The sequence below is a fragment of the Pelodiscus sinensis genome, chromosome 3 (genome assembly GCF_052426305.1).
Source record: "Pelodiscus sinensis isolate ZL-2025 chromosome 3, ASM5242630v1, whole genome shotgun sequence".
In the NCBI taxonomy this organism is placed as follows: domain Eukaryota; kingdom Metazoa; phylum Chordata; order Testudines; family Trionychidae; genus Pelodiscus; species Pelodiscus sinensis.
In genome coordinates this window covers 184,003,296-184,291,653 of record NC_143054.1, presented here as the reverse complement: position 1 = coordinate 184,291,653, position 288,358 = coordinate 184,003,296, and the positions used below count along the sequence as shown (strand labels likewise).

Genomic DNA, 288,358 nt, shown 5'->3' with positions numbered 1-288,358 from the left:
CTTAGGCCTTTCCCCTCGCCGCCCCAGGGTCAGCATGCAGTGACGTTGCTCTCTCTAGACCAGGGATTCTCAGCTTTTAAAGGTCTAGGACCTAAACCTTGGCTGCAAAAAATAATTGTAGTGAAAAGCCAAATCTCTGGGCCTGAGTAGGAGGCAGGCTGCTGCTGCCACCCCAACTGGCTCTAGCTGCTGCAGTGCACAGAAAGTCAGTGATCTAGAGTGGCCAGCTCCAGCCGTGTGAGAAAAGGCTCCATCCTGCATCCCACCCAGGCCCCGCTGCCAGGGAGTGTGGCTGAGTGGGCCAGGGGGCAGGCACAGTAAGAGAAAGACAGAGATCCCTCCCCGCCTCCCACACATGAAGGTAACATGGGGCAGGGAAAGTGAGGTGGCACCAGACTAGGCACAGGGCAGGGCAATCACTGGGAAGAGAAGCCACAAGGGGCAATCATCACGTGTCTCCCACGTAGATTGTGTCCCCTCTGCCCAGTGAATGAAAAACGGAATACAACTTTAACAAAACAAACTAGAGAGCATCTCTGGTGAGCTGCTGCAAACAGCCATGTAGCATTCCCCACCCCAGCCGCCAGGGCACATCTCCAAATGCCTATGTTCATAATACCTTCCTTTATGGGAGAGTGTCTTTAATTTATAAGCTTCTACAAACTTATCTCTACACCCACTCAGCTAGATTCAGCCCTGTTAATTCCTCCCTCCAGGACTGACAGCCACCACAGGTGTAGCAGGGTGTGGGCGATTGAGCTCACAGACTCTCATTACAACCCAGTATTAAGACACCCTATCACCTGCCGACACAAAAGTTTCTGCTTATAACCCTGGTCTCATCATTCATTGCCCCCTTTGGGAAGAAAACCCCAACAAGCAATATTAGTACCAAACTGCACTCAGAAAGCACCAGCAATGTGCTAGCTGGCAGGTACTCCAGCAACCTACCCCTCAAGGGAGAAGACTTCTTCTTGTTCCTTCCCTCACTTCTCTGAGTGCGTCTGTTTAAGGCTAATAGATTGATTTGGGCATAAGCGCTCAGGGTCAAATCCCCACTTCATCATTTGTCTCCTGGTTGTGAGGGCAGCTGGTCTCCACTTTTGCTTCCCATCCTGCCATGTGTCCCTTCCATTAGGGCCAGGTCATGGCTGGCTCTTGGGTGGTGCCCCAGGGTGGACAGGCTATAAAGACCTTTCCTCCTGTTTTTACTCTTTCACAGGGCCCAACCATCTTTGCAGCCCCTAAGTATTCCTGGGTGCAGGAAGAACTCCCTGCTGGCCCCAAAGGGAGCAGGGATGGGGGTGGGGAAATAATTCTGCCTACCTTCCACATTGGAAGCACGTGCTGGCCAGCTGTGGAAGGAAGCACGTGCCACAGCCTCCCACAGAGTGGAGCAGCAAGAGGCCTTGTGTTTCTCTATGGCATGATCTCTTCCTGGGGCAGTGCAGCTCCCCATTGTCTCCAGTAACACTTCCTGACCCTCAGTGAGCACGCCTGTTCCAAACCTCAGCTGCCAAGTGACTCACTTGCGGGATCATCTTTCTTTTCCTGCGTCACACCTGGGATAAAGGTTCTAGGTGTAAGCCTGAAAGGGTAACAGATGCTTTAACAAGTGGTTGGCCATGTGCTGTAGATTGTTACAGGGGCCAACAGGACACTAGGTTGCTTATTGATTTGTACGATCCGGCAGCTCTCGAACTGGAGGGTTGGGGCCCCATAATGGGTCGTGACCTGGGGCAGCCCATTTACAAAAATGTTAGTGGTGCCCTGACTGCTCAGAGTCTGCACCCCTACCCCACACACTCCTCTCCCCCTTCCTCTGCAACCTGTCCCTAAGGCTCTGAGAGTTTAGGTGGGGGAAGGTCAGGGCCATGTCTAGGGGGGTGCAGGGCTAGGGCACCTCCCCCCCAGGCTATGTCTACACTGGTGGGTTCTTGCACAACAATGGCTGTTCTTGCACAAAAACCCGCAGAACATCCACACAGCCCGCCTGCTCTTGCGCAAGAAGATTTACAGTAAAGCGTGGGAAGAGAGAGCTTCTTGCGCAAGAGCTACGCTCTTTTCTAACAAGTGTAAGCCCTCATGCGCAAGAGCTCTTGCACAAGAGGGCAGTGTGGACGCACAGCAGGGTTTTCTTGTGCAAGAAATCCTTTTGCCTAAAATGGCCATCAGAGCTTTCTTGCGCAAGAGAGCGTCCACACTGCCATGGATGCTCTTGCAAAAAAGCACATGGCCATATGGACATGTTCTTGTGCAAGAGCTCTTGCACAAGAACCCACCAGTGTAGACATAGCCCGTGTCCTAGGCACGGAGCCGAGGTTAACCCCCCCACACACTGTGGGCCCTGCTCCACTCCACTCCTTCCCTGCTCCACCTCCCCCAGCTGCAGGGACACACAACCGGAATAAGCGAGAGGCTGGAAGCTTCTCTAAATTATCCCGGGGCAGCAGGTAGAGCTAGAGGACATGTGGGGGTGGCAGGAGAGGCTGGGGGCAGGGAGTGCAGGTGGCAAGTTTGGATGGAGCCCAGCTTCAAGCCAGGCATGTTCCTGGTGCTGATGCTCCATGGGCCGATATAGCTTGCCTCCTCTGGTGCAACCACATTTTAATGGGGTCACCAGGGCTGACTAGGCTGAAGCTAAGGCCCAAGGACTTCAGCCCTGGTCAGCAGGACTCAAGCTACACACCTCTTGCCTGAGACTGAAAACCTTGGTCCTGGGCAGTGGGCTTTGGCTTTGCCCCCATCCCACCTAGGACAGTGAGAACTGGATGGGCTCAGGCTTCTCGGATGGTGCAGCAATTTGTGTTGTCAGAAGAGGGCTGCGGTGCAGTGAAGCTGGAGAACGCCCAGTATAATTCTGTGCTATGGATGTGCTTAGAACCATGTGCTAGTGTTTGTTACACACTTATAACATCTAGTTCTCCCCTTCAGAGACCATAGGGGGTACGTGAACTGGGGCAATCCCTCCCCCGATGTCCCGGCTGTGGCGCCAGGGGCACCCCCCCACTGCAGGCCCTGCCCCTCTTTACTCCACCTCTGCTCCATCCCTTCCGCCAAGCCCCACCCTTGCCCTGTCCCCACTGTGCCCCTTTCCGCCTTCTTTTCCCTCCCTTCAAGCAACACTGAGTCGGGGAGTTACCAAGGGCCTGGTGCAGGACAGCAGCACAGGTCGCCCCCACCCCCGTTCCTTCGCACTTACTGCAGTTGTGGGAGCCAGAGTGACTCAGCCGCCTGCTCCGCTACACCCCACCCTGCCGCCCTCTCCTGACCCACTGCACTCGGCTTCTCCACAGCAGCAGGAAGTGGAAGTGTCTTGGAACCAGAGCACTCTGCTTCCTGCAGCTGCAGAGAAGCTGAGTGCAGCAGGCCTGGAGAGGGCGGTGGGCCAGAGGTGTGCAGGCTGCTGGGCCGCCCCAGCTCCTGCCGCTGCGGCAAAGGATTGGGGTGGAGCAACCCCTGCTGCCACCCCACGCCAGGTTCCCTGGAATTCCCCAAGCTCTAGCCATAGGGCAGCAGAGGTAGCTGCTGCAGAAGCCCCCGAAGCATGGAGTCTGGGGCAGCACCCCAAACCATCTTTTGGACTGCACAGCTCTGCTCCTTTTCAATTAATTCTTTATAAACCCATCTGAAATGAAACCTCTAACATAAAATATTGACCTTTCTCTGTGGAGACATTTTAGTCTCCAGCTGTGACATGGAGAGGCCTCGCTATGGCTACTTGCTGTTATAACTACACCACTAATTCTCCTGCAAGGACCCTGCTCCTTTTGTTTCATTATTCAGGAAAAAGAAAATTGGAGAATAATTTTAAAATATATTTGTGAGGAAAAAAAACGGGCTTGAGAAGAAGTTTGTAGAGGTTCCATACTGTGCGTTCTTTCAGTAAGTTGGGCCCTACCTTTGAAGTTGCTCTCTTAATACCTAGGTTAACTCTTAATAGCACAACAGCTGGTGAAAAGCCCAAACAGTCTCTGAACACTGCCAAATGTTCAGGATGGAAAGCACATTTCAAAGCTTCCTGTATTCATCTCGTAAGTGCACTGTATCTCTGGAGGGTACTTTGTGAGCCAAGCACATGAAAAGCATACTGTCAAAACTACAATAGAAGAAGCAGCCGTGCTGTCAGGGAGAACCTGTCTAGCCAATGCTCAGAGTGAGGAGAAGCTGAGTCACAGCACTCTCCATTAAATAAAACAATGAATCAATTAGTAATTCATTATTAATAAAAAGGTCTCTTGCACTTTCGCCTGAGAAGGAAAGAGGAGACTGAGCCATTTTACTCAAAGGCCTGATCCAAATTTCAGCATTGCTCTATTATTATACTATTTACTCACTGACTTTGACCAAGGCTTCAAGGTTACTTGACTTCTCCTATTATTTGTTGTTGCTTAATTGAATGTCATTTAGGGTCCAGTCCAGAATTTCTTGCTGATGGAATGTTGGAACATACCCCTCAAGGTGAACTGAGAAACTCAAATGAAACCAGAGTTAAGGCCCTTCATATATCATAAGTGTGCTTGGGAGGGGCAACATGTGTTCTAGTTCCAAAGTTGCCTACATTCTATAGAAACTTAGTGCTCTCTCCCTTTTATTGCAGAAAATGACTCTGATCAGAAAAAGAGAGAAGGATACAACTGAGGTTATAGAAAGAACTATTTGCATCAAAGGAATCAAGCCAACGCATTTTACATTTCCTGCCCGAATAATATTTGTATGTCTCTTCTTCGGGTCTATATCAGACACTGTGCCCCATATTTTGACCTGGGCAAATTGAGAGGTATGTGATAAAATGTGCCAAATTACTTGGCTCTAAATGGAAGAGGCATTCAGCATAGAAATAAGTTTCAATTTACCATTTTAAAAATTCTTTTCCTTTCATCTATGAAATGTAATCATCTGAGACGTACTAGTTCACTGGCAGCAACCCAGACTGCATCACTCTGTGACATTATTGATGCCATGAATTCCACTGGACTCCAGTTAGTAATGGTGTTAAGAATGTGGCATTCTGGGGTGTCTTTAGGGAGTCAGACCATTTCACAAAAGTGTGTGTGTGTTGTATACAAAAAAAAGTATGTTAACATGTTTTTGTGCTGAAAGTCTCTACTCTCTGCCACCCAACAGCATAGTTACTGTCATAATATATAGACTAAAACAGATCTTGGGCTATGTCTACACTACAGACCTTTTCCGGGATACCAGAGATATCCCGAAAAAGCTCTGCTGTGTCCAAGGAACGCATCCACTTTTTTGGAACAGTTTTCAAAAAAGCAGACACGGGTTTTTTGGCCTCCTTGTATTCCTCATTGTATGAGGAATAAGGGATGTTCCAAAAGAGGAGGTTTTTCTGAAATTTAGCCCCGTGTAGACAGGCCAAATTTCAGAAAAGCCTCTTCCGAAAAAAAGTGGAAAAAGATACGCAAATTGCAGTTCGCAATTTGCGTATCTTTTTCTGACTTTTCTTTGCAGTGTAGACATAGCCTTAGGCTACGTCTATACTACAGAGCTTTTCCAGGATACCTCGCTCTGCCATATCCAAGTAATGCATCTGTTTTTCTGAAAAAAAATTCAGAAAAGCAGACGCATTTTTTCGGCATCCCTGTAAACTTCGTTCTACGAGGAAGAAGGGATGTTCAGAAAGAGGCTTTTTCCCCGACATTTGGCTCAGTATAGCCGGGCCAAATATCGGAAAAGCCTCTTTTGGAAGAAAAGCAGAAAAAGATATACAAATTGTGGTTCACAATTTGCATATCTATTTCCAACTTTTCTTTGCAGTGTAGGCATAGCTTTACAGAATTTCTCAAAGAAAACAACTACAGCCACAAATGAACTGCTTAAGATCCAGCTCTGGTTCCCTTGTTTACCAGCAACCACACCTGGTATGAACCTCTAAACAGTACACAAAAACACCTACTGGCAGAATACATACTCAAATGTAGTGAGTGGGGGCACCTACCAGATATTTCTAGGCATGACTCATTTTTTGGTATTTGCAGTACAGTTTACCTTTAAAAGATTTTTTACCTCAAGAATGGATGATTATTTTTTAAAACAACTACATATTAACCCAACAATAGCAATTTTAGCTACTTTTGCCCCTACTGGTGTCATGAGATTTTGTCATTGTTTGCATGGCAAATTGGGTCTTTTGAAGCAGCACTCTGAACTTATATTTGGCTCTTCACCTCCTCTTGATTGCACTTTCTTTCCAGTTTCAAATCACATTTCTGTGACCTTCACAGGCGATTTGCCAGGCACTGAACTGAAACAACTTAAAAATATAAACTGATGTCAAATGTTAGATTAATACTATAGTACAGGAAATCAGAATGTTGTATTCTAATTAGTTGGCAGGTGGTCCGTGATCATGATAAATTTCATACTCTAGTTGACACATTTTCAAATGTTAATGTTCTCTGGAGGAATAAACTGTGTTCTAATGATTGAAATAATGGCTTCTAAGGTGAGCATTCAGCTTATTATGGTTTCAAACCTTGGCATTCAATGTACATAGGTGTTAGGTTATGCACTCTACAGAAAGAAATAATTATGGCCGTATAATGAAAAGAAGAGATTTACAGAAAAGGGATTATGAAGAGGATCTGAATCACAAAGAGAACAGACTACTTCATCAGTGTGAAACAATAGTTAATCAAGTACTGGACATAATGTAGCGGGTGAAACACTCTCACATTACCCAGAGCACAGTGGCTTGTGGGATACTACATCAAGTTTCCCTGTGGCTGCACAATTTAACAAAATTAGACTCTTGAAGGATCTGCCCCTCCTTGAAGCTGTTCTCCTTTGAGGGGAGCAGGGAAACAGAGTGAGAGAGAACAAAAAGAAGCTGAGGAAGTGGTATATTAAGTTATACAGCATAACAGCGAATGTTGAATGCCGAAAAGAAATCCATTTGAAATTGACCAGCAACATTATTAAGGATTACCAGTTGCCACAACAGGAAAGAATTTAGAATGCTCATTACCAAAGTTCTGCATGGTCCACTGTGATATCCCTGGAGCTCCTCCCGCACCCCTTAATACTCGCACAAACTGCCTATGCATGTGTGCGCACACACACACACACATATATCACTTGGCACGTTTACACCAAGAAAATAGCTTCACAATAGTACACTAGTATCCCCTATGGGGAAGCTATTTATTATAACAAATGAAATTAGATCAGTTTACACCAATTGAGTGAATCTGCAAGAGCAGACTCAGCTTCCATCAGTGGGTGTAGCCTTATTTGCTTTGCTGTATTTAGAACTATTGCTTACTCCCGCATTTGGACCTCTGACATGGCTAAAAAGTGTCCCCGGTTGAGAGCCACTTTACAGTCAGGATTGGTGAGCATGCATAGGTGCTGGAACTGGGAGTGCAGCATGCTACCTCACCCCTGGCTTTAAGTGGTTCCCATTATACCAGTTGGATTCAATAGCTCTCAGCACCCTGACTCTACAGATTGTTCCATCCCCCCCCCCCCCACGAGCATGTGTTATTAATTAAGTAATTTTACAAAATTAGAAATACAAATTATATTGTTTTCAACCAAAATAACGGTCTACCAATTATTCTGCCAACAGCAGAGACTTGTAGCTCTTGGCAGGCCTTTTCGTATTGGCCATTGTTTTCTTAGTTATTAACAAGGTTACAGTTGGTTCTTTTGATTAAAAAGTTTTTGGCCAGAATCACTGTTATGGGAAAACAAAACCTGAAATTCAATATCCTTCTGAGAATCCCTTTGAAATCAAATCACAGCACTCTTTGAGGAAGGAACATACTTTGCAACTTTGTGGATTTTATTTTCATCACAAGGTTCTTTGCGAGGAGGTGAAATAGGACTTGAGAGCAAAATGTTTCAGTTCATTTGTCACCATCTAATGTATACACTGTATTACTTAGATCTGACTACAATGCAGAAACCTTTAAACAAATACCCGGCAAAGAAATGAACCTTCTGAAATATACAATGCTATAAAATTCAGAGGTATCTATCAAGGAACTTTCAAAGCTGAGGGAATTAATACATAACAGCTTGAGAGGTTCTTTCAACCTTTTTTCAACACAATAAAAGACAACAGAATTTGTGGCCTTCTTGAACTAGTCAGATTAACATAAAATGTAATGTAGTAACACATATTAATTGAATGTCTTTCTATGTATATTTCATCTGTTTATTATCACATGACTCGTAAAATAAGTCAACCATGACTCTTAACTATACCTTCATACTGAACCTAATCTGGTCACACTTTCAACATAGAGACTCATCCTTCATCTTGTCACACAGTCTTAAAGGGAGTGAGATTCTCATAAGGATTATTTGCAAGAGAAAAGTCTGTCATATGGAGTCCCTGTTGTATTCCCAGTGAATGACATATACCCAGATGTGTGGAAGAGGCGGTGTGGTCCCGGGAATAGGGTGGCAGAATCCTTTATGCATATGATAGTAATGAATTATTCGTGTTTCCTTCTGAACTGGTTTTTATTGTGTGCCTCACTTTCCTATAAAACTTGGTCAAATTACAAAGGATTAATATAAACACGCAACATAAGTACATAGGGACAAAATTAGAAAGGGCCAAGGCACAAAATGAGATTGTACTAGCTACAGACATAGAGAGTAAAAAGAAAATAATATACAAATACATTAGAAACAAGATGACGACCAAGGGCAGGGTAGGCCTGTTATTCAATGAAAGTAGAAAGACAATAAAAGAAAATGTAGAAATGGCAGAAATACTAAATGGCAGTTTTGTTTCCATTTTCACAAAAAAGTTGGTGATTGGACGTCTTTACATAGTGGATGTGACTGAAATTGAGGTAGAATCAGAGGCTACAATTGGAAAAGAAAAAAATAAAAATCACTTAGGTAAGTTCAATGTCTTCAGGTCACCAGGACTTGATGAAACACATCATGCAATACTCAAGGAGCTGATTAAGGAGATATCTGAGCCATTAGCAATTATCTGTGAAAAGTCAATGAAGACAGGAGAGATTCCAGGGAACTAGAAAAGAGCTAATATAGTACCCATCTATAAAAAGGAGAACAAAGACAATTGGGGAATTACAGACCAGCCAGCTTATCTGCAGAAAGATAATAGAGCTAATAATTAAGCAATCAATGAATATCTAAAGGATAACATGACAAGTAACAACATGGATTTGTCAATAACAAATCAGGTGAAACCAACCTACTAGCTCTTTCTTTGGCAGAGTAGCAAATCTTGTGGATGGGGGAAAGCAGGAGATATGGTATATCTTGATGATAGTAAGACTTTTCATACTGTCTCACATGACTTTCTCATCAAGAAACTAGAGAAATACAACCTACATGGAGGTAATATAAAGTGGATGTATATCTGGAAAACTGTTTCCAGGGAGTAGTTATTGGTGGTTCGTAGTCATGCTGGAAGGGCATAACAAGTGAGGTTCCACAGGGATCAGTTCTGGATCCAGTTCTGTTCAATAATTTCATCACTGGTTTAGATAATGGCATAGAGAATACACAAATTTTTGTATGATACCAAGCAGGGAGAGGTTGCAAGTGCTTTGGAGGATAAGATTAAAATTCAAAATGATCTGGACAAACTGGAGAAATGGTCTGAAGAAAACAGGATGAAATTCAATAAAGACAATGGCAAAGTACTTCATGTAGGAAGGAACAATTAGTTGCACACATACAAAATGGGAATGACTGCCTAGGAAGGAGTACTGCAGAAAGGGATCTGTTGGTCATAGTGAGACACTGTTGCAAGAAAAAGCAAACATTGTTCTGGGATCAACTTGTTAGCAAGACACCAGAAGTAATTCTTCTCCTCTACTCCCCACTGGCTGCACTGCAACTGGAGCATTGTGTCCAGTTATGAGTGTCACAAGTCTGGAAAGATGTGGACAAACTGGAGAAAGTTCAGAGAAGAGCAACAAAAATGATTAAAGGTTTAGAAAATAAGACCTAGGAGGGAAGACTGAGTTTGTTTAGTCTGGAGAAGAGAAGACTGAGAGGGGACATGATAACAGTTTTCAAGTACATAAAAAGTTGTTACCAGGAGGAAGAAGAAACATTGTCCTCCTTAACCATTGATGATAGGACAAGAAGCAATGGGCTTAAATTGTAGCAGGGGAGGCTTATGTTGGACATTAGGGAAAACTTCCTAACTGTCAGGGTGGTTAAGCACTGGAATAAATTGCCTAGGAAGGTTGTGGAATCTCCATCATTGGAGATATTTAAAAACAGGTTGCAGAGACAACGGGTGAAGGAGGATCCAGAGGGTAACCAGCCACATGACCCCTCCACACCTGAGGAAAGGCTGCAACAACACTCCTTCACCTCAAGCTCCGCCTCTCCTCATCCCTGCTCTGCCCCTCCCTGTCCTTCCTATGCCCATTTCCCATTTCTTCCCCACTCTCTCCCCACCTTCCCCCCACCCCTGTCCCACCTCTTCTCCCAACGGAGGGAGCCTAAGGGATTAGTGGGGCCAGCGCCATCAGCAGAGGTCTATCCCCCTCTGCACTCCCTGGCAATGGAGGGGTAAGCAGAGCGAAGAGGTAAACCACACTTCCAGGCAAGCCAACGGGGGGAGGAAAGGGCGCAAAGGGAGAAACTGTCCCAGTGATTCAAAATGGTATGTGTCTTCTGGCTCCCACTGCCGTGGGATCTTTAAATTGTCACTGGAGTCCTGGACAGTGCACTCTAGGCAGCACTGAACGTCTGAGGGGGACGCCAGCCCCCAACCCCGCCTCTTCCACCCTAAGGTCTACCCCTTCCAGGAGCCTGGTGCCCCTCCGCCCCCACCTTGCTGAGGGATCAAGCAATTCTGTCAGCCACCCCTGCACACTTCTCTGACTTTAACATGCAGCTGTAGCTGGTACAGGAGGAGTCCAACGGGACTTTACACTGAGCAGCATGGTACGAGTGGCCTTTCACACACTCCATTCAGTCAATATCAGGAAATATTTTCTTCCAGCCACATCTTGATTCCACCCTTCAAAATGGACCCTGAACAATGGAGCCTCCTTGTAAATTGCCATCTGCAGAGACAGCAGAGCTAAAATTAAGTTGTGAAGTAGTCTCACTTGACCTTAGAATAGAAAGATCACACATTTCAAGACTTCACACTATTAGCAAGATTTATGGAACGCTGCACTACTGACACTTACAGAACGTACATTAGGCTTGGCAGCAGGCCTACAATCCAGCCACTTACTTTCATCATGTATTATAATGTAAGAACCAAGTCACACCTGCAAATCCTATGACAAATGGCATTTCATTAACTTTGAAGACATATCAGTTTCCCAGGTTATATGGGAGTAAGGCATCACAGTGCTTTCAACAGGCCAACAGAAAAAAGTTGGTATACCATCCAAAACGTTTCAGGGAGTAAATACATCCCAATTTATTAATGATTAGTTCTATGACAATTAGACATACCAGGATAAAAGCCTATCATTAGAGACCCGAGGCTGCACATATTAAGAATATTTCCCATTGCATGCTGTATCATTCTCCCTTCTCTGCCCCCTCCCCTTTTTTTTATTAATGCTTCATGTGTCAGGCAGCGTGGACTAGTGCATTTCACACAATGTGCTTTCATGTCAAACAATCTTCCAGGTATTTTTATTTCATTCCCTTGATGATTTCACGGGATCAACAAATCAAGCTTGTGAGACTTTGCAAACATGAAAATGTCAACAGAAGAACATAAGATTAACTCCTCAGCTGGTTTCTTTTCAAATGGGATTCTTTTCCCAACCTGCCTTCACTTAGTTACAACCAGGGTCTTATTTATATGATGGAAACTAAAGATGTACACAATGCATGAGGACACACTTGATTATTTATTTATTTGTTTGTTCAACCAGACAGTGATGGACCAGAATCCCATCATGCGAGGTGCTGTACAAACACAGAACATGTAGCTTATTCCTGCCCCACACACTTTATCATCTAAATCCATCCCCACAACAGTGGACGCGGGTTCTTTACAGTGTATTTGCTAGTTCTATGTTCACCTCTCTTTTAAATGTTCCAAATGATGGAGCTTCCACCTCTTCTTGTGCAAGGCACCAGGGGGATTACTCACGTGCGTTGAGTCAAGCCCATGCTTACGTGTTTTGCTAGATAAGCCATGAAGGAAGGCATCAGTCCTGCAATCACACCCGCGTTGGCCTGAAAATCTACCTGCATAGATCCAACAACATGGGTAGGACCTACAGAGAATTAACAGAATTCCCCCAGAATGCCAGGGAGTATGAGTCACATTCACACCAGCTCCTTTCTTGCCCCTCGGATGCAACCATACTCATTCCACTCCTGGGTCCTCAGAGCTGCTCAGAGCCTTCCATGACTGCAGGAGTGAGGGAGAAAGTTCTGCAGATGCAGCTGATTCCTGCTTCAGTGCGACTGGCCATGGATCTGCATCTGGAGGAGACTTCATAAGACACAATCTGACTCTTAATGTATCCTCAGTGCTTGCTCTGTCTACCCCAGGCACACACCTAAAAACTGAGCAGAAACTTCAGGATCCACCCCTACAGGTCTCTAATGATGGAGCTAAATAAACCATTGTAGCTAACCCCACACCACAAAAAAAGTATGATAAATGGTTTAGAAAGAGAACAGACCAGAAGATACCTTTGTAGTATGCTCAGACTGCTTCAAGACATCTTCCCTTGCTCCCATTACACATGCATCAGCTCTTTCCTCCGTTGTCCTCCCAGCCAGCCAGGAATTTTATCTAGAGGTCAGTGTGTAACATTCAAAATCCCTGTAACTACCCAACAGCTAGGTTTGCGGGATATGCAGAAGATAATACTGCCGGTCAGCACTACCGTACACTTGTGGACTATTTACAGCCTGGAAAGAACCTGGTTAGTGTCTCATTAACCTCTGCCCCAGTTCTCTATCACAGTGGTTCTCAGCCAGGGGCCTGGGGCCACGAGCAGGTCTGCTCAGCACCCCTGGCATTAAACTTCCTGGGGCCCAGGTCAGAAAGCTGAAGCCCTACCACAAAGGTGTTGAGAAGGCCCCAAAGCCCGCCACCCAGGGCTGAAGTCAAATTCTGACCAACTTAGCTTTCCTAAAAAATGAGGTTTACACGGTTCTTTCGAAAAAGGGTTCTTTTCTCGAACGAACTGTGTCTAGACTACTTTCTTTTTTGAAAGAACCTCTTTCGAAAAAACGATCAGAAGAAGAAATGCACCAAATTTGCATCTTCTTTTAAAAGTGAAAGCAAGTCTAGACATGCCCCAAAAGTGCTTTCTTCATATAGGAACACTGCTCTATTATATTGGCAAAGAACTCTGGAGTGCATGCAACTTTATATCTGCAAAACTGTATGTTTGTTGGTACAAGCTTTTTCAACCAACCCCTTCCCACCCTCTCCCCTTCTGTCCCAACTAAAACAAAACAAGCCATACCAGTTTTGCCCATATAGCTGCATCTCCTTGTAGGGCTATTAGCAGCACAACTATGTCATCAGAACTTGTACCTTTTCTCCCCAAGACCAACATAGCTCTGCCCACAAGTGTCTCTTCAGTAGACCTGGCATAAGAGCTGGTATATGCACACAGCCTGCAATGATTTAACTACAACTGGGTTTTCAAAGGATTTCCTTAAACTGGTGCCAACCCTCTGTGAACCTATTTAAATAAGTCTACCACTGATTTTGATTAATTTGGCTTGCCTTGCTGAATTCAGCTAAACTGATTTAAGCCTGGAATAAACTGACTTAAGACTGTCATCACAGGATTAAAACACAGTTTCAGCCAAACAGGTACAATTTTTGTGGGGAGACAAGGGGTGAAATGTTTTAATTACTTAGGAGGTACTTAGTACTGTCAAGACTTCAGTTCTAGGACCCTTAGACTAAAAGATGTTTAAACTCCAATATCCACTGAAATCAACAGGCGCTAGGCACCTAAATACTTTTAAAATTCTGGGGTGTAAATTCCTAAGTCATTTGGGCACTTTTGAAAATTTTACCCCAGGCAAATGCCCCTTTACCTCACAATGTATGCCAGTATTCTACAAACGCCATTGATTTCATTCTGAACCAATAGCTTCCTTTTTTAGGAATACAAGTTTTTAGATATATTACCATCTTGGAGTGGGGTTGAACTACAATTCCATCATGTACTGTACAGTAAATAATGTAAATGATCAAATGACAGACTTCGTATCTCTTTGAACACAGTTCATTTGATTTATTAAAGTGACACCAGACATTTACTCAAGGAGTAAACAGAATTGACATTATAGGAGGCTCAGAAGGGAAGGCTCCAGGATAAGTTGTGGGGGAAGGGAGCGGGAGGGGTTATGCATTTTCTTCCTCTGTAGTCTTAGCTAAATTCTTTTTTTTTTTTTTTTTCAGTCGTGTCACAAAATAGCTTCAATATGACAAGTATGTTTCTTGCAGTGTCTGGGCAACAACCCAGATACAGAGCTTTGCACAATGGGGCTAAGAACTGATTTGAGACAACACTTGTAGATGTAACTGATAAATATTTGGAGAACTCTACTGAGGCTAGGCAGTGGGGCTGACAGACTTGCCAAGGAGAGGGAAGGTGGAGCAGTTGCATATCCCCGGAAGGGGCGGGGCCTCAGGTACAAGGGCCAGAGCTAAGGCTAGCCTATCCAAGGCAGTTCTCAGTGCAGACCAGAGCACGCCACACGGGCTTCAGCCATGATTTCAAAGGCTCAGGGCTCTGGCAGCCATGACTGCTGCAGTAGCAGTGGTAGAAGCCAGGAGCCCTGGACCTTGAATCCTTGAGGCAGGCCCTGATGTGGTTGCCCTCTTTGTTCCCCCGCCCCACACACACAAACTTGCTGCGTCGCTTGTGGCTCAGACACTTTGCCCCTTTGTTCACGCTGGTCAGAAAAGAGGAGGTTTTTTCCACAGCAATTTTTGACATTTTTTTTTTCATTTTCGTCAAATGTTTGACTTTCTGGCCAAATATTTACTTTTTAGGTTTCTTAAGAAACCACTGGAATTTTCCAGAGAAAGCAGACATGTCTCGTGAAAAACAACATTTCTTCAAACTCCTAATTTTCCATTGAAGCAGTGTTAAGGGAATATTTTCAACCAGCCCTATTCTCAGTGTCTCTGTTTTCTTTCACATAAGAACGGCCATACTGAGTCAGTCCAAAGGTGCATGTATCCCACAGACCTGACTTCCGACAATGGCCAATGCCAGGTGTCACAGAGGGAATGAGCAAACCAAGGATTCATCAAGTGACCCATCCTCAGTCACCCATTCCTAGCTTCCAGCAAACAAAGGCTATGGACCCCATCCCTGCCCATCCCAGCTAATAGCCATTGATGGACTTACCCTCCATGAATTTATCTAGTTCTTTTTTGAATCCTGTTATAGTCTTGGTCTTCACAACATCCTCTGGGAAGGAGCTCCACAGGTTGACTGGGCGTTGTGTGAAAAAATACTTGTTTATATTTATTTTAAATATGCTGCCTATTAATTTAATTAATTTTAAATTCTTTGTCTGTCCTCTCTGTTGAGACTGTAATCTCTTTGGGATGGGGCTTGTACAGCACCTAAGCAAAGGGAACCTCAGTCAGTCTCAGCTGTGACTGCTAGGTGTGATAGTCTATTACAACAATAATAATTGAGATTGCATGTATTTTCCTGGGTATGTTTGTAAAATGTATAGCACACTTTTATGGACAACTAATTATTGTGCAGGAGGAAGACAAAGAGACCGACGTCTGCATGTGGTGTGCTGGGCTGGAATTGATAAGAAACAGTCTCACTGAGACTTCCTGAAAGAGATTGTATATGTAAGATTATTGCCCATTCACTGCTCTGAATTACCTCCCATGACAGAAAGTAGTAGGTCAAATTCAACCAACGGAGTGTCACCATAGATGAACCTGGGCCACTGACTTTTATGGGAAGAATAGCTATGTAAAGTGTTGACTGATCAAAGCGTTCTCTCTCTCATTTTCATCATGGTCCCAGGTTTGTTTGTTTTTTAAACATCATGGTGCTTTTTAGAGCTTTAAACCACAAAAGAATATTAACTACACCCCCAGACCTGTCATCCCTTGCAAAAGAGGAGAGAAAGAATTGAGTAGGAGCTAAAACATAAGACTGGAAGATGGGCAATCTACGTTCTAATCCTACATCAGTCATAGACTTGCCATGTGATCTCAGCATATCAACTATCCTCTCTAAGCCTCAGCCTTACCGTCTATAAAATGGGATTGTAATTCATCTACTTCTCACGTTATGAGATTTACTTCATTAGCTTTTCCATGTAGCTCTTGATGCTGTTAGCTGTATGCATAGTTTGCCATAAGGACACAGCAGCAACTGATAGGAAGTACACATATGCCTATGGAGGGGGAGAAAGTCAGGGAGTTTGCTGGCAGCCTCTTGTTTTCAGTGCCCAGCCTGCTAAGAAATGCTGTCACAGAATGATTGTAGGCAGAGTCTCAATTCATTAATGTTTATACAGATTCCAGTTCTGCAACATTTACACACACACTTCTGCCACTACTACTACAACTCAATGAAACTCCTGACGTGAGTACTTCACAAGTTGAGTAAGAGCAGCAGAATTCAGTCCAGAATATTTTTAGACATTGAGATGGAAGGTGCTATTAAAGTGCAAAGTTCTGGGCTGCATCTAGACTGGCATGATTTTGCGCAAATACTTTTAACGGAAAAGTTTTTCCGTTAAAAATATTTGCACAAGAGAGCGTCTACACTGGCACGGATGCTTTTGCGCAAAAGATGCCTTTTGCACAAAAGCATCCCTGCCAGTGTAGACGCTCTCTTGTGCAAGAAAGCTCTGATAGCCATTTTAGCCATCGGGCTTTCTTGCGCAAGAAATTAACTTGCCTGTCTACACTGGCCCTCTTGCGCAAGTATTCTTAGAAAAGCAAAGCTCAGCCCAGCAGTCCTATTGGCTTCATTAATGATCAGGCACAATAAGGAAACATTAGTGGTTTCGTTTTACCATTTCATTTGTATTCTGCTGCTCCCCAACGAACCTTTTCATTATTTTGATAGAGAGCTCGGGGACAAGATACCTCCCTCATCCCTTTGGGGTGACACAGAAGTCTGTTTCAAAGGTAGAGAAGGTAGAGGTCTGTCCTCCCTACCTAAGGAATTATAACAAGCAAATGCCAAGGTGAGCAAAAGTGGAAGAAAACAAACATTTATTTAAAAGGACTAGGACAAAGTTGCAGATGCAGTAATGTCTGGAAAAAAAAACATTTTCCAGATAAGCATAACACTGACCCACACTTCTATCTATAAACCTCAACAATGACCCACTGTTAAACCTCAGCAATGACACAGTTAGCTGCCTCTATACCCCTTAAAAGCAACGATAAAAGAAACCTAAGCAAAACAAAACCCAAACCACATTAATCGATCCAAACCAACCTCCTGACCCAAGCAGAATTTTTACCTGGATAAGGGAATACAAGCCCTTTACGTCATATTGCTAGCGATTTTACATGGAAGGGGCTCAGACACTAAAAGAGATGGGCAGTGGCAGGATATAACACTAAGGGTGCGTCTAGACTGAAAGGTCTCTGACTATATAGAGAAATTTCAGGAAAACTTTTCGTTATCTTTGGTCCCTTCTGCTGCCTGCCTCAAAGCCACAGAACAAGCAAATCACTCTGGTCTAGCTTCCAGCCTAGACTCCAACCAGCGAGTCAGAGCACAGGACATTCCTTTCCAGTATGGTTTTCACACTGGTCTCCAGACACAGAATCTGTAACCTCACACTCCACCTCTGTGTAAAGACCCCAGCTCTGTCCTGCCTCCCAGAAGGGAGGGTCTGATCTGGAAAGGTGCTGTGTGCCACCTGCAAGGCCCTGAGAATTCTCACTTCCGTTGACTTCAGGGAACATTGCAAACACACAGCACTTCTCAAAATGCACTGAATGTCCAGCAGAATTAGATACATAGAGTCTATCCCCACAAATGCATATAGAACCTGGATCCCTGGGAACCATGGAGAGATATGTGAGTTCGAAAGTCCTCAGAAGCAATCCTTACATTACAGACCTTGTCTAAACTAAGATTTAAAGATGTGTGGTTAGAATATTAAAAAAAAAACGCAATGAGTAGTCCTGTTGCACCTAAGAGACTTATAGATATAGATACAGAATCATGAGATTTTGTGGGCAAAACCCACTTTTTCAGATGGTTAGAATATATTAGTTTCTATCTTGGCCAACACGCCAGTGTTGGCCTCCAGAGGTAAAAGCTTGTGCTGCTACAGCTTGAACTAAAAGTCTCTAGCTAGAGCTGTAACTGACACACACAATCTGTGGATCAGGCACTGAGGGAGACCCACAATGCACACTCCCCAGTAGGTTACACTAAAGCTTGCGCTACACTTCAAAGTTTTTCCAGCATAGCTATGTTGGTTAGGAGTATGAAACACACACACCAATGTGACCAGTGTTCCCTGTAAGCTTGGGCGGCCACCCAGGAGAGATTCAATGGCACCCACATGATTAGCAGAGCATTCAGAGTGCCCACAGCTGGCAGCAGGTGTTTCTACTAGTGGTGCACATTCACACATGCCTCGGTGCACATAAAATCTATTCTGCACATGGATGGAAAAAATTAGAGGAAACACTGAATGTGACTTATCCTTCCTGACAAAATCCAACCATCCCAACAGAAGAGTGCTTTTCTTTGGCAACACTGAAGCCATTCAGGAAAGTAGTGTAGCTATGTCAGAATTCCTTTTGCCAGTAGTCATTGTGCCTCCATTAGTGGGCTCTGCTGACATAGCTTTTCCAGCAAAAGATCTGTAGTGTAGACAAGCCCTAACACTTTTAAAAATCTAGTAAAGACAAAGCTGTGAGTCTTCAACACGTTCTAGACTGGGTGAGTTATACCCTAGTGGGGAATCTCAGTTTTAACTCAAAATGCTTAACACATTTCAAAGTCTTTACTTTGCTTTGTTTCCACTAAACCTTTCGAAGGTGTTAGATAACATGCTCTAATAATAAACCCTAAAACCTAGTGTAGACAAGGACCCAATGGCAAGTAAACTATGTCTGGCATCTACTGTAGTCCCACTTAAAAAGGCAGGTCTGTTATCTTTTTTTTTTTTTTTTTTTCCAGATTGCATGGGTCCCATCAGCATAGGACATGGGGCACATGTCAAACAATCTTGAATTTACTGTATAATTCAGCAACAGGTTCTGTTTATTTTTATGAGATGATTTAAGCTTCCTAGGGATTTAAGTGCTTGTCCTTTTTAAGTGACATTGCTAAATTTCATGCTGTAAAACCTAGAATAGCCGTAAAAATTTCATATCTGTGACAAAACATTAAATGCTAACTCAGTCCGTGTACAGCATAGCTCTACCAAAGTCAAGAGACACTGATATATACCAGCTAAAGATCTGGCCTAAATCTTAAAGGACTTATCTCCATAATCAATAAAGACAGCCAGAAAATTATATTTAGCCACAACCAGCAAACAAACCTTGTGTCATTGTGAAAAATTTGTAAATTTCCTCCACTCATCCATCATCAAGACATAATAAACCTATAATCAAAATGATAGAACTTCAACTTCTGTTGCCGGTCTGTCCTCGAGATATTTAATTTAATAGACTCTTTTCGGTTTGCAATAGCTCCATACAAATCCACTGTGACCATCAGCAGTAACAATGGACACTTTGGGATAAGAAAAGACAAAATAAGGCTCCAGTCCTGCAAGCGGTTCTGTCCAGTCAATGGGATTCCCTGCAGAGCAAGAGGTCTGCCTTCGGGGTCGAGGGGTGTTGTGCAGGTTTCAGGCCTACCTGTTCTTTAAGGGAAGTGAAGTACAAAATAATTAATCCCCCCCACCCTTCTGTTTTCTCCGCAGCATATGCCACTGGCTGAAAGCCAAGCCCCCAAGGACGGGTTGCTGTAGTTTCAGATATGGGATCCAGGTTTCTGCACCTTTGGATAATGTTTGTATGTCTCACTTTGTAACACTCATGGGAAGATAAACTGCTATCCCCCTTTGGCAGTTTCCCTCATGAGAAACATCTGCTTTGCAATGTCTCTTACTTCCAATCATGTATGACAATGGGCCCAATTCAACCCCCATTGAAGCCAATGGGAATTTTTCCATTGGTATGGGATGGGCCAACAACGGTTAGCTTCCACCATCCAAAAATCCCATCGAGCAGAAAACTGAGCTGTCACACACAATGGCCTGTGTTCCAAGAAGAGACTCAGGCCCAGAGAACAAAAGGATTTCTGAGGTCCCATCACTGCAGGCCTGCTCCCATCGAACTGTGCTGAGGCCCTAAATAGGAACAGCCTCTCACTGCACTTTCAGAACCCTTGTGCAATGTCTCCCGGAAGGGGAAAATACTGTTTAGCACCATGTCCAATACTTTGTGTGCTTAGGATGTCATCTCGCACCAGAAGGCAAGTCTAGAATGAATACACAGGGGAATGAATGAATGATGTAAGGTGATGGCAAAACTCACGTTGACTCCAACTGAAGCAGGAGAAACAGGCCTTCTATTCTGCTGTCTCCTGTATTCTAAACTCACTTTTCTCTTCTGTTCTGTTTCGTTCACGTCTCCCATCCCTGTGGTATCTGAGCACCATAGGAGTTAATAGAAAAGAACAAGAGAAGGAAAAAAAAAAGTCAATCAGCTATATTGTATTTAAAATATGAGAATGAAATGAAATGAAAAATAGTGTGTGCATAATAACCACACACTTTCCAAAAAGTGCCAAGTTCCTCACTAGAGAGACTGGAAACCAGTGTTCAGTCACTGCTGGGTTGTTTTGAGGGGGCAGAGTATTTTGCATTTTCACTTTGAGGAGTGGCATTATGAATAGGGTATGTAGCTTGGAACTAAGCCCTATGCTTCATATGAATGACCCATTTTGCTGAAAATCTGAGGGGATGAGATGACCAATTGTCATGTGCAGGGCTTGACAAACAGCAGCGAAATCTACTCACCAGCCCCACACTGCGCATGCGCAAGACCCACATTGCACATGTACACGCCGCCGGTGAATAGGGTGACTGGCTGTAATCTACTCGCCACGGGTGAGTAGATTCAGTGATTTGTCGGGCCCTGGTCATCTGACTGCATTTGTCAATGGACTGTGCCGCTGAAAAAATAAAGTATTTGACTCTTCGTTCCTTCTGCACCTACCGAAGTCACTGGGAGTTTTGGGTGCTCAAGGAATGCAAGCGAGGCCACAAAATAGGGCCTGAATCTACTCCATGCAAGGGTTTGACAATAGCATAATCCCAATCATTTCAGTGGAGTCAGTCCTGATTTACACCAGGGTAGCTGAGAGCAGAATCAGACCCACAATCCTTAATTCCTGGGTAGCCCTTAAAGAAGGGCTTAGTGATTTCAATCAGTGATTTCAGGTTTATGCCAGTGTAAACCTGGAGTAAATCCACTGGGATCAAAGAAGCTATTTTGGATTTACAGTGGTATAAATGAGAGCAGAATTTGAGCCTTAGAATCAGGACTATCTATTTAATGCCCAGCTCACCCATGTCCTATACAAGTAGTAATAAAAATAAATGATAATGAATATATTCAAGCTAGAGGCTCTTACCATGATTGGGTCCTGTTACACTGTTCAGACCCAGAGTAAGGCTATGTCTACACTATGGCGTTTTTATGGTATCCCAGAAAAATTCTGCCGCGTCCAGGAAATACATCTGCTCTTCCACTTTTTTTTTTTTTTTTGCGGAAGAGCAGACACGCTCTTTCGGAAGCTCTGTTTTCTTCCTCCCACAAGGAAGAAGGGCTCTCCCGAAAAAGGAGGCTTTTCTGAAATTTGGCCCAGTGTAGACGGGCCATAAAAGACAGTGTCTGTTCCTAAGATCATGCCAGCTACATACTCAGGCCAGAGGTGGGAAGAGAAACAGAGATATGGAGGGGGTAGTGCCCTGCACCGTATTTGGGGCCAGATGCTCAGCTGTTATAAATCGGTGTGTCTCAACTTTACCAGAGCTATTACAGTTTATGTACATGAGGATTTGGTGCTTGACTGTTTTCCTGAGCTCCCACAAACAGGGCAAGATCCTCAGATGATGTTAGCAGAACTCCATGAAGGCGATGGAACTGTGCCAATTTACACCAGGTGAGGATCTAACATCTCCGAGTCGGTAGTAAGGAAAATCCTGCCTTTCAGCAAGTGTTTATCTCTGTTCAAGCAGAATACCAAGAGAAGGCATACAAATGAATGGATAGGGCCTGAACCTTTTCTCACTTACGCCAATGTAGGTGAAAAGCAAATCTAGTCAGCAGCATTAAACTGGCATAAAAACAGTGTCGGTGAGAGAAATTGAATTACAACTCAATGTATTCCCTTCAAACTATGCACGGATTAGATTGCAACACATATATACATTTTTAAAGCTTCTCTCAGGCATTGGAAAGAAAGTAAGTGGAGCATACGGAAATATAACTGTTTGCTCATAAAAGCTGCTAAAATGGGCTGAAGTTTACGAGCCATAGCCCTGTCTACTACAATAACCATGGCCTTGTTAAAAAGAAATAATTTGCTAAAGTAGCTGGATTGGCAACTAGGACTACCTGGTAGGTTTGAAAGGTATCGGTCAGGCTCTCAGCTGCTCTATGCCTGCAATGGTTTTGTATTTTTATGTATTTTTTCCAAACCACAAGATTTCCTTTTAATGCTTTAAAAATGCACAAGGCCTGGGAGCTGCCTAATGAGTTTTTAGTGCTCCTTTACTGCCACCCAGTGGGAAGGAAATAGAAATAGACTGAGGCTTGCAAACAGAATGTCGACAGAGCCATAAATAAGGGCAGCTGATCCAAGAGGAAACTAAAGACTTTGTCTAATGTTGCTTTCCTTCCCAAAAGATCTACCCAGTTCCACCTCAGGTGAGAGTTCTAGAAGAGGTATTGGCAGCTGTTTCCCTTTCAGCCACTGTACGGTCTACACCCGTTCTGAGCAAGGGGAGACAAGATGGTTAAAATGCCAGAAGCCTGTCTACACTATAGCTCCCAGGCTACATCTACACTACGAGTTTTCTCGGCAAAAAATATGCTAATGGAGGACTCATTTGCATGACTCGCAATCCCATTTGCATATTTTCTGCCAATTCGGTTTTTCGCTAGGGTTTTTGCGCAAAAACAAGCAGTTTGGATGGTTTCTTTTTGTGCAAAAATCCCTTTTACCACAAGATCGGTAAACCTCCTTTTTGGGGGCATAAGGATCTTACAGGAAAAGAGGGTTTTGTGCAAAAAGAAAACGTCCACACTGCTTGTTTTTATGCAAAAACCCTAGCGAAAAAACAAATCAGCAGAACGTATGCAAATGAGATCACGACTTATGCAAATGAGTCCTTCATTAGCATATTTTTTGCCGAGAAAATGCGTAGTGTAGACATAGCCCCAGTGATAAATTTGTACTGATAGGAAATTGTATTGGAAAAAGAAGCAATCTTTTATCATACTGCCCTCATATAAAGCTATGGTATGCCCACATCTTCAATACTGTGTACAAATGTGGTCTCCTCACCTCAAAAAAGATATTTTGGCCTTGGAAAGGGTTCAGAAAAGGGTAACTAAAATGATTAGGAGTTCAGAATGGGTCCCATATGAAGAGAGATTAAAGCGACTGGGACTTTTCAGTTTAGAAAAGAGGAAACTGAGGGAGGATATGATAGAGGTATATAAATCATGAGTGGTGTGGAGAGGGCCGATAAAGAAAAGTTATTTATTAGTTCCCATAATAGAAGGACTAGAGGACACCAAATGAAATTAATGGGTAGCAGGTTTAAAACTAATAAAAGAAAGTTCTTCTTCACACAGCATGTAGTCAACCTGTGGAACTCCTTGCCAGAGGAGGCTGTGAAGGCTAGGACTATAACAGAGTTTAAAGAGAAGCTAGGTAATTTCATGGAGGTTAAGTCCATAAAAGGCTATTAGCCAGGGGATAGAAATGGTGTCCCTGGCTTCTGTTTGTCAGAGGCTGGAGAAGGATGGCAGGAGACAAATCACTTGATCATTGTCTTCGGTCCACCCTCTCTGGGGCACCTGGTGCTGGCCACTGTCGGCAGACAGGCTACTGGGCTAGATGGACCTTTGGTCTGACCCAGTACGGCCGTTCTTATGTAAGCAGCATTGGGGTCCTAAATAACAAAGCTCCCAACATTACTACCTGGTACCTTTTGATTGGTGAAGTGCTTTGTTAGGCACTCGCTCTTAGTATTAATATGTAATTTTGTAGCACACATTGTAGCAAATCCACATACAAAAGTTCCCATTTAGATTCTAGTCACTTTGGCATCATATTGCATTGCACAATGGACAGTGTAAGACATGATCTTGCTTTCTTTTTGTTCTCCCATGAAAGTGAAGAGACTTTTTGCCTTTGTAAGGGTGAGATTGCCTTTGTAAGGCTAGGAGTGAGCCCACTGTGGGATATCTGGAAGGAAAAGATCGTGTCCGGTGTCCACAACCTTGTGGGGTTCAGTGCGGTTCAGTGGTTTGAGCAAGCAGCAGGGAGAGGGCATTGTAGGGCTCTCTTCCCCACTCTCGGGGCACGTCTATACTTACTGGAAGATCAACACTCCAGAGGTTATCTTCTGGTGTTCAATTGAGCGGGTCTAATGTAGACCCATAAATTGAACACTGAGGGCAGCTCCTACTGGCATTCAGTACTCCTCCTTGTGCAAGGAATAAGGGAAGCCACAATGTGGACACCGCCAAGGCTCAGCGTAAGGTAAGCTGACTCCAGCTACACACTTCATATAGCTGGAGTTGTGAACCTTAAGATGACCTTCCTGGTCTAGTGTAGACCAGACCTCTTTGTTTGACCATCTGGGTTCAACTCTCATTATACTGTAGTCAGTGTATGCATAACTGAGGGCAGGATGTGGCTCTTAATCTGCTGACAGTACATTTTCCTGAGATTTGGGGGCATAAGGCAAAGAAGAAAAGCATTTTGCATGCTTAAAATGTTTAATAAGAACAAAATATGTGGGCCTGGCCTGGATCTGGGAAGCCTGCCATGATTTTTTAAAAATTACACTATAGGGAACAGGTATATCTGGAAATATGAATTTCTTCCCAGAAGTGACGCACTTCTCTAGTCTTTGATTTAATCCTATTTAAATGATAATACTGAGTTTGGAATCGTTGTAAATGGCTTGGACATACGCTTTGTTTACAGAATTTAGGGAACGTCTTTTTGCATTACATAGTACCACTCACCTTAATCCTAATCTCAGTTATACCAGTATAAATCTGGAGGAGAGATAATCACACCCTCTGACATAGGTAGAAGCTCTTTTCTGTGTTTTGAACTGTGGCAAAATACTTAAAATACTTTGCATGTCTTGCAAAAAGCCATCCGTGGCAACATATAGGTTTCAGTTGCGATTACCACAAAGGAGACAGTTAGGGTAGATTTGGATTTTAGTAAAACCAGTGTTAACTTGATATAAAAGCTATTCCAAGCTGACACCGGTGAAACTGAGACCTGTAAGAGCTACACCCATGCACCAAAGGGCATAGAGCCAACCAGTAAATTTTAAAAGCATGAAGTACAAACAATTAGTTCCAAATAATATGTCAAAAAAAGTTATTAAGATTGCAAAGTCAAGCATCAGCAGATAGTCAATGCCTGATTGATGGCTCTGTTCTTTGTACACATGCAGTCTCCTACAGGGCCTGATCCTCAGGAAGTCTAAATAGCTGTAGTTCCATTGATTACATTGATTTGTATCAGCTGTAGATCAGGCCCTGTACCAGACTGGATACATACAAAGGGCAGAGCATAAATGTATCTTCAGTTACTAGAAACCACACTATTTTGGGGAACAAATATTGAATAATGGGCTCTTCACTCTAACACACGGGTGGGCAATAAGCCAGACACGGTTTGCCAGGGTTAGCCCCTAGCACAGGGGTGTCCAAACTTTTTTCAAAGAGGGCCAGATTTGATGAAGTGAACATGCGTGAGGGCCGACCATTTTGCCTGACATTCTTTGAACCATTAAAATTAAATGCAAATTAACTATTTTATGCAAAGTTTATTGCAAATGGCATACTTTTCATTTCGTCACATGGATGACAAATCTAAACAGGTGTTAAATCACTCTGCCTGATTATATCTGAAGGCCAGATGAAAAAAAAATCCAGGAAGCTGAAATATATGTCAGGAACATTGTAAAGTACATTACATATTATTGGTAATAAAGGTTGTCTGTCAACTTTTAAGTTCAAAAAATATGAACAGGAACATAACACCAAGTATACATGTTGTGTCCAAATATATTTATAACTGATTTAGACCAACTGACATTAACTGAGATTTTACAATGTATTCATCTCAATACATATGGATTCGTTGGGGGCCATAAAAGATAGATATTGCCAAATTACCTGTGGGGCCGTATTAAACCGGAACACGGGCCGCAATTGGCCCCCGGGCCGGACTTTGGACATGCCTGCCCTAGCAGATTGACCCGCGCTATATTTACCTGCATATCTGCAGGTACAGCTGCTCGCAGTGCCTGTTGGCCACAGTTTACCACTCCTGGCCAATGGGAGCTTCACAAAATGGCACGGGCCAGGCCACTGCTTCTCACAGCTCCCATTGACTAGGAGTGGTGAACTGAAGCCAATGGGAGCAGTGAGTGGCCATACTTGTGGACGCTCAGGTAACGAAAGCGTCTGGTGGTCTGCCAGAAGCTAACCCTGATTAACCGCGTCTGGCCCCTGGGTCACTTATTGCCCACCCCTACTCTAACAGGAAAAGATATAACAGCATCCAAAGCTGGAAGCTGAAGCTAGGCAAATTCAGACTGGAAATAAGGTGTAAAATTTTTGACAGGAAGGGTAACTAACCACTGGAACAATTTACCAGGGGTTTTGATGGAGTCTTCATCACTGACCATTTGTAAGTTAAGATTGTAGGTTTTCCTAAGAGCTCTGCTGTAGGAATTAATTTGGGAGCTGCTCTATGGCCTGTGTTGTATAGGAGGTCAAGCTAGATAATCACAATTGTCCCTTCTGGTCTTGATATCTATGAACCTGTTATTTCCCCTCTCTTCCCCCCATACATACATACACACACACTTTTCTTTGTCGCTTTTCAAAACTCTGCAGGACTTGAAAGAAAGTGCAGTGCAATGTTCAGGGATTATGTGGCAGTCAAATCTAGACAGACAATGGAAGACACCTCTCTGTCCTCAGGACTGCACCCTTACCCTCAGCTTCCCATGCCAAATGATGGGTGTGCTACAGTGCATATAAAAACATGGCCAAAGGTATTTCCTCACATTGACAAAAGAACCTGTATTTTATAAGCCTCATTCTTGAGAACATCTGTAATATTTTTGCTCAAATGTTCCAGAAACAATAATTCAGCCCATGGCAGAGATCAAGCAGGGAAAATTTAAATCCAAATAGCTAGCTTGGCAAAGGTATCAGCAACTGAAAAAAGAATGTTGCAAAGGAACTTTTTAGGCAACCTTAATGTAGGTGTTGCCACTGTTCCACCTATAACTAAAGGAAGTCTAATTTAAACACCACTAAAGTCCAACAAATACTGGCTTCCTACATAGGCAGGTACATTCATACATTTGGGCTTGCTTCTCTACTCTCTTACACCAGTTTTTCCAATGTGGCTACATTGAAACCAAAGGGCTGTGTCTAGACTGCATCCCTTTTTCGTAAAAGGGATGCAAATTAGACATATCACAATTGCAAATGAAGCGGGGATTTAAATCTCCCCCGCTTCATTAGCATAAAAATGGCTGCCGCTTTTTTTCGGTACGGAGCTTTGCCAGAAAAAAGCTCCAGTCTAGATGCGAATCTTTGGGAAAATAAAGCCTTTTCCGAAAGATCCCTTATTCATGAAACCCCTTCTCCATGGAAACATTACAGCTACATCTACACTGGCATGATCTTGCGCCAGAAGTATGCAAATGAGGCTAAGTGTGGAATATCACCGAGCCTCATTTACATATCTAATGAGCAGCCATTTTTGCGGAAGAGGCTTTTGCACCAGAAGGAGCTGTCTACACTGCCCCTTCTTGCGCAAGAAAAACCCTCTTGCGCAATGCCGTCATGCTGATTATTTTCAGGAATAACGGCATTGCGCAAGAGGGGTTTTCTTGCGCAAGAGGGGTTTTCTTGCGCAAGAAGGGGCAGTGTAGACAGCTCCTTCTGGCACAAGAGCCACTTCCGCAAAAATGGTGGCTCATTAGATATGCAAATGAGGCTGGGCGATATTCCACGCTTAGCCTCATTTGCATACTTCTGGCACAAGATCGCACCAATGTAGATCTAGCCTACATGTTTTCTCTCTTGTACGTGCTTGGGGAGTAGGTTTCATCAGCCCAAGGCAAGAAATTAAACAGATTGTCAAGTGAGATAGTATAAACAATGTTCACTGTATCTGATAGTTTTAATAAGGGGGAGGTAAGTGTGTGGTTTTGAACAATGAATTCATTCTTAAGAGGATAGAAACTTGATGAAGAAAAAAGTAGGAAGAAATCAGAAGCTTAAACACATTCAAGAAAAGTTTAATTAATACCACATAGGCCACCACAAAGTTCATTTCACTATGGCCAGATCTGCAATTGGTGTAAGTCAGTCTAGCTACTTTGTCTTCAACAGAGTTGCACCAATTAACATCAAATGGGGAATCTGGCCTTATCATTGCTGTGTATTTGACACTGTCTGTCCTCTTCTGAACCATGTTATTACAGATGTATTGCTGTGAATTTTGTTTCAGGTGCACAGCCTGAATCAGAGCCAAGACTTTTTCATTCTTGCATATTTACACATGACCAGTGTTCCCTGTAAGCTCAGTGCTTGAGTAGCCACCCAGGAGAGATTCAGGTGCTGACTAGCAGGGTGCCCACCGGGCCCACAGCCAGCAGCATATGTTTATACTGATGGTGCACATATGTGTATGCTTTGGTGCACATAAAATTTATTCTGCACATAGGTGGTAAAACATTAGAGGGAACATTGCACATGACTACTTTGAAATCAAGGCTGTTCCACTGGTATGAAACTGGAGAAACAAAAAGGTGAACCAGATCAATTTGCTAAAGTTTAATACCAGCTTCAAACTCTACCACAGAATGTGTCCACACTAGATCGAAGAGATTCCTCTTTCGGTACTGAATTATTATACTGAAATCCCTCCGTCCTTTCACTGGAAGCTGCCAAATTGAAATGATGCATGACAAGGCAATACTACACCGAAAAATAAAAGATAGCCTCTTAAATGTTCCATTTATAAAGCTTTTTATCCACAGCTGAATATTTAGTATCCTCTCTGAAACGTATCACTTGACAAAATTGAGGCCTTGCCATTGTACAGAGCAGTTATTCCTCTGATATTTCCATGACACATTCACACAGCTTAGTAGTAAACATAAGTCTTTGCTCTTTCTTCTTCACTGCAGCTAACAAAAACTGAGCTGCACATGTTCTGGTTTTTATATCACCAGCAATAACTAGTCCATTTTCTACAAAGTGAGTTCTCGGCTCTTGTTCCATGAGAGGGAATGAAAATGCTTGGTGAAGGAGCAGACCCGCAGACTGGAACTCTACTTGTGATATCAGTCAGAGCAAATTAAGCAAAAAGAAGAAAACCTACAATGTGAAATCGCAGAAGCCTAATGCTTTTTTCCCTAATATACTTCTCATTGATGACTATAAAATGATAATATATAAAGCAAACAAGACATTGATTCCCTAAGCTGCTAGAAACAGAATTCTTTTTAAAGCTTAACTTAGCAGGCAAACTTCAGACTAACCAAAGGTATGCAATGCCATAAAGCATCTTTTTTTGCAAATAACCTACTTCAGCAGCATGATAGCTCAGTTATGGAGTGGATATATTATTTCATAGTTTAGATTGCAAGTAATTTCCAGTATCAAGCCCCATTTTAGCACCCCCCATGAAAAATGTACTTGGTCTGAAGATTTACTCTGAAGGAAAAGAGGAATGTTTCTGCAAACTGTGAAATGAATGGTTAAACTCTATGCAAGCCGTTAAAAAATTATGCTGGTTTGAAATTACAATTTTTAAATAATGTTAGTGTCTATCTGTCTCAAAAAATGGGTTTTTACCACCCCGTCAAACTTTTCATAATGTTAAATCTCTAAATATTTGTGCCCTAGCCATGTTGAAGAAAAGATTGCAGTTAAGCAAAGGTATAACTGATTTTCGTTGTGGATAAGTTAGAGCCCAATCCAGCTGCCATGGATAGCAATTGAAAGGTTTAGTTTTTATTTTTGCCATTGGCATCAGTGGGAACAGGAACTATCAACCAGATTCTGCAACCAGATGTACACAGACCCTTGTGGCCACAAAGAACATCACTTCAGTCAATAAAGATCTGAGCATGCTTATCCAATTCCAGCATAAGGGCTGGTGTGAGTCTGCTATTTTAGCATCTAGTGACTTGATGTGACTTACGGTGACCATGAAGATCATGAGCATCTATTTCTGTCTAACCAGCAAAAGCCTTTATTGCTGGAGCTGTAGAACCAGATTCTATTCCTATTTCTGCAAGTGGGTGTAATTGATTAGGGAGAGTTGGTAACCTCTCCATACATAAAATTTATACCAGACTCCCCTTGTAAAACTGATTTTGATTTCCCTTATGATTCCAAGAAAAATAAAAAACATTTGCCTTTTTAAGGCCAAGTCTCATGAACATTTTTGTTTCTGAGCATGCCACATAATTACATCACATTATAATAGAAAACATTTAATGCATAGATTTTTGATTGTCTTATGGAAAAGGCAGTGATCAAGGGCAGGAAGAGTAAGAAGAGTGGCTTGTTTACACTACCGCCTATGTTGATGTAACTTGTGTTACTCAGGGGCATTAAAAACAGCTTCTACCACAAGTAATGTAAGTTACGTCGACAAAGTGCTGTCTGCATCACACTCTGTTTGCATGAGACACTCTCCCACCAACACAGGTTCCATCTCTCGTTGAAGTGGAGTAATTATATCAACATAGCATGTCTTCACCAGGCCTGCTACATCAGCACCTTGCACTGATGCAGAGGCACCAACATAGCACAGCAGTGAAGACAATCCCTACAAAAATTCCCATTAGTGTAAACCAGGCACGTCAAACCGGTGTTTGGAGGGTTGCATGAAGCCTGATCAAAATATTTTGCGGCCCCCAGAACATTTTTATAAAAGAATGAAGTGCAGACCACTAGCCGCTCAGAGCATGTGGCCAAGTACCTGCTCACAGCCGGCTGGGCTGCTCTGCGCTGCAGCAACTGCTCACAGCCAGACAGGCTGCACTGCACTGAACTCTCTAGTAGGTGCTCATAGCCGGCTGGGTGCTCTGCACTGGTTGCTCCAGCAGGCGCTCACAGCTGGCCGCTGTGCTCACGCCACCCCAGCGCCTCAGGCAGCAACATCGACTCTGGGACCCAGGTAATTAGGTTGGGGGGGTGGGGGGAGGAAGGCCTGCCTCTGGGGAGAGGAAGGGGTTATTTTGTTAATATATTGTTTTTTCCAAATGAAATCACAAAATGTATATTAATTTTATATCAATGTCAATTTTTTGCAATTGCATGAATAATTATATCTTTATGCAAAATCTCAAACTTACAAAGTATCTGAAATTTTCACAGAAGCCTGTTCTATTTGATTAACTATGGTCTATAACTTGTTTTGTTGAAATAAAAACAAGTATGTACCATATACAAAATTTAAAAGTACCTTAAATTTATATTTAAATTTAAAATTATGTAAAATTAATTTTAAAAGTATTTAATCTGAGCAAATAATTTTACACATCAGGTTATTGTAATATTATAAAATATACCTAAAACATAATCTATAATAATAATAAATAACTATGACTTTCCAACAAAATACATTTTCTTTGGTGGCCCTAGGGCTGCTAGGTGTCCAGTATATTGGCGCCTTCTGCTAGACACCTAAAATACCTTTTTTTTGTGTGTGTGCTCGATAACAAATTTTTTTGGTCAAACCATCTGGGCACCCTAGGCGGCCCTGAAAGCTATTGGTTTTCGTTTGTGCAGCCCTTAGTCAGCTTCAAGTTTGACATGTCTGGTGTAAACTATAGGTGATTTTCTGATGTTGAAGCTAATGGAGGGCAAACAACATGTTTGTAACAGAAGGAATTCTAGGCTGGCCTCCCAAGCAGTCAGGGCTATTGTTCAAAGGAGAAGGGACATTCCAGGTGCTGATCAGTGTATTCCGCCTTCATTTCTCTTGGTCTTCCGGGTTTCATACAGGTCCATTTTCCAGAAAATGACTTCAAGTATCTTGCTAAAGATTTCACAGAATGTTTGTAGTACGTGCTAGACCTGCATTTTCTCTCATATTAGATCAATATCTGTTTAAGTAGTTAAGCCAGTTATGAAATTGGGTTATTCACTCTTGTATGGTGCTTTGAGATCTACAGATAAAAAAAAGTGTTTATCAAATACATCTCTTCAGGTTGGCTAAGAGACAGAAAGACACTATGGCTTGGCTGAAATACACTCTGGCCTAGTGGGTTAGTAACTGAGAAATCAAGAGACCTAGCTTTCAGACTTGGGTCCAATAGTGGAATAATTAGCAATTTTTACCAAAGTTTTGAGAGCAAGAAGGCTGTCCTGTGTTTACTTAATATAGGGTCAAGACCACTGATACCAATGAAAAGTTTCCCATAGATTTCAGTGAGTTTTGAATCAGACCCTTAGATATGTACTGGATATGTCAGGTACATGGTGACTAAAGCAGGGTTCTACAGAAGTCTAGTAGCATTCACTCCTTTAATTTAATAAATGTGTAGATGACTCGCCAGATTATCTGCACAAATGAAAATAGGAAAGGTTTTATTTTTTAAAACTTAGAAAGTTTCAAACAAACAATTCATTTCAAAACACATTGTAATTGTTAACCTACTGCATGCTAAAGTATCAGATAATCTTCGTAATACAAACTCTTAAACAATGTGGACATTCGTAATGAAGGATCCTAAATCTTACACTGCTCACACAATAAACAAACATTTTTATCAAGTATAAAAATAAATAAGTGTATATTTTATCACAACACAATCTTAACTGACAAAGTAAATAATAATACTGTTCTTTCATCATTAACTTCAGACTATAAAAACACAAAACCCACTGAAAGAGAATATATATCCATGCTAATGACAAGTCCGTATACATACATATATAATTTTACCGTTAATTAATAGTGGTACATACTTTTCCTATTACACTACGTACAAATATTATCAAGAAAGAGCAGTTATAAGTACTGATAGCAGAACATGTTGGTAACATTCATCAGTATTTTTCCCTTAACACTACTCCTAAAAAGTAAATATTTGAATAGCAAAATCAAGACAAAACGAACTTTCTACAAAATAACACAAAGAAAAACACCCATGTACCACAGTTAAGATTGTTGTGCTAAGTAAATGTGTGTTTATTATGCGGGTAGTATAAGATTTATGGTGCCTTAATTAGCAATGTCCTTGTTTTTTGTCAATAACATGATAGACAAATATATAGTTTGCAATCCTAATTGATTTCAGAAATAAAATGTTTCAGGTTTTGAAACATACTTAAAGGTTGATTTGTCATTGATTTCAGCGAATCCCATTCTAATTTAAATATTTAATTTTGCATAAATAAATTAGCAGAACTTATACTTGACAATATTCTTATTAGGAATGAACAAGAAACCTGTGTGCATCAAGAATAAACCATTTCATTTGTAGTCACTATGAATTACAATTCCTTAATCTATGCAGTGGAGATAATAAAAGCATTTAAATACAACTAATGTCACAAAGTCCTAGTATTCGATTTTAAATCTAATAGAAATGTTGTTCTGTATACTACTTACTGAAATTACACTTGTTCTTTGCCTTGGACAGTAACAAAAGGCAGGTTTAGCTGTCTGCTGTCTTTTTAATTTCTACAATCATTCAGACTTCCAGGGTAGACCTACACTGACAGACCAAAGCTAACTCTGTGTTAACTGGTAAAATTAGTTGGTGTAGACCTTGTCAATCACAGCAGATTGTGTGGAAGGTAAGTAATCACAGCACAGTCAATTAACAGAGGAAACATCTCTATTCCTACTTAGCAAGTTAATTAAACTCATCCTATATTTGCAGCATTTGGGAACAGGTTAGTCATAAATTACTGCTATTTGTTATTAGCCCCTCAAAATGTGCAAAAGGTCAATGCACCACATTGTTTCCAGTATTCTCTGTTAATATTTTAAAAAACAGATAATTAACACTGCAGCCCAATAATAAACATACTACAAAGAGATTTTTAAACTGGCAGCAGTTTTCTTGTTTGGATTGCCCAATATGACAATTGAGATAATTACCCTCTGTTGTGCCAGCAGGACACCTGGAGATCAAAGGACCAATCTCCTGAGACAGGACCAAAGTTTGCTCTGCCTTACACTGGTATAAATCTAAAGAAATGCCACAAGTCAATCCAATTACTCCAGAGTTACCTCAGTTGCCAGGTGTCCAATTTTGAACAGGACAGTCCAGTATTTGAGCTTTTTGTCCAAGAAACAAATTGAGAAAATACACAGACATATAAATGTCCAGTATTTTGTAATTAAGATTTTCTAATCAAGTTAGTTTTATTATTATAAGTATCAGTACGTAGTTGCATACTCCCTGGCTGGTAGACACGCTCACGCTGTGTGAGCGTGTATCAACCAGGAATATGCAACTACGCAGTAGAGGGTGGGGGGGCGGGCAGGAGGGGGGGCGGGATGGAATCTCTGGGGCCGGACTTGCCCATGCACTCCGCCAGGACCATGCGCAGGACGGGCAGCACACCGGGATCTGCATGCGCCTGGGCCAGTCCTGCTTCCCGGTTCTGCCCCTCCCAGCCAGCACCGCTCCCCACCAGCCGATTCTCTCCCTGCGCTCCACCCCCAGCCAGCCCTGCTCCTCCTGACTCACTCCCGGCCATCCCTGCTTCCCGCCAGATGGTTTCCCCCTACCACCCTCCACCCTCTCCTGGCCAGCCCGGCTCCCTCCGACCCTCTCCTGGCCAGCCCTCTTTCCCGCCAGCTGGTTCTCCTCCCTGCCCCCCATCTCTGCTGGCCAGCCCTGCTCCCCATGACCACCTCCCGGTCAGCCCTGCTTCCCTCCCAGCCAGTCCCACTCCCCAATCTGAGATCAAGTGTGTCCGGGTTTTTTTTAAGCCATCTGGTAACCCTAGTGACAGGAGAGCAGAATCTGTCCCTCATTATTTCTGCTGTACATGCATGTTCTACCTGAGACAAGAGGTGGCAGAACTTAGCAGCCACCTTGATACAGTACAGCCTCCTAGACATACCAACTCCCAAGCAGGTTGGGGGGCAGAAAGAGGGTTTGTGGGCAATTTCACATGAATGACTATTAGGCCCACAAACTGGCTATATCTTATTCTACACCTTAGGGGCTATTGTTTCAATTTCAGCAAGTCTGCACATTCTTCTAGCCCTACCTCCTGTCTTGGGAAGGGAGAAGGGTGAGTAGTTTTTTTTTTTTTTTTTAAATCTCCAGTACCTTGGTAGTTTTTCCATAATGCACTCCTTTAACTGGGCTGCATGAGGAGGATCACAATACCTGGTTTTGGTGGATGGGCCTGAGAATTCTCAGTTTCTGTTTTATCCATAACAGAACAGATGAATGTGGGCAAATCACTTCACACACAATGCCACAGGTTTATCCTCCAGTAAATTTAGCTTCCTAATTTGAGGTTCAACTGTATAAAGTGCCTGCTATGGGTGCAAAGTCTTTTTGTTGTCTTGAATTTCACAGCCTATTTCACAAGATGGAGCCATCCAGAAATGTGCACTGATATCAGAGCTACTCCTTGTTAAGTTCTACTTTCAGAAAACATGAGGAAAGATGAGTGAATACAGGTACTGAACAGAATAAAAAAATCCAGTCACACAACTGTAGTCTAAAAAACATCTAAATAAAATAATCCCAACCTCTAGGAGGCCATTACATAGCTGCACAAAATGTTGCAGGCTCCTATACCTAATAAGGCCACATTGCTTACAATGGCACATGTGCTTGACTTCCAACTACTTGTCTACAAGGTGATTTCTTGCACTAAGAAGTGATTTGACTACCTGCTACTTTGGCAGAAGTTGACAGTTAATAGCCCTGTGTTAAGCACTGATCTCATCTGTATACCATGTACACAACTGAACTTTGAATTATCCCCTTATAACATGAAGAGTTATAATAAAGGCCTTAAAGATAAATTCAGAAAATCATTTGAAAATTTTCTTATATGCTTCTTACAATAGAATGCTACAGGAAATGAAGTATGCATTCATTTTAAATTATGTTACTAAGCTTTGATACACAGAGAAGTTCATTTTAAGATGCCTGTTCTATTCTTTCCACAGGTAATTTGTGAATTTCTTGATAGTGAGATTATTACAACCATCTATTGCTGGGGAAGGTACACAGTGCTTACATTTTACCTGTGGAGATACTTAACCTTTAGGAATGTTCAATAATGATTGTGATCACAGGCGCTAACTCTGGGTGCTCCAGGGCTGGAGCACGGATGGGAAAAAATTAAGGAATGTGAAACACCCACCTGCACCAAGCTTCCTCTGTCCCTTTCCCCTGCATCTCCTGTGTGCCAGCATCCCTGCACTTACCATCTGCGCCCTCTCACTCCAAACATTTAAATTGTGGCATGTAAGCTCCAGGACAGAGGGGAAAGAGTGGGGATTGGGCAGGCTTAGGCGGGGGAGCAGGGAAGAGGCGGGGTGGGGTGGGGTGAGAAATACTCATCCCAGCAAAATGAGAAGTCTGCACCTATAGACTTCTGCTATAGTCTTGCATAGAATTTTGCTAGACTTGCATATGAAACTATAAACCCTACTGTGATTGCCAAGGCCTACAGGTAGTATTTTATATTGGTCTAAGTTCTATTCAGTATATTCACAAATGATCTGGATGACGACAGAGTACACTTATTGGCTTTGTGGACAACACCAAGCTAAAAGTGGTTGTGATTGCTTTGGAGGACAGGACTAGAATTCGAAATGATCTTAATAAATTGGAAAAATCATCTGAAATAAATAGGATGAAATCCAAAAAGGACAGATGAAAAGTACTCCATTCCGGAAGAAATAATCAATTGCACATATACAAAATACTGCCTACAAAGGAGTACAAGATAGAATAAGGCCTGGGGAGTTAACAGCACATCTCAAACTAAATATGAATCAATGTAATATTGTTGAAAAAAGAAGTGAACACCATTCTGGGATGTTTTAATAGTGTGATAAGCAAGCCAGACAAGTAGTCATTATTCCACTCTACTCAGCACTGGTAAAGCCTCATCTGTAGTAGCCTGTCTAGTGTTGAAACCACACTTCCAGAAAGACATGGACAAACTGGATAAAATCCAGACGAGAGCAACAAAAATGATTAAAGGTCTAGAAAATATGACTTATGAGCAAATATTGGAAAAAAACCCAGGTTTTTTGAGTTTGGAAAAAAGAAACCGAAGAAGGGAGCATGACAATCTTAAAATACACAGAAGATTGTTACAAAGAAGGTGATAAAAACTGTTCTCCTTAACCACCAGGGACAGAATAATATGTAAAGGCATTTCTGCATGGTAAGGAAAACTTGAATTAAGCTACGCAACTTCAGCTACGCCAATTGACATAGCTGAGGTCGAAATAGCTCAATTTGACTTTTGGCACTGTCTACAAAGCAGGAAGTTGACAGAAGAACACTCTTCCTTTAACTTCCCTTACTCCTCGTGAAATTTTTTACACAAATAGATCCCTTACTAGGTATATTAATAAAGAACATGGAGTAATTTGTGTAAGTTACAATGGAGAACCATATTTCCTCCACCCATCAGGAGTTAGGGATAACGAAAGAGTTGAGAGGGAATAAAGCCTGGGGGGAGGGGAACTTCCATCATGAAGACCCTGGCTGATCCCAATCCTCCCCCGTTCAGTCAGGCACATCTGTCCCTGTCCACCAAACCTTCCAACCCCACAGATGGAGCCCTCCCCTCCCTTGTCCTTATTTGGCCTTGCACACCTTCTCTTATTTAGTCCCTGGCTCAACGGTGTTACCCCACTAGCTACTGAGCCCCAGTCTGTCCCTCACACTAACCACTCTGAACCCCAGTCTATAACCCGCCCAGACGCCCTATGTGCCCCACTTTGCCTTTCCTATCCTAGCTCTGCAGAGAGGGTGCTGAGATGAACTTCTATTCCCATGCACCAATTTCACCCCTCCCCCCCCCCCCAACCAAAATACATTCTACCGCAAAAGGGCTGGACTTCTGCCTTTCATCCACCAGAGGCGGCTGTGTTCATATTGCTGACTATTCTAGTGCCACAGCAACCTCTGGTGAGCCAAAGACAGAAGCCCAGCCCTTCTTGAACAAAATTTATTTTCCTGCAGGAAAAAATTCTGTGCCAGCACAAATTCTTCACGTGCACAGTGGTACAGAATTCCTGCAAGAGTTCTGTATACAGAATGACTAGTGGTGATACTGAGCAAACCAAGCATTAAAGATCATCCCCTCTGAAGGCTACGTGCGCTTTGCCATAGGCCTGGTTTCTGAAGTTAGAATTATTGGCCTGTCCAAGAAATCTGATCTCCTGCATGACTATACCACACTTCTGTTGATAAACTGCACAGTCAATTGCTTGGCCACACTTTGGTTTCATAGGAAATACATTCAAGAGTCTCGCCACTCCCCCAAAACCAATATCAGTAAGGATTACTGCTCAATAGGATACCAATTTCCAGGAAGTCATCTTGTAGACCACTGCTACATTCAACTTGCATAAAAGGTGTGCTCCCAACGTTACACATTTTAACTAGGAATATTTATGGGTGATTTTACAAATTCTGAAACTCTTTACCCGTCAGTAAAATCCAATCCACCAGTTTCTCCCAACTCCTTAATTTTTTATTCTGCTCCTTCCTAATCTTTGTCCTGACCACTAACATTTGAGATACTGTCTATGAAGGTTCATTCTGAGCTTGTACACAGCTAGAACTAGGGATGTTAGATACTGGGTAATAGAATAGTCGAGTAATGAATAAGAATTCGTGAGGTTACTCGACTATTCTACAGTCCTCAGGGGCGGGGCTGGCAGCCAGTGCCGGGAAGCCCTCTGCCACCTCATACTGCTGCCTCTGATACAGAGGCAACAGTGCAGGATGGCAGGTGGGAGCCAGTCCACAAGGGGAGCCAGTTTAAAAACCTATCTCCTTGCGCAGACCAGCTCTCTGCCTCCTCATGTTGCTGCCTCTGATACAGAGGCAGCAGTGCAGGGTGGCAGCAGCCCCTATCCATGGGGGGATCCAGGCTCCCCGCAGACAGAGGCTGCTGTGCATCCCATGAAGCAGCTTCTGCCTATGGTGGCCTGGGCTGGCTGTGGACAGAGGTTGTTTTGCAGCAGCCTCTCCTGCCCCACTCTGCGTTGCTACTTCTGAGGTTGGGGAGAGGGAGAGAGGAAGACAGCACCACGGAGCCAGTGCTGGGAAGAACTGGCTTTTAAGATGGCTCTCCCCAACACCGGCTGCTGCTTTCCCTCTCCTTGTTGCTCTGTATCAGAGGCAGCGGGGGGAATGCAAGCAGTCAACTAGGTTAACGGATAAACCCAGGCTTTTCGGTTAATCATCTAGTCAACTACTTGTTGACATTCCTAGCTAGAACATTCAGCTATTTTGTTTTGACAAGTTTCTTATTTTCTAATGCCAGAGCTGATCTTTGCTTTCTAAAGTATTATGGGATACTTATAATCCTGTTCACTTATGCTAAAAAGACATAGGTTAATTCAAGCCATGTAACTGCTAGAAATATACGTGTTATTTTGATATTGTGCACTTAATACATAATAATAATAATAATAATATATATTTGATGATTTTATATACATCTATTGTTAAATGATTTTATATGCTTACAAAAATCACACTATCGTATGTATTATGTATTTCATGTATTTTAATCTGCATTAAGCACACAATATATGGCCTGAATTACTTATGTAACTGCTGAATGGTCTGAATTGGCCATGGCTTGAATTAGCTATGTAACTGCTAGGAATATATGCACAATGTAATGTTATTTTTCTATTCTGTACTTAATGCATATTAGGGATGTTTGGAGAAATTATTAACAGTGTGACTGATAGAATTTTGGCCAAGTCAAGGCTGCCACAGCTCCTGGCTTTGTGAGGCTACTGGCCCTAAAATGCTGCCAAGGTTCTTGGCCCTGCATTGCGGAGAACAGATAACTGGCAACTTATTAACTGGTTACCCTCTTACACCCCTAATGCATATTAATATATGTCATATCAATAATATAACCTGATAGTTTTTTTTTAATGTGTGTGTATATAAAATCACTATCAATGTGTATTGCAAAGCACACAATATCAATATGTTAAGCATGTATATACATCTAGACACACACACACACGAATAAGCCCAGCATATACTGGTCGACACCTCAGGCCAGATTTAGAAGTTACTAAATGTTTATACTAACTTTTCATCCTGCAGCAAATTCTGTACTCACACAGAACCCCATTGAAGTCAATGGGTCTCTGTAGAATGGTTCTCACCCATTGAGGATATTGTAGGACCAGGACCTAAGAGGCCCTCAAAAGGACAAACAGACTTTCAAATGAAGTTGTGTGGGGTGGGGAGAATTTACTATCACAAACAGCCTGGACCACTTATTTACACTATCAATTTGTATAGTTGTAAAAATATTTTAAGATTAAAAATGGTAAAAAGCTAAGGCCAAAGATGAGTCATATGACAGTCTTTAATTATACATATGCTGTGGAAACAGGTATATTGTGAGTACTCTTATTTTGGCCCTGATTCAGCAAACACTTATGCAGCTTTAACATAAATAACTCATGTGAATGGCCCCATGGGCAATCAATTAGACTACTTGTGGCCATAAAGTTATGCCGATGAATGAGCATTTGGAGGAGTAAAACCATTTGTTAGAACTAATAGTAGCACGTATTCCAGAAATATGTACAAGATATTTACATATTTAATAAGGCTTGTTTATTCATTATCACAACATTTACAGAGTCATTTTCTAAAGATACAAAACTATTAGCATTTGTGAATAAACACAGCTAGCCAGTTTATCGTTGACCATTCAGAAATGTATTTTTAAAGGTAAATGTTTTTATTAATGCAGCATTAGCTACAACATTTCATTATAAGTCTAGACTGTATGTAAGCACATGGTGGTATAATTCTTCAGAATAACTATGAGAATAATAAAAGACAGAACTATGTAGCACTTTAAAATTAGTCTTTAAAGTGCTACATAGTTCTGTCTTTTGTTTCAGCTACATCAGACTAACACGGCTGCATCTCTATCACTATGAGAATAATAAATACCTTTCAGTATCATCCACTAGCTTTCAATGATGTTTAAAATAGAAATTCAACATATTAACTCCAAATTAACAATTCAGTAGAATCTAGCTCATTCACATCAGCAGGTAAGATATAATTCAAATTACAGGAGGTGACTCAGACTGTTAGCCCAATTCACCATTGCACTACCCTTGCATTGCTATTTACACTGATTAAAAGTGTAAAATGCTATTCATTCTGATTTGAAATAATTTTACACCCACTCCACCCTACTTTGAGGCCCCAAATCCTGAAATGTACAGCATGAGAGCTGTCACCCTTATGGCCAAAAACAGCCACTTAAGTCAATGGACTGCGTGCAGGAATGCTGCTAATATCTGTACTTTGTAAAGTGCAGGATTGAGGCCTTAATTGTACAAAGTGCATGGCAATAGCAAATTTAACCCAGTATCTCATACTGGGTTTTCCATTTGACAGGAGGTAGAGACACTCACTTCTATTCATCCAATCGCTGATGCCAGTACTTATACCTTTCAAATCAGAGTACTCCTAATCACAGGCATTTACTCCATCCTCCACACAGCTACTGTTTGCAAACCACCTCCACCAAAAACTTGTATTAATTTGTGAGCTTGCAGTGTACTGAAACATGAACAGGTTCTCAACAAGTTAAGTACCACACCCACTCCCTGATAAAAGAGCACAAATTAATCAAGGCATATTTAAAACATGGTATTTGACTAGAATTTCAATACTTTCCAGAAGAGAATACCTTCCATACTCAAAATCCAAGGGAACAGCAAACGGTGAACCCCCCCCCCCATTCCCACAATACCCTATCCTTATTAGCCTGTCCATCTTGCAGTGCCAGCATTAAGCTCTCATCCATATTTAAAGGCCATGAAAACATTAAACGGCCATAAACAGCACTTAATTCAAGTTGAGAGACTGAAAAAAGAGTTGTGTTTATTTAATACAAAGGATATTATGCTCTATAAACTGAGCATTACATACACAGATGTACTTGCAACCAAGTAGCTCCTATGTAAACAATACACACAGACTAGATATCCATTGCTTTGTGACTGTCTGAACATTCAGAGATTAAACTTAGTAATAACTAAGAAAACAGTTCCAGTCAGAATGACCCCAAAATTAGAAGCAAATAATGAATTAGCACATTATAATAAAGAGTTGGAAAAATTATTAATTTGTTCTCTTTTAACAAGACAAACTAATCTCCAAGGACAATTTTTACTTTCAGATATACATGGGTATTGATTTCAATACACGCTGTATAACCAGGGACTACAGTTTAGGTGTTAACTAAATATATAGTCACCAAATTGTTGTTTTGATTCATCATTTGTGATGCAAAAGATATACAAAACACAATTAAAAAAATTGTCTAGTTATGTCCCTACCTAACAAACATAAATAAAACCTAAAGGAATATAAAAAACTAGTTCACTTTTCTCTTTTTTGACTTAGCTGAAGTTTTCACTTTACGTTCATTTTCAGGAGCTGGTTCCCATAATGCATTTCTTACAAATCTTGCTGCAGCTCCTTTATCTAGTTTAGATGCCATTTTCTTGTCTGTTATTTCTTTGACCCTGTTCATATACGTTCTTATTCTCTCCTGAAAGATACCAAATGAAAAGCACAACTGATATTATTCTGTGAAGTACTATTAAAATACAAATCAGTAAGAACAAAGCATATGGAACATCATGCATTCCACAACATGCAGCAGAATAAAATATTTCATCTCTGTTTGAACGCTAGTGGATTCTTTGCAAACTCAAGACTGCTTTTAGCAGATTTTCTGCAACACATGGTAATTATACTGGGAAGTGTATGAGGCTGTAAGTGATATAATTTCAAACATATTTTTGTATACAGGTATATGTATGGTCCTCATTCCTATAGCATTTTGCCTAATGGTATTACAAGTTACAACCTATGGACCTACTCTTCCAACCCTTAAAAAGGTTATACACCCACAGAAGTTGATAGGAATTTTGCCTAAGTAAAGTCTGCAAAATTAAGCCATACGTGCTTTATATAAATATAAAATATATATCTGCTGAAATTCAAAATGTCACCAACCTATTAATCTGACCAATCATACCAAAAAAAGCATGACTTTTTTTTTTTTTAAAAGAAACTCTTGATTATTCTGTGATGTGTATCTTATACAAACAGAGAGAAAGGATGGTCCTGTGGGATTTAAGACACCTAATTCAATTGCCAGCTCTCCCACAGGTATACAGTGAGACCTTAGAAAACTAGTTAATGAACAGCCCTTAGGTAGCACTTTACATATTCCCTAAATTATAGATATTAAATAAATAAAATACATGCATTTTTGTACATAGATAACACATATATCCAGGGCTTGTCAAGTGCATGGCCCCGCTGGGCTAAAATCTACTCGCCAGAGGCGAATAGATTGCCTAGTTTGTCAAGCCCTGCATATATCAACATACGCACATAGCCCACATTTTCTATCTTGCGTACCTAAAGTCAGATAACTAAATTTACCAGTTTTACAAGGATGATCAGAACCCACGTTTCAAACTGATCTTCGAAAACATTAGCCAACCTTTCCAGGTAAAAGATGTAGCTTTAACTAGTTAAGCTGTACCGGGTATGCATTTATAGTGCACTATAATATTTCTCTAGCACGATTGAGATTGCTAATCAGAACAGATGGCATCCTTACATATATCAGCAAGGGAAAAAAGAAGTTGACAGAAACATCTCAACAAAGTGACAGGGGAAATGAACTCTGACAGCTGGAATTAGAGTTTCATTAATATCATTTGAATCCCTGCGTATTGCCTATAAGTACATGCTGAGCAGAGTTCTAGTAAACAAAACAAATGGTGGGAGAGTAACTGTTTCTGATTGCCCTTTTCATGTGAGCGATAAGAATATCACATTAATTCTTGACAAAAGAAATATTTATTGATTCTCATTGTTATTTGTAAAAAGAGACTGGATGAGCATACATAATAATGTACACAAGTAAAAGATATTCATATAGCACCAATCTGTTGTTAACATGGGCATTTCAAATGGCCATAATTATTTCTATTTTTAACGTTAGTATTAGTAATATTATTTCTATTTTTTTTCCAAGCTAAATGATTTGATTTTTTTAAGTCAGCAGAATTTCCAAGATAGCAGACCTTATATACCATACTCATGTATTTAAATGGAATAAAGACAAACCAAAAAGATTTATTATAGGTTGTAAATATGTCACTAATGCAGAATTACTGGACAGTACACATACAATTGGTGCCAAAAAAGCTTTTAGCTTTGTTGCTGAACTGGATTCTTTACTGCTGAGAAAATGAATTAATGGAGGAACAGGAAAAAGGGGGGGCATTTTTCCCGTCTTTGCTAGTAAATCAACCACACTATACTTTTAGTCATACAAGAGAAAGAAAAGGGAGCCTCGGAGATTAACATCATTCCAAGTATTTATAGGAAAAACACTGTACTGGAAACTATAAATTATTATTAGGCATGTAACATTTTTCTGTTCAACAGATACAGTGAAAAGCTGGTCTGCTCAGAGTCCAATTCTCAAACAAAAGGTGGGAGAAGAGGATGACACCATTTATCTTATTTTGCTTTTCCAATGTTACCAGCCTTGACAACTTTGCTTTCCATGGACGATACTGTTTTGAACTAAAGATACCATGACTTTCTTAAATTTGGCAAGGAAAGCAGCTTGTATCAACAGTTATATAATGCCATGTATACACTACACATCAGTGCATGGATACTGAAATTATGTTTCTAAATGCAAATTTTAAACGATGTAATAACTAGAAGATTTACCCAGTAGTGAGGGCCCTTAACTCAATACATTTTATTTTTCTTAATTTAAATAATTGCTCTGGGATGGGGATGAGGGGGTTCAGTAGCAGGCTGCCTAGAGAGAGAGGACAACCCCAGCCCTCTCTCACCGTGGCATCTTGAGGCCACGTGAGAAGCACCTGTCCCTAGCTGCTGCACAGGCACAGCGGGGGGGGGGGGGGAGGTGCATGTCCCCCAGCGAGGGACAGACACACAAATAGACAAACTCTCTGAAATCTATAGTAGGTAGCTGTCCCTTTTTCTACCCCTGCCCTCTGATGGCCCAATGGGGTTATAGCTGTCTCAGTCCCCTTTCTGGTTCCTTGCTGCTCCCCTGTGATCATTCTACAGTATAACGGTCTCTCCTACTATACCTCTCCCTTTCCATTTTCAAGAGAAAATCAAATTCCAGGCACAACCAAACCCTTATCTTGCTTTAAGATATGATATAAGGAAGCCACACATCAAATTTGGTGGTCCTAGCTCTTACCATTTAGGAGGAGTTCTTGAACATATAGACTCGCAAATGGACAGTCAGACAGACAGATGCACATTTCTAAAATATACAGTAAAGATTACTAATGCATTTGATAAGGGATTCTTACCAGCTCTTGTTTCACTGGATGTTCCTTGGGATTGATTCCTTGAGTGGCCAGGTATACTGCAAGAAAAAAAAAAGTGTTCTCTTGAACATGAGGGAAGGAATAATTAAGGTCCCAGTCTTACAACAGGCAATACACAAAGATCCACATATGATCATTTGCAGGATTAGAGCTTACCTGCTCTGTTTATATATCTAATTTAAAAATATTCTATTCAAGTATTCTAGTAATCTAATATGGTTAACTGAAAAGGAAAGAAAAGGCTGCCAAAATAACCCAAATCCTTATTTACATATCTGTTGCTAGCCTATGTAATTACACATTTTAATTTAGAATTTCAGCATCACTTACCCTAATTTAAGGAAAATAGCAAACTTCAGTTCTTAGAACAACAAAGAATATTGGATAGATATCGGACTGCAGAATATGATTTAAAATTTGCAGCCATAAAAAAGTATTAAAATGGCCCCCAAGCCTCTTTCTCTTAACCTCCTCCAGCATACTTACCCCAAAACATTGAATTTAATGTATATGCAGAAACCAAATCCAATTTTGCTTGTTCAAGAGGGTCCAACTAAAAACAAAAACAAAAACCACCATCATTTGCTGTTGTATTGTTTTTAACTTATAGTAGCTTTCAGTAATATACACAGTACAATTCCATAAGAATATATTTGTGCCAAAGAACCAATGGTGCATGGTTTTTCAATCAATTCCATGCTGTTAATGCAGGCAATTGAGCCACCAAGAGAACTTTAATCATAGAAACTGGAGGTGGAAAATATGTTTCAGGGGCTCGCCTACACTAAAAAATTTACTGCTCTAATTTACTGGGTAAGTTAAATTAATATAGTGTATTATACCAGGATGGCTTATTTCCATAAGGGAAGGGAAATAAGCTATACTAGTATAAAGCACCTGTATACCGATATAACTTAGGGTTGTACTAGTTTAATTTCAGTAGAGCTATCACACTCACAATGGAAATAGTTACATCAAACAAGAACAGCATGTAGACCATGCTAAATTGTCTAAATCTCTCTTTGCAGGATTATTCCCCATTGTATATGTACAGTAATTCCTCATTTTACATGGGCCCAATTAACATGTTTTCACGATAGCACGATTTTTTTTAGGGAACGTTTTTTGAATTACACAACCGTCCCCGGAATAACACGATTTCCCCAGCCGTCACATCGCCGGCAGCTGTGTGGGGCTTCCCCCACCTCCCTGCAAAACGGTGGAGGGTTAGCTGCTCGCTACACCGTTCCCCTCCGAACCCCCCTCGCCAGACGCAGTGCGGGTACTGACACACCCACCACAGGGGCATACTCCCAACTCAATCCCTCTCCCCTCTCCTCCCTTCCTTTCCCCAGAGCCAAACACCTCCCCTCCCTGCTGTAACCCAGTCTCCTTTATCCCCCAATCTTGTGTCCCAGTCCTAACAGACACCACCTCTTGAAATGCAACCCGCACCTTTTCCATTATTTTCAATGGGAAAATTGACCTCACGTAACACGTTTTCACTTAACACGATCATTTTCTGAAACATATCTGTAGTGTTAAATAAGGAATTACTGTATTCACTTTTTATCATTTAATGTCACAGATTATAAAAGATGAATGGGATGGTTGTTAAGAGGTACTGAGCACCTGCTACATTCAGTTCTCAGGATAAAGCTCACATTTCATCTCCAGGATTTCTCAAAATAACTCTACCTAGCCCCCACATAAAACAGCAAAGAATTTTAGAATGCAAGAAAAAATTACTAAAATCCATGTGAAGCTGTAATGGAAGGTTAATATGCCACAGAGAACTAATAAACATGAACACTGTACACATTAGATGTGTTCAAGACTTGTTGGAACACTTTAGGCTGTACATTGAGGGGAGAAGAAATGCGTAATGAGATTTATTTTTTGATTGTCAAAGTCAATTTATTGTTATAGTACTATAGGATTTCCAGGAACTCTGATATCATCGTACAGATCACCAATTCTAACGTGGCTACTGTCAAAAGACTGCTGCTGTTAAGAGTAATTTCTTCATTATTTATTTACGTTAGGACTTCTTAGAGGACGAACAAGACTCCTTATGCATGAGCTTTTTTTGCCCTAAAGAAAGAAATTACAAATTCAGTTTTAAGCATTAAAAATATATAGATGCTTGTATGAAGTCCTCTGGCAGTACACCTTGCACCACATGCTGAAAAAAAATGTTTTCTAGGATACCTTAGACCTGCGTTTGATATTGCGGGAAGCAGACTAAGCATTAAGTTCTGCATACCTAGACTTCTTGGAACCAAAAGTCCTAATTCCAGTGTCAACTCCTCCTTCCATTCTTCCTAAATACATAAACTGAGAACAACTGAGTTTACTGGGTGAAGGTCTTTCACATAAAACCACAGAAATATAGTTCCTCTCTCTACTCTTGAGGATATTAAAGATCCTATGAAGGGGATAAGCCTTTACATCCTTGGCCTAAATCACCCTACTGGGTTATTTTTGTATGTGTATCTTGCGTAGCACTTTGGGATGAGCAGTGTTCTATAAACGTAAAAGGTTAATTTAAATACTAATTCTCTGGGGCAGGGACCATCTGTCTGCATAATGCCTAGCACAGGTGGGCCCCAAGCCTGATTGGGTTCCGAAATGCTGCTGTAATTCAAAACAACAAGAAAAGGGAGGTGACTGTTCTTTACCTTTTGAAGAAGCTCACTCCTAGAAACAGACATCATAGTCTTCAGCATCTCATCTACAGCACCAAGAGATTTTTCAAATGCCGACAGATAATCATGGATTTCATTTGGGTATTCTTCTCCACTATTATCCTCCTCTGCCATCTCCATCTACAAAGAAACAATTACCATTTTCAATAAATACTTAGTCATAGCAGAATTGTATTTTGAAACGGGGTGGGGGAGTGAATTCATTAATTATTCAATTAGCAGGTGTGTAGTCAATTGGTTCCATTGCAGAAGTAATGTCAACGGTTATATAGCTAATCATATGGTACTTTCAAGTATCTACCCTTAATAAGTGGTGCAAGTAAAATCCATTTTACTGGTACCGAGGTGGGGGAGCACTAGCTAAAGGGGTGGCCATGTGAGCTACACATATGAACCTCTATGGGACTCTGCCCTGTCCCCCATCCAGGGCCCTCAGGCTTTTCCCCTCCCCCTCCCATGTTACCTGAGTGAAAGGGGTACCGATACAACAGCTGAAGGAGCTGCTCAAAATTCTGCTACTTTCCCCACTGGCCCTGCCAACAGAAAAAGCCCCAGCCTTTCCCCCTGCCCTTCTATACAGCTGCATCTCCTCCAGCAGTCCTGAAAGAGGACAGAGCTGGGGGTTTTGCTACTGTCCTCACTAGAAGGTGCAGGCAGAAGGGGAAGGAGCAGAATGCCAGCTGCCATAACTTTCCCAGCCTCTCCGTTGCCCCAGCCCTGTTTTCCTGTGGGGCTGCGTTCAGACAGAGCCAAAGGAAAGGCAGCTCTGTGAAAGGACTGGAGATGGTACAGTGTCTTTGCAGTTCAATGAACCAGCTAGAAATGTCTTGCTGGTACAGCATGCTGCACTTGACTGGCCTACCTGCAGTGCTGCCCTTAATGTAGTACAGAATAGCATCAGAATAGCATGAAGGGCCATCGTGAATATCAGTTTTAACATCACATCTTTATACCACACCAAATATTGGCTCTGTAGTCTGACACACAATAATGGAAAGAACTATTTGCCTGTTTAAATAACAAAGGAAGGTACCTTTTAATCATTTTGCAAATAGTGAGTGAACAGCTACACCTACAACTCCCTTTCCTGCACAGCTGCTGGGCTGCATCAACTATTTTGCAAAAGTAAAGCGGGAATGTCTCACATAGACATAGGCCTTCACATAGACATAGGCCTTCTGCAGCATTTTAGCTCCTGCCGTCTCACCACAGAACTAGGGGAAGCACAGATACCATGAAATCATCACTAAAGCTAGTCAGAAAATTTGCGCTTAGCTTTTTCTGATTTAAAAAAAAAACAAAAAACAAAAAAACCCCTATTTTAGCTAAACTGAAAAATTTCACTAAACTGTAGAATTTTCAACATTTCCTGAAAATGAGAAACCGAAGGGAAAAAATGCCTTTTGGCAACTTTTTATTTTGGAAAAATTTGAAGTTGTTTCAGAATTTTGTTTTCTATTTTATTGTATCACTCCCCCTCCCCATTTCACTGTAATACATAATATATAAAATATGAGATCAAATTCCAAAATCCCAAACCAAATTTAGTATTTTTCACACATCTTTTTCAAAACAAATTATTTTAAATTATTTTATACATTTGTTCTCTTTCCAGTTTGGAATAAAAAATTTTGGAATGTCAAAATTTCTCACACCAAATAGAAATAACATGTTTTGAGCAGCTATAATCATTACTGAAACTATATCTTCACAAGCTGAATTATTCATGAACAATTGTTCCAATGTATAAGGCCCAGTTAAGTTCATCTGTTCACTTTAATTCAGTCCCCTTGTGCATATGTATTATGATAGTCTTTAATTACATGGTCTTGTATTATTTCTTCTAAAGCACCCCCTGCTCATTCAGTTTACAGAATGGATGGTGCTCATGTAATGAACAGTTACAAAATGTTTTGTTTTCTGCTCAGTATTTTCAATGACGACAAACTTTTCCTTACTTATTGCACATACTGCTCTGATTACAGAATTGTTAACTTTCTTTGTCTTGGCATTTCTTTGGTGCTCATCACTCTAGTATCCAAGCACTTCACAAATATATATTAATGTATTTTCACAAGACTTGTGAGATGAAAGCTATTATTACAGTTGGGGACTCGGGCACATAAAGATTAAGGTCAAAGGTTTCACTAACTTTGGATACCCAATCTGAGATGCCCAAGACTTCATTATTTCAAAGGTCTTATCAGATTCCAAGGGCTCAAGTTAGGTTCACAAAAAATGAGAAAAACAATTTAGGAGCTGTGAAAGCCAAAACTGTAAGCCAGGATTGTACTTAAGGGGGCGCAGGACCCAGGGCAACCTCCTCCTGCTCTAAGGCCTGCCCACCTCTTCCTGCCCCTACTCTGCCTCCACTGACACTTTATCACACCCCTTTCTGCCCCCTCCTACCTCACTGCACTCCTTTCCTGGATACATGACCCAGGAGATTATCTGGGCGAGAAGGGTCTGGTGCAAGGTAGCAACCTGCAGTCACCATGGCAGTAGGAGCTGGGGAAGTGGAGCTCTGCCACCAATCTTCAAAGTGGGCTGCTCTGCTTCACCACAGTGGCAGGAAGTAGAGCACCCTGCCTGGCCTAAACCCGTTTTACTCTCTCCAGTGCAGGGGAACTCGACCCCTGCTGCTGGCCCATACCAGTCCCCTCCCCGCTGCAGGTAATCCCAAAGGCCTTCCTGGATCCCATGGGCTAATGTCAATATGGGGGACTATGCCATCAATAGGACAGTTGGGGCTCTGCTGCAAGGCACCTTAAAGTGTGGGACCTCCAGTAGCTTCCCCAACCATCCTATGGCTGGGACAGCTCTGCTGTGGGAAAATCTGATTTAAATTCATACAGGAACTCTGACATAAGCAGGAATACAATCCAATTCTCCAAGTCAGCAGTCAACTGTCTAACCATGACACCATAAGAACATAAGAATGGCCATACTGGGTCAGACCAAAGGTCCATCCAGCCCAGTACCCTGTCTGCCGACAGTGGCCAATGCCAGCTGTCCTAGAGGGAATTAATTGAACAGGTAATGATCAAGTGATCTCTCTTCTGCCATCTATCTCCATCATCTGACAAACAGAGGTTAGGGACACCATTCCTAACCCATACTGGCTAATAGCCATTAATGGACTTAACCTCCTTGAATTTATCTAGTTCTCTTTTAAACCCTGTTATAGTCCTAGCCTTCACAACCTCCTCAGGCAAGGAGTTCCACAGATTGACTATGCGCTGCGTGAAGAAGAACTTCCTTTTATTTGTTTTAAACCTGCTGCCCATTAGTTTCTTTTGGTGGCCCCCAGTTCTTATATTATGGGAACAAGTAAATAACTTTTCCTTAGTCACTTTCTCCACACCACTCATGATTTTATATACCTCTATCTTATCCCCCCTTAGTCTCCTCTTTTCCAGGCTGAAAAGTCCCAGTCTCTAATCTCTCCTCATATGGGACCTGTTCCAAACCCCTAATCATTTTAGTTGCCCTTCTCTGAACCTTTTCTAATGCCAGTGTATCTTTTTTGAGAGGAGGAGAACACATCTCTACACAGTATACAAGATGTGGGCGTACCATGGATTTATATAAGAGAAATAAGACATTCTCCATCTTATTCTCTATCCCTTTTTTAATGATTCCTAACATCCTGTTTGCTTTTCTGACTGCTGCTGCACACTGCGTGGACGTCTTCAGAAAACTATCCACGACGAATCCAAGATCTCTTCCCTGATTAGCTGTAGCTAAATTAGCCGCGCCTGGGAGGCTTCCCCCGAGGCTTTCAAAGCCGCGGAGGGGCTCCGGCGGGCGGGCAGCCCATGCGCGCCTGGGATGCCCCCCCGCCGGCTTCCCCCGAGGCTTTCAAAGCCGCGGAGGGGCTCCGGCGGGGGGGCAGCCCATGCGCGCCTGGGATGCCCCCCCGCCGGCTTCCCCCGAGGCTTTCAAAGCCGCGGAGGGGCTCCAGCGGGGGGGGGGGGGGGCAGCCCATGCGCGCCTGGGATGCCCCCCCCACCGGCTTCCCCGAGGCTTTCAAAGCCGCGGAGGGGCTGGGGGGGGGGGAAGCCCAGGCGCTCCTGGCGGCTTTGCTCCCGGTGCCTCTGGTCTGCTGGGGACCATCTCCAGCAGACCAGGGACACCGGGAGCAAAGGAGGCGGAGGGGCGCTGGGATATAAGATGAAACCCTATCTTTTAATTAAAAAGATAGGGGGTCGTCTTATACGCCCAGTCGCCCTATACGCCTGAAAATACGGTACCATTTATTCCAACCCTTTGTTTCCTGTCTTTTAGCCATTTCTCAGTCCATGAAAGGATCTTCCCTCTTATCCCATGACAACTTAATTTACGTAAGAGTCTTTGGTGAAAGTCAAAGGCTTTCTGGAAATCTAAGTACACTATATCTACTCGATCCCCCTTGTCCACATGTTTGACCCCTTCAAAGAACTCCAATAGATTAGTAAGACATGATTTCCCTTTACAGAAGCCATGTTGACTTTTGCCCAGCAATTTATGTTCTTCTATGTGTCGGACAATTTTATTCCTTACTATTGTTTCAACTAATATGCCCAGTACTGACGTTAGACTTACCAGTCTGTAATTGCTGGGATCGCCTCTAGAGCCCTTTTTAAATATTGATGTTACATTAGCTATCTTCCAGTCGTTGGGTACAGAAGCTGATTTAAAGGATAGGTTACAAACCATAGTTAATAGTTCCGCAGTTTCACATTTGAGTTCTTTCGGAACTCTTGGGTGAATGCCATGTGGTCCTGGGGACTTGTTACTGTTAAGTTTATCAATTAATTCTAAAACCTCCTCTAATGACACTTCAATCTGTGACAAATCCTCAGATTTGTCACCTACAAAGGACGGGTCAGGTTTGGGAATCTCCCTAATATTCTCAGCCATGAAGACTGAAGCAAAGAATTCATTAAATTTCTCCGCAATGACTTTATTGTTTTTAAGTGCTCCTTTTGCATCTCGATCGTCCAGAGGCCCCACTAGCTGTTTAGCAGCCTTCCTGCTTCTGATGTACTTAAAAACATGTTATTTACCTTTTGAGTTTTTGGCTAGCTGTTCTTCAAACTCCTTTTTGGCTTTTCTTATTACACTTAATTTGGCAGTGTTTATGCTCTTTTCTATTAACCCCCTTAAGATCTGACTTTCACTTTTTAAAAGATGCCTTTTTCATCTCTCACTGCTTCTTTTACATGGTTAAGTCACGGTGGCTCTTTTTACTTCTTCCACTATGTTTTTTAATTTGGGATATACATTTAAGTTGGGCCTCTATTATGGTGTCTTTGAAAAGCGTCCATGCAGCTTGCGGGGATTTTACTTTAGTCACTGTACCTTTTCATTTCTGTTTAACTAACCTCCTCATTTTTGCATAGTTCCCCTTTTTGAAATTAAATGCCACAGTGTTGGGCTGCTGAGGTGTTCTTCCCACCACAGGAATGTTAAATATTATTATATTATGGTCACTATTTCCAAGAGGTCCTGTTATAGTTACCTCTTGAACCAGATCCTGTGCTCCATTTAGGACTAAATCAAGAATGGCCTCTCCCCTTGTGGGTTCCTGTACCAGCTGCTCCAAGAAGCAGTCATTTAAGGTATCAAGAAATTTTGTCTCTGCATCTCGTCCTGAGGGGACATGTACCCAATCAATATGGGGATAGTTGAAATCCCCCACTATTATTGAGTTCTTTATTTTGATGGCCTCTCTAATCTCCCTTAGCATTTCATAGTCACTATTACTGTCCTGGTCAGGTGATCGATAAGAGATGCCTACTGTTATATTGTTAGTAGAGCAGGGAATTACTATCCATAGAAATTCTATGGAACATGTTGATTCATTTAAGATTTTTACTTCATTTGATTCTAAATTTTCTTTCACATATAGTGCCACTCCCCCATCCGCACGACCTGTTCTGTCCTTCCAATATATTTTGTACCCCGCAATGATTGTGTCCCATTGATTGTCCTCACTCCACCAGGTCTCTGTGATGCCTATTATATCAGTATCCTCCTTTACTATGAGGCACTCCAGTTCACCCATCTTATTTTTTAAACTTCTAGCATTTGTATACAATCACTTTAAAAACTTCTCACTATTTATTTGTCTGCCCTTTTCTGATGTGTCAGATTCTTTATGTGAATGTTTTACGTCTGATCTGGCCCATACTTTATCCTCTTCCATCCTCTCCTCCTGACTAAAATGTAGAGAATCTCTATCTTTTATCTTCCTTCAGTCTCATGCCTCATTCATTATATGCCTTTCAACTGGATGAAGCAGGGATTCTGCTGACAACTTTCTTCTTCACAAAATCCTGATTCATCCCCAGAGCAACTTTCTATCAAGCCATTGCCTTGCTCTACCTTGAAAGGATGTCAGATTGACATTTTGAAGGATCCTGTCTTGGACCCACAGGGCTCTGTTTTGCAAGAACTGGAAAGTAGACCATGCAACTGTTACATCAGAGACTTGACTGGGCTCTAAATAGATACTATTAATTGCTCTCTGGTAACATACTGTGGAATTCTGAAGTTTGTCCTAGGCTAGGGATTCCTCACTGGCTTCCAAGGCAGCTCTACTACTGTCAGGGAAATAGTCTTTTTGCTGCTCCTGCCTTTGTGTATAGAACTGTACTTGAAACAAGGTGTCCTGAAAATAATAATAGCGTAGTAGAAATAAAGATGATCAAGGGGGAAAAAAAGTAACAATGTGAAACAATTAGTAACAAAAAGTAACAATTATAATCAAGCGATACTATCAGGCAAACAAGAAAAGAGGATTTTTGGAGAGTGAGGGTACAAGGGCTTAGGGAAGGAATAGAAATATCTTGACCACATTTTGAAAATAGTACCGGCACATCAGTTTGAGAAGCTGCATTTTGTAAGTGTAATCTATGAACAACAACACACAAAACCAAAAGAAAAGACAAAGTAACAACAGCCAGCTGTGAAGTCCCTGGAGTTTGTTTTAGAGCAGGTGTGGGAAACCTTTTTTGGGTTGGGGGCAACTCAACCTCAGAAAAATCAGTCGGTGATCGCACACAAGTGAAAAGCAAAAAAACCAAAAAACCTCACTGATTTGGCCCGACTGAAAAGAAATACACTCCCGACATTCCCAACCCACACATGAGAGCCTAAGAAGGCCAAGATAGTAGACTGTGTGAGCTCCAGCCCCATGGAGAGGTGGTGGCGGACTGGAGTGCCAGTGAAAGCTCCCCAATGCTGGAGGGGGGCCCTGAGCCAGGTAAACAGGGGGCTCTGAGCCAGGTGGGCTGCGGGTCATATTCGGCCCCCGGGCCTTAGGCTCCCCACCCGTTTTAGAGGAAAGCTTTCATCTTTCCCTTTTCTTGGCAAGATTGTGAATGTAAGAGAGAGGTTTCTTTTTATTCATTAAGTCCTTCTGGGTTCACGTGGGAGGAAGGTTGAGGTGGTACACATGGATTAATGCACAGTGGCCCATGTAGTGCGGTTCCAGACAGGCATAATAAGGGTTAAAGCAGCCAGGGGGAGGCTGTTGTACACCTAGTCAATTGGAAGGGGGCTTACTGAGCTAGCCAATAGGGAGAAAGCTTATTGGAACAGTCAATCAAAGCCAGGCTGGCCCATATAAAAAGGGCAGCTGAGCATGGCAGAAGCAGTCTCTCCCTGGAGGACAAAGGAGGACTAGCAGTGAGAATAGGCACTGTTGCACCTGGTGTCACAAGATATTTACATACCAGATGCACTAAAGATTCATGTGTCTTCATGCTTCACCCACCATTCTGATGATGTGTCTATGACGATGACAGGCTCTGCTCAATAACAATCCAAAGCAGTGCACACAGACACATTCATTTTCATCATCATGAGTCAGATGTCACCACCAGATTGATTTTCTTTTTGAGTGGTTCAGGTTCTGCAGTTTCTGTATCAGAGTTGCTCTTTTCAGACTTCTGAAAGAATGCTCTACATCTCATCCCTTCTCAAATTTTGAAGGCACTTCAGATTCTTAAACCTTGGGCTGAATGCTGCAGCTATAGTTAGAAATCTCACATTGATACTTTCTTTGTGTTTTGTCAAATCTGCCATGAAAGTGTTCTTAAAACAAACTATAACATGAAATATATGGCAGAATGTGGATAAAACAGAGTCAGACATATACAGTTCTTCCCCCCCTCCCCCACCCAAGGAATTTAGTCATAAATTAATGCATTTTTAAACAAGCATCATCAGCATGGAAGTATGTCTTCTGGACTAAGGGCCAAAGCATAACGGAGCATACGAATGTTTAAAATATCTGGCACATAAATACCTTGCAATACTGGCTACAAAGGTGCCATGCAAACATTGGGCTATACCATCCATTTTAAACCCCTTCCTTTCTTCCATCCTCCTTCCCCATTCCTCTTCAGATATCTCTTAGGAGACTGCAGAGTCAATAAGTGCTTACACTCCTTCATTTAAGTGTGAGAGAATTCTCCCATCTCCTCAGAAGGAAAAGGGGTTTTACTGAAATTATTTTCTCATACAAAAAAACAACAGTGGGTGGAAACAGGGCTTGAAATGACTGAACAAACTCATAAAGACTCAGAAGTTCAGGATGGAAACTAATTAAACCTGGCTAGGATTACATTATTGCAGTTACCTTAGATAAAAATACCTGTATTAAAAGCGGCACCAATGCAGACTTCTCCATATCACCAACTGGTCCAAAAGGACAGGAGACAAGATGACAAAGACCAAAAATACTTTTTCCTAATGCTGGTATTCCCACATACCAAAAACGGTGTGACCTAATTATACTATGAAATCACACATGATTTAGTTGACCTTGTCAAGCAGCACAGAGAGAAAAACTACAAACAATTGAATTTAACTCCATATTGGACTAAAGCTGCACATTAACACCTCCACAGTACCCTCCACTGACAGGATAAGCTTGCTCCCCTGCCTCAACATGGAAAGGGATTTGTTGAACTTGCCTGTTTTCTGTTCACTGCAACAGGAACTCGCAAGTTCCTACTCCTGCTGTTTGGGGACTCTCTCTTTTCACTAGATTGTTATTTCAGTGTAACTAATCTCTATGCAGGATATGTTAGTGCTGGCACAGGTCAGCAGTAAGGCAGCAGTTAACAGATTAAATGCTTTTGATGACATTAAATATACAAGAAAAAACTTACATACTTCACAAAATTGTTTTGTTTAAAGGGGGAAACATGCGGAGGGAGGTGTCTTGGCCAAAATCAACATGCAAGGCTGTACATTCACACCTACAGGACAGATGACGCTGAAGGGGAAATAATAGTACATAGATGACTCCATATACCTAGGGGCAAGCCTGTCCTTAAGTTTCAGTTATTCAACCACAAACACAATTACCTCAAAGATCAAAATACACAACCACTTTTACAACAAGCAGAAACTTATCACAGAATTAAATAGTTCCTGCCCTGGATTTTTGCTGTATAGGTTTGTCTGGATTTGCCAATTTTCAATCCTATTTTCTGTTAGTTAAGCACAGCAATCCCATTTTTCCAAAACATTACAGGGCCAATAAAACATTCAGTTAGATTAGTCTCCAAACTATCCAACTCTTCAATTAACGGGTAAGCAATTCATCTGGCTTGTTCAGAGTGCAGAGGAGGAATAGATTTGAATAAGTCAGCATTTCTGGCAAACAGGTCTTGGATAAATGGGGCCGTAATATTGCTGTAAGAATAACTTGTGGCTGAATGCATGATAATACTTTAAAGGTGGTACAGTAAAACTCCAATGGTCCAGCATCTGATGGTCTGACACCATCAGGAACCCGGAAGTGCTCCGGGCAGCCAGACCATTAGAGCTTCTCTGCCCCCAGCTTCCCCAATTCAGCCACTGCTAAAACTGACCAGTGGCTGAATCAGGGAATCCGGGGGCAGAAAGCTGGAGTGCTGCCAGGTAGGTCCCGTAGCGCTGCCCCTTGGGGCTGCGGGACCAACTCGGCAGCACCCCAGCTGTCCCTGATTCAGCCGCTGCTGAAATTGACCAGCAGCTGACTCCAGAAAGCCAGAGGCAGAGCTGCTCTGCCCCGGGCTTCCTGGAGTCAGCTGCTGATCAGTTTCAGCAGCAGCTGACTTGGGGACACCCGGGGCAGAGAAGCTGGGGTGCTGCCGGGTTGGTCCAGTAGTGCCGAGGAGCGGCGCTGTGGGACCAACCCAGCAGTACCCCGTCCCCAGCTGCTCTGTTGCTGACATCCCTGATTCAGCAGCTGCTGAAACTGACCAGCAGCGGCTGAACCAGGGACTCCTGGGGCAGAGCTGGACTATCGGAAGGGGGGGCTATGAAGGGGTCTGGGGTAGCATCCCCCCACCCCACCCCAGACCCCTCATAGCCCCCCCTTCTGATAGTCCAGCATATCTGATAATCCGGCACCCTCTGGGTCCTAAAGGTGCCGGATTATCAGAAGTTTACTGTATAACAATAATCTCAATAGAATACAAGGTCCCCCCCCCCCCAAAAAAAATCTAACAGTGACTAAAGACAGCCACTTCTGGGATAGAAGAAAGTTTGTATTCTACACATGGTACCCAATACAGTAAAAAGGAGCAGCGATATTTTGGCTAAGTACATGGAGGCAAAATTATTCATGAAACATGTGACAAATGCTTTAATGGCAACACACAATACACAAGACACTGGCTTTTAAATCTCAGCTAAAAAGGTTGTCCTCCAGTAACTAACCCAATATGCTAATTTGAAAAAACCTTCCCATTCTCCAAATAATCACAAAATTGAAGGACAGCTAGTCTGGCAAGAAAACAAGGCTGGAAAAATCAATTCTTTGAAATAAAAAAATCTGATGTTTTATTTAAAGTGGTTTTTAATGTAAATTAAATATTTTTCTTTTAAAAAATTAACCTATTTAAATTAGATTTGAAATTATGTCAATCATATCGCCTAAACTTATTACAATCTATTGAAGTAATTTAAATTAAACAAAAATATTCAAAGATATTTGGTGCCAAAAGTTTTAAAGAATGTCAACCCACTGAACTAGTGGAAGTCACTGGCTAAGTGCATGGAACCAGAGCCTGCTGAAGTGCTAAGTCATCTTTTGAAAGCAGTAGTCTCTCCTGCAGGTTCTTCCTTCAATTCAGTTTATTCAACTAGTTCATTTTAATGACAAGTTAATTCAAAATTGAAAAAACCAGTGAGATTTGAAAAAAGCAGGAACAATTGTTTTCCTTTTCCAATCCATAAATAAAAATGAGGTGAGAGAGGTGTGAGGATACAATTTACTAGTTCTAAAATCTTGAAGCATCTGGTAACCAGAAACAATTATTTTGTTTCCCTAACTACTTTGTTTCATATATCAGTTAGTTTTAAATGCAAGCATGTTTTAATAAACTTATTTTTTTTCCCCTCAGGTATCCAGCACATTTAAGGTTGTTTTTAGGGATGTCAACCTGAAGACAACTACACAATTAACTAATAAGACGGATTTAATCCATTAATCCTGTCAACTACATGCATTACCCACCTCTGCTGCCTCTGTATCAGCACTGGCTCCACCTGCCACAAGCCACAAGCACTGGCTCCACCTGCCCCCCCTCTCCCAGACTGCTACCTCTTTTAGACTGGCTCTCTTCGCAGAGTGGCTCTCACTTGCCACCCCACGCTACTGCTTCTTATAAAGAGGAATAAAGAGCAAGGTGGCTGGGGACTCCCCAGACATAGCTCTTAATCAGGGCTGGGCAAAACACGGCCCGCAGGCTGCATCTGGCCTGCCAAGCCACCGGATCCAGACCACAGAGGCAGTGGGGAGCCCCAGGCAGGCTCCCCTACTTGCCCTGCAGCCCCCCACACAGCTCAGAAATGCAGCTGCGGGGCACTTTCTCTGTTAAGTCTGGAGGGGAAAAGGGAAGATTCAGACCCCCAACACAATCTCATTGTCAAGTTTCTGCACAGACACTGGCCAATGGGAGCTGCCTATTTGAATAACAGGCAACAATGAAGCACAACCCTCCTGCTCACTCAATCAAGCACATGGTGGAGCAGGCAAACATTTTAAGCTCTGCAAGCCTTTAGCTCTGCAGGCAGGCTGGTAAGACTTCTGGTGAGAACCTGCCTCTAGCACCGCAGTCCCTTCCTTCCCCAACTCTCTGCCCCACACTCTTGCCCCTCTACTCCACATTCACCCATACCCCCTCCCAGATCTGGCACCTCATCTCCTGCTGGAGAACACAATCCCCTCCTATCCTAGGTCACATCCCAAAAGCCTGCACCCAGTTCCCTGACCCAGTTCACAACCACCTTCACCCAAACTCCCTCTCAGATGCCATTCTCCTGCTGTACCCCAATCCTTTATCCCAGCCTCCCTTCTGCTCCTTACCTCCAGCCCAGACCCCACATCTCCTCCATTAATACCATGGAAGAGTGTGGCCCTCGACCCCTTTCCAAAATCTTAGGAGTGTCTCCCCCACCCTCCCACTCTAAATATATTTAAGAGGCAGAGCTGCAGCGAGGCCAGGAACTAACCCCACTACAACTCCCCTGCTTATCAACCAGTTAATTAGTTGATTAAACTAAATTTAACATCCCTAGAGGCCCCTCAGGATTCCTCACTCTTTTTGCTAAAACAGACCCACACGGCTGCCTCCCTAAAACACTGGGAACTGGTTTCCAAACCGCTACAGCTGGGGCATTCCAGGGCACAATGCAGCCTGGGGATGGGAGCGTGCGGTGAGGCGGCGGCCCACGCCTGCCAGTCACGCTTATTGCCACAGTCTAATCACTAGTCTTTAAGGTGCCACCGGACCCCCCCCAGGCTAGCGCGGCTACCTGGGAAGCCAGGCCTGAGGCGTTTCCCTACGCGGGACTCGCGGCGCGTTTCCCAGCCGCAGGGGGCTACGAAGCGCTGCTCCGCTGAGGCGAAGCTCTGGCCGCTCCCTCAGCCCAGCGGTGTCTCGCGAACTCCCCGGGCGCCAAACGACTCTGGGACTTGCCGCGCGCGACGGGAGCCAGGGCGCTGGGCTCGGGGATGCGGCCGGAAGAGCTGCCCTGAGCTGGGCGCAGAACGATGACGCGTGAAAAAGGCGCCGGTAGAACTGCGCAACCTGTACGCGGGGAGCGGCGCGACGCCAGCCAGAGTGACTGTGCGAGAAGCCAATAGAAGCTCGGCGCTGGCGTCGTGGCCAATCAGGGAAAAGAAAACGTGGGAAGGCGGGGCTTCTGGAGCTAGAGCCAATCCGAGGAGGAAGGTCTCCTTGCGGGAAGGTGTCAGAGTGACGCGGGACAATCCGGCAAAGCTCCTTACGAGGGCAAAAGGGCGGGGCCTTGCGGGTGGGGGTTGGGCGCCCGAGAGCCGCGGGGGGAGCGCGGTAAGAGCGGGCCTTGGGCAGGTGGCCAATCACACTCGGCGAGGGCGGGGTTCGGTGCCGTTCCGGAGGGAGGGGGGAGCGGGATCCAGTAGCCCCGCAGTCTGGAGGGGCTGAGGCGACGCGCGTGCTGGCCGGATGGAGGGGGGGGGGGGAGCTCAGAAAGCGGCTTCCTTTACCCTTTCCGGGGGGAGGGGCAGCACTTCCGGTTGGCACCCCGCGGCTCACAGAGAGGCTCCTACGTAGCTGCCCTCCTGGCCCCGCCCCTTCCCGGTCGCTCCGCCTCCCCTCGCTCGCTCCCGAGGTGTCCCCAGGGGCTCGGGGTGAGGCTGGGCAGCGCCTGCAAGCTCAGGTCGCGCGCCACGTGGGCTCTGGCCCCGCCTTGGGGAGATTTGAGAGCCCGCAGGCCGGCTAGGCCAGTGTGTCTCAGCCCTGTTTGTACAACTACCCCTTTCCCCAAGACCATACATATCTAGGGTACCCCACTACCTACAGGTTTCAGACACACCTTTTTTTTTCTACCCTTGCAACACATTTGTTTAAACAACTTAATGGTGGGAGGGGAATTTTTTGGTGTAAAAAGTACAAAAATAATAAAGTGCAGTACAACTTAAAACAAAGATTCAGTTTTCTCCACATTTCAGTTGTGTTGACGCCCCCTCCCCCCCCCCCCCAGACTTTTCTAAAGTACCCCTAAGGGTACTCGTACCACTGGTTGAGAAACACTGGGGCTATGTCTACACTGGCATGATCTTGTGCCAGAGATATGCAAATGAGGCTAAGCGTGGAATATCACCGAGCCTCATTTACATACCGAATGAGCCGCCATTTTGCGGAAGAGGCTCTTGCGCTAGAAGGAGCAGTCTACACAGCCCCTTCTTGCGCAAGAAAAACCCTCTTGCGCAATGCTGCGACGCTGATTATTTTCAGGAATAACGGCATTGCGCAAGAGGCTTTTTCTTGCTCAAAAAGGGGCAGTGTAGACCGCTCCGTCTAGCACAAGAGCCTCTTCCACAAAAATGGCAGCTCATTAGGTATGCAAATAAGGCTCGGTGATATTCCACGCTTAGCCTTATTTGCATATCTCTGGCACAAGATCGCGCTTGTGTAGACGTAGCCTGGGTGGTGCACAACCTTTTTTCAACCATGACCCCCATTTACTTGTGTCATGACCCCTTTGATAATTTGAGCAGCGTGGTACTTAGATCTGGCTGGCTGAGGACTGGGCCCAGCCATTGGTGGCCCCCCAGGAAGACATCTACAACCCCCTTGGGGGTTGCAACCCATGGATTGCACACCACTGGGTTAGAACCGTGCACGACACAGAGACCTCGGCCATAGGGATGCACATGCTGGCTGCCAGGATAAGTGGGGGGCAAGAAGGTGCTCTAATCACACTGTGCTGATGGTGGGGTACCCCGGGGCAATTTAAATTTCTCCGGGGTGGCAGATGAGGCTCCGGGGGCAGAGGGAATATGCAGGGGCAGCAGCACCCAGAGACTCCTGCCTCCCCAGGAGTCATTGCCAGTGGAGGGTGCCCCAGGTAAGTGTAGCATCCCCCACATCTCCTTGTGCATACCATTCCCACCAGAGTCTGCATCCTCTCCCCCCACCTCTATGCTCCTGTCTTGTCCCCAAAGGGCCTGTCCTTCTCCAGCTCTCAAATTCCCTCCCCAAACCAGCACCCAGGATTTCCACCCTAGCACAGGCTGCTCTGGCGCCTGCAATTCAGTGAATGTGAGGTCTTGGCAGTGGTGCTTTACTTTGGAATAAGTGACATAATTGTATTTGGCCACAACAGAGGTCCACAATGCCTACTGACATTTTCTACCATTCATTGTACATCCCTCTACCAGAGTCATGACAAACAATATCACCTGTATGTTCTGCATCAACAAGAAAGGCAGAGTATGATCCTACTCTCTATGCTTGGAAGCAGTGAAATTGTGGAATTGGTGTATCCATCTTAGTCACATACCAGACACCAGAACACCATTGCAAATTCAATGAGCAAGAGATTTAACTATAATTACTAGTAGAAGCTAGATATATGAGACCTCCAACACATCTTCAGTCACCAGAGGTTCCCCACCATAAACCTCATTGCCACATTGAACAACCCCTGCTATCCTTGATTTTGCTCAAGAGTGGACCTAGGACACAGATCCCTGAAAGACACATTTCACCTTGCATGGGAAAGGCTCTATGCCTTTCCTCTCTTTCCCCTTCTATTCAGACTGAGCCTGACATAGCCATGATAAATCAGGTATACTTACCCTATTTGCATGACAGTATGAACCTTGATCACTCTGCACAGACTCCCTGGCTCCTTTCACAGCATCTCAATCCACAACTACACTACCTGAAGGCATGGCTCCTCCCTGGTTCTGGGATTCAGAGAGAACCTGTTTAGAAGCAGTCAAAGAAATAGTCTTGAATAGCAGCGACAGAACAAGATGCACTTATGTCCACAAGTGGACTAGATTCCACTCCTAGTGCACCTCCTATCAGGGAGAAGCAATGAGTTCCCCATTACTATTAATTCTGAACTATATTTTACATCTTAAAAGATTGGGGGTATACACCAGGTCCATTTGGGTGCACGTGGCATCCATTACAACCTTTCATCCCGAGATATATGGATGCTCTGTGTTCATCCACCCACTGACAAAAAGATTCCTTAAAGGTATCCAAAATCTTTACCTCATGTACAGAATCTGACCCCAGCCTGGGACCCTGGCTTCATGTGATATCTTACTAGACCATCTTTCAAATCAATGGTAACATATTCCTATGTTCATTTAGTCACAAAAACTGCATTTCTTGTCAGTATCACTTCTGCCCCGAGGATTGGTGAAACAAGAGCAGTCATGGCATACCCCCTTTCTGTGATTTTCCATAAAGACAAGGATTCATTATGCCCCATCTCAATTTTTACCCAAAATACCATCTTCTTTCCATCTAAATCAACCTATCTGCCTTCTCTGCCTCTTTCCAAGCCACAGAGCAACTAGCAGGAGGCAGCATTGCACACTATGGACATCTGATAAGCATTAGCTTTCTCTCTAGGCAGAACTAAACCTTTCAGATGATGACCATACTTATTCCTATGAATGGCTGAAAGAAACAACCCCATTTCTAAGTAAGACCTTTCTAAGTGGATCTTACAATGTATACACTTGTCCTACCACCTACACAATGGACAACCACTTCCTGGAACTTGAGTATCTTCCACCTACTCTCTATCCACCTCAATTGCCTTTCCTAACAAGGTCCTAATTGCTGACATTTGCACAGCAGGCACTTGGGTTTTCATGGATGCTTTTAGCCATCACTCACCATTACTCATGATGCAGTATCAGATACTCTGCTAGGGCTGACCTTACAATCATTCACAGTAAAAGCCACTTCAAAGCCCCAATCTTACAATGAGGACCACTGCTTTATAGCCACCTGCAGTGGAACACCTATAGGAAAACCATTCGAAGAAGAGAAGGTTACTCATAGGCTATGTCTAGACTGGCAAGTTTTTCCGCGAAATCAGCTGCTTTTGTGGAAAAACTTGCCAGCTGTCTACACTGGCCGCTTGAATTTCCGGAAGAACACTGACTTCCTACTGTAAGAAAAAAGTGCTTCTTGCGGAAATACTAAGCTGCTCCGTTCAGGCAAAAGCCCTCTTGCGCAAATCATTTGCGCAAGAGGACCAGTGTAAACAGCGCAGTACTGTTTTGCGCAAAAAAGCCCCAATGGCTAAAATGGCGACCGGGGCTTTTTTTGCGCAAAAGCGCGTCTAGATTGGCATGGATGCTTTTCCGCAAAAAGTGCTTTTGCGGAAAAGCGTCTGTACCAATCTAGATGCTCTTTTCCACAAATGCTTTTAACGGAAAACTTTTCCATTAAAAGCATTTGCGGAAAATCATGCCAGTGTAGATGTAGCCATAATGTTCAGTAACTCAGGTTTTTTGAGATGTGTGTTCCTGTGGGTGCTCCGCAGCCACTACCACCCTTCTGCTTTGGAGCTGAAAAATAAGCTCTGTGGTAGAGAAGAAGCTGCACAGCTTTATATATACAGATGGTGCATACAGCACAAGACTGGGAGGTGTGTATGCACAATCTAACTGTCACTGATGAAGAGCTCCAATCCCAGGTACAGGGGGCATGATCACACCTACAGTGCAACACTCAAAGAATGTCACATGTCAAAGAACCCCAGTTACTGCACAGGATGAGTAACCTCTCTTTTTTAGTTCAAAAGAGTTGAATGAATTTCCGAGCTTTTCATTGAAAATTCTCAGCCTAGCCCTGGTAAGTAAGAGAACATCAGCTGATGCCAAGCATGAAGTTTGTGCATAGGAGAGAAATGGTTTTGCAGGTCATTAGGATTCAAGTTGCACTGTGCTTTACAGACCAAGATAAGTATTTTGAAATGCATGGAAAAGCTGCTAGAGAATCAGCCTCATCTCTGGACCATCACTGTAATATGTGCTACATAGTCCTGTTTTTTGTTTCAACTACCAAGAAAGTGAGACACAGCATTCTGCACCAGCTTCAGTCTGTCTGGGGTTTTTAAGGGAAGCCCTTCTAAAGTGCATTAGAGGCCGTGTGGGATCCTGACCACCCCTATAAAGGTTCACATTTGAATCAACAGCCCTGCAAGTACATTCAACAAAATTTCACGGCCAATATGACCAAAGCTTGTTTAGAAGAACTGGCACAGACACAACACCTTCAACCAATGATACTAGTACAATATTTGTGCTGTGAACAAATCCTTGATGGACAGTGATGAAGGAAAACTGAGGTTGCTAAATTATGCCAGAGTTCCCTCACCCCCAATATAATTTATACCGCTGGAGAATTTGGCCCAATTTCTTGTGAGACATCTTTTTGGGGGTTAGTTTGCACTCTGTCTGCCCAGAGGGGCACAATCATCTCAATCAACAACTGTAAATCCATGGTCCCCATACCTGTTTGTATGATTGTAGTACAACTTATCTTTCACAAAGTGCTCAGAACCTCGGTGGCTCAGTAAATTAGAGTGTGTCTAGACTACAGGTTTTTTTCAAAAAAAGTAGCCTTTTTTCAAAAAAATTTCCAGTGTCTAGACTGTTGCCGCATTCTTTCTAAAGTAAATCGAAAGAACGCGGCAGTTTTTTCAACTGCAGAAAACCTCATTTTACGTTTTCATCCAGACTGCCTGGGTGCTCTCTTTCGGAAAAGTGGCTTGCTTTTTCAAAAGTACTGGTTGTAGTCTAGATGCTCATTTTCAAGAGAGGATTTTCAAAAATAATATTTATTTCTGTCCCCAGTGCAGTAACCAATCCAGTCTGTCCAATGGCCTATGGGCTCAGGCACCCCCTCTCTCAGTCTCTGTTTTGTGTATTTGTTTGCCTCCTTCTGCAGGTTGTGAGGACCATCAACTCGATCCTGCTATGGAGAGTCATCCATCTGGGAGACCTGGACCTGATCATAGCCGGACTTACTGCCCTGGGGTTCCTGAACTGCGCTGGAGCCATAGATAGAACCCACATACTGAGCCACACATCTGTGGAGGCAGGAAAAGGGAATTTGTGTGCAGCCATCTTGGTCTTGTTAACAAGAGAGCAAGAGTCAGGCTAAGTCTGTGGCCTGACAACGCGAGATCTGTAATTAGACTCTGCCTTTGCCTCTCGCCTCCATACGGAGATAAGGATAGAATGCTGACTCTGGTAGAGACCTTGAGATAAGGAGCATCTGGATGGAACTAAAATAACTGTTAGCCATTGGTGTTTGTAATGGGAAGGAGACTAATTGTTATTGTTGTTATATCTAATGGACAGTATATAAACTGCTTCATAATTGCTTGTATTTGAAGATCTGCCTTGGAGGAGGGGTGGCTTCCCCCCCTGTCCGAACCAGTTTTTCCCTTGCTGCAGCTCGTAATAAAACTGCCTCTGGCTACTTGTTGCTTACAAACTCAGAGTGAGGACAATGTTTTCTTCCACACACGGGAGCATTGAGCTACCCAGTATATTAATAGGATGGGCTACTTCTCGATGGTGCTGCAGGTCCTCGTCAACCACTGTGAACAGTTCACAGACATTTTTGTCGGGTGGTTGGGCAGGAAACATGATGCCTGCATGTTTTGGAACTTTAGCCTATACGGAAAGCTGGAAGTGGGCACATTCTTCCCCCACAATGAACTAGCAGTTGGGGATGTGCAGATGCCATTGTGCATTGTGGGGGATGTGGCTTACCCCCTGATGCCATGGCTTATGAAGCCTTATACTGGACACCTGGACCCCATGTGGCTAAATCTCTGTAACATTTCCATATAACCATGTATCATTCTCATATAACTTTGTAAGTCCTTATATAGAGAGAGATATCTTGTCCTTTTAGATATATCTTTATGATAAGCCTCCTTATAGAATCCCTTGTATTAAGAGGAATCTTGTATCCAGTCTTTTCCATAGAAATTTTGTATCAAGCTCTTTTTGTTATAGGTCTTAGGAATAGTTAAGTTGAAGAAAGATGTCTTTTGCTAGGAGTAGAATAGATCTCTCCCCTTTCATTGATTATTGTCCTGTTGAAATAAATGAGGTGTGAATGGAGAATGAAAGGTAAGCACCTCCAGCAGCAGTTGCAAGGGTGGAGAGGGGCTGGGAGCCAGATCCAAGACAATACCTGTGAAGTGAGCTCATTGGAAAGAAGATTGGACATACAGATGCCTTGGGAGTCAAGCAGCAAGTGCCTGCACTTGGAAGGACTCTCTTTGAAGCAGCATTAAAAAAGGCAAGGTGATGACTAGCTAGCAGCATGAGAGGGATAAATATGAGGCATCTTGCAGAGGGACCCCGGGTTTTCGTCTTGTCAACATCAGAGCATCGATCCGGATCGGCAGAAGTCCGGCTCCACTCCTCCCCCATCTAACTCACCTGGCCAGTGCAGTGAGCGGGAGCAACTACTGGTAACAACAAGACAGTGTATGTGTGTGTGTGTATATGTAATGTATCATATGCATATGATAAAGTATTGATTGATCTATGTATGTTCAATAAATGTGGCATGTTGCCTTATCCCCCTGAAAAAGATCCCGGGTGCTTTTTTTTAGCACAACACCCAGCAGGGACCAATTTAATGCCCGCCTGAACTGGGCCAGGATACAGCTGGAGTGCGCCTTCAGCTGCCTCAAGGCGTGGTTCAGGTGCCTGCTGACCCGCCTCAACATGGGGGAGCACAACATCCCCGAGGTGGTCACGGCATATTGTATCCTCCACAACATTGTGGAGAGGAAGGGGGAGGTCTTCCTCCGGGGGGAGGCCAGATGCCAGCTGTGAGGTGTGAGCCTTCGAGCAGCCAAGGATAGCTGCCATCTGCCAGGCCCATCAGGCTGGGGTGCGCATCTGGGAAGCCCTGAGAGAGGGGTTCTCTCAAGGACCCCAGTAACTCTCCCTAGGGCCTCCCCCATAGGAGCCGCTGGCTTGCTGCCCCATCCCTTTCCCAACACAACCCCTCCCTTTATCCCTTCCCTGGCCTCTCATTAAAAACACCTGTTTGGTTTCCCACATAATGCTGTCTGTATTTATCTTACATTAAAAAAAGGTGAGCAGGGGAAAAGGGGTTCATAACCTGGAGGAGGTGAGGGGCTGGTGTGACTTGGGGGGTAACTAGATGTGCCACCTCAGGTGCGGGGAGCTCGTTGGGGTTGGGTGGGTTCGGGGACCACAGAGAGGTGGGCAGGAGGGGGGGATAGAGCGGGGTCGGGCATGACACGGGGGATAGGGTAGGGGGCATAGGCATCATGTAGGGAGGGAGCAGAGGCATTGCACGGGGGCAAGAGGAGCGACAACAGGCGGGTGTGCCATTATGTCTCTCATGATGGCACACATGCTATCATACCACTGCATGAGCTGGTCCCAGTCATGGTTCCACCACTCAGCATCCTCACAGATCTTTTGTGACAGGGTCTGCAGCATGTCACGCAGGATGCTTATATGCTGGCACGAGATCTTCTTGGATCCTGGCGCGCTTTCGGGTCCCCTGGGCTGTGGCAGCTGGCATGGCTCACCCCTCAGTTCCAATCAGTCCAGCTGAGGAGCATACAAAGAGGGAGAGGTGGTCAGTCATCCATGCAGATACTGTCCCTGAGGCTGTGTCCTCCTCTGTGAGCAGCAACCAACAGTTCTCAGGCCAGAGGAAGGGGATGTCCTGGAAGCAAGGCCATGTTTGGCCTGCTCAGCAGGTCCTGCCTCACAGGGGCTCTGAGGTGCCCAGAGGACCATGCTGCCTGCTCCCTCCTCCTCCTCCTCTCACCCCCGGCCTACAGACAAGCAGGCAAGGGAAATGCCCAGACACAATGGTATCCCATGGGTGGTAGAGGAGCCGGGAGCAGCCTGGCCCTCCCTGGATTCTGCAAACACACCTGCGGCTCACAGCACTGCCTGCAGGAGCGGTTGCTGCCTCGCATGTGTAGGTATGCCCACGTGCTGTGTGCAGCACTTCTCAGGGTGTCTGTGGTTGTGCCTGTGCCCTTGTGGTTCGCCTGCTTCCAGCCATAGCAGGTGCTGCCCCCACCAGGGCCAGATGTGTGTGTGGCCTCCCCTGAGCCTGGAGGCAGGAGCCTGGGCGGGCTCAGGGGCTGCCTGCTGAGTCCAGATGGCACACAATAATGCCACACTTGGTTCCACGTGCATGGACTGCAGCACGATGTCCATCCTGAGCGATGCTCGCCCCCCACCCCTGTGCACCCGCCTCCCCCACCCTGTGTGTGACAAACTGAGAGCACTCACCTGAAAATCCCCCCCTGGCATCAGACGAGGCCTGGGAGACGTCCTGGCTGACAGGCACTGGCTCCATGGACCGGGTGACAGTGTCCATCTCCTCCTCCTGCTCTCCCTGGTCCTCCTCCTCCACCACTGTGACCTCCGGCCAGGCAACGATGGGGGTCTCGAGGCCGGAGTCTGTGATAACAGGTGGGGAAGACGTTTCCCCACACCCCAGGATCTGGTGGAGCTCCTGGTAATGGGCAGGTGTGGGGTCCTGCCCCTGAGTGCGAGCTGCACTCTCTGGCCCGGACGTATCCCTGGCAGAACTTCTTTACCTTACTCCAGACCTGTTCCAAGCTCCAGGGTGGGTGTCCGCGCTCTGCCAGGGACTTGGCCATGCACTCAAAGATGTCCGTGTTGCAGCGCTTGATGCAGAGATCCTGCAATGTTTCTCCTCGCCCCACAGCTCGAGGAGGGACAGGATCTCCGCTCCGGACCAGGAGGGTGCCTGCCTCTTGGTCCCCCTGTGAGAGTCCTGGGACCCCTCGGGCTACTCCCTGCGAGGGCCAGAGGAGTCGCGGGGGCTTGTGGTACCACCATGGGTGGCAACGCCTGTGGCAGAGAGAGCCACATGGTCAGGGTGCTGCTGTCAGGCCGACTTCCTACCACAAGGCTTGTCTAGGGTGCCTGCAGCTTTAAGTGCTGTGAGGAGACAGGAACTATAGAGTTGTGATTAGTAAGGACAGAGTGTCCACTAGGGCACCTGTGTTATTTCCTGGAGGCCTCTTCTTTCAAAAGAAAACCCTCCTCCCCGTTCACACACGCCTTTTTCTGAAAGAGCTCTTTCCGAAAAAGCCTTCTTCCTCATAGAAAGAGGATTACTAATGCCGGAAAACCCCTCTGTTCTTTCAATTTACTTTCAGAAGAATGCAACCACAGTGTGGACGTAACTCAGGTTTTATTGGAAAAACTGCAGTTTTTCCGACAAAACTCTGTAGTGTAGACATACCTCCAGTGTATTAAGGACCACACAGTGTCTATGTAGATATTGTATTACCAATAGGCGCTGACTCTGTGGATGCTTTGTGGAACACCCACAAAGGAAAAATTAGCAGGTGCTCAGCAAAGCCAAACAGAAGCACTTACAGCCCTGACCCAGATCAGCTGTGCAAACACAGTGAGATCTGGCCAGTTTGTGTGCCAAAGAAGTTGCCATCTAAATAGATAAGAGGCAGCAGGAGAAGCAGAAATGAAAATGACTTGCCCAAAATCATATGGCAGGTCAGAAATAGTACTCAAGATTCCTGGTTCTCAGCCTACTACCCTAGCCACTAGTGACTAGACCATATCACGCATTTGGAAGGAGAGCAAGGAATGGTTTACCATGAAAAATCCACCTTGGGGAGGTGGATTAACTACAGTGATGGGGAAAACGCCTCCTGTCACTGGAGTGAATATCTATGCTGAGGTACTAGTGCAGCTGTGTTGCTGTAGCATTTAGGTACAGACATATCCCTAAAATTGTGTCTAACATAAAGGAGTGTCCCTCAGCAGCAAAGATTAATGGTATCATAACTGTGGCAATTGACTAGTGAAAGTGAAAAGTGCTACCTATGAGACTTTTCTTAGTCCACAGAGTAGTGCTATGACTGAGTGTCAGCTCTTGACTATATGGAACTGTGTCCCACATGAACTTACACTCACCTCTTACTTAAAATCCTCTGCAAACCTCTGTTTTTTTCTGTACTCAAATTAAATTAGAATGATTCTAAATCTTCAAACATAGCCCCTTGTTCCTTTTACAAACATTACATTTCTAATCAAAATGTAGATGGCAAAAGTAAACAAAGAGAAGGAGACCAAGCATGACATGGCTTTGTTTGAGGGGGAAGAGGAATAGTATAATTCAATAAGACTGGCTCATACCCTCTGATTAAAGCTTTTTTTGAAATGGCAGATAGGGCAGCTGAGATCTACATTGAGATAAAGGTAGTTAGTATAGATCAAAAGGACTCAAACCCATATCATCTAGATTAAATGACAGGATGTGGTGAAGTGCTGGACACAGTGTCCGGAATACAAGAGCTTATTTGCTGAATGCAGATACTTCTAATAGATTACACTCACATATATAGAAAAGAGAAGTGAATGGAAAGCAAGCTGTAATGATTACAGTACTTGTTCTGATACTGTTCCAAGACCACATTTCTTCCAATTAGTGCATCACTGTAATTTACTATAGCTGTCTGTCTTACTAAACTCGTGGTAGTAAATTACATTGGAAACTATGACTTGTTTTTCCAAGCAAATCAGCATTCTAAATGCTCACTACCTCCTGCGGATAAATTGGGTAGTATTGTACGTTTTAGTCTCTGATTCTGCTCTCAAGTTCCTTTTAACATGAAGCCCAGGATTATAGTAGAAGTAAGAATTTGGAATGCAGATGCTGTCTTGTATTCTGATCCTTTAAAAAAATCTTTTTATATTGTTTTAAAATATTTTGGTACTTGATTTTTAATTAGCAATAACCTTTCTTCCCCAATGTGGGTGTTATGATACTACAGAATGTCATAGGCTATGTCTACACTGGCGCGATCTTGTGCTAGAAATATGTAAATGAGGCTAAGCGTGGAATATAGCCGAGCCTCATTTGCATACCTAATGACCCGCCATTTTGCGCAAGAGGCTCTTGCGCTAGAAGGAGCGTCTACACTGCCCCTTCTTGCGCAAGAAAAACCCTCTTGCGCAATGCCGCTACGCTGATTATTTTCAGGAATAACGGCATTGCGCAAGAGGGTTTTTCTTGTGAAAGAAGAGGCAGTGTAGACAGCTCCTTCTGGCGCAAGAGCCTCTTCCGCAAAATGGCTGCTCATTAGGTATGCAAATGAGGCTCGGTGATATTCCACGCTTAGCCTCATTTGCATACTTCTGGCGCAACAACCCACCAGTGTAGACATAGCCATAGGCTACATCTAGATTGCATCCCTTTTTTGTAAATAAAATAAGGGATAAGAGATCTTTCGGAAAAGGCTTTATTTTATGAAAGATCCGTGTCTAGACTGGGGCTTTTTTCCGGCAAAGCTCCGTGCTGAAAAAAAGCGGCAGCCATTTTTATGCTAATGAAGCAGGAAGATTTAAGTCCCTGCTTCATTAGCAATTGCAATACATCTAATTTGCATCCCTTTTACGAAAAAGGGATGCAATCTAGACATAGCCATAGTGTTTAGCTAACATATGTGTAATAGCTGATAGGACGTGTCACATAACTGAACAATGAGATTTCCCAGCCTCATTGACAATTTCTTCCTGTCATTTTATCTGAACATTAAGTGGCATATTTGGGATAAAATCCCATCGTTACTGAACTCAATCACAAAGTCAGTGGACTGAGCCCTGAGCCAGAGCTGGGTTGGGGTAAGAAAAGAGTTGCCAAAAGTCCAGGATTGGTCTAGAGTCTTCAAGAAGTAAAGATTAACCTTTAATTGAAGATTGTGTCATGTGACGAAATCTCAAGGAATACAACCAACCAAAATTGGCAACCCTATGTATGAGTAGTGCATGGTGTCACAGATGCTCCACCTGCCTGAGATATAGAGGCTGAGTGTAGCCCCTGGCCTGTTTCCCTGGCATTTGTCCCTCCCCCAGACTCTTCCCTGCCCACAGGGAAGGGAAGGAGGGTCCACAGTTTCCCACTGCTCCTGTGCAGCTTTTACCCCAACCTAATTCTGGCTGGGGGGGGGGGGGGAGCACAGCCCGGCCTTAGTAAGAGCCACATGAGCAGCTGTGGGGAACTGTAGATCCTCCACCTGCAGAGGGTGTGGAGCCAAGTGCAGCCCCCTTCATGTGTTCCCAGCATCTGTCCTCACCTCAGCACCCACCACCCTGCCCTTGAACTGTTCTCAGCTCCCCAACCCCAGGAAGATGAAGGTTCTGCAGCTTGGGCAGGGCCTTGGGTTCAAGAGGCAGGACGGGGCCACCCTGTGTCCAAAGGAAAAAAGAGCGTTCATGGCTTCACAGCTGCTCAGGCATCTTACACTAACCTGGTATCTGTGAAGCTGCAGACCCTTCACAGGGCAGAGAGAGGGGCCAGGAGCTGCTCTCACCCCCCCACTCTTGGAAGGTTGAGGTACCATAGCATAGTGCTCCACAGCTGCCCGGGCTGGGCTCCAGGGCTGTGTCTAGACTGGCCAGTTTTTCCGGAAAATCAACCGCTTTTCTGGAAAAACTTGCCAGCTGTCTACACTGGCCGCCTGAATTTCCGCAAAAGCACTGATGATCTCATGTAAGATTGTCAGTGTTCTTGCGGAAATACTATGCTGCTCCCGTTCAGGCAAAAGTCCTTTTGTGCAAAACTTTTGCGCAAAAGGGCCAGTGTAGACAGCTCAGATTTGTTTTCCGCAAAAAAGCCCCGATCGCGAAAATGGCGATCAGGGCTTTTTTGCGGAAAAGCACATCTAGATTGGCACGGACGCTTTTCCACAAAAAGTGCTTTTGCGGAAAAGCGTCTGTGCCAATCTAGATGCTCTGTTCCAAAAATGCTTTTAACGGAAAACTTTTCCATTAAAAGCATTTCTGGAAAATCATGCCAGTCTAGACGTAGCCCAGCTGTTGGTATGGCCTGCAGTGGTAGGGTCTGGTAAGGAAAGGAGGAGCAGGGATGGGGCCTTGAGGGGAAAAAGTAAATGGATCAGACCTATCCACTTTCAAAAAATGGGAGAGCTATACCCCTCCCTACCTCCTCATTCCAGCATTTCTTAATGTAGAAGGCATAGTCTTTCTATATGTGTGCCTGTGGTCAGCTAGTACAAAACACATACAATAGATGGACAGCGTTGAGAAATTTTCATGCAGACTCCATAGAATATGAATTAGGTTTATCAGGATAGGAAGAAGCATAGCAGAGGATGCTAGCTGAAGCAGGGAGTAGGCTGACATTGAAAAAACCCACAGTTATAGCCTTTCTGTACCTGTTCTCGCCAAGATGTATGGCACATGTCCATCCACTGTAGGTGCATGTGTGCCTCAAGCACACTGGAAATTTTTCCATCACGTTGGCTCTGGTGCCCCCTGCTGCCACACACTCATAGTGCCAGTATGATCCTGACCAATTTTCCTTCCTTCCTTCTGTCCAACTCTGAAGGAGGCATAGGAGGGTTGGTAATGGAATGAACACATGCAAAACATCTTGAAGAACAACTGTTATGGAAAGGTTAGTAGCTGGTTTTAGTAGCACGTCCATTCCACATTAGGTGCTTCCTGAACAGTAACATAGGATGGTGAGATTGGCACACATGGACATGCTGACTCTGGCTATGTCTACATTACAAAGAAAAGTTGGAAAAATATATGCAAATGGTGAACTGCAATTTGTGTATCTTTTTCCACTTTTCTTTCGAAAGAAACTTTTCCAACATTTGGCCCGTCTACATGGGGCCAAATGTCGGAACCGCCCCCCCTTTCAGAACATCCCTTTTTCCCTGAAGAATGAGGTTTACCGGGATGCCGAAAAAATGCATCTGGTTTTCCAAATTTTTTTTTCGGAAAAGCAGACAAGTTCCTTGGACATAGCAGAACTTTTCCAGGATACCTCCAGTATCCCGGAAAAGCTCCGTAGTCTAGGGCTGTGTCTACACTGGGCCACTTATTCCGGAAAAGCAGCCGCTTTTCCGGAATAACTTGCCAGTTGTCTACACTGGCCACTTGCTTTTCTGGAAAAGCAATGACAATCTACTGTAAAATTGTCAGTGTTTTTTCGGAAAAATTATGCTGCTCCCATTCGGGCAAAAGTCCTTTTCTGGAAAAACTGTTCTGGAAAAGGGCCAGTGTAGACAGCACAGTAGTCTTTTCCGCAAAAAAGCCCCGATCGCGAAAATGATGATCAGGGCTTTTTTGCGGAAAAGCGCGTCTACATTGGCCACGGACGCTTTTCCGGAAAAGCATCCTGTCAATGTAGACGTGCTTTTTCTGGAAATACTTATAACGGAAAACTGCTCCGTTTTAAGAATTTCCGGAAAAGGGTGCCAGTGTAGAAGTAGCCTAGATGTACTCTATAAAACTCAACTGAATAGAGCATTGTCCCTTACCTGTTGAGTAACGGTATAAAGACTAGTGACCAAGTCTCTGCCCTGCAAATATCCTGAGTGATGCACTGAAGCCTGGCTCTTGTGGAGTGACCAGTTACAAGAGCTGGTGGCAGAACACTTGCCTGTTCATAGCTTATGAAAATGGATAGTGTAATTCATGAGAAAAGCCCCTGGGCCTAGACCTGGACACCTTTCATCTTTCAGCAATCGCTATGAGGTGGGATGGATCTGCTGAATGGTTTGGTCCTTGTGACATAAAATGTTAAGGCACATCAGATGTTGGAAGTGTGGAGACTTCGCTCCTCCCTGTTTGCACATAGTTTTGGATAGAAAACTGGCAGAAAGATTGTCTGATCACAGTTCCACAGTAAAACCACCTTCAAGAGGAAAGCAGGGTAAAGCACAGTAAAACCTTATCCTTGAAGATCATGTTTGAGGATTTTGATGTAAGGGCACAGACCTTTGAGAATCTCCTGGCCAAAGTAAGAGCCATCAGAAAGGCCACCTTCCAGAAAATGTATGACAAGTAGCACATCTTCTAGGCTTTAGAGGAAAAAAATAGACAACTGCAAAAAAACAAAAACCAAACCCCAGATTGTTAGTGCACATGTGCGAGCAATGCTTACATCACTTGGAATCTTTGCTGATGAAATCACTAAACTGTGTTGTTTCAGGTGTAACACTCAAGAATGGCCTGTGTTGACAACTGTATGACTCTGCATATGAAAGCCAAAATGGAGAATCATTTCCATTTGAAGAGGTACACAGCCCTGGAAGAGGGTATCCTGCTACCTGAGGTTTGGAGCAGCCGATTTTGGTCTTGGGAGATCAAGAGCAGGAGCAAAGGGAACAGCATTGGAGTTTCTACAGAACATAAGAATGACCACACTGGGTCAGATCAAAGATCCATCTAGCCCAGTATTCTGTCTGTGATTGCCAGGATCACCTGTAGAGCCCTTTCTAAATATTTGCATCACATTAGCTGTCTTCCAATCATTAGGCATGGAAGTTGATTTAAAGGATAGGTTACAAACCACAGTTAATAATTCTGCAATTTCACATTTGAGTTCTTTCAGAACTCTTGGGTGAATGCTATCTGGTCCCATTACTTGTTACTGTTCTCAATTTGTTCCAAAACCTCCTCTAATGACACCTCAATCTGGGACAATTCCTCAGATCTGTCACCTAAAAAGACTGGCTCGGGTTTGGGAATCTCCCCAATATCCTCAGCTGTGAAGACTCATTTTTGTGTAGTTCCCCTTTCTAAAATTAAATGCCACAGTGTTAGGCTGCTGAGGTGTTTTTCCCACCACAGGGATGTTACATTGTATTATATTGTGGTCACTATTTCCAAGCAGTCCAGTTATATTTATCTCTTGAACCACATCCTGTGCTCCATTTAGGACTAAATCAAGAATGGCCTCTCCCCTTGTGGGTTCCAGAATCAGTTGCTCCAAGAAGCAGTCATTTAAGGTATCAAGAAATTTTATTTCTGCATCTTGTCCTGAGGTGACGTGTACCCAGTCAATACAGGGTTAATTGAAATTCCTCACTATTATCAAATTTTTAATTGGATAGCCTCTCTCATCTCCCTTAGCATTTCATAGTCACTGTCACAGAGATTCTATGGAACATTTTGGCTCATTTAAGATTTGTACTTTATTTGATTCTAAAGGCCTGGAAATGTGGCAAACCAGTGCTGATAAAACCATGTAGGGGATGTGAGAATGATCTGCGCCTTATCCTGCTTGATTTTCAGCAGAGTCACATGCACAAGTGGATGTGGAGAAGTATAGAACAAGTGCCCTGTCCATAAGCAAGAAGGGGTCTGTGAGTGAGCCTAGGTTCTGGCCTCATAGGGAGTGAAACTGGAGTTACTTCCTATTGTGGCTGGTCATAAACAGGTCTATTGGGCAAGTCGCCCACCATTTCAAAATGTCCCTCAGGATATCTGGGTGAAGGGACCACTCATAGGCTGTGTCTACACTGGGCCACTTATTCCGGAAAAGCAGCCGCTTTTCCGGAATAACTTGCCAGCTGTCTACACTGGCCGCTTGCTTTTCCGGAAAAGCAATGATGATCTACTGTAAAATTGTCAGTGTTTTTCCGGAAAAACTATGCTGCTCCCATTTGGGCAAAAGTCCTTTTCTGGAAAAACTGTTCCAGAAAAGGGCCAGTGTAGACAGCACAGTAGTCTTTTCCGCAAAAAAGCCCCGATTGCGAAAATGACGATTGGGGCTTTTTTGCGGAAAAGCGCGTCTACATTGGCCACGGACGCTTTTCCAGAAAAAATGCTTTTCCGGAAAAGCATCCTGCCAATGTAGACGCGCTTTTTCCAGAAATACTTAAAACAGAACAGTTTTCCCTTATAAGCATTTCCGGAAAAGGGTGCCAGTGTAGACGTAGCCATAGTGACTGTAGAAGGGCAGTTTTCTTCAGCAGGTCAATTTATTTATTTTGTGCTCCTAGAAAGTAAAACGACTCAAGGTGAATTGGGTGGGTGATGTAAAACTTCCACAAGCAAATTGCTTCCTGACATGGGGTAGAGGAAAAGCAAGCCCCTCCCTGCCTGTTGAGTAAGAACATAGCTGCAGTGCTGTCTGTGAGCATTAGCACGCATTTACCCATAACGTGAGGGAGAAATTCCTGGCATGGAGGTGAACTGCTTGGAGCTCTAGGATGTTGTGTAACGAGAGCTCTTCTTAGGACCACAAGTTTTGGGTCCTCTTGAGGGGCCCCAGGCGAGCTGCCCAGGACCAGTCTGCTGCATCCAAGACAAGATATATCAAAGACTGGGGCTGGGTAAAGAGAACACCTCAGCAAACTTCCAGAAAGTCCAGTCACCAATCGTGGGAGGCAAGGACCACTGTGAGAACTGAGTCTAGTGGCAGTTCAGCAAATAGACTGAGTCCAGCCAAACCTGCCTCAGGCCATAGTCTTACATACTGCACTATGCACCAGATAGTGTGTGTAAAACCAATCTTTTGGGAGGAAAGCCTTGGCCAGGGTGGAGTGAAGCACCGCTGTGATAACTATCCTCTGCACTGAGTGAGGATAGACTTCTGCTTATTTCTTAGCAGGCCCAGCCTGAAAATTCAATGATATGAGGTGGATGCTGGACTCTACCTCTGACTAACCAGTCAACCAAACAGGGGTAGACTTGCATCTCACCATCTTCAAGAAGGCCACCACTACTACCATGCTCTTTGCAAATACTTGGGGGCCACCAGCAGACCAAACAAGGGAACCATAAATTGGTAATGGGTTTGGTTCACAACAAACTCGAGGAACAATCTGTAGCTTTGGAAGATTGTAATGTGAAAATAGGTGTCTCCTAAATCAAGGGTGGGGTATCAGTCTCTGGAATCTAGGGAGGGGATAATGGAGGCCAAGGAAGGGCCATCTCTATGTGAGTACGGGTCCCAGAACAACCCCCCTGCTGCAGGCCCTGTCCTACCTCTTCTATGCCCTACCCCATCACTCATTTTCCCAAGTTCCACCCGTTATATTTCTTCCCTCCACTGCTCTTCCTCCATTGTATTCCTTCTCTTAAGCCCCTCCCCGCACAATGCAATCCAGGGGATTACCAGGGAGCCTCATGCGGGCGGGAGGGGGGACGGCAGGTCTCGCACCCCCAGTACACTCACTGCAGCAGTGGGAGCAGGAGCTACCCAGCAGCATACTCCACTCCGATACTCTTCCAGCCTGTTGCACTCAAGAGCAGCAGGCTGGAGCGCTCGGTTTCTCACCAGCATGGTGAAGTGGAATGCAGTGGGCGGGGAAAGGCAGCATTTATTCTGATAGCTCAGCTCATCATGCCTAAAGAAAAGGGAAGAACATCTGTACTCATCCTGCTGGCCAGTCTGCAACACTAGATACTACTGATCATCAAATATTTCAGTCCCACCTCTGTAAAGCTGAGGCCTTTCCTCGGAGACCTCACTCTTATGGTCATTATAGACATCTTCTCTACCGAAGTTTTCACATGCAGAGTCCCACACAAGGCTTAATCTTCTACCACATATTATTTAGTACCACCTTGTACACACAGCCATTGGAAGTGAAGATGTGAGAACATGGGCTGAGGAGCCTGAAGCATGCAGGTGACACAGCCAGGTCTGCATCTCCTACACATCCCACATAACCACCATCTCCCAGCTTCTTTGATGCATAGATAAATTAAGGGCCTGGATAAAAACAAAACAAACCCCCCCACACAGCTGGCTCTTGCTCAAGCTCTTAGGCTACATCTACATTACAAAGTTTTGCACAAAAACAACCGTTTTTGCGCAAAAACCCATGGAGTGTCCACACCTCAACAACATTTTTGCACAAGAAAATCTACAGTCAATCGACAGAACAGAGGGCTTTTTGCGGTGTAGATATACCTCCTTCTACGAGGCATAACTTTTTTGTGCTTTAGCTCTTGCGCAAAAAGGTGTGTGAGGATGCTCCACAGGGGTTTCTTGCACAAAAAGAGCCTATCTGAAAAAGCACAAGTGTTCTGATGGTCATTCTGTGAATGGTCATCAGAGCTTTCTTGTGCAAGATAGATAGTCAAGACAGAAGCAGACTGTGAGGGACTCCAAGAAGATCTCACCAAACTGAGTGATTGGGCAACAAAATGGCAAATGAAATTTAATGTGGGTAAGTGTAAAGTAATGCACATTGGGAAAAATAACCCCAACTATACGTACGACAAATCAGGAAAGAGATCTTGGAGTTATCGTGGACAGTTCTCTGAAAACTTCCACACAGTGTGCAGTGGCGGTCAAAAGGCAAACAGGATGCTAGGAATTATTAGGAAAGGAATAGAAAATAAGACCCAGAATATCTTACTGCCCCTGTATAAAACTATGGTACGCCCACATCTTGAATACTGTGTACAGATGTGGTCTCCTCACCTCAAAAAAGATATTTTGGCCTTGGAAAGGGTTCAGAAAAGGGCAACTAAGATGATTAGGGGTTTGGAACGGGTCCCATATGAGGAGAGGTTAAAGCGACTGGGACTTTTCAGTTTAGAAAAGAGGAGACTGGGGGGGGATATGATAGAGGTCTATAAAATCATGAGTGGTGTGGAGAGGGCCGATAAAAAAAAAGTTATTTATTAGTTCCCTAAATAGAAGAACTAGAGAACACCAAATGAAATTAATGAGTAGCAGGTTTAAAACTAATAAAAGAAAGTTCTTCTTCACACAGCATGTAGTCAACCTGTGGAACTCCTTGCCAGAGGAGGCTGTGAAGGCTAGGACTATAATAGAGTTTAAAGGAGAAGCTAGATAATTTCATGGAGGTAAGGTCCATAAAAGGCTATTAGCCAGGGGATAAAATGGTGTCCTTGGCCTTTGTTTGTCAGAGTCTGGAGAGGGATGGCAGGAGACAAATCGCTTGATCATTGTCTTCGGTCCACCCTCTCTGGGGCACCTGGTGCTGGCCACTGTCGGCATACAGGATACTGGGCTAGATGGACCTTTGGTCTGACCCAGTATGGCCGTTCTTATGTAAGATCGTCCATGCAATGTGGACGCTCTCTTCCACAAAAGACTTCCTGCGCAAAAAGCCTGCTGTGTAGACGTAGCCTTAGGGTCTGTGTTTGATACTACAAAATAGTCAGCTCATACAAAGATTCCAGATACAGCTGCCCAATAAACAGATTGGGGAGCAACGTCAATTTAAACTTTGAGATTGTGTGAAGAGTATCTATTTTCAGAGAATATACTAAAAAATAATTGATACAGAATGACAGGTAAGAAATTGCAGACTAAATAATACAAAAATTATTAGGTCAATGAATTTCCTATCAGTTTGTCAATATGGACTTTTTCAAATTAGACAATTTTATTACAATGAATACCTCAGGCACAATTTAATAACTGCTTTTCTCTGAATTACAGTCAGTTTAGCCAACCAATCTATATCTGTTACTGAATAAATTTGATGGCCATCACTAATAGCAGAAGAATGGAGATTTTTGGCAAACTGTACCTGCAGCTCTTATATTTAGTACTAAAGCAGAAGAAGTCAGTCACTCTCAATCCTTCCCAGGCTGAAGCTCTAAGTTACAGACACTATCTACCCAGCAAGGAGCATGGGAAGGGGTCCCATTAACACTGTCCTTTTCCCTCTGCATGCCATTGCTGCTTCTGTACTATAGCAAAACACGTTTCTTTGAATCACCAGCATGCCAGCCAAGCCTTCTGTGCACCATATCTGCAATAATCCTTATCCTACAGCCTGGGCAGTTTTTTGCAATCACTCATCCCACTAGACAGCTGGTGTGCTACGACCACTGACCATAACACTACAAGTGTCTTGAGATCTGCATACCACTTTGGTTTTTCCTTAATATTGACTTATCTTTTTTTAGATGGTCCTGTGCGGATGCTATTTTTCTTGGCTTATATAGCCTTTCTACTATAGCTGGACTCACAGGAAAGAGAAAGGTATCACACATTGTAGTCACATATATAATAATCAATTGTGATGATGGAACTCTATTTTGTTTAAAATTCAACCATGGTTTAACATTTTTCAGTGAAGAAAAATACAGATTGTGGACCAAGTTTTGACTAATGCACAGAAACAGGCAAAAAACATCCTCAAGTGGCTCCACGTATAGGCCTGGACTCTGAGCTGGTATAAAATAAGGTAACTTCACGGATATTGGTGAACCTGTGCTGATGTACATCAGCTGAGAATGTGCTCCATGCCTAGGAAAAGCCACATTGGTATGGCTGAGATCAGGTGCAGAAAATACTCATGTGATAAGATCCAACCACAAGTTGGAATGATTTTCATAGGGAACCATGGATCATGGCCAGTCAAATCAGGTACACTTCATAAATGAAGCCTTCTGCTGTAGAGCCATAGCATTTCACAGGGGCCAGAAATTAGGTGAATTGGGCAGAGGTTAATTTGGCCCTGTGCATTTAATCTCTGATGCCAGTTATGATTTTATTTAGAACATGCTTGAGTGTTACAGACTAAATGCTAAGAAGGCTCAGAGCCAGTCTCTAGCAAGAGGAGCTGTGACTCTATAAATAGAACAGGCTGAATTGCCAAAGGCCACTTTTGGTCTGCTTGAGTTTCTTGTTTAACAAGTCAGTGGAGGGGGAGGGGGGAGAGAAATCCTATCAGGAGGAGAAACCAGGCTGGATCTGCACTAACAGCAACTCCTCTCCACTCCAGCCAATAAGTTACTTTTTAAATATGCAAGTAAAGCCATCCAGGAAACCTTATGAAAATATTCTCCTGTTCCTTCCCCCATGCCTTCGGCAAACTTTCTCTCTAAGAGGAACACTCTCTATCTCCAGGTTGCTCTTACGAAACAAGTGACTTTCCTGAATATAATCCAGAAATGGACAAGGTGGCACAGACAAAGATGAAAAACAAGTTCTCAACCATATGAAGTCCAAGAAGTCAAGGACTCAGCTGCAGATGTTAAAATTTACCAGCTCTTGTTCCAAAGATGATAATAACCTGAATTCACAAGAAGCTTTGCCTAGAGCAGGGTTTCTCAGAGTGGTCCGTGAAACCACTTTGAGAAACCTGTTAACTGGCTGTGCCGGTTTGTGTACTTACTGGCGCCACAGCCACGTCACTTCTTGCGGCTCCGCTTGGCTGCAGATGGTGAAATGGAGCCAACAGGAGCCACAAGGTGGCCGCAGAACTGGTAAGTAAATGAAATGGCGTGGCCAATTAACAGGTTTCTCAAAGTGGTTTTATAACCACTTTGAGAAACACAGGCAGATAGTTGTTCGTATTGTTGATAAAGTATTGTCTGTGATGCAGAGGGCCACCTACATGAAAACACAACCAACAGCTAGTCAAGGAGAAAAGTAAACCAGCTTATTATAACTCAATTTGTTTATTTATCCATGTAGCTCTCCTCTGAGCTATTTCACAACCCACCCAGTTGAAACAAAGCATTTCACATTGGAAACAGATCCAATTTCTACACATTGATGACACAAGTACACTCCTCTGTGCTACTTTTTCAGTTCTTAAATTTCACTTAGGATCAAATGTTATGAGCATTAATATCTCCAATAGCAGATTTTAAACTCTACGCTCTCATCTTCAACAGCAGTGCTGCAGTCAGGATTTACAAGTAGAAGGAAGTCCCATCTAAAATGACTTATGGGCATGTGCTCCTCAGTATTATACCACTTATAAAAATGGAGGGGATTATTTGGGACTAAGAGACATCAAATAGCTAATAGTATCCTCACAAGAATTTTTTTTCAAACCATAGGAAGACAGTTGGCTCTGATTAGCCTTCACTTTTTCTCCCTGCTATTCAGTTTGTAGACTCTGAAGAAGCACTTTTGACTATATGTATCTGCAATGTACTACACCAGTGGTTCTCAACCTATGGTCTGTAGACCCGTATATCTACAGGGTCCATGAAAGAGGACTATGAAAATAAATTTTCAGATCGCAGAAAAGACATTCCATTTTTCTTATCAATCAAAAAAAAAAAATCACTCCCACCTGTAGGTAAAATTCAGAATTGTTGGCTTTACTGTAGTGCTCTTTCTTATGCGGTGTCAAATGCCATGCTGAGAATATGCAACATTTAAAGTTGAATTCTGTTCAGCCAGTTTTCAGTCTAAGACTTTTATGGTAGAGATCGATGGGCAGCAGATTGAGTTTCCAAAGGGATCTGCACCTCCATTCAAAATTTTGTATGGGTCCGCAAATGAAAGAGACTGAAGTTCCCTGTGCTATGCTAACTGGAGTGAAATCACGGCACACAAAAGGCTAACACTGAACATTTTAATCACACACACACACCCCCCCAACCCCAGCTTTCTAATAAACTTTTACATTCTTGATTTGCATTTAGAAATAATACACTGTGAATATGGCCTTCTTTTATGATGGTTGCTAAAAATGTCTGGCATAAATATCTGCAGTACACATGCTTCTCCACCAGGGGACAGGGCAGTCCAAGATCTTCAGCAGCAACCACCACAGAGGCAGTTTGCTTTCTAACTGTAAAATCACAAGGGAATTCTCCCCCAGGAAAAAAGGATTTACAGGAGTAAAGCTTGCAGCTGCCCAATGAGATTTAAAATTCTGTTATAATTCCAGGTAAATTGCTTCATTATTTAACAACTACAAAATATAATCTCACTAGTCTCACTCTGGCAAGCACTGACACACAAAATAGATCTATAATTGCTTTTGAACCTAAACAAGTTATCCTGAATTTCTATATTAATGCAAACATATAAAGGATTACGATTTACAAAACACAGGCTGTATTTGTTAAGCATCAAAGTAACATTTTGATCACTTCTTTCTGTTTGCTTAGAGTCATGTTAAGTATGTTATACTAGCTACAGTATAACAACATATCGCAGCTTTTATGGAATCTTCCATGAGACCACGTTGCAGTTTTTTACAAACACTAATGAATTTAGCCTCCATCACTTCTGCCAGGTAGGCAGCATTAGCCCCAGAAAAAGGAATTGAGGTACCAGGTGGTAATGGATGCATTTAAAAAAATAAGCTGTAACCTGTGGTGCCTTGAGGCACTTACGGTCCGATTTCTGTGAGGAGTTAAGAATGTACAGCTCCTACTATAGTTGCCAGCACTTAGTTCTTCTGAAAAATCAAATTTGGGGGATCTAACATTGGGCACCAAAAACGCAGGCAATCTAAAAGTAAAGGCTGTTTAAGAGTTTGTGCCTTTGTTGCCCAAGGTCATAAAAAATGCTGAGCCAGACCTGGGGGAAGGATCCATGCCTTATAGATCTGTGCTGTAAAAATAGCAGCAGGCAGTTCTGTCCCTGAATGGCTTCCAGATCAAATGTTCTCATGGTACAAGTAAAGATTTTCTCTTCTGCCAGTCCATTCAGAATAAACGGTACATCCTTGTTGGACAAACCAACCTTTGGGCTGTCTGCATGGGTGAGAGACAACGATTACTCAGAATTAAGTGTGTCTGTTACAGCATAAAATTGGAAAAACCCTGGCTCTGTCTTGCAAAAATCAGTCAACTTTACATCAAAACTGAGTAAGTCATAACACTTTTTCAAATATGGCAGGAAGGGTTATTTCCCCATTTTTTAAATTGTGTCTGTGACACTAAGAGCATTCAGAAAAGGTTAGTCCATAATTCAGATAGAGGACCTGATTTTCCTCTTACACCATTTAAATGCCATTGACTTTATGCTAGCTAAGGAATCAGACCCACAGTTTATCAATAAAACTCTTGATACTAGGTTTTGTTTTAGGAAACCATATAACTTATGTGGTATTTGCAGATCTCCTATCATCACTAAATGCATTTATATAATTAAAAACCCATTCAGTATCAGTGTAGTTGGTACAGGACTATTTAATCAATATAAAAAAGATCTGGGGATGTATAATGGAGCTTTTGCTGTTTTAACAATCCTGAGCTGATAAAAGTCAGCTCAGGTGAGGTAAGATGTATGGAAGGAGCAGACTCTCTCTCTGCTGTTCTGTTAGTCACAAACTTTGGAATACAATAAAAAAGCTCTACTGGTATAGAAGTTTTTACTTCTGGACGCTGCCTCAGTGCTGCTGAAGTTCAACATCTGGCCTGCGGGATAGGTTTCAGCCTTTGGCTGTGCCTCAACTTCCCTATCTGTCAAATGAGGAGTTAAACCACTTTGCAAACGGAATTCCAGTTTTGTAAGTTCTCTGCAAGTAAGCACTAGAGAAGTACATTTATCAGCACTGGGTTTAGAATCAATTCAAAAAGCCACAATCACATCAGGCAGAAATAGGCAAGAGCTGTGCCTCAGGCCTAGCTATTGGAGGTCTGGCAGCACATAACCGTTGGAAACAACAACTCTCTCCTCTGCTTCCGCACCTATGGACCAGTTGTGCAGTGGAAGTAGAACTGATGTTGAGCCCTGCACTGATCAGAGAGGAAAAGAAGAGGTCCTGAGCTACTGCAGCATGCAGCCAACATGCAAAAAGGAAGTCAGGACTCATGAATGCTCCTCTTCCATCCTGCTATGGTCAGGGGACTATCTCTGAGATTCACCTTAGGGCTGGATGGTGCAAGAAGAAAGTGACAGAGACCCACTGGGGCATTTCCAAAGCACCATCCATCCCATGCACTATTTCCTGTGGAAATAATATAATCTGATCATGTAATTAAACACAGTTTCATTAAGCATATATGTAAGGGGACTTAATTAAGATTACACAGGGAGGGGCTGTTCTGGCACCAAGCAGAGGAATAGAGAGCAGGGAGACTGTCTCTCCTGTGTTCTTAATGCCCCCCTCTTGACATCTAAGCATCATGGAAGAGGAGAAAGAAGCAGTCACATAGGGAAAGATGCAAATACAGGGAAAGTCTTATCAGCATAGCAAAAGGGATGTACCTGACACCACTGCAACTCCTTGTCAAAGTTTAAATCCCAGCTCTAAACCAAGGAGGTCCTGGAGCATCTCAGCAGAAGAGCAGTAAGATTTTTTTTCCTCCCTCTAATCTCTTTTTAAGAAACAGCTGAATGCATCAATTTATTTTCGGAAAGCTTCAATTAAAACCAAACAGTCAACATGGAAAATGACAGACCAAATGCTTTAAGTTTGGCAAACATAAAAGCAAATTAAAATAGAGGCTTATCATGGAAAGTGTTGGGCAACCTTAATTATAAATGTCAACACCAGCTCTGCCTATAACTTTTATGGCCAATTTGCAAATGTAAATGTCACCAGACCATTTCATTTTACAGTAAACTGAAATCTTATATTTTACAAGAGAATTTACATGAACACAGCTCCATCTTCTGTAGTATGCTATAACCATTGTGTTCCACTAGAAGTGAAAACTTACATGGAATCACAAGTGGCTCAAATTTATTACAGCTGCATATTTTCAGGAGCATGTTGAATCTCTTTAGTCAAACATGCTCAGGACCTAACAGGTGTCAAACCAGACAATTTGACCAACCACAGGAAGTCAAGATCATCTAGATTACCAAAAACTTCCACTGCTTACTGGGCTCTTAGAAGACATTTAGAGATAAATGAGAGCTAAATAACAGCACAGAATCTGAGAATCAGGACTGTTGGCTGTAAACAAACTTTATGGGACCATGGGAAACTTGGCAATACCTACAATAAATGGACATCCAGCTAACTAAAAATCATACTGGACCACAGATGTTGCCAGAACACAGTGCTGGCCTAGGGAGGTTCAACCTGTAATGGGAAGATATGGAGCAGTTCACTGACAAAATATCTTTTTTTAAAGTTTAGATTAAAATTGACACCAACTATACTTCCCACTTCCGTGAAAGTGTTGTTCTTACTGTAATTAATAACATCTAAAAAATTATACATATACACCTAATATTTGTCTTATCCCCATCTTTTTCACTTTGAGTGTGCCTGCATTGTGTATCTAAATGCATGTTTCACTGTCTCCCTTGTATAGTCAGTTTCATCCAGTGTTTTGTGCAGATTTTTCACGCAACTACAAGAGTGAGAAAACGTTTTAAAAATAAGGAAAAATTGGCAGACTACAGTAAATGAAACTACTTATTTTTTTTGGATTCTGACTAGATTTCTATTTGATGATCGCCCTTTCTTTTTTAAAAACCAATTTCATCAATACTATGGTTAATTTAAAGCTTTTCAAGGTAGAAACAAAAATGAAGAAACAAGGCAAAAATTCATCAGGCTATAGCAAAACCAGCTTCTTTGGTACAAACTGTTTCCTTTTTTGCAAACCTAATGAAATGTATTCCTCCCCCACATCTGTTTCCTGGGTAATACACTTCACATTACAATAACCCACTGCACATATTTATTGTAGAATATTGTATAATAGACTGATTAAAAATGAACAAAAGAACATAAAATGATTCTTAACAAAAATTGCTCATTTTGCCAAACATCTTAATTAGAATACCAATTCTATGAAAAGGGTCATTCATTAAATGTGTTTGAAATCTAACTATTCCTCATAGTTTTTAAATAAGGTTTACATGTATTGAAGTAATCTGAGTCACTTTTAACAAACATACTTTGCCAAATATGGTCAAGTAGGCTCAGAGAAATTGACTGTCCCTATATTTAAATGTACGGTATTTTCTAGAATGGATCATAGGATAGTGTCCCTAATAACTAAATATGGACAACTATATGATAAACATACAAAGCAAACAATTTAACAAGAATAAACTGATTTGTGTTGCTGAAGAAAAAAAGCAATTACATTGTGAAGATAGTTTAAAATACTGGCAAGTTCAGAAGTTATTTTAAACGCATTAGACAGAAGGCATATTTTATTTTAAATTTACATTAGGTTAAAAAGTTATGTGTAGGCAATTTTTTCCAACAGCAGCATACTACATAGTCAAACATCTGTAACTTAATCTGAACTTTCAATAGAAAGATCTGTTATTTAATTCTTTAAAAACCAGCTGTGTTAAAAGGAGACATTCAAGTTATAAAGAAAGTCTTTCTCTTCTATACACACACCTCAGATTATGTTGCTTTCACCCTGAAAATCAGGTTTTTTTGGTCAAACTTTGTTGAGCTTCGTAACGATCAATACCCTCACAGTCTGATCAAAGGCACTGCAGACACACAGACCCCTTTTGTCAGGGCTCCAATCAAGGCTGGAAATGGGCTGTGTTGACAAAGTTACATTCTGTAAGAGAGTGACTGAACCTGCCACCCCCATCTCAACTCCTTCAGAATCCTTCTTTGAGCGCTGAGCAGGGTACTCACTGCCAATAAGAAAGAAATAAGCATCAAACAAGCCTGGTTTTAAAATATGTATCATAGATAAACACTACATGAAATACCACACGCACACACTTTTTTCACAAATCCAATTAGAACAGAGGTGGGCAAAAGGGCCTCTGCAGGCCAGATGTTGCCCACCAAGCGGGTTGATCAGGCTGCTAGGGGCATAGATGCCCAGAGGGAACCTCTTGGGTGGGGGGGGGGGGCAAAGGCTGTCGGTGGGCAATCATGGTCTGTGGGTGAGGAAGCGGTGGGGAAGCAGGCCCAGGGCCACTTCAAAAATTTCTGAAGTGGCCCCTGGCAAAAAATTAGAAGGTGACTCCCATTCCCTAAAGACACTGAAAATATCAGTGCTAAATCAGAATTTTAATCCAATTCAATTTAAATAAAAAGGGGATAAAATCTACATGATGAAATTCACCACTGTTTATGGAATCCATACAAGGCCATCCACACCATTTTAACCCTGTGTTAAGGAATCAATTCAGATCACAACATCCAAGCCCCAATAACCAAACCAGGCATCTCTCACTTCCAAGCTATGGAGGCACTCTATCTGAGGTAGGCGCCATTTGTGCTTACAAAGTAAGTACAGGAATAAGAGAAGATGGCCAGGGGATGAAATTGAAGGATCCATTGGCTCTCCCCGTTCCATGCTACTATGCAAAGCATTAATAGAGTGGTGCTCTGTGCCATGAAGGGAATATACACTCTAAGTACTGTCCTCTGCATCCAGATCATTCTGCACAGAGGAACTGACTGGGGCTCCCTAATGAACTCCCTTTGACTTTCAGGATTACATCTCAAATGTGAAAAGCATCATGGTTCAATAGACTGAACATCAAGTGGTGAGACAGGAGAACCCAAATTCTATCAAGCTCTCTCATACTTGCTAGTTACTTAGGTTTTAGCTTTGGGTAAGTGACTTGTGTGCATGAGATTTCCACAAAAAATGATAAGGATAATATTAATCTACCTCATGGAGTTGCTATGACAATTAACTTACATTTGCACAGTGTTTCTTTTATACATAAAATGCTATTAAATTATTTCAGTCCAAAGCCTTTTTATATACTTCTCAGCAATATCCACTACCACTAGTCATGTAAAAAAGTAGTCGAGTTGACTACTCACACTCTCTCCCCTTTGCAGCCTCTATATCAGAGGCAGCAAAGGGGGCCTAGGGAGAAACGGAGCAGGAGCTGGAGGGGGCTGGCTTAAAAGCTGGTTCCTTCCAGCACCATCTCTGTGTGGGGGGGTGGAGGGAGGAGAGCATGGGAGGCAGAGCCACAGCAGTCTGGGACCCAGTACGAGCCAGAACTGTTCAGTCCCAGCTTGCACCAGGTCCTGGACCTACCCCCACTGCAGTTCTGCCTTTTATATGTAGAAAAGTCAGGTGGCTCTTACTACATTTAAAAGGCAGAGCCACAAAGGTCCCGGGGCTACCCCCGTTGCGGCTCTGCAGATTACCTCCTCTTATTGACTAATCATGTAGTTGATAATAGTTTGTACAAACTGTATTGACTACATGATTAGCCAAATACCTGCTCTTTAATGCCCTTCATTACAACACCACCTTTAAGAAATCTATTATTCAATTTTACTTGTCATTAACAGACAACATAATTTAGATCTTGATTACACGATGCTAAAGATCAAGGGTCAAATTCATCCTTGTTGTAAACTCACAATGCCAATCAAATTACAGAAGGGACTTTTTCAGGCTTTATAATAAAGTCCTACTGTGATTTGAATGGTTTGTAACTTAATGAATTTAAATACACCTTTTCCAGGAAGATTTTTTTAGAATACATGGTAGTTCTGTAACTTTTTAAACCTAATTTACAGCAGATAGTGAACACTTACTATTTCCAGAGATGAAGGCTCCCAGCTCCTCCAGTAGTCATAAAGATATCCCTGTTCTGTGGCAGGTGCCGAACTTGCCACATGGTGGATTTGTAAGCCTAATAAACACCAGAGTCAGACAAAATTAGTTACAGATTAGTCTTATAAGTAAGATATTAATCATGTTAGTAGTTGCCTTTGCAGGAGTATTCACCTTCAGTATGACTAGTCATGTGAGTAAAATTAAGCATAGGCATACATACTCACGAGGCCATAATCAAAAACAATAATCATGTAACTACTGAATTTCCATACTCAATTATAAAGATAATTATTAATGCCATCCTAGAACTCTTTTCAACAATTACCAGAATTTGCTATGGATTGTTTTATAAAAAGCCAAGAAAGAATGGGTAAATAATGTAAGCAGGACATGTAGAAACCAAACCAAAGTATGCAGAACAAACCAAAAAAAGCTTCGGACATTATATATGTTCACTAAGGAGCAAGTTTTTGCATATGTCCCAAAAAGAATTGTTTAACATTACACAAATTATAATACAATTTTCATTTTCATGTCTTGATTGCCATGAACATTAACTAAGTTAATATTTTTAGGTATTAAATGGCCAACCTAACACACTCATTAGTATATTTTATTTACTGCAAGCTTCAATAATGTCAGAAAGAAGCAAATAATAGATGACATTGACCTTTTGCTTAAAGCAGTGTGGGGAGGTGGCTTGAAAACCAGCTTCCCATGTCAGAGACAGCAGCATAGGGGTGTGGGCAGGGCCGCCAGCCCCCCTACTGCCTCAAGACTGCCCCTGCGCATGCCAGCTCTCCCCCTCTCGCATGCTGCTGCCTTTGTGGGAGTCGGGGCGGAGGGGTGTCAGGTGGCTCCATGAGAGCCGGCATCCTGCACATATTGACTCCCGTCTCTCCTGCTCGCTGTCTATGATACAGAGGCAACATGGGGGTGGGGGGAGGGAGGGGGAGAGAGAGTGCATGTAGTCAATAGGATTAACTGATAAACCCAGGCTTATTGGTTAATAGTGTAGTCAGCTACATGTTGACATCCCTAGTTTTTACCCTATACAGATTTCACATGGGAGACCAGTGGGATCCTGACCCAAAAGGGAGTTGTGTGGAAAGGGGTGTTTATAAGGTTTTTTTGTGGGGGTTGCCACCAGTGTTTCCTCTAAGCTGTATAATCAGCTGTATAATTAGCCCTGTCCAGTCAGAGGCTCAGGGCTCCATGCAGGGAGCTGACTTACTGGGTGGGGCTGATAAATCACCTATGAAACTGTGCTGCTATGCCACTTAGAGGGAACACTGGTTGCTGCCCTTACTTCTGCCCTGCCTTCAGAGCTAGGAGACTGGGAAATTGTGACTGGTTGGCCAGTCAATCAGTTTTCAAGGCAGAGCCCTACCGGCAGCAGCAGAGAAGTGTGGCAACCACACCATCCTTACTTCTGCGCTGCTGCTGGTGATGGCTCTGCCTTTGGACCTGGGCAATTGGAAAGTAGTGGCTGTTAGCTGGAGCACTGCTTTCAAGCAGTCTCTGCTCTTCAACTGCCCATGTTTGAAGGTAGCACTCTCTCCAGCAACCATGGAGAAGTAAGGGTAGCAGTAATGCAAACCCTCCTACAATAACCTTGTGACCTGCAACTCCTTTTTGGAGAATCCCTATGATTACAACACCGTGAAATTTCAGATTTAAATAGCTTCTTAATAAAATTTACAATTTTCAAAATCTTATGACTGTAAAATTGACAAAATGGACCATAAATTTCGTAGGGCCCTACTAATAACTAACGAATGGTGTACTAGGCTACATTATCATATTTAGAGAGATCTCAAAATTGACTTGTGTCCCTCTGGCCTCCAAACAGTGGACATCCTCCACATATTCATGAGTCTGCTTTTACATCCTTCTCAACGTCTCATATTGCAGTGAACATGCTCCTAGCCAACTCAACCCAAAAAAAACCCTGCCCATAAATGTTCAGAAGGAAACTTTCCTGAATGACAGCACTCCCTTCTTTTCAGTGAGTAGATCAAGAGCAGAAGTTGAGCCTGAGTCTCCCACACAGCAGCATACAGATCAGACAGCCGGCCCCCTCTCCACATCTTGAAGTGATGTATGTTACCTTTCATATGGTCAATTAACACTTTCTGAAGTTCAAGTCAGAGGGTAACAGGTACTGACCATCACAAATCCCACTGACATCAGTTGGATGATGGGGTGCTCATCACATCATATCACTGCCAATGAACATTCAATCTGCTTATCTTCACATCTCCTATGTAATAATTTTAAACTTACAAAGCTGCTAGAACACCTTTGAAGAGTAAATATGAAATTTCGCTCTTAACAACAACAGCCTTCCCTTATACCATACCTTCTCTGAAATCGAAGCAAAACCTTTGGTTGGATGCTGAGTTCTCATATCAAAAACATGAAACTTTCCTTCGAGTGACGTGGCCACTAACTTATTCATATTTATATCTTTCCTGTCAAACTCCACACTGCAAACCTGGAAATAACACACATACATTCACTTTGAAATTCAGTTTATCACTGAAGAAGCATTTATTTTAGATTTGCAAAATATGGGCCCATCATAATCTCTAGTTACATTTACAATAGTAATAAGAATGCAACTGACTTTAGACATAACCAGATTCAACAAGATCATCTAAAAATCCTGAACCCAGTCATACCTGAATATATTCACAGAATCCTAGAAACTGGAAGGACCCTTGAGAGGTTATCCAGTTCAGTCCCCAGCACTTTCGGCAGGACCAAGCACCATTTAGACCATCTCTGATAAGTGTTTGTCTAAACTGTTCTTAAATAATCATCAGTTACTTCAAAATAACGCAGTGCGCATCTACACAGCAAGCCTGTTATAATAAATTCAAAATAACGGGCTTCTTACTCAGACTCCTGTAATCCTCATTGTATGAGGAGTAAGGGAAGTGAGGGGAAGAGTGCTCTATTTGGAAATAACTGCTGTGTAGACAGAACCAAAAGTCGAAATAAGCTATTTCAACTTTAGCTATACAATAAATGTAGCTGAAGTTGCGTAGCTTATTTTGAGCTTAGCCCTGCTGTGTATACATGTCCAAAGTTACAAAAGAATTAAGTATCAGGACCACATTCACCTAGCCATGAAGAAAAGAATGATCTCCAACCTAAGAACCCATAAATTAGGATTTGTTGGCCCAGTGGAGATTAAATCTTCCACAGATTTAATCTTAGTATCTGAATAGGTTTCAAATAAAGTGACCCTTTAATTTGTCCATATTACAAACAAATTAAAATACGTTTTTATGACACATTACCCCATTCTTAATGTTGGTCTCCCATCTCAATGACATGTTTTTTAAGTCAAATAATTTAATGTCACCATTATCATAGCCAGCACACACAACACGCTCCTCTTGATTGTAGGCATTGCCTAGAAATAAAGAGAACTATTTAGATTGTCAAAATTATCCCCGTCACAGTGTAAAATTAGTCATGAATTAAAATCTGCAGTTTAAAACTGTATTTATGTTAGACAAAAAGTAAACAGAACGTTTCTAATTAGAGTGTTAGCTCAAGGATCTGATTTTCAAGTAGTCTTCAAAATACTTCATTCTAGCCTTCAAAATAAAGTATCAAACTGATCATCCTGCCGATTCATGCCTAAATTGCATACACTACCTCATACAAGTATGTATCCCCCTAGACATGGTTGCATCTGTTTTTCAATTAATGTTCTTGGGTCTAATAACCAACCTCTGCATATCAATTCAAATAAATGTTTGTGCCTGGAAAACTATAGACAATTTCCCTCTGCTCCTTTTTTCCAGAAAATATTCTAATTGATTTAATTCACACAATTTAAAAATGTAGTATTCTCTGAACAGCAGATGATATGACTGATCTGGATATTCCTACTCATATAAGTAATCCAAAAAGCAAGTGACATCTGACCAGCGTTCCCTCTAATTTTTCCCAATCACGTGTGGAATGAATCTTATGTGCATAAGAACGGCCGTACTGGGTTAGACATAGGTCCATCCAGTCCTGTACCCTGTCTTCCAACACTGACCAATGCCAGATGCCCCAGAGGAAGTGAACAGAACAGGTAATGATCAAGTAATCCCTCTCCTGTCATCTATTTCCAGTCTGACAAACAGAGGCTGGGGACACCATTCCTACCCATCCTGGCTAATAAGTATTGATGAACCTAACCTGCATGAATTCATCTAGTTCTTTTTTAACCCTGTTAAAAGTCCCGGTCTACACAACAGCCTCTGACAACGAGTTCCACAAGTTGATTGTGCAGTGTGTGACGATACAATTCCTTTTGTTTGTTTTAAACCTGCTACCTATCAATTTCACTTGTTCTTGTGTTATGAGAAGTAAATAACTTTTCCTTATTCATTTTCTCCACACCAATCATGATTTTATAGACCTCTATCATACTCTCTCCTTCATCTCCTCTTTTCTAAGCTGAAAAGTCCCAGTCTTTTTAATCGCTCCTCATATAGCACCAGTTCCAAATCCCTAATCATTTTTGTTGCCTTTTCTGAACCTTTTCCAATGCCAATATATCTTTTTTGAGATGAGGCTACCACATCTGTACACAGTATTCATGATGCAGGCATGCCATGGCTTTATATAGAGGCAATAAGATATTATCTGATTTATTCTCTATCCCTTTTTAAATAATTCCTAAAATTCTGTTTGCTTTTTTGACTGCTGCTGCACATTGAGTGGATGTTTTCAGAGGACTATCCACAATGACTCCAAGATCTCTCTCAAGTGGCTATAGCTAAATTAGTCCCCATCATTTTTTTATGTAAAACTGGGATTATTTTCTCCAATGTGCTATACTTTGCATTTATCAACATTAAAATTCATTTGCCATTTAGTTGTCCAATCACCTAGTTTTGTGAGATCCTTTTGAAACTCTTCAATCTGCTTTGTTCTTAACTATCTTTAGCAGTTTAGTATCATCTGCAAATGTTGCCACCTTACTATCTTCCCCTTTCTACAGATCATTTTTAAATATGTCTAATAGGACTGGTTGCAGTATGGACCCCTGGGAGACACCATAGTTACTTCTCCCCATTCTGAAAACTGACCATTTATTCCTACCCTTTGTTTCCTGTTTTTTAACCAGTTATCAATCCGTGATAGGACCTTCCCTCTTATCCCATGACAACTTACTTTACTGAAGAGTCTTTGGTGAGGAACCTTGCCAAAGGCTTTCTGAAAATCTAAGTATACTATATCCAATGGATTCCCCCTTGTCCACATATTTGTCGAGCCTCTCAAAGAACTCTAGCAGATTAGTAAGGCATGATTTCCCTTTATAGAAACCATGTTGATTATTCCTCAACACCAATATGTGATCCAATATGGAGGTGATGTGTGATAAATCACCTCTTTATTGGTGCACATAAAGAAATTAAAGCGGTGAGGTTGAGGGATTTGAAGTGTGGGAGGGGACTCAGAGTGAGGAGTGTAGGTAGATGAGGACTCTAGCTGTGGATAAGAGCTCTGGGGTGGGACAAAGGGAAGGCTCCAGGGGAGGGGGAAAAGGCCCACAGCAGCCTTGTATACCCCAACTTGCTCCCCTCCCCAGTTCTTGGCCACCCCTACCTCTCTTTGCTCCAGGCCCCTGCTACATGGTCTTTTACAGCCTGTTGCATGGCTGTGAAGCTTAGAGGGAACTTAGCATCTGATTATACTCCGAACCATTCACAGGCTTTGCAGTGCAGCTTGGCACAGAGACAGCTGTAGCAGACCTTCTTTCCACAGTCTTCAACACATTCCATCACAGAGCACTGATGATTTGCTTACAAGACCTATCTGTATGGGATGGTGCAACACTATTATGAATCATTTCTCTCAAACAGTACCCAATAAATAATGACAAAGCTGCTCATCTCTATAGCCTGGTCTACACTACGTGGGAAAGTCAAAGAAAGATATGAAATTCCAACTATATAAATTATGTAGCTGGAGTCAACATATCTTAAATTACCATCCACACAGCAGGAGCTTGATAAGAACAAATGGCACAAATGAATTCAATCTAGCGGGTCTGTACTATGCCCACTAAATCAAATCCTGGAAGATCAACCATGTAGTGTAGATGTACCCAAGGAGCCCTCATATATGGAATTCCACAGTGATGAAAACTGTCTTCCTCATCTTCAGTATCTGCAGAAAAATTCTTAGAAAGGATATGAGATATATGGGAGCTGTTGCCAAAAATATTGATGACACCAAGATCTGTAAATCCTTTTCCGCTGACATAATCTGCATCATTGTCTGAAAGAAATTCACAGTCAAGCAAAGAGCAGATGGCTCAGACTGAACTCAGGCAAGATTTAAGCAATGCTGAAGGGAAAAGAAAATAATGAGAAGCTAGAGAAAGCTCTGCACATCATTTGTCAAGGCAGTACACAGTCACTGGTTCTTAGTCTTGATTTACACTATGGCTGTGTCTAAACTGGCAAGTTTTTCTGCAAAAAACTTACCAGCTGTCTACACTGGCCACTTGAATTTCCACAAGAACACTGACTTCCTACTGTCTGAAATCAGTGCTTCTTGCGGAAATACTATGCTGCTCCTGTTTGGGCAAAAGTCCTTTTGCGCAAAGCTTTTGTGCAAAAGGGCCAGTGTAGACAGCTCAGATTTGTTTTGCACAAAAAAGCCCCAATCGCGAAAATGGCAATCGGGGCTTTTTTGTGCAAAAGCGCGTCTAGATTGGCAGGTACGCTTTTCCGCAAAAAGTGCTTTTGCGGAAAAGCATCCGTGCCAATCTAGACGCTCTTTTCCGCAAATGCTTTTAACGGAAAAGTTTTCTGTTAAAAGCATTTACGGAAAATCATGCTAGTCTAGACATAGCCTATAAGCTTATGTTGGTGTAAGTATATTATTCAGGACTGTGGAAAAATCCACCCCCCTGAGTGTTGTAGTTACTTCAACCTAATCACCCATGTAAACAGCTATGCATTGATAGAAGGGAGTCTCCCTGTAACACAGCTACTAAGTTTTAGGAAGGTGAAGTACAGTACCTACACCACTAGGAGCATTTCTGTCATTGGCATAGGTAGTGTCTTCACAGAGGCACAGCAGTGCTGTAAGTGTAGACAAGATCTTAGTGGATTAATCATTAATTCTGATTACTTCAATAGCAACTAGGGATGTCAGTTGTTGGCCAGTTAACTGGTAAGCATCACCCTTATGAGGTGATGCTTATTGGTTAACCAGCAATCCAATATGGGCGGAGTGGCTGCTGTGGTGCTGTGAGCCTGGCCCAACCTGGCCAGAGCAGCAGCCCACCACACTGTAGAGGCACTCCAGTCCAGCCGGACCCACTGCGACATGTGTGTGGGGTGCTCCAGCCCAGTCTCGCCCCTCCCCCCCCCCCGCCAATGCCCATTTAAATGGTTAAACATAATGTTTAACAGGTTAACTGATTAAACAGGATTTTACATCCCTAATAGCAACAGTAATAAGTAATACCTTCTACTATCTTACCAGGAAACTACAGCTTTTACTATTTAGTGGCAGTAATTCAAGCATTTATCATCAGGCTGATCAACTTAATCCATTAAATCTGTGGCCAATGATGGAGAAACCCAAAAATATCAGCTTGTACAGAACACAGCAACTAGTCTCTTTAGCAAGAAAAAAAAGCCAAAAACATAGGTGGATAGCTGTCCCAGTGTTCCCCGTAAATTGTGTGGTCATTCAATAGACATTTCTAATCAGCTGGGTGGCATTTGAAAGTGCCCACAGATAGGTTTTTTGTTTCTACTAGTGTTGAACATGTGCACATACAAATGTATTCTGTACATGGACAGAAAACATTAGAGGGACCATTACTCCATTAGCTCTAAGTTTAAGACTCTGCTTTTAATATTTAAGGCACTTAAATTGGAACTGTGCTACATCAGTGACTGGCTGTCAGCCCACTGAATCAGCTAAATTCTTTCTGGACAATGCAGCTAGAATTATTGGGATTAACCTTTACAGAGTCAGCAGTAAGATCATTATTGCAGGAGGCCACTATCTGTGGAATAGTCTTACATCTTTCTGTAAATTAAGTCCAAACCTGATTGCTTTTAGTTTACGTTGCAAGACTTATCTTCAGTGGTTGTGAGAAAGGTAGCTTTGTTGTTAATAGGTTTTGCAAAACCTAGTAAGCAAAAGTTAACAAACATCAGAGCAGTGAAAAGCAGCATCTGCTATGGTAAACTCTATACCAAATGTAATTACTGTATGAGGTACTAATACAATCTTTACTCATGCATGTTATCCCACGGAAATCAACAGGACTACTTGCACATGTAAAGATTATTCACATCAGAAAAAGACAGGTATACAATTATTTCTGAACGAATTACACAACTAAAGGGAAAGATGCATAAATACCTTCAGTGTAAATCCGAGTTTGCCATTTGCCCCCTGTTCCCCCCTCCCAATAGGTGAAAACAAAGAGCCATCTGAGAGGAAAGAAAAGCAGTAATTGGCCATTTCCCTAATTTAAAGGCAACGCAAAAATAGCATGACTTAAAGTTCAGACTGCTTTCTGTACTTTTTACCACATTTCCTCCTTCAGTGTTTAACAGAAATAGTCATTATTTGTTTTTATTATCTTGATTATTCTCCCCCATCCCCCCCCACACTTACAGTGACAGACTAGATAGATAGATACTTTGTTGTTTGCGTTACAGACTGAAATTCTTATCAATTTACCAAATGCTACTGTCCAGCAGTCTCTCTTGCTCTCTCCTTGTATTGGTTCCATATTAGCAACAGGTGTATCTTTTTGTCTTGGGTCCCACACCTTCACAGTTCCTGTAATAATTATACTTGATTTTAGATTACTGATAGAGTCGCATGTTGTATGCATTCTCCCAGTCCAAACCCAGACTCTACAACTTACTTTAAGGAACACATTCCAAACATTTGTATGACTTTGATCTCTAACACACCAGATTGCATTTTAGAAAGACACAAAAGATCAGCAATGAGGAAAAGGGCTTGTTTCAATATTTTAACAATGTGAATCACCCCATTCCATAGTTGAAATTGTATACAGTTTTGTTTTAAAGTTCACTGATACACAATCTATCCAGTTTGCTATAGCGGTCTTCCTTTTTTCTAACCCTATCATCACTCTACGGAAATGGTACAGTTTCCACAGCTCAGTTGTCATATAGTTTGTATTTATCTTATTTCATGTTCTTTCCTTCCCACTCTCTGTTATGATGTCTATCTTTTTGCTTACAGCCTCTAAATGAACTGTGAAAACTTTATTCCATGTCAGACTCAAAATAGAACAAGCGGCATACATAGATCTAGTTGCAATATACTCGTAACCATATCAGATATCAGCCAGGGGTTCACACAGTTGAAGAAACCAGTCTTGGCATTGTCAAAGTCAGTAGGCTAAGAAAAATAACTGTCAAGGTGTGGTAATGGATTGGAGCAATCACAAAACTTCATCAGTCACAAAACTTTAAGTAGCAAACCAGCTTTCCCACTAGCACTCACATCTAAACTGCCCTCCCCCCCATATTTAATTGCATTGATTTCTAAAACCATAACTGTTTCCAAAAAAAATAGTTCATTGGGCAATTTTCAATATGACAGAGGGCTAACAGCAGCAGTCACAGGAGTCACCTGTAGAAGCAGCTTCCGTTACAGCCGCTTAAAAAAAGCTGCAAATGGTTTTAAACCATTGCACCTTATTCATGGACACAAAAAGGCATGACAATGTGTAACAAGTCATCTATCCCTTTTAAGGGCAGTTGTGACTGAGTCAGCCAGCCTTGCTTCAAGATTTAGAAGCTTTAAAATCTAAATCTAATTGGCATTCTGGGACAAGGACAAGCCAAGCAAAAGTAAGTCCTCTGGGTATGACTCATGCTGAGCAAAGGAAGTCTCAGATAGGAGGGTCTATAACACAGGGATGTGAAAGTGTAACCATGTACACGGTTAACCAATGAGCCTGGGCTCTTAAGCTGGCACCCCATGTATCCCAGCCCCCACAAAGCTGCCTGCTCCTCCCATACCCCCATCAGAGGCAGCATTGAGGGGGGGAGGTGGAACTAGTGCTCATGGGGAGCCTTCCACTAGCCCCTACCACCTCTAATAGAGGCAGCAGTGCAGGAGACAGGGCAGGCAGCTGGGCAGGAGCCAGTACATGAAAGCTGGCTGCTCACGTGTACCAGCTCCTGCCTGGTAACCCCTTCGCCCCCCACAGTTGCCTCTCTATCAGTGGCAGCAGCCTAAAAGCTGGCTCCTCATAGGCATTGGCTCCTGCCTCCCTCCACCCTTTCTGCCTCTGATACAGAAGCAGCAAGAAGGAGGGTGTGCATGCAACCATTAGGATTAACTGATGAGTCCAGGCTTATCAGTTAATTGTGTTAACTGCTACATAAGAACATAAGAACAGCCGTACTGGGTCAGACCAAAGGTCCTTCAAGCCCAGTATCCTGTCTACCGACAGTGGCCAACACCAGGTGCCCCAGAGAGGGTGGACCGAAGACAATGATCAAGCGATTTGTCTCCTGCCATCTCTCTCTAGCCTCTGACAAACAGAGGCCAAGGACACCATTTTATCCCCTGGCTAATAGCCTTTTATGGACCTAACCTCCATGAAATTATCTAGCTTCTCTTTAAACTCTATTATAGTCCTAGCCTTCACAGCCTCCTCTGGCAAGGAGTTCCACAGGTTGACTACACGCTGTGTGAAGAAGAACTTTCTTTTATTAGTTTTAAACCTGCTACCCATTAATTTCATTTGGTGTCCTCTAGTTCTTCTATTTAGGGAACTAATAAATAACTTTTCTTTATCGGCCCTCTCCACACCACTCATGATTTTATAGACCTCTATCATATCCCCCCCCAGTCTCCTCTTCTCTAAACTGAAAAGTCCCAGTCGCTTTAACCTCTCCTCATATGGGACCCGTTCCAAACCCCTAATCATCTTAGTTGCCCTTTTCTGAACCCTTTCCAAAGCCAAAATATCTTTTTTGAGGTGAGGAGACCACATCTGTACACAGTATTTAAGATGTGGGCATACCATAGCTTTATACAGGGGCAGTAAGACGTTCTGTGTCTTATTTTCTATCCCTTTCCTAATAATTCCTAGCATCCTATTTACCTTTTTGACTGCCGCTGCACACTGCGTGGAAGTTTTCAGAGAACTGTCCACGATAACTCCAAGATCCCTTTCCTGATTTGTTGTAGCCAAATTAGCCCCCATCATACTGTACATATAGTTGGGGTTATTTTTCCCAATGTGCATTACTTACATTTATCCACATTAAATTTCATTTGCCATTTTGCTGCCCAATCACTCAGTTTGGTGAGATCTTCTTGGAGTCCCTCACAGTCTGCTTCTGTCTTGACTATTCTAAACAGTTTGGTATCATCCGCAAACTTTACTACCTCACTGCTTACCCCTTTCTCCAGATCACTTATGAATAAGGTGAAAAGGATTGGTCCCAGGACTGACCCTTGGGGGACACCACTAGTTACCCCTCTCCAATCTGAAAATTTACCATTTATTCCTACCCTTTGTTTCCTGTCTTTTAACCAGTTCGCAATCCAAGAAAGGACCTTCCCTCTTATTCCATGGCCATATAATTTACACAAGAGCCTTTGGTGAGGGACCTTGTCAAAGGCTTTCTGAAAATCCAAGTATACTATATCTACTGGATCCCCCTTATCCGCATGCTTGTTAACCCCTTCAAAGAACTCTAATAGATTAGTAAGACAGGATTTCCCTTTACAGAAACCATGTTGACTTTTGTCCAACAAATTATGTTCTTCTACATGCTTCACAATTTTATTCTTTACATGCTACACACTAACATCACTAGTTCACACCAGGATTAGGCTAGATTTTAAAGTTCCACTGTAAAGTAAATGCAGACTGGGCCCGTAAACTTTAATCAGATCTTGTAAATAGTTTTTCTTAGCATATTTTAAAGTTCTTTAATGTTTGCCAACTCACCATCTCGGCTCCCAGTCACAATTTCTGGTGCTCCTTCTCCAATTCCTAAGCCACCTACTCCATCTATACTATTTATGATTTCTTTATGACCTTTCACAGAGTACACGGGAATCTCTGGAGCTTCCAAGTTCCTAAAATACAGAAAACAACAGTATATTGTATACACGTTCCATGGTTCTCTATTTTGTTGTACAAAAGGGAGGAATTGCTGTTTCCAAACTTGGGCTACAAATGAAACATGATGGCTCAAACTTGCATGGAGAACAAAACAGCAAAGTTATAACCATTAGGCTTCTTCTAGAAAGGTCTACAATGGAAAATGGTGAAACTGTCTCCCAATTCATGTGTATGATTTTATTTACTTTTGAGGCTGTTCAGAATTGCTCTAATAACTTTAAAAAAAAAAGTATGGAGCTCTAATAGTCATCTGAGTATTCAGTCTTATCATGCAAATGAATATGTCCAGGCAGCTATGTGACTTAATAGGCCAATCATTTAAAATCAGCTAACCTCAGATAGACTGGCACAAATTACTGGTCAGAATGAGCAAGAAAAATAATTTCCCTCAATTAGGAGTCAGTATGCAACTAAAGCTGGCTAAGTTCTGTGAAGTAGAAATTTCATTGAGAGAATGCTACATCTATAACTGAATGTTATTTATCAAAAAAGCATGTTGAAGCCAAGCAGCTGCAATACAACAAAACAGGTTAACGGAGAACAGAGCATATAGATCAGTGGTCCCCAACCTTTTCAGGTTGTCGGGCGCCAGGGGGCGTGGCCGTTCGCCCGCCGGGCGCCAGGGGGCGGGGACACTTGCCCGCCCGGGGGCAGTCCCCCCCAGCCACATGCCCGGGAGCGGGGCCCCCCCCATAGCCACGCGCCCGGGGCCGGCGCCCCCCCGGCAAGCGCCGCGCGCCCAGCGCTCCCCCCCGTAAGCGCCGCGGGGCCAAGGCCGGGGCCAGTGCCGGGGCCAGGACACGCGTGGCGCCCCCAGGGGCAGGGCCAAGGCCGGAGCCGGCAAGGGCAAGCGCGGCGCCCCCGGGGGCGGGGCCAAGGCCGGAGCCGGCAAGGGCGGGGGCGGGGCCAAGGCCGGGGCCAGGGCACGCGCGGCGCACCCGGGGGTGGGGGTCAGGGTCAGCACCGGCACGCGCGGCGCAGCCGGGACCGGCCATGCGCCCGGGGCTGGCATCTGCCAGCCCAGATTGCTCCGCGGGCGCACGTAAAGAGCCCGGCGGGCGCCATGGCGCCCGCGGGCACCGGGTTGGGGACCACGGGTATAGATCTTGATCTGTCCACAAACACTAAGAGCCATGTAACACGCTCTCAACGATACCTACTACACTGTTTAATTTATTTTTTTATGTTAAACTCCTCGCTGTCCTTCAAGTTGTGACACCATAATTTGTGTTTTAATACAAATCTCCTATTTGAAATCGTCTCAGGGTCTTATTTTTCTTCTAACTTTCTGTTTTCTCTCTTAATTTCTTGTTGCTTAAAAAGTCACCAAACAAACTAACATTCCTTCTCTAACAATGCCATTCTTAATATTTCAATTGCAACTGAATGTGTCACTAGTTTCTTGGTGGAATACTTTTAAACTATCAGATAAATAAAATCTATTATGAAAATTTGTAAAAACTTTCACAAACTTTACCTACTTGTATTGATCTGAACATGTTATCTGAATTGGGCTATTGGTTACAATATCCAAAGCATTAAGAAAAAAGTGTTCATAATCTGAACTGTAAATTGAATGTTAAAAATAAATCTCATTTTAAGTACTTCCAGAACAAATATGGAAGTTATTTATTTATTTATTTTACCTCAAAGCCCCTTTTCCACACAAGAAACCTTTAGGACTAGGAACACATTTCTGTTATCTGGATACAGAAGAGTTCAACCAATCAACAATTTTTTTGCTTTAATTTTGGTCAACAGTTTTACTCAGGATGTAAACTCTTCAAGCAGGACAGTCTCTGTCTGAGTATGTGTGCAGTGTTTCGGCACTCAAGGGGTATGTGTACACTACAGGACAAAGTTGAATTAAGATATGCAACTTCAACTACGTTAATTGCGTAGCTGAAGTCAAAGAAGCGTAACTCAGTTTTTGGCACTGTCTCCACTGCAGGAAGTCGAAGGAAGAACACTCTCCCTTTGATTTCTCTTACTCCTCATAAATGCAGGGTCTTGGCATTGACCAGAGTACCCCCTCTCACTTTCGAATTGTCTTAACTAGACCACTAATTTGAACCCTAGAAGATCGACAGCAGCAGCTTTGATCTTCCTCTGAAGTGTAGACATACCCAAGGGGATCTGATCCATTATTGGGGTCTTGAGGCACAACTATAATAAAGATAACACAGCGCGAATACAGTAGGGCAGAACTTTGAGTTCAAGTTTGTCATGTGCAGTAAGGGGCATCCTAATAGGAGCTAGCATTCTTACCATATATTAAGGTTTCCACCAAAGTCCCCTGTAGCTAGATATCTCTGCTGTAGAGATGTAGCACCAAATGTTCCACATTTAATAGGTTTGGCCTTTTCAATCTAAAAAGGGTACATTTTTTTGTCAGCACATTAAAAATCTCAGTAAAACCACACAATGGATAAGCTGCTGCTTGGAAGCTGTGCTCCTAGCAGGCTTCATTGAACTTTCAATAAGACATTCATTATTACATGCTAATCAAATAGGTATACCACAGCTTATTCTAAGATTTTAAAATGTTGTATAAGTAGCGTGAATTTGATTGTAATGAGCTTTAAAAAAAACATTAATTCTTCTTCCCTCTACCCATCTCACTAATGATACTCAAGGGCCATTGTCTCTATTGATTTGCAAATATAAAGCAGAGGGAATTTTAGCTTGTCTCAGATCTGCTAGCATGAACATAAGAGATAATTAAGACATTCTTTCTATTAGTCTAGAACAACACTGTTTATGTGTCTTCTATGCTGCATCCCTACAGATCCCTTTAAATTGAGAAAGTTTATGTACTATTGTTCCTGTAGATACTAAACTCTCTTAATACATCTGAGCCATAATTGTTTCTGAAGATTAGTAAATCCTCAAAGGTTACTTCAATTTAAAAAACTGCTGCTCCATGCAGTAATCTGTGCACCTAAAAAAGCTTCCATGATGCTTACCTACAATTGATGAAAACTTGTACAACTACAGTCTATGATGTTGCATGCATTCATTACATATGCAGCTACTGACTGAATACCTACAACCACTCAATGTGGAGAGGACTCATGCAAGTCCTTAAGTTATATGGCCAAACACTGGATCTTATGAAGAAGAATTTTGGCCTTCATTTAAAATTAACAAAACTTTGAGAATTTTACTTCAAAAGATATTATTTCCAAATCTGACTAATAAACTGATGCAAGAAGATTAAAACTAAATAGAACATCAAAAAATCAAGAATAAGACCCAAAACTTTTGAGATTTTAAGAAACTGAAGTTCTTTTTATTTACTTTCTGGGTTTTAAGAGTTCAGGGTCACATTTTCAATCTTTTCTCCACTACCAGGAAAGCTAGGAACTCAGTTGTTGTTTTAAAATGAAAGATGGGAGTCTCACAATCACATCAATCCAGGAGCCAGAGCTCTAAAAAAACACCAACAAAGTAATGTGGGAGCTGGCAACAGTGTAACTAGGCTCCACCTCTACAACAGGAGTCTGTTGAAACTTATAACCTCAGCTACCATTGTTGCCCATAAGCTGGGCATTTGCGTGTCTACTCAGGAGAAATTAAAATGCTGCCAAGCTGATTTGAAGAACTAGGTTTGTTGTTTTTACTGGTGATGCACATTTGCAGATGCCTTAATGCAATTAATTTGTGCATGAATGGAAAAGATTAAATGAAACATTGCCAGCCATCCTACCCCTTTTAACAAGGAGCAATTAAATTTGGGTGATGCCCCCAAAATCTTTAGACTGGCTATCAGCAGAGTTATGAGATGGTAACAGACAGAAATGGATTTTGAGGAGGAAAGGCATTTCCTCCTCACTCCCACAACTGATTAACAGAAAGGATGCCAGGTAGAGGAGCCAGCTAAAGAAACCTCAGCAAGTTAGTAAGAAACTTAAGGTCATGGAATACTGGACTGGAGGATGCATATTATACTTGGGAGATAAAGGAGGGATATGGATTTTTTTCTTGTATGGAAGTGGTGACATGGCTGAGGTAGAAATATATAAGCTCTTGTTAAAATTCTGGCAGCACATCGGAGTCTAAAATCCAAATACAGTACAGTACAGACTTGTAAAATCATTTTTAGGAACAGTGTACTCGATAATACATTAATCCCAATCAAAAAAACTTCTTAAGCTGATTTTAACAAACAAATTAGTTGCCAGCATTATTGCAAGGTACCTGGTCGTAAAATCCTTTGGATCTCAGCATGAAGATACTACTCTAATACATACCTACTATTTTTAGCCTCAAAACAGGGAAAATACACATTACAGACAGAAGAGTTCGGCCATCCTGAGTTGAACAGTAAGAAATCAGATTAATCTTTTAATATAAGGAGATCTTTAAATGACACTGAAGTATTTTAAAAAGCTTCAGTGGAACCATTCCTTCACACCCTCCCACAGTGCAGGCAGCATATGGCATGTATGCTCTTATGTAAGCATCAGAATGAGAAATGAAGCTGGAGAGTTTCTAGGAAATTCCATGTAAGACCAGTCAATGAAGTAGACATTTTAAAGTTGAGTTTTAAAGTTTGTTTTTTAATTTAATTTATGTTCTTTTTAAAGAAAAGGATGGCTTGAAACACTGTTTACATGTTTTACCTTGACAATATTCTCCTTCCTTCCCTATCCCCATTTAGAAGTACCCTGTGTGAAATATGCCACTCTCCACTCAAGTGGTGACTGCAATTCATTACTACGTATGTTTTACCAGATGACTTTGGGGTCACCTGTAGCATCCTGCAAATCCATGGATATCTGCTTTATATCCCAAGATATCCACATACACAGATGTGAATGCAGCTCTCCATGGATACAGATTTTTGTGGATACAAATGTTGTCACTAGAACAGTATTCCCTGTAAGCGGTGTGCTTCTGCCACACCAGAGAAATTAAAATGCTGCCCAGCTGACTAGCAGAGAGCCCACAGGAAGGTTGTGTGTTTCTATTGAAGGTGCACATTGTTTGCATGCCTCAGTGCACAGAAACATTAATTCTGCACATGGATGTATAAGGTTCTAGATGAATTTTTCCATTTTTGGATATTCTTTATGTGCTAGTATCTACACTCGAAAATTATTTATGCGGGTACGAATTACGTATCCATACAGGGTTCTAGTCATTTGAGGCAAAAAGTGTCATTAGAAGGCAGCATATGAAGTGACCTTAAAGTCTATGAGACAGCCACATACCCGGGGTTCCTGTTCTTTATTGGTGACTGCAGGGGGAAGGACTACATTGTCTTACCAGACCTCTCCTCCTTTCATCTGCAAGGTGTGTGAGGAAAAAAATGAGACCATTCTTGCAGACTGCATCAGGGGGGTGCTGACAGCATCTTTATCGGGGGAGGGAGGGAGATTTTCAAAGGAAGGGGAGAGTTTTGTGCTTCCACCCTACACCCCGGCCAGACGGCTGAGGGGCCGCCTGCCCAGCACCCTGGGTTGGGCAGGCCCGGCGTGCCCCAACATTACCATGGCAACCAACCCTCAGGGAGCAGGTGCTGCGGGTCCTGGCACCCGCTGTAGCGGACAGCAGCTCACGGGGGAGGGAGGAGACACTGAGGGGCCTGAGAAGAGACTCAGAGGCGGGGGGGGGGGGGGTCGTAAAGAGGTTACCAGAGCTCAGGGGGCGAGCGGCACCCCCCCCCCCTCGGCAGAGCCCAGCGGGCAGGGGGGAGCAGCGCCCGGGCGGCTGCCGGCACTCACCTCGCGCAGCAGGCTGAGGCGGCCACTCTGCAGCTCGTAGAGCTGGATGAGGCCGGTGCCGCGCGGGACGCTGCCGAGGCAGAGCAGGCGCGCGCTGCACGGCACCCATTTGCACTCGAACACGGTGTAGTTCAGCGACTGCTGCACGTGCGCGATCAGCTGCGGCTTCTCCAGCCCCGCGCCCGACATGCCGCCCCAACCGCCGCGGCCTGCGGCAACTCCCCACGAGCCGGGTGCCCAGCGAGCAACGGCAACATCCGGGGCTCACGCCAGTGCTCCCGCGGCAGGCGTCACTCGGGGCGGAAGTGACGTCTCCGTGGGCCCGGGCTACGTCGATCTTTTAGCCCGGCTTCGCCCGCACGTGGGGTGCTGCATGGAAGGGCCGGTGGAGGACGGGGCCGGGGTCCCAGCCCCGCAGACCCAGGGCGCGGCGGAGGCCGGCGGCTTTATCAAGGTCCCCCGGCGGGGCAAACGGAAGCGACGGGCGGCCGAGCTGGAGCGGGGCGGGGCCCCCATGGACACGGGGCAGCCCCGGCCCAGCAAGAGGCCCAACTTCCCCCCCGTCTCCGCGGACGCGCTCAGGGTGAGACGGGACGCGCCGGGCCTTGGGCCTAATCTCGGGGGTGTCGCTCCGGGGCCCCGCGCTGCCCGGTCCGCTGTCACCGAGCCCTGCTCGCCGGGGGCCGCCATGGGGGAGGAAGCTCCCCTGCGCCGCCTCCGTGCCAAGGCCGAGCTCCTAGCGTGGCTCACAGCTGGGTCCGGCCGCCAGCCGTGTGGCAGCCCGGGGTTTGGGGAGGGGGGGTGTCCTGTCGCCTTAGGGCTGTAGATAAGGGCGCAGTGGGAGTACCGGGGGCAGCGGAGACGTTGTTAGGTTTCACCTCCCTGCCGATGAAGCTGTCGTGTTGAGGGATGTTGTTAATTTGAAAGCTGATTTATTTATTTTTTTTAAGCAAGAAAAGTAGTCGAGGGCGCTAGACCTAATCTTGACTCCACCCGTAAACTTCTCTGGTTTTGCGGCTACGGAATTGTTTCATGGGTTTTCTCCTTTTGTTTTTTGTATACAAACATGATAAATGACCGTGCTGGGAAATAATGAGACCAGTAAGTCGTGTGCTGAAGGATGTAACTAGAAAAAAGCAGCCACTTTCTCCTCTTTTCAGCTCAAGTGATATTAGAAATAATAGGTACACATTTTTAGATGGAAGTGTAACTTTTCAGTGGACTATGTCCCTTTAGCTAGAATTTAGATTTCCGGTTTTATAGTAATTTTTGCAGACACACTTTTTCTCCAGTGAAGATGAGCTTGTTAACTTGGTACTGAAGAGCATTGTTTTGAAACTAAGCAAGAGTAGTTGGGGAAACATTTGCAGCAAGAAGTTTCAGCTTTTTAAAAGTTGAAGTAATTGCTAATAACTCTCCAGTACCCTGGCACTGCCTGTTCACAGTAAAATTGCACTAAAGCTAATCTTTTAAATTAAAGATTGATATGGTACACAGATTAAGAAGGAAAAGTATCTACAACGAGGTGTCATGTTTGAATGATCTAAACCTAAAAGTTTTGCTAAGAATTTTGAGATACATACAGTCCATAATGAGCATTGACCTAGATTTAGATGTGCAAGTTAAACAGTACAATTTAGGTATTGGTGAACAAGTATTTGGTTATATCACTCGTGGACAGTTTTACAGAGTTTATTGTGGAAAGTAAATATGTTATCAAGTGGCAATTGTCCCTCAGTCCGTCAGTATTTGGGGAAGGCTGACTGTTGAAAAACAGTCTGGTAAGGAAAGATTTGGGCTACTTCCCTGGCTGCGTTCATCTGTGGTGGTTTTATTCATCTCTCTTGGTACACTCAATGTCCAGTGATGTGTTCCTTGTGAATGTCCTTTGACCAGCTGATGGTGTCCAACACCATGCTCTGCCACATCAGCTGAGTGTAGTGTTGACTGTATATGGAGCCGGTCAACACTGGCTTGTTGGGATTCCAAGTAGGGAAGTTAACTATTGTTTATATAAATGTGAAACAGCTGGAAGCTCTCGCAGTTACACCAGAGGTGGGGAACCTTTTTTGGGTTGGGAGCCGCACAAAAGTGCGAAGCAAATAAAAAAATATATATATCAACCCTCACTGACATAGACACTCTCAACATTCCTCTCCCACACCAGAGCATTGGGGGACCCTGGCTAGTAGATTTTGTGTGCTCCAGCCCTTCAAGGGGACAACGAGGGAGGGCTGGAGCACCAGCGTGGGCACCCGAATGCTGGTGGGGAAACCCTGAGCCTAGGTTACGCGTTTACATGGTGGGGGGCGGAGCTCAGGCGGAGCCAGCTTCCCCCCCTTGACTCTGATAGAGGCAGCAGTATGGGGACAAGCAGCTCATGGGAGCTGATACACATGTACCAGCTCCATCCTGCCCTCCCACCCACCGTGCCACTGTCTCAGTGGGAGGTGGGGGGGGGAAGGCAACTTCATGGAGCTGGCATGCATGGAAAGCCATCTTTTAAGCTGGCTCCGTGAACATGCCAGCTTCTGCATAGCCGCCTCCCCACCCTTCCCCCACCTCCCACAGAGGCGGCAGCATGGGATGGCAGGCAGAAGCCTCTGAGAGGCAGCAAAGGGGAGGAGGTGACACTGGAGCCAGCATGTATAGAGAGCCAGATTAAAAACTGGCTCCCCCTGGAACCAGATTCCATCCCCTTTCCTTGCTGCCTCTGATATAGAGGCAGTATGTGTGTGGGGGAGGGGAATTGTGTATAGTTGATATGATTAATTTATAAGCCTAGGTTTATCAGTTAATCATGTAATCAACTATACGCTAACATCCCTAATCCCAAAGTGCCCAGGACTCCCAAGTATCAACGCATAGGTTTGCACCTTGTACTTCCAAGCTCTCATGGTGTGGGCCAGAGAAGCGTACTTCTCTATCTTCTGACATCGGGCATGGTAGAAGGCTAGATTCCTGTTCTCAAAAGGCACCGTGATGTCCACTGTGATGATCTTTCTTTGCTCCTCTTGGCGATGTCTGGGAGTTGCTGGCTGATCATTCTGAAGATGGCGGAGTTGATGAAAGCCTTCCTCCTGGCCGGTGGGATGGCTCTGACTAGGTGATCCTGGATGACATTGTCGCATCTGCCAGGTTCTGGGGTGCGGCATGCATCCACACAGGACCAGTGTTCTCTTTAAGCTGTGCGCTTGTGCAGCCAATCAGGAGAGATTCAGATGCCACCCAGCTGATTAGCAGAGCATCCACAGCTAGGTATTTTTATTTCTACTGGTGGTCCACGTTGCCTTGACACACACACAAATGTATTCTGCACATGGATAAAAAAGAGTAGCGGGAACGATGCACTAGATATGGGGTAGTGTTTCGGTGGCATAGCCACATATCCTGCACCACTTTCCCCACTTCCCATAGTGGAAGACTCCATTCAGCAGAATGCAGTTGAGCCAGACCAGGTGGATGTACCACCAACTTAGCAAACCAGCTGAATTTTGTGAAAAGAAACGAAGGAGAAGAACCATTAAAAAGTTTTGTAACCACATAGCCACAGAAGTTTACAAGTGGACTCCAGACCGGTCTAATATCTATCATAAATAAAATATAAAACTTCTTTCCCTGAACTGGCAGACTCTGCGTCTTTTGAAATTTTAGAGCTACTGTGTTCTTTACCACTCTTTTCTTTCATTGGTGCTGTGACTTCAAGGCAATAACGTGATTTGAAGATTGAACAGTCTGAGAGGCTGTCCTTTTGCAAGAATGATCATAATGATTAGTTCTCCTTAAACTTTCTTTTTTTTTTTAGAGCGGAAAAGATGAAATGAGGAAAATTCCTGTACCAGCAAACAGATACACCCCCCTGAAAGAGAACTGGATGAAAATATTCACACCTATTGTAGAACACTTGCATCTTCAAATCAGATTTAATTTAAAAACAAGAAATGTAGAAATCAAGGTAAGGAGAAAACTCTTTCCCTGTATTTTCATGCAGCACATCAGTTAGCTGAATTAGCACAAAAACTTGTTAATTATCTAGATCTCAGCTATTACCTATTGGAAACTAATGTGGAGCCCTGTAAAACTTGCATGATCAAAATACAACTTACTAGTTGTCAGGTACTTTACTCATAAACAATTAATAACATTTAGTGAAAGGGATTAACACGTGCAATGCTGACTTTCAGGATCAGTTTCTCTCTCTAACTGGACATCCTTGTAAGGGAGGGAAAAATCAATTTTTGGAGCAGGAAAATTTTGGCTGTGAACCAACTGCTAGATCTTACTGCAGAACAAAAGGCTTTGTAAATAATTAAGACTTTATTACACTTTTGTTGCTGTTATAAGTACAGGTTTTCTGGCTGTTAAATCCCATAATGATTTTTTTTTATTCATCATAGCACAGGAGTGGGCAGTAATTTTTGAATGAGGGCCACTTCAAAAATGTTTGAAGTGGTTGCAGGCTGCCTCAAAGGGGTGGAGCCTCAGATGGAAGAGGCGGAGCCTTGGGCAGAAGGGACAGACATTTAAATAGCAGGAGTTGAAAGGGCTCACGCCTCCCCTGCGACTCCCAGGCATCACGTTCGTGGGGGATGGGAGCTGTATGCCCTTTCAATTCTTGATATTTAAAGGGCTCTCTGCTAGCATGTTGCATAGGAGTTGAGGACGCTTGAGCCTTTTCACCTGTTCCTATATAAAGGGCTCACACCTTCCCTGTGCCTGCCGGACAGTGTATTGCCTGACAGCCATGGGGAAGGCCTGAGCCCTTTAAACCAGGGCTACTTAACCCATAGACCACATGCACCCATGGCCCATTTGTTTGTGGCCTGCGGTGTGGTTTGGGATTATGCGGGGCTCAACGCGTGGCCTGCAGGTGGGATCCTTTGAACATGGCCTTCACTGGGAATATGCTCCACAACAGCGAGGCGCCTCCGAGGCGGGGTGAGCATTGAAAGATGCAAACGGATGGGCTGTCTGGGACAGATGGGTACAGGGCGTTGGCATTTCTAGCCCCCAGGGAGGAGGTGCCAGGAGCACCGGGGCATTATGGGAATTGTTGGCTGGTTAGCCTGGTGAGCAGAGCCTGAGAGGTGCTGACTGGCTTACACTGGCCATGTTTGGGTCCGGCACCAAAAAGCACTGGATTCAGCACATGCTGAGGGTCACAGTTTAAATGTAGTTGCATGTACATACAAATATATGCAAATAGCTTCTTTCACGTTGATGGCATGAATACAAAGATTAAGCCATGGCACTGGACCCAAATGTGGCCAGTGTGAGCCAGTCAGGCTCTATCCACAAGGCTAAGTAGCTAGCACTTCCTACAATGCCACGGTGCTCCTGGCACCTCCTCCCTGGGGGCTAGAAATGCTGACACCCTGTACCCATCTGTTCCAGCCAGTCCGTCCGCTTGCATGCTCACCCCACCTGGGAGACGCCTCGCCATTGTAGAGTGTGTTCCCAGTGGAGGCCATATTCACAGGATCCCACTTGCGGGCCACGTGTTAAGTCCCGGGTAAATCCAACCATACTGCAGGTCACAAACGAATGGGCCATGAGCTGCATGCAGCCCGTGGGCCGCATGTTGAGTACCCCTGCTCTTGAATGTGTTTGAACAATTAGAGGAAGTTATTTACTGGTTGAACCTCTCTAGTCCAGAACTCTCTGATCCAGAAACATCTGTCATCCGGCATGATTTTAGTTAGCTGGATGTCCAATTTTCATGGGTGTGGCCAAGTTTCCAGTGGTCCCATAAAGTTTGTTTACAACCACCAGTCCTAGCTCTGTCTTCTGTGATGTTACTTAGCTCTAATTTATTCCTAAGTGTCCTCTAACAGCCCAGTAATTAGACATGTTGGTAATGCTGCTAGACAATATTGACCTCCCATGGCCAGGAAAATTCTCCCATTCAGAACCAGTCAGATACTGAGGGTGCCAGATTAGAGAGGTTCAACCTATTCTAACTTTTTTGGTATCACAATATTAAAATGCTATTCAAAATGTACAGCAATTTTTCTTTTTGAAAAAAAAAATGGATGCCTCCCACCATCAAAAGAAATTCCAATAAAATCCAGCATGATTTCCTCCCTGAGCCTCTAGCACTTGATGGTTCTACTTGAGTCTTTGGACTTGCTTTCCTTCTCCACCTACTCCAGTATCCTCAATCTCTTTATTTTTTTTTTTTTATTTTTTTTTTTTTGTCTTTTAATCTCACCTTCCACCCCCTATACATACATTTATTTTTGGAGCTTCAGGGAGTAGCCAAATTAGTCTGTTACAGAAAAAAACAACACATGGTCTGGTAGCACTTTATAGACTAACAAAACATGTGGATGGTATCATGAACTTTCGTGGGCACAGCCCACTTCTTCAGATGACCCGAGTTATGAGTTTGGGATATGAAAACTCGAAATAAATAGGAGAGGGGAAGGGGAGAGAGAGAGAGCATCATTAAGTATCTGGAGAATGAGTGCTTAAACCTAAGCAGATAAAAATCAAAGTCCATAGATAGATAGATTCCCAAGACAGGAAGGATACCACTAGGAGAGCTGTTAGCATTTTCACTGGTTATTAAGTACTTTCTGGGTGTCTGGCTGGTGAGTCTTGCCCACGTGCTCAGGGTTTAGCTCAGTGGTCCCCAACACGGTGCCCGCGGGTGCCATGGCGCCTGCGGGGCCATTTTTGTGCGCCCGCCAAGTGCTTGGGGCTGGCCTGGCCCTGGGCACGTGGTGCATGCGCTGTGCCGGAGCCGGCCCGGGTGCATGGTAAGCGCCGGCACCGGGAGTGCCACGAATTGGCAGCTCATGCCCCGGGCGCGCGGCGCTTGGAGGACGGGGGGAGCGCCGGTCCTGGGCGCGTGGCGCTTAGGAGGAGCGCTGGCCCCGGGCGCGTGGCGCCGGCGTGCGATGCTTGGGGTGGGAGCGCCGGCCCCAGGCGCGCGGCGCTTAGGAGGAGCGCCGGCCCCAGGCGCGCGGCGCTTAGGAGGAGCGCCGGCCCCGGGCGCGCGGCGCTTGAGGGGGGGCGCGCGGCGCTTGAGGGGGGGCGCCGGCCCAGGCACGCAGCACTTGGGGGAGGAAGGGGCGCCAGCCCCCGAGCACGCGGCTATGGGGGGGCCGCCCACCCCCTGGTGCCCGGCAGGCAAACGGCCACGCCCCCTGGCGCTCGGCAGCCTCTAAAGGTTGGGGACCACTGGTTTAGCTGATCGCCATATTTGGGGTAGTGAAGGAATTTTCCCCCAGGGTAGATTGGCAGGGGCCCTGGAGGTTTTTCGTCTTCCTCTGTACTGTGGGGTACTGGTCACAGCTGGAGGATTCTCTGCATCTTGGGGTCTTCAAACTATTTGAAGGCTTCAATATCTGAGATATAAGTGAGAGGATTATTGTAGGAGGGGGTGGGTGACATTCTGTGGCCTGCATTGTGCAGGGGGTCAGACTAGATGATCTTAATGGTCCCTTCTGACCTTAAAGTCTATGAGTAAGTAGGTAGTGTCCCAACCAACCTATATCATGAATGAGTCCATTAGCATGTGAATTGAATTTGTGGATGAACTGTGATTCCAGGCGCTTCCCAGTAGATCTTGCTTGTGGAGCTGTTTTGTGACAAGACAGCTACTTGCAGGTTTATCAGACTGTTGTTTGGCAGGCTGAAATGCTCACCAATAGGTTTCTGTATGTTCCCTTTACATATATCCAATTTGTGTCCATTGATTCTTTATTTCCATACTCAGTACAAGCATGATTTGATCTGTTCAATCTTTATATAAATCAGAAAAGAAAGCCCACCTTAATCCCTTATCACTTTTAATTAATTGACCAATCTTTCCCCCTGCATTTCTGAACTCAATTTCCTTTGCAACATTCACTGTGTAGGGTTCTCTTATTCCATTTTCATCCTAGATCCCTTCCATTCATGCTTCTGCCCACTATTCTGTGGTAAAAGTCATAGAATTAAAGACTGGGCAGGACCCACCAGATTATGTAGCCTATTTGTATCAGACCACTAACACCTCCCAGCATATACGCTCTAATTGATGTAGACCAAAATATTACAGCTTACAGGATTCTAGATTGGTGCCAGAGAGAAAGAATATGTCTGTCGCTCCTAATTCCAAGGCCCCTACAATAGCAGGGAAATGATTAAGGAGATGGCCAGAGAATCCTGGCAAGTGACTCAGTGTTTAGTGAATGGGCCCATCCTGTCCAGTCTCCTATTTCCAGCTATGACTGCCCCTGATGCTTCAGAGAAATGAGATAGGGGGATGACCAGAAAATACAGTGCTTTCACTGTCACCAGTCTTCAGTACAGGCAGTCCCCGGGTTACGTACAAGATAGGGACTGTAGGTTTGTTCTTAAGTTGAATCTGTATGTAAGTTGGAACTGGCGTCAGCCGCTGCTGAAACTGATCAGTTTCAACCGCGGCTGAATCTGGACACCAGTTCTGACTTACATACAGATTCAACTTAAGAAACCCAGGCGTCCCCAAGTCAGCTGCTGCTGAAACTGATCAGGGGCTGATTCCAGGAAGCCTGGGGCAGAGCAGCTGGGGTGCTGCCGGGTTGGTCCGGAGCGGCGCTGCGGGACCAACCCAGCAGCCCCCAGCTGTTCTACCCCAGGGGTAGGCAAGAAAAGCCTGGTCTGTTGGGGGGGGGGGGGGGGAGCACTAGCTGCACCCCCCCCCCCCCCAGCAGACCAGGGAGACGGGGGTGGCAGGACCGCCCAAGTCCTCCACGGCTTTGCTCCGTCTCCCTGGTCTGCTGACCTGGGAGACGCGGAGCAAAGCTGCAAAGCATGCGGGCAGCGGGACAGTCCAGGCGCGCCGCGGCTGTCCCACTGCGGGCGTGCTCCGAGGCTTTGCTCCCCATCTCCCTGGTCTGCTGGTCGGGAGACGGGGAGCAAAGCTGCGGAGCACGCCCGCAGGGGGACAGCTCAAGCGCGCCCGGGCTGTCCCGCTGCGGGCGTGCTCCAAGGCTTTGCTCCCCGTCTCCCTGCAGACCAGGGAGACGGGGAGCAGCTTTTCTCGCCCCGGAGGATGGGGGCGGCGGACCGCGGCGCATCTGGGCGTCCCGCCGCTCCCGTCCTCTGGGGTGAGAAAAGCCCCGTTCGTAACTGCGGATCCGACATAAGTCGGATCCGCGTAACTCGGGGACTGCCTGTATGTACTTCCAGCCATGAGGCTCAGTTTCTTCCATTTATCTTCCTTGCTCAGTTGTCTACTTTGTTGCTGTCTCATTTTATTGCTCTTGAAAGTTTGCATGCTTGACTTCTGTGGTTATATTCCTGCATTGCTCTGCCTGTAGTGTTTCAATTTGAGAGTCCTCCTCTTTATTTCCTGGTGGTGGTCACACAAGGCTTTCTTGTGGGTCACCTTTTTTCCCTTAGATGTTTAAATGATTTTATTTCCTTTATGTTGACGACACACAAATTTATTCTTGAGCTATTTCCTTGTATAGATCTGTATTTCTGTATGTCACTGACATCTCATAAGACACCCCCCCCCCCCAAAAAAAAAATCACTATTATCTGATCTGACCTCCTGGATGGTATAGTCAGCAACATTTGTATCAAGCTCTTAATGTCTGTTTCATCTGGAGCATATCTTTAGAAGGTTATCTAGTTTAATCTAAGGACTTCAAATGAAGGAAAATCTACCACATACTTAAGTAGAATCTCATAGATGTGTAGTCATTAACTTTAATCTCAACCTGGCCAAAATTGTGGGCTTCCTGCACAGACAGTTCTTGGTAGGGGTCCCAGTGTTGTGCTTAAAAGAAGCACATGAGATCTTTTTCAGGGGGATATGGCAACATGCCGTATTTATTGATAATATAACAAAGTAACACGCACAACACACAGATTTCCTGCTGATGGAATAGTTATCAGTCTGTTGCTCGACCCAACCTATTAGCCAGATAAGTTGTGTATTAGGGAGGAGCTAGGTTCTCGTCAGTCCAGACGGGTGCTTCATGGTTGTAGCAGGACAGAACTCGAAGAACCGTACAAGACACCCCATTCTTGTTTTTTTTTCCTTCCACGTGAGTCTATGCATTTTGCCTTATCAGGCCTTAATCAGTCATTCAGCATCACAATCAGTCTTTCTGCAACGTGTGTTTATCTGGAGGTTGTTTTTACAGTCGGGTGTTATCTTCCGGTGAAAGTTGTTATCAGTTCCTTATCAAAGAGTGCTTGACTTCAGGGTTTGTCAATCTGCCTGGGTAGTCTGCTTCTTCAGTGTGCTTTTGCTTAGTTGATAATTATTTGGTGCTTCTGAGTCTCTGGCTCCTCCTTCTGAGTCTCTGATGCCTCTGACCATCTGGGCATGCAGTGGCCTTCACACTTATCTCTCCTAAAATACACTCTGTCTCTCATACAAACAATACATTTACACAATTGCGGCATGGAACAAAGGGTACTTTTAGTCACTTCAACAAAGTTACAAAGTCTTTCAACATTAAATTTCCTTCTGTCTATTACAAAGCTTTACCTAACACTAACATTACTATGCATTACAATGTTCTCTCCCTTCACTTCAACATCAGAAGGTGCTAACATCAAACAGAGCTGGAGCTAAGTTAACAAAGCTGCCTGGTCTGTCTGAGGCCTATGTGTTTAAATTGAATCCAAACCTTATGCTCTCACATACATCCATTCTAACTAACTTATTACCTACAAAATTACAAGGCTACACCAGCAAACAAATCCCTGTGCTGGAAGGAGATGTTAGCGGGGGTTCCTTTCATACAAGTTTACTAATAATCTGGTAGACGGGGCCTGCTGCTGGTGGCCATCAAACTGTGTAGTGCCAACCCTGGTTCTCATCTTGCAGCTCTCTGTTTTGGGATGACATGGGATTTATTCCAGAAGAAGGAAAACCTCCGTCCCCCATCCTTCTGGCAGAGGACTTTGTTGGGCATAAACTGACTTGGTGTAGAGAGAGGCTGCCCAGCATTGGTTGGTTGGGCTCAGTAGCAACATAAATTTTCATGGTGGTGCACCAGCATTAATTGAAGGCATTGTTAATTCAGGAGAACTCTGGGTCTTTGGACCCAAGCAAGTAGATCTGACAGCAGAAGGTTGACTTGGGGCACTGGTATATTTCCACCTGGTGAGTAGACGTGTTGTGGGCTAGAAGATATTAGGTGAGATTCTCAAGTCATGATCTCTCACATGATGATTGATTTTTGTTTATATTATAGACTTGCAAAGAGACAAAAGATGTAAGTGCTCTGACAAAAGCAGCTGACTTTGTAAAAGCATTTATTCTTGGATTTCAAGTTGAGGTGAGTCTTCAGCAGACCGAACGCCCAATCACCTATAAATTGTGGAATAAGTAGGGATAATAGAATCCTGCTTGCTAGAAATTGTTGGTTTCTACAGGAATGCTGGTCATGGGATATAGGTTTTATCTAGTTTCCTGAAATAAACTTGCCTTTGTAAAGCTAGAGAGGAGAGTGTGTTGTGTAAACATTTAATTTCAACACCACACCAAAGGGATACATTGAATCTCTGATGATTTGCCCCCCCCCCCCTTTGGAGGGGGACCTAGCAAATTAAAACGAATATATCTGTTTTGCTTATATCTATCATGTACTTTTGAATAAGAGAGTCTGATTCTTCAAAACTTTAAAATGCACCAGATAAGCTAAGTGGTTATTTTTTTAAAGGTCTTTTGGTTTAAAAAATACTTGTTATTTTGGTCCTTAAAATAAGTCATGAATTGATTGTCAGGGTTGTATACTGGCTTCAACATTTTAAATTTTCATCTTAATGAACTTTCCTTGATCTGCATATTCTGGTGGGAGGTAGCTATATTGTTTGTAGAGATGGTAACGGGCAGCTAAAGCTCCTTCAGGATTCCTTATACAGGACCATAGGCTCACCCAACTAATTCTTCAGTGGATTAGCCTGATGCTGTTTGTTACATTGTGTGAGGTCAGTCTGTGAATGTTTTATTATTTACATGTCTTAAAAGGTATATAATGCAGCTCCTTAAGCATGCTCTGTGATCTGTATTTGGCAGTGTTATAATCTAATTTTTAAAAATATTTTAGGATGCTCTTGCTCTCATCAGATTAGATGACCTTTTTCTAGAATCTTTTGAAGTTACAGATGGTAAGTGTTTTGTGCAATACTTTCAGTAGTGTATCAGGTGTTGTGTTCTGAGCCAAAAGAAAACTGCCCTTGAATATTCAGTAGAACTTGCGAGCCATTGAGTTATATTATAGCGTAGTACAGGCAGTCCCCGAGTTACGCGGATCCGACTTACGTCGGATCCGCAGTTACGAACGGGGCACTTCCTCTCCCTGGTCTCGAGCAGACCAGGGAGAGGAAGCAAAGCGGCGGCGGAACGCGCGGCCAGCTGACAGCCCAGACGCTTCTGGGCTGTCAGCTGGCCGCGCGTTCTGCCGCTCTGCTCTGCTCCGCTCCGCTCTGCTCCCCCTCCCCCTGGTCCGCAGACCAGGGGGAGGGGGAGCAGAGCGGAGCACGTGGCCAGCTGACAGCCCAGACGCGTCTGGGCTGTCAGCTGGCCGCGCGTTCCGCCGCTCTGCTGTGCTCCGCTCTGCTCCCCCTCCCCCTGATCTGCAGGGTGGGGGGGGAGCAGAGCGGAGCACGAGGCCAGCTGACAGCCCAGATGCATCTGGGCTGTCAGCTGGCCGCGCGTTCTGCCGCTCTGCTCTGCTCCGCTCTGCTCCCCCTCCCCTGGTCTGCAAACCATGGGGGGGGGGGGGAAGCAGAGCGGAGCACGCGACCAGCTGACAGCCCAGAAGCGTCTGGGCTGTCAGCTGGCTGCGGGTTCCTCCGCTCTGTTCTACTCTGCTCCCCCTCCCCCTGGTCTGCAGACCTGGGGGACGGGGAGCAGAGCAGAGCAAAGCCACGGAGCCCGAGGGCAGCAGGATAGCCACGGTGCGTCTGGGCTGTCCCGCTGCCCCCGTGCTCCGCGGCTTTGCTCCGGACGCCTGTGGTACAGCAGCTGGGGCGCTGCCGGTTGGTCCCGTAGCGCCGCTCTGGGTGCCACTGGACCAACCCAGCAGCACCCCAGCTGCTCTGCCCCAGGTGTCCCCTAGTCAGCAGCTGCTGAAAATGACCAGTGGCTGACTACAGGAAGCCCCTGCCCCAGGCTTCCTGGAATCAGCCGCTGATCAGTTTCAGCAGCAGCTGACTTGGGGATGCCTGGGGTTCTTAAGTTGAATCTGTATGTAAGTCAGAACTGGCGTCCAGATTCAGCCACTGTTGAAACTGATCAGTTTCAGCAGCGGCTGAATCTGGACGCCAGTTCCGACTTACATACAGATTCAACTTAAGAACAAACCTACAGTCCCTATCTTGTACGTAACCCGGGGACTGCCTGTATATAAGTGAACAGCATTATTCCTGGCAATACAGTACAGTAGCGCATACAACTGAATTTAACAAGCATTTATGGCAACACACTGCTATAGTGTGTTTTGCCAAAGCAGCAATCTAAGGAGACCTCATCACAACACTTCTGTTGTATCTTAGTTGAAAAGTAGGGGGACTCTACTGGGCTCCTGTGAGGTTTGATCAGTTGCCCTGTGCTTAATGCTGTACAAAATAAGACAGATCTTGTTCCAAGGAGCTCAGAGCCTAAATAGCAATTTAAGAATTAGCAAACCTGTGCTGCATTTTTTTTTAAACATTGTGTGGACTAATAGATATATCTGCTATGAAGGGAGGAGCAGCATTGCAAAGGTGATACCTTTACCTTGAATTTAAGACAGGTAAACAAAGTTATGTAGCAGATATATTGCTTCCTGTAGTAAGTAGTCACCCTGTGCCGTTCACTACTGTGGCAGGGCAGTCTTTCTGTACTCAGGTGTTTTGGGTTTGTTTTTTTGAGGGGCTGGATAACAACATGACCAGCAACACTCCTTATGCAATCTTGAAAAAGCATGAAAGTCTCCTTGAGTATATGTTGCTTCCCCGTGAGTAGGGGAAGACGTTTTTTTCCTATGCATGTGCAGCAGTGCAAAACTAACTAGAATGCATGGTGGCGGTATGGCTGCCTTTTTCCTAAAATGTCACAAATTTTCTTGAGTGTTAGAAGCAGTGTATTAGACCTTTCAGGTCAATCTTGCCTATATTCCTAATCTGGATTTCCTGTTTTCTTGACCTAATTAATTTTGGGTGTGTGGTGGGGAATCAGTTCTGGATTTTAAACTAACGGGTGGTAATGATGTTTTGGCCCTGTCTTCGCTACAGCTGACTCCACTCATCAAGCTGCGTGGAGCTGTACACAAACAAACAAAAAATCAAAAGACCCCTACCATTACAAAACACTACACTGCACATATAGTTTTCTCATCTTCTCCCTGAGGAACCACAGCTGACACACGTTGGTTACATTACTTAATGCACTAATGGAAGGTGCTTGGATACAAAGAAATAAGGATAAAGATGGGCAAGATATGGCCCACCAAGCATTTTGATCTGGCCCAAGGTGTGTTCTCTGCCTGCTGCAGCCTTGGGCTGTTCAAAACAGATTGGTGCTCCCTCCATGTGCCTCTAGCATTGCACGCCTCTTGTAAAGGGTGCGGGAGAGAGACTTTGTGCACTGACCCTGCCCTATCATTGCAGCTCTCATTGCTGCCCCTGCTGTATGGCGCAGACCATATAGTGGGAGCAGCCAGCTGTTTTAAGCAGTTTGGAGCTGTGGCAGACAGAAAGCTTGCCTTGGACCAGATGGGCTTTTGGCTGGGAGCCGCCTAGGTAAGCACCTCCCAGCCAGTGTTTGCATCTAGCACTATATCCCCTCCCGCATCCCAACTCCCTGTCCCAGATCACTACCCAAACCCTCTGCACCTCCTCTCCTTCAGGTCCCAACTTCCCGTATAGTGATGTAAAATCCTGTTTCATTGGTTAACCCATTGTTTAACCGGTTAACCAATTAAAGGTGGCACGAGCTGGGGGGCCAGAGCAGCCCTGTCTGTAGGGTTCCAGACTCTGGACTCCACCAGTTAACAGGAACCAGTAAGCATCACTTGTTAAAGGTGATGCTAACTGCTATATGACATCCCTACTCCCAGACCCTGTACTCCTCCTCAGGCGAGAATCATCTCCTGCACCCATTCCCCTTTCCCTGACCCTGCACTGCTATCACCTGCCCCTGGTCACAACCTCCTTTCACCCAAACTCCCTCTGACCCTAGTCTCCTGCCCTAAACTTCCTTCTGCACCCAACCTCCATCCCCAGACCCCCACATCCCTTCCATAAAAAAGTGTGGCCCTTAGCCATTTGTCAGTCTTGAAGTGCCCCATCAAAAGTATTGCCCATCTGTGTATAAGAACGAGATGTTTCTAATTTCACTTCTGCTCTATGTGAGCATGTTAATTTCACATCCTCTTGTTTTGATCCTCTCCCAGCTCACATCAGGAATTAGTCCTTGTTCCCCAACCATATGAGCAGTGATTCCTGTTAATCTTACACAGTGGTCATTATATTGGTCTCTGAAACAGAGCTACCTCCGGACTGAACTGCTGTCCTATGGTAGTGTGTCATATAATCCCTATATAGGGTTTCCCTATCTTCAGAGAGACATTTTAATACTGATTCCTGTTTGTAATATGATTTGAAAGACTTGATAACTGCTATTGAAATACATGTAGCTATTTGCTAATGAAATTCAATGTTTTCCCTTGTGTTTTAGTCAAGCCTTTGAAAGGAGATCACCTTTCTAGAGCAATAGGAAGAATAGCAGGAAAAGGTGGAAAAACTAAATTCACTATAGAAAATGTAACTAGGACACGAATAGTTCTTGCTGATACGTAAGTAGACTCTTCATGTTTAATTTCCAGGCAATGTGCAGTTCCAAAAACTTGTATTTGATCAATTATCGATACTTCTTTGCAGTAAACTGAGGATGTTAAATATTAATTAATTTACTAGTTGAGTAGTCGATGGACTTTCCATCAACTAGTCTATAGGCACGTCTGCATTCTTCCTTTGAAATGTACAAAGGTGGAACTCTTGAGAGGGCCCTTGTGGACATACGCGCATGGAGCCTGGTGTTAGTGGGGGACTCAAACCCCCCGCTAACCTAGGGCTCCATGCGGTACTGCTGCTTTGAAAAGCCCCAGCTGACTCCGGGTTCTGCAAAAATGCCACATGGAGCCCAGGGTTAGCTAGGGAGTCCCCATCTGACCCCGGGGCTCTGTGTGGTGCTGCTGCTTTGAAACACTGGCAAGATCAGTGAATATGGGTAGCCATATTCTGTTGTTAAAGATTGAAGGTACAGTACTCAAAATATGAAAATACTTGTTTAAATTGACAAACTAGCCCCCTTTGTGACTGAATCAGCCCTCCAGTGGAATGACGTGGTGAAGAAAAGTTAGATGAGGCCAGCAGGATGTTGGGGATTTGTTCTAATGCTTCCATGTTTGAGGACACTTTAAAGCAGAACCTTGCAGGGGTAGTGCAACTCTACCTTTTCCCTCTTTTGTACACACAAGGCATACCCGCTACATCAGTGGTTCAGTGTTCCCTCTAGTTTTTCCCACCCTTGAGTGGAATTAGTGTGTACCAATATGGAGGTGATGGGTGGAGGTTACACCTTCATATTCGTGCACACAACTCCTGTGACAGAGGTGGGACTAAGGGGCTTTGAGTGTGGAGGGGGCTCAGGGCTGGGACAAGTTTGGCATACAGGAGTGAGGGCTTTGGCTGGGGGTGCAACTGGGGTGCAGGAGAGGGCCTTGAGGTTTGGGGAGGGGCTCTAGGCTGGAGGTGTGGGCTGTATGGCCCTAAGGATGTCACATGGTCCACAGTGGTGTGGGCCACAAGTTGAGAACCACTGTAGTAAAGGAAATGCAGGTGAAGGTTTGTGTTTTAAGATGCATCTTCAGGTACTAACTGCAAATATATAGTTGGCATCCATAGATGTGAGTATGTATATCTTGTATTCAGAAGGGTAGATAATGAATTCATTGTTTGGCATGCTTAGTGTCTTTACATGCAACGTGGAGTCTTGGACTTTCAGATCAGTTTCTGCTCTGGTCACTGCTATTAAACCTGGTTACATCATAACAGCTCAAAATCTTGACCTCTTCAAACTTGGCACCAAGTGAACTAATCCTTACATTTATAGGAAATAAATTATGCCTAAATACTAGAGGAAAGAAATTCCACCTATTGCTGGTAGCATGAAGGAAAAGGAAAACACCACTTCAGTCATGTTACAAATGTTGTAATTAATAATGTAGAAAGTACAAGTGGATTCTAAAGATCTAGTGTGTTCATTCTTGAATCTCATTCACTTGAATGCTGTAACATTAACTACATGCTTAAAGGGAAAACCTTTAAAAAACACTGCTTTGGTTGTTTTACAGGAAAATTCATATATTAGGATCTTTTCAGAATATTAAGATGGCACGCACAGCAATTTGCAATCTCATTTTAGGTAAGCCTTGGTAACTAACCTCAGTCCAAGAACACTGATTTGTTGTAAGATCTTTACTTAAGGGGAAACTGCAATCATTGCTATTTTAAGTAAGGCTTAAATGTTTTGCCAGAAGATTATTCTAAATCTGAACCCATATTTACTCACCTAATTGACTGCTACTCTTTGGAAACAATCCCACCTGTAGGTACTCTGTTTTGTTGCAGAGTAAAGATAACAATTGTTCCTTGATTGTGTACACACCTCCCTGGCTTTGTGCTTTAGGCAGAGAAGAGGACTACACTCACTAGTGACCTTTTCTGTTTCTGGCTTTTGTTTAGCGCTTACCAAAACAGATGAGTTAAAACTAATACAATGAAAAGTTAGCACAGACTTAGTGTTCCATATATAATTTGCCCATTAGCTAGCAATGACTTGGGCAGGAAAGTCTCTTGTAAACAACAAATCTATCATTTAATGCAACTATTTGTGCTTCAATGAAACTTTGCAATGTTGGTCTCCTCTTATGTAAGAATCTGACATTTTGCACCAGATGTTTCCTTAATCTGTTGGCAAACTGATAATTTCTTTTGGAGTTTCTTGTCACACAGGGCAGATTATCTTGGCAATAATGCAGCCACCTTAAGTTTTCATAAACAGCACTGATCTTACAGCAGAGTTTGTACTAATGGTTCTCTCTCAATATTATAACATGTCTCTCTTCTTTGCAGGAAGCCCTCCATCAAAAGTCTATGGCAATATTAGAGCTGTAGCAAGCAGAGCAGCTGAAAGATTCTAAGACTTCAGACTCAAATTTGGGACTCTGTATCCACTATACAGATATTGTTGCAGGAGATCTTAATACACAGTTAATGTGTATAGAAATAAGTGCTGCATGAAGCATACAGGTGCTCAGCCTCATTCAACTTGATTGGGACGCTTAGAAAATAGGGCTGCTTTTGCAGTCTGTTTTCATTCAGATGTCTGATTTGACACTATTTAAGTAATTTAATTTAAACCCTCATGTTCATTAAAGATTAATACTTTATCACTAAAAGTGGTTAATTTTATTTTTATCAATATAAAGCAAGGCTACTCAACTTTGGAAGCTCTGGGGGCTGCAGCTTAAGTGTGGTTGCAGATATATATGCAAATAGCTTTCACAGTGATGGGCATGAATTCAAAAATTAAGGCAAGACTACACAACATGCAGACCCCATTTGTCACTTCTGCTGATATTAATAAAATGCAATATTTACCTGATTTCCACCCATATGACAGAACTTTTAATGAGCAATGACAGTCCAAACTATTGTGCACCAGCCATGTGCTGAGTAGGCCTGATTTAGAGTCAGGAGACCATTGGTTTCAGAAGGAAGTTCTTGGACCAGCAGCAACAGTCATTAATTTTTTGTTTATTACTTTGAGTTATGAAATTCCTAGAGGGGGAAGGAAGTAGAGCCTGTGCATATGAGCTACAGCCCAAAAACTTGTCATGATGCTTAGCATACTACATGATGGAGATCACACTGTACAGAACTGGTAAGGAGAAGTATGAGCCTCCACTGTCACAGCGAGATTGTCTACAAATGATGAGTAGGGACATTCTCTTAGTGCATCTTCAAATATCAGGTTGAGATGTCAGATACTGTAGCAAATGGAGTAATTAAAAAGCAGTCTTCAAATTGCTATCCAACCATGTACAGAGAAGCTTAAGCAGCTCTGGTATTTTCTCAGGCAACAAAAATAAAAGGGAGAATTGAGAGAACTTCTAAGACACAGCACACTGCAAACAGAACATCACTCCAATGATTTAAAAAAAGTTTAAGATGCTACATGACTAACCTACCTATAGTATAATGAGCTTATGTGGGCAAAATCCACTTCCTCAGATGAGGGGAGAAAAAAAAGGGGGGGGGGAGACTTAAAGGGAGAGGAAAAAAAATCTCAATACTGCCTGAACTAATGAGGCTAATAGAGTAGGCTGTAAGTGAAACACTACACCTGAAAATGACAATTTTCCCACTGACAGCTTGCATCTTCTAATATCCAAAGCTTTCACCAGGAATTTTATAGTAAGATTAACCAATTTCTTTAGACTAACGACAACATGGGGATTCTGAGTTCTTCAATATTAATTTTTTAAAATGTAAAGTTAAGCATCCTGACAAAGCTCAACAAAAACATTGAGTACTAGGGCAAGGGTCAAATATTTTATTTTTTTATTCATATAGTATGAAGATTCTATAGTTCCCACAACATATGATGCAGCATGCAGAGGAAAAACCTAACATTCAATATAAACCATTTTCCCCACACAAACTAAAAAAACCTTATCCCCCTCCCAATAAGGAAATAACAGCACTATTTTCTATAACGCCAGCCAAGATATGCACAAGCAAGTAAGAGAAATAGAAAGCATTTGCTAAAATGTTTGTAACAAATACTTATGTACAAAAAATTCACAAAAGACTAGTTCCCCCTTGAAGCAGAGCACATGGCAGTTGACAATGGAACAGATACAACCACTGGCTGGGATTATAAGCCACGTACTGATCCAGAGGAAGAAAGTTACATGTAGTGGAGATTTTGTTTGAACATTAACATTTACCAAAGTTTGGCAACATTATCTTTTTAAATTATGCAAATTATGTAAACAAGAGGAACATTTCAATTCGATCTACATGCAAAACTTCATGTCATGCAAGGACACCAAGCACCTGGATTTCTCTCTCACAGACAGAGCCCATGATGTGCAGCACTCAGTTGAAGGAACAGCTATGGCAGACAGGTACACTCCATTTAAGTAGACTCATACAACCTGCCCTTTCCACTGCTGATTATAAAACATTAATAGAAAACTGCTATATAGGAAAAGATCTATCCTAAAATCTAGTAAATGTGTTTTTCTTCCAGCCAATAGTACCATTGCAGAAAAGGGAAGGGATGATATAAAGTTGTAGAACATGGCCCGCTACTTTTATATCACACAAATATATCAAGTTACCATCCATTAGAAAGCATGATATGGACAAATCTAAAAAAAAAAAATCTCCAAGTGAAGGACTGGAGAAGAGGAAGAGATATAAATTTAGATAATATGAAGTTTCCTCTTCTATGGCATAGGTTAACAAAATTTTCCTCCTGTATGAATCCTATATACATATATCTCTTTAGATATAGATATATATATATATACATACACACACACACATATAATAATGCCAGCTATTTATGCTACCTGTAGTACTTTACTAAAATGCAGAAAGAAAACTATTACGGTTGAAACAAATTTAGTGTCAAGAAACATTTTATAATTTCATAAGCAATGTATAAAATGAGTAAATGGGAATCCTGCACAATTATATCAATTCTAAATTTCATTAAGCTAAGTGCAAGAGAAATCATGACTGCATCAAACATTTTCAGCTGTTGTATCAAATTAATCTCACAACTGATTTATAGATCTTTAGGGCTATTTAATAGATGCAACTGATCCCCATTAGTAGGTGGCAGAATTAAGTGACCATATATGCATGCTGCAGTTACTATATGGATACAAGGACAAGTTCTTGGCATTAGCATTAAACTATATTTTCCTCATACTGTTAAGCAGAGCTGTACTACAAATTATTTAGTAAAGAGACAGTCCCTGATAATATATTAACAGGTATAAACAAACAGTCTCCTGTTATACAAAAAGGTAATTAAGGTAAATTAACAGGAAGCAATGCTTTGTCAGCCAGTCAATATATAGAAACATCTCAACAATCGCAGGAAAAGGAAAACAGTTTACCTAACACCTCTTTTAAATTTTTACATTCTTCTACTATATATATATATATATATTTATATATAACTGTGTGAAATAAAAGTAAGGATGTATATCCATATATTGAACTGTTAATGTTCTGCTTGGCACTTTGTACTCTAGTTTTGTTTCTGAATCAAGTATATTAAATTAAAGCCCATCTAACTACTACATATAGAAAGCTACATATATATCTATATATAAATAGACAAGCATATATATAGATAGATATTTCCTTGTTATAAAAGATGAAGAAAAATAAATTAAAAAGCCAACCCCTTCCCTTTCTCCACCACACTGATATGCTCTTTCCATCTTGCTGTCCTTCAGACTTTAAAGTGCTACACTGAGTTATTGAGAGAATAAAGTTCAATAACACTTAGTTGGCTTCATGAGGCTCATGTTGGAAAATGTGGCTTCACAGAGAAAAATACTTCCATTTAAATACACAGAGAGCGTTGCTGGACGTCTTGAGCAGATCTTCAGAGATGGAGAAGAAAGCAAAAGTGTTGGGTGGTGCCCTACAAAGAGTCACACATCTACCACCATCTTTTTGTGGATATCTAGGCCCCCTACAACCTGAAAGGGAAAGAAAAATACTTTAAAATTATAGAACAAAGAATAAAATATGAATGGCATGTCACATAAACAAGCAAACAACTACTTGCACCCTATTTACTTCCTACCTTCAGATATTTGCTTTTTCTGCAAAGCCCCCCTCCCGGTATTTCCATGCCAGCTTACAGTTATCAACTGAGGTGGCCAAAATTCACAAGTAACAAAGGGGGTGTAAGTTATGACAAGCAGGTTACGTATAACAGAATTTCTGAAGTGCAATTCACATAATGAGAGCCAGAAGAAATAAGAAATCATACCAATGTTCCCTTTAATCAGGAGCATAGAGATGCCCATTGACATCCTTAATGAAATGGCATGCACAAAAATATATGAGGAGCATCCAAAAGATGTTCAAGAGCTTCCACAAGCAGCAGGGTACATATGTTCAGAAAACTAAGGGAGGATACAAAGAGGCAAGGGAGGAATGGGTGTGTAATGAAAAAAGTGGGGAAAGTTGTGCAGCTAAAACAAGAGAAAGAGATTCAAAGAAAAATGGATCATGGAGGTAGGGGATGCATCAAAATCAACAAAATGTGAGAAAAATTAGGGAAAATCAAAGAACATATGAGGGGAAGGCAGAGATGAAAAGAAGAGGGAGGAAGTGAATGAGTGGAGAACAAACAAATGAGGATGTTATACACACATTCAATACTGAAGAAAAGAGAAACTGCAGAGGAGAAATGGCTACAATAACTAAAAATCAAAGTACAACGTCTATACAATGGGAGAGTAAAAAGCAAAAGAACACAAATGTGAAAAAGGTAAGAAACAAGACATCACCCATGTAAGTATGCATTAGCAGCACTCTGTAGCCATGCTTGAGGACAGTATTCATTCTAAGTTTGTTTAGTAATAGGTATAAATTATCCCAAAATAGCAATGGTGAGTCCTCATTTGAAATACTATGTACAATTCTTGTCAATTATGTTCAAGAAAAATTAGTTTAAAATGGGGATGTAAAAACACAGTTAATAATGTAACCTTGTATCCAATAAAAAACTTAGTGGTTACAGATTGCGGGTTCTGCAGAAGGGCTGGCAGCCGGGAGGTGGTGTGTGACGGAAGCTGGCTTATGCTGGCCCCGCTTCTGGGGAGCCAGCTGCTGCCCTGCGTTACAGACCCTGATACAGAGCCAGCAGTGCAGGGCATCAGCCAGCTCTCCAGGAGCAGGGCTGGAAGATGGTGTGTAACCGTAATAGAAACTATTTAAACGGTAACACACTTGTATATTTAATTTTAACTAGAACAGATGCAGAGAAAAACTATTGGAAGGATCAAGGGACTAGAAGTCTACTGTACGAGAGGAGCTGAAGAGCTTTACCCAATCAGTTGAGCAAAAAGCAGGCTGAGAGGAGATATGATTGCTTTTTATATTGGGAGGTAAATATCATGGAGGGTGAAGAGCTATTTAAGCTCAAACACAATGTCAGCAAAATAACATGTGGATATTAACTGGCCATGGACAAATTCATGCTGGGAATTATAAGAAAGCTTCTAATCCTCAAAGCAGTGAGGTTCCAGAATAGCCTCCCTACAGGAGTTGTGGGGACAAAAATTAATGATATTTAAGATAGAGATGGACAAATCTATGAGTGTGATTGCATATGGAGGTTGCTTGCAATGGTAAGGAACAGGTCTGAGCAGCCGTGGAGCTCACTTTCAGTTTATGCCTATATTCCGAAAGTTCATGCTTCAGCTGGCCAATTACATGAATCAGGAATAGATTCACCTTATAACCCTAAAAAATTCCTCCTAGAATGCATTAATCTCCTTCCTCTGAAGCATCAAAGAGGAGAGACACTGGTAAAGGTAGGTCAAGGTGTGTGGTGGCACTAAACTTTGTGTGTCTCAGGTGCTTGGCTAGCTGATTCTTGTTCATGTGGTCAGGGTCTGAGGTGATGGGAAGAAATTTTACCCCATATCAGATTGGTAGTGTCCTTATGGATTTTTCACTTTTCTTTGCAGGATATGGGTGTGGCATTTCCCAGAATTATCTGAATATATCTCACTAAATCATTTCCTTGCCATTGCAGGGGTCTCAAGCAGTGCTCTCTGTAAGCTGAGCACTTGGGCAGCCACTCATGAGAGATTCAGGAGCCATCCAGCTGATTAGCAAAGCTCCCATAGCTAGCAGTATGTCTTTCTACTGGTGGCGCACATATGCACATGCTTCAAGTGCACATACATTTTATTCCACACATGGTTGGAAAAAAATTAGAGGGAATACAGGCAGTCCCCGGGTTACGTACAAGATAGGGACTGTAGGTTTGTTCTTAAGTTGAATCTGTATGTAAGTCGGAACTGGCATCCAGATTCAGCCGCTGCTGAAACTGATCAGTTTCAACAGCGGCTGAATCTGGACACCAGTTCCGACTTACATACAGATTCAACTTAAGAACCCCAGGCGTCCCCAAGTCAGCTGCTGCTGAAACTGATCAGCAGCTGATTCCAGGAAGCCTGGGGCAGAGCAACTCTGCCTCGGGCTTCCTGTAGTCAGCCGCTGGTCAGTTTCAGCAGCGGCTGACTTGGGGACGCCTGGGGCAGAGCAGCTCGGGTGCTGCTGGGTTGGTCCAGTTGCACGGCCGCTCCTCGGCGCTACTGGACCAACCCAGCAGCACCCCAGCTGCTCTGCCCCAGGCGTCCTGATTGAGCCACTGCTGAAACTGATCAGCAGCGGCTGAATCAGGACTCCTGGGGCAGAGCAGCTGGGGTGCTGCCGGCTTGGTCCAGTAGCGCCAAGGAGCGGTGCTGCGGGACCAACCGGCAGCGCCCCACCTGCTCTACCACAGGCCCCGGGCTTTGCTCCACATCTCCCTGGTCTGCTGGGGGGGCACTAGCTGCATCCCCCCCCCCGCAGACCAGGGAGATACAGAGCAAAGCGGTGGAGGACCCGGGCCGGACCGCAGCGCTTCCAGATCAGCGCTGCGGTCCGGCCCGGATCCTCCGCGGCTTTGCTCAGCGTCTCCCTGGTCTGCAGACCAGGGAGACGCTGAGCAAAGCTGCGGAGAACCCGGGCCAGACCCGCGGCGCTTCCAGATCAGCTGGAAGCGCCGCAGGTCTGGCCCCAGGTCCTCCACCATTTTGCTCAGCGTCTCCCTGGTCTGCTGGCTCCCCCAGCAGACCAGGGAGACGGGGAGCAGCTTTTCTCGCCCCGGAGGAGGCAGGCGGCGGGACCAGGTGTCCCGCCGCTCCAGTCCTCCGGGGCGAGAAAATCCCCGTTCGTAACTGCGGGTCCGACATAAGTCGGATCCGCGTAACTCGGGGACTGCCTGTATTCGCTTCTAGCACTGGTGCATCTTGTCTCTCCTATTGCCTGCCTATCACATAATACTCTAGTCTTCTGTAGGATGAGTTACTTTGATCTCATTTTTGCTGGTTTTGTTTAGTTTGTGGGTGGTGGACTGTGATATCCAGAAGGTTAGACTAGAATATCTGGTGGTCCCTTCTTGCCTTAAACTCTATGACATCTTGAAAGTCTCTTTCAGACCACCTCCTCCATTAATTCACTTTTGTAAAGAGCATCTCCCTTATCATCCATGATCCTGGACAGTTCCCGTGGCTACTGTAACAACTTTTTAGATAAAAAAAAAATTATAGAAAAGTATTAGGGTTTGCTTATGTACTTTTAATGAATTCTGCTGCTTGAAACAAGGATGGCCAATTTCTATGAACCATCAGTGGTACACAAACTTGGTCTTGAAACTATTTTCTACCTTTGGAAAACCTATAACCCAAGGCACCTGTTTCTAGTTCCTCAATCTAGAAATTCACTTTTGCCATACACAAAGTTCCAGGACTAGGTAGTTTTCCATCAGTTTTTGTATATCTCAACAAAAAGGATATCAAAATCATTCCACAGTAATTGAGCACAATATTTTGATAATTTGAAACATCTAAATAATGAATAATGCAGTCAGCTATTTCATGATCAATTTTACTTACTGTAAGACAACAACAATGGTATTATTTTAAATATAATTGTGGCAAAACTAGTCTCTAAGTCAGGGGTGTCCAAACTTTTTTCAAAGAGGGCCAGATTTGATGAAGTGAACATGCGTGAGGGCCGACCATTTTGCCTGACATTCTTTGAACCATTAAAATTAAATGCAAATTAACTATTTTATGCAAAGTTTATTGCAAACGGCATACTTTTCATTTCGTCACATGGATGACAAATCTAAACAGGTGTTAAATCACTCTGCCTTTCATATCTGAAGGCCCGATGAAAAAAAATCCAAGAAGCTGAAATATATGTCAGGAATATTGTAAAGTACATTACATATTATTGGTAATAAAGGTTGTCTGTCAACTTTTAAATTAAAAAAATATGAACAGGAACATAACACCAAGTATACATGTCATGTCCAAATATATTTATAACTGATTTAGACCATCTGACATTAACTGAGATTTTACAATGTATTCATCTCAATACATATGGATTCGTTGGGGGCCATAAAAGATAGATATTGCCAAATTACCTGTGGGGCCGTATTAAACCGGAACACGGGCCGCAATTGGCCCCCGGGCCGGACTTTGGACATGCCTGCTCTAAGTCAAACTAGATTTACAAAAATTGTATCTAAAATACAAATATCAACATCTTTCCTTAGATTATACTTACAGCACAGAATTCATCAAAGGATATTCTTCCATCACCATCCTTATCTGCATTAATTATGGTTTTGTCTACAATTTGCTGTAACTGAGTGTCTTTGAGATTGTTCCCAACCATCATCTTCAGCACTTGGAAGAGCTCCCCATTGGAGATATAGCCATCTTTGTCCATATCATAAATCCGGAAAGCAACTATAGAAAATGAGTTAAAGGAAAATTCAATAATAAATATGACCTGCCAACAACAATTTCCATTATATTGAAGGCACAAACATAACTACGTATTTTATATGCACAACTGAGAAAAAAAGTTTTGCATTGTTTTCTGTAGAGTTAAAATCAGTATAAAACATGAATTTATAAATCCTGGAAGACCAGGCTCCCACTGTATTAAACAGTACAGTGAACAATTTAACCCTTTAGATTTGTAACAACCAGGAATAGTCTATTTTAAAAATTAGATTAGTTTCACTTTGGGGGTTCAGGATGTGAAAAAGTCACTCTTTTTAGTTATGTGGCTAAGATAACTTAAGTCCCCATACAGACAGCGCTAGATCAATAGAACTCTGCCATGGTCACAACTACCACAGCATGTAATGTTTGAGGTGTAGATAAGCCCTCAGTCCAAAAGTATTCCATTCACACTGATAACATTAGCAAGTAACAAAAAAAAAAATCAGAAAGGAGTGCATCATAAGATGGGCCACTCAAACAATATAACGGCCTTCTGTGGCATGACTAATCAAGATGCCAATTGATCAGTTTACAGCAAGCAGTTTAGACGTGGTTTAGATCTGGGGTAGGAGAGTGCATTTTAAGATATTTAATGTAACAACTTTCCTTTCTACATCCAAAGAAGGAAGGCTGAAATAATTGGGTTTCTTTAGTTTAGAAAAGAGAAGACTGAGGGGGGACAGGATAGCCGTTTTCAGGTATCCAAAAGGGTGTCATAAGGAGGAGGGAGAAAACTTGTTCATCTTGGCCTCTGAGGATTGAACAAGAAGCAATGGGCTTAAACTGCAGCAAGGGAGGTTTAGGTTGGACATTAGGAAAAAGTTCCTAACTGTCAGGGTAGTCAAACACTGGAATAAACTGCCCAGGGAGGTTGTGGAATCCCCATCTCTGGAGATATTTAAGAGTAGGTTAAATAAATGTCTATCTGGGCTGATCTAGACAGTACTTCATCCTGCCATAGGGGCAGGAGACTGGACTCGATGACCTCTCGAGGTCCCTTCCAGTTCTAGTATTCTATGATTCTATGATCCATACTGTATATCTTGGTTACTGCAGTAAAGAAAAGCAAAGGTTTGATCACATTAAGCTTCTGAAAGATACGCTATTAAAATTTTGCAGGAACAATTTAATATTCTTTGTTTTATTGTAAAAGCAAAAATTTAATTTGATTTCCATATTGTCAAAAGCAAAACTATGTACATTGCACATAATTCCTTTACCCTAAAGAGGATATGGACTTTGTTTCGCTCATTCAGTAGGGAATACAACAATGCCGCAGAGGCATTTTTGTGAAGGGGCAATGACCTCAGCAGGAAGGAGTTGAGACTCCCTACAAGATAGTCTCCACCTATCCTGCCTGATGTTACCTTCTTCCAGAAAACAGGCACCCCAGGAGGAAAAGGTGACTTCCCAATGTGGTGTTAAAAGCAAACTACATTTGAAAGATAACAGAAAAGCTGTCAGAAAAATCAAAAGTACTTACACCTCAGCTTCTGTTCCTTATCCCCTTTGACACTGAACTGGGAGACTCCTTCTATAAATTCTGAAGAATATAGGGTGGGAAAAGTATTTAAAAATCTGTCATGTATACATATTTTAAATCCCTGTTTATTGCAAAGAGAAACCAGAATCTTCAGAATTATTTTTTTTTAAAAGGAAGGGCTTTTTAAAGTTACATTATTGGGACATGTCCTTAGAGCACAGCTTACCTCATTGTTTCCACATAGTTCTGTAGGGATTTCTAGCTTCCATCAGAAGGAAGCATCTCAAACCAAGCATCATGCTCACTGCACTAATACATATCAATATTTACTTACTATAATCAAAAGCTTGTATTCCCTGGAAAGTCCAATGTATATAAATAAGGACTTGATACTCCTACTATATTGACTTCAATTAGAATTGTGTTGTGTTCTGTTCACATCAAATCAAGCCCTAAAATTCATTATGGATGTTAATGTGACCCTATTTTTTTTAAATGGACATGTAAGAAGTATTTTAGTAGGATATCATAAATAAATGTGAACATTAACAAAGTGGCACTGTTAAACAATAAACTTCAAAGCCATGTAATTCCCAGAGCCAGATCTTGCAGCCTTTCCTAACATGTATAAATAATACAGAATCAAAATATGCACATGCATAGGTACATAGGATTGGATTCCTGAGCAGGACTCCAGGATTGGATTCCAGGATTCCTGGAAGGTAAAATGCTGACCTAATTATAAGAATTTTGTAGCTAAAAATACAGACACGAAAAAAGTATAAATGCTACCTTTTAGAATGAAAATCCTGACTACCATTAGTTGGCAAAAATGTCAAAACAGTTCTGGTATCTTTTCAGGTACCGAAGTAAGGACAAATGGTATGGAAATGCTCAGGTCCTCACAGTTCCCCATTTTATATACAGGTGCTCTATGTACCCTTCTTCAATCCTCTGAGACCTTATGCATTTTCCGTGTCTCTTGCTAATTGTTCCAAGATCGCTATAGCTAGTTCCACATGTCTCTTAAAAGACAAGAGAAAGTGAACCCACACATTTGCAATTCTCTTCCACCAATTATATTTTTTTCAGGTTAATGAGGAACATTGTTTTTAAGAAGCCATGATGAACATTTTTACACTAATATACTCTAAAATGGGCATCAAGAATGAAAGCAAAGTTTAGAATATGAACAGCAAGAAAGATTATTAAACAGTTAAAACCAACACAAACTGTGTTAAATCGGATTATGCCTCAAGGAATAAATATAAATATATTTTGTATATGCTTTCACAGGAATTGTTGGTATCTATTTCAAATACATAAAAGTATCTTTATAAGCATGTTTCACCCTTAAATCTGTGTTCACATCTTATTTTGTTCTTTAAAAATATTTTTACATTAGAGCAAAAGTTAACAGTTTCTAAGAGACAGATCTTCTAAGAAAATGCCAACATCATGTACTATAGAACACCATATCTTACCTTTGAAATCCACTTCTCCATTCCCATCTGTGTCAAATATATCTATTACTCGCTGCACTAACGGGTTCTGTTGTAACTCAGGCAAAGACATGAACTCTTCCACACTCAAAGAACCAGAGTTGTCTAAATCAAGCTTCTTAAATCTCTTTCCTAGCCGTTTAATCTCATCTGCGTCAACTAAAAAGGGAGAAAAAAACTGTTTTCAGAAAATTTTCATTATTGCTACTTAATTACAATATTCACTCTGATGTATTTAATCCAATATTTCTCTTCCAGTATCACAACTGTTACACATCTTTGCAAAACTTATATTTTACAGTGATCATTTCAGACATTTTTTATATTAAAGGTTTTTATGGTAAGCCATGTTTTCCATCAAAAGACGCTTACCAATTTTCTCCGCTGTACTAGCCATAGCAGTGAGTTAGAAGGTTGTGTGTAACTGCTGTATGCTGACTCAAGATTTTAAAGGATTGATAATGTTAAGCTAATTCTTACTTATCGTCACATGGCTCCTACACATGATGTGTTCTGGCACCAATGACTGCAGTTGGCTGTGCAGCTTCCTAGCTCTGAAACTCAAGAGCCTGGAGGCAGGGAGATGGGCAGTGGGTTAGGGAAGGATGGGGGTGTAGGGAAGGATGGGGGAAGAAGGTGGGGGTAGGGATAAGCAGTGCGGGGAGGGGTTAGGGAGAATGGGAGGGGGTAGGAATGGAGGTGGGGGTAAAGATGGAAGGAGTGAGGTGGGCTGTGGACCATGGAGCTCCAGACCCTGGCTCTTCCCCCCATCCCTGGGCCAGGGAGGAGGGGAAGAGCAGGGACTGGTGCAGCTTGGGCGGCGGGGGGGGGGGGGGGGAGGGGAAGATAGGAGAGCCCGTGCTAGTGGAGCTTCAGCCTGGCCCACCCCAGTGGCCAGGGAGAGAGACTGGGTTGCCTACCCCCCACCAGAGAGAGGGTGGTTGGCAAGCGTAGCAAGCAGGGGGCACCGCCCCCTAGTTATATGGTTTAAAAAAAAAAAGTCAGTAACTTTCAGTAATAGCCTACAATGATACCCGCCCACCATCCTGCAGCCCAGTGGGAGCCTGCCTACCATGCTTCAACACACTGTTCAAAATGGCTGACTGCTGGGGCCATGTACTCTCTGAGCGCTGCAAGCCCCTGTGTGAGAGCTTCACACACTGACCATGTCCCCAGCACAATCTTGCAACTCCCACTGGCCGGAAATTAGCCAATGGGTGTTACTTGGGCCATGCTTGTGGCAAAGGCAGCATTCAGAGGAGCGCCCCATGAGCACATGGCCCCTGTAGCAGGCCATTTTGAGCAGCATGCGGGGACATGGAAGGCAGGGAGCTACCTAACAGTCCCGTGGGGCAGCTGGCTGGGAGATGCCTGGGTAACCACCTCTCAGCCAGAGCCTGCACCTGGCAGCCCCAGCTCTTCCCTTCCCTCAATCCTCTGCTCCCTCTCCTGAGTCCTTGCCCCACGTCACAAATAGTGTTCCCTCTAAGATTTTTCTATCTATGAGCAGAGTGAGTTTTGTCTTGTGCACCAATACTGAGGTCACGTGCGCTTGTTTGGATGTGTCACTGTGGTACCCAATTATTAACAAATATAAATATTTTTTAAGTGTTATGGCAGAAAGAATACTAACACATGGAATAATTAACAAGGTGCATGTCTTTAAATATTTATTTAACATGAAGTCACATAAAATGAAAATACTGAAACATTTTCAGTAGCCAATGTCCTCTGTTTATAGTCTCCTCCCAGGCCTTACCCCAGCTGGTCTTCCCCCTCAACTAAATCTAGCTTTCCTTTCAGTGAACTATGTTAATTGGTCTTTTTGAGTTTGTCTAAGATACACTCTCCATTGGACACCTAGACGACAGTGTATTGAATATGTCTATCCATTCACATTGTGTCTCAGGGCTATATTTTATTTTGGATCAGAGATGAAGTCAATCCAGTACAATTTTAGACAGTTCTTTTTATTACAGATAAATAGCCAACTTAGAAAAAGCAGTTACATGGAATGCTTGTTCTGCGCACAAGACATATATATAAAGAGCTAAAACTCTGATGAATCAAGTGCAGATTTCCTTTGACTGATTTGATCCACTCATAAGCATTCTTCAAAGTTTGAATGTCTATTAATAAAAATAATGTATAAGAAATGTGACAAATAATATTCTTTGCTTTATGCCAGAGTGCACAGGTACTTGATAGTATTATTTCAAGTGATCAACTCAACTACAAGAGTTCTTATTTTTCTTCAAAGTGAAGAATTGTCTATTTGCATGGAAAGGTTATCAAAGGAATTTGTGTAAAGCTTAAGCACATGCTGGATGGGTTTAATTAATTTCTTGCAGTTTTAAATAAAAAAAGCAAGCAGAAAAGTTGGGGTGAAAGCGGCTAGTCAACTATCCATGCTTAGTTGACTCAACTAGTCATCCCTCCCTTCCCCGAAATTTGCTGTGAGGGGCACAGGAGACGGTACTAAGGAGAGACATCTTAAAAGCCGGTTCTCCCTAGCACCTTCTCCAGGGTGTCACCTGCCCTGCACCCTGCTGCCTCTATCAGGGCTGGCTACCGCGAACAAAGGCTGCTCTAGCACCAGCCCCTGTTTGCAGCAGACCGGGCTAGTTGTGAACAGAGGCTGCTTGGTCCCAGTGCAACACTGATTGCTGTGCCTCTGCATTTTAAATGTTGTAAGAGCCGCATTTAAAATGCAGAACCGCAGCATTGGTGGCTCTGGACCCAGTGCGAACCAGGACTGCTCAGTCTCTGCTCTTGTGGAGCTACCCCCCCGGTGCAGCTCTGCAGAGATGCTAACTGACCAATCATATAGTCTATACAAATTGGATCGACTACATGATTAGTCAAATAATCGCATTTTAACATCCTTACAGACAAGAAAACAAAGGACATTTAAGACCCGTTCTGAAACTGCTTGAAATTAATAAGAATCTTTCCCTTCACTTCACTGGACTTTGGATCTCGTTCTTAAAACTGTTATTTTAAATTATTTACTTTAAAACAATTTATTTAACTAAAAAGAGTGATGTATTATGGTAGTCACTTAATTTTATGTCTTCTAACAAAGATATTCAAAGTATTCAGAGAAATATATTTTCTCTACTTTTTTGTATATAGAACCATAGAGCACTACAACTGGAAAGGACCTTGAGAGGTGCAGGACCCAGTACCATCTAGACCATCCTGGTTAGATATTTATCTAAATGGCTCTTAAATATCTCCAGAGATGGAGATTCTACAACTTCCCTAGGCAATTTATTCCAGTATTTAACCACCCTCACAGTTAGGAAGTTTTTCTTTATATCCAACCTAAACCTCCCTTGCTGCAGTTTAAGCCCATTGCTTCTTGTCCTATCCTCAGAGGCCAAGGAGAACAATTTGTCTCCCTCCTCATGACATCCTTTTAGATACCTGAAGACAGCTATCATGTCCCCTCTCATTCTTCTCTTTTCCAAACTAAACAAGCCCAATTCTTTCAGTCTTACTTCAGAGGTCATGTTCTCTAGCCCTTTAATCATTCTTGTTGCTCTTCTCTGGACCTTCAACTTCTCCACATCTTTCCTGAAATGTGGTGCCCAGAATTAGACACAAGACTCCAACTGAGGCCTAATCAGCGCAGAGTAGAGCAGAAGAATGACTTCTCATGTCTTGCTCACAACACTCCTGTTAATGCATCTGTGATGGGGAGCCTCCGCCCTGCACTAAGTGCCGCCCCGAACCCTGAGCCGGAGAGCCCCGAGGGGGGCCGAGCGGGGACAGAGACCTGCCGGAAAGCCCCAGCCAGGGAATAACCGAGGGGAGTGTGGGCGGCAAAGCGGGGAGTGTGGCTCGTCCGCCACCACAGGTGCCGCGGATGACGTTGCCCGTGACATCACGCAGAGGATGCTGGAGGGCAGGGGTGAGGATGTCAGAGGAGGATCGTCCCCAGACACCATGGCTGGGAATTTAAAAGGGCGTGGGGAAGCCGGGGAGAGGAGGAAGGAAGGCGAAGAGAAGAAGAGGGTTAGAGGAAGCGGTGGCGAAGAAGGAGCAGAGACCAGCGCACAGAGCACTTCGCAAAAGGACACGGGATGGGATATGGCAGTGGTGAGTCCTACCCCCTACCCGGCGGGCCAAAATTAAGAATGGAGACAAGGAAAAAGTGGCCCAGGGCAGGGCCATGAACCCCATGAGTGGTTCATTGAGCAGGGACCAAGGTCCCCACCTTAGGGCCCTGGGCCGGGGCTTGGAGAGAGGGAGGGCCAAAGCCCCCTTCCGCGACGCTAGGGGCATGGTCCCCGGGCAGTGCGGCCATCCGGACATACCAACAGGGATAGGGAATCAGTAAAATTCGAGCCGCAATCAGCAATGCAGAGAAACAGTGGTGACTTTGGGGAGTGGGGAGACTTGAACCCCATGGGGGAACTTATAACAGCATCCCAGAATCATGTTTGCTTTTTTTGCAACAGTGTCACTCTGTTCGCTCATCTTTAGCTTGTGGTCCACTGTGACTTCTTGATCCCTTTGCAGTACTCAGACAGTTGCTTCCCATTCTGTACGTGTGAAACTGATTGTTCTTTCCTAAGTGGAGTACTTTGCATTTTTCCTTATTAAACTTCATCCTGTTTACCTCAGACCATTTCTCTAATTTGTCCAGATCGTTTTGAATTATGACTATCCTCCAAAGCAGTTGCAACCCCTCCCAGCTTCGTAACATCTGCCAACTTAATAAGTGTACTCTCTATGTTAATATCTAAATCGTTGAAGATATTGAACAGAACCAGTCACAAAACAGACCCCCTATGGAACCCCACTTGTTATACCCTTCCAGCAAGATTGTGAACTGTTAATAACTACTCTCTGAGAATGGTTATCCAGCCAATTATGCACCCACCTTATATTAGCCCCATCTAAGTTGTATTTGCCTAGTTTATTGATAAGAAGATCATGCAAGACTGTATCAAATGCCTTACTAAAGTCTATGTATATCACAAGACTCATTATCCTATCAAAGAAAGCTATCGGATAGGTTTGACATTTGTTCTTTACAAATCCATACTGGCTGTTACCTATCACCTTATTATCTTCTAGGTGTTTGCTGATGAATTCCTTAATTACTTGCTCCATTATCTTTCCTGGCACAGAAAATAAACTGATTGGTCTAATCTCCTGGGTTGTTCTTATTTCCCTTTTTATAGATGGGTACTATATTTACGCTTTTCCAGTCTTCTGGGATCTCTCCTCTCTCCCATGGTTTTTCAAAGATGATAGCTAAAGGCTCAGATACCTCCTCTGTCCGCTTCTTGAGTATTCTAGGACGCATTTAATCAGGCCCTGGTGACTTGAAGACATCTAACTTTTCTATTCTTGTTTTTTATCTTATCTTCTAAACCTATCCCATTCCCACTAGCATTCACTAGGTTAGGCATTCCTTCATCAGACTTCTTGGTGAATACCAAAACAAAGAAGTCATTAAGCACCTCTGCCATTTCCAAGTTTCCTGTTAATGTTTCGCCCTCCTCACTGACCAACAACAGGCCTACCTTGTCCTTGGTCTTCCTCTTACTTTTAATATATTTATAGGAAGTCGTCTTCTTTCCCTTTATGTCTGTAGCTAGTTTGAGCTCATGTTGTCCCTTTGCCTTTCTAATCTTGCCCCTGCATTGTTTGCTTATATTCATACTTTGTAATTTGTGCCAGTTTCCACTTTTACAGGACTCCTTTTTGATTTTTAGATTATGCAAGATCTCCTGGTTAAGCAAAGGCGGTCCTTTTATAAACAATATAAACAATAACTGCTAACAGTCCTTGTAGGACAAGAACTTTCATGGTCCTCTTTTATTTAAAATAGATATTGAGTAACATTTCTATACATGATGCAGCCATTTAACTTGGTGGCTCTGAGTTACAGACAACTGCTGTCTGATCACTAACTCCATGTTCTTACTTGCAAAGTCTCCAGTTGAAGAATTCTGTATTCTGTGTTACAAATGCAATAAGCACAACTGTTTCAAATAAACACTAATTACAAGGAGGATGCTTGAATTGATTAGATTAGATTAAAAAAACTAAATTAATTTTTGTTCCATAGTTATTACTGTGCTTTTAAATCTCCATTCATCACATTGGAAGGTCTATTTGGATCACAAAAACAGCTAAAGCTGCTAGACAGAAACGGGGCGAGGGGCATGTTTGAATTCTGTATCAAACAGGAGGCGGCTCATCTCACTTCAGAGCCACTAGGAAAACAGCAAAACAACCACCACATTGTTTAGTCCCTTGTCTTTAAGGAACGCTACAATACATGGTAGTGGTATGCACACAAGTAGGGGGCACCTTGAATGACCTCAGTCATTCAATCTCAGTCTGGACCTGGCCTTTACTATAAAATTCATGGAAACTTAAAGTTCTCCCAACGTGTCCACACTACCATCCCCCAACACTGCCCCCATCTGAGCACTGCTCAGTAACTCACCAATACAGTTTGCTTCCGGCTCCTGGCCAGAACATACTTGCCTTTCCAGCTGGAGCTTTTCCAGCGGCATGGATACACAGCCTGTCCTTAGAAGAGCTGGGCAGGCAGCATGTGGCCTTGGCGGCAACTTCAGCGCTGGGGAGGGGCTGAAGCTGGGGCCAGAGCCGCGGTGCTATTTTTAATATCATGGTCCCCAGCCCCTACAGCCTCCACACTGACCCAGCTGCTATTTTTAATACTAAATACTGTCCCCACTGCCCCTACTTCATTATCAGCAGCCCATTGATTTGCTTTTACGCCCCCACCCAAACCTCCACTGCCCTGCCACTCCTAGTGAGCCCAGCCCAAACATACTGTATATGCTGTGGGGAAGGGAAGGGTCGGGGCTGGACAGGGAAGGGGATGGGAAGTGTTAGCTGTGGGGTTTGCCTGGCTGACAGGTGGTGACCTTGGGGCTGGCCTGCATGAAGAGTCAACCAGTGTATGTGGGGGGGGGGGGGGGCCGGAGGCCAGCACTGACCTGCTCTTAGCAACTAACAACCCCAAAGCAACAGAGATTTCCTGGTACCTGTCCCCTTTACCTTTCCCTGGCTCCTGCCCCTCCCTTACTCTTCCCTCCCACCTGGCCCCTGCCTCTATCTTTCTCCTTCCCTTTGGCCCTTCCCATTTTCACCACCTTTCTGCTCTCTTGGGTTCCTGCCCCCAGTCCCATTTTAGCCTCCTTGGCACATGTCCCTGCCCTTCATCCACCTCTGCCCCTTGCAAACCTGTCCTTGTCTCCTTGCCCTCCTGACACCTTCCCCATCCCCCCAACAACTCTGCATCCTGGAGCCTACCCACCATTTCATCCCTCTTCTTCTGCCTGGAACCCACCTCTCCCTTTTCCCTTCTGCTGCCGTGTCTCCCACCCTTCCCTTGCCCCATCTGCTCCCCTGGGGCCTGCTGCTGCCCCCTCCATCCCTTACTCTTCTCAGTTGTCCTGGCTCCCGCCCTTCTCACTCCCCTCAGCCCTCCTAAGACCTTTCCGACCCCTGCAACGGCCCTTACCTTCCCCCTGTGCCCACCTCTCCTCTAGCCCCACAGTGATCATTGGTAGCTACCCCTTCCCATCCTCTCTCCTAATACCTCCCTCTACCCACCTGCCTTGCCTCTCTCTTCTGCCCATCCCTCCCCTCCACTTCCCTCCCTGTGTCTACCCTTCTGCTTCACCCCCACAATCCTCCGGCACCTGTACCTTTCCTTACCTCCCTGCACACTCCTGGTGCCTCCCCCTTCTCTTGCTGCCCCTACCCTCCCAACACCTGCTCCCTTGCTCTCTTCCTCCCTGGTGCCTACCCCTTGACCACCTTTGCCCCAGGTCTCCTCACGCCCCTCTGCCCCTCACACATGACTTGCTCTATCCCCTGCATTCCTCATGCCCATCCCTCCTTTCAACCCCTCTTCTCCCAGCACCCACTCCTCCCCTCTCCTCTTCCTCCCTCTTTCCCCTTCTCTCTGCCCCTCCCCTTTCCTCTCCCAGTACCACCCTGTCCCCTCCCTTCTCCCACCCCCACTGACACCTTCCTTTCCTTCTCATTGTTACCTCTTGGCCCCCAAGCATTTGTCTCTCCTCCACCCTTCCCCTCGGTGCCTGCCCCTTTCTTCTCCTGCCCTGTCTCCTCCCCTTCTCCTCACTCCCAGCTTCTCCTTAGTTCTCTCCCTGCCCCTTCCCTGGTCTTCTGCCTTTGATGCTCTGGGTGGCTGCCGCATGTGCGGGGGCTGGAGCCAGGGCCATGGTGCTATTTTTAGTACTGCAGTTAAGGCCCCAGAAACTACCACGGAACCCTGCCACGTGTCCAACCCTGGCCACAGCCCTGGCCCTGGGGAAAGGCTGAAGCTAGGGCCAAGAGCACATGGTTGCGGCCCAGCTGCTCCTGGGGTAGAGCAGTCACCCACCACATACCTCCCCCCGCTCCCCCAGCAGCCCCTGGATGGCTCTGCTAAGAAGGTGTGCGTGAATCAAATTCTTGGTGTGTGTCTTGTACAGGCACGCACCCTAGAGGGAACCCTGGTCACAACCCCTCCTAGACCCTTCACCCCCTTCCTCTAGTCAGAATACTTTTCTGTACCCATACTCATACCCCCTTCCATACCCTGCACCCCAATCCCCTGCCCCAGGAAACAACCCCCTCCTTATTTCAAATTCCCTACCAGACTCCACACTTGTACCTCAAACCCCTACCCTAAGGTTCCCTCTGCACCCAACCTCCATCTCAGACCCCACACCTGTTCCATTAATATCATGGAAGAATGTGGCCGTTGACCACTTGCCAAGTTCTTGGATAGCACTTCCACTCCCCCCAAAAAATTATTGCCCACTCCTAGTATACCACCTCACATTAGTGAGAAGACCCTGTTATTCTTTAGTTTTACATTGCAAACAATGGATGCAGAGCTGCACTGAAACCCCTCTGCACTTCACAAATAGCTTGGATCACTTTATACTAACTTATCTGCAGAAAGCGCTTAACTGATTAGGAAGGAGAAGTAAAGTACTCCTGGCAATTATAGCCAAGTTACAGAACACAGTTCCTCTGATAAAATTCATAGCTCAGGTATGACTATGTTTCCACCCTGCATCTGTATATTAAAAGTTTAGTTCATACAGGGCTTGTCTATACTATCATTTAAGCTGAAAACACCATACTATATTGGTGAGAGATGCTCTCCTGACGACTTAGTTTCCACCTCTCAGTGAGCTGGAGCACTTCATCAGATGCACGACAGTGGCGTAGTTGCACTGATGTTCTGTGGCAATGTAGACTAACCTTAACTTTTTGATTATAGCAACAAGCTCTGCTAGGGTTTCAGAGAAAAATAATGAAAACTATGTTGTATATACCAACATTTCAATTATTTGGCTTACCAGTCACTAGTTGAGCTCATGGGCAGGCAACAATACATATTGGAGTTAGATCCTGCCCATAATTCCACCCCACTTCACCCCATCTGTGGGCAGTAAAGTGTTCTAACCACCAGCACAGTTAAGCTTTCTTGAGGGGTGGAGGAAGCAGTATCTTGGGAACCCCTTGACCAACTGATTCCAAGTATGCACCACTAACTATCACATAGCAATTTTCAGGTCAATCTGAGAATGTATTTAGAACTCATTCAAAAATTGACTACAAACAAAAAGCTCAGTTGAACCTTATCTAAAATGCTACAAAAAGGCCACCCAGAAAGAAAAAATAAGAGTGAAAGAATATTCATTTAAATATTTTACACCGATTAGGTCATAAGAAAAAGTACACAAACACACAGATGCACATCCTATTCCTGATTCAAATTGTAAAATTCCTCGAACCCAAATAAAATACTGGAAAGAGCACAAAGGAGAACCCATAACAAACCACTGTATATGAAGACTGGCAATATTAAAATAAGCCAAGCTACAAGAACTGCAAGGAGGCAGGGGATGCCGGCAACTGGCTGGGAAAACCCAGCCTCTGGCTGCAAGCCACCTCCCCTGTCCTCCCTTTTCCTTCCCCAGACCCAAACACCTCCCCTCCCTGCTGTAACCCAGTCCTCTTTCTCCCCCAACCTTATGTCCCGGTCCCAAACAGACACCACTGCTTGAAACACAACCCCCACCTTTTCCATTATATTCAATGGGAAAATTAACCCGGCAAAACACGTTTTCACTTAACGCGATCATTTTCTGAAACATATCTATAGTGTTAAATGAGGAATTACTGTACTCTCTCCTCTACAAAAGGGTACAAAATTTCTTAGAGAAGATTATCATGGAGCTTTTGTAAGAAAAAAAAATAGACAGCACACTAATGAAATACAGAAATTCATAAATTTTAAAGCCAAAAGAGACCATAATGATTAACTAGCATGACCTCCTGTATAACACAACTTTAAAAGTACATTCAAAGGAGAAGAGGTAAATACTTCCATATAATTGCTTGCCAGAGGTTTAAGTGGTAATAAATCCCCATTCTTAAATCCCTGCTCCCACTCTAAGCCAAGCCAGAATTCTCCCAAGAGTTACTATAGAGTTTTCCAAGCTATTAGCTCTCTCCCTTCATTGACAAAATAGAGAATAACGTGAAGAACTGATAGGTTAAATTCCCACGCATGGATGTGTGCAACTAAGACTAGCTGCTGCCGTGTTCTACACTCCCATTAAGTAGGTGGCTGATATTAGAACATTGTGGCAAATGTAACAATTCCAGAGTTTCAGTATTTCTATGCAGAGGGAGGACTATGTAGCACCTCACTGAAGATGCATGTAGAACACGCACATAAGGTTGTGTCTCAACTTTTGGATGTGTCCCCTGAGTCATGGGAGAAAGTTAGAGCACGAACTCTGAATGGTCAGGAATGCAAGAAGGCTTATGCAGAGAACCGCCTTAATAGACAACCATTTGCCCTGAGTTGTGATGTTGCTAAGGTGTGCACCCCAAACCATGAGGATGTGTCCATAATGAGAAACAATGTTAGTGGGGTAAGGAAGGATGAAGGAATGGGAACCCCCTGGAATCCATGTTTACTGAGTCATTCCACCAGTCAGGAGAGCACTTCACACTGCAAGATGATTAGAGAGGTTTGTCTAAGATGTATTTGTTTATCTATAAACCACGTCTGCAGAAACCTCCTGGCATGAGATATTATAAATGCGCCAGTTGCCACAGACTCCAGCTGCTAAAAGCAACGAAGGCCAACACCTGAGCTAGCTAGAAGTGTATCTGTAAAGGTGAGTTGGCTACAAAATCTTTGTGGTGGAAGTTGACCCCTTGCATTAAATGAGTTGAGGTTGGCCCCTTACAAGCTCTAAAAGTTGTACTGGAGTTCAGGTAGATTTTTGGACATTGAGCCAAAGGTCCAGGTTTATGAATATGTCCATGGTTTTGTAGATGGCCTATAGGGGTTTTTAAAGGAGACGATCCTGACCAAGTGTGGGTAGATTACTATTGCCCAGATATATAGCAAAGCTGCCACTATGGCAAGGACCTTGGAGAATACTTTGGACCAGTGTTCCCTATAAGCTACGTTACAGCACGTCATCTATATTAGTAATGGTCCTAACTCAAAGTTACTCTGAGGAATCATCTGTAGGATGGGAAGATGAATACAGTACATAGAAATACGTGCAACAGAGCTTGTGGGCCAAAAACAAGTATCCTTGACCCAGAGAAGGAATAACTGTTGCTTCTGTGAACATCTTGAATTTTTGGGCCTTGATGTATTTGTTCAGTATCCTGAGGTCCAGTACAGGCTAGACCTCCCTGGTCTGGCATCCTCAGGACCTGAGCTGTTCCAAAGCAGGGAGTCTGCAGGACCAGGGAGGTCAGTGCGTCCCAACTGGCTGCACCATTCCCAGGCTCCAGCACAGACTCTCCACACTGCTTCCCCACATCTTCCCGAGTTCCCAATGGGACGCTTGGCTGCTGCCAGTCCCGATGCTAGAGAGTGTTCCCTGCCAGGAACCAGGGATCACCCAACTGCTGCTAGTCCTGCTGCTCCAGAGATTCCCCAGTCAGGGCCTCTCTGCCCTCCTTCTAGGGCCACCCTGCTCTGCAAGGGATTAGGGTCACCCACCTCCACCAGCCCCACTTCAGGCAGAGAGTTCTCTGAAGCTGCCCTGCCACTCCAGTCCTGCTGCCACTGGGAGGTTCCTGGCTAGGGCTGCCAGCAGCCCCACTGCAATTGGTGGGGCTTAGATTCCCTGGTCACATGGCTCAGCTGATGCTGGGGATTCCCTGGCTGGGCAGGGGCTCCCAGCTACTTCCTCCCCCACTAAGGCCAGGAGTTCACCAGCCAGGGATGGGGCCCCCTAGCTACCTTGTTGTGCTAATGCCAGGGGTTCCCTGGCCAGAGTGGAGAGAGTACCCAGGCCCTTGCGTTGCTCCCACCTCTGGGGCTCTTTGGTCAAGCAACAGCCATAACCTTGCCAGACTGCATGTTGCCAAACCAGAGTACTGGGTTTGGGAGGTTCAACCTGTATGAGTCTCCAACTTCCCTTTTTCATGGGAAATAAAAAAAAAAAAAAAAAAAGAGACTAAAAACCTTTGCTGCAAGATGCAGAGGGATCAGTTCTTTGGCTGCTAGGTGGAGGAGATCTATCATCTGTCACAACAATCTCTGATGAGTAGGGTCCCTGAAGAGAGATGGGAAAAGGTGAGGAAGAGGGAGGTGAAGTAGTCTGAATAAACTTCAGAGATAATTGTCAAAACCAAATCAATCGGATTTTGTATTCTCTCACAACAGAGTGAAGTGACATCCAAAGGGATGCACAGAGTTGAGAATTGGCAACTGAAAGCTAAGAAAGAAGTTTCTTGGGGCTTTGACAAAGATGTCAGACCTGACGCTCTAAAATGGCAATTGCAATGTTGACTATTGGAGGCCTGATGATTTGCACATCCAAAATTTGGATTTCTCTCTGTGCCTCCTAGCACTGTGGTGGAAAACAGTCTGGTGAGAAAGCCAAAAACTGCATTTTCTTTTCAGTGCAAGTGCATGAATCACCCTTGTCTGAAGTACAGGTCTGGAGTCTAAGTCAGTCTTCTCTGCAAACAACTTAGTATCTTTGACAGGGAGGTCCTTAAGAGTTGTTTGCACCTCCTTCAGGAAGCCTGAAAGATGCAATCATGAAGACACATCACAACTGATGTTAAAATGGACCAGGCAACTGTATCAGATCCATCAGGAACTATATGGAGCGCTATTTTAGCCACTCGCTACTCTTTGTTTATAATGGCTCAAAACTGTTTCCATTGTAATTCCAGAAAATTGTCAATAAAGGTGCGAAGTTTGATATAGTTCATAGTCATATTTTGCTGTTAAGGCCTAATAGTTTGCAATTGTAAAATAGCGGAAGAATAGGCCTTTCATCCAAAAAAGTCAAGGTGCTTCCAATCCCTATCACAAGGGGTGGATTAGGAATTATGCTGCTGGCCATAGGAATTCACTGCATCAAGAATTAAGCAGAGGGAGGGTAAAAAAATGTTGTATCCCTGTGAAATGATAATAATGAAAATAAAAAGTATTATGTATGTAGCCAATGCTGGTATTTGCCCTATAAGCTTAGCTAGGTTCCAATGCAATTTCTTGATGGGGAGGGCAGAATACACGTATACTAGCCACTAGCTTAGTTAGGTCTTGGGAAGAATTTAAAATCATCAGAGACCATAGTGGGAGCAATTACTGCCTCATTTGGAGAAAAGATATTAGCACATATTGTAACTTTTTCCTTTTGTCTAATCTTCTTCCTGCTCCTCCAGAATCTCCTCACCAGGTCCTGAGACCAGCTGAGAGGGAACACCCTGCAGTCTCTCAGTGTATAACTTTAGACATTTCAAAGGTATGGTGCATATAGGCTGTCCATGGATCCCAATACGGCCACTGGGTGATGGCAAAGCACTGGTGGCTGAGTCCATGGTTGGTTGTATCAGGTCTGCAAAAGTACGACTGGGAAGGCCCAGATATACACAGACTGGAGGCGCACGGTTCAATGCTGGTGGTGATTCTGAGGATCGAGATGTACCACGTAACAGAGCCATGCTATCAATTAGAGCAGACTCTGGTACCTCAGATACCATGAGGTCCTTAGAGAATCTAAATTGTTGTGGTGCTGCAATATTCGATACAGTCACTAGTTGCCGGTACTGAGTCTGTAGTATCAAGGAAGCTGGTGACCTTCGCCGCACTGAACAATCCAATGATGGTTACCTCACAGTCGTTGGTACTGAGACCATCTGTACTAGTATAGCCTTCCCAGATGTGGCACAGTCTCCAAATCTGACCCCCAACTGGCAGTACAGCTGCTCCAGTGTGCATGCCCATGGGGCCTTTGCATGGATCCATGAGGCAGATACCACTGATAATCTGTGAGCACTGTACGTAGATGCCTTTTGTGCAATTGGTAACAAAGTGAACTACCTCCTCTGGCTCATTCAGGACTCACCATGAGGGCTCAAAGCTCTCTTTTTAGAAATCTTGAATGGAAAATCTGAAGATTTATTCCTCAGTTGACGGGCTTGGAGAGGAAGGCTGCAGTAGAAGTCTGGGTACAAATCAGACATAGGCTGCAGAGCTCCCTTCATGAGGAGCAGCTTTAGTTTCAGTTCCTGTTTTTTAGCTGCCAACAAAAGGTATACTTCTGTGGAATGTAGACCACATTGAGGAAATGGATGCAGCACAAATGTCCAGATGTTACTAAAATGAATTCCTTGCAGGAGAGGGACCTCTCAAACCTATGTGAACAGGGCATCACAGGTTCCTGGTGTATATAAACTGACCCATTTTCCTGATGGCAATCCTCAGTATAGGAGAAAAAACAATGCAGAGCAAAATATATATTTTTAAAATAGGGAACGAGGGAAAAAAAACCCAGGAAATTCCCATTTAAAACACCATCTAGATTTTTAATATTTTAAATCACAATATTGGATGGCTGGGACATTATCAACCAACCAACGAAGATGCCTATGGTTCTGTAAGTCTGTGTATAATCTAGTGTTAACACTCTTCCTTTACATTGCAAACAAACGGGTTTTTATCTGCCTCTTAACTATCAAGTCTTTAGGTGCTAACAGACTATTTGCTGATTTTTAGCTTTTCTTGTTACATACTGGCTCGGCTTTCCCTTTGAAATTTATCTACCCACTGCCTCTCCCCTCCAATTTTTTGCTTCTTTCCCCCTCTTCGCCTTCCTCCTCCCCCTTACCTTATTTATTTTTGGTTCTGGACATCCAACTCCAGTCTTGTGAGGAAGTGGGCTGTGCCCACGAAAGCTCATGATACCATCTACATGTTTTGTTAGTCTTTAAAGTGCTACCAGACTATTTGTTTTTTAGATTTTTAATAGTATTTCTCAACAGAAGTATTCTATTACTAACTACTTACTTATTCATCCAAGCAGTTTTTTTTGTTAAACTCCAGAGCCAACTATTAAGCATGTCTTACTAGTAAACATGTAAAGATGCATAGGATTCTAAACGCTTGCATAAATTCATGAAAATGCAATGGAATACATGTTCTTGGTTTGATGAGAATTAAAAGTGAATCTAGAACGAATACTATGAGTATCTAAACTTTTTTTAAACTATTTGAATTCTCTAATTCAATTTAAGTGTACTAGACACTAGGGATGTTAACCACTAGCTGGCTAACCATTTAATCGATAAGTATTTGTCCCGTGGCCAGGAGCTGCTTCCTCTGCATCAGGCTGGAGCCAGTCTATTCAGAGAGATGGTTTTTAAATGGTCTCCTGCTTCCACCTGCTACCCCTCACTGCTCTCTCTGATAATAGAGGCAGCAATGCAGGGTGCTCACCGGGAGTGGCGACGGGAGCACACTGCTTGCTAACTCTGGCCCCAAGGGGCATCAAGTAACCTGGTAACCACTAAGAAATGTAGTGATTACACAATTATTAAAATAACCACTTTCTAACAACCCTACTAGACACTCAGGGCTAGATAATCTCCCAGATACGTAGCAAGAATTCCAAAGTACAGGGGTTCTCCTTCTAAAATGGCATGCAGATTGGCCCTAACACAATGGTAAAAGAAAGAAAATCAATATTCCAATCCATGATGTTTTAAATGATGAAATATTCTTGCTGGCAGTCTGTCAACATATGCTAATCAGTGCAAAGATACTACAGCGATAGGCACTTCAGCAAAGAACTTTACATCTATATATTTTTAAAAACAAAAAGTCTCCCAAAAAGCTTGTATTAATGATATTTTTGCTAGTCATTGTTTTGCAAATGGTAAGGCCAATGTTAAAAAATGTGATCTAAAGTTAGTTTTAGGTTTCAGAAAGACTCCTAGTATCTTTAATGAGCTTTGAATCATGCCTTAAATGAGACTCGGAATTTCAAGCATGCTGAGCACCTTGCACCTCCTCAATGGAGAGCACTCCAGGCTTTGAAAATCCAGACATATAAGTTACCTAAATGTGGATTTAGAAACCTAAAATTCAGGCACTCTAAAGATAACAACAGTAAATGGTATAAAGGTGGCAGTTTTGCAAATCATCTTATTTTCTGTTGTTTTAAATCTGTCAACCTGAACGTGGATCTTCAAAAAAATTGCTAGAGGATAGCCTTGGTGAGAACAAAATATACTCTAAAATGTATTTTAAAAAATAAGCTATTTAAGATAAGTTTCTCATTAGAATGTAATGCAGAGATCTCAAAATAAAGATTTTTTTAATCAAAGCTCTCACTTCTACAGAATCTGATGCATAAATACAAATGTTTCAGAATGAACAACCAAGAGTCTCTATTTCAATCTGAAGTCAAATATATATAAAAAAATAGCACTGAGAATGCATTTAGCCACTTGTGTTGTGTATGCTTACACACAGCTGGTTTAATTCGTGTAATGGTTTCAGATGTGCCATTTACAATTTGAAGTACAGAAAAGAGATGTTAGTCTTGGATACCAAAATAAAACACATCGTACAAAAACTAGGTTTTCTTCATGGCTTTTTGCAATGATAAAGCTTTCATGTTGATATCCTGATCTAACCTGATTCAAGTTTGTTTGGTTTTTTTTACACATAGTATAAGCTAGTATTAAGTTTTAGTTGCTTCTTCTCAAGCAGGAGATTTCAGTTTTGAATAAAGGCCATATATTAAGAATCTGGTTATAGCCTACGCTTGTTTGTCAATCTGAAAAATGGAAGGTAGAATTAAATTAATCCTTCTTGACCAATTAATGCCCGCCATCCTTTGACTTCTAACCTAGATGAGCTGGATTTTTGTTTTTTTCAATACATACCATTATACTGAGATGCAGACGACTGCATGGTTCACAAACATTTGAGATTCGATGTGAACGCACCCTTCAATTAACATAACTGCAGGACCATCCATAAAGGGACCAAGACATTGGGCAATGCTCTCTTGCCCCAGGACCTGACTCTTCCCACCCCTGTTCCACCTCTGCCCTGCCCCCACTCCACCCCTTCCCCAAGTCCCACTCTTCCACCCTTGCTCCACACCTCTTCCTACCCCTGCTCTGTCCCCTTCAACCTCCATTGCAGCCCTTCCCTGACACTTCCTCCCCTGAGCTATGTGACTTGACAATTACCTGGGGTGCCTGGAGTGAGGTAGCAGCAGTCAGTGGAGAGCCAGAGCAACCCAGCAGCCTACTCAGCTGACCATCTCCCAGCCTGCTACATTTCACTGCACCACAGCAGCAGGAAGCAGAGTGCCCCAGCCTGGACCCCTCTGCTATTCCAAGCCCGGCATTGCTCAAGCAAACAGCGTGGACTGGAACTAGGACTGGGGTTGGCTCACTCCACTTGCTATGCCAGGCCCCCCAGGTAATCACCCAAGACACCCTGGGCCCAACAGGTCCTATCCACAGGGCTAGACTGCTCTGCCAAATTACCAGGATGAGTTAATTAGAAGTCCCCCAACAAAGACACAAGCTTGTCCAGGAATTTTTGCCGAGTATTGGTTTGTGCGGGAGGGCTGGGGAGTAGGAGAAGAGAGACACACACAAAGAACAGACCAAGACAGAGGCAGAGGCCAAAAGCAAGAAAACCAAGCAGGATATCTGTGAGCACTATCATAAAAGCCACAGAGAGCACTTTAGGGTTTGGTGTTGCTAAAGAGGCTTGGGGCTGTTATCTAGAAACTGCTCCTTTAGTCTTGGTTCCTTCTGCATTTGGAGAAGAACTTCGTACATTCCTTGCATATAATGAAGATTGCTTCAAAAAGAATACAAGATTCCATTAGTTTCTATTTCCAACTAGAAGAGCTTCAGTGCCCCAGAGGCAATAGAACCAGGCTGGTCCAGTGGGGCCCTTTTTGAAAGTGGACAGGCCCCAACCATCCACTTTTCACTGGGGCAAATCCTACCCACTTACCTTTCTCTTTCCCCACAAACCCCACCTTCCAGCTACCGTGCAGCTCAGGCAGTTGTGAGAGCTGCATGGACCCTCTAGTGCAGGGCAATGGGGCTGAGAGTAGGCCCCTGCCTGAGTCCCTGCCCAAACCAGGGTAGATATATGGTCTGCAACTCCACCCTACACACCACAGCTACCTGCACGACTCTGGCTGGAGAAGGTATGAGGGCGGTTCAGAGCCACAGCCCAACCATGGTAAGAACCACATGGCTGGCCAGTGATCCTCCACCAGCCATAGGGGTGTCAGGGAACCAGGGACAAGGGCTAGAGGCTCCTCTTAGAAGGATCCCACACCAAGGGCAGTTGAGTGTATCCACCATGACTCCCCACATGGTTTTTACTGTGGCCAGGCTGCAGTTCTGAAGCCACGCCCCAGGCCAAATCAGAGTTGGGAAGAGGTGGGTGAGCAACTGTGGTGAGCCTGGGTCCTTCCACTCAGGCGAGACATGTGGGAGGGAGGGAAGATGAAGGGTCACATGCCCCCTCAAACATCCTGAGTGAAGGAGTAAGGGACCAACTGGCATCCAACCGCCCCAGGGGCCCAAGGGACTAGCAGAGAACCTGGCACCAGCAGCAAGAATCTCTCTCACACACAAAGAAGTAACAAAGAATGGACTTACAGTGCGAGCACATTTCCAAAGGATAGCTTGCCTCATTTCCCTGAAATACAAAAAAGTTTAATTAGTGATAAAGTAAGCTTAGAAGAAGCTAATTTTAACAATATTGAAGTTTAAATATGAGACCATAAACAGTATAGTGTTTTGTTGATTTTTTTAAATTAGCGATTACTGTAAGTGTACTATTATATACATAATTCTGCACTGCCAACAGGTAAAAAACTAAAGTAATTAGTTACCAATGCAGCAGAGAAGAACTTCTAAAAGTTAGGATAGCAATACTATTTCCAATAAAATATCAGCAGCTAAGAGGTTGTAGCAACTAGTAAAACCAACCCTATAGGCTAAACATTAAGTCACTTTTTATGTGCCAATTGTGCAAGTGCTTATAACAGGTTACATTAAAATAAAATGATTCAAACTTCACACAATAGGTGCTTTATAATTTTATTTTAGATTCACAAAAAGGAATACATGACCGTATAACTTAACACATTACATTGCTTTACATTGATGAACAATGGGATAGTACCAGAACAAGCCACACACACATTCTCCACACACACAAAAATCCATTCATAGAAGAAATACAGCACACAAACTGTTACCCTTCCCTATAAGTTTGGAAATTAAAGACTGGATTTAAATACATAAGTAATAATAATTTGATGTAAGCACAAGTGAGGGACTGGAATACAACAAAAAATTGTCTTTAAAAATGAATCTGTTATAACAATTTTAGAAATGTTCATCTTAAAAAATTTGTAAATTGTGTAACTATTGTAACAAGAACACCAAAGATTACTAAATGAAAAGTTAATTTTTTTTTCCAGTTTATATGCTTCGTGCCTTTGAGCATTCACAAGTGCTGTGTTTTTTACTAGTCAGTTAGCAAGAAACTGAATAACTGTACAGAGCCTTAATAAACAAACTGGGGAACAGAAAAATCCTATACAAAAACTAAAAGAGATTTAAAAAAAATAATTTTAGGACAGTTTTTAAAGTGTTCTCAGAAAAAGAAATAAATGAAAATTAGTCTATATAAAAATGTAGGATGACAGTGCTCTTTTAATAATGTGGATTGGGAAGGGCCAACCAATTCAGCACTCTGGCAGAGAATGGCTACTTAAGATCAAACACAGGCCACAAAAAATTGCTTAATGAAAAAAAATCTATACATGACTTGGGAATGTGGCTGCATGTCAATAATAGGAAGAAGGGGTGGATCAAACATCTCACAAATCTGAAGTGCCCTCCGTTGTTTGTAACAATATATTTGTTTTACCCAGTCTATCTTAGAAAGCACTGTGTCAATCTAATTTTGATAGATCAGTTAAATATATAGCCATCATTTTCTCACTAGTTGTCTATTTTAGGGTATATAAATCCAGTTTAATTGGTTAAATGTGAAGTTTAACTGGTTAACCAATTTAAGGGGGGCTGCTCCAGCCCAATGGGGCTGGAGTGCTACACCAACCCACCATAGCCAGGCTGGAGTGGCCGCCCTACCACAGGCATGGCCTGCTCCAACTAGCCGGAGCAGCCCCTGCCTACCCACCCACAAGGCTCACTGTGGATAGGGCCTGCTCCAGATTCCTAGAACACCCTTGTCTGTGGCAGGCCCCAGGGGACTGAAACAACCCCTTACCCACAACAGGCAGGAATCTGCTCCAACCCCCCACTGGTAAAATACAACCAAGCATCACCTATTAAGGGTGATGCTTACTGGTTAACCTTTCACATCCCTAGTTTATTTTTAGTTTATACTGTGACGATAAAGAATTAGAATAACCTTTTAATAGGGATAGTTAGGTCTGAGAAAGTAATTTAAAAAGTGTGACCTGTACTTCAAGGAAGCTTCCACGAAGGAAAATTTTTCACTAGTAAAGATCACAAAGGAACATCAGAACTGTCAGTGATCCAAGGGAAATCTTTGATGGAGCCACAATAAAATCTAGGAAAACAAGTGAAAAACAAAATACAATAGTAAAAGCCTAAAAGATGCAGAAGAGATCTTTGGAAATGTGGGGAAACAGAACCGAAAAAAAAAAATCTTGACACAGGCAGAAACAGGAACCAAAGGATCCGGATAGGCCACTCAAAGGATGAGGCATGAAGTGATAAGAAAACACCAGACCGCAATGCTGTAAATTAAAGGAAAAAGTTGCATTAAAAAACACAATGGACTTATAGGTACAATACACCCTGCATTAAAAGACTGTTCTGAACTCATTATAGATTAGGACAAAATTCATTCCTGGTGTCTAAAATCGGGATCAGTTTTGCAACAGAAACAAAACATTTCTGAGACATGAGAAATATTATAAAGAAACATAATGTGCTGAGTTATTTGAACTCCTAAACTGAGTAAATATAATATAGATGTATATTCTAATTCCAATTAATGATATTTACTAATTATTTGCATGAAAGAATGTGGTAAACTTTGGAGGGACTGGAGAAAAAAAAATACTAAGCATCAACTAAGCAGTTATTTATGCTCTGTGAAACTAATACTGCTATTAAGAAAAGAGAAGAATGCTTACCAAGCCTGACTGGAACTTTTGTAAACTGGAACTTATCTAGAAATAAGAGGAGAGAACACGTAAATCACAATATAAAGTTTAGATCTAATATTGGGTAATCATAAAATATATGGTAGTTAAAAATCAGTCACTTATCTGTTAGTGCTGTGTTGAGTGTTCATTCCCTCAGAGAATCCAAAAGTCTACTGCATTCTTAAAAAACTCTTAAATCTTCAGCTTGATTTTCAGGAGCAAGTGCAAAAGATATTCATACCAAACTTCATATTCTTGCCAGTAAAACGGTGACTTGAATAAACACAAAGGTGGGAGTCCCCTATCCAGACTACCTAAACAAAGAACATTAATTCATGCCCTTTGGGAAAAGGCCTTGTCAGTCCAGATTTTTAACAGTACAAATTAACTGTTTTATTCTTATTAATAATTTAAAATTAATTATTGATAATATCTGATGTGCAAATACCATTCAATTCAAATACCCACACAATTTCTGGTGAAAAATGTGGCATTTTTTAAAAAGTAAAATGGTCTGCCTGCTACATTTGGTATTTGGTCAGTCTATTCCCTTATACCTTCTTCAAGAAAAAAAGACTTCAAACTTGTGTGTAATAGATACTGAGGTGCACACTTCTTACAGCATGATTTTGCAAGAAGGGGGGGGCTGATTTTGGTCCATAAGTTACCATTTTAGTGATCATTAATCACCTTGCAAGAATCTAAACCTTAAATCTGATTATTATTAGGACTCGAACAAAATATATTTAACTTTAATTGTCCCCCAAACAAAAAAAGAAGACAAATATAACTGCTTGTTTTAATAATGAAATGCAAAAGGAAATAGTTTAATATTTTTATTAAGTGGTCTGCCAACCAGAAGTTCTGCTTTGTCCATCCAACAACACAGCAATAATATGCACAGGTGCAGGTCAGGCAAGACTGCAATGTAGAGTCACAGATAGTGCAAAGTGAATGATGGAACTGATGATACGTGTTAGTCCATAGATGGAGAATATAAACTCTCACTCACAATCCCTATTGTGAATAATTTTCAAGTATGATGGGACTGGCATCAGACGACAAAGTACATTCACAGTTGGAGTGGAATACCATACTATTGTGTGCCTTTGACAAGAAGAAAATTAATGAATAATGTACAGCTTTTTTCACATGATATTATGCTTTCTTCTTGAGGGAAAAGTTTTACTGGAACATTGCTAATCTACACTGTATAAAAAAAGCACTTGTCTTCTCAAAAAGTTAATAGTAAATGCTAGAGTAAGATTTAATACTAAGGCTGTCAATTGACCTGCATTAACGCCTGCGATTAACGAAGGACAGGATTAACGCATTTAAAAAAATAATGCGTTTATCGCAGGCGTTAATGCTGCGCTGCCTCTTTGAAGTGGGCAGCACAAGCGGACCAAGGAATTAGCTACAGTGCCCAGCTGATCCCCAGCTCCCTATTACAATGCCCCTTTGAAGTGCAGCTCCAGCAGTTCAAAGAAGCTTTGCAACAATGGAGCTGGAGATCAGTCGCCAGCTGATGTCTGGTTCCGCATTGCAAAGGGCTTTTGCAATGCGGAGCCGGGTATCAGCTGGGGACTGATCCCCAGCTCCGCTGTTGCAAAGACCCTTGGAAGTGCTGCTCCGATACTTCAAAGGGCTTTGCAACACAGAGCCAGGGATCAGCTGGATCAAGCCCAGCTCACTTGCGCTGCCCTTTGAAGTACCAACTCCAGCTGATTCTGGGCTCCATGCAGCACAGCCCCGTTGAAACTTCTATTTTTTTTTTATAAAAGATACTGCACTAGTAAAATATTCTTAACTATAAAATCTAAATATATTAAAAGTATTTTTTTTCATTTGTTAATTCACAGTTTTAGAATTCCATGTTTCTTGTGCAAATTTGCTAGGTTTGCTTTTAATACCTGATATTTTAATGCCAGAAAAGAAATTCACGCTGTTCAGTGTTCTTAATAATCATTAACTTGCTACTGTTATAAGTATAATTTTCTATATTTTAATAAAAATTTAACTGTTCATGCTAAGGCTAGTAACAAATATTACACGTTGTTTGGACTATTGTTCTGTAATCAAGCTACAAGACAGAAGCTTGAAATTCTTTGCAATTTTCTCAAGTGTCCTAGCACGTAAAACTTCTTCTATATCGTTTACCAGAGATGGATCCAGTGCCATCTAACCTGGATGTTTGGAGAAGGCTGCTTAAAATGGGGATGATTCAAATGATGCAAGTAAAATAGGGAAGGAAGGTACCGAACAAAACTTCCTCTAATAGCTCTATTAACACACTTCATTTGTTTTATATACACTGCTATATAAATTGGGAAAACTTACCAAAGCTAGAGCGTAATGTGACACTAAGTACGAAGGACAATGCTTACAGGCTCCATAAAACAACATTGTCTAGTTTATCAAAAATGTGAATAATTAGCTTAAAGTGGTCCCATCCACATCAGAACCCTTCATGTGTGGACAATTCAATACTGTGAATAATAGCATAAGTGTGTTGTCTTGCTCAGCAGGTACAAAGCTGGAGAGTACAAACAACACAAAAAGTGAATAGAAAGAATAAAGTAGACAAAATGCTAAAATACGTTTTGATGACACAGGGCTTTAATAAGCCATGGCCACAATGTCATGAAGAATCAATTACAATGACACTGTTCTCTCTTTGCAGTTGGGCCTTTAAACACATGGGAGGGCATTCAGTCATTCCACTTATTCTTCCTATTGTGCATATTATCTGCAAAAACTTATTTAGAAATGTTGTATAGGACACATCTTTTAAGAGAACGTGTGTTATAAAAAGTGTCCTAAATATATTTTATTGCATCACACTGTGCCGTGTGCACCATCAAATTCCTATGTAAACTATTCAGAAGCTTAAACAAAACATTAACAGGCATTTTTCAATAGTCTTCTCCTTTTATAAATGCTTTCATGAAAGGTATTCTGACCTTGATGCCTCTGAATGTAGGCAAACCAGATAACCATCTTGACAAGTTTCATGGCTGCCCTGTCCTAAATTTCTATGTCACCAAAATGGTGTTAAGTATGAGAGATTATGCATACAAACTGACACCCTATTACATGTGTTAACTGTTTATTCCCTAAGTCTGATGGGCCAAATAGTAAATTACCTAAAACAGTAGCAAGCAGACTTTAAGATTAGTTTGGTGCATGAATAGGTTTCTGAGATTCTGGATGGTCTCCGCAGCAGCTTAACGACTCATACAAGGCAAGATAAACACATCTTTACATGACCAAACAGCAAATGGGATTTGCTGAGTGCTTCAAAACAGTAGCGTGGGCTGCGATTATATAATATTGCACTGAAACTACACAGATAAATTAAATATATTACTATCAATGTTTGTACTTTTTTTCGTTTGTGGTGTTTGAATGTTACCATGTGATTATCTCACCATACAAAAATGTAATACTTCCTACATGTGTCTCCACACTTTGGAAAGGCAGTGCATCAAATCAGTGAGACAGGAAACAGGTTAATGCCAGTATTTAGAGAGCTTGTTTCACAATATTAGCAGGGTTGTAGTTCCAAGTGAATTCAATAAACTAGTCCACATGAGAGGAGTTCCCCATCAACACCGCCAACTTAACGGCAATTACAAGTGTTTCATAGAGAGTGGAGACTGGCAGTCCAACATCAACGAGTCTCTCCAGGCAAGTTCCCTTAAGTACAGTCCTAACATGTAAAAGCCAATACAAAATATCTGCTTTCCCTCCCGATTCTCTTTCCTGAACTCCTTTCCAATAGCATCAAATTAAAGTTTAAACATGCTACCTGTAAAGCAAAAGTTTGCTTTCTTCTCCTCTGATCTCATCTTCCATATGTTTTAGTTATCACAAAGTTTTCAACTACAAAGTGACCCAAAATGCCAGTCCAGTGCAGTGAAACTTACCATTTATTCACAAAAGCAGAAGGTGATCCAAGCAGTTGCCAGAATGGTGGTTGTCTTGCATACAGCAATACCAGATTTCAACTGGCTTAATTTTTCCTTGGAAATGATTGATCCTGATTCAAGTCAGACCATTTCAGATTTTGATTTATCAAATCAAGATGTACTTGGGACATTCTTTGTTTGCTCATGATCTCTCTATTTCATGGAAATAGCCTAGTACTAACTAGCACAGGACTACTCAACTTTGGAAGCTCCAGGGGCCACAATTAGAGTCACAGCACATGACAAAGGCAACAACTTCAGTGCGGTTGCATGTATATGCAAATAGCTTTTTTCACACTGATGGGCATGAATACAAAGATTAAGGCAAGACTACATAACACGCAGGCCCCATTTAAGTCAGTTCTGCTGATATTAACAAAAAGCAGTATGAACCTGATTTCCTCCCATATGACAGCACTTTTAATGAGCAATAACAGTCCAGGAATTTAACTACTAAAACGCATATCAACAGAAGACCATTATATTGACTCGCCATTATGAAGCGTGGTCCCAATGGAGGCCACATTCAAAGGAACCCACCTGTGTGCCACGTGTTGAGCCCTATGTAAACCCAAACCGCACTGTGGGCCACAAACATACAGGCCATGGGCCGCGTGTTGAGTAGTCCTGAACTAGCATATTATTTCTATTTTCCAATAAAACTCTCATTGAGAAGGCATAATGAAGCTTGTTATGGTAAACCAAGACGCAGCACACTGGTTTTTAAAACATGATACTTAGTTACTGCTGTGAAGATAATATTGCCTAGTATGTGTCCAGTAAAACATTCATACCCGAGCTTTGTTCACAAGCAAAAGTCAAATATCTATATAGTTAGGAACCATGTGTTTAGCAAGGTGTGTGAATATGAAGAGTGGAGATAATGTCATAACCAGTGTTCCTTCCAATTTTTTCCATCCATGTGCAGAATAAATTGTATATGCACCACCAGCAAAAACACATGCTGCCTGCTGTGGGAACTCTGCTATATCAACTGAGTGATATTTGAATCTCTTGTGCGTGGCCACAACTTGAATAAAAATTTCATAATTCTAAAATTTATTCCTATCCAGACCACAAACTAACTAGACATCAGTGAAAGTCTGCAAAAATTACTACAGCATCCACAAAAGCCATACTGATTTACATTACCATTGGTATCACAGATTACTTGGTACTAATTATTACTAGGTTGTTAATCATCATCAAATACCCTCAAGTCCCATCCATAGTAATTTGTCAACACACTCACATCTGGGTTAATGGAGCAGTTAAAAAACAGGGAGAAATTATGATTCACACAAAAGTAAAAAGAAAATGGAGTAAGTGTGCCTGAACATCAAAAGTCATTCTAGAAGGCACATAGCGAATTTGGCTCAGAGGTAAACAGAACTGCACTTAAAAGGTTGGAGGAAGGAGAAAATGAAAATCTTTTAGGCAACCTCTCAGGACACCCTATCCAGAAATAGCACAGTTAAATCTAATCACATGGTTTCCAACATCTACAAACTGTTCAATACAGAGAAGCCACATTCTGACTTAAGAAAAGTATGGATTCACAATATGAATATGATCATCAATAAGCCATGGAAGAATACAATTCCTAGAAATATCCATCTGAGATCCGTTATTCCCAATATAAATTATATAGGACACATATTGGATATCAATATCTATGTATTTATTTTAGTGTGTGTCTGTCTGCAAGTCTGTTTATTCAAGAAGTCCTCCTAAAAAGGGATGTAAGTGACTAACTGACTAGTCGACTATCCAATAAGCAAAAGCTTATTGGACAGTCACCTCACTAGTCGACTAGTCGCTTCCCTTCTCCCTCCCCACTTCCCCCGCTGCCTCTATCAGAAAGAGGCAACAAGAGGGGGAGGGGGAGGAAACTGAGTGCTGGGGGGGAGCCGACTTACAAGTCAGTTCCCCCCAGCTCCATGAGAGGGGGCAAAGGCACAGCAGTGTTCCACCTTTGAAATATACAAGAGCCCCAGCAGTCAAAGATTGCATTGCAAAGATTGAAATGCTGCGTGCAGCCTGGGGCCTGACTCCTGCACCCTCCCATGTCCCTGGCCTCCTGCCCCATGTCCCCCACATCCCCAAGGCCCTGCCCGGACTCTTGCATCACCCACCCTGCCAGTCCTGCCCCTGGAAGACCCGGGCAATGTCGGTTACATCTTCCAGTACTTCTATAATTTATACCATGAGACACCAGATTTGTACTGGAGATGTTGTAACCAGGGAAGTTCCAATACAACATTTTTGATATTGCCAACCCCAAGCATTCAAAGTCATTAGTTTTTTCAAAAATAATAGTTTCACTTTATTTGTCCTCTAGTTTCCATGCATTTACAGCTGCATTTCAAATTTTCCACTAGAACCATAAAAAGAATAAACTTAGCTTCTTAGAAAAGATGGTGTTCACCTGATCACTAGATTGCAGGAGCTGGAACTTCAAAAACATTTTTGCAATGAGCTGATTACTAGCAGTTTGAATCAGAGGAAGAAAGGTTTAACTGTACAGTATAATTTATTCAATGATGAGTTTTAGCAGAGTAGCTATGCTTTTCACACACAAAAAGGGAGAGGGGGGCTATAAATACACTCTGCAACATAAGAGTGTTCCAAACACAGGAAAATGAAGCTGTCCCAAATGCTTTCTCCATTTTTCTCTGAGTACAATTAAGGGAAGGCTGACAAGTCCATTTGATTTATGCAGAGGCATTTCCTATTCCTTATCACTTTTATATAAAAGTTTTATTCTATAGTTTTCCATTTGTGACTCATGAGTGTAGTTCCTATAATCTGGGAAGGAACAGGCAGGTATAGAGCATTTTCCTTCCTCTGCATCCACTCCCAACTTTATCTATCACCTTTGTTTTTGTGTTGATATTACTAACTAGTCAGCATGACCTATTCAGGGTTTTTTTCCATAATAATTTTTGGTTCTGTTTCAATTTGATAACTGTACTCTATTATAGCTGATAAAGAGTTATGATATTAACATATATTAGGCAATATTGCCCTTCATCTAATTAAATATATATTATTTTTACCACAAATGTATTCAACAAAACCTGCTCAAAATCAGTTTATGTTTGTGCTCAATTTCTGCTGTTACAATTGGTATACTGACATAATCAAGGCTCTCACAAGGTAGATACTAGACATTGGCTCCAAAAGACAGTTTTATACAAATGCTTAGACAAGGCTGTATGTATCTGAAGACATCCATTCCATATATTTAAATCTATGTTAAAATCACTGTGCTAAATCCACCGTTTGCAATATCCAGACCAGAAGATTGATAAAGGTTTTTGTATATTCTGGACATAGATGTGAGCAGAATCAGTTTTTTCTGGACACATTCCAATGCTGATAGTAAATTAATGTTAACGTAAAAATAATTGGCACATCTGTGACACTTTACATTTATTAACACTGGTATGGATGGAAATGCACAACATTCCTATGACGTAACTGAGACATGGAGAGATTAAATATAAATAGCCAACGACATGCAAGAGCTGCTGGGGAAGCAGAACCCTGTAGTTCAATGCATTAACAAAGTAATCCTTCCTACCACACATTGTGTTGTGTTGCCTTGCAATGTTGTTTATTTAACTTCTGCATGTTATTTATTACCCTTTAGACACTAATGATGGAAATTCGGTACCTGATTCTGGGGCAATACATACCAAATCATCATGGTTTTGACAATTTTACACTGAGTCTAATATATTATGTACCTCAACCATATGTGACATTCAAATTCTCCCCAGAATTAAACAGTGGTGATCAAACTTGTCCATCCTACCCTTTCTGAAATTACCTGGGAATAGTTGTTAATTTCTAGTTACTACACAAGGGAGAAATGTGAATTTTGTCTTCAGAACATGTATTACATAACCAGAGTTAGAATACTGAATAAGACATGAATCAAAAAGGTTGGACACCTATCAGTCAAATAAAACAAGAAAGCTTTTAGGTAGGAAAGTTTACACAGGAGCAGCTTCTGTTTGCAGCGGCCAGGACCTGCCATGGCCCGGGATTGCTGGACTCAGCGCAAGCCGGGAATGAGCAGTCCTGGCTCGCACTGCTCTGGGACGCTAGGCCTCTGCATTTTAAATGTAGCTAGAGCCCGGCAGCTCTTACTATATTTAAAATGCAGAGCTGCAGCGCGGGTGGCCCCTTATTGACTAACTGATGAGCCAGATAACTGCAATTTAACATCAATATCTCTTCTCCCTACATCCCCTCAAACGCAATAAGCTCACTTATTTAGACATTCTCTCACACTACTTCTCTATCAACATCCCTACCCTAGCCTTCCTTTCACCCAGTCTCACAATTTTGGTGTCCTTCCACATTTTTTAATCAAATCGCCAAAACAAAGATATTAGGATTAAGGTATCAAATATATGACCAATTGTCTGGATCCATCTTACATGATAGATGGATAACTTCCATATTTTCTCAAATCTCAGATTTGATTTTGTAAAAGAGGTTAGCACTTATGGTTATGAAGAAAGCTTTCCAAATGCAAAAATTAACATAAACCAACAGAGTGATGTCTGCCAGAGTCTGCAGACAGCCCAGTCTAATACAAAGGGTGGAGAACTGCCTTACTCACTAATGAGCCAACTCTGAATCCCAATGCCAACATTAACTATTTAATTTGTTGTTTTATGATGAAGTGATCCAAAGTGAAGCCCTCAGAACTGTGAAAGTTGCTACAGTGAAGGAAATGCAGAGGAGAAAACAAAGAAGTCTTATAACAATCAGGGAAGAAGGAGATAATGAAAAGACAGTTGGGAAGGAAAAAAGCAGAAGTGTCACTGGCCCAAGAAGAGTAGTGGTGATGCTGAATGTGACAATAAAGGACTCACATCATAATAAACGTCTACTTATTACCTAAAGATTGTATTTTCCCCTTGGTGTTTGTGCTTTTCCATTAACATCAGTGGCAGGAAAATGATGTACAATATGAAGTCTTTTTGAGTTTATATTCCAGGCCATGATCATAATTAAACATTGGCCTTAAGTTTGATGGCTCTGTGTTAGGAGGATGTGATCAGACTCAGGCAGGCACTTAAAACTACAGAGACTCCTCCCTCCTCTATTTCATTAGTCCACCAAAGAAATGTGAAAGGCTGCCCAAGTGATGGGTATAGCATGAATATCTAAGACCAGTGTTTCTCAAAGTGGGTCATGGGTCCTACTCCTGTGTGTTTATTAACTGGCTCTGCAGTCACAAAGCCTCCCAGCCACGGGAAGCCCTGAGGCTCTGTGTCTATGGAGCCAATAAGGAAACAAAGGGGACTGGGCCATTAGCAGCTCTCTCAGAGTGGGCCCACAGCCCACTTAGAGAAACACTGACCTAAACAGATGATAAATGTACTCATGTACTCAGTTCAAGTTACACCATAAATTAAGCATTGTAGTAATGGTATTTATGGTCCACAGTTCCAAGGAAGTACCAAAAGAGTCAGGAGTTTCCAGTATATCTAGAGATAAAGAGTGGAATTAAGAGGCACTGTTAACTATTAGGCACATGGGAAAATAAGATGGAAGGCAAATTTGTTTTTAATTATCTCAATCTACACCTTTACAAAATACAGGACTATGTAGCACTTTAAAGACTAACAAGATGGTTTATTAGATGATGAGCTTTCGTGGGCCAGACCCACTTCCTCAGATCAAATAGTGGAAGAAAATAGTCACAACCATATATACCAAAGGATACAATTAAAAATATATTTTGTTAGTCTTTAAAGTGCTACATAGTCCTGTATTTTGTTTCAGCTACACCAGACTAACACAGCTACATTTCTATCACTACACCTTTACAATTAGTCTCAGTTTTTCACCTTCGATTGTTAGGCTGCATTAACCAGCAGATTAACCAATTATCTATTCCTACTGGTTGGAGAAACTGACCTTCAAACTCAATTTGATGGGACTAGGAAAAGAAATAGTGCTTAGGTTTAAAGTTATAAAAGGAATCAAAGGGCTGTTTACTCTATTGAGAGGATACCTGAACCTAGATTTAAATTTTTGCAATAACTTCATTGAAGGGCTTCCCTTAAAGGTTCATAATCATCAAAAAAGTATTGAAAAACTTTACATGACAGGGCTTATGGAAGAGATGCTAAACCAGAAGTGTCATAGGACTAACACATAGGAAAGGAATGTTTGAATTGCTATATGTAACATCATAGAGTAGTGTGTGTATATTTATAATCTTTAGATCTGAATTTGCCTTTGAAAGTTAAATCATTAATCCATGAAATTAGCCTTGCTATCATGGGGGAGACTATATGGAAAGTAATAGGTGATTCTGCTTCTTTTAAGAACACTGATAAAATTTCAGTAAACTGAAACACTGATGTTTATCAAACTAACAAAAAAACTACAATATGATTTGTTTACAGGTTCACAGAGTGAATCTACTGATATTCAACTGCATTATATAAGGTTATATTTTAAATTTTTTCATTAAAAAAAGAGCTCTCTATTTGAGTGTTCAGTTTGGTATTAATTTTCTTAATTCTCATAATAACTTCTTGAAAACAGGTAGTTTCAAGTCAGCTAAATGAGGAAAAATACCCTGTGGTGGCTCCATGGCCCCTTTTACACTGTGAATATTTAGACCAGTGGCTCTCAAACTGTGAGCTGGGACCTCCAAGGGGATCGGGTCTAGGGATGTTAAAATGAGGGGTTTTTGTAAACATGTAACCGCTGAATTTTTCAGCTTTTAAGCCAGCTCCCCACAAGCACCAGATCCTGTCCCCTTCCCCCCACTGCTGCCTCTGAAACAGCAGCCATGAGAGTAGGATTTGCATACAACTGTGAAGGTTAACCATTTATACTATCTCATCCTGCATCATGACCCCATTTTAATGTAGTCACTAGGACTGCCTTAGATTTACAGGGTCCTAAGATGAAGCCCAAACTCCATCACCCAAGGCAACAACCTGAGGGTTTCTATCCTGTATGTTGGGATTCAGTTTATAAGGCCCCACCCTTGGGCTGAAGCCCTTAAGCTTGAGTTTTGCCACCACCTTCCCCCGCTACCCTAACCCGGGACAGTGAGGCTCAGGTGTCAGTCTAGAGATGTTAAATGTCGGTTAATTTATTAGTTGAGTAACTTCAATAATTTTTATCAGTTAATCAACTATTCTACAGTGCCCAGGGGTAGGGCCGGCAGTCACTGTATCAGAGGCAGCAGTGCAGGGTGCCAGGCAGGACCTGGTCCATGAGGGCAGCCAGTTTAAAAACCAGCTCCCCTTCTGGATTGGCTGCCTGTCGCCCAGTGCTGCTGCCTCTGATAAAGAGGCAGCAGAGTGGAATGGCAGCAGCCCCTCTCTAAGGGGGGTATCTAAGCTCCTGGACCTGGCACGAGCCAGAACTGAGCCAGGTGGCCTGACCACCTGGCTCCTAATACACTTCAAATGCAGAGCTGCAGCAGGGTTAGGTTCTGGACCTAGCAGCAGCCAAAACTGAGCCAGGCTGCTGGCCAGCTTGCAAAAAAATATATTAGCAAGGGTCGGGGGAAGGAAATGCATGTAGTCTGTAGCAGGGGCATGCTACTTATGTGTCATGACGCACTGGGGGAGGGGGGGGGGGTCGCAGAACTTTGATCCTGGCCAGCCAGTATTTTCTTTTCCTTGCTCGGCACGCCCAAGGTACATACAGCAGGGGTGGGAAGAGTAGCAGAGGAATGGATTGGCACTTTAAAGAGGCAGCAACAAAATGTTCCCTTTTTTTGTTGTTGTTGGTTTTTTTGGTCAACAAAAATTTTCCCGGCTCAAGAGGCCGTGAATGAAAAAAGGTTGAGTACCACTGGTCTACAGCATTAACCTGTAAGCTTTGCTTATCACTTAACTGACTACACTATTACTTCAGTCCCCCCTCCACAGCTGGGGCCGTGTACTAATTTCTTTTTTTCTTTTGTTGGAAGAGGGTCACAGCGCAATGAAGTTTGAGAACTCTTGATTGAGACATACCATTTGGAAGAGAAAAGTAAAGATTGAGAGGAAGAAGAAAAGGACTGGTTTAAGCATGCTTGCCATCTGTTCGGGATCTATGTTTGAACACACTTTTGTTTTCATCAAGCTACAGGTTGAAGCTCTCTCGTCCAGCACTCTCAGGACCTGACCAGTTCTGAACAAAAGAGTTTTCTGGACTACGGGAGGTCAATACGGTTTAGCAGCATTACCAACACTTCCATTACTTACTGTGCCGTTAGAGGATGTTTAGGGGGTATATCAGAGCTAAATAACAGCACTAAGAGCTATGACTAGTAGCTGTAAACAAACTTTGTGGGACCATGAGAAACTTGGCCATACCCATGAAAAGTAGACATCTGGCTAGCTAAAATCATTCTGGATAATGAATGTTTCCAGGTAAGAGAGTTCTGGACAAGAGAGGTTCAACCTGTACTAATTTTGCAAACTCACCATGGGGAACCGAGGGACAAATTGTGTTGTTTCCTTGCCTTCAAAATTAAATCAGTAGTTACACCTGTATAGCCGCTCCAAAGAGTAATGGTGTGACCTGGATATAAACAAAGGCATAATTTGGCCTGCACAGTTTGTATTGTGTAAGAGATGGAACAAAAGCATCTTGACTTTCGCCTTATGTGAAGTTCACAATGTTAGTCTTCAAGTTAGAACAGCACATTAACAAGCACACAGGAGAACTGCCTGCAAGAAATACTATACTAAAAAAAGATACATTTTTCAAAATCTATCTGTGGGGCCAAAATGAGTTGGCATCTCCTTAATAAGGGGGAAATTCCCTAGTCATCCAGAAAGACAGGTAGCTTTTGTAAACAGACCTCACCACAGTGCCTAATAGGAGCCCTGACTAAAACAGTTAGTTTACATATTAATAAAAATATTGTTTTATATTAGAGATCCCAACTTAAAATAACAGAACTGGAAGGAACATTGGGAGGTCAAAATCCAGTACCCTTCACTCATGGCAGGACCAAGCACTATATAGACCATCTCTGACAGGTGTTTGTCTAAACTGCTCCTAAATATTTCCAATGATAGAGATTCCTTACCTCCCGAGGCAATTTATTCCAGTGCTTAACAACTCACAGTTAGGAAGTTTTCCTAATGTCCAACCTAAACCTCCTTTGCTGTAATTTAACACTATTGCTTCTTGTCCTATCATCAGCGGTTAAGCAGAATAAATTTTCTTCCTCTTCCTTGTAACAATCTTTTAGATACATGAACATTATGTCCCCTCTTAGTCTTCTCTATTCCAGACTAAACAAACCCAGTTCTGTCAATCTTCCCTCATTGGTCATGCGTTCTAGACCTTTAATCATTTGTGTTGCTCTTCGCTGGACCTTCTCCAAATTTGTCAACATCTTTCCTGAAATGTGGAGCCCCAAATTGGACACAATACTCTAGTTGAGGCCTAATCAACACAAAGTAGAGCGGAAGAATTACTTTTCATGTGTTGCTTACAATACCATTGTTAATACATCCCACAATGGCGTCTGCCCCCCCCTTTTTTCCCCCCCAGTATCACCACACTGTTGACTCAGTGATCCACTATGCCCTCTAGATCCCTTTCTGAAATACTGCTTCCTAGGTCATTTCCTATTTGGTATATGTACAACTGATTGTTGCTTCCTAAGTGGAGTACTCTGCATTTGTCTTCACCAAATTTCATCCTATTTACCTCACTCCTTTTCTCCAGATCATTTTGAATTACAGTTCTATCCTCTGAACCGCATGTAACCCCTCCCAGCTTGCTATCATCCACAAACTTTATAAGTGCATTCTCTACGCCATTTTCTAAATCACAGATGAAGATATACAACTTCTGAAAGTTGGACCCTTTTGACTTCGACAGGCAAGAAAAATCACATCAAACGTACTAAAACTGAAAATCTTCTTGAAGCCTCTAGGTCAGCCTTCCTGGCCAACTTGCAAAAAAAAAAAAAAAGTACTAGCAAGGGTGGGAGGAGGGAAATGTGTGTAGTATGTAGCAGGGGCGCACAACCTGTGGGTCGCGACTCCCTTGGGGGTTGTGGCCGTCTCCCTGGTGGGGGGATCGCAGCGCTTTGATTCTAGCTGGCTGGTATTTTCTTTTCCCGGCTCGGTGTGCCTGATGTACATGTGGCAAATGCCCTATTACTGAAGCCACTCACCCTACCTTCCTAATGCAGGAGCGAGGTCCTGGGGGAGCCTGTGTTGGCTGTTCAGCTGCTCCCAGGGTGAGAAAAAAAAACAGCCTATGGCCAGTAAAGTGTCCCAGTAGCCTTCTAAAAATAAAGACATTTTATTGTATTTACGTAGTTTTTGTCAAAATCCAAAAGAGTAATGAGCAGAAATTGAGCAGCACAGCTGAGTGAGGCATTTACTTGTGAGTGAGGCAATTAATTGGGACATGCTATTTATTCTCACAGAGGCACCAAAATTCAAGATCTGGCTATCATGGCAAGTCTAAGAGTACCTGTAAGTTTAGAATAGCAGATGCTTTGTTTGGTAAGTATGGCCCCAGCATCTCTAAAAAGATTAAATGTAAATATTCAATAAACAGAACTCAATTGTTAGAAGAGAGGAATAACCTCCACACATGATTTCATCCAGGTTTTTATGAATTTGTATTAGAAATCCAGAGATTTAGATGGACATTCATTTTATAAACTCCACTCTTTTAAATACCCTAACAGTATGTTTTACATTAAAAGAATGCAAAAAACTTAAACAATTAGGGTATGTCTACACTAAAGAGTTTTGTCGGAAAAATGGCTGTTTTTCCGACAAAACTTGAGGAACATCCATACTGCAATTGTGTTCTCCCACAAGAAAATCAAAAGAACATAGGGGTTTTTCTGGCATTGGTAACCCTCATTCTACGAGGAAGAAGCCTTTTTGCAAAAAAGCTCTTTCGCAAAAAGGCGTGTGTGGACAGGGAAGAGGGAGTTCTTTTGGAGGAAGAGGAAAGCGAAAAAAGCACAGGTAACCTGGTGGCCATTCCGTCCATAGCAATCACAGCTTACATGCGAGAGCGCGTCCATTCAGTCTGGATGCTCTCCTTCGAAAAAGCAGATCGCTTTTTCGATGCACTTTTGCAGTGTGGACGCTCTTTCGGAATACGTTTTTTGGAAGATCTTTTCCGAAAAAAGCTTCTTCTGAAAGAAGCCTGTAGTCTATATGTAGTAAATGAAAAAACACTTGCATCTTCCCTAAAGAACTGTTTCACTTAGTGCTGTGTATGTTGGGTCATTCAGACCAGCAACACAATATCTCCATAGTCACATACAGAGTGAGAAACAGAGTACATCCTCAGTTGGGATATAAAATCCCATTTAATTAGTTAACCTGTTAAATAAAATGTTTAACCATTTAATTGATTGAACAGAAGGTAGGGGTCAGGTGGGTGGAGGGGGAACAGCCCCCCTCCCTCCAAGGCCAGGCTGAAGCAGTGCCCGCACTGTGGGCAGGGGTTGTTTCAGCCTCATGGGGCTGTTGGCCCCAGCCCACATTGGCTAGGATTCAGCAGGCTCACACTACTGGGTGTCAGCAGACCTCTCCCACACCTCAGGATGCTCCCATCCCACCCCAACCTCCCCCTCACATGGCTGCTATCTCCCTGCCCATGCAGGTTGTGAGCCAACTGCCACATGAGGTTCAGGCAGTCCTCCACCCATGGAAGGCAGGGAGTTGCTCCAGGGTAACAGCCTGTCAAAAGAGGGATGTAATCTAGACACAGCCTATCAGAGGTAGCGAGGGGCAGCAGAAGCCAGCTACCCTCAGCACTGGCTCTGGTCTGCTCCCCCTCCTATAATCATGTAAGAATTTCCAGCAGTTACACAAATAAACAATAGTTTACATCCCTACTGGTTACCTATTCACATCCCTAATTCTTAGTTAGTGTAAGATACTCATTGATTTCAGTGGACCTAACGATTTATACATTGGCTGACGATCTGTCCCATGGTGTGCATGCACCATTTCAGGATGAAGCAACTACATGTGAAGTCACACCTCCCCTCCTGCTGAGTGCTGAAAATAAAATGTTTAATTACAATTGCTTATATGCACCAGATTTTACAAAATGACTTTACAAACTTTTGAGTGTTTGTCTTCATTTTAAAGTCATGAAAAGGAAGAATGACACTTAATTCCAATTTTCCATCAAAAACCTTGAAACATGTTTGTACATTTCTCTGACAATCTTATAACTTTACAGCTTTCAAAGACTTTAATAAAACTTTTCTTCATTTTCTGTCAGTTGTGAAGCATGAATACAAGATTATCCTTGGAGTAGGACTGTATTCCATTTCCCATTCAGAATTATGCAACAACTTAGTAAGTGTAATCTATAGCCTAATACATTTTTCTCTACATGAGAGCCAAGCATATAGCAAGCAGGAGTATAAATCCAGAGCACTTCAGCAGGACACAAATTAAGTGCCCATGTGGACCCAATTGCCATTCACTAAAAACACACACTATGCACACATTACTATAACAGCATGTCAGTAACCATTTTTAGTGCATAGAAGTAAGATCCACGTGGACAGAATGTAAAGCATGCTAGAGCAGGGGTGATTAAACCATTTGAGTACTGGTGGTACTGAAAGCCATAAACCAAATTGTAAATCCTTATATATGATGGCAACCACTTCCAGCAGCCTAATTCCAGAACTTATATGCGAGACATTTCTTGGCTTGCTCCCTAACTTGCTGTGTAGTAAATGCTCATACAACCATATCCTCAGTGTTAGACTCTAGCGGCTCATCTAGACTACAGGGAACGGGGGAACAGTCGAAAGAAGATATGCAAATTCTGCAGAAAGTAGTTAAGACAGCTTTTTCATCAAGCTCCCCCCCCCCCATCAAAAAGCCGCTCTTCCTCAAAAAAATGGAGCTTTCGAAAGTGCTATCGGAAGAAGATATGCAAAGAAGTTGCATATCTTCTTTCCACCGCTCCCCATAGTCTAGATGAGCCCTAAAAGTAAGTGTAAAGATAAATACAATAAGTAGAGCTACCCTGTCCATATAACAGTTCGGGGCAGCTGCCCCAGACCCCACAATAGCTGCCCCAATCGTCCTATGGATGGACAGTCCCACAATAAGGAGGTTAGCCTGTGGGGCCCTGGACAGCTCAGAGGATTTCCTGGAGGGGCCTGGTACAGGGCAGAAGCAGGGGTCAATTTCCCCCATCCCCGCGATGGCCACGGGAACAACAAAACAGACTGCAGCGAAGCAAAGCAATCTCCCAACTGGGTCACTCTGCTTCACTGGAGTGGCGGGAAACAGGGTACCCCAGCCCACTCCCCCACATAATACAGGGCTCAGAGGAGCAGGCATTCCACCGAGGTGATTCCCAATCTGTGTCCATGGAGGAAGGGTCGGAACCTAGGAGGAGGAGATGGATTTCAAGACAACCCTGCCTATGGATGTATCGTCTCTAGCCGGCTGTGTAATTGCATAGTGGTTAGTGAAAGTATGAGATGATGACGAATTAGTCGCCCTACAGATGTCTATGATAGAGACCTGTGCTACAAAGGCTGTAGAGGAAGCTCTGGTGGAATGGGCAGTGATAGGTTTCCCTGCTTGGTCATAGCATGCCTTGATACATGCTATGATCCATAAGGACAGACACTGAGACAACACCAGGAGGCCCTTCATCCTCTCGGCTATAGAGATGAAAAGCTATGTGGACCTCTGAAACTGCTTTGTCCTGTCTAAAGCAAACGCAAGAGCTCTCTTTACATCTAACAAGTGTAGTGCCTGTTCTTTCTGGTCTGTGTGGGGCTTAGGGTAGAAGACCAGCAGGAAAATGTCCTAGGACATGTGGAACATGGACACAACCCTGGGCAGAAACACTGGGTGTAGATGCAGTGTCACCTTGTCCGTGGAGAATGTGGTGTATGGAGTCTGCGACGTAAGGGCCCTCAGCTCAGATACCCTTCAGGCCAAGATAACAACCACAAGGCAGGCCAACTTCCACAAGAGATGAAAGAGGAAACACGTGGTTATAGGCTCAAACGGAATGCATGAGGCCTCACACCACATTTAGGTTCCACTGGGAAACTGGCTGCCTGACCTGGCGGTACAGTCTGTCTAAGCCCTGCAGGAAGTACTTAACTATAGCATGAGTAAATACAGACCCTTCCCCTTTCACTGGGTGACAGTCCACAATGGTGCCAAGGTGTACTCTCACCAAGGAGGCAGACAGTCCCTGCTGTCTGAGATCAAGGAGGTAGTCCAGGATCAAGGGTTGGGATCCATAGGGGATCCAGCCCCTTCTGAGCAACCCAAGTCGAGAACCTCTTCCATTTGGCCTGAAAGGTCACCCTTGTAGAGGGCTTCCTACTTTCCATCAGAATCTGCCTGAATGAGTCCAAACAGAGACACCTCCCACTCTTCAGCCATGGATCTTCCAGGCCATAAGGTGAAGGGACTGCAGATTTAGGTGGCACAGGTGACACTGATCCAGCTTCTAAGTCAGGAGGTCTGGCACGAGCAGCAGGGTGACAGGGTCCTCTATTGATAGTGACATCAGGGTGGAATACCAGTGCTGGCACGGCTACACCAGGGGCCACCAAGATCATTGATGCCGTGTACCTCCGCACTTTTAGGAGAAGCTCATTTATGGGGGGCGAGGGAGGAAAAGGCATACAGAAGGCATAGCATTAGCATGGCCTGTGATGCAAACAGATCAAGGAGGGGAATTTCCCACCTGTGGAAGAGATGGTATACCACATTCTCCCTGAGAGACCGAAAATGCCCGAAAACGCCCTGCTGAGTCAGTCTGCCAGGGTGTTGTGGTCCTGGGAAGTAGGTGGGCTGCAGATGGATTCCCTGTACAATGCAGAAGTCCCAGAGGGCTAGAGCTTCCTTACAGAGGGGAAAAGTATCAAGCACCAACCTGCCAATTGATATAGAACATCGCTGTTGTGTTGTCCCTCAGTACTGAGACAAAATTGACCCTCGGCTGAGCACAGGAATGCCTGGCGCACCAAGCATTGTGCCTTCAGCCCCATGATGTTTATGTGCAGCAACCGCTCTGCCCAAGATCACATACCCAAGATCACATTCCATAGGTTGGCAAGATGGGTTCTCCATCCCATATCTGAGGCGTCTGTCACCAGCTGCATCGAAGGGGGCTGGTGTGCGAAGGGAACTCCTCTGCACACCTTGCTCTCCTGCAGCCACCAGTCCAGCATGTACAGGACCTCTGACAGGATGGTCACCACCATGTTGATGTGAACATGAGCCGGTCTATAGACCCCTTGCCAGCCAGGCATGCAGTGGGCATAGGTGCAGTCTGGTGTATTGCACCACATAAGTGCAGGATGCCAAGTGACCCAATAGCTTCAGGCAGTTTCTTGCCAAGGTTAGAGGTGTGGCCTGGAGCTTTAGAATGATGTCTCATAACTGTAAACCTGGCACGTAACAGGGATGCCTGACCCGTTGTGGCATCCAGCCTTGCACCCATGAACTCTATTACTTGCATTGGGTAGAGGGTTGATTTCATCTCATTCAGCATGAGATCCCAGTCAGGAGAAGGTTTCCCAGGCCACATCTATCTGAGCTAACACCTGGCCTCTGATGAGACAGTTGTCCAGGCAGGATAAGACTTGGATCCCCCCTCCTCCTTGGGAAGGAAGCCATCACAGCCATACATTTAGTAAATACCCCGGGGGCAGTGGAAAAGCCGAACAGTAGGACCACAAATTAGTAGTGATCTGTGCCCACCATGAAACGCAGGAACCTCGGGGGGCAGAGGGGAAGGAGGGATAATCAAAATGTGGAAGTATTTTGACTTTTATCCAAGTTGAGGGCAACGTACCAGCTCCTAGATCAAGGAAGGGAATGATGGAGGCTAGCATCACCATCCTGAACCTTGACTTCCTTATGAAGGCATTTAGCCTTTAGTCTAGGATGGGATGAAGGCTCCTTTGGACTTAGCAAGTACTGGGAATAAAACCCTTTCCCCTGAAATGCAAGTGGAACCTCTTCCACCATGCCAATGACAGGAACAAGGAGACTACCTGACAAAGAAGGTGCTCATGAGATGCATAGGGGAAGGGAGGTGGAAGGACGGGGAGACAGGAAGAGGGATGGAGTATCCCACTGCCACTGTCTCAAGGACCCACTGGTACACAGTGATGGAACGCCAAGAATGGTGGAAAGGGTACAGTTGTAACAATATGGTTTCTCTGTAAGCATACTAGAAGGCCTGTAGACAGATTTGTAGGCCTAAAGCCTTCTTCTGTGGCCAGACTGAAGAGCAGCAGCCAAGTCAAAGGGTAGTCAAGGTTATTTATATTTGAGGTAAATCTTGGATTGCACTTAAATTCAAAAAGTGATCTCATGCTCAAAAAGGTTGGAGACCACTGCATTAGGACACAGTCACCTTCTCACAGCCTGGTGTGACACTATTTTAATGCAGTTTAGATAGTAAGTGAGCCTTGGGAAATCTTGTGCATTTCAAAGGGTAAGCATCTTTGTGGAGCCCGGAGTCAGCAGGACTTTCAACTGGCTCCAGGCTTCACGCGGAGTTCAGCATTCCTCTTTTGAAATGTACATTGACTAGTCAAGTAGTCGATGGAAATTCCATCGACTACTTGACTAGTAAATTAGTTAGTTAACATTCTTACTAAACGCAGGATGTCATAATAGCCTCGTCTTAAAGTCACAAAGACACAGATTATCGTAGCAAAACCTGCATCCAAAAAAAATATGGCTGTATCCTTCTGTACTGGCAGCTGGTAAAACTCTCTACCATGTCTGCTACCTGGCCTCCTAAGGCAGCAGTTTATCTAGTCAGATCCTCCAATGTATACATTTATATTATCAATAGCAGCTCAATGCAATCAATCTTGGGAACAAATATACATGCTATCAAATTTCCTAGTAATAGAGATGTAGCCGTGTTAGTCTGGTCTTGCTGAAACAAAAGACAGGGCTACGCAGCACTTTAAAGACTAACAAGATGGTTTATTAGGTGATGAGCTTTCGTGGGCCAGACTCACTTCCTCAGATCAAATTGTGGAAGAAAATTGGCATGACCATATTTTCTTCCACAATTTGATCTGAGGAAGTGGGTCTGGCCCACAAAAGCTCATCACCTAATAAACCATCTGGTTAGTCTTTAAAGTGCTGCATAGTCCTGTCTTTTGTTTCATCAAATTTTCTGATTGTTTTCTCCAATTTACCAAATATCACTTTTCTTGTCTGTATTAATCTTCTGCCAATACCCAATCTCCATGAGACACAGAGTCAAACTTTCATCTGCTCCTGTTAGGTCTGTGAAGATGGTGACAAAGTTGAGCTCCAACATACTGAGAACTGAAGCCCAAGTCTCATCACTAATCCCTGTTCCCATGCCTTATACCTGAAACAAGGCCAGTAAACCAGAACAATACATTACCACCGTAAGATTGATATTTATAAGCCATGGTCCAACACAATTTTTTGGGATCATGTGCTATGAAAGAGTAAAACCACTCAAAAGCAACCTCATTCACTCTTGCCTTTGACCAAAAATGACTAAGCAACACTCTGATCAACAGTACTGAAGGCAATTAACAGCTCTAACATCAGAAGGGAAACTTGTTTGCTGGCCATCACTAGGAAATAATCAGCTAACAAGGAAATCTTTTTATCAAACCAGTTCAATAACCAGGAAAAAAAATGGTCAAGTGTGTCTGAAGCTGCTGGATACCATGAGAATTCTCTCACCAGTAATATTTTTCTTCTTGCTTCCTTCTATGGATGTTAGTGGAGTCAAACTCTGAAGGGAACTGATACTTGGTTTATCCAGTTCCTTGATCTTTTGTTCCTTGCGTAGCAGTAATTTCCAAAGGACAATACAAGTCCTTGTAGAAAACCAAAAAGGCAGGATCAGTATTACTTAAAAGCTCCACAGAATGATAAACTGGATTTTTATTCACTGATAGAATGATTATGTTTAACATAATGAAATGTATCTATTTAGCTACAAAGCTACTGGTTTGGTAGGGATAGCTCAGTGGTTTGAGCATTGGCCTGCTAAACCCAGGGTTGTGAGTTCAATCCTTGAGGGGGCATTTAGAGATTTGGGGCAAATCTGTCAGGGATGGTATTTGGTCCTGCCATAAGGGCAGGGGACTAGACTCAATGGCTTCTGAAGATCCTGTCCAGCTCTATGAGATAGGTTATATCTCCATATATTAAACATTCACTGAAGTCCTTCCTCTACTTTTTCAGTTATATGAGGCAAGATTTTTTTTTTTTTTTTTTTTTTTTGAGGAGCTGGGGTGGAAATAGACCATTTGGTTTATAAATTGCTTGTATAGTTTTATTCAGTTAATATGGTTGCCCAACCTATTTATGATGCATTTTAACAAAGCTAAGGAATTCGTTTGCTGTTGCTCTGGCCAGCCAGGACTTTCTAGAAAGTGAAACAGACTAGCATGACATATCTAAGACTCAATCTCTGCTATGACCATATCCAATATTTGTGTATGCTCCCAAACAGAATGCAGTGTCAGTCTGCCCACCTACCCACAGAACTTATGATAAAAAGACACCAGTCTGGAACCTAGAGAAGCATGAATATGTAGATTCTTCTATGCATGCACAGAGCTGACGGAAGACTTGACCCTACATTCTTTGTTGCCAGAATAATATTTTCTGTAATATTTGTAAATCTAGTTTCCTTTAGGGATGTCACCAGTTAACCAGTAAACATTAACACTACCCAGTTAACTGGTAGCCTGGTTGGGCTGGAGCAGCCCCTCACTGTGGGTTACTTCAGCCTGGCCAGGCCCAGCCAGGCTTGAGCATCTCCCCACCTGCAGGATCCTGTTAAAGCAGTTAACCAGTTAAACATAACTTTTAACCAGTTAACTGATTAAACGGATTTTACATTCCTAGTTTCCTTTGAGTTTCTTCTCAGCGTACCCAAATCTAAGCTATATTATCTTCCGATTTCCTGAATAGCTTTTATCTGTAATCTTACCTCAAAGCTGCAAGCCAGCAACTAAAAATTTACAAAAAATGAGTTAAGATAGTTTTACTATTGATATCACTCACTTCTTCCTTTTTTGGAGACAAGTCATTTATTTTCAAGTCTCTCTCACATGAGAATGTGGATCTCAACTTTTATAAAACAGCAAAATTCAAGGAAGCCAACAAAGTGGGTTTTTTGGTAAAAGAAAACCTTTGTCAGGAAAGAAAGCTTGTTTGTATCATCTAATCCTTAATAGTAAAACATTTCAGCTGTAAAATGATTACCATCCTCGAAGTAGCTTAAATTTATTCATTATGCTCTTTATAAATGAAACACTTAATATTCCCTCTGTACTGAAGGTCACTATTCAACTGAAGATTAATACCTCCTGAACAGAGCATTTAAACTGCAGACATCAGAGATAATGAACCAAGGCAAAGGGGATTTCAGGATTTAGGATTACAGTCAGGATCAAATCAGGTTAAAGCTGTTACAGCTCTCTGGCACTGTTGCTCTTTGCAAATTCACTAAAAAAAATGCCACAATTGTTAGTCTTGATCCATGAAATGTGCTATCTCTTTGCTTCCTTCACTAGACTATTAGGTTTAATGTATCTATTAAGAGTGATTGGCATACACCAAACTAGTTGGTGGCTCTGATAGGCATCTAGCCTTTTGAATATCTATTAAGCGCTAGTGTTTTCTCAGTCCTAATGGCACTAGGGATGTACCCGACTAGTCGACTACCTTATCAGGTACTTCAATCACTACTTGACCTGTCACTTTCCCCCCTCCCTTGCTGCCACTGTATGAGAGGCAGCAAGGGGGAAGGGCAGGAGCCGGTGCTGGGGGGGGGGGACGGGCAGCTTAAAAGCCAGTTCCCCCAGCAACATCTCCATGGTGGGAAGGGCAGGGAAAACAGCTCGAGCAGGGACTTAAGAAGTCTCCACTCGTGCCAGGTCCTGACTGCTGTGCCTCTGCCTTTGAAATGTAGTAGGAGCCCCACAGGACTCTTGCTACATTTCAGAAGCCACCTGCAGCTTCTACTACATTTAAAAGGCAGAGGCACAGCCAGGATAATAAGAGCCCACCCCCCTTCTTATCGACTCATTGAGTAGTTGATGGAAATTCCATCAACTACTTGATTACCTGATTAATCAAAATTTAACATCCTTAAATGGCACTACTACCTAGTGGTTCCTCTAACATTTCTCCAAAAATACAGGTTCCAGGTCTCTCTACCTGTTTATAATCCACAGTTCAGTCATAGCTGGGCTCAGGCTTTGTTAGCCAACATAAGGGAGAAGCTGTATGTCCCTCTGGTTGGCAGCTGGCCAATGATCTCTACTGTGCTTTATTTACATCTTACACTGCTCAGGGGTCTCTGCCACCAAATCACTCATATTCAAAAAGTAAAATTTGAATGGCTGTGGACCATCTGAGTCAAGTAGCTATTCCAGTGGTTCCCAAGCTTTTCCGGAGACCCATTTTGACAATTCAGGAAGACTTGGTGACACAAGGCACTTCAAAAACGGGAAGGGGGGGGGGGGGCAAAGCCACCTGGGGAGACACTTGGCGACCCTTTTGAAATGTAATGGCGACCCATATTTGGGTCCCAACCCATAGATTGGGAAACCCCAAGCTATTCTAAGAAGCCATAAGGAAGCCCTACAGCCGCAAATTGTGACTTGAGCCCACCTAAGAGAGAATCATTTCTGCAGGACCTTCAACCTTCAGAATTAGAGTGAGGAAAGATAAAGGAATAAAAGGAGAGTAAATAGAGTGCTGAGGTTTAGCGTTTGTACAAATCTAGGAAATCCTCAGATGAAAAGTGGTATAAAAATGCGGATTAATTATCTGAACAGATCCTAACAGCATTGGTTTTGAATGACTGGAGAGCATATGGGTAGCTTTTTAAAATATTGCCCAGACTATTTAAATCATCTTTAGTCTATATACAGTACCCATTTCTTTAGGGGTACACAAGAATACAGAATGGTTATTTGCTACATTTCTATATCCCAGTCCAAAAAACAATGCTATATAGCCAGACAGTGGATGGAGTGAGAAAGAAGTTGTTTGCACTTAAATTAGTGCACCAATGCTACTCTCTACCTTCCCAAAAAAGAACAATCCAAATTTCTACTGAAACTCACTGGCTACGTCTAGACTGGCATGATTTTCCGCAAATGCTTTCAATGGAAAAGATTTCCGTTAAAAGCATTTGCGGAAAAGAGCGCCTAGATTGGCACGGATGCTTTTGCGCAAAAGCACTTTTTGCGGAAAAGTATCCATGCCAATCTAAGCACGGTTTTGCACAAGAAATCCCCGATCGCCATTTTCGTCATCGGGGCTTTTTTGTGCAAAACAGTTTTTAGCTGTCTACACTGGACCTCTTGCACAAATACATTTGTGCAAGAGGGCTTTTTCCCCAAACGGGAGCAGCATAGTGTTTGCGCAAGAACACTGACAATCTTACATTAGATTCTTACTGTTCTTGTGCAAATTCAAGCAGCCAGTGTAGACAGCTGGCAAGTTTTTCCACAAAAGACAACGCTTTTGTGGAAAAACTTGCCAGTCTAGATGCAGCCACTAAGTTTAAAACAGGGAACCGACAAGTCTCTCTATTATGTTCACTGCATAGTATGAATTCTGTTGACTAAGACAAGTGTACAAGTATTCAGACTACCACTTCTGTTGAGTTTATAACAAATAGCTGTATCTGACAGAACTCTCTGATCTTGAGAGTTTGCAAAATATATGAATTAGTAAAAAAATAATTAGACCATGGAATTCTAGAACCTTTGCATCAGATTTTTCAAAAGTGCTCAGCACCAAGTAGCTCAAAAAGGGCTATCAGATGTTGGACGCTTTTAAAAATCGGGTCACTTCATTTAGTGCATAAATGGAATCTTAGGGCTCCTAATAACCTGACCCCAATGAGTGCTGAGCACCTGAGAAAATATAGAACTTTGCCTCATGACATTGGAAATCTATGGTGGTTGGATAGGGACCTATTCAAGCAACTTAGACTAGGTCTAGACTGCAAGCTTTTCTCGGAAGAAGCTTTTCCGGAAGAGATAGCCCACTAAAACGTCTTTCAAAAGAGCGTCCACACAGCAAAAGATCATCAAAAAAGTGATCTGCTTTTTCGAAATATAGCATCCACATTGATAGGATGCTCTCTGACATTTAAGTTGTGATTACTGACCTATGGACAGACTGGTCACCAGGGCACCTGTGCTTTTTCCTGGAGGCCTCTTTCCCCCCCCCCCCCCCCAAAGAACACAACCCTCTTCCCCATCCTCTCACACTTTTTTCCGAAAGAGCTCTTTCCGAAAAAAGCTTCTTCCTCATAGAAAGAGGTGAACCGCTGTCGGAAAAACCCCTGCATTCTTTTGACTCTGTCGAAAGAACGCAACTACAGTGTGGGCGTAAGTGTAGTTTTTCTGGAAAAACTCTGAAGTGTAGACATACCCTTGTAAGCTCTGTAGAATTATGCAACTTAATGGGGAGCAGTCTGGCACACTGAAAACAAATATAGGACCGATGACGATGAAGCAGTGAGAAGTCTATGTTAGGGCATCCTGTTACCTCTTTGAATGACACTAATCTTTTGGCTGTATGAACAGTAAAGAGGAAGCCAATACTGAGAGAAGAGTGTAAAACCTGTGGTGGCAAGAGTCTGCCCAAACACTGCACTTTATTGCAAATACAGAACTCCAGGGGAGGAGAGGGGGAAGGGAACTGTTTCATAGGGGAAACAAATCTCTTGAAATAGGTTCTAACAGAGTAAAAGATAAAACATATGCTCTCCTCTAAGATGTGGTAGATTCTGCAAACACAACAGCAGAGGAGCTTTTAATTTCAAAAAGAAAAGCTCACATCCACTCCAGATCAGATAGGTAATTCTGGTGAGCTATGATTTTTGGTCAGAATCGTAGATCCAATGTAGTGCAAACTGAATGTTTAAAAAGGCATGTTCATTATACAAACACATTGGTTCCCCTCTCCCCCCATGCAAGAATATGGATTTTTTCTAAGAGAGTGTAAGATGTTACTCACCTTGAGCAGTAACCATGGTTCTTCAAGATGTACCCCCCCATGGGTACTTCACTGTAAAGTGTGCTTGCGTCCCTGTGCTGCTGATCAGAGAATTTCAGCAGCAGTGTCTGTTAAGCCCACACGTGCTCTCTTATCTCATGTTCTACCCTGAGGTTAAGCAGCATGAACAAGAGAACTCCCCTCAGTTCCTTCTGTACCACAGAGTTCTTGGCAAGAACTTCAAAGTAGAGCAGAAGGGGGTGGATTGAAGAGCCTCCTTAAGGACACGCAGTTCAAAGAACCATCGTTACCACACAAGTAACTTCCCCTTCTTCGAACAGCATCCCTATGGGTGCACTACTGTAGGCGATTCCTAAACAGGATCTTACTGGTGATGAATCAGAGATTTTGCTGAACCACAGGAGATCAATATTGTCTAGCAGCATTACCAAACACTTTCACTGCTTACTGGGCTATTAGAAGACATTTAGAGATAAATTACAGCTAAACAATGGCACAGAACACAAAGGTGGCTGTAAACAAACATTATGGGACCGTGGAAAATTTGGCCACACCCACGATAACTGGATATCAGGACATCCAGTTAACTAAAATTATGCCAGACCATGGATGCTGCTGGACCAGAGTGCCGGACTAGAGAGGTACACCCTGTAGCGACAATGACAATACTGTGGAGCTAAAGATAGCATAGAAAGCAGAGTCTTATGTGGTGCAAAAGTATGCACAGACACCCAGGTTCCGCTCTTCAGATTTCTGAGATAGGGATATTCTCGAGGAAGGCAATGACAGAAAAAAGTGACCTCATGGACTTAGCGTGAACACCAGATGGAGGTGATGCTGTGAGCCAAATAGCACTGCTTAATGCTGTTTGAAATCCAAATGAAACTCAATGCCATTTGGAGCCTCTGAGCCTTTAGATCTCACTGTAACCGAAAGGAATAGTGTACGACATGGGTTTTCAGGGCAATTTTTTTGGTAGCCTCAGAGTTCAGCCACCAGCTCTTATTGGTGGCCAGGTCACTCTCAATTGTTTTCCTAAAACAATTAGCTTTAGGAAAAACAAATATGTACATATACACATGTCCAAATCACTGCAATTTATTTATTGCTAGCTAGTAAGTATGTCATGAAAAGTAATATTACCAAACATTCAAATATCAGTTTTCACAGCAGACTTACTCAGCCCTGCCAATTCTGGGGACAAATGAAGCCTTGCGTGAGGGGCTGAAGGGCATAGCAGGCAGCCAAAGCTCAAAGCCCTGTTGCCAGAGGACAGGCCCCAGGGACAGAGCTTGAAACCTGTGACCAAAGCCTGCTGCCTTACTACCCATGGGCAGAAGCCAAAAGCCTGAGCCCCACCATTCGCAGAAAGGTAGGAAAGTCACCAGCCACCTGTTCCTACAACATTGTGCTTGGGGGAGGGCGGGGGGGTCCATCCCCTGCTGGTACCCAGCAACCAACATGAAAGTGATGCATCCAGGAATGCCAGGGAGGGGCTGCTGCCTCAGCCTACCAATTACAGCCTAGAAGGCTCTGGCTACTAGAAAAGGTCCAGGTGGCAGCATTTGAGAAACACTGTACTAGAAAACTTCATTCTATCCAGGGAAAAGGTCAGAGCTCTCCTAACATCTAGAGTGTGTAATATAGCCTCTCTGTTGTCTCAATGAAGCTTGGTGGTAAGAGTGAGGAGGTGAATCAAGGTAAGTTTTGACCAGGCCTTATCTCCTTTCTGCAAAGAGAAAATAAATTATTCAGAATGAAAGCAGTCAGACATTTCAATTGAGTCATTCCAACGAGCTGTGGATTAGTGCAAGTTGAAGATGCAAAAAGTCTGAAGGATAAGATGAGTCACAAGGCATGAAAACAGGTCTTAATGTTAAGTGAGATAGCATAGGTGGCTCAAGATTATAGAAACCGAACATTCAAATAAGAGCTTCACAACCTTTTATAAACTGAGAAAATGCTACAAAAGCCCTTTCAAGGCAACAAGATCTTCACATCAGAAGGAATTCTTAGTCAATTTTTAGCAGTAACTGTATGGGCAGAAGGAATTCTTAGTCAATTTTTAGCAGTAACTGTATGCAAGCAAGCGGTGTTTTAAATTTACTTTTAAATGTACTGAAAAAGCATTCATTGCAGAGTTCTAAAATGTTCCAGTTAATATAAATTACCAGATTCTTAACATTCACATAAGTGCTTAAAGCAAAATGCAAAAAGTTTGCTTTCATATGAAAATTTCTTATTTAAGGATATCCATACTTTAGGCTTAAAATTAATTAATTAATTACTCTCTGCCATTAAAACAAATTGAATTTGTTTTTGTAAACAAGGATTAGAAAACCAAACAGGAAGATGACTCCAGCCTCAAAGAGTTTACAACGTAAGTTTACTAAAACGTATTTTGTTGTCTGTGGACTCAATGGTTTAAATATTTAATAATGAAAATCAAATATGAATATCTTATCTAAAATGTTCATCGAAACCTTAGTGAAAAGAATAATTCACACAAATAAAATTGGTAATTTCTAAGCACCGTTTCAGTAGTTTATAGTGAAATAACGATTGATGTCTAAACTATGAAGACTTTTTTGCAACCTCTCTCTCACCTGTAGAATGTAGCATTCTTTCTTTTGCTGGATCTCCAGAACTTGGTGAAAGAAGAGAGATTTCTTTATCCTCCCAGAAGTCAAAATTGAGATCAACTGTTGAAACTAGCAAAAAACTGCTGTCTAGATTATCAAAAAACATATGCTGATCTTGGGTGTGAATGTTCCACCTTCTCTGAACACCACAAGTTATACTGACATAGGTTCTAGTGTGCACAGCTCAGCGCAATGGGAGTGTTTCTCCCACTAGTGCGAGTGTTTCTCCCACTAGTGCCACTCACAAGGTTGGTTTTTTAAGCCAATGAAAAAGCTTACTTGGCAATAAGCACCTGCATCACATGCACTGCAGTGACGCAGCTGTACCGATTCAGCTGTGCTTCTGCAGCAGTATACATATAGATAAGGAGAAGTTTGGACTGTATATAAGAATAAACACAAAGCGGTGTCAGAAAACTGCTGTTAATATGGGCCCCAAATGCATAATCTCATCCAAGTGAGATTCCTTGCAGAGCTCCAATGACATCAATTTATTAGTAGTTGTATTGTGGAGATCCTTTAAAAGACCTTAATCAAGGATCTGGCCCCCATCCGGTGAGGCACCCACCCCTGCTGTGGAAAGAGACAACTAGTGGGCTGGGTTTGGCCCACTAAGTCACTGGATCCGGCCCACAACTGCCTTGCTGGGACCCTTAAGCACAGCCTAGCTACGTCCGCTTTACATGCGGCTGCTCTATTCTGGGAGTCAGGAGGGAGACTTAGTGCTCTGTGCCGGCCCCCAGCAAAATCTCTCAGCTTCCACTGGCCAGCTTCCGGCCAATAGGAGACGAGAAATTTTACTGGTGGCAGGGGCAGCCAATGAAGCCTCCTCACTCCCTCCAGCCCTGCCAGAAGCTCCATGTGGCTCAACTTGCAACTGCAGCCTTCAGGTTCCTGTGGGATGGCTGGTTGGGAGACGCCTAGGTAAGTGCCGCCCAGCCAGAGCTTGCTTCTGGCACCACCACCTCTCTCTCAACTACCTGGCCCAGGCCACCACTCAAACCCTCTGTACCCCTTTCCTCCAGGTCACAACTCGCTTCCAGACCCTGCATCCCTCCTATAACCTCTCCCCCAGGCCAGACTCCTCTCTGGCACCACACCTCCTTCTGGATTCTGTACCCCAAGCCTCTGCCCCAGATCACAACCCCCTCCTTCACCCAAACTCCCTCTCAGACTCTACACCCCTCCTGCACCCCAGTCCTTTCCCCCAAGCTCCCTTCTGCACCCAACCTCTCTCCCAGGTCCCACCCCCTCTAGAAATTATCACCTACCCTTGCTTTACAGAAATTTTCCTTGAACTTTTTCAACTATACTTACAATGAACAGCAACAATTCTATTTCCTTCTCTCCTTTGGTTAATATGAAGATCTCCAAGTAGATATATCCTTCAACCTTAATTTCAGTCTTTACTCCCATCCTCAGAACTGCTACAGAAGCAAAGGAGTTTGATCATGGCTGTGCTTCATAAACAGTAATGCTTTCCCTGCTCCTGCTTGAGAAATGATTAGTGTGTAGGAAGAGGAGCACAATCAACTACCTCTGCTTCTGGGGTCTGTCTGTGGGGCGAGTTAATGCACAGAAATAAATAGGCATGGGGAAAAAAGAAAGGCATATAAACCAACAAGAAAGGTGGAAAAATTGGGAAGCATACCACTAAGTGAACTGGTTGTTAAACAACAAAACACAGCACGATCCTCAAGAACAATTATACTAACTCTCCTACATGAGCAATTCACAAAATTGGATCACAAGAGTTAGGGCAGGGATCTCAAACTCCAGTACTGCGGGCCACCGTGAGCAAGAGCAATTAAGTAATCTGGTCTGAAGTCCAAGCAGGTTGGGAGGGAGGTCCTGTCCATTACCATTCCCCAAGGCCCGCCTTCTTCCTCCCCACAAGGCACCCCCCAGTAGGGGATAGGGGGGCAGCAGCCCATGGTGGCAGGAGCTGCAGGGAAGCAGAGTGCATTCGTTCTACTGAACTCCACTTCCCTGCAGCTCCTGCTGCCATGGGTGTGCAGAAGGGCCCAATTGCTGCATTCATGCCAGTGCCCAGCAAGGTAATCCCTGAAGCCACATCCTCAGGGGACAGGATGCCATGGAGGGTGGGGGTGGGAATGGCAGAAAGGGGTGGGCCTTGGAGAATGGTAACTGACAACCCTATCACCGGAACACCCAGACTGTATTGCACAATTGCTCTGGCTAGATTAGGGTAGAGGAGAAAAAAAGGGTCAGGAGATTCAAGAATGCAAGACTCACCAAACTGAAATTAGAATTGTAGACAGTGATTTTAAACATTTTTTTTTAACTTAACTATGGATAAAAGTTTTTCTACACTGCACTGAAAGTAAACCTATGAGCACAGTAATTTATGGATCAAAAGCTTGCCTGGCATGTACACTTTCATAATGAAAGCTGAACATACACCCAGCTATGAGAGCTTCACTGGCAAGAGTGCTTGATTTTATGTTCCTTCCACAAAATAGAAATGTTTGTATGACTATTAAATAAAAATGTACTTATTATTAGGGATGTTAAAATTAGGGATGCCATCATGTAAACAACTACACGACTAATTGATAAACCTCCGCTTGTTGGTTAATCTTGTTGACTACATGCATCCCCCCCTTGCTGCCTCTATATCAGAAGCAGCAAGGATGGGGGAGCGGGAGCCAGTACCCATGAAGAGCTGTCTGGCACCGGATTCACCTGCCCTTCCCCACCCAGTACTGCTGCCTCACACGAAAGGTGTGTGTGTGTGTGTGTGTGTGCGCGCGCGCACGCTTGAGCTAATATGCACGGGGAGCTAGCTTTTAAGCAGGCTCCTCACGCGTACCCGCTCCATGGACTCAGCGCGGGGAGGGGGAGGGGAGGAGAAGAGGGGCCAGCTTAAAAGCTGATTTCTCCCAGCACCAACTCTGCAGTGCCGCCTTCCTTCCTGCCCTTGCTGCTGCCTCTATCAGAGGCAGTAGTGCAGGGGAGGGAGCAGGGGAGGCTGCCGTGAAGCAGCCCCTATCCTGGGCCTTCCACAGACAGAGGCTACTTCGCGGCAACGGCTGCTGTCCACGGAGGGGGTCCAAGCTCCCTCGGACAGAGGCTGCTCCACATCCAACGGACAGGGGCTACTGCCACCCCATGCTACTGCCTCTGTTTCAGAAGCAGCAGTGCGGGGTGGCAGGTAGCCCGTCTGTGCCGGGAGATGATTTTTAAAAGCCTGTTCCTCCAAGCTTTGTCTTCCCAGTGCCACCTACTTCATCCACTCCCTTCCACCTCCTGACCAGCTGCTGCCTCATTCAGAGGCAGTGGGAGGGGATGGAAGTGGCTTCCATGGAGAGTCTTACTACATTTAAAAACGCAGAGCCACAGCAGTCCTGGCTGTGTCCCAGCTCCTACTACATTTAAACTGCAGAGCTTCAGCAGGGGTAGCTCCTGGATTGGCACAAGCCAGGACAGAGCAACTTCCCTTATCCATTAATCATGCAGTCAATACAAATTGTATCAACTACACAGTCAGTCAATTACCCACCTCTTAACATCCTTAGGGAAGACTGTCGTCCAGGATTACTACTGACATTTCAGTAACCCAATAGAAGTCTTCTGGTCTAGGGAAGAAGTCCCTACCTGCAATTTTCTGTATAGGTTAGTGTTCCTGAAGATGCATGTGTTACGCACCTTCACGTACCAGCACATGTTGATACCAGTGAATCAACCCCTATGATTCACCAGAGCTTGCAACAGCATAGAAAAGCCATGCTTTCTATTAATGTATCCCATTGCAAAATGGTCAAAAAATGGGGTAAAAAAGAGGATATGTATGCTATCTATTGCCCCACCAGTTAGAGAATCTCATTGCTGCTCTTTCACGCACATTGCTCAGAGTAACAGTCCTTAAAACAAAGAAGTGGGTGCATGCTTGCCTCACTGCAATCTTCACAGTGGACTTACCCACTCCAAACTAATCAGTGACAGAATGGTGTTGCCAGTTTCCACACAGAAATTGCCACTTGCTTCTCTATCATTAGGGCAGCTCTCATATTTACGTTCTTATCCCAGAAAGCATAGGCAAGCCCTGCAGAGTTGCAGGAAAGTGGCTTTGAGCATCCAAAAGTTCTGCAGCCACTGCTTGTCATCCTGTACCTACATAATGATCCAATCTTATCACTCAATGGTTGTTTCTTTGAACCACTGATGGCCCAGTGTGCAGCTGTTCCATGAATGCCAAAAGGTAATCTTGAATTGTTTCTGCCCAGAGCATGCACAGCAGAAGGGAGACACCACAGTGTCATCATAAGAGTCACAGCTCATGAGATTCACAGTATCAGGCATGTTGTGTTCATAACTCATATCATAATACTGGAGAGCACTGCAGGATCCATGCTTTCCAACAGAGATAGCAGGTGTGTGTGTTAACAGGGTCTGCTGAAAAGTGACATGAAACATACTAGGAAGCCTCTCTCATTCTGATGGGATGGAAAAAACTGCATCCTAGTATGCTTAGCCTGCCCCCATGATACACTGCAAACTGTTCCAGTGGTCACAAGTTGCATAGTGGGATAGCTATCCACAGTGTACTACTCTCTCTGTCGATGCAAGAACACCTGCTGTGGACATGTGCATTATGTGGACATGCCACAGCAGTTTAAATACAGTGGTGGATGACTACACGTGTAGCTTAAGTCTATTTTGGTTTGTAGTGTAGACATATCTATAAAATTTTTAAAAATGCCAATACAGGCGGTCCCCGGGTTACGTACAAGATAGGGACTGTAGGTTTGTTCTTAAGTTGAATCTGTATGTAAGTCGGAACTGGCATCCAGATTCAGCCACTGCTGAAACTGATCAGTTTCAACAGCGGCTGAATCTGGATGCCAGTTCTGACTTACATACAGATTCAACTTAAGAACCCCAGGCATCCCCAAGTCAGCCGCTGCTGAAACTGATCAGCGGCTGATTCCAGGAAGCCCGGGGCAGGGGCTTCCTGTAGTCAGCCACTGGTCAGTTTCAGCAGCGGCTGACTTGGGGGCGCCTGGGGCAGAGCAGCTGGGGTGCTGCTGGGTTGGTCCAGTAGCGCTGCCGCTGGACCAACCCAGCAGCACCCAAGCTGCTCTGCCCCAGGCGTCCTGATTCAGCCACTGCTGAAACTGACCAGCAGTGGCTGAATCAGGACACCTGGGGCAGAGCAGCTGGGGTGCTGCCGGGTTGGTCCCGTAGCGCCCAGAGCGGCGCTACGGGACCAACCGGCAGCGCCCCAGCTGCTGTACCACAGGCGCCTGGAGCAAAGCGGTGGAACACGCGGGCAGCGGGCAGCCCACACGCGTCTGGGCTGTCCGCTGCCCGCGTGCTCCGGGGCTTTGCTCTGCTTTGCTCCCCGTCCCCCTGGTCTGCAGACCAGGGGGACGGGGAGCAAAGCGGCGGAGCACGCGGGCAACCGACAGCCCAGACACGTGTGGGCTGCCCGCATGTTCCGCTGCTTTGCTCCCCGTCTCCCTGGTCTGCAGACCAGGGGGACGGGGAGCAAAGCAGAGCAAAGCCCCGGAGCACGCGGGCAGCGGACAGCCCAGACGGGTCTGGGCTGCCCGCTGCCTGTGTGTTCCGCCGCTTTGCTTCTTCTCCCTGGTCTGCTAGAGACTAGGGAGAGGGCCCCGTTCATAACTGCGGATCCTACATAAGTCGGATCCGCGTAACTCGGGGACTGCCTGTAGATGCATTTGCATTGTTACGCTACTGCACACACAGCAATGAGGAGAAGCTTCATACTACATTGCAGCAAAATGATGCCTGGCTCAATGCATAACAAAAATGCACATTACTGTTGTTCATTGTCAAAATGCTTCTTTAAAGCCTCCCTGAATTGAATAGCTCCTGATTAAGCCTTAGAAATGTGTTGTATCAAGTCTATCCTTCCCTGATTTTGCTCACTGAGGGATGTTAAAATACACTTTTACCAAATAAATGCAACTGCTGAATTTTTAGCAGTTATATGTTTACACGCTGGGGAGGAGGTGGCTCTGCAGAAACAGGTGTGTGCAGGCTTTCATGGAGCTGTTTGTGCTCCCTCCATTCCCTCCTCTCCCACACTGCTGCCTCTGTATCAGAGGCAGCAGCACAACGGGGCTGGCAGCTCCCCGGGAGCCAGTGCTCATGGTAAACCTACTTAAAAGCCAGCTCCCCACAAGCACATCGAAAAAGTGATCTGTTTTTTCCTAAAGACAGTGTCCATTCAGTGTGGATACTCTCTCGCATTTCAGCTGTGATTACTATGGACGGAGTGGCTTTTTCCTCTTTTTTGAAAGAACTCCCTCTTCCCCCTCCACACACGCCTTTTTCCTCATAGAATGAGGATTACCAATGTCAGAAAAACCGCTCCGTTCTTTCGATTTTTTTTTTCAGAAGAATGCAATTGCAGTGTGGATGTAATTGATGTATTTTTCAGAAAAACATCCATTTTTCTGAAGAAAAAAACCACCACTCTGTAGTATAGATATACCTTGATACAGGGGCAGAAGCAGCGGAAGGGGGAGGGGGAAAACGGGCGGGAGTTGCATGTAACTGTGAAGGTTAACTGATAAACCCAGGCTCACCTGTTAACCGTTTACACTATCATATTCCTAGTTTACTATGCCCAACACCATTACTGAAGGAGCATTTTAAAAATCAAAGATTTGCTTTCCCTAAAATATGAATCAGCCAAAGTGTTAAAAATTAACAGTTTCAAACACTGGCTAAAAATCTCTTAATCGCTCAGATTTTAATCTCTTAGATTTTGTTAGCTCACCAGTCATTAAAATGTTTCAACCTAGATAGGACCTGTATTTCAAATATAAAATACAAGTTGACTTTTTTTTCTTTTAAAGTCAAGCCTTCATACCTTTTTAAGAAATCATGATGTAAAGAGCATAATCTTTATTTTCTTTCCCTTGCAAAATTTACTTTCTAGTCACAAAACTCAGAGATGTCCTTAAAAAGTAATCTTCACTCCCTGTTAACTGAAAATTATTTTTCACTGCATGAAAATACACACTCCACACCCATAGATTTTCTTCTATTGCTAGACAGCATATCCAAGTGATCTATGTAAACACCTCTAGATAAATGATAGGCATAGTCTCCTCAGAGATTATGCCTATCACAAGGTCCAGATTTACAGAAATCAAGAGTTAAATTAATAATCTGACGCAATGCCCCGAAATTTTTTTCACTAAAAACATGCATATATCTTGGTAGATTCAGTTGAAAGACTTCTGGATAATTCTTACATTTATGATTCTTCAGCTATAAAGTTCAAAATTAGCTAGAAAAAAAAAACCCATGTCCCTATAAGCAAGAACCCATCAAAAATAACTTGGTCACTCCAAACTGATATAGTTTACTCTTACAGAACTCCCCAGTAAATTTCCTTTTGATTAAAATAACTTTCCCCTCAAACAACATTGCCTAGATCAATTCTGATAAAGTGTGTACACTGCCTCAAGTAATCTGTAATGCACTCATCACCTCCATATTTAGGTGTCCATTAGAAAAATATTTAAATAAGCTGCTATACTAACAAATTCAATACACTTCAGAATTGTGGTTCTAATTTCACTCACTAATGTTTACATTTAGAACACATCTCAAATCACAACTGGATTTCTTTTCTCCTCTAAAAGATAAGGTAATCTGTCCATTTTTTTAACAGGACAGTTAGGCCCGCTTGCAGGTGTCCTGCCCCCCCCCCCCTTTAAAAAAAAAGGGGGGGCAAACTGTCCCATATTTCCTGCTGCAAAGCTCCCCCTCCTGGTGAGTAGTGGTCAGCACAGCAGCGTATTTGTGCCTGGCAGGTGAGTGCGGGCAGACAGTAGCCAGCAGGTGGTGCTCTCAGGCAGGGTGCAGAGGCAGAAAAACAGGCAGTCACTAGGAAGGAAAGGAGCAAGCCTGTGATAGAGGTAAGGATGTGTGGGGTAAGTGAAGGGTATGTGCGTCACCCCTCCCCATGTGCACGTGAAAGCTGGGGCGTGGGGTCTGCCAAAATTTTCAGTCTGTGGGGCTGAAGCCCTGATCCCCAGCTCCTGCTGCAGTGGTCTTGATCCCCAACAGCCCTCCTCACAATGAATTCCCAGAATTCCCTAGGCTTAAGTCCTGAACCAGAGTGATTCCCCACACCCTGAATTCCCAGCAAAAATCCTGGTGAGGCACCAATCCCTGCTTGCTCCCAACCTATATACCATGAGTCGTAGGGCTCAAGCTGGGAGCGGCAGGGCTGAGTCCTGCGTGCCAAGTGCTCCACGTGAGGGAGAAGACTCCAGAGCCTGTGTGCAGAGTTGCAGGGAGCTCTCTAGCAAGTGCAGTGTAATCCCCAGTACAGCTCCACACTCTCTCCCTGCCCCCTGCCAGATTAGAGGCAGGAGCCTGAGCCCTGGGGCAACTGCTCCTCTGGTTGGTGCCATGACTCAGGCAGCAGTGGTGCTTCCTCCTCTGCTGCTGGTGCAGGGGGTTGAAACTGCACCTAAGCTTCCAGTCCTCTTTGCTCACAGAGCCGGTAAAAGCAGCAAGAGTGGGGAACCCAGCTACATAGCCAGCAGAGCCCTCAGGGATCAGGGGGACCACAAAACCCTCCAGGCATACAGCTGCTAAATACTCTTTCTTTGCACCATGAGGTATCCTCCTGTCGGCACACATCCTCTAGCTCAGCGGTTCCCAACCTTTTCCAGATGGGGACCCATTTTGATAATTCAGGAAGACTTGGTGACCCAGGGCAATTCAAAAAAATGTGTGAATGGCTTCCTGGGGAGACACCTGACGACCCTTTCGAAATGTAATGCCAACCCATATTTGGGACTGAACCCATAGGTTGGAAAACCCTGCCTAGCTACACCTTCTCTGCCCCCAAGCTACCTCTGACCACACACAGTCACTGGCTGCTCCTTCTGATGGGATAAACACAAACATTATTGAGTTTTCTTTTCTACCAGGTGAAACGTCTCATATGCAGTGTGGATTTCTATATCAATTGATTGAGAAGTATTCTTAATAAAACGCTTCTCAGGCTTTATGTAGACAATGTGAATACAAATTTTGGTGGTGCTTAATGTGCTCGGAAAAATAACATTCAGTGAAAACTGCAAAGCAAACTAAGGGAAGATATCTTTGGTTGTGGATGAGGTGCTCACATAACTCATAACTGCCTTCAAACATCAGCTGACTGTCTTCCAACTGTTTTAGAGTCCTTTGCCATAAAAGTTTATAAATACTTTCATATTTACACTGTTCATGTCAAAGGACTGAAAGACTTCGGCCAATTTGTCAACCTTTAAGTTTCTAGAAAATGGCAGCACACAATTCCTTTCCCTGAGACCAGTACTAGAAAGAATTGCATTGATTTTGATGGGCACAAGGCATATTTTCTCTCAAGAGACATACCCAACACTGTTCAAGACAGTCTTCAGTTATCCTTGTACAAAACTGTGGCTTGCTTTTGCTAGTAAGCCACCAGACACTTTTTCAAAGACAGTAGAGGTAATAGAGAAAAATGACTCATTGGTGACAGAAGTTGCACTGCATATTTGTACTCTTCAAAATAATTTACCACAAGACTTAGAGAAAGATTTGTCACATCACACACAAAAACCTTGCTGCAATCTTTGGTTGAGGGTGGAGAAATTAAGGAACAGGAATTTTACAATACAGTTTAGAATTTTTATTCAACATCTCTTAAGTAGTTGGGACACTGGAATCATGCCTTCGAGTGCACAGAAAAGCTTGAGAAGCATACCACTGTGGGATAACATACAAAGCAGTCTTGCCTTTGTCACATAAGAAATCCCACCCTAAGTCTGATAGAGAGAATCATCTTTTTGATAAATGGACAAATGCAAAACCAATAATATCCTGTCACATGTCTCACTGGAACTCTTAGAAAACACCCATTTCTGAAAGGTGATGGAATGTTTTTCAAGAGATGGACAATAAAGCAGTAGAATACTCAGATCTGGCAAAGGCAGATGAGTATGTTTTGTGTTTGCCAGGCACCACAGTCCCTGTTGAATGTGTCTTTTCAGTACAGCCACTCCCTGAGTTACGACCACCTCCACTTACGACTGCGCACTTACGACCAAAGCGGTCGTAATTGCGGATCCGAGTTACGAACAGCAATCCGCACTTACAAACAGCGAGGTCGCCATGTAACTCTATGGGATCCAAGTTATGAACACTGAGTTAGAATCATAGAACCACAGCGCTAGAAAAGACCTCAGAAGGTCATCAAGTCCAGCCCCCTGCTCTAGGCAGGACCAATCCCAACTAAATCAACACAGCCAGGGCTTTGTCAAGCCGAGACTTAAACACTGCTAGGGATGGAAACTCCACTACTTCCCTAGGTAAGCCATTCCAGGGAAGTGTTGGTCCATAACTTGTTCGTAACTCGGGGAGCGGCTGTAATGAATGCAGACTGTGCTGCATTTTAAGATGAGTTGCTGAAAAACAACTGGATCATTTGAAAAATTGCTACAAATAATAAACAAGGTCCACAAGAAGCATTGCACCGTGGAGGACAACAATATGAGGATAAGGCAGGCACTTCTAAAGAGCAGTAACCACTTAATTGTGAGTATATATTTAAAATTTTTACTTATTAGTTATAATAATGCAGTATGTTTTTAATAGGTGCTCAGTCAGCTTAAAGTTATTTTGAAGGTTTTTACTACATAGTTCTGACTGATTGCTGTTGAACTCACTTAAATCCGAGCAACTTTGTCGGGTGTCCCAAATTTGGCATACGGAAATACAATTGCCCTAATTCTAGTTCAAATATGAATTAATTCACAGTAGTTGGATGGCCTATGTCAGCATTTCCCAAAGTGTGGTCCGCGGCCCAGTACCGATCCTTAGAAAAAAAAATACTGGTCCTTAGAAAAATTATCGCGCACGATCCTATTCATTTGTGTGACAGGGTAGCAGCACCCCACACAGCCGACCATGGCGGCACAGCCCTCTTGGGAGAGAGCCTGCCACTGCGGCATCTCTACTGGGCATGCTCCCGGGCGGCGGGGATAGATCTAGCAGGCACTAGAACCCAGGGAGAAGGCCAGGCACACCAACGCAGATTGCCCGGTGCCGGCGTCAGCCAGGGGAGCCGGCCGATAAAGCGGCTGGGATTGGGGCCGGGGGGGGGAGGGGGGGGTTCGGAACAACCAGCCGGACAGGTAGGGCAAGCACAATTTATTTGCATATTCATTTGCTTAATGAATATGCAAATAAATGTTACCGCCCCTCCAAAAGCTTGTGAATGGGGTTTACTGGTCCCCAGTATCAAAAAAATTGGGAACCACTGGCCTATGTTATGCAGGAGACCAGACTAAATGATCAGAGCAGACCAGTCCCTTCTGACTTACTATCTACGAAATTTTAGAAAAAAGCTACCTATGATGCACACTACAATATAGTGGAAAAAGCTGAGGTCAGTGTATTTGCCAGTGCTTTCACTCTGCAAGAGCATAACAGAAATGTTACTTCAAACTCCAAACACCATCATCCTAGTATAAAAAATAAAAATTAAAGCTGAAAAATAAGACACAAGCTTAGTTTGCATAAATTAAGACTTCACTGTCTTGCAGTGAAAGCATCCAAATTAGGGATGCAAATGGGGGAGGCCCTCAGTGGGCCCCCCTGAAGTGCAGCAGGCCCCTGCTCACGTCAGGTGGGGGAGGGCGCTATTCCAGATCCACCCGCCCCTGGTTAACTATACCCAGTAAGGCTCACCCAAAAAGGGCGATGCTTACCAGTTAACCACTCACACATCCCTAATTGAAATAACCACAAAGTATATTAAATTTTTCCCTAAAAATTAAAGGCAACTAAATTATGCTGATCATGATTTCTCAGATTAATCTATTCTTAAATTTTATCCAAATTTCAGATTTAAAATGTCAGGTCTACAACAAAATACAGGACTATGTAGCACTTTAAAGACTAACAAGATGGTTTATTAGATGATGAAGGGGGTCTGGCCCACGAAAGCTCCTCAGATCAAATAGTGGAAGAAAATAGTCACAGCCATATATACCAAAGGATACAATTAAAAAAATGAACACATATGAAAAGGACAAATCACATTTCAGAACAGAAGGGGGATGCGGGGGGGGGGGGGGGGGGAGGGAAGGAAGGTGAATGCCTGTGAGTTAATGATATTAGAGGTGGGGAAGGGTAGATGTCTGTGACAGTAAATGTTTCCTAGGATTGCTAGCGTAGATGCAGATTATTCTCTCCCCTCCCCTACTGCTTTTGCCCAGCACAGTAAACACTTTTGCTGGTAGAATATAACCAGCATAACTATGTATATAATAAGGCTTTGCTGTTCTAGAAATATCATTTAAAAAGACATCCTTATCCAAAATTACTATGCTGGCAAAATTTTCTAGCATAGACCTAACCTAACATAGAACTAGCAAGACAGTGAAAGTTAGGCGCATCTAAAAACCTTTCATAGAGGCACTAAAATCTCACCATTCATGAACTCTTTCTTGCAGTTTATGCATGTTAATAAGCATCCAAGAAATCTTCAAGAACATTCTTCTAACCTGGGCTAACTACATTAGTGTAATTATAATCACAGATAGTAATGATACAGTAAGCTACAGATCATTCCCTTATTAGATATACCTAAAACAACTGCAAGCACTGCTGAAGTAACATGCCTACAAGTACTAAAAGTTTGTTTTGTTTGTCTTGATTTTACCATCACCTTTTCCGAACGTGAAAATGATACCTATTTGATAGCTTTAGTGTTGCTTATGTATTTCAAATGTTTGACAGTAGCTTTCCAGACCCACAATTTAAAACAAAGCAAGCCTCTAAATATTTCAAAATGCTTCCCTAGCAAAATATTTCTAACAGAAAGTAAAGGCACAATTACAAGATCAGCCTAAGCACACATCATCATTTTCGACCATATCTTTACTATATAAAGGAAAGTTGGCAATTGCATTTTTAAAAATAGTAAAACAAAAGGAAATTCATTTTTGGTTCACATGCAGTGCTAGACTTAACAGGCAATGGTGGTAAAACAATTAGTTTTGCAAATAAAGCAGAGCTAGAAATGAATAGCTCAGATTTGGAATTGAGAAATATACACAAACTGAAACTTTTACAGAAATCATCCCACAATCTCAGGTGTTGGATAATTTAGGATAAAAGAGATGTTTATTAAAAAGGGCGTTGATTTCTTGGCACCGCCGATAAGTAGGAGACACCCCTAGTGTCGACGTAAAATACTACAGCACAGAATACCATATGTCTGGGAATAATTTTACAGCAGTAAATGTGAAATTTAAAATCGCCATGATTTTTAAAAGACAATCCCTTCATATCTTGTGAACCTTCATACAACATGCAAAAATACACATGTACATCACAGTTACTGTAAGATTTTTATCTCTGAGCAATAAAGCCTGTATAATCTAGCATGTCTACTGCCACAGGCAACGCACATAGCCTTCCGGTCTGCACATGAAAAGTACGCTGCTGCACCAAAGCGCAAAAAAAAAAAAAAAAAAAAGCCAACCCCCCTCCCAACAACCCTGCAAAATAATCACCACTGAACAGCACCACTGAGCAATGTCAGAGAAATGCAAGATTACATCTGGGAAACAGATGAACTGCAGTCTAGGATTCAATCCTGCTTTAGAGATGGGAAGAGGCCTGACACAGGGGTTTGGGGTATTGGAGCAGCAGGTACAGAGGCAGATAAGCAGTGGTGTGTGGATACTTGCACACGATAATGAGAGAAAGGGGAGTAAGAAGAGGAGCGTGTAGGTGGAAGGTCTGGGGGAGGTGACAGGGGTATGACGACAGGGAGGGGGGATGGGCTGTTACTGACAGGGTGGCAGGAAAAGACTGGGGAGCATGTGGGAGGAAACGAGGTACTTGGAGGCAGCCTGAGGGGAGGGACAAGGGGTAGCTGGAGGCGATCTGTGGAACTACTGGGGAAGGGATGGGGGTATCTGGAGGCGGCCTAGCACAGAGGGGGAAAGAGGACATGGGGTGAGCTGAAGGCAGCACGGGATCAGTGTGTGTGTGGGAGGCGGGGTATTTGGAGGCAGTCCAGGGTAGCTGTTGGGGTGAGGTATTTGGGATCAGCCCAGGGCATGGAGGAGGGAAGGGGAGCGGGGTGTATGCGGAGGCGGCTCAGGGTGGGGGGGAAGAGGTCCGGGGTGTATGCGGAGGCGGCCCGGGGTAATTGTTACAGGGGGGCAATCTGGAGGCAACTCAGGGCGCGGGGGGCGTATGTGGAGGCGGCCCGGGGGCGGCGGAATAGGTGGAGGCGCCCGGGGCGCAGCGGGGCGCGGGCAGTTGGCGGACCAGGGCAGGAGGAGGCATCCGAAGGCGTAGTGGGGGTGGGAGGAATAAGCAGCACGGGAGGGCCGGGTCCCGCGGGAAGCAGGGCGGGGGCGACTCCTAAGGGCCGCTGCCGCCCCCGCTCCCTCGGTCTCTGCCCCCGACCCACAGGTTGGAGCTGGGGCCGGAATTTTCTGCCGGGCCCGGTGCAGGGGGCTCGGCGGGCGGGGGAAGAGGGAGCGAGCGGCGCTCACCATGGTGGCGGGTGGGTGTTGGGAGCCTCCCGCAGCTGGATCCGCCGAGCGCCGGTCTCAGTTCCCGCCTACACCGCGCCCGCTCTGGCCGCCGCTCGCGCAGCTGACGGTTTCGCTGCAGTGGCTCGCGCTGACCCGCAACCTCACCGAAAGGGAGGGAAGAGGAGCGAGCGAAGAGCGGCACCACAGGGCGGAGCAGCCAACATCCGGGCACCCCCCGCCACCAGGGGGCTAATTTGCATACGTGGGAGGGGGAGGGGGGTAGGCTGCGCGAGACGTCACGTATGGCCAGCCGCCCGGAGTTTGGTCACGTGTGAGTGTATAAAATGGAGGCTGCGGGCATGTGGCTCTCTCGTCCTCGCGGGCGGGGCAGGGATGGGTTTGTCTCAGCGCCTACTTCCTGCAGCCAGTGGAGGAAATTTCCTCGGGGGGGGCTGGTTGTTTTCTTTCCCCTGGGCCTGTTGCGCCCCTCCCCCCGGCATTGTGCCGCAGCGCTCTATGGCCTGTGGGGGCAACGTCTCCGGCCCTGCCCCCCTCCCCACGTTCCATCTCGCGCCCTGGGAGCCAGGGCTCCCTGCATGGCTGCGGGCGGGGAGGCCTGTGCTGCTGTTTGGGGCCCCTCACTCTGTGGCCTCCCTGCCCAAAACTTCTGCCCTCTGGAGCAGTGTTTCCCAAATGGGGTTCTGCCAGGAGAAACTAAGGGTTGTGTGAGAAAATGCCATTACAGTAACGTTGTATTCATTACAAACATAATTCCTATTTAAGCATTTATTAATGCTTTGAAAATAGTTTTTGTTTGTGTTTGCTTCTGTAAGCGTCGCTGTATAATGCCAGCTTAGCCAGAGCCGTGGACAATGATGTCACTACTCAGCACTGATGTCCATCTAGACTACTTATTAGGGTTCTGCAAAATTCTTTCGAGTTTAAAAGGGTTCCGTGGCTCAATTAAATTGGGAAACACTGCTCTAGATAATCTCTGGCTAAAGCTGTTTGCCTTATGTCCTGGTGCTGGTTAATGTGCAGGAGGGAAAGAATCGTCACCACCTACCACCCTAATCTTTCTGGAGGAATCCATTCAGCGGGGCTGCAGAAGTGGTTACCCCTTCAGGCTCTTATGAGTGAATGGGGACGGGGGCTAAGCGTGGTGGTTATCTTCAATTTGTAGCTACGGGTAGGATGAGCCAGTCTTGTGCTATTGGCTGACACCTCCTCTGCCTCTTCAGAGGGGTAGTGCAGTTAGTCTGTAACTGGAAAAAAATAAAAACAATGAATAGTCTAGCAGTACCTTAAAGACTAACAAAATATGTAGATGGTATCATGAGCTTTTGTGGGCAAAAACCACTTGGCTGTGTCTAGACTGGCAAGTTTTTCCACAAAATCATCTGCTTTTGTGGAAAAACTTGCCAGCTATCTACACTGTCCGCTTGAATTTCCGCAAAAGCACTGATGCTCTCATGTACGATTGTCAGTGCTTTTGCGGAAAAACTATAGTGCTCCTGTTTGGGCAAAAGTCTTTTTCTGAAAGACTTTTGCGCAAAAGGGCCAGTGTAGACAGCAGAGATTTCTTTTCCACAAAAAAGCCCTGATTGCGAAAATGGTGATTGGGGCTTTTTTGCGGAAAAGCGCGTCTAGATTGGCCACGGACGCTTTTCCGCAAAAAGTGCTTTTGCGGAAAAGCATTCTGCCAATCTAGATGCTCTTTTCCGAAAATGTTTTTAACGGAAAACTTTTCCGTTAAAAGCATTTTCGGAAAATCATGCCAGTGTAGACGTAGCCCTTCACATGATCCCTCTTTACCATTTAGGGTAAAACTCCAACAGAGACCCTTAATAATGTTTTACTTGTAGGGTGAGTCTAGACTGGCAAGATTTTGCGCTAAAACTTGCCAGCTGTCTACACTGACCGCTTGAATTTGCGCAAGAGCACTGACTTGTAATGTACAAAGTCAGTGCTTCTTGCGCAAATACTTTCAGTCAGTGCTTTTTGCGCAAAAGCATCCGTGTAAATCTAGACAAGCTTTGCGGAAATACTTTTAACGGAAAAACTTTTCCATTAAAAGTATTTCCGCAAAATCATGCCAGTCTAGACGCAGCCGTACTGTTTCTAGCCAAGTGCTTTTGGTGTGTCTTTCATATTTAATTCAATTAATTAAACAAAACTAATGTGACTGAGCTACTGGATAACTAGTGGTATTATGCCTAAAAGTGCTTATGCAACACTGTCATTTATATGGCATTTTACAAAGTGACATTCCCTGCCCTGAAGAACTTATGAATTAATTATAATGAGTAGTGCTATATAAATGCAAAATAATACATGGAATTAAGTCTTAATACCCTTTAGGGCCATCTTTTAAGACAGTGACTACTAGCCTGAATAAGATTGGTCTTCAGAAAATGACCTATTTATGCTGTAAGGAGGCTAAATAGGCCTGCTGATGCTTTATTAGGAAAGACTTTATGTAGGGTAAAGTGAAATATTAGTAAAAGTGACTTTACTTTGCATTCCTTTAGCTGCTATAGAATACAGGTGACACCTTATGGCTTTTGCTCTGCAGATAAGACCTTTTTATGTTTCCTGTCAATACAATGTGACATGGTTCTGATGAATGAGGTAGAGATATGAAAATGAGTATAAAATATTACCATATTGATATCCCTTAAGCAATGCAGAAAAGGTTACATTAATGTCGTTTTCCAGGCATTTTTATGACATCTGACTTTCAAATCAGTGCATATGTCTGGCAGGGAAAATGCAAATCTATCCTACCCTATTCAAGATGACAGATTTTTTTTAAGGGATCATTTAATTTAGGGCTAAAATAATAAATTGCAGGATTTAATAATTGAGACTAAGCTGACCAAACTGGATTGAGAATTTTCTCCCCTTCTGGTCCATTATCAAAGGAATGAATTGTCCCCTACTCTTGTCTTGCTGTCCCCTAATAACCATCAATCACGCTCTTATTTACTGGTATTCCATCATGAGGAAAAGATAAAGCAGGGGTGGGGAACCACAGGCCCGGTGGCCAGATGGAGCCCATGGCTTGTCAGGATCCAGCCCTCGGAGTTCAGGGCTTCCCCCAGCATTGGAGAACCTGCACTGGCATTCCAGCTCCCCTGTCACCACCCCCTCACGGGACTGGAGCTCATAAAATCTAATAACCTGGGCCCTCCTAAACTCTTGTGTGGGAGAAGAATGTGGGGGAATATCTTCTTTCTTCTCAGTCAGTGAGGGTTTTTTTTGTTTGTTAGCTTCTCATTTGTGTGTGGCCCCTGACTGATTTTTCTGTGGGTCAGTAGCTCCTGACCCAAAAAAGTTCCCCATCCCTGAGATAAAGGAAGTCAACAGGAGAGTTTCTCCCTTTGATCTCCCACAGTAAAGACCCGCAACAACTTGACTGAAGGTACATTGACTCCAGATAATGTATTCACGTTGCTGGAGTTTCGTAAATTAGGTTGACATTGCCCCATAGCGTAGACCTGCCATTAGCAAATAAAGGCAGTAAAAGAAGAACCAAGGGTCAGCTATCCCTTTCAAGAAGAAATTAATATTTTTGAGGAAACAATGACTGGGACATGAAGTTTTATCATAGATTAGAAACTTCTGGCTAAAAAACAGGGTGGGAATAAATGGACAGTTTTGTACGTGGCCAAAGATGAACAGTGGAGTACTGTAAGTTCCACAGTAGGAATGATGTTTAACATTAGTTAATGTTCTGAGGGAAAAAATGGTGAACTGTGAGATGGCAAAATGTAGAGGATTCATTTGACTGTGTGGAAACTGACAAAGACCTATAAAAGATGGATGATGGTGACAAAATTCACTGTTGATAAAGGCAAGATCATGCATATTGGAAGCAATTATTAAAAAGTCACACATTTCTGAATTCAAAATTAACAGCAAACAAGCAAGAGCTACCTGAATGACTAAAGAATTTTGACCTTGCCATTGTCAAAAATTCGTACTTGACTAGGTGGACCACCAATCTGATGACGTATGGGAGTTACTGAATTCATATTTTGCCACGTTCATTGTACCATGTTAATAGATACTATATGCTGTGTAACTGTGTTCTTGTAAACTAATTCAGACTCTATAACAGATAATAAAACAATCTTACATTTTATTAATGATTCTATGACTCAAAATATAGCTTTCTTAGAGGCAATATTGCCGTGTAAATTTAGGCTCCCGCTTGTTTTAGAAAACAAGAGCATTAGAAATGTTTTCATGATTCTTTCAAAATTCCAAAGGAAAAAATTAGCTTCAATTTAAAATTCTGCTGTGTTTGCATCCCTAATACTGCAACCCTACATAGTACAAGAAAACCGGGAAGTGAAATTGACTAGATGCTGACTGTAACTGAAAATGAATCTGACTAGTCTAATTTTAGTGCCCAACCTGAATGAAATGAGAGAGAAGCAAATGACATTAATGAAGAGGAGTCTACGAACTTTAAAATCTTAACCGTATTCATGTAAGGTTAAGAAAACAATTAAACAGTTCAACTTATTTTTACAAATATTTTTATCCTGTAGTGCAATTGTCAGAGTTAATTGTTCAGAAGCTCTTCATCACAAGGACAAATGGGATGGCCACTAAAATGAACTAATTGCAAATTTCCATCTTTCTATTGTGCTATTCTGTGTTAAGTTACATTGGTTTTTTTTTTATGGCCTTATATTTTTTTCTTTCCTATAGTTTTTAATGTGGTATATTTGCATTAAATGGTGTATTTACCATTCTTTTAAAAGATATCAAATTACAATGCTTGTGTTTGCTAGAGGTACAGATAGTTGTTACACTGTGTACTAAACAATGAGTAGTACTCATAAATATTTTTCAGTGCATTGTTCCTTTGTGCCTCAATATCAGTCTGGGGTAGTATTTTTGCACACAGATTTATTTTAAAATATTTTTAGAACAAGCTTCAGAAAATTCCATTGCTTAACACTTTCCACTTGGTCTGAGTAAAGTTTGTTTGCTGCATAATATTTCACTTGAAACAATATATATTTTATCCTCTAACCTAACTGTCTATCCACATAGGTAAAATTAAAATTGTTCTTGCTGGGATTTTTTAGCAGCAATAATAGTGATGCAGTTTGCAGAAAGAATGCCTACTAAACTTACACAACAGAAAATCATGCATTTCCATTTTAATTAAAACTACTTCCTAAAACTTCCTGACTGCTTATCTAACTAGAATCTAGCTCGCTATTTTTCCTTATCCCCCAAATGTTAGGAAAAAAAACAGTTATGTATTTAATCAATATGTAGATTTTGAACTTTTAAAAATAAAGTCTGTTGTTTACTGGTCCCTCTGTGTTCCAAGCATATATATATATATATTTTAACATTTTGGGCTTTTTTATTACATTTTTGGGTGGTGGTTATTTACAATTTTTGAGTTTTATATAATGTTGAAAATCAAGTTTTGGGGGCTTTCTCTTTGTAGTGTAAAATATAGTATATATTACTCAATACAGTAAACTCTGCTGTAATAAGCAATATTTGTCATATTCAAACAGCACCACATTAAAGTACAGTAGGGATTATATAGTGTGCACCATCAGAGTACACAGACTAAGGCACAATATATTTGTGCCCTTTAGAAATCAGAGTATGCATTACTGCACTGTGTAGACAAACAGTTGGAAATAAATATTTCCAGTGTTTTTGTGCTTATCAGTTAAATGCCAATTTTTGATTAATTGTTTTTAGTGTGGGTTTTTTTGGTGTTTGGGATATTTTATCAGTTAAAAACCAAAATTAAGGATAAAAATAAGTCATCTGTCTTACCCTGTGCCTTGTCTCTTTACACCTCATTCCCAACTGTCACTAACTGTTTCTCATGGAACATTTACTTTTCAGCTATCCCCAGGCCTGGTTCTCCATTTAATTAAATAATTTTCTCTTCTGATTCTTTAAGGGCCATAGCAGCTTTCCAGAGCCAAGCAAGTAAGCTCTTCAGGTTTTGCAGTTATGTTCTAAAATGTCTGTCATTTTTAAGAATATACAGTACTTGTTCTCAGTACCTGGCTTTTAAGACTTGTTATAGTTATTTTTAGTAAGCATTACTCTTCACCTTTACCATTGTATAAGAAACAATTAGTCATCTTATTGCAAACTGCTTTGAAGGAAATTGTTCACTGTCTACCAGCTAAAATATAAAGCAACATTTTCCCAGGGAAAGAGCATTTAGTAACTAAAGTGAGAAATGTCATCAGTGTTATAGTATAGTCATTAGTGCTGGCTTATTAGCCACAGCTCAGTGCATTTAGAAAGCAGCTCCCATGCATTCAGTCATCAAAACTGTCAAGCCATTTTTCTACAAATCCAATTTAGATAAATGGAATTAATGGATTATAAAATAAATCTAAATATATAGTATAAATGTTGATTGGAATACATATACAAATTGAATTGAAAATAAAAGGTTGCTTGAATGTATCTCAAATGTCAGCTTTTATCTATTCTTTTTGGCAGAAAGAAATAAAAATGTAGTCTGTCATAATATTTTTCTGGTTGCTCCGTGAAAGTCTTTGGATCATGTAACTTCTATCCAGAGTCTGGAAAGAGGATAGAAGAGATAACCCTAATGTGCAACAAGGTTCCTTCAGTTAACTGATGGCACATATCCCAGTTTTGTTGTCAGGATCATTGTTAAAATGGCTTTTTTTTTAAATGGGGAAAATCTGTTTTTCTTCCAGATTAATTTAACCATAATGGATGGTGGAGGCATAGCTGTTCCAAATATAAAAGGGTATATTAACAAAACTATGACTTGGCTTAGCTGCATAGGGTTTTCACTAAATCAGTGGTTGCCAGCTTGTGGTCCTCAGACCCCTGGGGGTCCATGATGGTACTGTAGGGGGGGGTCTATGGAAAGTTTAAAAAAAGAAAAGTAAGGATTAGGCCTACCATGGAATTGGGACTTTCCGCCAGGTGATTCTCATCCATGGCTCACTGTTCATGACCGGCCACATACACGCTGCCTCCCGCCCTCAGTACGGGATCTTGATACTCCAGGAAGCACCATTCCTCCGCCTGCCACCAGCTGTGATGCTGTTTATGCTGCAGGCCTCTCTCCTCTCCCAGTCCCGCGGTGCGCCCAGTCTTTTCTTTTCCTTTCCTTTTTTTTCTCCCTCTGGGCTCCATGCCCAGATAAGGACGGTATGCCAGGGCAGAGCTGCCTTGGGCCTTAAGACCCTCATTGCTGTATGCTCTGTGGATGGACAGGAGATGTGCTGATGGGAGCTGAGGAAGCAGCGCAGGCCAAGAGATGTGCTGGCTGCCGCCCCGGGGGGAAGAGCAGGTCCGTACGTTTTTAACAGATTGAAAAGGGATCCATTGCTACTTGTACTAGCTGCCTGGGTCAGGTTCCAGGCAGTGCAAAGTTTGGAAGAGATAGTGAGACAAATACCAACCATTTAGTTTTTGGTTTATTGTGAAACAATGGAAGATGGGCTAAAGCTATTCCAAAAGGGGAACATTAAGATAGCAAACAAACTGAAAACCTTTCTTTTACTTTCCAGGAAATGGGGGAGAGGTTGGAAACAGTTTGAAGTGGAATAATGCAAAGTGATTAGGTGCAGAAGACAATGAACAGACAATCACAAAAGGTGCTTCTAAATATAGAGAGGAGGCAGTTGTAGATGATGCCCAGAGTAGCAGTTGATTAGTACTGATTCCAAATCATGGAAATTAGCAAAAATAAATTGAGTTGGTGGAAGCCGATTGATTTCAATAAAGATACACTAACAGATAACTTAATTGAAAATTAATGAAAATAAGTGCTGCATTTACTGAAATAGAGAAATATTAAAAGGCATTCTGATGTACTGTATTAATAAAAATACTCATTACCAAAACTGAACTGTATTAGAATGCCCATTATTGAACGGGATTTGCATACCCGGAACGGCACTCCAAAAGGGCTTTGCAACGCAGAGCCGGGGATCAGCCGGGCACTCCAGCTAATCCCTCGTTCCACTTGCCCTGCCCCTTTGAAATGCCGAGGCAAGGCAGCATTAACACCTGCGATTAACACGTTCAATTTTTTAACGTGTTAATCCTGTTAATCACAGGGGTTAATGCAGGTCAATTGACAGCCCTAATAAATATATTAGAAGCAAGAGGAAGACCAAGGAAAGGGTAGGCCCGTTGCTCAGTGAGGAGGGAGAAACAATAACAGGAAACTTGGAAATGGCAGTGATGCTTTAATGATTTCTTTGATTCGGTCTTCACCAGGAAGTCTGATGATGAAGGAATGCCTAACACAGTGAATGCTAGTGGGAATGGGGTAGGTTTAGAAGATAAAAAAAAAAAAATAAGTTGAAAATTACTTACAATAGTTAGATGTCTGCAAGTTACTAGGACCTGATGAAATGCATCCTAGAATACTCAAGGAGCTGATGGAGGTATCTGAGCCTGTAGCTATCATCTTTGAAAAATCATGAAAGTCCCAAGAGATTCTATTAGACTAGAAAAGGGCAAATATAGCACCCATCTATAAAAAGGGAAATATGAACAACCCAGGAAACTACAGACCGGTCAGTTTAACTTCTGTGCCAGGGAAGATAATAGAGCAAGTAATTAAGGAATTCATCCGCAAATATCTGGAAGACAATAAGGTGATCAGAAACAGAAAGCATTGATTTGTAAAGAACAAATCATGTCAAACTAATCTGATAGCTTTCTTTGATAGGACGAGTCTTGTGGATAAGTGAGAAGCGGTGGACATGGTATACCTAGACTTTAGTAAGGCATTTGATATGGTCTCGCATGATCTTCTTAGCAATAAACCAGGCAAATACAAATACCACTTAGATGGGGCTACTATAAGGTGGGTGCATAACTGGCTGGATAACTATTCTCAGAGAGTAGTTATTAACGGTTCACAGTCATGCTGGAAGGGTATAACAAGTGGGTTTCCTCAGGGGTCTGTTTTGGAACTGGTTCTGGTCAATATCTTCATCAATGATTTAGATATTGGCATACAGAATACTCTTATTAAGTTTGCAGATGATACCAAGCTGCTTGGGGTTGCAACTGCTTTGGAGGATAGGGTCATAATTCAAAACGATCTGGACAAACTAGAGAAATGGTCTGAGATAAATAGGATGAAGTTTAATAAAGACAAATGCAAAGTACTCCACTTAGGAAGGAACAATCAGTTTTACACATACAGAATGGGAAGCGACTGTCTAGGAAGGAGTACTGCAGAAAGGGATTTAGGTGTCATAGTGGACCACAAGCTAAATGTGAGTCAACAGTTTGCCGCTGTTGCAAAAAAAGCAAACATGATTCTGGGATGCATTAACAGGAGTGTTGTGAGCAAGACACGAGAAGTCATTCTTCTGCTCTACTCTGTGCTGATTAGGCCTCGGTTGGAGTCTTGTGTCCAGTTCTGGACACCACATTTCACAAAAGATGTGGAGAAATTGGAGAAAGTCCAGAGAAGAGCAAAACAAGAATGATTAAAGGTCTAGAGCCATGTTTCTCAAACTGTGGGTCCCGACCCCTCGGGGGGGGGGGTCATGAGCACCTTAGAGGGGGGTCGCAGTATCACAAAGTTTGAGAACCCCTGATCTAGAGAACATTAGCTAAGAGGGAAGACTAAAAGGACTGGGCTTGTTTAGTTAGGAAAGGAGAAGACTGAGAGGGGACATGATAGTGTTTTTCAGGTATCTAAAATGTCACAAGGAGGAGGGAGACAAATTGTTCTCTCTGGCCTCTGAGAATAGGGCAAGAATCAATGGACTTAAACTGCAGCAAGGGAGGTATTAGGTTGGATGTTAGGAAAAACTTCCTGTCAGGGTAGTTAAACACTGGAATAAATTGCCTAGGGAGGTTGTGAAATCTCCATCTCTGGAGATATTTAAGAACAGATTTGACAAGACATCTGTCAGGGATGGACTAGAGACGGTGCTTGGTCCTGCCTTGATGGCATGGGACTAGACCCAGTTCTAGTGTTTTATGATTATATGATTCTATGCCTGTTTAAAAAAATGTATTAATTACATTTGTGACTGAATGCCTTGGAGAGAATTTTATGTCTTCTTTTCTGTTTTACCCACATTCTTACATATATTTCTCTGATAGTACTCTCAGATGATGACCCAGCACGTTTTTTTTAAGAACACTTTCACGGTAGATTGGACAAAATGCAGAGAAGGTACTAACGTGAGATTTCTAAAAACAGCCACCACAATTGACTCAAGTCTTAAGAATCTGAAGTGCCATCCAAAATAGAAGGATGAGATGTGCAGAATGCTTTCAGAAGTCTTAAAAGAGCAACACTCTGATGCAGAAACTATAGAACATGAACCACCAAAAAAGAAAATCAAAAATCTGTTAGTGGCATCTGACTCAGATGTTGAAAATGAACATGTGCCAGTCCACTCTGCTTTGGATCATTATTGAGCAGAACCTGTCATCAGCATGGAAGCATGTCCTCTGGGACAGTGGTTGAAGCATGAAGGGGCACATGAACATTTAACATATCTGTCACACAAATACCTCGCATGCTTGCTATAGAAGTGCCATGTGAATGTCTGTTCTCACTTTCAGGTGACATTATAGACAAGAAGTAGGAAGCATTAACTCCTGCAAATTGTAACCCAACTTGTTTGAGCAATTGGGTGAACAAGTAGGACTGAGTGGATTTGTAGGTTCTGAATATTTTTGTACATAGTTCAGTTCAACTTTCATGATAAAGAGATTTCATTGCTGTACTTGTATTAGGTGAATTGAAAAATACGATTTATTTTGTTTTTTACAATGCAAATATTTGTAATCACATACATAAATTAAACATTGTGCACTTTGCATTTTGTGTTCTAGTTAAAATAAATATATTTGGAAATATACAAGATAGAATATAATCTAATTAAATATTTAGCTATTATTTTAACAGTGCAATTAATTGCATGATTAATTGAAAGTTTTAATCACACAATTAATTGTGATTAATTTGTTATTGTTTGATGGTCCTAATTAAAATAAAACTCTCCATCATCAAAAAAGCAGTTTTTGGAGTCTTCTATACCAGTGTTAGAAGTGATTGGTTGCTGCCAATTTGGAGTCTACTGCAATACCAATAATAAATCCATAAGGTAAGGCAATAACTCATCCCAACATATCTATTCATCCCCCAACTTGCCTGAGAAATACATAAGAACCTGTATTTTGACCGATGAATAAATAACTTTGCATGAATTACTGCTTCGGTCACAGATTCTGCTCCATGTTGTAGGACAGAATGGGAGTTTTAAATGGTTCAATCACAACTCTAACTGGGCAAATCACTGACTTTTCAGTTTGCTGGAAATTCCAAAAAAAATCAGATAAAAATGGTTTGACTCAAAAACTGCATTTTTTTGACAAATTGAAAATTTAAAAAAAAATTGTTTTGAATCAAACAAAATGAAAAATGGAAGGACCCAAAAATGTGTGGAGATGTCGTGATACTTCCATTCTTTTTCACTACTTTAATCCTGCTTAGTTCCACTGAGGAAACTAGAACTATATCTCCACTTTCTGGATGAACAACGCACTGGTGATCGATCTTTTGAGGTTTGATTTAGCAGGTCTAGTAAAAACTTGCTAAATCAATTGCTGAGGGATGCCTGTTGGTGCCAGTACTTCTCGCTGTCACGAGGAGTAGGGGAAGTTAATGAGAATGTTTTTCCCATCAACCTCCCGCTGTGGAGATGGAGCAAAATTTGGCTTAAGATACATCAACTCCAACTACTTTATTTACATTATTGGAGTTGTGTACCTTAAGTCAACCTTGTGGGTGTAGTGTAGCCCTGGCCTAGGACTACTTGATATGAAAGGCACTATTCAACTTGAATAAGGGTAGCAAAATGTGGTATAAATGCTGACACTTAAAGGAGTTTGACGAATTGCTGTAAAAGTTCACAATTACATCCCACTTCATGTTTCAGAATTGTACAACTAGTTCTTTATTATTACCTGTTACATGTTGTCAGGGTATTCATTGCTACTCTAGACTCAGAAGATAGAGTCTTTGACATAAGGAATTCATAGTTTAAATGCTAAGCATGAAACCTTAGCTCCAATAGGGCCAAAATTTCACCTTAAATCTTTACTAGACAATCCGTTGTTTGCTTATATTCATAGTGTAAAACAATGCATTAAATCAGGACTTCTCAAACTTCATTGCACCATGACCCCGTAATGACAACCAAAATTACAACATGACTCCAGGAGGGGGAACTAAAGCTTGAACCTGCCTGAGCCCAAAGCTCAAGGGCTTCAGCCCCAAGTGGAGGTGGGGGTGGGGAGGCCTGATGCTTCAGTTTTGGCCCCGGCTGGTGGGGCTTTGGTGATGGGCCCCAGCAAGTATAACACCAGTGCAACAGCCCCATTTTGGGGTCCTGATCCACATTTGAGAACCATTGTATTAAGTGAAAGATTTTAGAAACCTAGACTAAATCTGGCCCCGGGTAAAATTCTACAGATACTCTAACAAAAAATAAAGTTGCAGCAGATGACTTCTTAGGAGACATTAGGATGGAATGAAATGAGGCAGTTCATCAGCTGGCAATATTTGGGTTTTATTTTGTAAGGTATATTCCTCCTGTTGTTGCTTATAAAACATTTGTTTCATATTACTGTATAAAACTTCTAGCTGTGGTTCCTCTCTGCAGCAATTCAGCCCTGAAAGTCATTTCCCTGCCTAATTTTAGTTTAATATTTCTCTAAACTAAAGCATTCCTTAAAGGTTCTGGTGAATATTTTTATGGGTTCAAGTTGTCCTGTTTTCAAAATGGATTTGCATGTATTTTTTATAAAAATAAATACATTCCGCCAAATATCCATTGTGAAAGGCATGGTAAAAGACTCAAAAGAAGAAAATACTCACCGGATACAACTTATTGGCAGGTAATTTACCCAGCAAACAGAAGTCACTTGTACTATATGAATTTATGGGCCAGATCTTCAGTTGTATAAAACGATGTAGTTTGATTGAAACCTGTGGAACTACATTAATTTATAGGAACTGAGAATCTGACCTGAGATCTTTAATGATTTGGGGGGAGATTTTCCAAAGAGTTTAAAAGATTAAGTCCCATTGACTCTCTTACTCCCTTAGGGTTTCTAAAGAATTTCCTCCTTAGTATACGTCTGAGCTTATGTTTACACAATATTGACTTTGTGTATTATAATTAATGATAATATACAATCGAGGGGCTTTATGGGCAAATGGGTGAGATGCTTTTATTTGTATCAGAATTTATCTTAGCTTTTGTAGGAACCTTGTTAAACAAAATAACAGCATAAATTTCAGCATAATTGAGGTAATCTCTTTCACACATTCTCATAGGCCAACATTTAAAAAATGGGTGCATAAAGCCAGGCATATCAATTCATATTTAGATACCTAAATAAATATTTAAATTTTCATCTAGGTGCCTAATTTTATATACCCACATTTGGCAATTTTGGCCTTAGGTTTTAATGAGTTTATTTAATTTGCTAATGGGCAGTAGAGTGAAGATCATAATTTTAAAAGGGGCAAAAAGTTTTTGACATTTATAAAGTTAAAAATATAAACAACACCTGTCCACAACAAGCATGATTCTTTCCCTGAAGAGAGAATCTAGCTATACAATTATACAGTGCTTCTCACCATTGTTACTGAGACCTTGCATCAGCATGAATAAAGATTGACTTAAACATGTACTTTGGTGAATCAAGGCCTGAGTGCTTATTTGAACTGATCATTTAAGGCCTGATTTTGCACCCATCAAAATCTATGGGAAAATACCCACTAAAGATCAGGTATTTAGTCAGTTTGGGTATGTCTACACAGCAGTGTTATTTTGGAATAACGATGTTATTCCGAAATAACAAAGAGCACATCTACACAGTAAGCCATTATTTTGAAATAATGTCGCGCTGGAGGACTTCTTACTCCAACTCTTGTAACCCTCATTTCACAAGGTGTAAGGGAAGTAGAAGGAAGACCTTCGATTTCCTGCTCTGTAGACAGTGCCAAAAGTTGAATTAAGCTATTTCGACTTCAGTTAAGCAATTGGCGTAGCTGAAGTTGTGTAGCTTAATTCGATTTTTGCCCTGTTGTATGGACATGTCATGTGCCCTTTAAGAAATAGATGATGATAGGTTAATTTCATAGTGTTAATTTCTGTGACTCCAGAGTGTGTATTCCATTGGCTAGTCTGAAGTTGTGTAATTGAGAAGGAAAACTTTGTTTAACAGTAAAATCCACTGACACCTCATCTCAAGTTTTGATCTAGCTTTTGTTGAGATCTCATATGCAGTGAAATTTGGCCCTATAATATTTCATTAAGACACTACTTTCAAAAGATTGTTTTCCTTTGCTCCAATCAGTTAGTCATTGTAACTTTGACTGTGTTTTTATGTATTTGTACCCACACCAAAATATTTGCTTTCAGAGAAGACTTGAACATAGCTTGCCTTTACAACAAGGGCTCTCTTGGCTGTATTTAACTATATCTGTAGCATGCTTGCAAGCAAGTAATAGATTCAGATTTCTTTGGGCTTATATATAAAATTGAGTATAACTCAATGCTTTATAATATAGTACATTATTTAGTTGCATCATAACTACATTTTATTAAATAAAACTCTACAGACTACGCTTGTAAAACGTATTTATCCTCAAATGTTAACAGGAAGAGGATAATTTTATTTTCTTCAAAATTATGCTGAAGTGTTAGTTTCAGGCACAGTTCAGGTCATTTCAATATGAAAAGCCATGGGCCTGCAAAGACATAACTGTGTTTTAAGTATGTGCACTCTGAGTAGTACCATTTATTTATGGGCCTGTTTTCTCTCTCTTAGTGCATGATTTATGGACACAGGCAGATATCTGAAAAAAGAACATTTCCAACCTGCCGAACCCTTTTTTCTAATAAACTGTTTGGAAATAATAGCAGTGGGACTGGTACAGGGAACAGGGTTCACAGATCTTTTTTCATCTCCTTTGCTAATATGAAGCTAGTAGTGCCGTTAAGTTTTGTGAAAACAACAGGGAATTTTGTGGTACCTTAAAGATTAACAGATTCATTTGGACATAAGCTTTTGTGGCCAAAAGCTTACTTCATCAGATGCAAGAGTTTTTGTGGTAGCCAATATGAAATGAGTTGGTTGTTTCAGTCCAGCTCCAGTAGGCAAAGTCTGTACATCAGAAATCATTGACACCCTTTACAAACCAGAATAATGTTGTTGGCCATCTCATTGGAGGAGTAACAACTGAATGGATACAGAGACAATACTAAATTCCAACCTCTAAGGTGGCCCTTCCAGATTAGGGAGTAGGGGAAGACCCACTGAGAAGGAACTGTGGCAAAACTCTCCCTTGCTGTCATGGAATCAGCCTTAATCCACTTTAAAAGGAGGGGGAAAGAAAAAAGACAATCTTCAATTTGAAATGCCTCGAAGAAGAAAAAACCCGGAGGCAAGGAGGGTTGGTAGAATGTGCCAGGCTTCTGTCCAATAACAGTGAGGGGGGAAATGGACACTGAGTGCTCTTTGAAGTTAAGAGATAAGAGTTAGGGCCTGCTTCCGTCAGGTACCTACTGAGTGTGCTCAAGTCCCAGTGGGGTCAATGAGATTTGAAGCCATTCATCAATACTGAGCCATTTTACATTGCCAAATGCCCTGGTGGCCAGACAAAGAGGGCAACTTCCCCGAGGCCTGGTGATTCAAAAGAACTTGGGGCTCCCAGCCACCACTGATGCAGAGGCATCAGCATCCAAAGCCCCAGGTCCTTTAAATTGCCACCAGAGTCCCATGTGGCATGTTCCAGATGGTGCTGAGGGCTGCCTGTGTAGGCAAGTACCCTACTTCTGCTGAGACCCTTCCCTGTCTGGGGGGCAGTTTCCCCCACCTTGCCTAGGAGCCTGGCGAGTCTGTCAGCCCCACTGGGCTGTTCTTATGTTTCAGTATTGCTCTTTAGAAAGTTGCTTGAAAGCCCATAGAAGTTATTGGAAAGACTCTTTAATTTCTATGAACTCTGGGTCATTGGGGTGGGGAAGGCAGGAGGAAGAGATTCTTGGAGATTAAATTGAAAAAAAAATCAATGTTCTGCCCTCTCTGCTTCAGGATTATGACCATAATTTTCAAGTTTATTCAATAGCACACCAAGAATTTAATCATTCCAATAATTTTAATTGTATTTTTTGTTAATTCTACCTGTATTTTAATAGTGTTTTCTAGTTGTCGAACTGCCTACTTTTAAGTTTCACTTTAGTCCACTCAGTATTTTTCTATCTTTTGTTTGTATAAATGTTATATTTTAAAGTGCAATAATTACAGAATAATTTCACCTCTAAACTGATATTTCACAGATGCAAATTAACTATGGATGGCAGAAGATCAGACAGAGTGTAGTATAAACTTTCTTTCACCACGCCGGTCAAATACTGTAAATAAAATTGCGCTGGGTTAGAAAACCACTAGAAAGTTTCAACAGCTTGGGAGTTTCAAATTTTAAGAAGTGCTTTCTCTGCAAAGCATCATGAGTGTTGTAATAAATATTAAAGCTTAATGTAAATGTTTGTTATGTATAGAAGTAGACAGATCTCTATGTTCTGAAGTTGATATGTAATCTTTTCTTTCTCCATATCCTCAAGTTTACCTTGAATTAAATAAAATTAATTTGGGGTGTTATTTCTCTTCTTCAGAACCTCCCCCTATCCAGTTGTCATCCTCAAATCCCATGAGTCATGTTTGGGTAGGACTTGAGTGGGAGAAATGAGGGTCAGGGAAGAGGCAAAAGTAGGAGTACACCAGATTTATTTTCTTCTGCCCCATAACACCATCAGGGTAAATCATGCCATTTAGGCTTACAGTGCCACTCTGCCATACCCTCTTCTCTGAGTCAGGACCAGAGGTAAAAGTAAGCAGGTGTGCCCTGGCTGGCTGAGCTGAAGGAAAAGCCATCAGGGAGCTATTTAAAGAGTTGGCAGGGACCCAGGTTGCAATAGGACAGTACCTGTAAGAAATGTTACGTTATTTTCATTGCCAGTCAGGACTCCATTATGCTGCCTATGCTGGAATAGCAGAAAGGGAATGTATTGGACCAGAGGAGCTGGTTCTCCAAATTTAAAGAAGTGTATTCTGAATCATTTATGAGGGAGAGAGACATAGTTTAAAGTCCTTTCCTGACAGCCAAATGTAGGCAATGAAAAAGGGTAGAAAGCAGGGACAATTTTTAAAAGGAGCCAAATGGAATGTTTATGTCTTAAAAATTGTACAGCACTTTTCTTCAGAGAACTCCACAGCATTAATTAGCTAACAGCATTCTTATGAAACCGGTACGGCTCTTAAGTATCAAGTTGTTAGACATTAGAGCTTGTCAGATTTTTTTCTGGTTCTTCTTTTCTATGAAAAATGGCCTTTTGACCAAAATAAAATTTTTGCTGAAAATGTGCACCGTGGTCAAATGTTTCTATTCTTTAATTGAAAAATCAGAAATAAAAAATTTCCAGTAAAAATCCTGCTTTTTACTTTAAAATTTTCATCTTTTGATTTGGTTTTAAGAAAAAAATGTTTTGGTTTTAGAAAGCAAAATTATTTACAAAAAGCAATTTTTGAAAACTGATTTTTTAAAAAATGTGTATTTATTAATTTGTGATTTTTATTTCAGTTTTTATTCTGAAACATATTGTAAGAAATTTTGATCCTGCCCCCCCCCCCCCATTTCCTGTGGAAAATAATTATAATTTTTCAACCAGTTCTTATAGATGTCTTAGAAATATCTTATGTATATAAAAAGTGAAAAAGAATTATCTCTACTATATAAATGCGGAAATTGATGTAGAGAGTGTAAAGCTGACATTTTCTCGTTTGAGTGCCTCCTAAGCATATAGTTTGAGGTTCCCAGGCACTAAGGCACCTGCACTTCCTATTCAAGTCAATGGAAGCTGTCAATATTCAGCACCTCAAAAAGCCAGGCTATATACTTAGATACCTAATTTTAGGCAACAATTTTGAATATTATGTCCCAATTGACTTGTCCCATTAATGTTATGCCTGAATTTAAATCAAAGAATTCTCAGATCTCTGTTCTAGATTGCATCATGCCTCAGTCATGTGCTTTTTCTGTTTTGTGGTTAATACTTTCTCAAGTATTTGTAAGTCTACACTGAGATTTTCTAAGCCACCTAAGGGTATGTCTACACAGCAAAGTTATTTCAGAATAACAGCCATTATTCCAAAATAACTATGTAAGGGTCTACACAGCAATTGCATTATTTCAAAATTATTTTGAAATAATGGGTGGCTTATTTCAGTGTTGGTAAACCTCATTGTACGAGGAATAACACCTTTTCAGAAATAGCTATTTCAAAACAGGGGCTGTGTAGACTGGGCAGCTGCAGTTATTTCAAAATAAGGTGCCCTGCTCAGGGGCGGACCATGAGCCTAGGCAGACTAGGTGGTCGCCTAGGGCACCGCCGGCCCGGGGCACCCGATGATGACGTCACGGGGCATTCGATGATTACCTCACGGCCATTGATGGCCGTGCAGGCGGGGGCACCAGCTGCCGCAGCCAGCCTCAGGCCGCTCCTGGTCGCTCTGTCTACATTCAGCCAAACTCTACAGTCCCCCCTTCTCCTGGAGCCTTTAAAGCTGCAGCCTCAGAGGAAAAGGCTTGTGGCATGCAGGAGGCCCTGACAGCCCTGAGCCACCCAGCAGCTGCCACTGCCTCAGGTCACAATGAGCCAGTCTGTAGCTTCTACCCAGCCTTCCACTGCTTCGAGGGAGCAGTCAGACAGCTCCCAGGAGCCTGCCTGGGGTCAAAAGAGACATGTGCCTTCCTGGTCTGGTGTGGAGATCCTGGACATCATTGAGGTCTGGGCCAAGGAGGCAAACCTCCAGGATCTCTGCACCAAATGCTGATGTCTATGGCTGGATGGCTGAGAGCCTGGCCACCAAGGGGCACATCCGCACTTAGGAGCAGGTGTGGATATAAGTTAAGGAGCTCTGCCAGGCATATGTCAGGGCCCGAGAGTGCAGCTCCCACTCCAGGGCAGAACCCCATACCTGCCCTACTATGAGGACCTGGACCATATCCTGGGGAGCAGGACAGGTACCCCCCGCTCCCGCTAGTGGACTTCAGGCTCAAGATGCCCATCATCACCCTCCCAGGAGACAGAGACAAGGAGGAGCCGGACAAGGGAAGCTCTGTCACCCTCCTGACCCTGAAGCTAGTCCCTCACGCTCTGGACGTGTCCCAGGCATCATCTGTAGCTGGGGAATCCACATCAGGTAAGCACCAGCATGTTCCCTACGCATATAGGGTGTCTGGAGAGACTTGCCATACTCATGACACCAACGGTGGGACACCCTCCTTCCACAAGCCACCGCACACACCCTCAGCAGTGCCACACATGGCACACAGGCATACCCACACCCTTGGGGCAGTGTCCGCTCCCGGGGACAGTGCTGTGAGGTACAAGAGCATTTGCCGCTCACGCACCTCCCCCACCAACACCCTGTCTCCTCTCCCCCATGGGCAGGGATACAAGTCCTCTCCCTGTGGGACACCACCACTACCACCCCTCCTGCCCACAGGTACCAGTCTGGCCAGCACCTTCACATGCCTGCTTCTCCCCAGAACAGGAAGATAGTGAGGCTCTCCCCAGGGACGTCTGGATCCCTGCAGGCAAGAGTCCACTGGCTAGAGTGCATGTGGCCTTGCTCCAAGCACATCGCCTTTGTCTGAGCTGAGAACTCTTGTTCTCGGCTCAGAGATGGGGCTAGGCTTCAGGCACAGTGTCTCCTGGGATGACTGACCGTCTCTCTTTATTCTCCACAGCCAGCTGGAAGAGGGGGGTGGTTGACACCCTCCAAGGCAGCCTCCCAAAACTGAGGGATCCGCAGGCGCCAGAGACCTATGGTTGAATTCCACAGGGAGAGCCTCACGGCACTCCGACACATGGAGCAAACCATAGACTGCACATTGCAGGAAGACATCCAGCTGTGGGGAGACAACTGGCAGGAGATGCTGGATCAGGGCTGCACTATGTGCACGGCCATGCAATCCCTGGTCGCCAGTATGCTGCCTGCTCCTGCTCCCGCTCCCCCTACTCCTGCTTCTCCCCCAACCCAGCTCCCTCCCCATGGCCGCCAAGGCCCCTGCGCCTGTGGCAGTAGGATCACAGAGCCAGGCGCCACTCCCAGCCCCATCCCTGAGCCTCTCCTCACCCCTCTTCCTGCTTCCAGCTTCCTCCCCCACCCTCCAAGGGTCTCATCCCCCCTTCTCCCCCTCTTTCTCTCCCTCCCAGGTTCTTTCCCCAATCCCTCACTAATTAATTTGACCCCAAATAAAATCGACACGGAGCTTATTTTTTCAAAAACAAAATGTGTTGTATTGTCTCTGCAGGGCAGGGGAAGGGTGGGAGTGGGGGTGGGGGTGGGGAGAAAGGGTGTTGGGGGAAAGGCAGAGAGGGGTGATGCACAGGGCCCTAGTGGGGAGGCCCAGGGGAGAGTGTCACTGGGGTTCTTGTGAGAAACTCTCCCTTAGGGCTGCCTGGATGCTCATGGCCTCTTGATGGGCCTGCCAGATGGCAGCTGTGCACGGCTGCTCAGAGGCCCTGCCAATGCAGTCAGCCTCTGCCCCCGACCCTAGCAGGAATGTCTCCCTCTTCAACTTACAAATATTGTGGAGTACACAACATGCAACCTCCATGTGTGGGATGTTCTGCTCCCCAACATCCAGCCGGGTGAGGAGGCATTTGAACCGCACCTTCTGATGCCTGAAGGGACCTTCAACAACCATTCAGGCCCTGCTGAGCCTGGTGTTGAACTGTTCCTTAGATTGGTCAAGGTGGCTGGAGTAGGGCTTCATGAGCCAGGGCAAGAGAGGGTGGGTTGCGTCCCGCAGCTGATGATGGGGCTGGGGAAAAATGTTCCAGCGTGTAGCTTCTGGAACATGCTGGAGTTGCGGAAAATGCAGGTGTCGTGTGCCTTTCCTGACCACCCAATGTAGATGTCCGTAAACTGGCCCCAGTGGTCCGTGATGGCCTGCAAGACCATCCAGAAGTATCCCTTCCGGTTTATATACTCTGATGCCCAGTGACTGGGGGACTGGATGGGGATGTGGATGCTGTCAATTGCCCGCCCCCACAGTTGGGGAAGCCCATGTGGGCAAAGCTGGCCATGATGGCGCCCACGTCACTGAGGTTGATGACCCTGCACAGTAAGATGGTGTTGAAGGAGACCAAAAACCAAACAAACAGAGAATCACAGTGTGGCCAGAGCTCTCGGGAAGTTCCCAAGCCAAACCCCTCTTTCCCCACACACACTAGGAGCAACGCACTCCCACACTTACCCAATCCCTCAGCAGGGCTTTGTGAGTAGGGTTGTCAGGTGCAGGGGCGGCCCGTGAGCCTAGACGAGCAGCCTAGGGCGCCAGCTGCTGCAGCCGGCCTCAGGCCGCTCCTGCCAGGTGTCCAGTTTTCTACCGGACAGTCAGGTATTTGCACCGTCTGTCCAGTAGAAAAATTCAGAAAATACCGGACATGTCCAGTATTTTCTGAATTCCCGGCTGGGTGCCGGACGGAAGCCTGGTAGGGGTGGGTGAGTGACTGGGATTGGCACTGGGAGCCCTGTGGTCACGTGCAAAAGCCGGGTGGGGTAGGGCGGGGGATGGGATTCCCAGTCACTCCCCCCACCCGGCTTCTGAACACAGCCAGAGGCTCCCCCTTCCTCTGGGCCTCCCGCTCCTCCTGTCCAGCCCCGTGGCCCCTGCCCCCTCCAGCTCTGCTTCCCCCCCCCTTCCTCCCAGCCAGCCCTGTGGCCCCCGGACAACCCCCCGTGCCAGCTCTGCTTCCCATCCCTCCCTCCGTCTAGCCCTGTAGCCCCCGGACCTCCCCCCACCAGCTCTGCTTCTCGCCCTGCCCACCTCCCAGCCAGCCCCGCCCCCTCCTGGCCGATTCTCTCTCCCCTGCCCCCAGCCCACGATCAAGTGTGTCCGTTTTTTTGGCAGGGTCTACCTGGCAACCCTATTTGTGAGGGCAGCACTGAAGAAACCTCCTGGGGAGGGGCTTGTACCACCACCACTCCCCCCCCCCACTTCCCTAGGGAACCCCATTCCAGCAGTCCACCCCTTGCTGGGACAGTAGCCCAAGAGCACCATACCTGCATGAGCGGGGCCCTGACTTTCAATCTCCCCATTACGAACTGGTTCCTGACAGATTGGTAGCTGTCTAGTGTAGCGAGCTTCCATAGGGCTATGGTGACCCGCTTCTGGAGGGGAATGTGAGTGTCCTATTGCCTGAGGGCAGGGACAAGCCACTCGCAGAGCTCCAGAAAGGTTTCCTTCCTCATCTGAAAATTCTGGAGCCACTGCTGGGTGCCCCACTGCTCCATGACGAGATGGCCCCACCTGTCGGCCCTGGTGTCCATACTCCAGAAGTGGCGGCACACAGTGTGCAGGGGAGGGTGGGCAGGATCCCACAGCATGTGCCATGCCTTCAGAGAAGCGAGGAGGGTCTCCAAGAGGAGCAGAGGGTTGGGTTCCTGCAGGGCCTGGGCTGCAGCCTGCAGAAACTGCTGCATGAGGTGCAGCTCTGGCTCCATAGCTGGATTGCCGAGGTGTCCACCAGGACAGCCACAGTAGGCAAGAGAAAAGACTTTGCTGTCCCTCCAGGAGGAAGGCAAAGGAAAAAAACCTGAGACATGGCTGTAGGGGGGGGGGGGGAGGAAGGGGTCCATTTAAGCAAGAGCCTCAGATGGCCTCAGGCAGCAGCTCCAGGAAGTAACGGCTGTCCTGATGCCCTGCCTGAAGTGGCTCCGAGTGGCCTTAAATGCAAGTTAGTATCCAAACAGTGTGGACACTCTATGTTGAAATATCTAAGTGCTATTTCAATGAGCTTTTGGTGTGTAGATGTGCTGTTTTGGAATATTTCTTCTGGAATATCTTATTCTGAAATAAATGTGCAGTGTAGACATAATCTAAGCGATTTTGACTCCCCTAGACAGCTTTCAAAATCTTAATCTTTGTTTTTCAAGTAAGGAACAAAATCAGTTTGACTAGTTTCTGTCTTCTAAAATAATTGTAACAGAATTCAGGGGTTACAAACAAGCAGTCTGTAAATCACAAGTCACATTGAATAGCTTCATATTGAGTTGACTAGGTTGTTTTTGTTTTTGTTTTTTTTAAATCTATGTATTAGGTCAATTGCTATGTTCAAAGTTTTATTAATAATCAAATTGAACTTCTGTTGCTACTCTGGACATTTCAATTTATGAAATATCAGTAACTGATGTAATTATGGAGAAAAAAACTGGATAACTAAGCCAACTTTACACAGCTGTCCTTTTCCCACTGGGACCTATTAAGAGCTATACAAACAAGACAGTCGTGCTTTGCTGCTTAGCTTGACTTAGCATCATATGATGGGCTCATATGGTCTTGTCTGAAATTATGCTGTCCTTGTTTGGTTTTTTTGTATCCTTTTACCATGCCACAGTTTACAACCATGTTACATAATTACAGTGTTGTAATACTAATAATCAGAGATTAGGGGAAGGTGCCCAATAGTTCAATGTGTTCTAAATTATAGGGGATATTTAAAAACTAGCAAAGTGATATTGAATATGGTATTGTGAGATTCCATGTTTCATGTCTCAATTGTATTTATATAAAATATATTCAGTTTACAACATTTTTGCCCCTTTGGTGCTTGTCCTTGCAAACCCAGCCTGAGATCTGAAAGTCAAACTGTTCTCCTAGTTGCATGTATCAACACTCAGTTTCAGCAGACCAAATTCTGCCTTTAGTTGCACCTTTATGATTGTATTGATTTCAAATCCAGAATTCAGTTGCACAGGTGTAAATAAAGACAGCGTTTGGCCTACAGTCAAAACTAAGTTAGCAATTCTGTTGATAATGCATAAAATATAATAAGATCTGGCTCTTACTTATAGCTTTTTGTCTCTGAAGAAATAACGGGACAAAAAAAAAAGCAGTAAAATCTCTTATTTTTAAAATTACTAGGGGCTGTGCCCTCTGCTTGCTATGCTCACCAATCCCCCTTTCTCTGGCAGCTTTCACTTTGCTGATGACATCATTCTGTTGCCTGGCAGGAACGTTCCGTCTTCCAGCAGGAAAAACTTTTGTATATATAGAGAGAGAGAATTTTGAGGGTATGTACAGGGACACAGCTATTTTTGCACAACTTGTAATAAATTAAGATTGTAAGACCTATGGCACACAGGGACTGTCTTTTTACTTCATGTCTGTACAGTGCTTAGCACAACTGGGCCTTGATCCCTGATTGGGGATATATAATAATCAACAATAACACACTTACTGTTCTGAGTAGAGGTATGCTTTAAATTCTTGCAAAACTCAAAACTATAGGTTCCGGCAGCTTGAATCCAAAATGGGTTATAAATATTTACTTTATGATGAATTCATAATCCACATGGGAAGCTAGTGCCTTGGTATACTTTACAACATCACATACAAAATATGTTTACTCTGATATTTTGAATTTACTACTACAGCAAACCTCCGGAGCATAGTCTTCTCTCTGTGTGCCTGTGTTATTCCCATTAGTGATCATGAGAATTAGCCACATGCATCAAGAGGAGAAAATACCCATTAGAATAGAACCTAGACCAAAGGGAATGTAAAACCCCTTAGCTGATAGATGTTGGGAACAGAGCAGCTTAAGCCTAATTCCCACTTGATGTGACGTCACTGAATTTTGAGATGTAAAGAGAAATTCACCAAGGGACAGCAGTGAAAGTAGATACTATGAAAACTAATACAGTGGCTGATGACTGCACTGTCAAAGTATTTCAAGCTATGTTTGACTCTCATTAAAGCTGAGCATCTCTTGAGGTCGGATTGGTGATTGGTTATCCAAGGAGAGCTCTCTCTGTTTATTCCATTTCCAGTATATTTTCAATTCAGACATTAATTCTTTGCATCATTACTTGAAATTGGATTTTTCCTCAGGACATGTGCTACCATTGAGATTTAGCGTTTTAAGAAATAAAAAATAGCTAGCTATCTGGATTCTGGTTAGACTAATTTGATTCAAGTGACTGAGCTGATAGTGCTAGATTTGTCTGGTTCTGGACTGTGGTGTTAGAGGTTTCTCCTCACATAACAATTGTGTTATTAAGGAATGTGAAGGTATCAATATTAAAGGAGTAGCATAACACATACATGCAAGAAGACAGAGCTGCATGTTTAATCTCAACTTTCATATATCCTGAGTTCTGAGTACTTAACCTCTATATGAGGCTACTAGAAGTCTTACTTGGCATTGCCCAGGTCCTTCAGAGCAGGGTGCTGGCAGTGGGGGGTGTGGGGCTGTGTGCAGGAGTCAGGGCAAGGCTTTGAGGATATGGGGGAGGGCAGAACAGGAGGCTGGGGGTATGGGAGTTCCAGGAGTCAGTGTGGGGGGTTGAGGAGGGGTTAGGGCAGAGAGCTGGGGATGTGAGAGTGAGGGTTGGAGGGTGAGGAGTGTCTCAGAGCAGGTGTCCCAGCTGACAGGGGCCTTTTCTCTCCCCCCAGCTCTGGCCCTGGCTGGCAGGGGCCTTCCCCCACTATCTGGCAGTGTTTTCTCTCTCCCTCCCCCCACTTTTTGTTGTGATGGTACACACTGGTACGGTGTACGGTCACCTTTTTTTGGGAGCACTCACTGCTTTCCCCTGGCATAGCCCCCAGCTGGCCCTGGGAGCACTCATGCAGTGCCGGATGGAAGCCGGAAGGGGCCATGACCACATTTTGTACCGGCACCTTTTTTTTTAAAAAAACAAAAAAAGGGCTATATATATATATGTAAAATTATCAAACACCGAGACAGACTCACTGGAGAAAGCATTCTGTTAACAAGTTCATTAGTGGAAGGGGTTTTGCATGGAATTTCTATATTTTGACTGAGATCCAGCAAAACAATCAGTATATGCATATGTGCCTTATTGTATCCAGGCTTTTTTTTTTTTTTTTTAAAGAACCATTTTTCTCTTTTTAAAGAAAGAGAAACAGTCACCAGTGTATCTTATAAATTCCATTAGCAGGGTTCTTTGGTTGTATGCTTTACAAACCTGAAACCTCTTTCTTATGACCCAGGCTGTCAATAATAGAGATTCAGCCATTTCCAACTTGGAGACCATTTCCAAATTAAGACCATCATAAAGCAATCTAAAAATTTTGGACTCTCAGAATTTCAGACATTTCTGCAGTAGAAAAGTTCCCTCCTGTGAAAGACACCACCTCTGCAATGCACTGAGGCAATGTAAATCTAGCTCTGAGAATATCTATACTTCAGTGAAAACCCATGGCTTGCTCATGCCAGCTGACTCAGGCTTACAGGGATTTGGCAAAAGGGTTGTTTAATTGCACTGTAGACATTTGGATTTGTGTCAGAGCTCATTCTCTAAGACCATGTGAGATCAGAGGGTTATTTAGGCTGCAGACTGACCCCTAACATCTACACTGCAGTTAAAGGGCCCCTTAGCCTGAACCCCACAAACCTGAGCCAGATGGCATGTGCCAGCCAGAGTGGAGGGGGTCAAATTGTGGTAAAGACATTCTTTCTGTGACTTTAAAGCAGCTGAAAAATAATCATTCAGTGCATCTCAAAATTAAAAGTAGAAATACATTCTCTATTGAAAACTTTCCAAATACAAGCACATAATTTTCAGCACTGATATCCTTCTAAAAATATCAGGGATGGTGCTAATGTAGCTCCATTTAGCAAAGCATGTAAGCAGAACACAGTTTTTATCCTGTGGTTACTTTTATAGTCTGTCGTGGGTTTTGTAGCTAAAGGGAGCCTACTCTACAGACAAGCACTATCCAACATTAAAATCTCATCTAAAAATACCAGATTTTTATTATGAGTTGTATAAGCACAATATTTTTCAAAAGCTTCTACAAACATTGATCTTCTGTAATGTCTTTCTTCTCTCCCCCTTCCTCGGGGGATCTTAGAGCACTCTTAAAGCATTAATGAATTCAGCTTCACTACATCCCTTTCAGGTTGGGAAATACCAATCCTCATTTTACAGATGGTGGCGGTCAGGTAATATAAGTTACATGATTTGCCCAGGGGATATAAAAAAATCCGTATTAGAGCTGACAATAGAACCCAAATCGCTTCACTCCCAACCCTGTACTTCATTGACAAGATCACATCTTGTGTAGATTCACAGTCAGCTCCAGTAAATGAAAGCAGATGTAAGGAAAAGTATTACCAAACCCCAAAGTTAAACAATTCATAAATCAGACTCAAAATACCATAAGAGTGGTCCCAAAATTATGACTGTTAGAGGAGCATTTAAATTGTCTTTGAATTTTTAAACTCCCTGTCACCATATGGAAGCATTTGACAATTGCAGTCTTGTTGACTCCTGTAAATCTATATCAAGGTGATTTTGGCCCCAATTGCAGAAGCTCTTGTAAGAGGACCCTGCTGAGATGAAGACTCCATTGTGCTAGTCACTGTACAAAACATGTGAATAAGAGACACTCTCAGCCCCAAAGAGCTTCTAATCTAGTGCAGTTGTGAATGTGTGATGTGGGAGCTAGAAATGGAACTCACTTGCTTCATCTCATGCATGTTTGATAGCTTCCATATTAAATAGGAACAATTTGTAATCCCTGCTAAGATGAACAGGATAAACACTGATCATCAGGAATCAAAGCATGCAACAGAATCAGTCTCCAGGAAACCTAACCAGCACAGCTGGCTCACAGAAGGCTACCTAACTGGCCATGCTGCCTGATTGGCTGGAGGACATACCTGACAGGCTCTTAACCCCAGCAGCAGATCAGCAACTACTTAAACTTTAGTGATGCCTTACTTTAGGTAACTTATCTTATGATCCTCGGCACTGAAACTTAATCCAATCAGTGGACATGACTGCCCATATCCCTGTTACTGATGAGCTGTAGTTTGAAGTCTCTATAGCTCATTTTAGCAATATGCTGAAGCATTTACTCCTATAAATATGGTAAAACTGTGACAGACTGCTCGCTAAGCCAGACTTCTGCCATTACAGCCTGGCTGAAAAGGCCAATTACAGCCAGCTGAGCAAGCCCAGGCCTGAAGAGCTAATGGAAGCAGCTGTAGGGCTCATTAGCCAGAGGGCTATATAAGGCAACCAGAGGCAAAATGATAGGGAAGAAGCAAGGTGCCTGAGTGTGTGCTGCATGGTGACCTTACCTCCCCCCTCAAAAAAGAAAAGGAAAAAAAAAGAGCAAGCTAGAAGAAGAGGCTAATGAAAGGTCTGTAAATAGAAGATGGTGGGAAATTGGCACTGACAATAAAAGGCTGGTGACTGAACCAGAAAGGGTCTCTGGATGATTTGTGGACAAAGAAGGTGTCCCAGGGCGAGGGGCCTGAGTGAGGATCTTGCCATGCTCCTTTGAGAATGTGGCTTGGCTTCTGGAAAGACAAGTTTATTAAATCAAATTAGATAGTTTGGAACTTAAGTGGCAGGTTTTCTCTGCTGGAAACATGCAAAATCTCTTCCTCATTGGTCTCAAATTCAAACACTTTGGCTACGTCTACACTGCAGGCTTTTTGTGCATAAACAACTGTTCTTGTGCAAAAACTTGCAGAGTGTCTACATTGCACATGCATTCTTGTGCAAGTAAATTTACAGTACAGTGTCAGAAAACAGGGCTTCTTCTGGAAAGGTTATTCCTCTCCCCACGAGGAATAAGCCCTCTTGCGCAAGAGCTCTTCCATAAGAAGGTAGTGTACATGAATTTATTGTGCAAGAAACCCCTATGGCTAAAATGGCCAGTTTTTTCTTGCGCAAGAGGGCGTCTACACTGCCAAGGATGCTCTTGCGCAAAAGCACATGGCAGTGTGGATGTGCTCTTGTGGAAGACCTTTTGTGCAAGAACTCTTCCGCAAAACAGTTCTCGTGCAAGAAGCCTGTAGTGTAGACATAGCACTTCAGTCTGTGACTGCCTGGTTTTAGAGGTACAGCTCTCAGTTATCAAAATGTGAACTTTAACAATGCAAAAATAAGGCAGATATTAACAGAGTTCTCAAATTCACTTCTAAATATAATGTTTTGCAATATAAACTTTTACAGCAACCACACCAAAGACTGTACACTAGCTTTTATCCATGTATTTGTATTTGGATAAAATACAAATACATGGATTTGACTGGATTAATAGTCAGACTTTAATTGACACCAGTAGATCTAGAACCCAGGTCTCTTCTAACTCAGCTACAGGCAGGGCCGCATTATGACTTTCATGGGCCCTAGCCACTTTTGCCTTCGTGGGCCCCTTCCTCCATAAAAAAATATTAAAAATTATTTTTGATATAACTTTAAATACTTCAACATTTTTTTTCTGTTTTAGGCAAAATTTAATAGATTTTCGTGGGCCCTAAAAGTTTCATTTTTTCTGATGTGAGAAAAAAATTAAAACATTTTCTTCAACCCTAAAATTTCATTTTTTTCTTCTGATTTTAAAAGAAATTAAAACATTTTTGTGGGCCCCTAAAAGTATTGTGGGCCCTAGGCACTGTGCTTAGTGGATAAATTGGCCCTGGCTACCGGAATAAGTAGGAGGGAAGAGGAAAGGATACTGTTTTTTTAATCTCTTTGAATGAACTCCTACAAGCAGACACAACACATGTAGTGTCACTTATTTTACACACGTGACATTTTACATGCACTTGTTCTACAAGTATAGGATTACACAAGTATTTGTGAGATATCAAAGGAATGCTGGGCATTTGAATTCTTGGTTTCTCTTTCTAGCTCTGGGAGTAAAGGGTGGTCTAGGCATATTCAGATATAACAGCACTCAACTTTGGGTCACTGGGCAACTTGGATGTGAGGTCCAAGCCACTGCCAGATTGAGACCCCTACCCATAATACAAATAAAAAATGATGACACTAATCCAGCACCAGCCACTAGTAGTGGTTTGATTATATAATCAGCTGATCTGAGTGCACTTGTTCATCATGGTCTAATCTTGTACCATCAGAACCAATATATTTTAAATAATATTTGTGAACATTTTTAGTGTTTTAATTAACAAGTATCTAAATCTGAGGCTCCCTGTGAGCTTGAGGCCCAGACCAAATGGCCCTTGTGTCCCCCCTCTTCCCCCCACTGATTGGCCCTGCTGGATGTATAAATGTGACCTGCTCTCACTTGAGCAAAGAAGATAAGATCTCTAACAAAACAAAGGCAGAAGTGGAAATTTCTATGGTCTCTCGCTGCTTTAAGGTGACAGAGCCACACTGTTAGCAAGCTCTCACCCAGGGGCGGATATAGGGTAGGGCGAAAGGGGCGGCCGCCCTGGGCCCCGCGCTTCAGAAAGCATGGCGTCACTGCACATGCACCGTGGCAAAGGGGGGGGTGCGGAATTATGCTGCCCGGGGCCCCGCAAAACTGTCATCTGCCCCTGCTCTCACCTATCCATGAAATGGGTGAAAGCAACAGTAAAAATAGAAGTAAAACTTTTAAAAAATTGCCTCACCTAAAATAGCAATATGAAGTCTTGTTTAATAATAAGGTTTATGGAATGGAAGGGAATGGAAATATTAATAGCAGTCTGGGAAGATCTGGGAATAGATGTCTTTGCAGTGTGGTGTATTTACCTTCCACAAGGGATCCCCTGCTCCCCTTTCTCTGAAATCACGTGATAGCTATAACTCTTCATGAGACTGCCTGCAACAGGGACTAAAACCATGAGAGTTGGTAGCCCTGGAGAAAGAGTTCTGTTAAGTTCATTAGTGTATGAATTCTGCATAGGGAGCCTTTCAATCATTAATCCGCAGAAAGTCTACAAGCTGCTTGTGGCCATGGAGCACTCACTGATGGTCTGGGAAGATCTGGCTGGTCACATTGTACTGGCTTGTTCTTCATTCTGGGTGTTGAACTGAATTAAAAGAAACCTACAAAGACATCAAATACTTTCTCAGTGTTACTTTTTCATGAAAGCAATTATTGTATTGTCACAGGGACGTTATGTGAGTATGTGTGGATAGGTGTTGACATCATAACTGGCATGGAAAAAGTGAATAAGGAAAAGTTATTTACTTATTCCCACGATATAAGAACTAGGGGATCACCAAATGAAATTAACAGGCAGCAGGTTTAAAACAAATAAAAAGGAAGTTTTTCTTCACTAAGCACTTAGTCAACTTGTGGAACTCCTTAACAGAGGATGTGGTGAAGGCTAGGACTTTAACTGGGTTCAAAAAAGAGCTAGATAGCTCCATGGAGATTAGTTCCATCAATGGCTATTAGTTAGGATGGGCAGGGATGGTGTCCCTAGCCTCTGTTTCTCTGGAGGTCGGTGTCAGGGGAGGAATCATGTGAGGATTACCTGTTGTGTTCCCCCCCTTTGGGACATCTGGTATCGGCCACTGTCGGCAGACAGGATACTGGGCAGGATGGACTGTTGGTTTGACACAGTATGGCTGTTCTTATGTTCTATTAATACACGGTCCACATTATAAGAAGTTTGAAAACCCCTGGAGTAATGGGTTCCTACAGCCTTAAGATTTCTCTCCTTGTATAAGCTCCACCTAGTGGTGGCCCAGAATAAATTCTGATTATTGTTTTGTATTGTTCCTTAGTACACTTCACATGAGAACTGGGTATAAGCAAAAGCATATTCAGATCTTTCACTTTATTTTCAGAGTACCAACAGCAGCAGGGGCAAGGAAATGGCTGTGGGGTAAAAGGAAATTGCTTCTAGAACATGTGTAGGAAGTTTCATTGCCAGAAAAAGCAAGGTTTTAAAGTTGAGCTAGAGAGAATTGAAACAATAGTGAAAATACAGGGGAATAAAGGGGTGACTGGAGGTGGAAATTAATATTTCAGCTCAGAGATTGGTTAAAAAATATTGACGTTCTCCCAAAGTTTTGGAGGACATCTAGTAGTTTGGGAATTGCTACAGTCTACAGACGATAAATGCACTATCCTCCTTCCTGCACAAAGTGCTCGGACACCTTTACGATAATTATTTTTAAAACAAGAATGACTCTCCTTGCTACATCCAGAACTGTGAGCCACTGTTACTGCTTTGCCTGAGCAAGAGTGAGGTTTCCTGGGATCTACCCTGTGTGTCAGCTGCCTGCCACGTTAACCTGTACACCTCACCAGCAAACTCCATGACTTCCCCCCTCTTAACTTTGCCTTGCAAATAAAAATAATTGAACCACAGCTCGTGAGTTCCCCAGAGACATCTGCAGCATTCAGTCCCACTCATGGGATACTAACAAAAATTATTAAGTTTGCTGCCTCCATAGAGACACACATGAGCCTATTAGGTTAGCTGAAAACTCACTCTAAGTTGAATATACAGCACAGAGAGAGGGGTTTTGTAATAAAGATAAGTTTATTCATGAGGGGCAGAGAGAAATAGGTGCAGTTTTATTGGCTCTGAAAAGATTGTTATAACCAAGATGGTTTCCCACGACAGCGTAGTTTTGCTAACTGTGCTTGCATACCTAGAATTTGCAGGACATGTTGATTGAACTGTAGCAGCACTTTGATTGGATGCAGAGGGAACACATAGCTCTCAATATCATAGAATCATATAACACGAGAATTGAAAGGGACCTCAAGAGGTCATCAAGTCCAGTCCCCTGACCTCATGGCAGGATCAAATACTGTCTAGACCATCCCTGATAGACATTTATCTAACCTACTCTTAAATATCACCACAGATGGGGATTCAACAACCTCCCTGGAGAATTTATTCCAGTGTTTGACTACACTGACAGTTAGGAACTTTTTCCTAATGTCCAACCTAAACCTCCCTTGCTGCAGTTTAAGCCCATTACTTCTTGTTCTATCCTCAGAGGCCAAGATGAACACGTTTTCTCCCTCTTCCTTATGACACTCTTTTAGATACCTGAAAATGGCTATCATTCCCTCCTCGGTCTTCTCTTTTCTAAACTAAACAAACCCAATTCTTTCAGCCTTCCTTCATAGGTCATGTTCTATAGACCTTTAATCATTCTTGTTGCTCTTCTCTGGACCCTCTCCAATTCCTCCACATCTTTCTTGAAATGCGATGCCCAGAACTGGACACAATACTCCAGCTGAGGCCTAATCAACGCAAAGTAGAGTGGAAGAATGACTTCTCGTGTCTTGCTCACAACACGCCCGTTAATGCATCCCAGAATCATGTTTGCTTTTTTTGCAACAGCATCACACTTCTGACTCATATTCAGCTTTTGAATTATGACCCTATACTCCAAAGCAGTTGCAACCCCTCCCAGTTTGGTGTCATCTGCAAATTTAATAAGCTTACTCTCTATGCCAATATCTAAATTGTTGATGAAGATATTGAACAGAACCAGTCCCAGAACAGACCCCTGTGAAACCCCACTTGTTATGCCTTTCCAGCAAGATTGTAAACGGTTAATAACTACTCTCTGGCAATGGTTATCTATCCAGTTAGATAATTTCATGGAGGTTAGGTCCATAAAAGGCTATTAGCCAGGGGATAAAATGGTGTCCTTGGCCTCTGTTTGTCAGAGGCTAGAGAGGGATGGCAGGAGACAAATCGCTTGATCATTGTCTTCGGTCCACCCTCTCTGGGGCACCTGGTGCTGGCCACTGTCGGTAGACAGGATACTGGGCTAGATGGACCTTTGGTCTGACCCAGTACGGCCGTTCTTATGTTCTTATGTTCAGTTATGCACCCACCTTATAATAGCCCCATCTAAGTTGTATTTGCCTAATTTATTGATAAGAAGGTCATGCAAGACCATATCAAATGCCTTACTAAAGTCTAGGTATACCATGTCCACTACTTCTCCCTTATCTACAAGACTTGTTATCCTATCAAAGAAAGCTATCAGATTGGTTTGACATGGTTACCGATCACCTTATTATCTTGCAGGTGTTTGCAGTGAATTTCTTAATTACAGGCAGTCCCCGAAGTTACGCGGATCCGACTTATGTCGGATCCGCAGTTACGAACGGGGTTTGCTGCCCGTCTCCCTGGTCTGCTGAAGACAAGCAGACCAGGGAGACGGGAAGCAAAGCCTCTGAGGACGCCGGCAGCGGGACAGCTGTGGCGCGTCTGGGCTGTCCGCTGCCCGCGTGCTTCGCGGCTTTGCTCCATGTCTCCCCAGACCAGGGAGTTTCAGCAGCGGCTGGTCAGTTTCAGCAGCGGCTGAATCAGGACGCCTGGGGCAGAGCAGCTTGGGTGCTGCTGGGTTGGTCCAGTAGCGCCGAGGAGCAGCGCTACTGGAGCAACCCGGCAGCACCCAAGCTGCTCTGCCCCAGACGTCCCCAAGTCAGCCGCTGCTGAAACTGACCAGCACTGACTACAGGAAGCCCGAGGCAGAGTTGCTCTGCCCCGGGCTTCCTGGAATCAGCTGCTGATCAGTTTCAGCAGCAGCTGACTTGGGGACGCCTGGGGTTCTTAAGTTGAATCTGTATGTAAGAACTGGCGTCCAGATTCAGCCTGTTGAAACTGATCAGCGGCTGATTCCAGGAAGCCCGGGGCAGAGCAACTCTGCCTCGGGCTTCCTGTAGTCAGCCGCTGGTCAGTTTCAGCAGCGGCTGAATCTGGATGCCAGTTCCGATTTACATACAGATTCAACTTAAGAACAAACCTACAGTCCCTATCTTGTACGTAACCTGGGGACTGCCTGTACTTACTCCATTATCTTTCCTGGCACAGAAGTCAAACTGACTGGTCTGTAGTTCCCTCCATTATTCTTAGTTCCCTTTTTATAGATGGGCACTATATTTGCCCTTTTCCAGTCTTCTGGAATCTCTCCCGACTTACATGATTTTTCAAAGATGATAGCTAAAGGCTCAGATACCTCCTCTATCAGCTACTTGAGTATTATAGGATGGATTTCATCAAGCCCAAGTGACTTGCAGACATCAAACTTTTCGAAGTGATTTTTGTCTTGTTCTTTTTTATTTTATCTTCTAAACCTACACCATTCCCATTAGCATTCACTATGTTAGGCATTCCTTCATCAGACTTCTTGGTGTAGACAGAAAACAAAAGAAATAATTAATTAGCACCTCTGACATTTCCAAGTTTCCTGTTATTGTTTCTCCCTCCTCATTGAGCAATGTCCTTGGGTTTCCTCTTGCTTCCTCTTGGGTTTCCCTGTCCTTGGGTTTCCTCTTGCTTCTAATATATTTATAGAAAGTCTTCTTGTTAGTCTTTATGTCTGTAGCTCCTTTGCTTATATTGATCCTTTGTGTTGTTTGCTTATATTGTTCCTTTGTAATTTGTCCTAGTTTCCACTTTTGATATGACTGTTACATGCAATCAGCATGCACCTCACTTCATGAGCCCTTGCTTTAAGTGTGTGTCACTTTTGTAATACTGGTAGAAAAAGAACTACGCAGGCAAAAACCAACCATGTACATGGGCAATGGTCAACAAAATGTCTTGTGGGGCCCAGAATCCTAAGGAGCTGCATGTGGCCTCAGGCTGCAGGTTGTCCACCGAGGCCATAAGCTGTACATAGTATTTCTGCATGGTTGCAGGGATCCAATCACAAAATCTACCCATGAATTTGTAGCTTTCTATGATATCAGGTGTGATATTACAGGTGTAATTTCTGAATTACTGAAATTTTGTTGGCTCAAATTGCACATAGCACTGAAAGAGGACACCCTGACCTGAAATTAGATTTAAATCTAGAGTAATAGCAAAACTCTGAAATATTTCTGAGTTTTATATTCAGGTAACTTATTTTTATGGTTATACATGGATACATTTTAATTTTATTCATTTTTTTCTTGTTCTTATCTATTTAATTGGATGTTTAAAAATTTGAAACTCCTACCTGCTAATTTTGCCAAAAGACCAGCCATTTGGGGTACACTTTGGAGGGGGCTAGATTCAGTTGTTTTTCTCCATTTCAAGAGGAAAAGCAGAAACTACAAAAGGGACTCATGATTCTCTTTCGTGCTTTTTCATGGAAACCAAAGTCTTTGAAAAAGGAAAAGGGATGTTAAACTGGAGGCCTTTGGGGAGATACCAGTTTTACATGGTGTCGAGTATCAGAGGGGTAGCCGTGTTAGTCTGAATCTGCAAAAGCAGCAAGGAGTCCTGTGGCACCTTATAGACTAACCGAAGTGTTGGAGCATACGCTTTCGTGGGCAAAGACCCACTTCGTCAGATATTTATGCTCCAGCACTTTGGTTAGTCTATAAGGTGCCACAGGACTCTTCGCTGCTTTTGCAGTTTTACATGGAGCACCTCCACTGGTGGAGTAGTGTTCCCAATAGTTCTTCCTGCAAACTCTGAGAAATGGGAAAGCTCATGTAATAATGTAAAAACAAGATCATAAATAATATGGTTACTATGACAATTAAAATGTCCTTATGACACTGTGCCCCCATATTTCTATGGAAATGTGTTTTTGTATATGAATATGCATGATTTGAATTTACTTTATGCAAAACGGGCAAGTAACCTATCATTCAAAAGCTTGTAATCTGCTGAATGTGCATATTCTATTTGTGTGCATGTATAATTCTGGTATGTTAAGTTAGAAATATGAAGTGGAAACCTGTTTATTAATCTAGGTCTTTTTGTGAAAGCCATTAGTGGTACTTAAGGAACTTAATGTTGCCTGATCTAAGATTACTTATGAATTTCAAGTTCCTGCTGGAGAACTGCCTGCTAACCAAATTCTCCAAGGCTATGTCTATTAAACCTCATTGCAGGAGGAATAACAGGTAGTTCAAAATAGGGATTTATTTCAAATTCCCGTTTCCCTGCTGCGTGGAGACGCGGGCAGTTAGTCCAGGCTTGTAAATTTCAAAAATGGTGCTCGGCCGGGAACATGCCAATCAAGCACGGGATATTTAAATCCCGAGCTTGATTTGCAATTCAGAATGCCTATATTTGCAGCCCTAGTTCGAATTAGGCTGCAAGTGTAGACATACCCCAAGAGCTCTGCTTAGCCATTAAACACACTATTATTTGACGCAGCAGATATGCAAATGCTAAATGCATAAATTAGATGTCTGGAACACAGCATACAAAATCCTTGGTTAGAACAGAGGGAAAAAAAGTTACAGCACAGTCCATTTCTGGTTGCCCAGAGCACCAGTCAAGCTGTGTTCCATCTTGGCTCTCTGTCCTTCTGTCCTCTCTGTTCATGTTCTCAGGCCAGTCCCACCTCACCTCTTCTCAGTCCTTTGTTGTCCAGCTGGCCAAACACAGCTGGCTTCCTGTGAAGGGGGTGGGCCCACCAGGGTCTGTGATTGCTAAGTAGTAAATATCACTGTGATTGGATTTGCCATTGTCTTTACAGACACTCCATTGACTTGGACAACCAAACTCAAGACAGGCTTTGTCATAGCCCACCTGAGAATAAAGAGCCCACCACCTAGTTAACTATGCAATATATCAAGGAAACTGAGGCACAAACCGACTATTGATATAGAATAAGACAGAAAATTTCCACACTGACAAACTTTGTCTTTGTATATTGATTTGAATTCCGCCTTTATCTTTTCTGGTTAACAGCTTCTGCAGCAGCCGTCCTGTAGTGACAGGATCACAGACTTCCTGGGCTACAATTGAGAGGAGTGGGTGAACCCCCCCTCCCCCGGAGCTCAGCAGATGCATGGGGGGGGGTCTCTTCCAACCTGCCCTGGTGCATACTCCAGGAGGAGCCTTACTGCCTACCTTTTAGGCCATCCTTGAGTTGGAGGATGTTCCCTGCCTGCCCCTCATCCCTGACCCCACCCTTCGCATTACACAAGCCAACCCTGCAGCCCATTTATTTATGAGTCAGACCTGGGAAACAGCTGAACACACTCATGCCCCATACCCTTCACTTCCTCTCCCTTGTGTCTCACTGACATCAATGGGTGGGACTGTATCACCTATGGAGAGAGGAGCTCTGGTGGGCCACTCTATATTCCATCCTGGTCTCACAGCCTACTGGGGATATTAGTTAGTGGCGCCTTCATGGAGCCATGAACAGACCCTTCTTCTCGGGTTCTGGATGCACTTTGCCCCACACCTCCTGATCTTCACTCATCCTATCCGCGGCCCCACAAAGTCATGAGACTTCCTCATTAACGTGCCCCTGGCACTGGCCCGTGTGGCCATGTGTCATACTGGGAGAAGGATGCTGGATGGGAAGGTACTCTATGATTGTGGGTTTCTCTGGGCTACATCCAGTGGTTCTCTGGATACCTTCAAGGACCAGTGGATGCTGTCTGGGATTCTCTGTTGGTGTCCCCTCCCCACTGCTCCGGCTCCCTGCTTTTGATCCTATGATCTCACTCCTGTTCCTGTTTTTCATTAGTTGTTGCCTGTATTCAGTGGAACTCTGGATTTGATAACTCCCCCTGAGGCTGGGGGGAGAGACCTTTAGACATGGGCTGGGGGCAAGCATTCCTGGATGCTCAATAGGTGCCTTCTGAGGCTAACAGGGAGGGACCACTCCCTGCCCTCTGGTGGGTGGAGCCAGGCCAGGCTCCTGCTGGAAGTGGAAGAGCGGAACAGGAAATTTAATAGGTGGAGCCTCCAGGTCTGTCGGATTTGCTGTTGGGCCCCGGAGCAGGGACAGAGCCGTGCCAGCCCCTTCTCCTAGAGGAGCCCCCCGGGGAGGGAAGCTTCTGAGGTGGAATGCCACAGGACTGCCACTAGACAAATACCTCTGAGGGGCTGTTGGGGCTGCTGGGTACCATGAGGAGACTAAGGACCCATGAGCAATAGAGCCCTATGAACAGGTAGGGGTAGGAAGTAGCCACAGGGAACCAGGCATTAGCCCAGCTGTGTTGTCGAAACCAGAATCAGTGGGTTTTGGGAGGAGCACCACTGACATAGTGGCAGGACCACTTGCCGCTTGTGGGGCCCTGGACTGGGAGCCCGTGGAGTAGGCCGGATGCCTGTGTGTATTTGCTATTTGCCCAGCCAGAGAAGCTGGGGAATAGACTGCTTCTGCTTTGCCCTGCCCAGAGGACTGGAGCTTGACTGTGTTTGCTGAGGAGCTGAGTAAAAGACTGCCAACTGACCTGCCCCACACCCCTGGGCTGGGGACGAGATGCTTTGCTGACACTTTGTGCTAATTCCCTGTCAATTGGCTATCAGCCAGTAGGTGGCCATAGAGAGGCAGAGTGACTTCCCTCTGAGGCTGCTGGAGGAGCCACTTCAAGCCATTACATGTCCCTAGCAATAGCCCTGGCAGGGCCCCTGGGCAAGGTGTGGGGAGGGGCAGCTCTATGCTCCTGGAAAGGGCAGGCCCTCAGGCAGAAGGGGTGGAGCCGGGGGCAGCCAGCCCTTCGCGCTGCCTGTAGCATGGTGCGCCCCCCTCGGAGCCATACAAAGAATGTAGCACATCGCTCCAGCATTGATTTAAAATGCCGGGTCTCTGGTTGCCACTACTACTGCAGTACCAGCGGCAGCCGCCAGGGGCCCTAGGCCCCTTTGAATCGCTGGGTTCCTGGGTAATTGCCCCTTTGCCTCCTCTGCCCCCCATTGGTGGGCCTGCCATGCCCTAATGCATTGCTAGCCCTGGGGCAATTGCCCCCATTTCCCTCCCTTACCTCCCCGTTGGTGGGCCTGCTAATTAGCTTTCTTCTAAAAGAACAAAATTTCCTAGATGCCATTTTCCTTTTTCACTATGAAAAAGGGGTCCTCTAACTTTTTGCTTTGGCCCCACAGTGGTTTATCCCCACTTACACCTTGCTTTTTTATAGGGAGTATCCAGGATCCCTCCACCTCCATCGGTTTTCTGAGGAGTAAGATTTCCAGGGACACCACACCAGCCTATGTTATTGCCTGCAGCCCTGTGTTGATTGGAGAGTTCCCAAATTTTTCAAATTGCCTATTAGATAAATTTGCTTCAACATCATATTTTGGCTGACAAGATTAATGCTTTTTCACCTGCAGTATCAGGGAGCATCTGTGACTTCCTCGGAAGAAGCTGAACTGTCATCCTAGGTTGGGATGAGGAATCTTCAGTCACCTCATTTCCTAGAAGTTAACACATCTGTTTCTTTTGAAACATTTTTTTTACTCCCACTAATGAATTTTTTCTTGTTTCCTCTTTCCACATGAACTTCTGCTTCTTAGAGAAAGAGGAAGGAAAGTGGATGAATGTAAATTAGATCTGGCACAAATCAATGTATATTAAACCTTCATGTTAGACACTGGCAACGGTCTAAATAAATAGCTACCAAGTAGATAGTCATGGGGCTCTTCTGTGCCTTGGCTGACTCTGTGCTTTTGCTGGTGAACCCACAATAATAAAAAAAGACTGAATATTGATTTATTCTATATATATATTTCTATTTTAAAAGACACATATCAGTTGCTGAAGCATCTGGGCAGATCTACAACAACCTAAGAATGGCCCATGCCAGATGCTTCAAACGGATTGAACAGAACTGCATAATTTTGCGTGATCCGTTCCCTGTTGGCGAGTCAGCTTCTGGCAGTTGGAAGCATAGGAACACTTGGGCTGTGTCTACACTGCACCCCTTTTCCAGAAAAGGGATGCAGATTAGACAAGTCGGAATTGCAAATGCAGCGGGGATTTAAATTTTCCCCGCTCCATTTTCATGAACATGGCTGCCGCTTTTTTCCGGCTCGGGGCTTTGCCGGAAAAAAGCGCCAGTCTAGACAGGAATCTTTCGGAAAATAAACCCTTTTCTGAAAGGTCCCTTATTCCTGATTTTTAAGAGGGGTTGAGCTATGTTCACCTTTTGGACCAGATCTGGTGCTTTACTTAGGACTAAAACAAGAGTTACGTCTTCCCCTGGGGGGTTCCATGACACACTGCTGCAATCACAGGAGCAATCATGCTAAATCCCTAACTTGCTTTTCGGTGACTGAATTCTTACAAAGGCCAGGACTGATACAGATTTGAAAAACTGGAAGCAAGCAGGGCTGTAGGGCCTATCCTTCTAGGCTCTGTTGTATTAATTCAGATGGACTATATGGGCCCAAAGGATCAAAGGTGTTAACATGACTCTACCACTGTCCAACATCAACCAGTGTTAAACAAGGCTTGGTAGACAGAGACCTCAGCCTACTTATTACCATGGCAAACACTGGTAAAAAGCTTATTAGCCAGCAATATCCTGGCCTTCCTTCTTGCCTCCTCCTCCTCCAGGCTCAGAAGCAGCAGGAGGCAGGAAGAAATAGACATGGAGCGCTGAGCCACAAAGCAAGAGCTGCTCTGCTTACTAGCTGGTAAGTTTCTCTCCTGCAGCTTGCAGTGGGACTGTTATGGGATCGGGGAGGTGCAGGTGGCTCTCCATCTGGCAACAGGAGGGAGATAAAGGTTACTGAGGCCAGGTGAAATGAGTCTTGTGGTTGGGGCGGGGGGAGATGTCTGATTGGGAGGAATATCCTTGGGCATCTCAAGGTGCCAAGGCTCGAATCTGCGATGCTGTGGGTGACAGAGACTTAGAATGAGGGACACACACAGTAGCAGTATTCATGCAGGAGGGATGCTATTCATGCAGACTGAATTATGCATGCATGCTGTGGGATTCATCCCTTTTGCATCGGTAACTCTTTCTGTAGCCTCCATTTCATGATTTTTTATTTCTGAAGCCAATACTTTTCAGCATGAGAAGGGTCCCCAAATTTGGGCAGAGTGTAGAAGATGGATCTCAAAATGAAGGCTGTCTGTCAAAATGAAAGGATGTTTGACATGCACAATCAGTGCAGATTGCTGATCTTCTGTGAGAGAATGGTTAATATACTGCCATAAGCAGCACATTTCTCTACAGGGATTGCATTTATTTTCTTCTTTCCAGATCAGAAAGAAAGGCGTGTGCACACCCGCACACCCCCACCCACCCACACACATAACAGGGGGACTGGGTTATTCCAGGGACTGACAGAGATCCTTGTGCTAATAGGCTACCATTTCAGGTCATGTCAGAAGCAGAAATCACTGCCTGGTGGTTATATTTGCACTGTGCAAAATGAATTGGTGGTTTTTGTGATGAAGATGGTGGATATGTCTACGCTACAATTAAAAACCCGTGGCTGATATGTGCTGGCTGACTCGGACTCAGGGGGATTAGACTAAATTGTGGTATGAAGACTCCAGGCGAAAGGGTCCCAAAGCTTGAGCTCTGGCCTAAGCCCAGATGTCTACACCACAATTAAACAGCCTCTTAGCCTGAGCCAGCCTGATGTCTAATTACAATATCTAAAAAATGAACAAAAACCTCCAAAATACTCTGCCCTTTGTGTTGGGGTGTCTTTCTCTTTCAGGTCCCCAAGCTTGCTGCACCCCACCCTACTGGTGTCCCTAGGAGCAGACCCTGCCATTGACGTGGGACTTCTTAGGTTAACTCACTCTCAGGCACCAGAAGTGTCTTTTGTTGACTCTCAGAATTCAGTAGCTGAACGTACGTAAGCGGCACACTTGAAAGCATGGGTAGATCCTTGCAGAGGAGAGAAGGGACATTGCTGCCTGGCTGCCCATGTAGGGAGTGCTGGGAGATTTAGTCACTCCCCTGTTTGGATTGCATTTTGGATTTTGAGTGGATCGTGCGGAAGCTGCATGGAAGGAACACCGCTCTTTGACAAGTAGTCCTTATTTTTCCACTTTTGCGCATGAGTGTAAGCTTGAACTGTAATTTCCTCTTGGTCTTTCTGCTCTGCTGAGATAGGATGAGAAGCCATTACAACTTTCTTAGTAGGGAAATTAGCACTCAATAACTTATAGCCACTTATTAAGAAAAGGAGGTAAGTGATATGGAAGCTATTTTTGGCTCTGATCTTTGTTTCACAGCCCTATAAACTAAAGGGGACAGAGACCGATTAGGCCACCTAGCTCACCCCCCTGCTGGTGCACCAGTTTCTTTTGTGTTTTCTAGTGTGTGGTGTTTTAAATGCCCTAAGCAATGGTACTTTGATTTCTGCCCTTGGGTCCAATGGAGACAAAAGTCTTTTGTGTTTGTATAGCTTCCAGAATTTTCATAGCTTTTGTCCCTGGATTTTTTTTCCCTCCCAAAGGGATTGTTTCACATCACAGAGCTAATGCTCCTACACTGGCATGTATTGTCCCCAAAAACTGCCCTTTGGCAACAAAACATCGAGAGCATTCACACTGCAATGCAACTATTGTTGGGAAAAGCACCCAGTTTGGGGGACAAAAAATTCCATCCCTGCATGAGACTTTTGTCTTTTCCCCTCCCTTTATTGTCAACAAAGAGCCAGTGTTCCACAATGCCTGCCCTAAGGACAGTATTTTGTGATCTCTGCTGCCCTTCAGGCATGCACCTTTCCCTTTTCAAAGCTCTGGGAAGTATTTGACAGCTAAGTGAAGTTCTCTGTTTGGAGAACAAACAAAGAATAAATGCTTCTGTTCTGCCCTGCACTGGGAACATAGCAGCAGGCAAACTGCTGCTGCAGCAGGATGGCTGGAGAGACCCCTGTGCTACTTTGACATTCCTCAGCACAAAGAGCTCATAGAGCTACAAGGAAATCCTAAGAAATGGAGGGATCAGCTCTGCCTTCCAACAATACTGCACCGTGATGCTTAGCCACATTATTTTGCTCTATTTGTTGACAGGTGCTAGCAATGTGACCATGAAATGCCAACAATGTGAGGCAGAAAAATTGGTTTGACCCGTTTTCACTTTTGGCAACTTTTGCATGTTGACAGAACTTTTATTGCTAAACCTTCCCAGTGCAGATATAGCCCTAGTGTAGACCAGGCCTAAGTTAATGCATGAATATTGTGGGACTTGAGCATGGCAAGAACTCTTATCTGGCATGTTGCATGCGCAAAGGAGCAGAATAAGGCATCTGAGGATCTGGGAGGAAGGCATCTGAAGGTGGCAATTACCCCTTTTCACACCCCACCAGTTGTGTATATGCCTAAAGGCCAAATGTGCACCATTGTTCTTGGTTTATTTTCTTGTTTGCGCACTAGTACCATTGCTGATGGTGTTACCACTCTGGCAGAAAGTGTGTTAGTGAAGCTGGTTGAAAATTTTCAAAGCTTTTAAATAGTCTTTCTTAAATGAAAAAAACAGAACATTTTCTTTATTTTTGTTGAAATTTGTATCTGGCTAGTGAGCATGTTTTTCAGTAAATGAAGAAAAATGGAGACGTTTTGAATAAACGAAATTTTTTAAAAATCCCAAGAAAATAGGCTTGTTCAAAAACCAGAGAAATGTAAAAAACCTTCTAATTAAGAAAAAGCAAACCAGTTATTAATACATTGATGTTACAGTACCAATAGGAGATGCATGAAACACTGTACTTTGTGAGTTCCAGGGAAAAAAATCATAGAACCCTTTTTTTAGAAGGTGGGGAAAGAACTATGGGGAAGTTGTTTGTGATTTATTTTTGGTTTTGTACTTAAAGAAGCCAAAGAGCATTCTTCTGTAGATCCCGTTGCCCTTGTTTTAAAATTGAGTGTACATCAGTGGAGTTTTCTTTCAATAGGGATTCTGATCATTCCCATTTTTGCTATGTTAGGGCAAATTCACCCCTTGGGTAACTCCATTCACTTCGGAAGAATTATGCCAGAGTGAATTTGGCACTTTTTTCTTGGCTTTTCAATCAGATCTCTCAAGAGTAGTGAAACATCATGCTTACTGAAGCTTAAAAGATCAACATACTTTATATAGAACAACTTTCTTGTTCCACCAGAGAAAAAAAATATCTTGAATGCTCTGACGAGTGCCTGAGAATAGGCATCTGAGTCCTGTTAAAAAATGAGCTGATCTGAGGTCTGTCCTATTAATAAAGTGAATTCAAGACTTTTCCATGTAGTCAGTATCAGAGGCAGCAGTGTGGAGGAGAGGGGAGAGGCAGCTCATGAGGGAGGAGGTAACCAGCCCAGGCATACCAGCTCTCATGGAGCCACCTCCCTTTTCACCCCGCCCCCTGCACTGCTGCCTCTGATACAGAGACAGCAGTGTGGGGGCAGAGCAGGGCTTCATGTAACTGTGAAAGTTCATTAATGAGCCCAGGTTCATTGTTTAACTGTTTAATCTATCACACCCCTAATTTTTATCTGTAAATGCTTGTCAGGGTTGATTTCTTCATGCATGCAAACTAACCAAAATATTTCCCTCAATATTAATCAAAAATTACAGAAGGATAAGAAAGAAAAATGTAGCTTGAGAACTTACTAGAACTTGATTTAAGGATATTTTTTACGCTTGCATAATTTGATGTGTGATGCTGGCACTTTGGCTCTGTCTAGACTGGCAAGCTTTTCCGCAAAAGCAGTTGCTTTTGTGGAAAAACTTGCCAGCTGTCTACACTGGCTGCTTGAATTTCCGCAAGAACACTGACTTCCTACTGTCTGAAATCAGTGCTTCTTGTGGAAATACTATGCTGCTCCCGTTCAGGCAAAAGTCCCTTTTGTGCAAAGCTTTTGCGCAAAAGGACCAGTGTAGACAGCTCAGATTTGTTTTGTGCAAAAAAGCCCCGATCATGAAAATGGTGATCGGGGCTTTTTTGCGCAAAACCGCGTCTAGATTGGCACGGACGCTTTTCTGCAAAAAGTGCTTTTGTGGAAAAGCATCCATGCCAATCCAGACGCTCTTTTCCACAAATGCTTTTAATGGAAAACTTTTCCGTTAAAAGCGTTTGCGGAAAATCATGCCAGTCTAGACGTAGCCTTTGTGTTTAAGTCCTAGAAATATAGGACAGGAAGGGACCGTGGTAAGTCACCTAGACCAGTCTCCAGGAGGCAGGATTAAGTATTATCTAGAGTTCTAGACTATCCCTGGCCAGTGTTAGTTTAACCTGCTCTTTAAAACCACCAGAGAAAGAGATTCCACAATCTCCCTAGGTTAGTTAAGCAATGGAGCAAATTACCTATCAGTTAGGAAGTTTTTCCTAATGTGCATTCTAAACCTCCCATGCTGCAATTTAATCCCCATTACTTTCTTGTCCTGTCCATAGTGGTTAAGGAGAACAATTTATCATTGTCGTCTCTTCTAGCATCATTTTGTGCACTTGAAGACTGTTATGTCCCCCGTCAGTTTTCTCTTCTCTAGATTAATCAAAGTATGGATTTTAAAAAAATCTTTCCTTGTACATCATGTTTTTTAGACTTTCTCCAATTTGTCCACAACTTTCCCAAAGTGTGCTAAGTGGAATTAGACACAATACTCCTTTTGAAGCTTATCCATGCTGAGTAGAGTGGAAAAATTACTTCTCGTGTCTTGCTTACAACACTCTTGATAATACCTCCCAGAATGATGTTTGCTTTTTTTGGCAAGAGTATTGCATTTTTAGTTTGTGATCCACTGTAACCCCCCGTTCCTTTTCTGCAATACTTCCTTGGCAGTCATTTCCCATTTTGTATTTGTGCCACTGATTATTCCTTTATAAATGTAGCACTTAGCATTTATCCTTATTGAATTTCATTCTATTTATTGCAGACCATTTTGCCAGTTTGTCAAGATCATTTTGGATGTTAGTCCTGTCTTCTAAAGCACCTGCAATCCCTCCTAGATTGCTATCATCAGCAAATTTTATAAGTGTACTTTCTATGGGTACGCCTACATTGCATGAGGAGTAACAGTTAATTTGAGGGAAGGGTTTTGGATCGGACTACCGCATCTACACGCGGCGAGTTAATTCAGGCGACCGGCATTTTAAAATGGTGACCGGCCACGAATATTCTAATCAAGTGCAGGATATTTAAATCCCGCACTTCATTAGCAACTTCGGTATGCTTCATTTGCCTCCTTAGTTCGAACAAGGGGGCAAGTGTAGACATACCCTATGTTATCATCAAAATAATTTATGAAGATATTGAATAGAACTGGACCCAGGACAGATTCCTGTAGGACTCCACTTGGCATTCTCGTCCAACCTGGCCATGAATTGATAACTATTCTGCCTACTTTTTCCAACCAGTTGTGCGCCCACCTTATAGATGATTTGCCGTGGCTGTATTTCCCTAGTTTGTTTACAAGAAAGGTCATGTGAGACAGTATCAAAAGCCTTTCTGAGCTCAAGATGTATCACATTTACTGCCTTCTCCTATCCACAAGAGTTGTTATTTTCTCAGAGAAGATTATTATTCATCACTATGGTTAATTATCATTAATTGTCTGATCCCCTCTCAGTTTCCCACAAATGAAATTTTAAACTGATAAAATTTAAACTGATAAATATAAAAATGTTTAAAAATCAATATTGTCTGTCAAATATATATAAAAATGGAATTTTATCAAGCTTACTTATAATTTGGCCAGCAAAATGTACAGCTGTGACACGAAGACCACCTCCTCCCAAATTTCAAAACCCCACTGCAAAGCTTAGGGGCACTGCATTATGTGGCTGCCAGAATTTTTTATGTGGATAAAACAACAATGTATCCCTCTATCCTCATTCTTGGAAATGACTGAACTGTTTTGGCTGTCCTTTTCCTAAAAGCCTAAACAAACAGCCTGAGGCACACAGCTAGCATGGAAAATTTCAACCCAAACTATTTAAGTTTGGTGCGTTACAAACAATTGAAAACAGGTTATGATAATGGGATAACATTAGACAGCCTATGCTACCATCTATTACATAATGTAGTTACATAGATTTTTTTTTCCCAGAGGGCAAGTTTTAAGGGACACTCGTGGCTCTGTTTGATTTGGTATATTACTTGTATTTTGTAAAATTAGGACTATCTATTCTTTGCCGTTAACTCAGGCAACAACTCAGAACAAATTGACTCCATTAAAAATTTGGGATGAATCACAATTTTAAATTACACTTTCATTATAGAATGCCAATTGAAATATATTATACATATTTTTGAATGTTTTTCAAATATATTGATTTCAGTTGCAACACAGAATGCCAAGTATACAACGCTCCCTGTATATTTTTCATTATAAATATTTGCATTATAAGAAAGCAAACAAAATAAAATATTTTCATTTCATCTCATGTGAATACTATATTCTAATCTATTGTATTCTTACTTCAAAGTAGGAATAAGAGATCCTCCGGAAAAGGGCTTTTTTCCGGAGGATCGGGGCAAGTCTAGACGCTCTTTTCCAGCTTTTCTAAAAGCCGGAAAAAAAGCGGCGGACATTTTTATATAAATGCCGCGGGGGATATTTAAATCCCCCGCGGATTTCCCTATTACGACCTGTAAAATTAGCATGCCCCTTTCGGAAAAGGGGCCAATGTAGACGTAGCCGGTAATGATAGAAGATATAGGAAACCTGACTTTAAGGAAAAGTTAACACAACTGGGCAGATTTTACTATTGACAAAAGAAGACTCAGGCTACATCTGCACTGCACTGCTCTTCTGGAAAAAAAACTACACAAATTGTGAACGGCAATTTGCATAGCTTTTTCTGATTCTTTTTTCAAAAGAGGCTTTTTCGACGTTTGGCTCGTCTACACTGGGCCAAATGTAAGAAAAAAAAACCCCTTTTTCAGAACATCCCTTCTGCCTTGCAAAATGAAGTTTACAGGGATGCCAAAAAAGCGCGTCTGCTCTTCTGAAAAAAATTCCAGAAGAGCAGATGCATTCCCTGGACACGGCAGAGTTTCTCCAGGATACCTCTGGTATCCCAGAAGAACTCTGCAGTGTAGACTCAGGGGGAACCTGATAAGTTTTCAAATATTTGTAGGGCAATTACAAAGAGAATGGTGATCAGACGTTGTCCAGGTCCACTGAAGATATGAAAAGAAGTAATTAAGCTTAATTTCAGGCAAAGGAGATTTAGGTTCAATAGCAAGAAATCCTAACTATAACTATAAGGATAATTAAATACCAAAATAGGTTACTGAGGGAGATTTTGAAATCCCCATCATTGGAGACACGTAAGAATAGATTAAACAAACACCTGCCAAAGAGGGTCTAAGCAACAGCCTTAGGGTGAGGCAATGAAGTAGATGATTTCTTGAGGTCCCTTTCTGAACCATAGAAATGTAGGGCTATGTGCATAAATATCCACAGCATCAGGCCCAAGATAGGATTCTGAAAGTATTATGCTCATTGAACTCTTTAGTGGGAGACATAAGCATTTACAACACTAATGTTCTTTCCTAGTTACAGTTCTACAGAGATTCTAGAAGATTGCAGTTTTGAATTGTAAACCATAGCAGACATTCCAATGTATTCCACAACAAGCCACTCAAATGCCATTATCCAAATGCAAAAAGCCTCCTTGAGTACGTAAAATTTGAGCCTCATGCGCAGAAAACGTTTTAGTTACCAGTAATACTATAGTGATTCCTCATTTCTATTCATGTCTTTCAAGGGCTCAGTCTTCGTTAGAAAGATGTCTTTCTGCCATTCTTTGGTGTTCCAGCACCTCTCAGCTTTACTTTTATAGCCTATCATTTTAAACATGTATGACTACACATACTTTAGCTAGTGTAAATCAGATTCGTTTCCTTAAGCCAATGAAATCAAGCTAATTTGTACTAGCTGTGGGGTGGAGACTTTACAACTGTTGACTCATCTTATATCTGTGTCACTTCTTTGCTGAGTGGTAAGAGATGTCCATGATTCTGCATGTTGGCTTCCCACTAAAGAAAAATCATTGACAAGTTTACATATATGCACTAGTCCTGAAATGTAATGGTCAGACAGTATGTAGGTCATTCCCTTTCTTCTGGACTCTCAGCTCAACACTAAAGCTTGGCTCTCTGGGAGCAACTCTGCTTCTAGAACGGACTCTAATCAGATCCCATGGCAAAAAGCAAATTTTCCCACTGTGTATATAGCTCCCTCACTCTTGAAGCTTCTTTTACACACAGAACTATGCCTGACCCTTGTAAAATCAATGCCACAGTGTGTCTTCAAGAGTAAAAAACCAGCACCCATGAAGGATCAAGACCCCAACACTGACAACAAGACTTGGCATTTCTGTAGTACATTCTATCCACCAATCTCAAAGGGTACGTCTACACCGCACAGCTATTTTGGGATACCAGAGATATCCCGAAATATCTACCCCATGTCCACACAAGTTACCCATTTTTTCGAAATAACAGGCACGCTATTTTGCCACCCAGTAAGTCTCGTTGCATGATCTCAAAATAGTGCTTTATTTTGAAATTTGGTGCTGTGTAGATGTGCTGAATTTCAAAATAAGCTATTTTGAAAGTTTTTAAATAAGATATGCAATTTACATAGCACAAATTGCAGATCTTATTTTGAGTTTGGGTGCATCTACACAGCACTCTAAAGTGCTTAGTAGTATGATCAGGTCTGGTGAGAAGTCAGAGTATTATCTGAATCCAAAGCTATGGTGACTTTTTCAGGCAGTGTCAGGATATAAATCAATAGGGGACACAGCACTTCCATCTGATAAATGATTCGTATACACAAGAATGCTTCCACCCCAAAATCCTAATTTGTATTGAACAATATAGTAATAGTCTTAGTAATCCAAAGTTTGAGGAGGGGGTGAGAGATTCAGCAGCCTTTCTCCTAGCTCCTGGGGAGTTTGATGCCACTCTCCTAACTCACAGCAAATCCAAACTTCTCCCAAGTGCACTCTTACCTTAGTTATGCTTTGTTTTAAGTAACTAAAGTAACTTCTAAGAGGCTGGGATTTCCCTAGCAACAGCCAAGAACTCATAATTTCTACGCATCAGCCAAGCAGCATCCAGCAAGAAACTTACAAACCCAAGTATTCAGACCAAGGTCAGTTTTCCACACTCTGTCCTTCCCATGAATCTGTGTTGGCTAGTAACTCACTGCAGCTGTTTTTATTCTTAAGCCAATGCCAGATTTTTTTTTGGATTCTGTGATGTCTTTGCTTCCAGTGTATAATGGCTAAGTGCACAAGATGACTGTGGGTTATATCAAATAAGTAAAGGCATAAGTAAGAGTCACCTTGGATTCAGCAAGACAACATCATGTCAAACCAACCAAATAAGTTTCTTTGAGAGGGTAACAAGCCTTATGGATGGGAGAAGCTTTAAATTTGATACTGTCTGATCTGACCCTATAAACAAGCCAGGGAAATACAAACCAGGTGAACCTACTATAAGATAGGTGCATAAGTGTTTGACAATCCATGCCCTGAGAGCAGTTATCAGTGGTTCATAGTCAAGCTAGAAGGCCATAGTGAGTGGGATCCTGCAGGGATCAATTCTGGATCTGTTCAACATCTTTGTCGTCGATTTGTGTATTGTAAAGTTTGCTGAGGATACCAAGCTGGAAAGGGTTTGCAAGTGCGTTAGAGAATACAAATTCAAAATGATCTGGACAAACTGGAGAAACGATCAGAGGTAAATCGCTCCTGGGTGGGCTGCCCAAGCACACAGCTTCCATAGGTCTGCCACAGTGTTACCAAGGAATAGTCTAATTCTGGAAAGCAGCCACAAATCAGTAACTCAGCCAAGTGTCAACAAAATCAAATTGACTTTCACCCACATAAGTAGGCATTCTTTGGCAGGAAAGAGGATGTGGAGGGGAAGCCTATATCTGGGGATATATACTCCTGCACTTCAGCAGGAGATGATTCTGTAAGAACAGAAAGGAAGAGCAGATGCCCCCAACTGTTTCCTCATTTTCTCTCTATTCGTGGCATTGATCACACTTGAAGAGCGAAGGAAGGCAGCATTGAAGGGGGAGGGAGAAGGGATCCTGACAGACATTCAGCCATCATAACTGCTGAAATGCGGCGAGAGAGACTTGTGCTTTGAATTCACTTAGCTTGTTAAGTTAGGCATTAATTCGGTCTTATTTTTATTTTCTTGTAGCCAGTTCTGGCTCTTATGTCTCATTACTTGTAGTCACACAAACTCGGTTTTGCAGCAAGTGGTTTAAATCAAACAAACATCTTTCACGGTGTTTGGACTGAAATGCTTGGAAAACAATTTGGGCTGGCAGGATTTGGGCATATAATGCTTCAGTAATATAAAATCTCATTTATGAGCTTGTATTGTCCTGGGGGGAGGAAGGGGAGGGGAGGTTAGGTATTATAAGGCACACATGGTTGGAAGAAAAATCAGAGACTGGGACATTCCAGAGTGAAATTAATCAGTGGTGGGCTATCACGCTCATACACAACAATAGGCAGCAATTTACATGCTGGAGCCTCTCACAGTGAAGCAGTGGGAAAGGCATCCCAGGGTGGAGGATTAAGGGAACCAAGCTGTTCATCAGGCCAGATATTGCCAGAGTTTGACATTACTTCAGGCACAGACAAAAGTCCGTCTTCTGGTTATATATAAACTATATATAAAATTCAAAATCTGTATCTATGAATACTAGTATGACAATTTTAACTGTTTGGGTTCTAGCATGTGGGGTTGGAATTTCTCAGTAGTGACTGGTGATTTTTGGACACCTTAACTTGAGACTTTCATAAAGTGTTAAAATCAACTCTTTGTCAGGCCCTTTATAAAGATGTTTCAAACTCTTTAGTGCCTAAAATCATTAATGTCTCTTGAAAAGGCTTGCTCTTATATTCCTATTCTCCAATTTAAAGTCAAAAGTAAGAGAAGCCAATTAAATGGCATATGCTCAGAAATACACAGATTGGTTCCAAGTCCTTTATTACAAAGATCAAAAGTTGCAATTACAATTTACAGACATGATTTAAAAGTTATTCACAGAGGGATACAAGAACAACTGATATACCCTAGAGAACCCATCAGAGATGGAAGGTGGGACAGATTAGTAGTTTACAATCTTTCAATAAATAAAGCAGAGATCTGGATCTATGTTTCCCTGTGCCTCTTAGCTGTAAACATTAGACATTACATGCTTAGCACCTTAAGTCATGATCCTGCAATGTGTACGCACACGTGTGCACTTACGCATTTTACTTACAACTTGACTGTTGTTTGCTCTCACATGCATGAGCATTTGCAGCATCTGGGCTTTCTTCATACATGAGGGTTTCTGGCTGCTATGAAAAAAGTCTGGAAGTTTTAGTACAGTGATCACACCTCAACATTTCTTTTGAAGGATTCTACTGATTTGAGCAATATTCCTTGTCTTAAAAAAAATAAATAAAAAAAAATAGAGGCTATCACCGGAATGATTCTCTATCAACTCAGAGAGCGTTAGGTGTGACCATTATATTTTGTTAGAGCAGTATACACACTCAAGATATGTATCAGCAACTTGAATAGATATGTAATTATGTTTAAGACCACAAATTTATTGCTTGTTTGTACATTTTGTTATGCTAATGGTTTTCATGGTAGCTTAGTTTTTTAGAAAAAAATCACTTCAGAAACCAGGGAACATAGCAAAAGAGTGACATTTTACCAAATCTCATTGAAATAGGAAAGCCAGTCACAGCATATTGTACAACATTAACAGAAAGAGAAGACTCAGTATGCCTAAGTCTCCCAATATGAAAATGCAACTTCAACAGTGCAGTAGCCACCATTCACCTAAATTTCCAAACATCCAAAACTTGCACTTCTGCTGTCTACCAAGACAAGACGTAGACAAACTGCACAATGGAGCATGTTTTGAGGACAACACAAATATAAAGACAGAAATCATCACTAATATGAAGTTACAGCTGAATCTTACTAATGCAAGGTATTTCACAAAGGGTATTATATCCAGTGATACTGCTTAGTAGGTATTATCCACATCTAGTTGGCACCAGTGTTTACCTTAACAAGGTGCCTGCAGAAATCACCACTGCAAAGATGAAGAGTACTGCAGATACCGTTGTAAGTTTACATACTGCAAGTAGCAAGTGTCAAGGTTTAATGGCACCTACTGTATTTATAATTTAGCATTTTATTTGGGCCATGTGGGACAAAGCAACTGGATAGTATGCCTTTGTTAAGGCTTTGTGCTGGTTTAAAGGTTGTGGGGTTTGTTTTTTAAATATTGTCCAGCAGTGTCCACTTTGTTCATCTTCAGTGGAACAGTTCTTTGTTGATCCACATAAGACTGCGTGTCTCATTGGGTTTGCATTCATACTCGATGCTACCAAAAGCGTTTCCCCATTGGCAATGATTTCGTTTGTGGTAGTCATAGAATTTGACTTGCCAGACTGTCTCAAAAGTGCCGATGTCACTAAACTGCAAAGAACAGGGAATAAAGTTGTTAGTGGACAGCTCAATTTTTTCCCCTCTCCCATGCAATATGCCCTCCAGCTAATCTGTACATGTGAAACACTAACGTAAGGCCAATTTCCAAAGGAGCTAAATCAAAGATTTTTCTCAAAATTGCCCTTGTATCCTTCTGGCAGTCTTTGGTGCCCACACAATCAATAGTACATTCAGGGCCAGATTCATCACTGTTTTGTTTCTTTGGCAATCATTTATGCTTGTGCAAGGTATGCAAAAATGAAAACCTTCTGACTAGGTACCATTTTATATCCACTTTCCATAGGTGCCAGTAACTGCTGGGGGAAAAAGCAGTGGAGAATCAGATTGGTAAATGCTTTAATTGAAAATCCTGCAACACTCAGTGAGATGATGAAAGCAGATGTTAATGCTATAAACATATTGTAGGAAATCTTTCACCCCTACATACGAAACATGGTTTTCCAGCATTGTGCAATGTGCTGTGTTTGCCTTCGGATCTGAGGTTAGTTGGTTACCAGTGTACTTTGATCTATATATGAAATTAATAGTAATTAACTTCCTCCTTTTTGCTTTGCTTGCTATCTTGAGTGCTACTTTTTTCATCTACGGTGCCATTCAGTCTTTAAATGAATGCATATTACTATGCAAGCTGTGGTTGTACTGTGTACTTCCCTTGGCCTCTATTCCACATTTTTATAACAAAGGAGAGAAGGTCCCAGTTACATTCTTCTACAATAACTGTTCACTGTGAAGTGCTTTTGAATACAGGGACAAGTGACACATTAGGAGATAGCAAAGTATTTTCTGGTGGTGGTTTAGCAGATAGCAAAGTATGAGCGATTTAATTCGTCCATTACAATGAAAGGGAATTACATTTCAATTTGTATTGGACTGACAAAACACTACTTTAAACATTTTACAGGCAGTCCCCGGGTTACGTACAAGATAGGGACTGTAGGTTTGTTCTTAAGTTGAATTTGTATGTAAGTCGGAACTGGCATCCAGATTCAGCCGCTGCTGAAACTGACCAGCGGCTGACTACAGGAAGCCCGAGGCAGAGTTGCTCTGCCCCGGGCTTCCTGGAATCAGGCGCTGATCAGTTTCAACAGCGGCTGAATCTGGATGCCTGGGACAGAGCAGCTGGGGTGCTGCCAGGTAGGTCCCCGCAGCGCTGCACCTCAGCACTGCGGGGACCAACCCGGCAGCACCCCAGCTGCTCTACCCCAGGCGTCGCGAGAAAAGCCTGGTCTGCTGGGGGAGCCCCCCCCCAGCAGACTAGGGAGACGCGGGCGGCGGGATGGCCGAAACGTGCCACGGTCCTGCTGCCCGCGTCCTCTGTGGCTTTGCTCCGCGTCTCCCTGGGTTTTCTCGCCCCCAGACGCGCCGCGGTCCTGCTGCCCGCGTCTTCCGCGGCTTTGCTCCGCGTCTCCCTGGTCTGCAGGGGGGGCTCCCCCAGCATACCAGGGAGACACGAAGCAGTTTCTCGCCCCGGAGGACGCGGGCGGCGGGACCGTGGCGCGTCTGGGCGGTCCCGCCACCCGTGTCCTCCGGGGCGAGAAAAGCCCCGTTCGTAACTACGGATCCGACACAAGTCGGATCCACGTAAGTCGGGGAATGCCTGTATTTAGAAATGAATACTGTAATAACTTGGCATTCCAGTTGTATGACATCTCATGACCCCCCGCTCCCCGAAGTGTTGCAAGACAGCAGTATAACAGCAGAATACACTTGCATGAGACACACCAGGATAGACTATCCTTTTAGTTGCACTGGTGCAAAGGTGGAATTACTTCCCGGACTTCATTCAGCTGCAGTCCCACAGATTTACGCCAGCGCAGATGACATCAGGACTTTGGATAGTGTCTTTAGAAATGCAAGTATGAGGGCTAGTATGCACCACTTGTATGCTCAAAAGCACATTGTGTTGGAGTATGTTATATTAGAAGTGCTGAAGTCAGTGCTACTGCAATGGAATAAGATTTTTTTTTTTAAAAAAAAGATCCTTTTTAAATATCCCTATTGTTCATTTTAATAGTGACTCTTCTCCATGTGACTATTTGCAGTCATACACTCAGAAGCTGACCTTTGATCATCTACATACTATAGTCACCACTGGAAAGTCATCATGTAAGTCCCTTCACAGAATGACTCTTTCAGCCAGCCCAAAGAAGCAGAAGCTCCTGTGTCTATACCTGACCAATTACAGCTTATTTCCAAGTCGGGTGGTTATTTTGCTGCTTCTTGCTGTGCGATTAGTAAGCTGCCACTGCTGAAGGGACATAGTTGTTATCTCACCCAACTTGTTGCTGCGGAAGGGACATCTTTTCAAAAGAGCTCTGCACTTCAATAGAAACAGGGCTGAAGCTCTAAGCCCTGGCAGATGCACCCTGTGAGGTTGAATCCCTGAGATGCCCCCCCCCCCCTTCTTAGTGCACAGAAGTCCCAACCCCACTGCAAGGCAGAGGTCCCAAGCTCCCTACCCTCGTCTAATGGGGAGAATGGGAAAGGCTCTGCAAGCTGCATGTGGCTCATGTGCCACAGTTTGGCCTCCCGAAATCTAGAAGTTAGATATTAAGTTACACAGACTGTAGTTACGGGTAAGTTATTTTACACTGGTGGCACAATTAACTTCATCTTTTTTAGCATGTGGTAAAATAAAAAATAAAAAAAATTAAAATAGAAGTCTACTTAGTTTAGTATAGTGCTCTGATAAGTGATTTCCCTGAATGGGTACCTAGAAGCCTCAGTAGAAAGATTTTACAATTTAGAGGACTACATATATCAAACCAGCATGTGTGTATATCAATATAAATGCCTCTAAACAGACCTGCAAGGTAATCACAAATCAGTATTGAAAATCACTTTGAATACATTTCAATCATTATTGAGATGTATTGACGGGTGTGTAACCCCTGCAGATAGAGATCACCACAATAATGTTAAATGCAACTGAAAATGTAGCCTGAGAATGCATCAGGATAGAGAGACCAGAGCTGCAGCTGGAGGTAAGGAGAAGAGTAGAAATTAACATTCTGGACAAGCTCTTCAACTGGTGTCTATGGAGTATGGGTAATTTATTCCAGCTCAGGATTTTCTCTACCCCCATCTTTATAGAGGTAGACAGTAAACAAGACGACTCCACCACAAACATCTACAAACCATAGACAATTTTTTTTTCCCCAAAGAGACCTGTGGAAATCTACTGCAGCTCTGATCTTCATACATTAAGTTGACAATTCAGCTGCTCCCATCTTTATTGTTTCACATTTAAATAACTGCTAGAGATTTGGTTGTTATACATCTGAGCAAGTAGTTGGAAATTGTACATGCCTTTGTGGTTTTCCTTCAATGCCAGGATAAACTCAAAAAAGTCATGGAGGTGACTTAATAAGCACTCAGTCCGGTTCTTTAGGATGAAAAGCATGTTTTTTATTTATTACCCCACTACTCAGATTCTGAGTTAGCTCAAGCTTGAGGAAACATCTACAGTAAACTTCTGATAATCCAGCACCTTTAGGACCCAGGGGGTGCCAGATTATCAGATTTGCTGGACTATTGGAAGGGGGGGCTATGAGGGGTCTGGGCTGGGGGGATGCCACCCCAGACCCCTCATAGCCCCCCCTTCCGATAGTCCGGCTCTGCCCCAGGCGTCCCTGATTCAGCCGCTGCTGGTCAGTTTCAGCAGCGGCTGAATTAGGGACACCTGCAGCAGAGCAGCTGGAGTGCTGTGGGGTTGGTCTGGTAGCGCCGACCCTTGGCACCGGGAGACCAATCTGGCAGCACCCCAGCTGCTCTTGGGGACGCCTGGGGCAGAGCAGCTGGGGTGCTGCCGGGTTGGTCCTGCAGCGCCGCTCCTCGGCGCTACTGGACCAACCCGGCAGCACCCCAGCTGCTCTGCCCCAGGTATCCCCAAGTCATCCGCTGCTGATACTGATCAACGACTGACTCCAGGAAGCCTGAGGCAGAGCTGCTCTGCCCCGGCTTCCTGGAGTCAGCCGCTGATCAGTTTCAACAGCGGCTGAATCCAGATGCCTGGGACAGAGCAGCTGGGGCGCTGCCGGGTTGGTCTGGTAGCGCCAACCCTTGGTGCTGCGAGACCAACCTGGCAAGCACCCCAGCTGCTCTGTCCCAGGTGTCCCCAAGTCAGCTGCTGCTGAAACTGATCAGGGGCTGATTCCAGGAAGCCCGGGGCAGAGCAGCTCTGCCTCCAGCTTCCTGGAGTCAGCCGCTGATCAGTTTCAGCAGCGGCTGAATCAAGGACAGCTGGGGTGCTGCCGGGTTAGTCCCGCAGCCCCGAGGGGCAGCACTACAGGACCAACCCAGCAGTGCCCCAACTGCTCTGCCCCGGCTTTCCCGATTGAGACGCTGGTCAGTTTTAGCAGCAGCTGAATCAGGGAAGCTGGGGGCAGAGCAGCTCCAATGGTCCGGCTGCCCGGAGCACTTTTGGGTTCCTGATGGTGCCGGACCATCAGGAGTCCTGGACCATCAGATGCCAGACCACTGGAGTTTTACTGTAGTTCACATTGGGTGTCCTAAGAGGCTTAACAAAAATTATTATGCTCCTTCACATACCTATACTTATATTAATGGTAGTACAGATTGAATCTCTCTAGTCCAGCACTCTCTGGTCTGGAAACATCTGTGGTCTAGCATGGATAAGGGGGAAGCAGTAGACGTAGTGTAGCTAGACTTTAGTAAGCATATCTTTGATACAGTCTTCTATGACCTTATCAATAAACTACGGAACAACTTAGATGGGACTACTATAAGGTGGGTGCATAACAGATTGGATAACCATTCTTCAAGAGTAATTAATAATGGTTCAGCATCATGCTGGAAGGGCATGACAAGTGGGGTTCTGCAGGATTCAGTTTTGGGATCTGTTCTGTTCAATATCTTCAACTATTCTGATATTGGCATAGAATATGCTTATTAAGTTTTAGATGATACCAAGGTAGGAGGGATTGCAAATGCTCTGGAGGATAGGGTCATAATTCAAAATGATCTAGACAAACGGGAGAAATGGTCTGAAGTAAATAGGATGAAGTTTAGTAAGGAGAAATGCAAAGTATGCCACTTTGTTCCTTCGTATCAGTTTCACACACACACAATGGGAAAGGACAGTCTAGGAAAGAATACTGAAGAAACAATCTAGGAATCATACGGGACCACAAATTAAACATGAATCAGTGTATCACTTCTGGAGGAAAAAAAGCAGTAAACATGATTCTGGCATGCATTAACCAGAGCATTGTGAATAAGACAAGTAGTAATTCTTCTACTCTGCATCGATTAGGACTCAATTAGAGCATTGTGACCAGAACTGGTCATCACATTTCAGGAAAGATGGAGAAATTGGAGAGGATCCAGAGAAGAGAAACACAAATGTTTAAAGGTCTAGAAAACATGACCTAAGAGGGAAGACTGAAAAAACTTCGGGCTGTTTAGCCTGGAAAAGGGAAGACTAAGAGGTAACATGTAAGCAGCTTTCAAGTACCTAAAAAGGTATCACAAGGGAGGCAGGAGAAAAATTGTTCTCCTTGGACTCTGACGAGAGGACAAGAAGCAATGGGCTTATATTGCAGCAAGGGATGTTTAGGATAGACAGCTTCCTAACTGTCAGGGTGGTTAAGCACTGGAATAAATTGCCTAGGGAGGTTGTAGAATCTCCATCATTGGACATATTTAAGATCAGGGATGATCTAGATCAGTGGTCCCCAACCTTTCTGAGACCAATAGCACATTCATGTTTTCAGAAGAGCGTGGCAGGTGCCAACAATTTTTCAAGGCTTATTTTGTATTTGTACATTAAATACAAAAATCATATTTAATATATGAATCCATAAGATAAAAAAGGTAATTTTACATGTTAAAGGTATTAAATTATTCAGCAATTATTCTTTCACCTTACCATGTGAATTTGCTATTTTCATATTAAAAATGAATTGGATAAATTTGATAGAAACTTAATTTAGTCAGATAATTTTTATGTTAATTATATTTTAATTCATTTTTAAACAAAAATATGCATTAATAAAAAGGGGGGATGTCCAAATGTTGTTGAGCAAAAAAGGCACCCTTCCCCCCAAAAATATCCTGGCACCTTTAAATCTCACTCCCCATCCCCACTATGTCTCCTCCCCTTGCTCCATCAGCTCCCCTGGTACCTGCTGCCCCCCAACCTGATTCCTGCCCTTCTCACTGTCCTCAGCCCTCCTGAGACCTGCTCCCCTCCACCAGCCCTTCTCTCCCCCCTATGCCCACTCCTCCAGTAGCTCCACTCTGATCACGTGAGCTACCCCTCCTCACCCCCTCTTCTAACACCTCCCTCTACACACCTGCCCTGACTCTCTCTTCTGGTGCTGGTCCCTCCCCTGCAGGTGTCTGCCCTTCTGCTTCACCCCCAGAATCCCCTGGCACCTGCACGTTCCCTTACCCCTGCACCCTCCTGGTGCCTCTCCCTTCCCTCACTGCCTCTGATGCCTACCCCCTCACCATCCTCTGCCCCGTTCCCCTCATGCCCCTGTGCCCTCACACGACTTGCTCCATCCCTACCTTCCTCATGTCCACCCCTTCTTTCAAGCCTTCTCCCAGCACCTCCCCACTCTAGCCCCAACGCCCTTACTCTCTCCTTTCTCAGCATCCCCCTATCCCCCCTCCCCTCCTGCCCTTTTCCTCATTGTCTCCACTTACCCTCCCACCACCGGCATTTGACTCTCCTCCACCCTGTCCCTTGGTGCCTTCCCCCTTTCTTTTCCTGACCTGCTCTCCTCCCATCAGCACAAGCCCCTTCCTCTCCCACCCTTTCCCCCTATTCTTCCCCTTCCCTCCCCTCCGCCTTCCAGTTTGCAGGGCTGGAGTCTGTTGCAATCGGGCCCCAGAAGTCCCTGCAGCCCAGGCTCCAGACCACGTGCTGGACCTGGGCCACTCGGCGTTCACAGCCCTGGCCCATCACAACACGACCACCCCGCCAGGTGCACTCACTGCCATCCCACCTCTAGCCAGGCTCTGCTCCCCCATACCCCACTCGGCACATCTCCTTCCTCCGATCCACAGCTGACCGTTTTAAAAAATGGCGCCGCAATGCCACACCGACATGGCACCCACCCCCTCCAGTGCGCCGCATGTGACTTCACCCCCAGTGCAGCTCTGGCTCCACCCGGGTTGACAGCACATGCTCGTGCCTCTCGCAGCCATGCCTGCTTTCCCTTCCCCTGGCCCGGCACCTTCTCCGGCCGGGGTCAGCTTGCCAGCCTCCTTGTCGGAGTCCCTCAGGCCAGTGGGGTTTTCTGGCAAGGCCATAAGTGCCGGCAGCGCCTCTACTGGCTCGGGTGCAGGAGTGTGGAGCCCGGTGGCTCTGTCCTGCCGGGCCAGTCCGCCCCTGCATTAGGGTGTGCCTAACGCAGACTAGGCGGGAGCACATAAATGCCCCGGTGGGTGCCATGGTGCCTACAGGCACCGCATTGGGGACCACGGACCTAGATGGTACTTGAACCTACCATGAAGGCAGGAGACTAGACTTAATGACCAGGGGCCTTTTCATTTCTAGTGTCCTAGTTAGTCAGATACCATAAGAACGTCAGACCAAAGGTCCATCCAGCCCAGGACCCTATCTGTCAACAGTGGCCAATGCCAGCTGTCCCAGAGGAAGTGAATAAACAGCTACTGATCAAGCCATCTCTCTCCTGTCATCCATCTCCTCCCTCTGACAAACAGAAGCCAGGGGCACCACTCCTTACCCCTACTGGCTAATAGCCATTAATGGACTTAACCTCCATGAATTTATCTAGTTCTCTTTTAAACCCTGTTATAGTCCTAGCCTTCACAACCTCCTCAGGCAAGGAGTTCCACAGATTGACTATGCACTGTGTGAAAAAGAACTTCTTTTATTTGTTTTAAACTTGCTGCCCATTAGTTTCATTTGGTGGCCCCCAGTTCTTATATTATGGGAACAAGTAAATAACTTTTCCTTATTCACTTTCTCCACACCACTCATGATTTTATAGACCTCTATCCTATCCCCCCTTAGTCTCCTCTTTTCCAGGCTGAAAAGTCCCAGTCTCTAATCTCTCCTCATATGGGACCAGTTCCAAACCCCTAATCATTTTGGTTGCCCTTCTCTGAACCTTTTCTAATGCCAGTGTATCTTTTTTTGAGATGAGGAGACCACATCTCTACGCAGTTTTCAAGATGTGGGCGTACCATGGATTTATATAAGGGCAATAAGACATTCTCCATCTTATTCTCTATCCCTTTTTTAATGATTCCTAACATCCTGTTTGCTTTTTTGACTGCCGCTGCACACTGCGTGGACATCTTCAGAAAACTATCCACGATGACCCCAAGATCTCTTTCCTGATTAGCTGTAGCTAAATTAGCCCCCCTCCCATCATATTATACGGATAGTTGGGTTTTTTTTTTCCAAATGTGCATTACTTACATTTATCCACATTAAATTTCATTTGCCGTTTTGTTGCCCACTCACTCAGTTTGGTGAGATCTTTTTGAAGTTCTTCACAATCTGCTTTAGTCTTAACTACCTTGAGCAGTTTAGTATCATCTGCAAACTTTATCACCTCACTGTTTACCCCTTTCTCCAGATCATTTATGAATAAGATGAATAGGATTGGTCCTAGGACTGACCCCTGGGGAACACCACTAGTTACCCCTCTCTATTCGGAAAATTTACCATTTATTTCTACCCTTTGTTTCCTGACTTTTTAATCAGTTCTCAGTCCATGAAAGGATCTGCCCTCTTATCCCATGACAGCTTAATTTACGTAAGAGCCTTTGGTGAGGGACCTTGTCAAAGGCTTTCTGGAAATCTAAGTACACTATATCTACTGGATCCCTCTTGTCCACATGTTTGTTGACCCCTTCAAAGAACTCTAATAGATTAGTAAGACATGATTTCCCTTTACAGAAACCATATTAACTTTTGCCCAACAATTTATGTTCTTCTATGTGTCTGACAATTCTATTCTTTACTATTGTTTCAACTAATTTGCTAGGTGCTGATGTTAGACTTACCAGTCTGTAATTGCCAGGATTGCCTCTAGAGCCCTTTTTAAATATTGGCATCACATTAGCTATCTTCCAGTCGTTGGGTACAGAAGCGGATTTAAAGGATAGGTTACAAACCATAGTTAATAGTTCCGCAATTTCACATTTGAGTTCTTTCAATACTCTTGGGTGAATACCGTCTGGTCCCGGTGACTTGTTACTGTTAAGTTTATCAATTAATTCCAAAACCTCCTCTAATGACACCTCAGTCTATGACAAGTCCTCAGATTTGTCACCTACAAAGGACGGGTCAGGTTTGGGAATCTCCCTAACATCCTCAGTGGTGAGCACTGAAGCAAAGAATTCATTTAGTTTCTCCACAATGACTTTATCATCTTTAAGTGCTCCTTTTGTATCTTGATTGTCCAGGGCCACCACAGGTTGTTTAGCAGGCTTCCTTCTTCTGATGTACTTAAAAAAACATTTTGTTATTACCTTCTGAGTTTTTGGCTAGCTGTTCTTCAAACTCCTTTTTGGCTTTTCTTATTACATTTTTACACTTAATTTGGCAGTGTTTATGTTCCTTTCTATTTACCTCACTAGGATTTGACTTCCACATTTTAAAAGATGCCTTTTTCATCTCTCACTGCTTTTTTTACATGGTGAAGCCATGGTGGCTCTTTTTTAGGTCTTTCACTATGTATTTTAATTTGGGATATACATTTAAGTGGAGCCTCTATTATGGTGTCTTTGAAAAGCATCCATGCAGCTTGCAGGGATTTTACTTTTAATTTCTGTTTAACTAACTTCCTCATTTTTGTGCATTTTCCCTTTCTGAAATTAAGTGCCACAGTGTTGGGCTGCTGAGGTGTTCTTCCTACCACAGGAATGTTAAATGTTATTATATTATGGTCACTATTTCCAAGTGATCCTGTTATAGTTACCTCTTGGACCAGATCCTGTGTGCCACTCAGGACTCAATTGAGAATTGCCTCTCCCCTTGTGGGTTCCTGTACCAGCTGCTCCAAGAAGTAGTTGTTTAAGGTATCAATAAATTTTTTCTCTGCATCTCATCCTGAGGTGACATGTACTCAGTCACTATGGGCATAGTTGAAATTCCCCACTATTATTAAGTTCTTTATTTTGATAGCCTCTCTGATCTCCCTTCGCATTTCATAGTCACTATTACTGTCCTGGTCAAGTGGTTGATAATAGATCCCTACTGTTATATTGTTAATGAGCAGGGAATTACTATCCATAGAGAGCCTATGGAACATGTTGATTCATTTAAGATTTTTACTTCATGTGAAAGAAAATTTAGAATCAAATGTACGGTAGTGCCACTCCCCTATCCGCATAACCTGTTCTGTTTTTCTGATATATTTTGTACCCCGAAATGATTGTGTCCCATTGTTGGTCCTCACTCCACCAGATTTCTGTGATGCCTAATATATCAGTATCCTCCTTGAACATGAGGCACTCTAGTTTACCCATCTTATTCTTTAGACTTCTAGCATTTGTATACAAGCACTTTAAAAACTTGTTACTGTTTGTCTGCCCTTTTCTGACGTGTCATTCTTTTTTATGTGAATGTTTGTCTGATCTGGCCCCTTCTTTATCCTCTTTCATCCTCTCCTCCTCACTAAAACCTATACAATTGCTATCAATAGAGTCTCCTCTAAGAGATGTCTCTGTCTGATCCCCATGCTCCTCTGTACCAATCAGCTTTCCCCCCATCTCTTAGTTTAAAAAGGTCACAGAGCAGTTTTTAATGTTAAGTGCCAGCAGCCTGGATCCACTTTGGTTTAGGTGGAGCCCATCCTTTCTGTACAGGCTCCTCCTATCCCAAAAGTTTACCCAGTTCCTTATAAATCTAAACTCCTCCTCCCTACATCATTGTCTCATCCATGCATTGAGACTCTGAAGCTCTGCCTGCCTACCTGGCCCTGTGCGTGGAACCGGAAGCACTGCTGAGAACGCCACTATAGAGGTCCACTTACCGTCAAGTCTGTCCTGGATTTCAGTGTTCTGTGCTGTTTAGCTCTAATTTACTCCTAAATGTCTTCTAAGAGCCTAATAAACAGTGAAAGTGCTCATAGTGATGCTAGACCAGGGTGGACAAATACTGGCTCATTGGCCAGAACTGGTCTGCCAGGGTTAGTCCCTGGCAAGCCCCCCGCCAGTGGTATTTGCCCGTGCCTCTGCAGGTATGGGGGAAATTGCAGCTCCTGTTCACTGCAGATCACCATTCCCAGTGAATGGGAGCTGCAATCACCCATACCTGATAAATATAGCAGCAGCAGCTGCCCACTGGGAGAACTCCCACTGTTATAGTGCCCACCTCTGTGCTAGACAATATTGACCTTCCATGGTCTGGTACATTCTCTGGTTGGGCACTGGTCAAGTCCCACTGGTGCAGGACTACAGAGGTTCAAGCTGCAGTAATGAATATCCCTAGGGAATGAGTTTGGCTTCTGATTTCTAGTAGACTAAGCTAGTGCCAAGCTAAAACTCTCAACTTTCAAGTGTACTATTTCCCCCCCAAAATGTAGTGAAGAACAAAACTACCAGGATGTCTTTGTCCACTTTTTCCCCTCCTATGTACAATAAAATAGTTGGAACTTACTGAGAATTGTCAGATTCCCTACTGATGTGTAAATACAATTATTTAGCATTCAGGTGAGCCAGAAAAATCAAGACACCTCCACCCTACTCTCAACTACTTAGCACATTTTAACCTAAGCCAAAAAACTTAGACAAAGCATGAAATGGAATGGTCTACCTCACTCCATATCCTGTAGTTGTAACTGTTGATACTGATTCTTTTATTTGCACTATTGAGGCCCTAACATTCTAGTATCCAATCACAGCAGACTCTTCAGACATGGTTATTATTAGAAGTGGAAGCAGTGTTTGCTTCACATTTGCCATAGCTATTTGTCTAGAAACAGGTACAACATGCATAATAGCACTCCTTTTCCCTAGTCTTTTTACATTCCTGCACTTGGATAATATTGGGGGCAGGGGCTGGTAACACCACCTATTGTAGAGGTTGCCCAACATTTTCCATGACAAGACCCCATGTTTAATTGCTCACAACGTTGCCAAACTTTAATCATCGCTTCATAGGAGTGCCAAATAATTCTAGAAGTTAGTATGTAAAATACAGACAGGATATTACCTGAAATATAAAGCCTCTCCTGAAGTATATTATTTTGACTCCATTTGCTTCCATCTAGGAGTCTAGACCTAGATATGCAAAACGTAAGAGCAGCCAGATTGGACCCAGCATAGCAAAATAAAGCCCTCACCCTGCAGTCATGCTAAATTATATATGTTTGTAGTTCCAGTGGATTCAGAAGGTGAAATGCCATAAAATTCAGCTAATACATAAATACTTTCAGCACTGGCACCTATGAACCTGAGCCCAGGGTGAGACCCCCATTGACTTTAACCTAGGTACAAAGGCTGGGTACTTTCTGTGGATGGGAGAGCAACTTAGGAGGAAAATCAATTTTATTAAAGACAAATGAGTGTGTGTGTTATACCAGTGTCTGCATGGAACGTGGAGAGAAAGAACAGTGTGGTCTTTGAAACATGCTTTGCTAGCTCTGGAGCTGCTCAACGAATTGAGTGAGCCATGAGGTCAGATCAGGTCTTCCCTCTGAAGTACCGCTCAGTGAGACTGGCAAGTTCAGGGTCACAGATGTTACAGTGGCTCAAGCAATAGAGGTTTCAGTGTGTGCAATGGCCTCTTTCACAGTGTGCAAGGGTATCACATGCAACATCTTAACAGCTGTACATTAAAACAAACAACGACTGGGATTTACAAACTGACAACCCTCTCTAGGTCTTACCCATTTACTAGCTACCAGAATCGCACACCCTCCCCTGATCTCATTCAGTTCAGTTCTCATTCCATTATCTCCCTTGCCTCCATACACACTATAGTGTCCAGTGTGTGCTGCCATGCCCAGAGGGACGGTACCTGTATGTTGACCTGTAAAGGCTGTCTTTGCCCACTTTTGGTATGAGGCACTCCTTCTGTATCATAGACTCCAGTGTAACAGACGACCTGGGGATCTCTTGATTTCTCTTCCAAGGGGACAGTCACTCCTCCAATACCCATGGTCCTGAAACAGACAGGCCTGAAGCAGCTTGGAACAGTCTTTATCCCCAACAGAGTTACAAACACGTGCCCTTCTCACCCAGGCGGATGGCACTGACACAAAGGTGGCATGCCCAGACACTGCACACAAACACCCGGGAGGGGTGGAGTCACTCCTGAGCTTTCAGACCAATTATATTCCATGCAGAAAAACACAGAAACATTGCAGAGGCCTATTTTCTGGCAGGCTAAAACAGCACATAATAAAATTTGTTCTGACGACTCATTTTGGCAGATGGTGCAGCAGGCTGAGCACTCACCCAGAGAGCAAACCTATCTGCATTCAAAGGTAAAGATTTGCTTTGTCTCTGTTGGGCTATAATCCTTCTAATGGGCTTCCCCGCTTGGCTATCCCTTCATTTCCAGCCAAAAGCAGCACCTATCCCCCACTCTCCCAATCTCTTCTTCCATCCCCATTTGGGAGCTGCCCAAGAATTGCAGAGCCTTATGGCCAGAGCTACAACCTCTTCGCCTTCCAGAGCAAAGGAAGGGAGGAAGAGGAGGGGGGCGAGACAATCAATAAGGAAATAGTAAAAACCAGGGGCGTTCCTTAATTGAGGTGAGAATTTTTCCCTCTCTAGGGAACGAGGATGCAGCTCTTCGGAAAGAACTCCCTCCCCCCATCTCCACCCTTTGCAGCGATCCCGGGTAATTACAAAGGGAGGATGCTGATGCAGCAGCCAGGGAAAGCTCCACACAGGCACAGAGCCCGAGGAGAGGGGAAAACAATGGAAATCCCACGCTGTCCGCCTGCCAGGAAAAAATATTAAGACGCCTAAATATAGCCCGTGGGCCGGGGCGGGGAGCAGACACAGCCCTGCAGTGCGGTGCACTTACGTGGCATGCACGACCCCTGGCTTGAGCACCACCTCCACCGTGTACTTGGCCCCGGTCAGCAGCTTGATGGTCCTGTTCTGGTCGAACCTCTGCCCGTCCACCTTGAAATAGACCGGCCCGTCGTTCGGCTGGATCTTGAGAGAGACATTGATTTTCACCAGCGTAGGGATCTCTCCCATGGTTTCCAGCGGCCGGGGCTGTGCGGCTGCCCAGAGCTGGCGAGAGGAAGGGGAGGGGCCGCGTCAGACCCGAGCCAGCCCAGCCCTTCCCAAGAGCAGCTGATGAATGTTTCTCATCATAAGGGAGCAGCTGCGCTGTGGCTCCCCCCGCCCCGCCGGATCCCGGCGCAGCGCGATGGGAGCCATTTGCAGCTGTTCCCATTTCAACCCGCTTCCAGGGGATTAAGCCGGCCCTGATTGCACCCGCCCTAATCCCCTTTTTCTGCGGGGGGGCAGGCCATCCCCCCCCCCCCCCCCAGCGAGCACCCGCGCGAGGCAGAGCGACCCCACCGGGAGGGGGAGGCAAAGGGAAGGTCTCTCCTGCCTAAAGCCAGCGGTGGGGGCGCTCTCCGAAGGGGGAGGGGCTGAGTCCGGGGATGCACTCCCAGGCGGCCTGCACAATAGCCCGGCGATGGGTAAATCCGCGGGGGACAAGCGCTGGGGCCTGCCGGCCAGAGGGCAGGGTCGCGCGTCCTGCAAAGAGCCGGGCAGATGGCGCTCGCGGTGTTAGAGCGACCCAGCGGCTGCTGCAAGGGTCTTGGGCAGAGCTGCGCCCTGCATTGCCCTCGCCCCTGCCGCAGGGCGATTAACCCCGGGAGCGCAGTCTAGCCCAGGCGCGACCTAGAGAAGGGGGAGGGGGCGCAAGGCTGTCAAGGGGCTGGATTAATCCAGGGCAGGTATTTTTCCCCCTCAAAAGCGGGCTGGTTTAAGCGATGAGACTTTCCAATCTTGTCCCAGTCCCTATTAACTGGATATTGGCCCTGGGGCAAGCCGCATTTCCGGACGAGTGCGGCTACCGCTGTGCATCTTATTAGGAGACGAAGGCTTCGGCTGTATGGATGCCGTTCTTCTGGGCTTATTCCCTCAGCTAGCCGACCAGCCAGCCCCCCTTAGTTGCATTCCTCATTCGTTTGGAGGCTGGAGGATCTCGCTCTGCTCAGCGAATAGGGCAAGGGGCAGAAACTGAGGGGAAACTGAGGCAGAAAAGCGAATTCGAATTCGATCCTAAAGCTAGTTTGGGGCGTTTATATGCGAGTGAGGCGGGGTCGTTTGTACAAGAGTAAAAGAGACTAGGTCCTGATTTGTGCTGGGCATAGCTAATAATTTTGGGGATCCGCAATGAGGTCTAGGACTAGAATAATAGGAGTTTCTACTGGCCAGGCTTCCCAGTTACTGTGTCCCAGCTGTCTAGCTGTGGCTCAGGGCCAGCTGAGGGGCAGTGACTTTGAAGGAGGAGCCGGAACCTGCTTTCAGCACCATCGCAGCGGACAGTTACGGGCAGCAGGTCAGCTGCACCTGGGCAGAATCGACTGATTTTACACACATTGTGTCCATGCAGCGAGATGTTCAATCTCCCCGTTCCTCCCAGGAGCTGGGCGTCTAGGTCTTGTCTTTCCTCCCCGAGCCCTCCCCCAGAGTGAGAACGGATCAAAGGGTGGGCCGATCAAACACTTGCTATTTTTGTCCGCTTGGACTCCAAACAAGCCCAAGCGTGTCCCCGAGCAAGACCCAAGCGGGAAGGGCCTGTCTGCGGTGCCGATGGTTGGATAGGGCATTTTTGTTGCCAGCTGGGTAACGGTTGTAACTTCAGGTCCCTGAGAGAGCCTGGCTCTGTTATAGACGTGGCTGCAGGTGGAGTTTGCATCACACGAGAGGCAGCATGGGAACAAGCCACCCGCTCACCCATTCAGCAACTCGCACCTGGCTGTGGCTGCGGCTGCAAGAAGCCAGCAGCAGCAGCTGTCCCCACCCACACTGTAAGTGACAGCCCAGTTTCCTATATGATGTGGGTTTCTTCCATCTGACATCAAGGGCATTAGAAGGGTGTGTGTGTCATCAGCGGGCAAGCCAGGCAGACCCCAAACTCCTATGCGTGACACATTTTGCATATTTTTGTTTCCTGCATTGACAGATCTACAGCAGTGCAAGAGCAAATGTCACAGTTCGCTCTAGCCCGTGTCAAAACACGCTGCTACAAAGTTTGAAGAATGCACTAGTGATGCATAAAACTGTGCTCTTAGTGGCATGTACTGTTCTAGGGGTGTGCTTTGCGTTTCCATAGAGAAGAGATGACTGGGGCAACTCAGTCAGGGCTCATTGCCACATTTAGTTGCACAAGTAGCTTTGTGGTCCCAAATGACTGTCATGGACAACACGCACTCCAACATGGAGAAGTTGTTACACATAGAAACAACAGCATTCCACAACAGACTGTTAAACAGAGGGGCTGTGTCTAGACTGGCAAGTTTTTCCACAAAAGCAGCTGCTTTTACGGAAAAACTTGCCAGCTGTCTACACTGGCCGCTTGAATTTCCGCAAGAACACTGATGATCTCATGACGATCTCAGGGCTTCTTGCGGAAATACTATGTTGCTCCCATTCGGGCAAAAGTCCTTTTGCGCAAAAGGGCCAGTGTAGACTGCTCAGATTTGTTTTGTGCAAAAAAGCCCCGATGGCGCAAAAGCGCGTCTAGATTGGCATGGACACTTTTCCGCAAAAGTGCTTTTGCAGAAAAGCGTCCGTGCCAATCTAGACGCTCTTTTCCGCAAATGCTTTTAACGGAAAAGTTTTCCGTTAAAAGCATTTGCGGAAAATCATGCCAGTCTAGACATAGCCAGGGCTTATAGAGCAAGGGCATAAAAAGGGGACATCTTAACTATGATGTGATAAGGGAGCACAGATATTCCTATGGATATTCAGCAAGGCCTTGGGGACGGGGGAGTGCTTTAAATGTGAGGGATTTTCAAAAGTGCTCAGCATTGGCCTCACTCTTTCCCCTTTTAAAATCAATGTAAAACTCTCATTTACATCAACGAGAGTTGTTTAGCCAACACTGAGTAATCATGGAAAAGCCATTCTAACTATTATGAAATGCATGCTTTTTTGCAGGCTAAAGTGTTTGATTTTAATACCGGAGTTATCATACTATTCTGGTGCATACCTACTAGGGAAATTAAAATGCTTGTAATTAGTAACTATGTAACTGCAGAAAATTTCAGCGGTTACATGGTTACTCTTGGGGTGGCAGTTGGCAGTATCAGAGACAGCAGCATGAGGTGTGGCTTCCCCAAGAACTGATGTTCATTCATACTGGCTCCCACCGGCACAGAGGCAGCAGTGCAGAGTAGCAGGTGGCTCCCCAGCAGCTGATGCTCACTAGGAGCTGGGTTTTAAGCCAGCTCCCTGTGCATACCAGGAGCCTCCATGTAACCCTGAACATGAACTGATTATCATATTCACATTCCTGATACTCACACGGTTATTTTATAGCTACACAGAAAAGAGACCCATGTAGAACCATGTTATCTTATTTCATTTGCCCATTGTAATTCAATTCTCTCTTTTCAGAGCTCTCTGCATGGGATTTCCTGCACTTTGAGGATTGCAGAACATTTTGGTTATAGTGAGTTACATTTAATTCCAAAAGAGTATAATTGGGGTAAAAATACAGTAACTGTATGTTAGAGAGCTGAAAAGAGTCTGACCTCAAAATGGGGTATCTAATAATGGCTGCCATCAGGAATCAATTCTAACTGTCTCTAGATCTGGCCATATCATGTTGTGGTAAATTGTGTGAAACTGACAGCATTGATCTCAATAGGTTTCCTTATTAAACGATAGATCAGATCTATGAGTTAAGCCTGAGGACAGTGTTTCATGCTATTTCTGTATGAATGAGCATCATTCTGTAGCTATAACCATAGCTTGGGCTGTGATTTTTTTGTTCTCTCCTTTTTTAGGAAAAGTTATGGGAGAAATATGGCAATAGTCATGGGACTGTACTAAGAAAATGTAAAATGGGCATGTCTAACACCCCATTGTATTTATTTTTCCATTTTGAAAATAAAATGAAAAGTGCCAGTAATGGTAGAGCAATTCAGAAGTTGCCTTACTATCTTGCTAATCTACTTATTTTATCCTGGAAACCTCTCAATCCTTTTGGAATTAAGCTGTCACAGAGTCCACATGGCCAATTCCATTTAGTTAACTGATTGCTCTTCAATCATGGGTCACAGTTTCATTTTGCCTTTCTCAAGGCTCTCTGTGAAATTAATGTGGCTGCAGCCATCGGAGTCACCGTCTTATTCACTCACAAAAATTACCCACATGTCAACAGTTATGGCCATTCTTATTATAAATAAGAAAACAATGAAATCCAGGACAACAATCTGGCCCATATCCATTAATTAGCAACCTACTCCACATTTATCAACAAAGCAAAATATCTGCTGCAACTGGTTCTTATCACCAGCACAGAGACCTCAGAGAGGCGGACAAGTCAAAGGATCAGGGTACAGCATGCATGGATACCACCCCTATGGGCCTCTCTTAGGCACAGTGGGCTAATTAATGGACATGGAAATAGTGACCAAAAGTGACTGGGAAGTATGTAAGAGGGGAGAGAAGCATACATGGCATCCTATTGGAACCCATAAAGCCCCTCCTGGTGAATGCTGTGTGGAGGTTTTCCTCAGGTTATGGGGAGGCATGACTGGGCAGGACCAAAGAACCCACTCTACTTAGCATCAGGCCACAGCAAACTCACACAGGATACCCACGTGACATGTGGATGTGATCCACAGGTCCCAGGGGATCCCACTTTGCAGCCTGTTGGAGTTTGGTTCAGATGCAGGCAGGAAGGCCATAGCATTATGCCACTTGTGCTTCTGTGAATACCCTGAGATTTCCATATTTAGAGGGCCAGGCCCACACTCTCAACATAGCCCTGTAATCCTGGCCTTTCCCTGACCTCCTTATGCAGCAAAAATCCCAGTAGACTCTGAACATCTGACATCCCCTCCCTGCCAACTATGAGCATTTCCATGTTATCTCACTTACAGTGACACATTTCTGGAGGGTCCAGCACCTTTTCCAATTAATGCACAAGTCCTGCTGCATAGATCTGCAAGAAGTCAAAGTAGCAATCACGCAGAGGACTAGAATGACACTGCTGTATTATATACTCTCTGCCCTACAGCTCAATCCCTTGCAAATTCCGAGGTGACATTCAGCACCGTGGCTAATACCAGCCATACCCATTTTTCTCATCTTTACTTTTTAAAAAAAAGATAAAATTACTTGAGTTGGGACAACACTTTATTTTTAGCTGAATCAATGAAAGCAAGGCCAAAATCTCATGTTTTCTAAAAATAGCACGATGTGATATGCTGCTGGCTGTCCCCTTGGCTGAGGATACATCTGCCACCGTACGGGTTAACATGGTACTTTCTTTTGAGGCCTCTCACTTCTGCTTTTAGACAATGAGGTGGGTGGCTCATTTCTTTTATTTAACATGCAGGCAAACCATGTATTGGCATTTTTCTGTCTGCACAGTAATATGAATTAACAGCTTTTTATTAGTAACTCCACTAAAGTGGAATTGGATTTGCCTGAGGGCAGGGGGCATCTAACAGAACACACCAGTTGTGTTGCTGAAAGGACTAGCTATATCTTCATGCCAGTGGCACTTATAATGTGGCAGGTCCAGCAGAAGACTGCAGTGAAAGATTTACTATTGGCAGCGCTGTTGGTGCAAAAGCAGAGATTACATTCAGCTTTCTTGGAAATGATGCATTAATGCAGATAATCTAATGCAGATATATAGGGTGGTGAGCAGAAATGTAAAAGCTCATGTTGGGAGTGTGTGTGGTAGAGAGAGAAAGAGAGAGAGAGCGCGCACACCAGATGTTAGGTCCATCTGGGCATGAGCAGTCTGGTTAGTATAAAGCCAGGAAGCTGAGAGCAGAAGAGGGCTGCAGGGAGGGAGTCTGCAGTCGCTTTTTAGGAACTGAGGGATTGGTGGGAGGAACCCCAGGGGGCAATAAACCCTGGGATCTGGGAGGGAGAGAGAGGGTGCAAGAGTAGGCTGGGGATGGGGGCCTGGGTGGGAGAGGGTACAGGAAAGGGCTGTAGGTGCAAGGTCTGGGTGATGGGGGTGCTTGTCTGGCACAGCTCCCCAGGGATGTACATGGTTCTATGTCCCTTGCAGCTCCCAGATACTGCCCTGCTGCTCCTATTGGCCAAGATTCTGGCCAATCTGAGAGGCATGGGGAGAAGCCTCTAGGCAGGGCTTTGCTGTGCTGCCATTTCCCCAGCCAGGAGGAGAAGGAGCAGCAGCTCCAGGCAGAGACTGTGGGTTGGATTTGGCCCTAGCTTGCCTGACTTTGACCTGTAGGGCTTGGAGCTTCCTGCCACAAAGTGGGGAGCCAGCACTGGCATTCCAGCCCTACAGGGGTAGAGCCACAATGGGGGAGTGTGGGGCTGGAGCACTAGCTCCACAATGCTGGGGAGGGGGAGTCCCGAGCTTTGGGGGCCAGATCCAGGGAAGGTAGACATAGCTGCATTGGTTACACTGGGAGCATATTTCTGAAGCATTCTTTACAACCAGAACAGCGAGAGACTTAGTAAGGTTTTCTAATGGAGGCTGGGATTCTGCAGCAGCCAGTGATGGCTTGGGAAGAGGTACCACTGCACACTGGCTCGGTGCAAGCCCTGATCCTGATCTTGTTGCCACATGTGGCCTGCTGAAGTGTCCATAGAAAATGGAAGATGATGCCAGGCAAACAGCCAGCTCCCTTGCTTCTATTAAGGATGTATGTAATCCAAGTAAAAAGGGTTCTCTGGCCCTCTCCTATAATGGTATCATCTCCGCTTCAGTCTTCTAGGTCACTTGTTATTGATCCAGTATAGAGACTGATTAAACACACTGTTCAGTTTCTTTCAAAAATGAAGGCCTAGTTTGATACTATTTTTGTCCCCTCCCTCCCAAATATAAAATAAAGGAGGCAGAACTGGAGTTGACATTGGCTGTTACCAGACCTCCAACTTCTGGATATTGCCTCTGTTTTGAGCCCTCACTCTGGGCTATGTCTGTACTGCAGCCTTCTTCCGCAAAAGCTTATGCAAATGAAGCGTGGAATAGAATATCGCCATGCTTCATTTGCATAACTAATTAGCAGCCGTTTTTGCAGAAAGCCCCTTCTTGCACAAGAGCCGTCTTCCTCGTTTTTTCAGGAAGAACGGCTCTTGCGCAAGAGGGGGCTTTTGCACAAAAAGAAGCTGTCTACACAGCTCCTTTTTGCGCAAAATCTTCTTGCGCAAAAACGGCTGCTAATTAATTATGCAAATGAAGCATGGCGATGTTCTGTTCCGCGCTTCATTTGCATAAGCTTTTGCAGAAGAAGGCTGCAGTATAGATGTAGCCCGATGAGTGTGGGTGGATTATTTAAACAGGAAGAAATGCCTGGGATTTTTGCAGAGCAAGGCTGCAGCTCAGATAGGGCTGGATCAGTGTCTGGACTGGTCCCTCTGCTGCACCCAAGACCTAGCTCCATGTCCCAGCCAGGCAGAGAGGTGCTGATGGATGACTAGTGCTGTGTCCCAGGACTGTCCAATATTAAACAAGATTAAGGATTTGATATTGTGGCGGGGTAGCCCCGCCCCTCCCTGAAACCGCCAGGACACCGCGATCGCGGGGGGAGGGCTCACCCCCCGGCGCGGCATGGATAGCCGCCTGTTGTCCCGGAGCGGGGTGGCCAGCGCACCGGCCGGGTGACGAGCCGGGGCCGGCAGGCAGCGCGGAGAGGGGGCGGGGGCGGTCAGACGTGGCGATGATGTCACAGGGAGGCCAGCCCGGGGAGGGGCCAGAGACCGACGAAGGAGGCGACGTCATCTGCCTGCGACGGGCGGGCAGTTTAAAAGGTCGCAGTGGGCCAGCCAGGGAGGGGGACGCCGAGGAGACGCTCCCCCCCCAAGGACCGGGGAGCGGACGCCGGTATTGGAGGCCCTGGGCAGGGGCGGAGGGAAAGCCCCGGTGAGCCTATTGGTTCTGGGGGAAGAAGTGGCCCAGGGCAGGGACGCGGACCCTGAGAGCGGGGGAGTTTAGGGTTCTCGACCCCCCTCACTAGGTGGGGAGTCTCTCCCCGACCTTAGGGCCCTGGGTCGGGGTCCGGAGCGAGGGCGGGCCCGGATCCCCTTCCCCCAACAGCCGAGCAGAACCGCACGAAGCTAGTCGTATTAGGTCACGAACGACCGTGATAACTGAGGGGGGCGGACGTAAGCCCCTCCGCCAGGGGGAGATCCCCTACAGATATACACAGACTTTACCATGGGAAACTCATTATTACACATCATTTTAACCTATTAATTAAAGCCATAGGGGAAAAAAAGAAAAGAAAAACAATTAAAGAATTTGAAATGTAAAGTCATAAGTAAGGCTTTAATTTTAACAACATCTTGTATTCCTGTTCCCTTTATTTGGAAAGGGTTTGTAGCAGTGTACCCTGTAAGCTTAGCACTTGGGCGGCCTCCCAGGAGAGATTCAGGTGTTGCACAGCTGATTAGCATGGCACCCACAGCCAACAGCATGTTTCTATTGGGAGTGCACATCTGCATATGCCTTGGTGCACCAAATTTATTCTCTCCATGGATGGAAATAGATGGAAAAAGTTAGAGGAAACACTGGGCTGTAGAAGAAAACATCCAGGTTATGTTTAGACTGGAATGATATTCCGCAAATGCTTTTAATGGAAAAGTTTTTCCGTTAAAAGCATTTGCGGTAAAGAGCGTCTAGATTGGCACGGACGCTTTTCCACAAAAAGCACTTTTTGCGGAAAAGCGTCTGTGCCAATCTAGATGTGGTTTTGTGCAAGAAAGCCCCGATCGCCATTTTTGCCATTGGGGCGTTTTTGCGCAAAACAGTTTTCAGCTGTCTACACTGGCCCTTTTGCACAAAAGCATTTCCGGAAAAGGGCTTTTGCCCGAACGGGAACGTCAAAGCATTTCCACAAGAAGCACTGATTTCGGACAGTAGAACGTCAGTGCTTTTGCGCAAAATCACGTGGGCATTGTAGACAGCTGGCAAGTTTTTCCACAATAGTGGCTGCTTTTGCGGAAAAACTTGCCAGTCTAGACGCAGCCCCTGTGTTTGACAGTCTGTTAAATGGTATGAAGGATGGTAATAACTATTCTTTTGGAGGAAAAAAGAGAAGTCAGTAGAGATGAACTGGATTTGTCATTGCTGTTGTCATTAAAGTCTAATCCTTTTTCCTAAAAAGCAAGGAAAGGGGAGAGAAAAGAATAGCCAAGCATGAAAATGCAGCATCTGTTGGGTTATTAACCCAAAGATTTGGCCAACACTAAAATTGTATGTTGGTATAACTGTGTCATCTGGTGTGTAGAAAATCCGTACCCCTGAGCAATACAGTTCTACTGATCAAACTCCTGATATAAAAGTGCTGCTATCAATGGGAAGGCTTTTCTTTCCAACACAGCTACCCCCACCCCATTGGCATAGGGTAGCATCTTCATTAAGCACTACAGCTGAGCAGCTACAGTAGTGCAGCTGGGCCACTGCAGCACAGTAAGCATAGGCAAGCCTTTACTTGCAGTGTCATTGCTGGAGAAACACAGGTGGGGCTCTTGCTAAGACTTGGCAAACTTGTACTGGCTTTGGGCTGTTTAAAGCTTTGATTTTAACTGCCTTTTTCTGGCTGCACGCTTACAGCAGAATTGTGAAACGTGTAGTTTTGGATGAATAACCCAAACTCTTATTAGACAAAAGGAATAAAGAAAGAGGAAGAGGAAAATAAGGCAGGGGAGAAAAAGGACATAGGGAAGGAAAGGAGAGGAAGAAAAACAAAGTCATGTACTTTAGATAGCATTTGGTTTTTAATCACTGGAAGTGATGTTGTCCCTCTCTCTTGCCAATTGTGTTCAGGGCAGTTTTCAGAACAGGCTCTCCGGAGACAATAGGGCTGTGTCTAGACTGGCATGATTTTGCGCAAAAGCGGCTGCTTTTGTGCAAAATCTTGCCGCCTGTCTACACTGGCAGGATTGGCAGGATTGGCAGGATTGGCAGGATGCTTTTCCTCAAAAGCACTTTTTGTGGCAAAGTGTCCGTGGCCAATGTAGACGCGCTTTTCCGCAAAAAAGCCCCGATTGCCATTTTCGCGATCGGGGCTTTTTTGCGGAAAACACTACTGTGCTGTTTACACTGGCCCTTTTGCGCAAAAGTCTTTTGGAAAAAGACTTTTGCCCAAATGGGAGCAACATAGTATTTCCGGAAAAGCACTGACGATCTTACATGAGATTGTCAGTGCTTTTCCGGAAATTCAAGCGGGCAGTGTAGATAGCTGGCAAGTTTTTCTGCAAAATCATTTGATTTTGCGGAAAAACTTGCCAGTCTAGACACGGCCCAGTAGTGTTATTTCAACAAAAAGTAGAAATAACGGAGGGCTTTTTCCAACAGCTGTAAAACTCATTCTATGAGGAATAACGTTTTTTCTGAAAAAGCTTTTACGGAAAAAGGCAAGTGTGGACATGGAGGAGGGAGTTATTTCGTAAAAAGAGACCTCCAGAAAATAACACAGGTGCCCTGCTAGCCACTCTGTCCACACTCATCACAACTCTATAGTTCCTGTCTCCTGGCAGCTCCTAAAGATGCAGACACCCAGGACAGGCCTTGTGGCAGGAAGCTGGCCCTGGAAGCTACAACTCACTGCATGGCTGCCAGTTCTACAGTTGCAGGCACCAATGCCCAGGGTTCCTAGGAGCCTGACAGGGGCAGGAAAAGTCATGTTCCAGCCTGGTCTGGGGTGGAGATCCTGGCCCTCCTGGAGGTATGGGGTGAAGAGGAGACCCTCCAGGATCTCCACTCCAGACAAAGGAATGTGGACATATTTGGCCAGATGGCTGAGACCCTAGCCATGAGCAAGGTGAAAGAACTCCAGCAAGACTATGCCAGGGTCAGGGAATGCAGCTCTTGCTCCAGGGCAAAACGCCACTCCTGCCCCCTCCTAAAATGAATTTCACCACCTCCAGGGGGGCGGTGCAGTCTCTTGCCCACCCCTGGTGGTTAGACTCGGGGCTGGAGACACCCATTGTCACCTGGCCGAGGGTCCCAGCCCAGGAAAAGGAGGAGGATGAGGAGCTGGAGGAGGAGGAAGAGACGGCAAGTACCATCACCACCATCACCCTGGAGCCAGTACCCCAGGGCCTGGATGTCTCCCAGAAATCGTCCGAGGCTGGGGAAGGATCAGCAGGTGAGTGCTCTTAGTTTTTCACACACACAAGGCTCTCCAGAGGGGTGCCTTTCAGCTCGCGCCCAGACGCAACTGCTGACCTAATGCCCTGCCTGAACTGGTTCTGGGTGGCCTTAAATGCAGGAGAGCATCCAATCAGTGTGGATGCTATCTTTCAAAATAGCAAATGACTATTTCGTTGCGATTTTTGCACGTGGATGCTCTCTGTTGAAATAAGCTTTTCCAGAAGATCTCTTCCAGAAAAGCTTATCTCGAAAGAAGTTTGCAGCCTAGACGTAGCCTAGATTTCTCCATGCTGGTTGTATTTAAGCACCTTTGTTAACATATGTCTCTCAGCACTTGGAGACCTTGGATGGAAGGTACCATAGAAAGGCAAAGTGTTGTTAGTTATACTGATAGGCTGTGTCTAGACTGGCCACTTTTTCCGGAAAAGCATTTGCTTTTCTGGAAAAACTTGCCAGCTGTCTACACTGGCCGCTTGAATTTCCACAAAAGCACTGACGATCTCATGTAAGATTCTCAATGCTTTTGCAGAAATACTATGCTGCTCCCATTTGGGCAAAAGTCTTTTTCTGAAAAACTTTTGCGCAAAAGGGCCAGTGTAGACAGCAGAGATTTGTTTTCCGCAGAAAAGCCCTGATCGTAAAAATGGCGATTGGGGCTTTTTTTGCGGAAAAGTGCGTCTAGATTGGCCACAGATGCTTTTCCGCAAAAAGTGCTTTTGCGGAAAAGCGTCCTGCCAATCTAGACGCGCTTTTCTGAAAATGCTTTTAACGGAAAACTTTTCCGTTAAAAGCATTTCTGGAAAATCATGCCAGTGTAGACGTAGCCATAGAAATGTAGCCGTGTTAGTCTGGTCTAGCTGAAAGAAAAAACAGGACTATGTAGCACTTTAAAGATTAACAAGATGGTTTATTATTTCTTATTAGTTATGTCTTGTGATTCTGTTGATCCATTTGTATTAAAGGAGTCAGAACAATAGGAACTGAGCACTTCAAGGGGCCTTGAGCTATAATCAAGCAGGTCTTTCTGCTGCTTATTACAAACCCTACCAGAACTTCTGAACTCTTAGAAGGCCCCATTGAATGGTGTGTGACCTTCAAAGACAGACCTAAATAGACTGAGCTTCCAAAGCCTCTTACCATTTTCCCAGTTCCTGAACATGGAGGCAGGACCTCCCCGTAATGGAGATAGCAGGACTGTTTCTCACCTCAGCAGTGCCTTTATGGCTGGTAGGAGAGTGGCAGATGTTTCTTTCGTCCGGTGAATGCAAACAATATGGCCGAGCATCACATGCCCCTCTTCCGCCATCCTGTAGAAGCAAGGTATTCTGGGTCACAAGTCAAGGGGAAGTACCAGAGGGAAGCCATATTTGGAATGAATAGTAGAAACAGCCAAGAGTTTATATTGGCTCCCATGTGGTGGTGTTTACCTTCACAGGTACTACTACTCTGCAACCCAGGGAAGGTAAAGAGAGGCCAATATAGACCACTGGGCTTGAAATTTGGTCTTCTAGCAGTTATAAGGTCTAGGGATAAGCAAAAGCTGGTCAAGGCCCAGCAAGCTGAGATAAAAGTAACTGCCTAGCAAGGCAATTTTAGATGCATAGAGGAGGGATGCTCCCTAGACCACAGCCATAGGGCTTAGTGTAAGTCACAGTCGACAGCAGGAGTACAAGAAGAAACCTGCTGATTTGATTCTGGAGATGGAATTAGGTACCAAAGGGGTTTCACTGGCAAAACACCTATTTATTACACCCTGGAAGAGGTTTGGACTGTATGACCTGACCAGTTGGCTGAGCCACCAAAGACCCACAGAGATGGACTGACAGCCTGCAGAGTGCCGGGAGCAACAGAGAGTGGCAGTTCTGCACCCAGCCACTGAGGGTATTCAAGGAAATGAGTGTAACTCCTCACAGCAACATTGCTAGGTCACTGCAATTAGGGAGCATGGGAGTGGCCAATTTATTTGAACGTATCTGAACCTGAAAAAACACCAGGGCTGTGTCTATACTACCCTTTTCCGTAAAATGGATGCTAATGAGACACTTCAGAATTGCAAATTCCACGGGGGATTTAAATATCCCCCGCAGCATTTGAATGAACATGGCTGCCGCTTTTTTCCGGCTCGGGGTTTTGCCGGAGAAAAGCGCCAGTCTAGATGGGATCTTGCGGAAAATAAGCCCTTTTCCGGAAGATCCCTTATTCCTACTTGAAAGTAGGAAAATAAGCCCTTTTCCGGAAGACTCCCTATTCCTACTTGAAAGTAGGAATAAGGGATCTTCCGGAAAAGGGCTTATTTTCCGCAAGATCCCGTCTAGACTGGCGCTTTTCTCCGGCAAAACCCCGAGCCGGAAAAAAGCGGCAGCCATGTTCATGCAAATGCCGCGGGGGATATGCAATTTGCAATTCTGAAGTGTCTCATTAGCATCCCTTTTACGGAAAAGGGTGCCAGTGTAGACACAGCCCAGTTGTATGGACTCATAACATCATCAGTGCAGCTGTATATTAAACTCTATTACAGAGTTATTGTGTTTATGCTGCAGAAGTACTGGAAAATGTATATTGTTTTGAGAGGGTTTTTGTTGTTATTGTATCTCTCAAATAGCCAAATGAATCAGTTTTACAACAACAACAAGCTGCAGTGTAAGATCAAGTATTTTGAGTCACAAATTTATAAAAACAGATATGAAGTCTGAGGCTGACTGAGAGCTCTAGAGGCTAAAGCCTTTGCACTGGATTAAATTCAGGTGTGTTGAGAAGGGACTTCTGCAATGTGTTAGCCTTTTGCTGCCCAGAGCAGGGGAGAGCAACTCACTGGCCATTGCCAGTGGACAATTACAACTGAAAAGCAAGTGGAGCCCTGCCCCCTAGTGCTTACACTCCAAACAGACACAAGGGAAGAGGGGAAATAAAAGGAACAGGAAGCAGAACTGACTGGCCTAAGCTCACAAAGCAGGAAAGCGATAGATCTGGGAACAGAAAGCACTAACCCTCCTTACCACTCAGCGAAAGGGGTCTCCGTGGTGATGCATTTGGTTCAGAGCAGAAGGCAGCAATAGGGATGGGCCAGGGATACAGGTCTTGGAGATCTGCATTTATGCAAATTCAGTGGTACTGTCACATTGTGTAAGTAGGGCAGAAAGCTGCAGCTGCTAAATCCAGCTGGAGTAGGTTTTTGGGGGCTGGGGAGTGGGCTTGCGATGACATATGCATATGGTGCAAGAAACCTGAAGGGACACTATTGTCATTTTGAAATCTAGACAATTTAAAATGAACGGGGTTAATGGAGTTCCAGCTGCTACATTTGCCCACAGCACATGCTTTCAACTTCCGT

General features: G+C 43.5%; 5 protein-coding genes and 1 long non-coding RNA gene across 7 annotated transcripts; 2 read left to right on the top strand and 4 right to left on the bottom strand.

Moving 5' to 3' along the window:
- Positions 1–41,086: 41,086 nt before the first annotated feature.
- C1D (C1D nuclear receptor corepressor) lies at positions 41,087–61,930 on the bottom strand. The gene is made up of 5 exons (XM_075925566.2): positions 61,442–61,930; positions 48,611–48,757; positions 46,416–46,482; positions 45,912–45,967; positions 41,087–43,072 (listed from the first exon to the last, which is right to left on the bottom strand). Exons 2-5 carry the CDS (start codon positions 48,755–48,757, stop codon positions 42,896–42,898), a joined length of 447 nt encoding a protein of 148 aa, XP_075781681.2. The 5' UTR covers positions 61,442–61,930; the 3' UTR covers positions 41,087–42,895.
- A 27,662-nt stretch (positions 61,931–89,592) lies between these two features.
- DNAAF10 (dynein axonemal assembly factor 10) lies at positions 89,593–110,540 on the bottom strand. The gene is made up of 8 exons (XM_075925563.2): positions 110,352–110,540; positions 106,891–106,991; positions 104,446–104,576; positions 101,175–101,276; positions 95,750–95,865; positions 94,804–94,938; positions 92,420–92,517; positions 89,593–90,534 (listed from the first exon to the last, which is right to left on the bottom strand). Exons 1-8 carry the CDS (start codon positions 110,538–110,540, stop codon positions 90,327–90,329), a joined length of 1,080 nt encoding a protein of 359 aa, XP_075781678.2. The 3' UTR covers positions 89,593–90,326.
- Positions 110,541–110,724: 184 nt separating this feature from the next.
- On the top strand, positions 110,725–128,794 carry PNO1 (partner of NOB1 homolog). The gene is made up of 7 exons (XM_006114100.4): positions 110,725–110,934; positions 114,157–114,306; positions 121,541–121,624; positions 122,396–122,456; positions 126,010–126,127; positions 127,688–127,758; positions 128,469–128,794. Exons 1-7 carry the CDS (start codon positions 110,725–110,727, stop codon positions 128,534–128,536), a joined length of 762 nt encoding a protein of 253 aa, XP_006114162.2. The 3' UTR covers positions 128,537–128,794.
- A 1,142-nt stretch (positions 128,795–129,936) lies between these two features.
- On the bottom strand, positions 129,937–206,871 carry PPP3R1 (protein phosphatase 3 regulatory subunit B, alpha). Of its 2 annotated transcripts, none has more exons than XM_075925564.2 (6): positions 206,830–206,871; positions 159,005–159,044; positions 139,985–140,161; positions 138,501–138,560; positions 136,791–136,975; positions 129,937–132,127 (listed from the first exon to the last, which is right to left on the bottom strand). In XM_075925564.2, the coding sequence occupies exons 1-6, from the start codon at positions 206,854–206,856 to the stop codon at positions 132,080–132,082; spliced, it is 537 nt and encodes a 178-aa protein (XP_075781679.1). In that variant the 5' UTR covers positions 206,857–206,871; the 3' UTR covers positions 129,937–132,079. The 2 variants fall into 2 exon arrangements, with proteins under 2 accessions (XP_075781679.1, XP_075781680.1); XM_075925565.2 differs by lacking the exon at positions 206,830–206,871 and adding an exon at positions 205,782–206,009.
- Positions 206,872–207,419: 548 nt separating this feature from the next.
- On the top strand, positions 207,420–218,255 carry LOC112544280 (uncharacterized). Its single transcript, XR_003087605.3, has 3 exons — positions 207,420–213,102; positions 213,323–213,409; positions 215,892–218,255. It is a non-coding gene; the product is annotated as an uncharacterized LOC112544280 (long non-coding RNA).
- Positions 218,256–258,231: 39,976 nt separating this feature from the next.
- CNRIP1 (cannabinoid receptor interacting protein 1) lies at positions 258,232–274,094 on the bottom strand. Its single transcript, XM_006114104.5, has 3 exons — positions 273,763–274,094; positions 272,746–272,890; positions 258,232–259,745 (listed from the first exon to the last, which is right to left on the bottom strand). Exons 1-3 carry the CDS (start codon positions 273,939–273,941, stop codon positions 259,581–259,583), a joined length of 489 nt encoding a protein of 162 aa, XP_006114166.1. The 5' UTR covers positions 273,942–274,094; the 3' UTR covers positions 258,232–259,580.
- Between the last annotated feature and the right edge of the window lie 14,264 nt (positions 274,095–288,358).

What these genes read in the sequence shown, in the direction of transcription:
- DNAAF10 (XM_075925563.2), bottom strand. Translation starts at nt 110,540, where the DNA reads ATGTCGGGCGCGGGGCTGGAGAAGCCGCAGCTGATCGCGCACGTGCAG. An exon ending in GCCTCAGCCTGCTGCGCGAG is followed by an intron (nt 106,992 to 110,351) that starts GTGAGTGCCGGC and finishes TACCCTTTTTAG; the next exon opens with ATTGAAAAGGCCAAACCTAT. An exon ending in GGTGGAAACCTTAATATATG is followed by an intron (nt 104,577 to 106,890) that starts GTAAGAATGCTA and finishes TCTGTATTTTAG; the next exon opens with GAACTTGGAAGCTCCAGAGA.
- PPP3R1 (XM_075925564.2), bottom strand. Translation starts at nt 206,856, where the DNA reads ATGGATTCCTCCAGAAAGATTAGGGTG. An exon ending in CCTCCAGAAAGATTAGGGTG is followed by an intron (nt 159,045 to 206,829) that starts GTAGGTGGTGAC and finishes TTTGTATTTCAG; the next exon opens with GGAAATGAGGCAAGCTATCC. An exon ending in CCTTTGATGAATTCTGTGCT is followed by an intron (nt 132,128 to 136,790) that starts GTAAGTATAATC and finishes TTTCCCTTTCAG; the next exon opens with GTTGTAGGGGGCCTAGATAT.
- PNO1 (XM_006114100.4), top strand. Translation starts at nt 110,725, where the DNA reads ATGGAAGGGCCGGTGGAGGACGGGGCCGGGGTCCCAGCCCCGCAGACC. An exon ending in CAAGAAATGTAGAAATCAAG is followed by an intron (nt 114,307 to 121,540) that starts GTAAGGAGAAAA and finishes TTTATATTATAG; the next exon opens with ACTTGCAAAGAGACAAAAGA. An exon ending in AATTTGCAATCTCATTTTAG is followed by an intron (nt 127,759 to 128,468) that starts GTAAGCCTTGGT and finishes TCTTCTTTGCAG; the next exon opens with GAAGCCCTCCATCAAAAGTC.
- CNRIP1 (XM_006114104.5), bottom strand. Translation starts at nt 273,941, where the DNA reads ATGGGAGAGATCCCTACGCTGGTGAAAATCAATGTCTCTCTCAAGATC. An exon ending in CCAGGGGTCGTGCATGCCAC is followed by an intron (nt 272,891 to 273,762) that starts GTAAGTGCACCG and finishes TGTCTGTTTCAG; the next exon opens with GACCATGGGTATTGGAGGAG. An exon ending in CTTTACAGGTCAACATACAG is followed by an intron (nt 259,746 to 272,745) that starts GTACCGTCCCTC and finishes TGTTCTTTGCAG; the next exon opens with TTTAGTGACATCGGCACTTT.
- C1D (XM_075925566.2), bottom strand. Translation starts at nt 48,757, where the DNA reads ATGGAGATGGCAGAGGAGGATAATAGTGGAGAAGAATACCCAAATGAA. An exon ending in GGAGTGAGCTTCTTCAAAAG is followed by an intron (nt 46,483 to 48,610) that starts GTAAAGAACAGT and finishes TTTTGTTTTTAG; the next exon opens with TTGGACCCTCTTGAACAAGC. An exon ending in ATTAAATTCAATGTTTTGGG is followed by an intron (nt 45,968 to 46,415) that starts GTAAGTATGCTG and finishes TTTTTCTTGCAG; the next exon opens with TATACCTGGCCACTCAAGGA.